A 285154-nucleotide genomic window follows, 5' to 3' on the forward strand; every position below is an offset into this window, starting at 1 on the left:
GAATCAATTTTTGAAACAAAAAGTCAAAACATTGAATTTTAAAACTGCCAGAGTGAAACTTTGGGATATTATTTTAAAATATTTCCTGCTCTTCTGCTCTGTGTTGAGTGACAGCCTCAAATCCCAGGCAGATCCAGTTCCTCTGGAATCTCTGGCTGCATTTTCTCCTCCTCATTTATTTTAATTATTATTTTCATAACCCTTCCACCTCATTGATGAGGTTCTGAGCTCTGATGGAGGGTGGAGGGAGACTCACACAGGGGATGAGAGCCTGGAGCTTTTCCTGTGGCTTCCAGAAAAGCAGGAGGCAAAGGAGAGAGAGGATGGAAAATCTAAATTGTGTCTGGAGCAGGGCACACACTCAGCTCTGGCTTTGCTGGGATTTTGTGATTTCTGTGTTTTCTGGCACTGACCCCCTGGAGAACTCTGCTTTGGACCTGAGGCCTTGGAGAAGGTTTCAAAATTTGGGGGATGGAGTTAAAATCTTGGGTGTGTAGTGAAATAGAAGTGTGGGATTTCACTTGGTGAAGGGTTTGGAATTTGGGGATTTTAGGATATAGTCACAGGTATGGGACAAGGTGGAGATTCCTGAGTGTCACCCCAACTTCCTGTTCTTGTTTTCTCCATGATTTCAGGCAGTAATTTTTGGTTGCTTAGTGCTGCACTGCAGGTCACAGGAGTTTGGTTATTGGGTCAAAAGGATAAATAATAGAGGTGTTAGTTCTTTATTGGACTTTATTCAGCTTTAAAAGACCTTGTAACTCACTGGGTTCAGCTCCATTTTCTCACTTTTAGCTGGTTGCTGGAATTGTTGCTGAACTCTCTGTATTTCAGATAAGATTTAATAAACAACTGAGCCCAAATATGAGAAAATTCATCTCCTTTGTGTTTTTAACCCTGACTCTGAGTGAAGGCAGAAGAAAATGAAGACAAGGCACTAATTAAATGGTGCAAAAACTCTCAGGTTTCTCCCTCTGTGCCAAAACCCTCAGCACAAAAAGCTGGGACAGGCAGAACCTGTGTTGTGTTGTTTTTGAGAATCCCAAAATCCCTGAGGTTGGAAAAGGTTTCCATGGAATCCCAGCTGTGCCCTGTCCCCACCTTGTCCCCCTGAGTGCCACCTCCAGGTGCCACCTGCAGGGTTGGGGACCCCAAACCTCCCTGGGCAGCTCTTCCCAAACCCTGACTGTTGCATTTTAATTTTCTTTTTGTCAGAATTGGGATTAAAAATTCGAGTGACAGTATTTTTTTTGTTAGATGCTCATTAATTTTTATCTATATATCTATATCTGTTTATCTATATCTATTTACCTATGAGTTTTAAAGCTAACAAACTAAAAATTGAGATGTATCTCTCTCTGTACAATGTTTTTTTAAGGGAAAACTGTCCAGTTAAGAAATGACACTTAAATTATTTCTACTTTTAATTTAATAACTAATTACTCGTGGCCTGTAATGCAGATTTTTTTATTTATTTGCAAAACACCACCAAAACTTAAGAAGGAAAAGGTAAAGAAGAAAGACAAAACTTCAGCCCTAAAACTTTCATTTTTGCTGTATATAATTTATTAAATTTTAAAACCTTGAATTCTGAGTTTCTGACTGTGATATTACACACTTCTATTCAAACTATACACTCATAATCTTAATTTTGGAAGCCTTCTCCAAGGCCTGAGGTTAAAAGCAGAGGGTTTTTGGGGATTAGTGCTTGTCAGCCCCTCCAGGTCTCTCCTGCAGGAGCCAGAACTGGCCACAGCCCTCGAGGGCTCAGCACAGAGGAGCAAATCTCACTCATTAAAAATCAAACACTGCCCAAATCCCAGTGAGATGACTTTTCTAAGGACAGTAATTCCAGGACAGCTTGAAAAAAAAAAAATCAGATTGGCATGAACAGTGGCACAGCAAGACTTGGATGCCCTCCCTGAGGCCGGAATTGAGAATAATTCCATTTATCCCTCTCCTCTGAGCAATGCCAGCCACGCTGAGGGCACATTTTGACACAGATTTATTGGGAGGCTGCAGGAACAGCTGAGGTGCACCCAGCACAGCACAGCCCTGTGGTGGATGGAGCATTTCCAACATTTCCCCACTTTTTTTTTGGGATTCATGGCTTTGCTGGTGGATCTAGAAATGTCCTGGGAGAAGAGCAGCTCATCCTCTTGCTTGAGTGTAGCAGAGACCTGCATGGCTCAGTCCTTTCCCTGAAAATTCAGGGTGCTTAGACCTTAACCAAGCATTCCTTGGGAATTCAAGGTGGTCAGAGCTTAATAAATCCCATTCCAAGTGCTATTTCCAGCTGCCTGCTGGCAAATCCGAGCCTGGAGTGACAGGAGCCCCTCGAGCTTTTCCCTTGCATCATCTGCAGCCAGGAGGTGACAAAAACAGCCCAACTGTCCCTTGTCCCTCAGCTGTGCCCAGCCCAGCCCATTCCTGCCTCAACCTGCTGAGTGCCAGGAAAAGAGAAATAAATGCAGCACCAAGCAGAGAATCAGGGAAATGTGGGATCATGGAATGGTTTGGGTGGGAAGGGACCCTAAACACCATCTCATTCCGTGGGCAGGGATGGATCAGCTTGCTCAGGGGGCTCAAGAGAGAATTCAGGTTCTGAATTTTGTTTTCTGAGCATCCAAGGGATTAGAGATCCTTCAGGAAGAGTCTCCACCCCAAATGCCAGGACAGAGAGTAAGAAATGAAGGAATCTGATATCCTGCCCCAGAACACATCCCTGGTTCTTTGGATACCCTGAACTTTCCTGCTAGTCTCATCTCCAACCTGATGGCATTTAAAATATTCATAATAAATCCTTCATCCTGAGGGCCAGCTCCAATCTCTGTGGCAGGGACAGGACCCAGGGAGCAGCTGGAGCTGTAACAGGATATTCCCTGATTCCATAATCCTGGGTTGGGACATAGCAGATATTTCCTCACAGGTAACTCAGCACTTCACACATCTCTGTATCCCCATTTAAAAATCCTTTCCGGTGGTGACAAACCTGAACTTTGGCCGTTTGCCTTCCCCTGAGTAAATGAGGATTTTTCTCCCTGAATTCAGTCCGCATCGTCACCGCCTTTTCGGAGCGGGACCCTGCGAAAGTGAAGCCAAAATTCGGGGCTGCCGGCCCGAGCTCCCTCTGCCGGTGCCGGTCCCGCAGCGCCCGCCGTGATCCCGCCTGGATCCTGCCAGATCCTGCCTGAATCCCGGCTGGATCCCGCCTGAATCCCGGCTGGATCCCGCCTGGATCCCTCCTGAATCCTGCCTGGATCCTGCCTGGATCCCGCCTGGATCCCGCCTGAATCCCTCCTGAATCCCGGCAGGATCCTGCCTGGATCCCTCCTGGATCCTGCCTGGATCCTGCCTGGATCCCGCCTGGATCCTGCCTGGATCCCGCCTGGATCCCGCCTGGATCCTGCCTGGATCCCTCCTGAATCCTGCCTGGATCCCGCCTGGATCCCGCCTGGATTCTGCTTGGATCCCGCCTGAATCCCTCCTGGATCCTGCCTGAATCCCGCCTGGATCCCGCCTGGATCCTGCCTGGATCCCTCCTGAATCCCTCCCAGATTCTGCCCGGATCCCGCCTGCATCTCCCCTGAATCCCGCCTGGATCCCTCCTGAATCCCTTCCAGATCTGCCTGGATCCTGCCTTGATCCCTTCTGGATCCTGCCTGGGTCCTTCCCTGATCCCTCCCAGGTCCTGCCTGAATCCTGGCTGGATCCCTCCCAGATTCTGCCTGGATCCCTCCTGAATCCCTCCTGGATCCTGCCTGGATCCCATCTGGAACCCTTCCAGATCCTGCCCGAACCTGAGCAGGGACCAGGATGCCCTTCCCGGAGCGACCCCGCGGCTCCATCCCAGCTCCATCCCGGCTCCATCCCAGCACAATCCCAGCCCATCCCAGCACATCCCAGCTCCATCCCATCTCCATCCCAGCACATCCCAGCTCCATCCCAGCACCATCCCAGCTCCATCCCATCTCCATCCCAGCACATCCCAGCTCCATCCCATCTCCATCCCAGCACATCCCAGCTCCATCCCAGCTCCATCCCAGCTCCATCCCTGCTCCATCCCAGCTCCATCCCAGCCCCATCCCAGCTCCATCCCAGCACATCCCAGCTCCATCCCAGCTCCATCCCAGCATATCCCAGCACATCCCAGCCCCATCCCAGCACATCCCAGCACATCCCAGCTCCATCCCAGCCCCATCCCAGCTCCATCCCAGCTCCATCCCAGCTCCATCCCAGCACATCCCAGCTCCATCCCAGCTCCATCCCAGCTCCATCCCGGCTCCATCCCAGCTCCATCCCAGCCCCATCCCAGCTCCATCCCAGCCCCATCCCAGCCCCATCCCAGCTCCATCCCAGCATCATCCCAGCACATCCCAGCCCCATCCCAGCTCCATCCCAGCCCCATCCCAGCTCCATCCCAGCTCCATCCCAGCTCCATCCCAGCTCCATCCCAGCTCCATCCCAGCTCCATCCCAGTTCCATCCCAGCTCCATCCCAGCTCCATCCCAGCTCCATCCCAGCACATCCCAGCTCCATCCCAGCTCCATCCCAGCTCCATCCCAGCACATCCCAGCTCCATCCCTGCTCCATCCCAGCTCCATCTCAGCTCCATCTCAGCTCCATCCCAGCACCATCCCTGCTCCATCCCCAGCTCCATCCCAGCTCCATCCCAGCACATCCCAGCTCCATCCCTGCTCCATCCCATCTCCATCCCAGCTCCATCCCAGCTCCATCCCAGCTCCATCCCAGCACATCCCAGCTCCATCCCTGCTCCATCCCAGCTCCATCCCAGCTCCATCCCAGCTCCATCCCAGCTCCATCCCAGCTCCATCCCAGCTCCATCCCAGCACATCCCAGCTCCATCCCAGCTCCATCCCAGCCCCATCCCAGCTCCATCCCGGCTCCATCCCAGCTCCATCCCAGCTCCATCCCAGCTCCATCCCAGCTCCATCCCAGCACATCCCAGCTCCATCCCAGCTCCATCCCAGCACATCCCAGCTCCATCCCAGCTCCATCCCATCTCCATCCCAGCACATCCCAGCACATCCCAGCTCCATCCCAGCACATCCCAGCTCCATCCCGGCTCCATCCCAGCTCCATCCCAGCTCCATCCCAGCTCCATCCCAGCTCCATCCCAGCTCCATCCCAGCACATCCCAGCACATCCCAGCACATCCCAGCTCCATCCCAGCTCCATCCCAGCACATCCCAGCTCCATCCCAGCTCCATCCCAGCTCCATCCCAGCTCCATCCCAGCCCCATCCCAGCACATCCCAGCTCCATCCCAGCTCCATCCCAGCACATCCCAGCACATCCCAGCTCCATCCCAGCTCCATCCCAGCTCCATCCCAGCACATCCCAGCTCCATCCCAGCTCCATCCCAGCTCCATCCCAGCTCCATCCCAGCACATCCCAGCTCCATCCCAGCTCCATCCCAGCTCCATCCCAGCACATCCCAGCTCCATCCCAGCTCCATCCCAGCTCCATCCCAGCTCCATCCCAGCACATCCCAGCTCCATCCCAGCACATCCCAGCACATCCCAGCACATCCCAGCTCCATCCCAGCTCCATCCCAGCCCCATCCCAGCTCCATCCCAGCACATCCCAGCACATCCCAGCTCCATCCCAGCTCCATCCCAGCTCCATCCCAGCCCCATCCCAGCACATCCCAGCTCCATCCCAGCTCCATCCCAGCACATCCCAGCACATCCCAGCTCCATCCCAGCACATCCCAGCTCCATCCCAGCTCCATCCCAGCACATCCCAGCACATCCCAGCACATCCCAGCTCCATCCCAGCTCCATCCCAGCTCCATCCCAGCTCCATCCCCGCTCCATCCCAGCTCCATCCCAGCTCCATCCCAGCACATCCCAGCACATCCCAGCTCCATCCCAGCTCCATCCTAGCTCCATCCCAGCTCCATCCCAGCTCCATCCCAGCCCCATCCCAGCTCCATCCCGGCTCCATCCCAGCTCCATCCCAGCTCCATCCCAGCTCCATCCCAGCTCCATCCCAGCTCCATCCCAGCCCATCCCAGCCTCCCAGGGCAGGGGGAATCTGTTGGGCTGTTTCCATGGCACTGGAGCTCATCCAGCTCCAGAGCAGGAAGAGCTTTATCCCAATCCAGAAAAAAGTTGGCAGCAGGATCTGGAAGAGCCGGGAAGCAAAAAAAAAAAAAAACAAACAAAAAAAAAAAAAAGAAAACAAAAAAAAACAAACAAACAAACCTGATTCAGGATTGAGCCAAGTCAAATCATGGGGTGAAGTGTCCTCTGTTCCCTGTTCTTGATGTTCAGAATTGCTCTGGTTTTTTTTTTAATTTTGGGAAGTTCATTTGGGAAAATATCCCAATTTCCTGGGTAATGTGTGTTGCTGGAATTGCCAAATCCTTTTGCATCACAAGAGGTTTTTTGGGCCTGTTCAGGCTGGAGAAGAGAGAGCTCAGGGAGACTCAGAGCCCCTGGCAGGGCCTGGAGGGATCCAGGAGAGCTGGAGAGGAGCTGGGGACAAGGATGGAGGGACAGGACACAGGGAATGGCTGCAGAGTAGGGTTGGATGGGATATTGGGAATTAGGAATTGTTCCTGGGAGGGGCTGGGATGGGATTTGGGACAGTGGGAGGTGTCCCTGCCCATGGATGAGCTTTAAGGTCCCTCCAACCCAAACCATTCCAGGACTTTTTAAGCCTCTCGTTCAGCAAATCGACTTTTAGAAAACGAAAATCAAATGCACACACCCCCAGAGCTCCCAGTTATCCCAGGAGGAAGCCAGGATGCCCTGGAAGTGTTTCCACAAGAAATTCAGGCAGTGACAGGACTGTCCTTCCATAGCTGCAATAAGCAGAAAAATCCAAGTGGATTAAGCACCTATTTTTTCCCCAGAAATTCTCACTTCATGGAATAGTAATTGAATTTTCTCTTCTCTTCTTCATTGTCACAGCCAGTGACAAAACTTTCAATTGATTATTGGTTTAGGGTTTTTATTTTGAATTTTTTTATTTTTTTTTAAATTCTTCTTTTGGGGAGGGAGAAGACAAAGGAAGAACAGGAATTGTGCTAAGGAAGGACTGTAGGACTGGACCTTATGGAAAACCAAAATTTCCTGTGACCTTCCAGCACTCCTTAGAGGGTGCCATCAGAGAGATTCCAAATAAAATTGGGACTTTTAAAATCTCCTCTTTTTTACCCATTAAAAAAATAAAAATAATAATAAAAAAAAAAGTTGGGACTTTTTAATCTGCACTATTTCTCCCCCCACCATTTTCTTTAAAAAAATAAATCTCTTTACAGTGCTCTTTGCCCAGACAGGGGTCTTCCCTCCAGCTGATTCCCAGTGTTTTACAGGATGAGCTCCACATCCTGCTGCCTTCAGAGCAGCCTCAAACCCAGGTTTGAATTCCTATGGAATAAGCAGCAATGAAGTCGCTATCAAAATAAGCAGGAGCTCCCAAAAAAACCTCAAACAACCAAACAAGAGGAGTTGAACTAACTCATCAAAGACTTTTTTGGAGCATCAGGGCTGGTGAATCACCAGTTTTTCCCTCCCTCAGCAACTCCATCCTTGCCTGGAGCCCCAGGGAGGGCAGGTGGAGTGGGAAGGGCATGACTTCAGAAAGTTTAAAAAAAAACAACCCTTCCAAAAAAAAAAAAAAAAAAAAAAAAAAAAAAAGCAGAAAGTCGACATCACCCCAGTCATGTGATAGAAAAGCACCAATGGAGGCAGGTCCTGGAAAGGGGAACAGTTAAATTTGTAATTTGGGTTGTGTGAAACACTTCTTTGGGCCTCATAAACAACCACAGAACCACAAGTTGGGCACGGAGGCAGTCACCCAAGAGCGGGTCCGGGATATTGGTCAGCAGGGAGGGCGAATCGTTGTGCCTGCAAACCACAGGGTTTCGGAGGCTGGTGAGCATCATCAACCACAACCAAGCCACTCTATATATATATATATATTTATTTTTTTTTAATTTTTTTTTTTTTTTTGTTCCCCCTCCTTCTTTTTAAGAAACAATTTCAGAGTTCTTTCAGCAAAAGTAGCTGAGGATCCGCTGGGGATGGAGCCGAGCGGGGTGGCTGGGAGGAGGGTGGTGGCAATGACCAACCTTCATTTTTCACTCCCCAAGGTGGAAGAAACCCTGAATTCCCTCCCAGTGAAGAGAGAGTGAGTTTTAAAGAGGAAACAATGGCTTCGAACAGCATATTTGAGTCACTTCCTTCTTACCAGCACTTCTTGAGAGGTAAGTGCCATTCAGGATTTCTAAAGAGATGTTTTGCTTTGCCATCTTTCAGAAAATGCATGTTTGGAGAGGATCTGGGCGCTTCCTCGTAGTACATGGGGGTTTTTCCACTTCAGTTTTCTTTGAGTTGATATCTGAGCTCGCAGAAATATCATCTCATTGCTTATCAGTTAAGGAGATTACAACAAGGACTCACTTAAGCTGTTCAAACAACCATCGCATGCTGGTGAATTTGCTCTTCCTAAATCCTCGTGGGCTCGGATAACTGCTGGGAATTACTGCAGGTACAAGGGTGGCAGCACAGGCTCCTTTTGGGCTCTTTTTTGGGGGTTTTTTTGAGCAGCTGCCACGACAGATGACAGTGCAGGGAGGGAGCAGCAAGCCCAGCCAGCAGAGCAGGATTTAGGCTTAGGAAAAAAAAAAAAAAAAAAAAAAAAAATAATCTTAGGAACCTGCTTAAAGTTTGCTGGAACTCACGTGGCTCTGGTGGGGATGGATTTGGAGGCTGTGAGGATGCTCAGAGGGGCTCGGGGGGGACTGGAGGGTTTCACCCACAATCTGCTTTGTGTCACCGGTGACCAAGAGCCCGTAACGTTCTTGTCGTGTCCTCACCCCCTCCTCCCGCGGAGCTGATGCTTTAGTCACGGCTTATTCATCCCGCCCAGCCAGGCACAGGCACGGGAAACTTCTCATCTCTCTGGGAATTACCTTCCTGAGTAACTGCAGCTGAACTTTTCCCCCGGCCCCCCGAGCCTGTCCTGTGGGTGACAAGGACACGGAGGCTCCAGCTCCAGCCCAGCCCGTGCCTGTGAGTCAGGAGTTTATTCCCATTAATGATGGAAAGCTGCTCCAGCTGCCGGGCTCACAGCCTGCCCGAACCCTACCCAGCTCTGCTGCCCCAACCTTTTATTCCTTTCCCTCCCCTTCTCCTCATACCCAAAGTTTTTCTCTGTCTTTTTCCTGGCGCTGCAGCCTGTGAGTCACCAGCACCTTCTTGCCTGGGTGGGGGAGATGCTGAAGGGTGAGCGAGAGGTGTCCAAGTGCTGACATTGCTCAGCACCACCCCGAGCAGGGAAAGGAAGCAATACTGCTAAAATAACAAGCAGGATCTTCCTGCAGTCCGTCAGCTTTTTTTTTCTTTTTTTAATTTAATTTATATATTTTTTTTTAGCTCAGCAACTGCCTCGGTGTTTAATCTGCAGCACAGGAAGGGTTCTTGGTGTGTCTGATAAAGAGCAGAGTGAGCCTGGTGGGGCTGTGTTTGTGCAGGGCCAGGGCACAGCCAGGCCATGGGATGGGATGGAGAGCAGGAACCCAAAAAACTTGAGAGCAGCTGCTTGAAAACCAAGGGCTTGGCTTGTCCAGAAAAGGAGGAGTTTGATTAAAACTCCTTAATCCAGCAAGAGGTTCAGCTCAGCAACCCAGAATTTGGTTTATTTTTGTCCTTACTACTCATTTTTGGCATTAATGTTGTTCCAGTGCCAATATTTCATTTTCTTTGGGGAATGGGCTCCAAGCAGTGCTAGGCTGGAAATCAGCTGGGTCTTAGGAACAGCTGGAATATTCTGGGCCAGGCTTGGAGTAACCTGGGGTAGTGGGAGGTGATGATCTCTAACATCCATCTCAAACCATCCCTTGTTTTTATATTTATATAAAATTTTCTACAATTCAGTTTTGGCAGCACCTTGTGCAGGGAGGTTTTTCCTGCAGAAAAACTCGGCTCAAACACTCGGCTTGAGTTATAAAACAAATATTTCATGGTTGCAAAAGAACCCTCTGTGTGTGTGTGTGAACTGGTTTTCCAGCAGTTCCCTTTTTGTTCCTTTCTCCACTCAAACGAACTCTGGGCACTTTCAAAATCCTGGGCAACGTTTGGGCTCAGGAGCAAAAAAAAAAAAAAAAAAAAAAAAAAAATCATCCCTAGGGGTGGGTTTTTCTCACCCTATTTCTCAACAGGTTTTGCAAAGAAACGTCCCCAAAATTCCTCTTTTCTGGTTTTCCCGCCAAAATTTATTGAGTTTTCTGCTTCAACCGAAATCGGGAGGGGAAAAAAAAAAAAAAAAAAAGTGTTTTCTCCATGGATTTCTCTTTATCAGAGCACGCAGCTCTGTGAGAAGGAAATCCATCATTCTTTGATATAGGTGAAAATCGGGGGGAAAGGGGAGTGTGGCTCACCACAGGATGTGCAGCTCCTTCTATCGCTCCCTCCAGGAGGGACCTCGGCATTCCCAACATTCCCAGGAGAATTTTTGGGATGAGCCATCCAAACGAGGCCCCTTGGGGGGTCTGGTGGTAAAGAGTGACCCCACAGGTCTTAAAGGAGGATGAAATAATCACATTGCACACAGCCCAAAATTGTATCAGTTCTAATTATTTATAATTTCTAATTTTACAATTTCTAATTTTCCACTTTCCAATTTTACAATTTCCAATTTTCCAATTTCTAATACTACAATTTCCAATTTTCCAATTTCTAATATTACAATTTCCAATTTTCCACTTTACAATTTTCCAATTTCCAATTTTCCAATTTCTAATACTACAATTTCCAATTTTATCCAGTTTCTAATATTACAATTTCCAATTTTCCACTTTCCAGTTTTACAATTTCCAATTTTCCACTTTCCAATTTTACAATTTCCAATTTTCCAATTTCTAATATTACAATTTCCAGTTTTCCACTTTCCAATTTTACAATTTCCAATTTTCCACTTTACAATTTTACAATTCCCAATTTTCCAATTTCTAATACTACAATTTCCAATTTTCCACTTTCCACTTTCCACTTTTCCACTTTCCAATTTTACAATTTTATAATTTCTTCAGGTTGCCACGTTCTAACAATTCCTGAACTTTCCTGATCATTTTTGCCCATGAAAGAAAACAGAACTCAGCTTTTTATTCAGCTCAAAATAGCACCAAACATAATATTTTCCAGGAGGGCATTTTCCCTCATTTTTGCTGCAAGGTCTGATTCTTTCAATGTGCAAAGAAGTTTATTCCTGGTTTTGCCTTTGTGATATTTTTTTTATTAATTAATCACGTGGTGGTTTTGATGGTTTGTTATCAACTGGGAGTGAAGATGAAAAAAAAACAGAAAAATACACTGTGGGTAATTTCTTGACAGGCTGGATGTGGCCCTTGGGGACAGGGTTGGGTGATGCTGGTGGCACTGGGGTGGCACTGGGGGATCCTGGGGGGCTTGAGATGATTTCATGGAGAAGCTTTTCCTGCTCTGAAGGTTCTCCCTGCCTGGATTCAGGGATATCTTTGGAAATCTGTGGCTCTGACTTTCCTTGTGGTGGGATTCCCATTGGGAAAGTGTCTGGTGCTGGGTGGGAGTGGAGGCTGAAGTGACTGGGGCTCCCTCCCATCAGCTCCAGAATTGTGGATTCCTCAGAATTGTGGATTCCTCAGAATTGTGGATTCCTCATCCCTGGATTGTCCCAGATCAGGTTGGACCCTGGGGCTGGAGCAGCCTGGGACAGTGGGAGTGTCCCTGCCATGGCAGGGGTGGAATGGGATGAGCTTTAAAATCCCTCCCAACCCAAACCAAGCTGGGATTCCAATTTTTGATTTTAAGTTTGAAAATAGCCATAAATCCAAAATGTCTGTTGAGCCAAAATCTGCACCTGGGACAGCTGGAAGTGTCCCTGCCATGGCAGGGCTGGGATGGGATGAGCTTTTAAATCCCTCCCAGCCCAAACCAGTCTGGAATTCCCTTTTTCCAGCAGCACAAATTCCCTTCTCACTGTGGAGAAAGAATTTTTCAGGCTGCCTGCCCCTGTACCAAAGAGTTAATTTGTGTCAGCATTATAAACCCCTGACTGCAGCTTGTGAATAGGAAATTGAACTAAAGCTCATAAAAACCTTGGCTTACAAGTAGAAAAACCTTGCACAATGTCTGATTTACACAGCCTGAGCTCTTTTTTCACTTAAAAACCTTGAGAAACACTGAGAGGCCTGAGCACAGGAAGTAAAAAGTCTGACAGAGCTGAACATGCTGCTCTGGTGAGATCAAGAGATTTTTATCCTGAGCCAAAATATTTCACTGAGCGTTTGAGCAGCCACGCTCAGCCCAGGGATAAGTTGTGCTGAGGCTGAAAAGGGTTTGGGTTCTGTCTGGCCAGCACATCCCTCTGATTGTTTTTGCCTTTTCTCCTTTATCACTTGGCCATTAATTAGAGATTGTTGGGTGTTTTACCATGAGGGACAAACTCCAGCTCTGAGGAAAATGAAAGTATCTCTCCCACACTGCCAGGGGATGCAGTAAAAATAGAAAATAAACTTTTTTTTTTTCTTTTTTTCTTTTTTTTTTTTTAACCAGAAGATAATCAAGATTTAGTTTGACTGCTGATCCCAAAATAACAGGCTGCTTATCTTGAAATGCACATGAAAGGGGTAGTGGCAAGTTTATTAAAGTCATTTTTGATATTTGATTTCAGAATAAAGCAGGAGTGTCTCAATCATGCTGTTGTTTGAGAGGGGAGAGTCTGTACTAAACCTAGGAAATTCCTGCTGTCGGATTTAGGAACAGTGGGTTTGAAAAGCCAAGGAGAAACCATCCTAAGGAAACACAGATTTCTCTGTAGGTTGTCCCAAAACCAGGAGGAATATCTGACTTTGACATCCAAAGGGATTCCCAGAGGGCAGGATGGGAATGGGGAACAAGGCTGAAAGGCAGAGTGGGCATTGCCATAAATCTAAATCCAAGGCTTTAACTGAATCCTAAAAACTCCTGAATTTCTCCATACATACAGAATATCATGGGACTCTTTAGGTTGGAAAAGCCCTTTAAGATCATCAACAATTTCTTTATAAATGCCTGCCAGGTTGAGCTTTAAAGTCCCTAAAATGCTTTTTAAAGATTAAAAAAAAAAAATTAAATTTTTTTTTTAAGGTCAAAAAGACAAAAAGTGCTTTGGGAAGGGTCAAATTCTCCCTTTGCCTCTCCCTGCCCCATTTCAGAGCACACAGTAATGGTAATGCCAATGGTAAGAGTAGGAATTCTGCAGATTCCAAATGTCATTTCCAAAATAAATGATTTTTTTTTTTGTGTGTTCACTGAGATCCCAGCCAAAGCCTGCCTTTACAACCAGCTCAAGTTTAGTAATAAAGCAAAGTGATTTCATCCTGTAAAACGAATTTTAGTCCAAACCATCAAATTTTCTGTAAAGATTTATTCAAAATATTGAAAAAGGAGAAAGGGAAGGGCACAGAAGGGCTGGGGGGGAGCAGGGATGGGGGAGTGAGGGCAGCTCGGGCAGTTTCACTTCATGAAGAACTCTGAGAACACTTTCTCTGCCTTTAATCAATCTGGGAATTTCTGTTTCCAACCTGCAGTTTTTAGTTTTCAGTTTCTGATTCCAGTGAACCCCAAAGCAGCCTGAGATGGGCTTGAGGGTTTTTTTGGGTTTTTTTTTTTTTTTTTGTTTTGCCTCTTGAATATTTTGTCTTGCAGGATGTTTTCTGCCATCTGCTTTCCTACTAAAGCTGTGATTTTGAAAGCCCAGAAGCTGCATTTAGGTTTTGTCTGCAGGTTGAAAGGTTTATGTCTTACAAATCTTTCTGAGAAAGCACTGGAAGGAAACCTGGAAAGGTTTTATGGGGTTTGCTATAAACATTTCAAGCTGCTGCACTCAGGGTGAGCCCTGAGCAGCTCTGAGCCAGCCCTCCCAGAGGATTTTTGTGGTGTTTGAAAGGGAAAGGAGAGTTTGGGAAATCCCTGGATGGCTCAGGGTGAGGCACAGCGTGTGTGTGCTCTGTGTCATTTGTCATTTGTCCTTTGTGACAAATGTCTGGGGCCTTCAAAGCCCCAGCACCACCTGCAGCTCTCAGAAGTTAATTTATTTTTTTTTAAATGTGGTTTTATGGTGTTCACCTGTGCTGGGACAGCCAGCCCTGTGCTCAGAGAACCACAGAGCCCTGGAATTATCAGGGTGGGAAGAGATTTTCAGCATCATCCACTGCCACCATTGCATCATCCCAAATCACAGCCCCGGGGGCCTCATCCAGGCTCCTCCTGAGCATTCCCAGAGAATTCCCAGCCCCACATCCCTCCCCATTCCTGTCAGGAGTTCTGCAGAGCAGTGATGTCCCCCTGAGCCTCCTTTCCTCCACACTGACCAGTTAGTGGCCACTTTGTCCCTGTCTGGGGGATCCAGGATTTTATCCTAAGAATTTGTTCTAGGACACAATTTTTTTTTTTTCCCCAAAAAGGAGAAGTGTGGCTGCAGGAGTGTTTAAAGCTGCCTTCAATCTGCCCTGGCTGTATAAAATCAGTAGTGAAAGCCCCAGGGTTCATCTCCTGCCCTCACCCAGCTCATCCTGACACCTGCAGGGGCGGCTGCAAGGGGCTCCCCTCACCTGCAAAAGGACATTGAGGGGCTGGAGAGTGTCCAGAGATGGGAAAAGGGGCTGGAAAACATCCTGGGAGGAGCAGCTGAGGGAGCTGTGGGGGCTCAGCCTGGAGAAAAGAGGCTCAGGGGGAACCTTGTGGCAGGAGGGAGGGATGGTGAAAGTGAAAAAATGAGAGGAAATGGCCCCAAATGGCAGCAGGGCAGGCTCAGGGTGGAGATTGGGAAAGAAAATGTCCCTGGCAGAGTGGTCAGGATTGGGATGAGCTGCCCAGGGAGGTTTGGAATTGTCCCAGAGGAGTCTGGATGTGGCCCTTGGGGACAGGGCTTGGGGCACTGGGTGATCCTGAAGTTCTCATCCCACCCTGGTGATTTTTAATGTGGCAAGGAGACAACTTTTTTTTGGTGTGCCAAAGAACCTCTGACACTTCAGGCCCTGCAGCCTGACAGGAAAGTGAGAAAACTGTGTCAGCTTTCATCTCAGGAGTTGTGTTTTCCACAGTCCCTCAATAACCCCTGTCAGAGTCTCCAGCCCCTTCCTTGTGCATGTCCCATCCCTGGAAGTGTCCAAGGCCAGGGCTTGGAGCAATCTGGGGTAGAGGAAGGTGTCCCTGCCCATGGGATCATCTGGATGATCTTTAACCTTCTCATTGAGGAGATTCTTGCCTTGTAAAAGCAAAATAAAAGTGTGGTGAGTCCAAGGAGAAAAGGAGGCTCAGGGGGGACCTTGTGGCTCTGCACAACTCCCTGACAGGAGGGGCAGGGAAAGGAGGAGAGGAAATGGCCTCAAATGGCACCAGGGCAGGCTCAGGGTGGAGATTGGGAAAGAAAATGTCCCTGGCAGAGTGGTCAGGATTGGGATGAGCTGCCCAGGGAGGTTTGCAGTCACTGTCTGGGGCAGTGCTCAGGACAGGCTGGATGTGGCCCTTGGGGACAGGCTTGGGGTGATGCTGGTGGCACTGGGGTGGCACTGGGGGATCCTGGAGGTCCCTTCCCACCCTGATTTTGGGATTCTGTGAAATTCCAGTGCACATCACCCAGGTCTGAGAGCAGGGCTGCACACACTCCATGGGAAGGGATTTGTATTTCAGAATTCAGTTACAGATCATATCAGACTTCTGTAAAACACTTCTGGGTTTCAGGACCTCCATGTAAACGAGCTCTGGGGTTTTATATGAGTCAGATGGAATCAAATTAATATCTGGAAGATTCACTCAAGTTCAGACTTCATGAAGAAAATTTTAAACTAAAAGAGAGAGGTTTGGATGAAATATTAGGGAGAAATTCTTAGAATGAAATTCTCAGAGAAGCAGTGGCTGCCCCTGGATCCCTGGAAATGTCCAAGGACAGGGCTGGGATCCACCTGGGGCAGTGGAAGGAGCCATGGCAGGGGTGGAGTCAGATGTTCTTTAAGGTCCTTCCATCCCAAACCTTTCTGAGTATCTCAAATGATAAAAAAAAAAATACATTTGAATATTTGTCTGTATTCAAATGTATTGGTGAATCACTTGCTGCAATATGTGATGGTTTCATTGCTCCAAACCTTTTGCAAGAAATTTAGTTACAACTTTTTCCATCCTTCCTGCCACACCTGAGAGCAAAGAGAGCCCTCAGTCTGCAGTTTTCTCTTTGTCAAACCTGTAAAAGTGATAATGGCTGGGCCTGAACACCCACACGTTTTTCACACCCATCATAAAATAACTTTGCACTTTGAAACCAAGAGTCAAGTCTGTTGTAGGAACTTGAACATCTTCTGGCTGTCCCTTGATGGAGGAAATGATTTAATTTTCTAAATGCAGCAGGGTTTCACATACAGCATGCCTGGAAACTGAGTGTGAGTGACTTGCCAAGGTTAAAGACCAGAGACAGGGTGAACTTTTGGGGTTTAGAAGTGATGGATCATTGAGATTTTGGAGTAACCATCAGAACTTTTAATGCTGGGGTGGTTTTTTTTTTTCCTCTAATAGGGATTGCAATGGAAATAATAATTTTTGGGAGCAGTTCCCCAGGGAATCGGCACAGCCCTGAGGCTGCCAGAGCTCCAGGGATGCCCAGGCTGGGATTTTGGGGGGTCTGGGCAGGGCAGGGCAGGTCTGGGTGATCCCTGTGGGTCCATGGCTCTGTAAATCCCATTTGGGATAACAAAACATTACCAACATGAAGAGGGATTCAGGGTTCCCCTGTGGGGTGAATTTCTAGGAAAAGATGATTGAGAGTCACGTTTTCCTGGGGGAATTAAGGCAACTCAGGATTTTGTGTGCATGGCACCTGACCCAAGAGTCAGGGAAACACTGGAAAGACCTGGCTGGTGGCTTTGGGTGAGCCCTGGGATGACTCTTGTGCCCAGGTCAGCAGTTCCTCTTCTAGCTTTTTTTTTCTTTTTTTTTTTTTTTTTTTTTTGCTTTGGAGAAATATCATGGAATTATGGAATGGTTTGGGTCGGAAGGGAGCTTAAAGTCACCCAGTGCCATGGCAGGGACACCTCCCACTGTCCCAGGCTGCTCCAACCTGGAACTGAACATTCCAGGGATCCAGGGGCAGCCACAGCTGCTCTGGGAATCCATCCCAGCCCCTCCTCACCATCCTAGGGAATGATTCCTAATTCCCAATATCCAATATAAGCCTTGATTCTGGCAGTGGGAGCCATTCCCTGTGTCTGTCCCTCCATTCCCTGTGTCCTGTCCCTCCATTCCCTGTGTCTGTCCCTCCATTCCCTGTGTCCTGTCCCTCCATTCCCTGTGTCTGTCCCTCCATTCCCTGTGTCTGTCCCTCCATTCCCTGTGTCCTGTCCCTCCATTCCCTGTGTCTGTCCCTCCATTCCCTGTGTCTGTCCCTCCATTCCCTGTGTCCTGTCCCTCCATTCCCTGTGTCCTGTCCCTCCATTCCCTGTGTCTGTCCCTCCATTCCCTGTGTCCTGTCCCTCCAGCCCTTGGCAATTGTCTCTCTCCATGTTTCCTGCAGCTCCTTCAGGCCCTGCAAGGCCACCCTGAGCTCAGCCCAAAGCTTCTCCTGTGCAGGTGAACAATCCCAGCTGTGCCAGCCTTTCCTCCCAGCAGAGCTGCTCCATCCCTCTGCTCATCCTGCTGCCTCCTCTGGTTTTTTCCAGCTCCCTCCTGGCCCTCCCTGCCCTGTTTTGCCCCATTCTCAGTTTGTGTGAATATAAAACATCTCTGTGTGAGCCACAGCTCCCAATTCCAGCTGCTCATTTTCCAGGTTTTTTAGGGCATCTCCCTCTCAGTCCTTCCCTCCTGTGGCTGCTCCAAGTTTTGGGCACATCCCTGAGCCACGTGCAGAGGGACAAAGCAGCTCTTGAGGTTTTGGGGTGTTCCTGCTTTGATGAAACCACCACAGCTGGAGATCAAAAGCACTTTTTAACCAGCAGCAGTTGGAGGTTTTTCATCTGTCTGAGCTCCTTTCCAGCCTTTGGTAAAGCCCATTCCAGATGTTCCAGATCCCAGAGTCTGAGGGGATCAGGTGTGGGGCCAGGTCAACCTTTATACAAATTCCTACATAGAGGTTTTATTTAAAAAAAAAACCAAAACCAAACATGATTAAACAGAAATTTGTGACCAGATTTCAACTCATTTCCAAAGGAAATCTTTCCCCTCTTCTTTATTTTCTGCCTGAACTCCCTCACTTGTTAAGGTGAAAAGCTTAAATATTTTAAAGCATTGCTGGATTTTTAAATATTTTTGGGTTGTTTTATTATTTTTTTTCCCTGCAGAAAATTAAGTCCTCTCTTATTTGAAACAGCAGTTCAAAGAAGGATGAGAAATTAAATAAATAACCTGTAGAAAAACACCAGCTGTCCTATTTTAGGATGTCTTTACCTGCAGCAAAACTTCCCTCACTCCTTTTTCTCTGGTGAGAAAACAAAGCACCTCGTGACTGGGGCTGGGAGGAAATGCTGCTCTTTGCAACATTTGCCACCAACCAATTCACCCAAACATTTCTAGCTCATGACTTAGGTTGCAAATTTTGCTGCTGCTTTGCATTTCTGCAGCTGGAGGCCAACCTGCTTTGAGTTATCATAAAAATGAAGGCAAAAAAATAATAATAAAAAAAATAAACGAGTGGATTAAAGATTTGCCTGAAAAATAAAAATCTATTTTAAATATTTTTTTTTACCCAGAATTCAGTGCAGAGGAGGGGGTGAGAAAGTCAGGAAGGGGAAGAAGATTTTCATTGTGTGAAATTAATTCTTTCAAGGGCTAAATGAATTAATTCTTTCAAGGGCTAAATAAAATTCTGATTTAGGGTTTTTTTAAATGAAACCTTGAATAGCAAAGCCATTTTTCCTCTGTTTTTGGACTGGGGGCTGCATTTTCCAGCTGGAATGGGGGAATATTCCCAAGCAGCTGGAGCTGCCAGGATTTCAGGGTGATGGAAATCTGGAAATCTGAGGCCCAGCTGCTGATATTTGAGACACAGGTGTTTGGAGCTGCCCTTGCCCATGAGTTAAAATAAAGGAATAGAGAAAACTCCCCCAGGTTGTGCTCCCAGAATAATCCACTGGCGTTTTTCCAGAGTTTTTTATTTATTTTTTTTTTTTATTTTTGGAAGCTCAGTGTTTGAAGTGAATCCCCCATTGTTCATCCTCCTGGGTTATTAAATTATTGTCCTTTCCTTCATTGGTGTGGCCCAAAGAAATGGAATTGCTCTCTTTGATCCTGGAGCTTTTTTAGAAAGTCAGGAAGGGATCATGGAATCATGGATGGGTTTGGGTTGGGAGGAACCCTAAAAATCCTCTCATTTCAACCTCCTTCCATTATCCCAAGTCCCAGCTTGGCCTTGGACACTTCCAGGGATGGGAAATCCACAAATTCTCTGGGATGGAAGGATTTGCTTCTCCTGGAGCTGCTGTGCTGTTCTCCTCTTCAATTTCTGAGTTTACACAGAGTCAACAAGTGCTGTACACATCTCCAAAATTCCTGATTTTTTTCCCCAAAATCTCACATTGAGGACTCTGTGCATAGATCCCACTGGATCAACAAATTTCCTTTGGGATCTTAATTTCCTTTTTCCTCTCCTAGAGGTTTCCTGCCCGAGCCTGGCCCTGCTAATTTTGGCAACCCAAAACTCGAAAGTGGCGTGTGCTGGGCGTGGGAGGGAGAAAATGGAAGGGAAAAAAAAGAGAATTATTTCTGAACTGGTTTGTTGGTTGTCACTTTTTCACTGGAACAGATGGGGTGTGGTTGGTGAAAAGGAGGGTGCTGAGCCCAGGGAAGGTTTGGGGAGCTCAGGGCAGGGCAGGGCTGTGGGGAATTGCTGGGCTCAGCCCCTGCCCGGGGACCTGGGGCACTGCTGGAGCAGAGCTGGGACTGCTGGGAGCCTGCTGTGCACGGGACAGACAGACAGGGACAGACAGACAGGGACACACAGGGACACCCAGGGACACATGGGGACAGACAGGGACAGACAGACAGGGACACACAGACAGGGACACACAGGGACAGACAGGGACACACAGGGACACACAGGGACACACAGGGACACACAGGGACAGACAGACAGGGACAGACAGACAGGGACACACAGGGAGACACAGGGACACACAGGGATAGACAGGGACAGACAGACAGACAGGGACAGACAGGGACACAGGGGGATAGATAGGGACACACAGGGACACATGGGGACACACAGGGACAGACAGACATGGACAGACAGGGACACCCAAGGACACAGAGGGACAGACAGGGACACAGAGGGACACCCAGAGATGCCCAGGGACGCTCAGTGACACATGGGGACACACAGGGACAAATGGGGACAGACAAGGACACCCAGGGACAGACAGACAGACAGGGACACACAGGGAAACCCAAGGACACAGAGGGACACATGGCGACACACAGGGATAGATAGGGACACCCAGGGACATCCAAGAACACCCAGGGACACTCAAGGGCACATGGGGACACACAGAGACACTCAGGGACACCCAGGGACACACGGGGACAGACAGGGACAGACAGACAGGGACAGACAGACACACCCAGGGATAGGCAGGGACATAGAGGGACACCCAGAGATGCCCAGGGACACATAGGGACACATGGGGACACTCAGAGACAGACAGGGACACCCAGGGATACACAGGGATAGACAGTGACATCCAGGGACAGACAGGGACACCCAGGGACAGACAGGGACAGACAGGGATGGGGGTGGGTTGATTGCTTTGAACAGCCCAGGCAATTATTCTATTGATATTAATGTGAAATATTGAAATTTAAATGTAAATAAATCCAAATATTGTTAATAGAGACCTGTGCAATGTGCTGAAAACCCCTCTTGTGAGAATTTGTCATCCTTCTTCTAGCTGAGCCTTGCTTTAGTGGGAAATTCCAAAAATCTTTCATTGTAAATGTGCAAAGCCACTAAAATTCTTCTCCTTGGAGGGTAAAATTTCAGATTGAAGCCTAACCTGAATTAAAAAAAGCAATCCAGCAAGCCAGGAGATGCTGTCCTAGGCAGAGCCAGGGCAGCTGATTTCCTGCAGACAGGGATGTGCTCTGAGCTCTCTCAAATCCAGGAGGGATTTAACCTGCTGGAAGCTTTTTCCTTCCTCCAGGAATCCAAAACCTCCCCAGGCTGGGAGCTCTGGCAGAGCCTCTCAGCCTCTTTTCATGACAGCCAGAGGAACTTCAGCCCACTTCTGCTCCATCAACTTTAGTAAAGTTGGCCCACAAACCACAAGAGCTGGGGGAGGGCCAGAGAGAGAGGGGAGAGATCACACAAACTCTGCCTCAAAAACACAGAGCAGCCTCAGAGAGGAGCCTGCACTTCGGTTTGTGGCACCCAAATCCACCCTGAAATGCTTCAGAATAGGATATTCCTCCTCTCCGTGGATGAAGAGTGAGGGAAGGATGATCAGATCATGAGCACAGCACTTCTGAGAATGGCAATTTTACTGAAAAAAAAAAAAAAAAAAAAGTTCTGAGCCCAACTATCTCCCAAAAGATCTCGTGTTTGCCTCGAAATTCAGATTGAATCAAGCTGATGTTTGAATCAGAAATTTCCTGAGCACCACACTTTATTTCAGGGCTCTGATACTGTACCTCTCCAGCTGCAATCCACTTCAAATAAAAACCACAAAGAAAATCCAGGGAAAAAAGTTACTTTTGAGCAGCAGGAGAACTTGAAAATGCCAAGAGCTGTTTTTGGACATTAAGCTGGGTCCCTTCCAGCTCAGGATATTCTTGATAGACTCCCTCAAATCCTCCCAGGCTCCAGCATGGTTGTGGCACATGGAGACTTCATTCATGCATTTTAAAATGATTTCTTCTTTTTTCTGTTTTTTCATTGCAGAAAATAATTGAAAAGTAAAACTTAAAAAAAATAATTCCAGAGATACTTTTTTTTTTTTTTTTTCCCTGATCCCTCTGTTGATACAGCACTGGGAAGTTCCAGAAATGTTTTCAGGGTGCAGAGCTCTGCTGGAAAACCAGAGCTGCACCTCTGGCACAGGGAATAACCTTTGCCCAGGGAATTATCAGAGCAGGGGCAGAGCTTGTTTTGTATTTCCCATCTCTCCCTTCTGGGTTAAAATTCCAGGCTGGTGCCTTCAGGGCAGGTTTCTCTGGTGTGACCTTGGAGAGCAGAATGTGCTCCTTGAGGAGCCTGGGCTGCAGAATTTGGGGCAGGAGGGATGGAAATGGTGTCAGGATTCAGAAGCTATGAGGACAAAATCCCAGAATCCCAAAATCCCAGAATCCCAAAATCACAGAATCACAGAATCCCAAAATCCCAGAATCCCAAAATTCCAGAATAACAGAATCCCAGAATCCCAAAATCCCAGAATCACAGAATCCCAGAATCACAGAATCTCAAAATCACAGAATCCCAGAACCACAGAATCACAGAATTCCAGAATGTCAGAATCCCAGAATCCTGGAATTCCTGAGGCTGGAAAAGCCCTCCCAGCCCATGGAATCCCAGCTGTGCCCTGTCCCCACCTTGTCCCCATCCCAGAACTCTGAGTGCCACCTCCAGTTTCTCCTTTGGCTTTTTTTGTGACATTTCCATGAATCCAGCCCTCACTCCAGCAAAGTGGGGCTGCACAGCAAAAAAATCATGGAAATCTGCCTGGAATCATGGAATGCTTCATGCTGGGAGGGACTTTTGAGCCCATTTCATTCCTTCCCCCTGCCACTCTCCCTCCCAGGCTGCTCCATCCAACCTGACCTCGGCCAGTTCCAGGGATGGAGCATCCTCATTTTTTCTGGGCTCTCCAGAGATATTCCCTTCCTCAACAACAAAATTGAGGTGAAATCATTTAAAAAAAAAAAGAGGAAAATGAGAGCTTCACCCTACAACAGCACCAAAAAACCCCTTTTTAAAATTTTTTTTCAGTTGTTTTTCTCAGCAGGAAGGAGCTGAGAACACACCTGCACTCACTTTTCCTCCGGGGAAAAAAAAAACAAAAAACGCAGAGAGGCTCCAAGCTGGCACAGAGCACCCCAAAAACCTCTTCTCCTCAGAATCCTGGGCCAGCTGCTGGCCTCCCTGGGGCATCCTGTTTGCAGGAAAACAAGTGGCAGTTGCAGGAGGGTTGCAAGAGCGAGCAAACCGCAGCCCTGCCTGGGGCTGATAAGGCGCAAAGCTCTTGCAGCAGTTCCGTCCCCGCTCCCCGCGGTGCCTTCCTGTCCCCTCAGCCTTCTCTCGGAGCTGCTTTTTATTTTTTTTTTTTATATTTTTTTTCGGTTATTTTGGTTTCTCAGAAGGGACAGCAGCTCAGGAGGGGCGTGGGTTTGGTCCCTTCCTCGTGGGATGGGTTTGAAAATGTGTGTGTGAGGGAATTTATTCCTTTCCATGAGGATGCTCTGAGCTGGGGTTGGGAAATGAGGATTTAGGGTTTGGAACATTTGTTTAATTAATTATGGGATTATTTTGTCAAGAGCTGGTGCTGGGATGGATGGGGCCAGGCTGTGCTGAGTTTCCTCAGAATATCCAGGAAAAGCTGAAATCCAGGAGGAGCAGGGATTGCTGCATTTGTGGGGAGGGAGCTCTGGGAGGTGGATTTTGGATTTTGAATTTTGGATTTTGGTGGATTTTGGTGGATTTTGAACTTTGGAGCAGGGGGAGAAACAGCCAACGATTCCTTTATTTCTGTCTGAGGGAATTCACTCCTTTCCACAACCATGCTGTGAGTTGGGGTTGGGAAATGAGGATTTAGGGTTTGGAACTCAGGAATGAAAAGTTGAAAAGAGTGTAAAAAAAAATCATGGAATCCCATGGTTTTCAAGAGTTTGTACCCACAGCTGTCACCCTGCCAGCCTGATGTCCCCAAGCCCTCTCTTAGGCTGAGTCTAACCCATGCTCAGAGCATTTCTAGAGGAGACGAGGGTTTGGCCACTGCTCGTGGGATGGGTTTGAAAATGTCTGAGGGAATTCTCTGCTTTCCACGAGGATGCTCTGAGTTGGGGTTGGGAAATGAGTTTAACTAGTTGGGAAATTTTTAACTAGTTGGGAAATTTGTTTAACTAGTTATGAGATTATTTTGTCAAGAGCTGGTGCTGGGATGGATGGGGCCAGGCTGGGCTGAGTTTCCTCAGGATATTCAGGAAAAGCTGAAATCCAGGAGGAGCAGGGATTGCTGCATTTGTGGGGAGGGAGCTCTGGGAGAGACCTGGAGGTGGATTTTGGATTTTGGTGGATTTTGGATTTTGAATTTTGGTGGATTTTGGATGTTGGTGGATTTTGAACTTTGGAGCAGGGGGAGAAACAGCCAACGATTCCTTTATTTCTGTCTGAGGGAATTCACTCCTTTCCATGAGGATGCTCTGAGCTGGGGTTGGGAAATGAGGATTTAGGGTTTGGAACATTTGTTTAATTAATTATGGGATTATGTTGTCAAGAGCTGGTGCTGGGATGGATGGGGCCAGGCTGTGCTGAGTTTCCTCAGGATATCCAGGAAAAGCTGAAATCCAGGAGGAGCAGGGATTGCTGCATTTGTGGGGAGGGAGCTCTGGGAGGTGGATTTTGGATTTTGAATTTTGGATTTTGGTGGATTTTGGATTTTGGTGGATTTGGTGGATTTTGGTGGATTTTGGTATTTGGAGCAGGGGGAGAAACAGCCAACGATTCCCTTATTTCTGTCTGAGGGAATTCACTCCTTTCCATGAGGATGCTTTGAGTTGGGGTTGGGAAATGAGGATTTAGGGTTTGGAACATTTGTTTAATTAATTATGGGATTATTTTGTCAAGAGCTGGTGCTGGGATGGATGGGGCCAGGCTGGGCTGAGTTTCCTCAGGATATTCAGGAAAAGCTGAAATCCAGGAGGAGCAGGGATTGCTGCATTTGTGGGGAGGGAGCTCTGGGAGGTGGATTTTGGATTTTGAATTTTGGATTTTGGTGGATTTTGGTGGATTTTGAACTTTGGAGCAGGGGGAGAAACAGCCAACGATTCCCTTATTTCTGTCTGAGGGAATTCACTCCTTTCCATGAGGATGCTGTGAGCTGGGGTTGGGAAATGAGGATTTAGGGTTTGGAGCATTTGTTTAATTAATTATGGGATTATTTTCTCAAAAGCTGGTGCTGGGATGGATGGGGCCAGGCTGGGCTGAGTTTCCTGGGGACATTCAGGAAAAGCTGAAATCCAGGAGGAGCAGGGATTGCTGCATTTGTGGGGAGGGAGCTCTGGGAGGTGGATTTTGGATTTTGAATTTTGGTGGATTTTGGTGGATTTTGAACTTTGGAGCAGGGGGAGAAACAGCCAACGATTCCTTTATTTCTGTCTGAGGGAATTCCCTCCTTTCCACAACCATGCTGTGAGTTGGGGTTGGGAAATGAGGATTTAGGGTTTGGAACTGAGGAATGATGAGTTGAAAAGAGTGTCAGAAAATCATGGAATTCCAGAATTTGGATGAGGACATGGGAATGGATTTTAAGGATCATCCCATTCCCACACAAACCATGGGCAGGGACAATTCCCTGTCCCAGGCTGCTCCAGCCCCAGTGTCCAGCCTGGCCTTGGATAATTCCAGGGATCCAGGGGCAGCCACAGCTGCTCTGGGCACCCTGTGCCACATCTTTTCACTAAAAAAAAAAAAAATAAAATAAAATAAATAAATAAAGCTTGGCCTTGACTGAAATGTTTAATTTCCCTTCATGTTTTCAGTCACCCTGAGCACTGCCCCAGGGGCTGTTGGCAGAGCAGGGGATGGTCCAGGCCCATCCTCTGGAAGCCAGGACTAAAATCTCCTTCCCAAAACCCAAAAAATCCATTTTTGTGCAGCCTGACCCTCAGTGGCAGCTCAGTCATTCCCACCTGTGGCTGTGGTTGGTGTTCCAGTCAGCAGCTGAGCCGTGGGCAGAGCTCTGGGACAGCCAGAAACCAAACAAAATAATAAAATAAATAAATTTTAAAAAATAAAATAAAATAAAATAAAATAAAATAAAATAAAATAAAATAAAATAAAATAATAAATAAAATAAAATAAAATAAATTCTTGCTAATGATCAAGAAGCTGCAGCTTGGAGGGTGTGCAGGAGAATTTCCTGCTCTGCCTCCCTCATCCTTTGTCCTGAGTGACGCAGGCTCTGCTCTTCCAACAAATCCCTTGGGAGAAAATGGGAAAAATGGGATTTCCAGCCAGCCAAGGAAGGGATTGTCCTCACCTCCAGTCCTGGGAAAGTTTTGAGCACCACAAGAAAATAAAAATAGAAATAAAAATAGAAATAAAAATAGAAATAAAAATAAAAATAAAAATAAAAATAAAAATAAAAATAAAAATTGAATAGAATAGAATAGAATAGAATAGAATAGAATAGAATAGAATAGAATAGAATAGAGAAAAAATAAAAAATAAAAAAATAAAAAGTAAAATATAAAATAAAATAAGATAAAATAAAATAAAATAAAATAAAAAAATAAATAAAATAAAATATAAAAAATTAAATAGAATAAAATAAAATATAAAATAAAATATAAAAGATAGAAAATGGAATAACAAATAAAATAAAATAAAATAAAATAAAATAAAGTAATATAAAATATAAAAAAATAAATAGAATAAAATAAAATATAAAATAAAATATAAAAAATATAAAATAGAATAAAATAAAAAATAAATAAAATAAAATAAAATATAAAATCAAATTAAAATAAAATAAAAATATAGAATAAAATAAAATTATAAATAAAATAAAATAAAATAAAATAAAATAAAATAAAATAACATATAAAATTAAATATGTTACCTATAAAATTAAATTATCTGTGGCTTGTTGAAAACCTTGAGTGGCAAAGCCATTGCCTGCTGTCATCTCCACCTGATCCCATCATTTTCTACCCTATTTGCAGGAAACTTCCCCTAAAACCTGGTTTAAAACCAGCTCTAAGCAAGAGAGGCAGGTGCTGGATTTTAAAGGGAAATCTGCTCATGAGTGTGTTGGAACAGGGAATTATGGTGGGTTTGCAATTCCCTAAATCCCTGGATTTGGGATTTGGAGCAGCCTGGGACAGTGGGAGGTGTCCCTGCCCATGGTTTGGGTTGGAATGAGATGATCCTAAAAATCCCTTCCAGCCCAAACCATCCCATGATTCCACAATTCCAGTTTTTAGGGCTAAATCACCTGCATTATTCTTCTTTCCAAAGTAAGCTTCTCATTAAAAGTAGATTTCAATTCTCATTTTTCACATTGATAGGAAAACTGCATTAATCTGGAAATTATTGACTATATCCTACAAAATGCACAGTGGGGCAAGAGATCATTGTAAGATCAGGATAATCCTATTGGGGTGCCTAAATCCAGGATTAAAAAAAAAAGAAAAGAGAGAAAATCCTGCTCAGTTGGATCCCACTGTGAGCAATCCCACTGGTCCCAGAGCAGAAATGACAAGTGGTGGCTTTGCCAGTGGAAAAGCTGGAGTGGGACTCTGGAATTTGGCTCCCCAGGGAATCCCAGGCTGGGATTTTGGGCCAGAATTCCCTGATCCTTTTCATCCCTTCCCATTTAGGATATTCCAGGATTCTCTGCTTTGCAGTCCAAACAGGAATTTTCCCCCTGTTCAGCTGAATTCTTTCCCCTGGGTCAGATCCCTGATTTCCAGCTGGGCTCAGCTTTCCCTGGAAATTAAACCAGCTTTTCCCAGCTCAGGGGCATTCCTTGGGTGTGAGGAGCATTCCCAGAGTGCTGGAAACTCAACAAAAACCTCTCCAACATCATCCTAAAAAAAAAAAATAATCTGGAGCAAAGCCAAGGTTTTCCCTCCCTCCCACAGCCTCATTTCCTCTGCTCCCAGAATTTCTTTTCCTTCAGGGAAGCAGCTCCAGATCAAGGTGTGCATTAAACTGGGTTTAATTCCAACCACAGCATCCCAAAAACATCCCAAATCCTTCCCTAAACTCTGCTTTCTGCTGAAGTCACAGAAGAAATTGAGTCTAAGTCACTTTTTATCTGAAATATTTCAGCCTGGGGTAAGGGAAAGGAAGGAGTTTCTCTTCCTATTTTTCTGGACTTGGCAGATTTGTGCAGGAAATAAAATTAAAAAGAAAGAGAAACTGCCTGAAGTGAAAGGGAGGAGAGGAAATCTTGTTTATAGCTGGTTCTAAACCTGGTTTTAGGGAAAATTAAGTACCTGAAGTGAAAGAAATGAGAGAAAATAATGCTTAGAGCTGGTTCTAAACCAGGTTTTAGGGCAAATTAACTGCCTGAAGTGAAAGGGGGGAAAGGAAATATTGCTTAGATCTGGTTCTAAACCTGGTTTTAGGGCAAATTAGCTGCCTGAAATGAAAAGGAGGGAGGAAATATTGCTCAGAGCTGGTTTTAAACCAGATTTTAGGGAAAATTAAGTACCTGAAGTGAAGGAAATTAGAGGAAATCTTGCTTAGAGCTGGTTCTCAACCAGATTTTAGGGAAAGTTACCTGCCTGAAGTGAAAGGGGGAAGAGGAAATCTGGTTTTAAACCTGGTTTTAAGGAAAGTTAGTGCCTGAATTGAAAGGGGGGAAAGGAAATTTTGCTTAGGGCTGGTTTTAAACCAGGTTTTAGGGAAAGTTAACTGTCTGAAATGAAAGGAAGGAGATGAAATCTTGTTTAGATCTGGATTTAAACCAGGTTGTAGGGAAAGTTAACTGCCTAAAGGGAAAAGGAGGGAGGAAATCTTGTTTAGAGCTGGTTCTAAACTTGGTTTTAGGGAAAGTTTCCTGCCTGAAGTGAAAGGAAGGAGAGGAAATCTTGCTTAGAGCTGGTTTTAAACCTGGTTTTAGGGGAAGTTTCCTGCAAATAGGGTAGAAAATGATGGGATCAGGTGGAGATGACAGCAGGCAATGGCTTTGCCACTCAAGGTTTTCAACGAGCCACAGATAATTTAATTTTATAGGTAACATATGAGAATTTGGGAGCGTAAATTGAATTTAGATCTTGCTTTGCCAAGGTGGGGAAAGCACTAAAATTAAACTTCCAGGCCTGGGTTTCTCCTCTGGAAGAGCTGGGGAGGATCAGGAAAACCTTCCAGTGCCTAAAGGGGCTCCAGGAGAGTTAAATCCTAGAATTGATGGGGATTTCTGGAATCCTCTTCAATCCCTGGCTGAACAAACTTATTTATCTCCTTTTTTATTTTTTTTAAATTTTTTTTTTTCAAGAACTTGGTGTTGGCCCAAGGAGGGAACAGAGCATGAGAAACCACTCTGCCCTTGTGGGAAAAAAAAAAATAAATTCTGGTGGCTGGGGAGAGTCTCAGGGCAGGAAAATCAGGATTTAACTCTGGATATCTCCAGTTTGGGAGGGAAGTTCTGTGTCAAGAGCTTGTGGAACTTGAGCAGAAAAATTAAATCTCCTGAGTTGTGTTCAGTGTGGTTCAAGGAGGAGGAGAGGAAAAGAAACCTAAAAATAATCCTAAAAAAACCCCAATTTTTCCAGTTTTGTGGAGTGAAGGCTGAGGAATGCACAGTTCTTGTAGCAGAGGGAGTTTTCTCAGCTGTCTGGGGAAGGATTTACAGCTCAGGGAGCCCCATTCCAAAGGGATTCCCTCTCAGGACACAGCTGCTCCTCGGATTTGTGGACATGTAAAATAAAATATTAAAAAATAAGTTATCAAAATGCCCATTTTGGATAAGCAGTGTGAATAGAAACCAAGACATGGGATAAAAAACTCCATTATCTCAATGTCCAGTGGGCATTTATTACAAAAGTGAGGATTTATTTCATTTTCTTCTCTTTTTTTTTTTTTTTTGCTTTTCTTTTGGATGTGCAGACAAATTAAATTACTCAGAGAGGGGAGAAAAATTCAGTTTGATCTGCCTTCAGTCTGGATCTCAAAATGTGCTGCTTTGAGAGACAGGAGCAGCAGTTTCCTGAGTCATAAATTGAGTCACACAGACCCCTAATGGTGTTTCCAGCACTGCAGACAAGCTCTTGAGTCAAAAACTGAAACATTTGAAAATAAACCCGAGCTTTTGGCAGATTTCCAGGGGATTTGTCATGTCCTGTAAGAGTCACTTCAAAGGCACAGCTCCTGCCCCTGGCTCTGTCCATGAAGGGAGATGTGCAGGAATGGGAGTTACAGGATAATAATTGCATCCAGGGAATTCCAAAAAGCAGATTATTGCACCCTAAAGCTGGAAAAATGTTCTTGTCTGAGAGGCTGATGGAGCTGAGCTGCCACTGCAAGGCTTCACCCATTTGTGGTGATTTCACATTAAATTCACATTGTGATTTCAATTAAACATCTCTGGTTGTTACCTTGGCTGGATCTCCTGAGGATTTCCAACAGCAGAAAGGGATTATTCCTAAATAAACAGAGAGCCCACATAGGACAAAGAGGAAAATCCTTGGAATTATCCAAGGCCAGGCTGGAGCAGCTCTGCTGGGAGGAAAGGCTGGCACAGCTGGGATTGTTCACCTGCACAGGAGAAGCTTTGGGCTGAGCTCAGGGTGGCCTTGCAGGGCCTGAAGGAGCTGCAGGAAACATGGAGAGAGACAATTGCCAAGGGCTGGAGGGACAGGACACAGGGAATGGAGGGACAGACACAGGGAATGGAGGGACAGACACAGGGAATGGAGGGACAGACACAGGGAATGGCTCCCACTGCCAGAAGAAAGGCTTCTATTGGATATTGGGAGTTAGGAATCATTTCCTAGAATGGTGATGAGGGGCTGGGATGGAATTCCCAGAGCAGCTGTGGCTGCCCCTGGACCCCTGGAATGTTCAGTTCCAGGTTGGACACTGGGGTTGGAGCAGCCTGGGACAGTGGGAGGTGTCCCTGCCATGGGTGGGATTTAAGTCCCTTCCATCCCAAATTATTCCATGTGGGAAGTTGAGGAGCTGTTGGTGTGAATGGCTTGAGTCACTTGAATCCAATCCTGCCCAAAGTTTTAGGACTGATCACAGAATATCCTGAGCTGGAAGGGACCCCCAGGGTTGGTCATGTTTTGTTATCCCAAACGGGATTTATAGAACCATGGACCCACAGGGATCACCCAGCCCTGCCCTGCCCTGCCCAGACCCCCCAAAATCCCAGCCTGGGCATCCCTGGCAGCTCCTGGAGCTCTGGCTGTGCCCATTCCCTGCCCAGCACCCTTGGGAGAAGCACAAACTGCTGGGTCAGGGAGATGAGGAGTGAGTTGGCTCCTCATCCAGCTGTGGATTTGTTTCCTGGCAGTCCCAGCAGGATCTGGGCTCCTTGTGTGTCCTGCAGGGTCCCCTCTTCCCTCTGGAGCAGCTCCTTGGGAATTCTGGGGGATGGTGAGTGGCAAAATCCTTTGCTTTCCCTCTTTTTCATGAATCTCAGCCTTCACAGCTCTCCCTGAGTCACCTTTCACAAGCAATAAATTCACCCAGCCACAAAAATGCTGCTTTACAGGAAAGCCTTGGTGCCGTGGTTGATGCCTCCTGCACCCTGTGCCAACACCACAAACATCCACAGGAGCACAGCAGCATCCAAGGCAGCTGATGGGAAATATTTCAAATAAGAAGAAGGAAAAAAAATCCCAGAATGAACCCAGAGACTCCATCTTTAATTTAAAAAAAAAAAAAAAAACAAAAAAAAAACAAAACAAAAAAACAAACCCAAAACAACCATGCCCAAACCTAAAGTAAATTTCCTGTACCTTTGGTTTATTTGTATTTTTTGGAGCAGATTTGGCTGGAAGTTGCATCCAAATGACAATGAAAATGAAATTCCAAAGGGAGTGGAGGATATGGAAATACCCCACACCTGACTGAGATTCCAGGAATGTCCCGTGCACTGTCCTGGAGCTGATGGCAAGAATTAAGACCATGGGGGACAATCCAAAGCATCATTTGTGCTCTGGGGAGGGAATCTTTAAATCCTGGAGCTGTTTTCCAAGCCTGGATGGTTCCAGAGCTCCCACACCAAGGTGGAACTTGCTGGGTGAATTTCTGACCTCTCTCTTCCATTTCTCCACCACCCTCCTCCCTCTCAGAGAAAAGTCAGAGTATCAATTATCCACCACAGCTTTCCTTGTTTTTGTGCCTGGAAACAGAAATCCCACCCACCCTGGGAAGGTCTCATCTTCCTTCCTTCCTTACCTGAACACTGATTTTTGGAATTTTTCTCCATTTTGAGAAAAATGGACCCTACAAAGGGATGTGGAGCTGTCATGAAATAAGTTTGAGTTTCCAGTTGGAATTATCCCTGCTAAAAGATCTCGTTAACACGAGGGCTGACTGTAAAAAAAAGGTCCCCACTGTGAGGTTTGGGGGTGACAAAGGATTGGAGATCAAGCACAACCTGAGGTTGCTCAGTTTTCACCAAAATCCTCCCAACAAGGCTGAAAATCCCATTTAATGTAAGAAAAGTCATCATGGAGATTTGGGACAACTTGTGGCATTGCCCAGGGTGTTGTTCAACCCTGGGAGTGTCTCTCCAGCAGCTTTTAAGAAGATAGAAGAAGATTTTGGGGGAAAACAAGGGAAGGAATGAGCTCCTGGGTCTGGATTTCGGGAGCTGGATGAAGGATTCAGGGGGTGCAGGGAAGCAGAGCAGGGATGAGCACTTGTGGGGTGCCCCCAGAGTTTGCAGGGACACCCTAAAGCCACCAGGAATGGGATGGGATCCTCCACAGGATGGCCCATCCCACAGATTCTGCCAAAAACTGGGAATTCCTTCCATAGACCACATGGTGGTTGATTGTGGCGACTGTGGCCATGTCCAGCTGGGAGAACATCCCAGTCCAGAAAGTGCCAAATCATGGATGGGAGGAAGGAGATGAGTTGGGATTTGCTATGGCAGGTTTGGGATTTGCCGAGGGATTGTGGAGTTCTCATCCCTGGCAGTGCCCGAGGCCAGGTTGGACATTGGGACAATGGGAGGTGTCCCTGCCATGGCAGGGAGGGATTTATGAACTTTTAGATCTCTTCCCAAACCATGCCATGATTCCATGATTTCATGATTTCATGATTCCATGATTCCATGATTCCATTATTCTATGATTCCATGATTCCGTGATTCCGTAATTCTATGATTCCGTAATTCCATGATTCCATAATTCCATGATTCCGTGATTCAGTGATTCCATGTTTCTATGATTCCATGATTGCACGATTCCGAGATTCTATGATTCTATGATTCCGTGATTCAATGATTCCATGTTTCTACAATTCAATGACTTCATTCTTCTATGACTCCATGATTCCATGATTCCGTGATTCCATGATTCCATGATTCTATGATTCCACGATTCCATGATTCTGTGATTCCATGATTCCGTGATTCCATGTTTCTATGATTCCATGATTCCATAATTCAATGATTCCGTGATTCCATGATTCCATGATTCTATGACTCCAAGATTCCGTGATTCCGTGATTCCGTGATTCCATGATTCTATGATTCTATGATAGCATGATTCCATGATTCTATGATTCCAACATTCTGTGATTCTATGATTCTATGATTCCATGATTCTGTGATTCCATGATTCCGTGATTCCATGTTTCTATGATTCCATGATTCCATAATTCAATGATTCCGTGATTCCATGATTCCATGATTCTATGACTCCAAGATTCCGTGATTCCGTGATTCCGTGATTCCATGATTCTATGATTCTATGATAGCATGATTCCATGATTCTATGATTCCAACATTCTGTGATTCTATGATTCTATGATTCATGATTCCAAGATTCTATGATTCTATGATCCATGATTCCATTATTCCATGATTCCACGTTTCTATGACTCCTTGATTCCATGATTCTATGATTCCATGATTCTGTGATTCCAAGATTCTATGATTCCATGATTCTATGATTGTATGATTCTGTGATTCCGTGATTCCATGATTCCATGATTCTATGATTCTATGATTGCATGATTCCATGATTCTGTGATTCCAAGATTCTATGATTCTATTATTCCATGATTCCACGTTTCTATGATCCCATGATTCCATGATTCCATGATTCCGTGATTTTATGATTATAGGATTACATTATTCTATGTTTCTATGATTCCATGATTCCATTATTCCATTATTCCATGATTCCCCGTTTCTATGACTCCGTGATTCCATGATTCCAGGATTCTATGATTCCATGATTATATGATTCCATGATTCTTTTATTCCCTGATTCCATGATTCCATGACTCCATGATTCCATGATTCTATGATTCCACGTTTCTATGACTCCTTGATTCCATGATTCCGTGATTCCAGGATTCCGTGATTCCATGATACCATGATTCTATGATTCTATGAATCTATGATTCCAAGATTCTATGATTCCCTTATTCTATTATTCCGTGATTCCACGTTTCTATGACTCCGTGATTCCATGACTGCATGATTTTGTGATTCCATGATTCCGTGATTCCGTAATTCCATGATTCAATGATTGCGTGATTCCTTGATTCCATGATTCCGTTTTTCTATGATTCCGTTTTTCCATGATTCCAAAATTCTCTGATTCCAAGATTCTATGATTCTATGATTCTATGATTCCAATATTGCATGATTCTATTAATCCAAGATTGTATGATTCCATGATTCTATTATTCCATGATTCAGTCATACAGTGATTCCATGATTCTGGATACCATGATTCCATGATTCTATGATTCCAAGATTCTATGATTCCATGATTCCATTATTCCATCCTTCCATGTTTCTATGACTCCTTGATTCCATGATTCCGCGATTCCGTGATTCCATGATTCCATGATCCCGTGATTCCATGATTCCACCATTTCATGATTCTATGATTCCATGATTCCAAAATTCCGTGATTCCATGATTCCGTAATTCCACCGTTCCATGATTCTGTGATTCCATGACTCCGTGATTCCATGATTCCATGATTATATGTTTCCATGATTCCATGATTCTATGATTCCAAGATTCTGTGATTCCATGTTTCTATGATTCCATTATTCCATTATTCCATTATTCCATAATTCTATGATTCCATGATTCCATAATTCTATGATTCCATGATTCCGTGATTCCATGATTCCATGATTCCACCATTCCATGATTCCGTGATTCCATGATTCCACCATTCCATGATTCCATGATTCTGTGATTCCAAGATTCTGTGATTCCATGATTCGTTGATTCTGGGATTCCATGATTCCACCATTCCATGATTCCATGATTCCACCATTCCAAGATTCTATGATTCCATTATTCTATGATTCCATGATTCTGTGATTCCGTGATTCCATGATTCCATTATTCCAAGATTCCGTGATTCCATGGTTCCATGATTCTGTGATTCCATGATTCTACCATTCCAAGATTTTATGGTTCCATGATTCTGTGATTCCATGATTCTGTGATTCCGTGATTCCATGATTCCATGATTCCATGATTCCATGATTCCATGATTCCATGATTCTATGATTCCGTGATTCCATGAGTCTATGATTCCGTGATTCCATGATTCTATGATTCTATGATTCTATGATTCCAGTATTCTATGATTCTATGATTCTATGATTCTATGATTCCATGATTGCATTATTCCATAATTTCATGATTCCATGATTCCATGATTCTATGATTCCCTGATTCCGTGATTCCACCATTCCAAGGTTCTATGATTCCATGATTCTATGATTCCATGATTCCGTGATTCCATGATTCCATGATTCTATGATTACATGATTCCATTAATCCATGATTCCAGGATTCCAGGATTCTATGTTTGCTGATTCTATGATTCCAATATTCCGTGATTCTGTGATTCTATGATTCCATGATTCCATTTTTCCACAATTTCATGATTCCATGATTCCGTGATTCCATGATTCCACCATTCCATGATTCTATGATTCCATGATTCCATGATTCTAGAATTCTTGGATTCCATGATTCCGTGATTCCAAGATTCTATGATTCCATTATTATTCCATGATTCCATTATTCCATGATTCTATGATTCTATGATTCCATGATTCTATGATTCCATTATTCCGTGATTCCATGATTCCACCATTCCAAGACTTTATGATTCCATGATTCTACCATTCCAAGACTTTATTATTCCATGATTCCATGATTTCATGATTCTATGATTCCATGATTCTGTGATTGTGTCATTCTATTATTCCATGATTCCATGATTCCATAATTCCATGTTTCTGTGATTCCATGATTCCGTGATTCCATGATTCCATGTTTCTATGATTCCATGATCCCATTGATTCCATGATTCCATGATTCCATGTTTCTATGATTCCATTATTCCAAGATTCCATGTTTCTATGATTCCATGATCCCATTGATTCCATGATTCCATGTTTCTATGATTCCATGATCCCATTGATTCCATGATTCCATGATTTCAGCTTGCTGGCATTTAGGAAACCATCCCTGAGGCCTTTCCTTTTGACTTCCAGCTGTGTTTATGAATCTGTCCCTAAATCCTCGCTAAATTCTGTGGGAATTTCAGGCCAAGCCTGTGATTCCTCTGGTTTGGGCAGCACATCTCTCCTGATCAGCAGTTTTGAAACTGCTCATTTTCTCAGGAAATCTGGGATTTTTCCTTTGCTGTCCCTTTTCCAAGCACTCAGATTATTCAGGACAGAAACAATTTCCTAAAGCTCGGGAGGATTCCCTGAATGGCTTAGGACATTCTTCCTGCCCATATCAAAAATGATAAAAAATAAAAAAGATGATTTGTTCTTCCTTTCCTTTCCTTTCCTTTCCTTTCCTTTCCTTTCCTTTCCTTTCCTTTCCTTTCCTTTCCTTTCCTTTCCTTTCCTTTCCTTTCCTTTCCTTTCCTTTCCTTTCCTTTCCTTTCCTTTCCTTATTTTATTTTATTTTATTTTATTTTATTTTATTTTATTTTATTTTATTTTATTTTATTTTATTTTATTTTATTTTATTTTATTTTCCTTCTTTTTTCTTTTCTTCTTCTTCCTCTTCTTCTTTTCTTCTTCTTCTTCCTCTTCCTTCTCTTCTTTTTCTTTTCCTCTTCTTCCCCTTCTCCTTCTCCTTCTCCTTCCCCCTCTCCTTCCCCTTCTCCTTCTCCTTCTCCTTCTCCTTCTCCTTCTCCTTCTCCTTCTCCTTCTCCTTCTCCTTCTCCTCCTCCTCCTTTTTCCCCTTTGTGTTAAGAGCAAACCAGTCCCTGTGTTATTCCCACATCTCCCTACATCCCACAACCAGGACATTCCCAGAGTTCAGCACCCCTGGAATTACCAAGGAACATTTCCATCTCCATTCCCACCCCAGGTGATGTCGTGCAGCAGAACTCTTTCATGGGATGGGATTTTTTTTTTTTTTTTTTAATTTTATTTTCCTTGTCTTTTCCAAAGAAAAGAATGGATGAGTCAGGTCTTGCAGGCGGCTCCTTCCCTCTGTGCTCTCTCAGCATCAAAGGGCAGCTCAGGGCTCAGCTGTGTGCACTTGGACGTGGCTTTGGCACGTCTGGATCCCCAGATTTTCCCTTTGTGGGAGTCTCAGTTCCCCTTCCTCCTGTCTGACTCACTCCCATGTGCCCTGCTGATTTCACTTCCAGCTGTCTCTGCTCCAACGGGGCTAAAACGGGATGGATGGATGGAATTCCCTAAATTAGATCTTTATCTCACTGCTCTGTGTGCAAAACCCGGGATCCACCTCGGACATTTCACTCTTTTCAATGTTAAACTGGAGGCAGGAAAAATCCTTGGGATGCACAAAATCCCCAAGAATTTAAATCCATGTAATGTAAAAGAATCTCAAAGAATGTAAATCCATGCAGTTCCTCTAATAAAAAGTTCATATCCAAAGCCTTGAGAGATTCCTTTGGAAGTTTTAGGGGAATTTATTCCTGGTGGAGAGGTTTTGTTATTATTTTAGTTTTATTATTATTTTATTGGTGCTGTAATCACTGTAATGAAGCCTTAGGGAAAACAAAGGGGAAAAAAAAATCTTTTTAGTCATGACAATAATGCTGTTGGATCAGCTTGTGCAGCTCTTGAAAGAAAAAAATCCATGTAGGAGAAATAATAAATATCTCAAATTTATGCCAGCCTTGCTTGTCTGCAAGTTGTGCTTTGGGTCTGTTCTCCAGGAGAGTTCAAATTCCTAAAAAATGCCCAGGAAGAGGAGACTTGTAAAGGATGAGGTGTTTGAGATTAAGGTCATTTTATGGAAAAATCCAACTCCATCAGTTTATTCCCTGGATAATGTGGGGAAATCATGACATTAATGCTGTTGGATTAAGTTGTGCAGCTCTAGGGGAAAAAAAAAAAATTCCATGTAGGGGAAAAAAAATTCAATTTTAGACCAGCCCTGCTTATCTACAAGTTGTGCTCAGGGTCTACCTAGCTGAAAACTTCAAATTCCCAAAAAATACCCAGGAAAAGGAGATTTGCAAAGGGAGAGATATTCAGGATGATTTTATGGAAAAAATTCAGTTTATTAATGTGGGGAGAGAGAAGCAGGGAAAACCTTTTAGGGTTTGTTCCCATCCCGAGATAAATCTCCAGGATAAGGAGCTGGAATGAGTTTAGACTGGCTTAGACAAGACAGGGCTAAAATTAGTTCAGGCTTATCCCATTCTAAACTTTGCACCTCGTGCAGCAGCGGGATTGGGGGATCTGAACCCAGGATTGAGGTTTTCCTAAATTTTAATCCAGCCTCAAGTGCTCCGGGATAAATTAAGTTTAATTGTGCTTTCAAATAAAAATGAAATGCCGGGAAACAGGATTGGAGAGGGATGATCCCAAAGATTTTTAGCCTGGCTGCTAAAAAAAAATAATTTAAAAAAAAATTAAAAAAGAAAAAAAAGGAATTTTGGCAAGGGCAAAAAGGCACCTCCTTTATCTCCACTCTTATCTACCTCTCCCGCCCTGCAGGCGAAATTCCAGGAATTCCAGAGGCTGGAATTCCAATTCATTATCCCCATCACCTCCTAATTGCCTCACTTGCACTATTCCAGCTCCAAATGGGGCAGCTAATTCGGGAAGAGGTTTTTTTTTCTAGGAATCCTGGAAAAATCCGGGATTTCCAACCTTTGTCCCCTCATCACAGTTTGGAGCTGCTTTTTCCCTGTTTTTGTTTTTTTGGTTTTTTTTTTTTTTTTTTTTGGTTTTTTTTTTTTCTGGAGCAGCTGTCAGCACCAGGAACATCCCAGCTGGGATGAGCTGTCAGCACGTTGTCATCGAGTTCTCCAAAATATTTCTCGGAAATGAGAACGATTTTAGGGCATCCAGGACTAGGCTGGAGTTGTCACAAAATTGGGATTGCCCAGGAGTTTTCCAGGATTTTTCCAGGGATTCTTGTCCCAAAGGATTTGGCAGCTCTGCCTTAAATCCTGGCCAGAGCTCCCCATCCCAATTGTGCCAAAAAAAAAAAAAAAAAAAAAAAAATCAGCTTGGAAAGGGAATTTTCACAGGAGTGATAGGATGGGGATAAATGGCTTTAAACTGAAGGATTAAATGGGATATTGGGAAAAAATTCCTCCCTGGAATGGATTTCCCAGAGAAGCTGTGGTTTCCTCATCCCCAAAAATGCCCAAGCTGAAACTGGGTTATTCCCCCTTTTCCTATCACTCCATGCCCTTGTGGAAAGTCCCTTTCAATCCCCTGGAGATATTAATTACCTCTGTAATTAACTCTGGGAATTAACCACCCCACTCTGGAAAATCCATATTTTCCCCTTATTTTTTAAATTATTTTCTTCATACTTGGCTGGTGGCAGTTCTTGACCCTTTGGCACTGTAATATTTAGAGACACGGTGTAAATCCAAATTTATTTACATGTTCATTTAAATCTAAATTTATTTTAATGTTAATTTAAACCTGATTTGTTTTCATGTTCTTTTAAACCCAAATTTATTTTCACAGTTATTTGAGGAGCCATTTGTTACAAAGTTTAGTCTGAAAACATTAAATTTTCTCCTCTAATGAGCAATGCTGACCTGGAAATTACCCAATTTTATGTTCATTACCTTATCCTTTATTTTTTGGCCCCTTTTCATGCCAGATCTTGTGCAGAGAGGAAAAATCAGAATGAAGGGATGTATTTACACCAGGTAATGCAAAAATCAGTGCCCTGCTGTCCAGTGAATAAATTAAAATTTAAATCCAGAATAATTCGTGCGCTGTAAATTCATGATTGGAGTTCTCACAGAAAATCTGAGATATGTTTACAACAGGAAGATTGCAGAGATAATTCAAAGTTATCAATGATTTTTTTTGGTGCTTTCCAGTTGATATCTTTGTGCCATGACCTCACAGACCACCCCAAAATCTCGTTAGCCAGGTGATTAGAGTGAATTTATTAACAACCAGGGAGTCTGGGCCACCAACTCTGTCTGTGCACAGAAAACAGAAGATTTTTCGTGGCTCCTTTTGAAGGAAAGGCAGAAATCTGAATCATCTGGAGCTCCTTGATCCCAGTGAGTAGCACAGGGCAGACTTTGCAAAGCTGATGGATTTCATCCCCAAACTGTCTGTGCTGAGGAAGGATTTTAGGCTCCAGCTGATCTCAATTTTCCTTCTGTTTCTTTCTGAATTTATTTGCTTTGTAGAAAAACTCCAAGATCCTTCCCTGCTTAATGAGAGGAGATAAAATTTCCTTCATGAGAATGAGCAGAAGGCTTTGGGATGCACCTTTTCCTTCAGGAAATTTGTGATTATTATTTATTATAAGTGAATTTATTTAGGTTTTATCCAGCTACATCAGCACAAGATTCTGGCTGGAGTTTCAGGTCAAGATTAAGTTTTTTTTTTTTGTTTTTTTTTTTTTGGTTTTTTTTGTTTTTTTTTTTTTTGTTTTTTTTTTTTTTTTTTTGGTTTGGTTTGGTTTGGTTTTTTTTTTTTTTTTTTTTTTGCTGTGGCTTTACAACCTAAATAATTCTTTATTTCCCTCTGTCCTGTGATATCCAAGCTGCTGGAGAGAGGGGGAATGCTCAGATTGGCCCATCCTGAATTAAACCTGGCAGGAAAGGCTGGCAGGGAGGGATTCCTGTCCCTGACAGCTGCTGCATATCCTGATTTATTTTCCTGCCTCTCTGGCCAGTTTCTCCAGGAATTTTTTGGGGACAGTGGCTTGGAAGGATAGGATTTTTCCAGGGATTTTTGGGGACAGTGGCTTGGAGGGATTGAATTTTTCCAGGGATTTCTGGGGACAGTGGCTTGGAAGGATTGAATTTGTCCAGGGATTTTTGGGGACAGTGGCTTGGAGGGATTGAATTTCTTGGTGTCCCTCTTGCCCAGGGTTGGAATGCTGCTTCAGGGACTGGGAGAGGATTCCAGGAGGTTTTGGTGCTGGATAAGTGGGAATGAGATGCTGGCAGCTCCCTTTGGAGCAGAGCCCTTGTCCTCAGGGTGCTTCCCATGGGAATTTCTCTCCTCTCCATCCCTTCTCTGCTGGCTCTGAGCTTTTCTTATTTCTTGGAATTGGCTGCCACCTTCTCATTTTTCAGAAAATACAAGTTATTCCTAAATAATACATTTCCCATAAAGGTTATTTCCAAATTTCTGGGGGAAAAAGTCTCTTTGGGTGTGGATTCCCATCCTTGGAAGTCTCCAGGCTCAGGCTGGATGGGGTTTGGATTTTTTTCCAGGGGCAGGAGGTGCAACCAGGTGGTGTTTAGGTCCCTTCTTTCCCAAACCATTCCATGATTCCCTGATTTTTGATTTTTGCTGACTGTTTTCCCTTCTCCCAGCTCTGTCCAGGGCAGCCAGAAATCCCCAAATCCTGGGATTTAATCATTCCAAAGGGCTCAGGATCCTCCTCAAACCCATGCCCAGGCTGCCCTGAGCAGGGAGGGAGCGTCATGTCCTGACATTCTCCTCAGTTATTCCAAAAAAAGAAAACGAGTTTGGAAACAATTGCAGAGAATTTCTCCAGCAGCAGCAGCAGCAGCAGCAGCAGCAGCAGCAGCATCTTTTTTGTTTTCCCTGACTGGGGCTGTTTTCTGGCAATTCTTTCCGGCCGGAAAAGCTGGAGACCGGAGATTTGGATTTGCATTTTTGTTGGAGTGCCTGCACATGTCCTGCACACTGTGTTCCTTGTCAGCCTCTCAGCTCCTGGCCAAAAAACTCCATCCAAGCTCTAAAGCTGGAACCTCACAGGCTGACCTGGCTGGGGAGAGCAGAAAATGAATGGCTGAGCTGCTGGAGAGACTTTATGATTCAAACTTAATAATAATAACTTCAGAATTTCATTGTTGTTCAGTTCTATTACACAGACAAGCAAAAATCCTTTTATGAAGGGTTTGGGTTTTCCTTCGTTTTTTATTGTTGGGGTTTCCTCTCTTTTCTGTTGCTTTCTCTGAGGGTTTTGTGCCACTCAGAGGGAAATGTGCTCTTGGTTCTGAGGCAGAAATCTGCCCCAGTGATCCCTGAAGGGCTTTGTCCCCCTGGCTCATCTGAAAGTGGAACAAACACTCTGGAAATCAAAATGCAACTTAAAAAAAAAATCCTACAAATGAAGTGACTACAACCAAATGGACTGAGATGAAATGAGGTGCAGGGAAAAGGACTGTAACTTGCCAAAATTATTTATTTATTCCAAAATGAAATCCCAAAATCAGGCAAGAAGGAAGAATCTTGAGATTGCAGGAAAATCCCCCATTCAGCAGGGAATCAAAAAATAAAATCCCAAACTGGTTTGGGGTTGGAAGGGACCTTAAATCCCACCCAGTGCCACCCCTGCCATGGCAGGGACACCTCCCACTGCCCCAGGCTGCTCTGCAATGAATTTTTGTTGAGAAATGACCCAGAAAAACCTTCAGGAAGGGCTGAAGACTCTTCCCAGTCTCTGATGGGGATTTCAGACAAGTAAAAAAAAAAAGCTGGAAAACAAAAATAAAAAGTGTGGTGGGAAGATTCCAAAAGGTGATGGGGGCTGAGAGAGAATTCTGGAGAGGGATTTTGGAGAAGGGAATGGAGTGATAGAAAAAGAGGGAATAATTTTAAGATGGAAGATGGCAGGGAAGGATGGGATACTGGGAAGGAATTGTTCCCTGAGAGGGTGGGGAGGGCCTGGGATGGAATTCCCAGAGATCCTGGATCCCTGGAATGTTCAGTTCCAGGTTGGACATTGGGGTTGGAGCAGCCTGGGACAGTGGGAGGTGTCCCTGCCATGGCAGGGGCTTGGAATTAGATTATCTTGAAGGATTTTCGCACCCCAAACTATTCTATGATTAAATCAAGAGCAAAACTCTAGCAAAAAAAAAAAAAAAAAAAAAAAAAAAAAAAAAAAAATCCTGAATTTTTGTCAAACAGGAGCAGTGGTTGGGTCACTTTGGATCTGAGGGCAGCAGAAAATCTGATTTTTCAAATTTCAGTTTTTTCTCAGCCAGCACATTCTGAGCCCATCAGGGCCCCAAATCTGGTTTAGATTCACTTGTTCCTGAGAAAAGGGTGGGAATTCCCTGCTGCAGCCTGGGAGTTTCCAAAGGCAATCCCCCAGCCCAGCCTGGGGAGAAGCTCCCTCCAGCCTGGCACTCAGGGCTGGGGATATTTTTGGGAAGAGGCAGCTCCCAACCTGAGGTGCCATATCCTGAAATAAACATTTATATTGATCCCCATCCAGAGCACATTCCTGCAACATCAAATCAGTGCCCTCAGCTGACAGAGCTCAGAATTTCCAGCTCCTGACTGGAACATGGAGAGGGATTGGGGGGTTTGTCTGAGCTGCCTCATCCTGCTGCAGAGGAGCTGGATGTGCTCATTTTTCTGGGAAAATAACCTCAAAAACCTGCAGCTTTCCCCCCTTTCCTCTCTTCACAACTTCTGTATTCCCAAAAATTTAAGAGCAGTTTTAGGTGAGGGTTGGTTTTAGCGCTGCTGGTTTGGTTTTTTTGGGTTTTTTTTCCTTTTCCTTTGGGATGTCCCAGCAGGGGCTGCTGTCCAGCCCTGCCCTCTGAAAATCCAGGGACACGTGGCTCCAGAGCAGACTGAACTTACTGAATTCAGGATTTAATTCCAGCTTTAGGTGGTGGCTCCCTGAACAAAGACCTGACTGTGCCTGACCCAGCCCTGCCTCAGCAGGAGCCAGCCTGGACTAAATAAATCCTGCCAGGGATGGAATTCCTGGATTAAACAAATCCTGCCAGGGATGGAATTCCTGGGGTAGATAAATCCTGCCAGGGATGGAATTCCTGGACTAAATAAATCCTGCCAGGGATGGAATTCCTGGATTAAAAAAATCCTGGCAGGGATAGAATTCCTGGTTCAAACAAATCCTGGCAGGGATAGAATTCTTGGATTAAACAAACCCTGCCAGACTGGCAGGGATGGAATTACTGGCTTAAACAAATTATGCCAGGGATGGAATTCCTGGATTAAAAAATCCTTCCAGGGATAGAATTCTTGGATTAAACAAACCCTGCCAGGCTGGCAGGGATGGAATTCCTGGATTAAAAAAATCCTGCCAGGGATGGAATTCCTGGATTAAAAAAATCCTGCCAGGGATGGAATTCCTGGACTAAACAAATCCTGCCAGGGATGGAATTACTGGATTAAAAAAATCCTGGCAGGGATAGAATTCCTGGTTCAAACAAATCCTGGCAGGGATAGAATTCCTGGTTCAAACAAATCCTGGCAGGGATAGAATTCTTGGATTAAACAAACCCTGCCAGGCTGGCAGGGATGGAATTCATGGATCATACAAATCCTACCAGGGATGGAATTCCTGGATTAAACAAACCCTGCCAGGCTGGCAGGGATGGAATTCCAAGGAGGGTCACTTTGCATCCAGGGGAATTCTGTGGGAGTTCTGCCTTTAAGCCTGGTTTAGCTGCTGTTGGTTAATCCTTCAGGATAAATCCCATCCCCCCTAAATCCACTTGGATTGGGTCTCCCATGGTGTGTCCCTGCCTCTGTTAGATCTGAAGGGCATCTCCATATTTCTCCTGGAAAATCCCATTTTCCCCATCCAACAGCACTGATCCCATTTTCCCTTGGGGGGAAAAACAGGATAAAAATAACAGGACACAAATCTGAGGATTTCACACAGCTCAGGAATCTCCTTCTTTGTGTCACAGGGGGCAGGAGGAGAAATCCACGTGCCCATCAAAATATTTGGGTCGTTCCTGTTTTTCCCATTTCCCAGATGAGGTTTGTGATAAGCTGACACTGCTTTTCCAGCCTCTCCCTCTGCATGGATCCCTGCAGGAATCTTTCCCTGGGCTGGAGCACACAGAGCTTGCTTGTACTCAGGTAGCAGAGCAAATAAACTCTGCTGCTACAAAGCTATGCCCGGAAATTTTTCCTCTCTTTGGGATTTTTCCTCCTCTTCCTGCATTTTTTCCACTCCTTTCTATAAAAGCTGCCCAAAAGGTTCCTCCACAGCTTTTCCTACCCAAAATTTGGGATTCAGTGGTGGCTGGCAGCATCACACAAACCCAATATTAGTAAGGAAAGATGTATCAGTGGTGTCAAAGCACAGATTTCCTTCCTGGCTAATCCAAACTGGTTTATTCTCTGGATATTTCTCAGCCTTGTGCTGGGAATATCCAAAATTTAACTCTGCCACTCCACAACATCCAAACTGAATTTTTGATCATCCCAATCCTGGCTGCATCCCATGTGAGCCTGGTGAGGAGCAGCCAGGCAGTCACGAGAGAAAATCCAATTAAATCAGTGGCAGCTGATGGTGTCAGCACTTGCTGCAGCAGAGTTGTGTCTGTGCTCCATCCGAGTGCAATTCCAGCCCAGCTGAGCATCCAGCTGGCTCCAGGATCGTGGAATTATGGGCTGGTTTGGGTTGGAAGCACAGGTGTCTGCCAGTAAAGGCAGAAACTTCTCTTTGAAATGGAGAATGTAAACCCCCTCCCTCCAAATTATTATAATTTTGAAATTGAGGGGCTCTCAGGCAAAGAGATGGGAATTAGGAATAACAGTTCTTTCCTAGGAAAATTAAAATAGCAATGCAGTATTACACAGAACAATCCCAGCCCTGCCAGAGTCAGAATCCAAGCTGACACCCGTCAGTCAGTCAGGGTGTTGGCACAGTCCCATTCAATGGTGGCTGCATCCTCCTGCAGGGGCAGATGTGGTTCAGCTGGAGCAGTGCTCCTGGAGAAGGTGCAGTTTCCTCTGAAGCTCCAGGGATGATGTGGAAGGGTCTGGTTTTCCTCTGGAATCCAGTGGGAAGAAGGTTCCTTGGTGTCCCAAATGTCAGTTTTTATCTGGGTAGGAAAGGCTTGGCTCCTCCCCTGGCTGGAGCATCTCCCATGGGATGATGGAATTTTATCAGTCATGCCCTGGGACTCAGTGGCCATGAACAGGAGATATCTCCTGGAGGGAGGATGGGCTGTGGGAAGATAAAGATGATTGCCCAGCTGGTTTAAAGATGGCCCATGAGCAGATAATGTGTGCCAGGAGATCAGGGGCACTGCCCCAGCTGGGGACAGAATTCACATTTCTGGGGACATCAACCAAACACAGACTGGTTTGGGCTGGAAGGGACATTAAAGATGGTTTTGTTCCACCCCTGCCATGGTCAGGAACGCTTTCCAGGTTGATTCATGTCCTGTCCCACCTCTCCTGGGACATTTCCAGGGATGGACAATCCATGAGATGTGGATCCTGACCTGCAGGATCCTCTCCCATCCCTTCCCCACACTGGGATGGACTGGGACAAACTCCCAGGGGGGAGATTCAATTTGAGTGTCAGGCTTACCAGATCCCATGATCCCAGTTCAGAGTCCTGCCGTGCTCAGGAGGGAATTGCACCTGCATAAGAATTCCCAGAGGGAATTTTGGATCCTGCAGAGGTTGGTGCCAGGCCAGGGCTCACCAGCTGTGATTGTGCCACTGTGTCCTCACCTGCCTCTCCTAACCAGAGGGTGGATGATGTCTGGACTAAATCAATATGTTGGAAAAGCTGAGTTTCCTGCCTCCTTCTCCCCCTCCCAGCACATCTGGGCCGGAAGAAATTTAATTTAAGCCCCGTGTCTCTGGCACAAACAACCGGGAGCTCCAAAGCCTCGGAACGAGCTGAGCTCTCCTAATTCCTCCAGAATTCCTGCTTTTCCTCCTGCTCCCAGGGCTGGCTGCATTTGAGGGAGGGCAGCACTTCTGTTATGAAAGGATTTGGATTGTTTTATAATTTTTTTTTTTTTTGGTAGCCTCTGAGTGGGGCTGGTGCCACTTGGGGTTGGTTTATCCTTCAGGGATCACACAGATTCCTCCAGGACCGGGTTTATCTTGATTTGAGTGGATTTATTCCATTTATGAGACTGCAGCGGTGTTTTGGTGACTTAAAGAGGCTACAAAAGCATTAATTCAAGTTCTGCTTTAACTTTCAGCACATTGTTTTGTCCCACAGAGCTCAGCTTAAGAAAGTCAGGCTTATTCTTGAGTGGGACAATCAGAGAGCTCAGCCTTGCAGGAGAAACCCAGAATTATTTTCTTCTCTTGCCTGCCCAAGTCACATCCCTACAAACCCACTCCAGAGGGGTCCTGCTGCTGTTGGACTCACAGATAGGCTGGGTTTAATCAGGGGTTAAGTCTGAGCTGATAAGATCCCCCTTCCTCTAACTCCATCCCCCATGTGCCAGTAGAGATAATGACACTTTGTTTGCAGAATATTCCAAGATTTACTGGGAATTCACATCAGAAGAGAAAACTCATGGGTAAAACTCTGAATAAATCCATCTTAAAACATTCTCCCATCAGTTAATAAGGGCTGGGAAGGAATTTTGGGGGTTTATGCAGCTCTCAGGTGAGGGCAGTCCCTGCATGAGGAGTCTGGAGAGAGACAGACCAAAAATTTCCCCAAATTTTTAGTCCAAGAGCAGCAATCCGAGGGGAACAGGTTCCCATTTCCTTCCAGGGAAGTTTGTCTCAAGGTGCCAAGGCAGCAAAATTTAGGCTTGGTTTTAAAAATCACCTCAGAATTGTTTAGGAGAAACCTTAAACCTCATCCTATTCCAACCTGTACTATGGGCAGGGACACTTCCACTAAAATTAGGAAGATAAATTATTGCTAAAATTCACTTTTCACCTCTCTAATGGCACCCACATCCTTTTGTTTAACTTTTGGGCTATTTAATCCTGAAATTTCTGCTGTATTCCCTTATTCCTGTTTATTTTTGTGACTTTACCCATCAGCACGTGGCTAATCCTGGATTTCCAACCCTGCACACAAAATTGACTCTTAAAACCAAATCCAGCTTCTCCATTTTCCACATCTTTGTGTTTTCTTCTCAGCACAGATTTTGCCATGTAAAACAAAGTGACTATTCCAGCCAAATCTTTGGAAAATTCTGTTCTTTGGCACAGCTTTGTGTTGTCTGATACTTTTTTTTTTTTTTTTTTTAAGTTTTTATTTTCTGGAAGGGAAACCCTTCCTATGAGGAGACTTAAATTTCCATCAATCAGGAGAAAAACTGTTCCCTCTGGCATATTAGAGGTGAGCTTGGAAGACAACATGAACCAGAAATAAAATCCCAGATTGCTTCATTTTCTATTTCAGCCCTGCTTTTTTAGAGTTTGGTTTTTTTAAATTATTTTTCAGAAAATTCCGTGTAGTTTAAATTTTCCTGGCTTTTTCAAGCTTAGGGCATTGACTGGAGGAGAGAAAACTTTGGGATGTGCAGCAGGTGAGGGAAAATAGAGCATCTCTCAATAAATAAAAGTCCAGGTGGTGTTTTCCAGCACTTAAAAGGTTGTGTGGCATCACTGCAAAGGCAAAACCATCTGGAAATGCTTCAGCCTCGGCTTTTCCTCACTGCTGGTTTGGTTTGGCCAAGGCAGGGTTTAGGAAAGTAAAATGGAAATTCTCTGCCGTTTTCATGGGCTGGGCCAGCCCCAAGGTGAGGGCTGTGGTGACACTGCTGAGGGATGGGGACATCCAGAGGGACATGGGGAGCTCGGGAAAGTGGGAATCCCATGAGGTTCAACAAGGGCAAGGGCAGCACCTGAGCCAGGACAAATCCTGGGATGAATCCAGGCTGGGATGAGCAGATGGAGCAGCCCTGGGAGAGCTGGAGCTGCCCAGCCCAGAGCCCTGTGCCCAGTGTGGGATCAGGAGAGGGATTGGGGTTGGGATTGGCATTGGGATTGGCATTGGGATTGTGCCCCTGAGCCCCCCCAGGTGTGACCCCACCTGCAGAGCTGCCCCAGCCCTGCCCCAGCCCAGGGAGGAGCTGGAGCTGCTGCAGAGCCCAGAGGAGCAGCAGGATGAGCAGAGGGATGGAGCAGCTCTGCTGGGAGGAAAGGCTGGCACAGCTGGGATTGTTCACCTGCACAGGAGAAGCTTTGGGCTGAGCTCAGGGTGGCCTTGCAGGGCCTGAAGGAGCTGCAGGAAACATGGAGAGAGACAATTGCCAAGGGCTGGAGGGACAGACACAGGGAATGGAGGGACAGACACAGGGAATGGAGGGACAGACACAGGGAATGGAGGGACAGACACAGAGAATGGAGGGACAGACACAGGGAATGGCTTCAAAGTAGGGTTTGATGGGATATTGGGAATTAGGAATTGTTCCCTGTGATGCTGATGAGGGGCTGGGATGGATTCCCAGAGCAGCTGTGGCTGCCCCTGGATCCCTGGAATGTTCAGTTCCAGGCTGGACACTGGGGCTGGAGCAGCCTGGGACAGTGGGAGGTGTCCCCATGGCAGGGGCACTGGATGGGATTTTAATGTCCCTTCCAACCCAAACCATTCCAGGATTCCATGAAAGAACATTTCTGTGGTAAATCACCCAAGAGCAGGAGGTGTAACACAGGAAAATTGCAGCTCTCCTCATCTCTCCAGACACTATGGGACATTTCCCTCTGGTCCAGAAGAGCTTTGCTCTCTGCAGCTCTTGGAATCCCTGTGAAATATCCACAGAGAGGGCAGGCTCAGGCTTCCTTTATGCAACCAATTCCTAAACATTTGCTTTGGAAGAAAACAGCCTTGTTTGGTAGGAATGAAAATAGAATTTACTTCTCCTTTGATCCAACTGAAGCAGCCACATGTCAGGACTGATGCACACTGTGGATCTGCATTTGTCTATTCCCACTCAGGATCTGCCTTTGTTTCCACTCTTGATTTTTCTTTGTTTCCACTCTGGATTTGCCATAGTTCCCATTTGGGATCTGTCTTTGTCTGTTCCCATTTTGGATCTGCCTGTGTTCCCATTCTGGACCTTTGTCTGTTCCCACTCTGGATCTGCCTCCATTCCCACTCTGCATTTGCCTTTGTTCCCATTTGGGATCTCTCTTGTGTGTTCCCACTCTGGATTTTCCTTTGTGTATTCCTACTGTGGTTCTTCCTTCTTATATTCCCACTCTGGATCTGTCTTTGTTTCCATTCTGGATTTTTGTTTGTTCCCACTTTGCATTTTCCTTTATTCCCATTTGGTATCTGCCTTTGCTCCCATTCTGGATCTCTTTTTGTGTATTCCCACTCTGGATTTTCCTTGGTCTATTTCAGCTCTGGATTTGTCTTTGCTTCCCACTCTGGATATGTCCTTTGTTTATTCCCACTCTGGATCTGCTTTTCTTCCCATTTGGGATTTGTCTTTGCTCCCATTTGGGATTTGCCTTTGCTCCCATTCTAGATGTTTGTCTGCTCCCACTCTGGATTTGTCTTTGCTCCCACTCTGGAGCTGTCTCTTGTCTATTTGTCTTTGTCAGTTCCTCCTCTGCATCTGCCTTTGTTCACATTTGGGATCTGTCTCAGTTCCCACACTGGATCTTTCTCTGTTCCCACTCTGGATCTTCCTTTGTTCCCATTCTGGATTTTTGTCTATTTCCACTCTGGATCTTCCTTTGTTCCCACTCTGGATCTTCCTTTGTTCCCACTCTGGATCTTTCTCTGTTCCCACTCTGGATCTCCCTTTGTTCCCACTCTGGATCTTCCTTTGTTCCCACTCTGGATCTTTCTCTGTTCCCACTCTGGATCTTCCTTTGTTCCCACTCTGGATCTTTCTCTGTTCCCACCCTGGATCTTCCTTTGTTCCCACTCTGGATCTTTCTCTGTTCCCACTCTGGATCTTTCTCTGTTCCCATTCTGGATTTTTGTCTATTCCCACTCTGGATCTCCCTTTCTCCACTCCCCCTCTGGGTTCTCCTTTTCCTGCTCCCCCTCTGAGATCAGGAATTGCTCCCAGTAGCTGCATCCCAGTCCTGGGGCGTTTCCAGAGGAGGTTCAGGCTCTCCTTTCCCTCAGCAGGCCTGGCACAAGGCCCCGTCTGTTCTTTAATTACATTTCAACAGCTGCTTTTTATATATTTGTGTTTCCTTATTCCAACGTGGCTTAGGAAAAAAAAATGGGGGGGGAAAAAAAGGAAAAAAAGAGAGCAAACAATGAGCAGGATTTAACCAAGAAACACAAAACTCTGCAGCACAAGGAGCTGTCGTGGACGAGCCAAAACATTTCCAAGAAAAATTATTTCCTTCCCAGCCCTGTGTCGGTGTTGATGCTGTTATGGATGAGGTGGAAAGAGAATGGAGCAAGCTGGGAGTGGATTAAGAGAGAAGGTTTTTAATTGAGATTGATTTGCCAAGAATCAAACATTGTTAATTATCAGACACTCATCCTGACAGAGGAGGAACAGCCCTTGGGGTGGGATCATGACCTGAGATTTCCAGGCAAGATTTTGTGGAGTTGTTCTTGGTTTTAGGGGATTGATTTGTGGTACTCAGGTGCCCCAGCTTCCCCCAGCACTGCTTCCAGGTGGGAAGAAACTTCCACAAATTTCCCCTCCTGAAATATCCATCCTTCCTTCCAGATGGATCCTTGGGAGAACAAACTTCTCCCACTCGTTCAGCTCAGGGGAAGTTTCCCCATCAGTCCCCTGATGATTTCTTTATCCCAGCAAGGAAAAATCTAAAGAGTCCATGGAAAAGGCAGAATTTGGGATTCCTGAAAGGAAAACCAAGGTTTTCCCTCCCTGGCCAAGCTCAGCCCACGAGCTGGAGAGCAGAAAAGAGGTTGTTCTGTCCTCTACATCACATCTGGTTTGTCCCTTCCTTTTAAAAATAATCCTGTGACACCAAAGAATCTCTTGTCTTGTGTGATCATCAGGAGAATCTGGATTTGGAATAGGAATTTTTTTTGCCTGGGAATTGCTAGAAATTATTCTAGACAGCAACAGAGCTTTCCTTCCATGGCTTCACCCAATGTGTTCATTGTGAACAAGTCTAAACTGCTTTGGATTCATTTCCAGTTTGGAAATGCAGCCTCCTGTGGCAAAAAAAAAAAAAAAAAAAAAAAAAAAAAAAAAAAAAAAAAAAAAAAAATCCAAGATTTAATTTAAAAACTGTGGGAAAAAGTCATTTCAAAAAAGTTGCCTGACAGTTTTTTGCTCTTGAGTGAATAATATTCACCCCCACTTTCATCCTGTATTTATGATTTTATTTATGATTTTATAGACTTCTCTCTTTCCTACTTTTTCTACACATGCTGAGGCTTTTCTGGTCCTCAAGAGGAGGAGAAAATGGGATGCAAAAACATCTGGATCACAAGTGGCTACCTCACATCTGGAGAAAGCAGGATGCTCTTCCCTAAATATTTGTGTAAGGGGAAATGATAAAAGCAAGAAGGGTCTGTTTGTGTTTGTTGCTGAATGACGACAGAGAAAAGCAAAAATACGTTTAAGCTGCAGTGAAAATAGGTAGGAAAACAGGAGGATAAAAAGTCCTGGCCTCCTTTTCCAAAAGGTCCCTGTGGAACAAGTTTAGGATCGAGGCAGCCAAGTCTGGGCTGGATGTTTCCTCCTGAGGAATGTGGTGGATAATAATAAAGTCCATTAGAAGTGGCTTCAGCCCAAAGGGGATAATAAATGCAGCATTGCAGTTGTCTCCTGAAAACAAGGCTGGAACAGCACTCAGGAGCACAGGTGGTAATGAAATGCACCAAACCCCTGAAATACTTCAGGAATAAATGTGCCAAAGGGTCCCAAGCAGCTGGGAAAATGAGGGCAGGCATTAAAACCCCGAGCATCTCCTGCAGGAGTGAGGGGGGAGCCCTTCTGTGGAAAAGCTGGGTTTAAACTCTCCCAGCAAAGCTTGGGTCTGGTTTTGTTTAAAGGGATGTGCTCAGGCCCCGTTAACTCCCAGATCTTTGCTGCTCTTTGCTTTTATTTGCACAAGTGAAAGCAACACCATTTATTTTTATGACATTGTGGCCCCAGTGGGTAAGTAGAGGGGGTTCCAGTGGTGTCAAAGAGGAGGGGAAGGAAAATCCTTTCAAGGGATCTCATTCAATCCCAAATCCCACCTCGGCCTGAAACCCCCCCAAGCTGGAATGCTGAGACCAGAGAGGCAGAACCTCTCACAGAGATTCTTCTCTCCTGCCTGATTTTGGGATTTCAGCAGGGATAATTTTGGCAAGTTTCAGTCCTTTTCACCCCATTTTCACTTTTCACCCCATTTCATCTCGGTCCATTTGGTTATAGTCACTCCATTTGCAGAAATTTTTTTTTTATTATTAATTTTCAATTTCATTTGATTTGATCATCATTTCCAGAGTGTTTGTTCCACTTGGTTCCCTGATTTCAAGATCTAAACACCTCCAGGCTGGAGGGTTTAGATCTCAGAAGCTGCTTTGTCTCACCTTGGAGATTTTTGAGGTGAATTTCTATCCCAGACCAAAAAAAAAATTGCAATATCCCAAGCAAATTTGGAGCTGAACATCCCAAACCCTTTCCTTTTGCTACCTTAGCATGACACCAACCTTTGGACTCGCCTGCAATTCTTTTTAGCTTATTTGGGGAAACTTATAATTAGATTTTCCTCTTCCTCCTGCTGCCCCCTCCCAGCCCAGCTGATAAAGTGCCATAAATCCTGGCCTCCATCCAGCCATGAATTGGGTTATTTTTTGCACGTTGCACCATATGTAGACAAAAAAAAAAAGACAAAAAAACTTGGGGAGAGGCAGAGTTTCTTATTCCTGGCATGCAGGAGAGTCCCTGAGAGATCTCATCTGGGCTCCTGGCACGAGTACAAAGTGCCTCTCGTTGTTTGATCTGCTGTCTTAAACTTAAATGCAAAATCTGATAATTGGGTCAGGCAGGAGAAGAACCTTGCTAATAAAGCTCTTTTCATTTCCTTTCCCGAGATTTCCTCTTTTCATCTTCTCTTTTTCTCCTCCTGCCTCGGGAAGGAGCTGGAATCAGCTGTTAGCAGCAGGGTTGGGTTTGGGGAATTTCTTTTTTTTTTTTTCCCTCCCAAATCCTTCCCTGTCTGTCATCCTGTTGTGCTGCCCTTGCTCTCCTGGAATATTTTCCTCAGAAATGTCTCATCTCTTACAAAACCTGGAATGCAAGGTAAACATTCCCCACAGTCATCACCTCCTTCCAAACAAAAATCATCCAGGAATTTTCTTTTTTTCCTCTCCAGGAATTTCTTTCATGCTATTTTTAACAACACCAGAGGTTTGGACTCCTGGGAATACACAAATTATTGGAGTTTCCTTGCAAACCAAATGTCTCTGTGATATAAAAATGAGAGATCTGAGCATTCCCCCATCTGAGGGATTTTTTTTGGGGAGCATTTTGGTTTTTTTTTCTGGGAATATTCAGGAGCATTCATTCCATGATGAGTGGAATGACACACATGATGGCTCAGTGATCTTGCCTAAATTCCATCCCCAAAATTCCAATTTTCCAAAAGCAGATGATGCAGTTTTAAAAAGTCCAGAGCTATGGAAATGATCAGTTTTCCTACAAAAATCCCCTCTTGCCTTTCCTCCACATCTCCCCTCTGGAAATTTGGGAATTCTCTTCAAGGCAGGAAAGAGGTTTGATGTTTGGTGAAGAACCAAAGTAGATTTCTCCTCAAATAATGACCACAAACACAGCTCTAACCAGGAAATCCCAGTTTTTCCTATTTTCCAGGAGAGATTTGGGGGGTGTAGCTGTTCCTGCTCTCAAAACTGCATTTTTGGTGTATTTATGGGAGGAGTTGTCAGTTGGAATCCATATAAACAAAACTGGCTGATTAGGAATTCCTAAATAATTCCTTGCTCAGAACTGAAATTTAGCTGCTAAAAAAAAAAAAATAAATAAATCCTGCAAATCAAAGGGAAAAACTCTGTGGAAAACCCATCCTAAATCAAAGGTATTGGAAGGGGATATTTTTAGCAGTTAGATTGCATTCCAAGTTCAGCTTTAAATACTTAATTCTGCATTTTGGGCTGGAGAAGGGACATTCCAGCAGCTGGGCAATTTCATAGGAGAAAACATCAGAGCAAGGGACACAAGAGCAGAAAAATGAAATGAAAGATCTGCCAGACACCCTGAAAATACTGAAAAGGGAACTCAGGAAGAATATTCAGCTTTGCAGCTGTTAAAAATGAGATAAAAATTATAAAAAAAAGGGCTCAGAGTCATTTTTAGTTGTCACCAAAATATTATTTTAATGGATTTGTTTGGAGAAGATTAAACAAACTCTTACAGTGAGGTGAGCACACGAGTGAGGACTCTCAGCAGGGTTATTTGGATTTTTGGCAGGCAGGACAAGGCTCAGCTCCTGGGACTTTTTGTGGTGATTTGGAATTTTTTTAGGTTTAAATATTGAGTTTAAATATTGTGATTGTCCTGCTGTGGCAGATGTGTGGATCCGCTCTGGACATGGATGGGGTTTTCCTGTGTTCTGGACATTCCCTGTCTCTGTTGGACTGTTTTACACCCAAAGCTGGTTCTATTCCTATTTTTATTGTCATTATTTCAAAGGAGAAGGAGAAGGAGAAGGAGAAGGAGAAGGAGAAGGAGAAGGAGAAGGAGAAGGAGAAGGAGAAGGAGAAGGAGAAGGAGAAGGAGAAGGAGAAGGAGAAGGAGAAGGAGAAGGAGAAGGAGAAGGAGAAGGAGAAGGAGAAGGAGAAGGAAGGGAAAGGGAAAGGGAAAGGGAAAGGGAAAGGGAAAGGGAAAGGGAAAGGGAAAGGGAAAGGGAAAGGGAAAGGGAAAGGGAAAGGGAAAGGGAAAGGGAAAGGGAAAGGGAAAGGGAAAGGGAAGGGAAAGGAAAGGAAAGGAAAGGAAAGGAAAGGAAAGGAAAGGAAAGGAAAGGAAAGGAAAGGAAAGGAAAGGAAAGGAAAGGAAAGGAAAGGAAAGGAAAGGAAAGGAAAGGAAAGGAAAGGAAAGGAAAGGAAAGGAAAGGAAAGGAAAGGAAAGGAAAGGAAAGGAAAGGAAAGGAAAGGAAAGGAGGAAAAGGAAAAAAGGGAGGGGAAGAGGTAAAGGAAAATAAAAAGGAAAATAAAAGGAAAAGGAAAGTAAAAGGAAAAGTAATTTCCTCACTGTCCAAAATCTCCCAGGAATTGCATGCCGTCAGTTGTAACCACTTGATGTTGTTGGGATTTATTTAATAATACTTTTACTATAATTATTATTTTTGTTATTACTCCAGATTCACTGGTTAGGGTTCAATTCTGCCCAGGGTTCTCTTTGCTCACTTTTCTCCTGGATTCTCTGGTTTAGAGTTCCACTCTCCCCAGACCTCCCTCCCCTTGCCTTCTCCCAGCTCTGAGCATTACCCAGACTTTTCCCTGAGCTGCATTTACCAAGTGACTCAAACCCCAACTTTTACTTGCGAGGGCAGCAGCACCAACATCATTTTACTCCAAAAAGAAAAGTGACCGAAACAACTCCTGACAGGAGACAAATCTAAAACCCACTCGACTCCGAGGCCGTGGAACAGGAGCAGCCAAATGCTCCCAGCAGCTGCTTAATGCAATTACCTGATTAGGGAAAGGTTTTTTCATTTCCTAACCACGACAAGAAGAAGCAATAAAGCTGTCAATAATTTTCCAGGCAGGGCTGGGGGCTGGTGGTCAGCCCTGACCACATCTTTGCATGGTCATTAACACTTCTCCATCAGTGCACCCAGAGAAGCTTTGAGGTTCTTCAGGGATTTCTGCTGGATGGGAATGACCTTTTCCTTCAGCAGCTGCCAGGGTGGTTTTAATTCCTGAATATGCAGCACATCTTAATGTTTCCCATCAATCCATTTAAGTCATGTCGTGTTATTTCGAGGTGGCCAACGAGCTGGGCAGCCTTTGGAGTTAAAGATGGGTCAGTGGGCAAGTTCCTCCTCAAAAGTGCCAGCAAAGGGCTCCAAACCCTACAGGTGCTTGAAAAGATGAATTCCACCAAGAAAAAGAGGGATTTGTCTTTTTTCATGACCAGTTTTGTGGCCAGCACTGAGGGAGGGGTGGTGACACCGTGCTCAGCTCCTGGGGCAGCAGGGATCCGTTTAAATGATCCTGAGGGCAAAACTGGCTCTGTCTCAAAAATGCAGCTTTGTGTCCCAATGTTTGTTCCATTTGGGATGGAACCTCTGAAGGGCATCAGAGGTGTGGGGAAGGGTCTGGAGAGCATCAGGAGGGGCTGAGGGAGCTGGGAAGGGAGAAAAGGAGGCTCAGGGGGGACCTTGTGGCTCTGCACAACTCCCTGACAGGAGGGGCAGGGAAAGGAGGAGAGGAAATGGCCTCAAATGGCAGCAGGGCAGGCTCAGGGTGGAGATTGGGAAAGAAAATGTCCCTGGCAGAGTGGTCAGGATTGGGATGAGCTGCCCAGGGAGGTTTGCAGTCACTGTCTGGGGCAGTGCTCAGGACAGGCTGGATGTGGCCCTTGGGGACAGGCTTGGGGTGATGCTGGTGGCACTGGGGTGGCACTGGGGGATCCTGGGGGGCTCTTCCAGCCTTGGTGATTCTGGAATTCTGGGATTCTGTATCTGAGAGCAGGGCTGCACACACTCCATGGGAAGGGATTTGTATTTCACAATTCACTTCCAGATCATATCAGACTTCTGTAAAACACTTCTGGGTTTCAGGACCTCCATGCAAACCAGCTCTGGGGTTTGTATGAATTCATATCTGCAAGATTCACTCAAGTTCCGACTTCATGAAGAAAATCTAAGCCAGAAGAGAGAGGTTTGGATGAAATATTAGGGAGAAATTCTTAGAATGGAATTCCCAGAGCAGCTGTGGCTGCCCCTGGATCCCTGGAAGTGACAGAGTTTGGGGTGATGCTGCTGTGCCTCATCCAGCTGCTTGTCCTGATTTTCCCAGGGAAACTTGACCAGGGAAGCTGGCATTGGACATACATAGAAACAGAAAAATAGAAATAGAAATATATAAATATAAATATAAATATAAATATAAATATAAATATAAATATAAATATAAATATATAGAAATAGAAATAGAAATAGAAATAGAAATAGAAATAGAAATAGAAATAGAAATAGAAATAGAAATATGGATATATATAGATGTAGATGTAGATGTAGATGTAGGTATAGATATATAGATAAATATAAAAATAGATAAAAATATAAATAGATATAGATTCAATAGAGATAGTGATAGAGATAGATATAAAATAAATAGAAATATATAGAGAGATAGATATAAAATAGATATAAATGGAAATATATAGAGAAATAGAAAGAGATATAAAAATATATATAAATAGATATATAAATATATAGATGTATGGGGGGACAGTCCCAGTGCTGGATGGCAGAGCCAGGCTTTGATGAGATTTGATTAAATGTTCCCATAAAGGGCTGGATTCAGGGGGGCTGTGCTGTTTCCTCTCTCTTGCTGTTGTCTTTTCAACCATCAGGAGCTTTAAACCAGAACTTTTGTTATAAAAGAAGGGAAAAGAATTAATAAAATGAAAAAGGGGATGGATGCTGAGCTGGCTCTTTGTCCCAGGGCTGTGGATTCCCAGTGACACCAGTATGGAACTGGGAGGAAAGGGGCTCAGCCTGGAGCTCAGGGGGAAAATTCACAATGAATGAATAAATCTTAAAATTATCTCATACTAATCTTGCCTCCAAATTCCTCCCGTAAATTCCTGCAGATTTTGCTCAGTTTTGCTTCTTCCCACATGCAAATTTTATGCAAATTTGGTATTTGCATCCTCCAAAAATGCAATTTGAGGAAAAATTTAGCCCCAAATAAGTGGAGTTCCCAAATCTCCTTCTGCAAATGGAAAGATCCCTTGACCCCTATTTTAGGGGAATACCCCAAATTAATTTTTTTTATGCCATTCTTTCCATCCCAAGGAATTTTGTTGAGAATTTCTGATCCTGGAGGATTGGGAAGCACCAAAACAGGAGCAGCCCCACCTGAGGTAGAATTTGGGAGTTTTTTCAGCTGAAGAGGAGAAATTCCCTAAGTTATAGGGAGAACTCAGGGGCACTCTGGGGTTCCCATTCCTAAAATTTTTATTATTATTATTATTATCATCATCATCATCATCATTATCATTATCATTATCATTATCATTATCATTATCATTATCATTATCATCATCATTATTATCATCATTACTATCATCATTATTATCATTGTTATTGTATTGTATTGTTATTATTAGTATAATAATTATCATAATAAGTATTATAATTATTATAATTATCAATATTATAATTGTCCTTTTCGTTATCATTATTAATATTATTATCACTTATTATTATAATCTTCATCATCATCATCATCAATCATTATATCATCATCATCATTATCATATAATTATCATCATCATCATATAATTATCATTCCTAAGTGCAGATAATTGGCAAAGTCCACTTTGTAAACTGAGGCAATCACAAGCCCTAAAATGCTTAAATTTACAAAAAAAATTTAATACAAATACAAGTATAAATATTACAATAATTATAATATTACAGTTTATCAAATATACAGAAATATAGGGAGTGTTAATGCTTTGGCCCCATTAATTATCCTTAAAACACGATCCCTAAAATCCCCCAGGGATGGAAACAGGAAAATTGGGATTCATGATGGGAAAATTCCATAAAATGAAGTTGAAAGTTGAAGGAATTTGGCTGATTTGTCCTTTTTCTGCTGCAATTAGAATTTTTATTCTGCTCTGATTAGATTAGAATTCCTGATTTTTAAAGGCTTGGGCAGAATTTTTTACTTTGAATAATTCCAGAATAGTGTTTATTTTAATTCCCTTTATTCTTTTACCCCAGTTCTTTATTCTGTTCTTTCCAACAAAAATTCCCTCCAATCTCTAAATTTCTTTGAGGATCCAAAAGGTTCCCACTGAAATATATTTTGATGGAGGCAAAAAGAGGAAATATTTCCATTCAGAAAGTCAGGGGAACAAAAATCTGGGTGGTTTTGGATTAAAAAAAAATTATTCCAAATTTTTTATTTGGAATAAAAAATTCCTGAAAAACTGAGCCTGTGGCACTTCAGGGTTTAGCAGGAAAATGCTAAAATGCTAAAAAATGCTAAAAAAGCAGGAAAATGCTAAAAAAAGCTCAGATTTTTTAAAAAATACAATAAAATTGTGCCTGAAATTTTGCATTAATACATAAAGACCTCAATTATTTCAGGTTAATTATCTGCAATTAAATCCTGCAGAATTTTCTGTGCAGGAACAGCCCTGATTATTCAACTTTCACTCCCTGCAAAGCCCAAAAATTCAACTTTCACTCTCTGATTTGACCTAAAATCTTCAAAACTGAGCAGTTTGTCCTCACTGAAATAAAAAGTGAATGAAATTAAGGTGAAATTGATTCATGTGTGGTAAAACCAATGTGGAGAAGTGCCTGAAATATGTTTTTTGTGCTCACTAATTCACATTTTGTCACCTTTTAAAGGAAATTTTACAAACCCTCCAACAATAATCAAGCAGCAAAGGCTTGGTCAGAATTGGTAATGGAAATATTTGAGTTTCTTTGATATAGAGACTCCAAAACTTTGATTTTTTTTTTTTTTTTTCTTTTTTTTTGATTTTTTTTTTTTTTTTTTTTTTTTTTTTTTTTTTGGTGTTTTTACACTGGATAAGATAATTCTACTGTGTGGTTCAAAATCCCAACATAAATCAAAGGATTCAGCCGAGTTTTGTAGGACACAGAGCCAGGCTTAACTTCCTAAGCTTAACTTCCAACAGATGTTTTTCATTAAAATCCAATCCCCGATCTTCGGGAATTAAACCCAACCCAAAATCATTTTCTCTCCACCAAAACATCAAACAATAAAACCAGCAGCAGCTCTCCAGGCCATTAAAAACCCAAAATTTTGACATTAATCCCACTCTTATTTAGGGTGAGTTAAGTGACCTTCAAAAAGAGTTTTTTGGGCATAAAGCACTGAGGGTTTTGCAGGCTGACATTTAAGAGAATTCTCCACTTTTACTGTAATCCACAAAAAAATCTCCCAGGGATTTAAAAAGGCTGGGAGGTAAAAAGCTTGGAAGCATTTAGGGAAATATTCAGATTTTAATGGGAAATGTATAGGATCATTTTAAAGCTGGGAATAAATAAAATATTTATTATAAAATTGTGTTGTAGACAGGGTGCAGGTAAGGGTACATCAGCTGTGGAAATAAAAATAATTCTGATCCAAGTCATCTGGAAGACGCAGGTTTGGAGGATTTTTCCAAATGAAATTGGGGAAAATAAAAACAAAAATTAAAAATTTAAAAAATAAAAATAAAATAATAGCAATAATAGTAATAATAATAGTAATAGTAATAATAATAGTAGTAATAATAATAGTAATAATAAAAATAAAGTATAATAATAATAATAAAATAAAATAAAATAAAATAAAATAAAATAAAATAACAATAATAATAATGATGATGATGATGATGGATTAGTATATATCTAAGTCCAAACACAACATTCTTTCTCTTGTACATTCAATCTCAATTCTAACTGGAAAAAAAAAAAAAAAAAAAAAAAAATACCCAAGGGTGACAACAACACCCCCAGACCCTGAACTGGGGGTGATTGGACTCAGTGCCCCCAAAAATTCCCCAACACCTCTAAATTCAGTACAAACAACTCCCACTGGGATCCCTTTCCTTTAACTCAAATTTTCTTTGGTGCACCCAATTATTTGGGGTTCCTGCTGGGTTTGTCCAGGGGAGTGCAGATTTTTGGGGTATTTGGGGATCCCTGACCAGGCCAACCCTTCCACTTGTCCTGTTCCTTGGGAGGATTTGGAAATCTCAGCCAGAAGCAAAAGTGGAGGCTCGAGGAAGAGTCCTCCAGGTTGGGTGTGGGTTTGGATAAATCCCAAAATCCCTGAGGCTGGAAAAGCTCTCCCAGCCCAGGCAGGCCCAGCTGTGCCCATCCCACCTTGTCCCCACCCAGAGCTCTGAGTGCCACCTCCAGGTGCCACCTCCAGGGATGGCTGCTGGAACCCTGGGCACTGAGAATTTGAGATTTCTGTGCAGCCAGCTCTGACCCCCAGCAGAACTCTGCATTGGACCTGAGAATGTGGAGAAAGTTCCAAAATGGAATGGTAGAACTGGGATCATGGGTGTGCAGCTTGAATAGAAGTGTGAAGTGTCACAGGGTGGGAAAACTTACAGTTTAAGGTTTTAGAATATAGTAATATATAGAAAACAAGATGGGGGTTTCAGGGGGAGGCTTGTCCTTCTCCTTCACCTTCTTCTTCATGGGTTTGGGTGATTGCCCTGGTGTGAAGGACAGGTGTCTGCTAAGAAAGTCAGGAGCCTCTCTTGAAAAGGAAAATGTAAACCCCCTCCCTCCAAATTATTATAATTGTGAAATTAAGGGGCTCTCAGGCAAAAGTATGGGAATTAGGAATAACAGTTCTTTCCTAGGAAAATTAAAATAGCAATGCAGTATTACACAGAACAATCCCAAACCCTGCCAGAGTCAGAATCCAAGCTGACACCCGTCAGTCAGTCAGGGTGTTGGCACAGTCCCATTCAATGGTGGCTGCATCCTCCTGCAGGGGCAGATGTGGTTCAGCTGGAGCAGTGCTCCTGGAGAAGGTGCAGTTTCCTCTGAAGCTCCAGGGATGATGTGCAAAGGTCTGGTTTTCCTCTGGAATCCAGTGGGAAGAAGGTTCCTTGGTGTCCAAAATGTCAGTTTTTATCTGGGTAGGAAAGGCTTGGCTCCTCCCCTGGCTGGAGCATCTCCCAGTGGGATGATGGAATTTTATCAGTCATGCCCTGGGACTCAGTGGCCATGAACAGGAGATATCTCCTGGAGGGAGGATGGGCTGTGGGAAGATAAAGAGCATTGATCTACCTGGTTTAAAAATGGCCCATTAACAGGAGATATCTCCCACAGAGATCAGGGTCACTGCCCCACCTGGTTTAACAGCTGGTGACAGAACACAGACTTTTGGGCACATCCTGTATTGCAGCCTAAGACATTGATCTTGTGTGATTAGATAGAAAAATCCACATTGCAGGCCAGGGCTGGTTGAGTTTTGTCAAAATAATTTTGGGCAGTTTACTCGTAAAAGGCCTTGTAGAGAGAAAGATACATCTCCATTTTTAGTGCTGTAGAACTCACTGTTTGTAATATAGATAAAAATTAATAAACATCTGAGTCCAAACAAGAAATACCATATTGAGCATTTAATCCAAATGGCAAAAAGAAGATAAAACACAATAAATGTGGACTCCAAACTCCCTGGGAGCTCTTTTCAAGTCCTGACCACCCTTTCCATGATGAAATTTTTCGTAATATCCAAAATAAAGCACCCCTGGCACAGCTTGAGGCTGTTCCCTCTTGTCCTGTCCCTCATTCCCAGACCTGACCCCGTGGTTGGGAATAACCATAAATTTTAGGAATGGTAACCCCAGAGTGCCCCTGAGTTCTCCCTATAACTGCCAGGGAATTTCTCTTCTTCACCTGAAAAACTCCCAAATTCTACTGGCTGCTCCTATTTTGGTGCTTCCAAATCCTCCAGGATCAAAAGCACTCAACAAAATTCCTTGGGATTCCTTGGGAAAAGAACAGCATAAAGGAAAATTAATTTGGGATATTCTGCTAAAATTCCATTTGCAGAAAAATGTTTGGAAACTCCACTTATTTGGGGCTAAGTTTTTCCTCAGATTGCATTTTTGGAGGACATCAAGCAATACCAGATTTACATAAAATTGACATAAAATTTGCATAAAATTTGCATAAAATTTGCATATGGGAAGGAGTAAAATTGAATAATATCTGCAGGGATTTACAGGAGGAATTTGGAGCCAAGATTATTGTAAGATGCTCTTCCAGCACTGCCAGCTTTTTTTAATTTATTCATTAATTTAGGAAAGGAGATGGACATGCCCAGATTCATTCCAGGCTGAGGAAATGAGACCTCAGACTAGGAAGAAATCACTTTTAATTTTTTTTCCTTCCATTCAACAAAAATCTGCTGGATCCCGAGTGGAACAAAAGTGCAAAACAGATTATTGGAATCTAAAAAATCCTAAATTTTGCCTCATTTTAATTCAGGCTTGAGAAAAGCTGAGAATGGAGCAACTCAGGAACTTTCCAAAAACATCTTCAAGTCTGGAAACAGCTCTGAGAGATTTCCAGTTTTACAGAAACAAACCCTGTTTCTCTTCCTACACTAGAAAAGCGTTTCCTTCCAAAAATTTTGCAGTTTTTTGTTAAATTCCTGCTTTCTAACACTGTAAAAGATAATACAATGAGGAAAAACTCTTGGAAAATGGGCCAAGTTTGTCCTCCACGGAATTCTCATGGATTTTGGGGAGAATTGACTTTGTACCTGTGGCTCCTTTGGCTATTTTGTGTGTCCAGATAAAGACATCAATGTGATTATTAAAATATTAATGTGTGTGATAGCACCATGAAAGCTCCCTGGTCATGGGAATAAGTCAACCTTAAATTCTGCTTAAATTCTATCCAAGAAAAATTTGTTTTCAAGGAATGAGGAGTCCATGACAAACTGTGGAAAGGATTTCTTCCTAAAATCTCATCTAGCCCTGCCATGGGTCAGTTTAGAACTCTCTATCCCAATAAAAAATCCATCTTAATAATTTTTTTAAGTCACTTAAGATGCTGGAAGGTTTTTGGTCTTCCATTCAAAACTTCATTTTGCTTTTGGCTTTCCCACTTTCCCTCAGTGCCCAGCACAGGAGCAACATTTAAATCCAATTTATTGGGGTTTTTCCAGTTGGAAATAAGGAGAGGGGAGGTGGGAAGCAGATGTGGAAAAACAGAATCCAAGTGAAAGTGCTGTGTGCACACATGGGAGCAGGCTGGGCTCGGCCTGATGGGTTTTATTTTGATTTTTGGGATGTTTTGGTGAGATGGGGATTGCTGGGACATCTGTTCAGCTCAGTGTGTGGCAGGCAGTGATGTCTTGCTTTGGAGGGAGCTGCAGGAAGTCTGTGCTGATTTCTGATTCCATCCACTTGGAAATTCATGGAGAATTTTGTCAGGAGGTTCATTTCTTTATTCTGGTGGGTTTCATTGTATGGTGATTTTTTTATTCTATCCACTTGGAAAATTCATAGAGAATTTTGTCAGAGGTTCATTTCTTTATTCTGATGAGTTTCATTCTATGGTGATTTTTTATTCCATCCACTTGGAAATTCATGGAGAATTTTGTCAGAGGGTTCATCTCTATTCTGATGAGTTTCATTCTGTGCTAATTTCAGCTTGGAAATTCATGGAGAAGCTTCCAAGGGGGTTTGATCTCTTTTTATTCTGTTTGGTTTAATTCTGGTGATTAATTATGGTGATTTTTTTATTCTATCCACTTGAAAATGTGTGGACAATTTTATCATGGGTTCATCTCTCTTTATTCTTGTGGATTTCATTCTGTGCTGATTTCTGATTCCATTCACTTGGAAATTCATGGAGAATTTTGTCAGAGGGTTCATCTCTCTTTATTCTGATGAGTTTCATTCTGTGCTAATTTCAGCTTGGAAATTCATGGAGAAGCTTCCAAGGGGGTTTGATCTCTTTTTATTCTGTTTAGTTTAATTCTAGTGATTAATTATGATGATTTTTTTATTCTATCCACTTAGAAAATTCATGGACAATTTTGTCACGGGGGGTTCATCTCTATTCTGGTGGATTTCATTCTATGGTGATTTTTTTATTCCATCCACTTGGAAATTAATGGAGAATTTTGTCAGAGGGTTCATCTCTCTTTATTCTGGTGTGTTTCATTCTGTGCAAATTTCAGATTGGAAATTATGGAGAAGCTTCCAAGGGGGTTTGATCTCTTTTTATTCTGTTTGGTTTAATTCTGGTGATTAATTATGGTGATCTTTTTATTCTATCCACTTGAAATTGTATGGACAATTTTATCATGGGTTCATCTCTCTTTATTCTTGTGGATTTCATTCTGTGCTGATTTCTGATTCCATCCACTTGGAAATTCATGGAGAATTTTGTCAAGAGGTTCATTTCTTTATTCTGGTGGGTTTCATTCTATTGTGACTTTTTATTTCATCCACTTGGAAACTCATGGAGAATTTTGTCAGAGGGTTCATCTCTCTTTATTCTGGTGTGTTTCATTCTGTGCTAATTTCAGATTGGAAATTCATGGAGAAGCTTCCAAGGGGGTTTGATCTCTTTTTATTCTGTTTGGTTTAATTCTGGTGATTAATTATGATGATTTTTTTATTCTATCCACTTAGAAAATTCATGGACAATTTTGTCAGGGGGGTTCATCTCTATTCTGGTGGATTTCATTCTATGGTGATTTTTTTATTCTATCCACTTGGAAAATTAATGGAGATTTTTGTTAGGAGGTTCATTTCTTTATTCTGGTGTGTTTCATTCTATGGTGATTTTTATTCCATCCACTTGGAAATTTCATGGAGAATTTTGTCAAGGGTTCATTTCTTTTTATTCTAATGAGTTTCATTCTGTGCTAATTTCAGCTTGGAAATTCATGGAGAAGCTTCCAAGGGGGTTTGATCTCTTATTATTCTGTTTGGTTTAATTCTGGTGATTAATTATGGTGATTTTTTTATTCTATCCACTTGAAAATGTATGGACAATTTTATCATGGGTTCATCTCTCTTTATTCTTGTGGATTTCATTCTGTGCTGATTTCTGATTCCATCCACTTGGAAATTCATGGAGAATTTTGTCAGGGGGTTTGAAATCTCTTTATTCTGGTGGGTCTCATTCTGTGCTGATTTTTTATTCCATCCACTTGGAAAATTCATGGAGAATTTTGTCAGGGGGGGTTCAGCTCTATTCTGGTGGGTTTCATTCTATTGTGATTTTTTTTTATTCTATCCACTTGGAAAATTCATGGAGAATTTTGTCAGGAGGTTCATTTCTTTATTTTGGTGTGTTTCATCTGTGATAATTTTGGATTCCATACACTTGGAAAATTCATGGACAGTTTTGTCAGGGGAGTTAATCTTTCTTTATTCTGGTGGGTTTCATCCTGTGCTGATTTTTTATTCCATCCACTTAGAAAATTCATGGAGAATTTTGTCAGGCGGTTCATTTCTTTATTCTGGTGGGTTTCATCCTGTGATGATTTTGTATTCCATCCACTAAGAAAAATCATGGATAATTTTGTCAGGGGAGTTAATCTCTCTTTATTCTGTTGTATTTCATTCTGTGGTGATTTTATATTCCATACACTTAGAAAATCCATGGACAATTTAGTCAGGGGGTTTGATCTCTCTTTATTCTGGTGGGTTTAATTCTGTGGTGATTTTTTATTCCAACCACTTGGAAAATCCATGGAGAATTTTGTCAGGGGACTCATGTCTCTTTGGTGAGTTTAATTCTATGGTGGCTTCTGATCTTGGAAAATTCATAGAGAATTTTGTCAGGGGAGTTCATTTCTTTATTCTGGTGTGTTTCATCCTGTGATGATTTTGTATTCCATCCACTAAGAAAAATCATGGATAATTTTGTCAGAGGGTTCATATCTCTTTATTCTGGTGTGTTTCATTTTGTGGTGATGTTATATTCTATACACTTAGAAAATCCATGGACAATTTTGTCAGGGGGTTTGATCTCTCTTTATTCTGGTGGGTTTAATTCTGTAGTGATTTTTTATTCCAACCACTCGGAAAATCCATGGAGAATTTTGTCAGGGGCTTCATCTCTCTTTATTCTGTGGGTTTCACTCTGGGACAAAATAAAAGCTTTGTCATGGTCAAGAGTGTCTAGGAGAGCTCTGCACTGAAGGTTTGGGAACCCAAAAGTGCCACATCCAGGCCTTCCTTGGACACCTCCAGGGATGGGCACCTCCCTGGGCAGTCCATTCCAATGTTTCACCACTTTTTCCATGAAAAAATTCCTCATGTCCAACCTGGCACAGCTCAAGCCTGTTCCCTCTTGTCCTGGTGGCAAGAGCTCAGAAAACCATTTTCTGATGGACCCACCCACGCAGGCTCTGCACAAATACAGCTCCAGGAGCCAAAGGATGCTGCCCCAGTTCCAATCCCTTCTTTTCCCGGGCTGCTGCTCCCCCTCAAAGCCAGGATGTGCAGAACTGGCAGAGGCATTGCCATTTTTACACCTCCTTCTTGGAGTCCCCTCTGGAAATCAGGCCACTGAATTTCCCTTCTCCTGATGAGAAATGATCCCAAACCACCCAAGGGGGTTGATTTTGTTGGTTTTTTTCCTGCTTTCTCCACCTTAACAGCCCCAACAAAACAAGGGGGCAGGAGGGTAACAAGTTTATTTGAGCAGAATTTATAGAAAGTTGTGCCCAGCTCTGCTGCAAACAGAGCCTGATGCTTCCAGGGGAATCAAGTGGCTCCAGAGCAGCTTTTCCAGCACTGCTGGCAATAATTAACCATTCAGACTGCACTAAAAGCTGCCTGGAGGCGGAGAGACATCTCCAGGTTGGGGATTTGCTTGAAAAAAAAAAATAAAAAAAAATCAGTCAATAACACTTGGCCGCTGCTTGGCTTTAATCCCTTCCCATTTTTCATGGATAACTTGGAAATTGGTGGTGCCCACCCAAAGTTTGTCAGTTTTTCAGGCAGCAAAGCCTCTGAGTTTCTGGTTTTGGTGTGAAAATCCCCAACATCTGCTCCCCAGGAGATGGGGTTGCTACCAGCACTGCTGTCAGATTCCTGGCCAACAAGTCCTGTGCCTTCATGTGGTTTGGGTTTTGCTCTTGAAACAGTTAATTCTGCTTTATTCCTTTCCCCCATAAAAGCTAAATTTAGCCAGGATCTCCTCTAATCTGAACCATTTTATGGAAGTGACAGGGTTGTTAAAAATAAAAAAAAAAAAAATTACTCAGGGAAGGGAGTACAAATGTGTCAAATAAGTGAGCACAGAGTTTTTCACATCAAATCTGTGTTCACCACTCTGCCTTGGATGAGCAGGGGGAGAAGTTGTTGTAAAAAAAGATCAAGCAGGCTGCTCCAGAGACACGTGTAGCAGTAGCCACACATGGATGGAAACACACAGAGCCTCGAGTCAGGGCTCAAACTGAGGGGTGCCAGCCCAGCTCGCTGCTTTTGTGGGAGAATTTTGTTATATTTGAGGGAAACAGGCTGGAAGGGACCTGCAGAGAGGGGCAGAGCAATCCCAAACTCCAGAGCAAGTTCCTGGGAGCACTCAGGGAGTTCTGCCCTGCATTTCAGTGCTCTCAGGATTTCACCACAAAGGAATGGAGACAAACATAAAATGTTGGTTCTTTCTTATCTGCCCCTCAGCTTTTATCAAAGCAGAAGAGAAAGTTCTGTCTGCAGGGAGCTGCTGAGGAATCAGCCAGTGGTGAGTGTGCTTCAAGCATCACTTTTCCCGAATTTCATGGAATTCTGGAATGGTTTGGGTTGGAAGGGACTCTAGAGCTCATCCCATCCCAACACAAACCGTGGCAGGGACAATTCCACTGGAAAACAAACAATTCCCGGGCTGGATTTGCCTCTCTGGTGCTCCAGCACCTCCTGGCAGGGAAAGAACTCGGGAAATTTGAATGGAATTTGTATAGATTGGCATGGAGGGAACAGCCCTTGGGAATGGAGAGATGAGGCTGGAGAAAGAGAGGAAAAGAAAGAGAAAGGAAGAGAAAGAAAGAGAGAGAGAAAGAAAGAAAAAGAAAGAAAGAAAGAGAGAGAGAAAGAAAGAAAGAAAAGAAAAAGAAAGAAAGAAAGAAAGAAAGAAAGAAAGAGAGAGAGAGAGAGAGAGAGAAAGAAAGAAAGAAAGAAAGAAAGAAAGAAAGAAAGAAAGAAAGAAAGAAAGAAAGAAAGAAAGAAAGAAAGAAAGAGGAAGGGGAAGAGGAAGAGGAAGAGGAAGGAAAAATAAAAATAAAATAAAAATAAAAATAAAAATAAAAATAAAAATAAAAATAAAAATAAAAATAAAAATAAAAATAAAAATAAAAATAAAAATAAAAATAAAAATAAAAATAAATAAAAATAAAAAAGAGGGAGGCAAGAAGAGGGAATGGAGGGACAGGACCCAGGGAATGGCTCCCAGTGCCAGAGGGCAGGGCTGGGTGGGATTTTGGGCAGGAATTGTTCCCTGGCAGGGTGGGCAGGGCTGGCACAGCTGTGGCTGCCCCTGGATCCCTGGCAGTGCCCAAGGCCAGGCTGGACCCTGGGACATTGGAGGTGTCCCTGCCATGGCTGGGGTGGCTCTGGGTGGATTTAAGTCCCTCCCAACCCAAACTATTCCAGGGTTCCATGGAAAGGCTCCTCATGCCTGGTGTCCCTCCCACCCTCAGGGCAGGATCTGTCCATGCTGGGGTGATCCCAGCTCAGGGACAGGATTCCCACTGATCCAGGAATTCCCAGCCCCAGCAGAGCTGGGAGCCAAACCCACTGCCCAACACGGGGCCTGTGCCTTATTTAGGGAGTTTTTGGGGGGCAGCAGCCCAGGAGTTGCATTTTTGGGGGCTGTGCTGCCTCTGAGCCCCATTTTAATACCATTATTGTGACATCTTTGATACCATTGCTTTCTGACAAGAAGGGATCAGGTGTTGTGTGCACTGGGAGCAGCTTTGCCTTTTCCAATTCCACGGATTCCTCAGGGATTCAGCAAATTTCACCACCTGCCCTCAGCTCTGCGGCCTTCACTCCAACTTCTCTCCCTGCCCACCCTCCCAGGAATAATTCCTGCCCAATATCCCACCAAAGTCTACTCTACAGCCTCCATCTTCCTAAAAAATCTTGGGATGCATCCTCCTGATGTTTCTGTAGTCTCAGAAATACCTGTCCCTTCCTGGATCTAATTTAGTCTGAGCTATAAAAGAGACCACCCAGCTGGAGAAGGAAATCCTGTTATCTCCATCCTAATTGCTAAAGGATTTTTTTTTTTCCCTCGTGGAAAGGAGCCAGATGTGTGGTGGGATCCAAACCACTGAGAAGTGAACAAAGACCACCAAAAACTCCTCCACAGGCAGCTCAAAAACAAGGAGCCACCACAGGAAACTGGAATTCAGCCTCCCAGTTTGACACATTTTGCACCAGGTTCCTCATCCCCTGCTCAGTGCTGAGGGACCTGTCACTGCTTTGGTGTGAAACATCAGATTTCCTGGTAGAATTTGGATTAATTACTCCTCTCAATGTGGCTTAATTTTTTTCGTGGCCATTTTTTTCATGTCACCTTTTAAGACCAGGCTCTTGTTGTTATCTGCCAGCAGAGCTGATGGGTTTCTGTGTCGCAGAAAAGCAATTTTTGAAAAATTTGGAAACCCTGCCCTGATTCCCAGTTCTGCCCAGGGAGGTTTGCAGTCACTGTCTGGGGCAGTGCTCAGGACAGGCTGGATGTGGCCCTTGGGGACAGGCTTGGGGTGATGCTGGTGGCACTGGGGTGGCACTGGGGGATCCTGGGGGCTCTGCCCACCTCGATAATTCTGGAATTCTGTATCTGAGAGCAGGGCTGCACACACTCCATGGGAAGGGATTTGTATTTCACAATTCAGTTCCAGATCATATCAGACTTCTGTAAAACACTTCTGGGTTTCAGGACCTCCATGCAAACGAGCTCTGGGGTTTGTAGGAATTCATATCTGCAAGATTCACTCAAGTTCCGACTTCATGAAGAAAATCTAAGCTAGAAGAGAGAGGTTTGGATGAAATATTAGGGAGAAATTCTTAGAATGGAATTCCCAGAGCAGCTGTGGCTGCCCCTGGATCCCTGGAATGTTCAGTTCCAGGACACTGGGGCTGGAGCACCTGGGACAGTGGGAGGTGTCCCCATGGCAGGGGTGGCTCTGGGTGGGATTTGATGTCCCTCCCAACCCAAACCAATCTGGAATTCCAATTTTTGATTCTAGGTTTGAAAATAGCCATAAACCCAAAATGTCTATTGAGCCAAAATCTGCATTATTCCAGTGAGGAAAAAAAAAATATATATATTAACCCTAAAACTTTACCCAGCTCTAGCAAACTTTAATTTTCACTCATCTACTCTACAAATTTTGCCTCATTTTCCCACTTTTTTCCCCCTGTTTTACAGGGGAGAGGAGCAGTCCCATTTCCTGGTGGCTTGGACACCTGACACTGCTCCCACATCTTCCCAATGGTTTTGGCAGAAAATCAATCTGAGACTTCAGCAAAATCTTGACACTTTCTCCCCTCCACAGAGGGGGCTGTTAATAATTCATGGCCTCTCTTCCTCTTCAAAACTCCTATTTTTTTTCCTGAAGATAAACACCCCACAATGCTCTGTGCTGATGCTTTGAAGCATTTAAATTTTGTTTAAACTAAAAGAAGGGGTTGAAGGTGTTTTTAATGAGGAAATCCCAGGGATTGGTGGGAAATAAATTGGAGGGTGGAGGTTGTTTCCCAGTGTGAGACTCTGCAGGCAGAAGTGAAGCCAAACTCATCCTGGAATTGCACAAACACGATGGTCTGGGGCAAATTAATTTCCTGCAGCAGCTTCTCAAGCTGGGGACGAGGCTGAGGGTGGGCAAGAAATGTTCTGATATTCTTGACAAACAGGAGATGAAAATGGCAGGATTTGGGGGTGAGGATGGAGAAAAAGAGCTGGAAAAGGCAGCAGAAAATACAACAAAGGCACCTGCAGCTCCCTGCAAGCAATTTCACATAAAATATCAATGAAAAAACACTTTTAGGGGAGAGTTGCTCTGTTCCTCAATCATTTTTCTGTGGTGGTTCATAGAAAGGGGAGGAAGGAGGAAAAATCTCTTTGAGAGCAGGAGCCAAGCAGTGTCCAACATGTGAAACATCCTGGGATGTCTAAAAGTGGGGATGTGACCTCCTGAGTTATCCATGATGGGATTTCCTGTATCAAAGCAGGGATCACAGGCCAGTAAATTCATATCCTCTATAAAAAATGGGAATTTTTCCAGGAGTTTCCCCTCAGCTATCCAGGCTTTCAAGCCTCAGCTATAAAAGGGAGATTTGTGAATTTGGGATTGTGGAGTTTATAAACTTCATTGAAGCCAGGGAAATCTGTAGTGTGGCTGTAACAGAATATTCCTGGTTGGAAGATTAGGAGCACAAGAATTTATTTAACCTGCTGTTGCCACCCAGCCCTGGGGTTTATTAGAGGTGGTGACCTCCCGTAAAGATAAAAACACTGAAAAAATTCTGCTTCTTTGTCCTCCTGCTTCAAACTCATCCACTGAAAATCTCTGTGTTTCCAACAACTTGGAGAAAGGAGATGCCCCAAACATCTCCCAGTTTCTAAACACACAAAAATCCTCCTCAACCTCCCCTCTCCCTGCAGCTCCACACGTGCTGCTGACAGAAATCGTGTTTTCATACCTCCCAGATGTTCTAAATTTAAATCCTCTCAGCCTGCTGTAAATAACAAAGAAATCCTCACCCCCTGACAGTGGATGGATCAGAGTTTGAGACAGCCCTGCCTGGAAAATGCCTTTCCTTTTATAGCAGAATAAATGGAGAGCTCTGAGGCCTGAGCCCAATCGAGAGCAGAGCCCCAACTTCATGTCAGTGCAATACATTGTTAACTGATATGTCAGAAAATCAATTAATTACTCCTAAGTAGCAGCTCAGAGTATCCACACAATCCTGCCCTGTGAATTATTAAAGAAAGCCAGGCTGAGTTTGCCCTGCTGCAGAAAGCCAGGCTTGGGAGAAAGTGCAAAGTGCTGCTCGTGCCCTCGAGCCTAATCAACGTTTGGGCAGCCAGAAAAGGGGGAAAAGGAGAATTCTGCCTCCCCAAGCAGAGCACTGAGCTCTGGGATGGCTCCATGGCTTCTCCTTTCTCTGGAGGTGCCATTCTCCAGCTGGGAATGATGCAAAGAAACTTGGGAGCAGAAAAAAAAAAAGAGCCTTGCTGCCCTTCCACAGCTTTTCTGAGGGATTTTTTTTTTTTTTTTTTTTGCTGGGATTTTGTGTCCAGATTTTCACCCTGGATTGCTGAGGGGACTCAGCCTGGGTGGGGCATCACCTCCTGCTTCCCCAGGGGTGATTTATTCCCCCATTTTTTATAGAGGATATGAATTTACTGGCCTGTGATCTCTGCTTTGATACAGGAAATCCCATCATGGATAACTCAGGAGGTCACATCCCCACTTTTAGACATCCCAGGATGTTTCACATGCTGGACACTGCTTGGCTCCTGCTCTTAAAGAGATTTTTCCTCCTTCCTCCCCTTTCTATGAACCACCACAGAAAAATGATTGAGGAACAGAGCAACTCTCCCCTAAAAGTGTTTTTTCATTGATATTTTATGTGAAATTGCTTGCAGGGAGCTGCAGGTGCCTTTGTTGTATTTTCTGCTGCCTTTTCCAGCTCTTTTTCTCCATCCTCACCCCCAAATCCTGCCATTTTTATCTCCAGTTTGTCAAGAATATCAGAACATTTCTTGCCCACCCTCAGCCTCGTCCCCAGCTTGAGAAGCTGCTGCAGGAAATTAATTTGCCCCAGACCATCGTGTTTGTGCAATTCCAGGATGAGTTTGGCTTCACTTCTGCCTGCAGAGTCTCACACTGGGAAACAACCTCCACCCTCCAATTTATTTCCCACCAATCCCTGGGATTTCCTCATTAAAAACACCTTCAACCCCTTCTTTTAGTTTAAATAAAATTTAAATGCTTCAAAGCATCAGCACAGAGAATTCTGTGGGGTGTTTATAAATCAGGGAAGGTGGTTCTGAGGTGGGATTGGCTTTGGGGTTTGGGGTTTAGGATTTGGCTTTGGGGCATGGGATTTGACTTTTGGGGTTTAGGATTTGGCTTTGGGGTTTGGGATTTGGGATTTGGCTTTGGGGTTTGGGATTTGGCTTTGGGGTTTGGGATTTGGCTTTGGGGTTTAGGATTTGGCTTTGGGGTTTAGGATTTGGCTTTGGGGTTTGGGGGATTTGGGATTTGGCTTTGGGGTTTGGGGTTTAGGATTTGGCTTTGGGGTTTAGGATTTGGCTTTGGGGTTTGGGATTTTCTCTCTTCATGTGGTGGAAAATCCCATGAGAAGGGTCAGGATGGGGCTGTCCATCAGTGTCACCGAGGGTGGTGCAGGATTTGCTGTGGAATTCCCTTCACAGCTGGAAATCCCCATCCAGATCTCTGATGGACAATCCTCAGTCTCCTCCCTTCTCCCTTTTCCTCCCTGCCAGGAGTTTGGGAAGGGTTGGGATGGGAGCAAAGAGCAGCTGAGCACCCAAAAATTCCAGCCCAGGCTGGGTTTAAACTCCAGCTTTGATCCCTGGGGGTTCAGTCCTGACTCCAAACCCCTTTTAAACCAAAATTCCAGCAGCGTTTGAGGCTTGGAAAATTCCCACATGGAGCTTCAGGAACGGGGTTTGCTCCAAAAACTTGAGTTGTGGTGGATCTGGGATTTTTCCTTTTTGTGGTCAGTGGAAATTCTGGTTCTCAGGGTTCAGGTACAGAATTCCCAGGTTTGGAGCTTTCCAGGCATCTCCTGGCATTGCAGAAATGGAATTACTCGAATTCCTGATGAATATTTGTCAGGGCTCTCTCTGATGGTGTTTTTTGACCTCTGAGGTCACATCTGAGATGATGAACAGATTAATTAGCTGGCCTTTAAAACCAGCCAATCCCAACCTGGATCTTTCCAGCAAAACTCTGGGTTTCAAATCTTCATCCCCTTCCAAGTGAGCAGAGAAAAATCACCTAAGGAGCTAAATGAAAAAAATCCTACCCTGAGAATGCTCCAGGCAAAGAGAAAAGTCATGAAAACTTCAGCTTTTCACAAGAAAATGCAGATTGGTTTTGACTGGAAATGTTCTCATCTCGTGTGTTGGGGTAAATTTGAGAAAATCCTGCAGCTCTGCTGGGGTGGGGGTCCTGCCCCTGCTCCTGGAATTCCTGCAGCCAAAAAAACTGGGAGAGCTTCACCTTCCCCATGGCCAGCAGGTTTCACCTCATCCTGGCAAATCCCAAATCCTCTGGGAAAGTTTAAATTCTTAAATAGGGGATCACAGGGCATGAATCCTTCCATCAAACCCCAAAAATCAGAGGTGCAGGGGCTGCAGGGTGGTGACAGAAATGTTGGTGGGGTTCTGGGTGGGTTTGATTTAAATGTTTATTTCTGGGGTGATTTCAGCTCTGCCTGGTTCTGGGTGGGTTTGATTTAAATGTTTATTTCTGGGGTGATTTCTGCTCTGCCTGGTTCCCCACACAAAGGGAGCTGAGAAAAAAAATGGGAGATGGATTTTTTTTATAATGGATTTGAGGGAAGGAGAGCAGGGATGGGTGGGATATTTGGAATTAGGAATTCCCAGAGAATCTCTGGCTGCCCCTGGATCCTGGAATGTTCAGTTCCAGGTTGGACACTGGGGCTGGAACAGCCTGGGACAGTGGGAGGTGTCCCCATGGCACAGACTCGGAATTAAATTATCTCAAAGGATTTTTCCACCCTAAACCATTCAGTGATTCTAAGAGATAAAAATCAAGATAAAATTTCCAACCAATAAAAAAAAAATCCTGAGTTTCTATCAAACACGAGCAGTGGTTGGCTTGGTTTGGATTTCTTTGGGCATTGGATGATCATTAAAATCCCTCTGAACCCAAAATATTCCCAGAATTCAACCCAAAAATATTCCCAGAATTCAACCAGAATTCCCAACCAGATCCACACCAGGTGAGTCCCTGGGTTGGTTTCTGTGCTGGTTCAGCTCCAGGGGCAGGAGAGAAACTGAGCTGGAAGAAAAAATCATTTCTGCACTGATTCTGCTCAGGAAATCTCCCAAGGATAAATTGGAATTTTGATTCTGGCAGAACCTGCTCAGAAAATCTCCCAAGGAAAAAATTTTAAAAAAATTGAAATTCTCTCTGAAGCTTTGCAAGTCCTCAGATCCATTCTCAGGTTGCAAAATTCCCTCATTTCCTAAATTTCATCTCCTAAAAGCATTTCCCACCTCTTGGGTGTTGTGGAAGGAGATGGTGATGGAAGGGCTGGCCATGACAAAAAAACCAAAAAAACAGCAACAAAAAACAAACAAAAAAATTTTTAAAAATACAAAAAAAAAAAAAAAAAAAAGGGATAAACAAGTTTTGGATCATTTTCAAACCAGTGAAATCAGTTGCTGCTCCCAAATCTCTCATTTTCCCAGGAGAACGTGTCCAGCTCCAGCATTTCAGAGTGGAAATGAACAGAAATATCAAAATTTTATTCCAAAAAATCCTTTAGAATTTACCTTTCTCTGGTAGCTGAGTGGTTTTTCCAGAGAATTCCACCCTCATCCCTGAATTTAGCAATTCCCTGAACTCCTGGCCATGAAATTGTGATTCTAGAGGAACAACCTGCTTCAAAAATAAAAATAAAAATAAAAATAAATAAAAATAAAAATAAAAATAAAAATAAAAATAAAAATAAAAATAAAAATAAAAATAAAAATAAAAAATAAAAATAAAAATAAAAATAAAAATAAAAATAAAAGAGTTTCAGAAGCTCTCAGAGAGGATGTGGGGCTCCAAAACTGCTGCAGGTCAAACCCAGCTCATCCTGTTTCACTCTTATTCACCCTTTTGGGTTTTTTTTTTGGGGCTGATTTCTGGTTTTTTACAAATATAGAAGAAATTTGGCTCAGGGAAGCTTGAAAATGTTGGTGGAACTCGCTGGGTTTGGTTGGTTGGAAAGGAGATGGGCTGGAGGGGGAGAGGGGATATGGGATAAAATTTTATTTTTGGGGATAGCAGAGCCCAAAGAAATTCAGAATTTCAATAAGGAGCTCAAACCCTCATGTTTGAGAAATTTAAATAAAGAATTATCAGTTTATCCAAACATTAAAATTGATTTTTGTTGGAACCCCATCACTTCCCAATGCTCCTGCCTTGAATATTCCATAAGGAAAAGTTAAATTCCCTTTTTTGGGATATCAGAACCCCAAAAAAATCCAGAATTTCAGCAAGTAGCTCAAGCCATTGTGTTTGAGAAATTTAAATAAAGAAATTTGAGTTTATCCAGGCATTAAAGTGGATTTTTTTGGTAACCCCATCACTTCCCAATGCTCCTGCCTTGAATATTCCAGGAAAAAAAAAAAAAAAAAAAGTTAAATTTCCTTTTCTGACTGTTTTTGAGCCCAAAGAAATCCAGAATTCCAATAAGGAGCTCAAACTTTCATGTTTGAGAAATTTAAGTGAAGAATTATCAGTTTATCCAAGCATTAAAAAGGATTTTTGTGGGAATCCCAAATCACAAATAATTTAAAACCAGGTTATAAAGCTGCCAAAATATTTGTTTTTCTCTAATAAGGATTGGTTCACAATTAAATTCTGGATCAATGCTGGAAAAAAAAAGAAAGAAAAAATAAGAATAATTCATTTTTTCTGCTCTCCAAACCTTCTCTCTGTCCCTGCCAGCTCCAAACTGATTTTATAATATCAAAAGTGACAAAATTTTAATTGTAAAAAAAAAAAAATAATAAAAATAAAAATAAAAAAAAAAATAAAAATTCCCTGATCAATTTTTCCCTAAAAATTCTTTTTCCCAATCTCATCAATTCTCTGTGGAGTCAATTATTTTATTAAGGAATTAAAAGATGAAATTCCAGCCCCATCCTTCCTTATCTCTATGCAAATATCCCCAAGGTGCTCCCACGTTGATAACCAGAGGAAAAGGGAGGAGAAAAGTGATAAAAATTGTTAAAAAATAAAAAAAAATAAATAAATAAAAAAAAGGGAAAGCTGAGGCCTGGCAGGGTTGGGAAGGAGGAATTTTGGAGATTTTATCTGCCCTGGAGCAAAGTGAAAAACTCAGGAAACATCTTGGGGGCAGTTGGTGAAACTTCCCCCAAATTCTCCTGTGACAGTTAAAAAATGTCACAACCCAGGCTTGGGCAAGAAGAGAAAATTTTGTTCTTTCATTTCTTGGTTTTTGCATTTTTTTCATTCTTTATTCCTTAATTTTTCCCTTCAAAACAATAAAACTCATTTATGTTTTTTTTAATTTAATTTCATTGTGTTTTATTTATGATATTTTGATTTTATTTGTGGTTTTGTTTTTTTAATTTGATTTTCATACCTGTAACCAAAGAATTTCTGGATGAGCCTTTCCCAAAATTCTGGGAAATTTTATTTTTGCAAAATTTTTTTTTGTTGTTGTTCCTTTTTCCACCCTGTGATCCACAGAAAATGGAACAACAAACAGCTTTGAATATTCCTGGAAAAGTTGAAACACCAAATTTTTCCTCCTATTCCAGGGAATTGTGAGTTTGGCAAGTGAGGTTTTAATGTTTTTATAGGAAATAATCTTTCAAATTCTGGCACTGAAATGTGCAATTGGAGCAAATCCCAGCAATTTTTATCCCCCACAAATTTTCCCTGATTTTGTTGGAAAAATCCCAGCTTGGAATCTGGAAAACACAAGCCAAAAAAAATAAAAAAAACCCAAATAACAAATATCCTTCCCCACATCAACCACAATTTTGGCAACATTTTATTATCCAGAAACAATTTTTCTTACTTGATTTTGTGTCTCCTTATTCTCTCCAATTTTTAGGAGGAAAAATAAATGAGGAAAGATGAAATTGGGAGAGGTCAGGGAATAAATTTGGATTTCCTTTATTAAATCAGGAAAAGGGAGGGAAGGGATCACCCAGGGATGCTCTGGAAATTTGGATTTAAATTGAATTTTGGTTCTCCAACTTTTCTCACTCTTCCAGTTTCTGCAGCATTTTGGGTGTTGGGCAAAAATAATTAAATAAAATTCAGAATCTGGATGAAAACTTTTGGATCTCTTTTTCCATCCTTCCTTTCCTCCATTCATCCCTGTGTTTATTCCATGAATTCCTAAAAAAAAAATATTAATTCCATAAAATTGGACAGAATTTATACCCAGGAAGGACAAATTCCCTTGAATCACTTTTTGAGAGGTGGAATCACTTTTCCTCCAGAAGAATTTCAGGTTTTGCAGATCCTGACTTGAATTTAAGAATTTATTTCCTCACTCAGCTTTCCCATCCCTGGAATTATTCTCATGGAATGAGAGTGGGGGGAAAAAATTCCATATTTAAAATCCATCTTTAAAATACATCTTTAAAATCCACATTTAAAATCCACATTTAAAATCCATCTTTAAAATCCATCTTTAAAATCCATCTTTAAAATCCACATTTAAAATCCATCTTTAAAATCCATATTTAAAATCCATCTTTAAGATATTTTCATGATACCAATGTGCTGTTAGGGCTTATAAAATAATGTGAGCTGAAAAAAAAAATTAGTTTTTCGTGGTTTTAATTATTGGAAGACATTGGACACCCCAAACTGCCAAAAAAATAAAATAAAATAAAATCCCAAATTTCTCCCACCCAACCCAACTTTGAACTCAAATCCTCAACTCGAATCAGGCAGGGGAAAAAAAAAAAATCATCTGAGGAGCTCAAATGAGAATTACTCATCTAGAAACGCCTGAGGCAAAAAAAAAAAAAAAAAAATTAAAAGGAGAGAGAGGGAGAGGAGAAGATGGGAAATCTCCTGTGAGTTTGGTTATGGAGGGAAAAAAAAAAAAAAATAAAAGTATGGCTGGATGTCGTTTTTCAATTTGCTGCTGGTAAATAAAGATCTGCAGGGCAGGAGAGGAGGAGGGAGAGGGAAAGCTCTGCCCTGGTGGCCTCGGATGCTGCAGGTTCCTGCAGGGTCTGGGCATCTCTGAGCCAAAAATGAACCCTGGGCACTTCGGGCTGGCAGCTCCCCTCTCCTGGACCGTGTACCTGATGAGGAAAGGCAGAGCAGCCTCTGGCTGGCTTGGTAAAAAAAATCTTTATTTTCTTGGGTAAAGATGCTTTATTTCCTTTGGTAAAAATCTTTATTTCCTTGGGTAAAGATTCTCCATTTCCTTTGGTAAAAAATCTTTATTTACTTTGGTAAAAAGCCTCTATTTCTTTTGGTAAAGATTCTTTATTTCCTTGGGTAAAGATTCTCTATTCTCTTTGGTAAATATACTTTATTTCTTTTGGTAAAGATTCTTGATTTTATTTCTAAAGATTCTTTCTTTCCTTTGGTAAAAGTCCTTTCTTTTCTTTGATAAAAAAAGATTCTGAATTTGGGCTGGCAGCTCCCCTCTCCTGGACCATGTAGCTGGTGAGGAAAGGCAGAGCAGCCTCTGGCTGGCCTGGTAAAAATCTTTATTTCCTTGGGTAAAGGTTGTTTATTTCCTTTGGTAAAAAATCTTTATTTCCTTTGGTAGAGGTTCTTTCTTTTCTTTGGTAAAAGATTCTCTCTTTTCTTTGGTAAAATTCTTTATTTGCTTCAGTAAAGATTCTCTATTTTCATTGGTAAAAGTCCTTTCTTTAATTTGATAAAGATTCTTTCTTTCTTTTGGCAAAAATCCTTTATTTTCTTTGATAAAAAAAGATTCTGAGTTTGGGCTGGCAGCTCCCCTCTCCTGGACCATGTACCTGATGAGGAGAAGCAGATCAGGATCTGGTTGGCTTGGTAAAAAAATCTTTATTTCCTTTGGTAAAAAAAATCTTTATTTCCTTTGGTAAAAAATCTTTATTTCCATTGGTAAAAAACCTTTATTTCCTTTGGTAAATATTCTTTATTTTCTTTGGTAAAAGTCCCTTCTTTAGTAAAGAGTCGTGATTTTCTTAGGTAAAGATTCATTATTTTCTTTGATTATTTCTTTCCTTTGGTAAAAATCCTTTCTTTTTTTTGGTAAAACAAATTGTGACTTTGGGCTGGCAGCTCCCCTCTCCTGGACCATGTACCTGATGAGGAAAAGCAGAGCAGCCTCTGGCTGGCTTGGTAAAAAAATCTTTATTTCCTTTAGTAAAGATTCTTGATTTTATTTCTAAAGATTCTTTCTTTCCTTTGGTAAAAATCCTTTCTTTTCTTTGGTAAAAAAAGATTCTGATTTTGGGTTGGCATCTCCCCTCTCCTGGACCATGTACCTGATGAGGAAAGGCAGAGCAGGATCTGGCTGGCTTGGTAAAAATCTTTATTTCCTTTGGGTAAAGGTTGTTTATTTCCTTTGGTAAAAAAATCTTTATTTCCTTTGGTAAAATAATCTTTAATTCATTTGGTAAAAAATCTTTATTTCCTTGGGTAAAGATTCTTTATTTCCTTTGGTAAAAAATTCTTTATTTCCATTGGTAAAATATTATTTATTTTCTTTGGCAAAATTCTTTATTTTCTTTGGTAAAAGTCACTTCTTGATTTTCTTTGGTAAAGATTCATTATTTTCTTTGATTCTTTCTGTTCTTTGGCAAAAATCCTTTATTTTCTTTGATAAAAAAAGATTCTGATTTTGGGCTGGCAGCTCCCCTCTCCTGGACCATGTACCTGGTGAGGAAAGGCAGATCAGGATCTGGTTGGCTTGGTAAAAAAAATCTTTATTTCCTTTGGTAAAGATTCTCCATTTCCTTTGGTAAATATTCTTTATTTTCTTTGGAAAAAGGTTATTTATTTTCTTTGGCAAAATTCTTGATTTTCTTTGGTAAAGATTCTCTATTTTCTTTGGTAAAAGTCACTTCTTTAGTAAAGAGTCGTGATTTTCTTTGGTAAAGATTCATTATTTTCTTTGATTCTTTCTTTCTCTCTTTTGGTAAAAATCCTTTTTTTCTTTGGTAAAACAAATTCTGACTTTGGGTTGGCAGCTCCCCTCTCCTGGACCATGTAGCTGGTGAGGAAAAGCAGATTATTTTGATAAAGGTTGGGTTTGTTTGGTAAAAGATTCTTGATTGTCTTTGATAAAAATTCTTGATTTTATTTGCACAAAGTTTTCCTTTGTCGTGGTGTTGGGATTAACAGCAAAACTTGTGGGGGAAAAAATTCCACAAAAAGTCATTTTTCAGTTTGCTCCATTTGTCAATTTTCTCTTTTCTTTTCCCAAAGTTTTTCTTTATTGTGGAATGGGGATTAACAGCAAGAATTGGAGGGAAAATCCCTCTAAAAATCAGAATTTCTGTTGGAAATCAGGAACTTCCTGCAGGAACTTTGTTGCTCTGAGAAAAATGTTGCAAATCTTCATAACCACAGCAATTTCTTCCTAAGGAAAGGCTTCAAAATTGCTTTTATTTCAAATATTTTTTGGGGTTTATTATTTATTTTATTTTTATTTTTTATTTGGAGAGATCTGGGAGGTGATGTCCATGTGGTGAAATTGAATTATTGGAAATTTGGGAATAGCAAAGGGATGATGAAGGATGGGATTTGTTGGTTGATTTGAGTCCCAGGGTTGTTCCCAACCCCAAATTTCTGCATTCCAGGGATGGTTTTTAAAAAGTTAAAAGTTTAATTAATTCAATTAACTCAATTAATTAAAAGTTCAGCCTCTAGGGATTGAGGAGTTTTGAATCCCTCACAACCAAAAACCAAATAAAATCCCATCAGAGCATCCCAAATAACTTTATCAGGAGGATATTTGGGATAAAATAACGGGAATTTTAACCTAATTTCATAAATCCTTCCATGATTTATTTTGCTGTTTATTTATAGGGAATAAAACTTTTTTTTTCCAGCATCACTTGAACCTCTTGTATAACCCATGTGCCACCATATCCCTTTTTTTTTTAATAATAAAATAGATTTAATTTCTATATTCCTCTGGCTCTTCCCTTAATCCCTCTTTTCCTGCTAAATATTTACTGAAATTAATTGAAATTTGTGTTTAAAAAAGGAGTTTTAGACAAGTTTTAATGGGTTTTTTTTGGTTTTTTTTTAATGGGTCAGATTTTAAAAGAGCCAATGGACATCAGAGTATAAAAAATTGGGACTGAGGGGAGGAATTTTCTTATTTTTCATCCCTGCTTGAGGATTCCTTCACTTCTTCTCTTTCCCCCACTGTGTTTTATCAATTTTTTTGGGATGAAACTGGAAATTTTTTTGGGTCTTTTTCTGCTTTGCTTCCACACTCCAAATTAATGATTTCTTTCCAAAGCAAGAAAAATAGGGAGAAAATTTTGTTTTTTTCACCTGCCCTGTGTGTTGTGACACATCCAGAATAAATTTGGGTTGGTGGGGTTTTTTCAGCTCTGTCTGCTGTAGGAATTCTCTGGTTTTGTCTTTTTTTTGTAGGATCTGAGCAATAAATATTTGAATTTCCTGCTTGAGAGCTCAGGATAAAAAGGAATTTCCAGGATAATCTGGAGCAGGGCTGAGGTTGGAAAGGATTTTGGAGCCCAGTGTCCAGTTAGGAAAATTCCAGATGGAATTTCTGCTCCTCAGGACACTGAAGAACCAGGAAATAAATCAAATATTCAGAGGTTGTGCAGGGAATAAACCAAATATTTGTTCAATATTGCTGAGCACAGATTTGATTTTGTAGCAATAATTCAGATTATTCCCACCTAAAAATCCTGTCAGGATTCTTTGTGCTGGCTAAAAAAAGCTAAAATTAAGGCAGTGATTTGATTGTATCATTGCAAAAAAAACTGGGGGGAAAATCAGATTTTCAGTTTCCTCTGAAATGAACTTTGCATCTGGATTTTGGGAATCAGGAGCTGGATTTGGTCTGAGGCTGTTTGTTATAAATTAAAATAGTTCTGGGATCATCTGTAAGGTTTGGATGTTTGGGGCAGGGTTGGAACGAGGATGAAGGGAAAGGGGGTGAGAAAAAAAACAGAATTTCAGAAATTTGTCACAAAATGGGTGAAATTGGGGGAGCAGAAAACGGGGAAAGTCAGGATTGGGGACTGGAGGAACCAGAGAATGAATTACTGACAAATTCCCTAAAAATTCCCATAAAAATTCACTTCTAAAGGGAAAGGAGGATCCCAGCTGGGATGGGGGATGGACCTGGATCACCTGAGCTGCTCCTTCCCCTCCCTGGGCAAATTCTGATCCCACCCTGGCACCCAAAACTCATCCTGGCACCCAAATCTCTGATCCCACCTTGGCACCCAAATCTCTGATCCCACCCTGGCACCCAAAACTCATCCTGGCACCCAAAATTCATCCTGGCACCCAAAATTCATCCTGGCACCTAAAACTCATCCTGGCACCCAAATCTCATCCTGGTACCCAAACTTCTGATCCCACCCTGGCACCCAAATCTCATCCTGGCACCCAAAATTCATTCTGGCACCCAAATCCCATCCTGGTACCCAAAATTCCCCTGATATCCCATCCTGGTACCCAAATCTCTGATCCCATCCTGGCACCCAAATTCCATCCTGGCACCCAAATCTCATCCTGGCACCCAAATCTCTGATCCCACCTTGGCACCCAAATCTCTGATCCCATCCTGGCACCCAAATCTCATCTTGGCACCCAAATCCCATCCTGGTACCCAAAATTCCCCTGATATCTCATCCTGGCACCCAAATCTCTGATCCCACCTTGGCACCCAAATCTCTGATCCCATCCTGGCACCCAAAATTCATCCTGGCACCCAAATCCCATCCTGGTACCCAAAATTCCCCTGATATCCCATCCTGGCACCCAAATCTTCCTCTGAGATCCCATCCTGGCACCCAAATTCCATCCTGGCACCCAAATTCCATCCTGGTACCCAAATCTCTGATCCCATCCTGGCACCCAAAATTCATCCTGGCACCCAAATCTTCCTCTGAGATCCCATCCTGGTACCCAAATTTCTGATTCCACCCTGGCACCCAAATCTCCCCTGATCCCACCTTGGCACCCAAATCTCTGATCCCATTCTGGCACCCAAATCTCATCCTGGCACCCAAAATTCATTCTGGCACCCAAATCCCATCCTGGTACCCAAAATTCCCCTGATATCCCATCCTGGCACCCAAATCTTCCTCTGAGATCCCATCCTGGCACCCAAATCTCATCCTGGCACCCAAATCTCTGATCCCACCTTGGCACCCAAATCTCTGATCCCATCCTGGTACCCAAAATTCATCCTGGCACCCAAATCTCATCTTGGCACCCAAATTTCTGATCCCACCCTGGCATCCAAAACTCATCCTGGCACCTAAAACTCATCCTGGCACCCAAAACTCATCCTGGCACCCAAATTTCTGATTCTACCCTGGCACCCAAATCTCATCTTGGCACCCAAATTTCTGATTCCACCCTGGCACCCAAATCTCCTCTGATCCCACCCTGGCACCCAAAATTCATCCTGGCACCCAAATCCCATCCTGGTACCCAAAATTCCCCTGATATCCCATCCTGGCACCCAAATCTCATCCTGGCACCCAAATTCCATCCTGGCACCCAAATCTCATCCTGGCACCCAAATTCCATCCTGGCACCCAAATCTCATCCTGGCACCCAAATTCCATCCTGGCACCCAAATCTCATCCTGGCACCCAAATCTCTGATCCCACCTTGGCACCCAAATCTCTGATCCCACCTTGGCACCCAAATCTCTGATCCCATCCTGGTACCCAAAATTCCCCTGATATCCCATCCTGGCACCCAAATCCCTGATCCCACCCTGGCACCCCAATCCCACCTGGAATAAAGAGGAGCAGAGACTTTAATGGGAATTTTCTCCTCCCTGAAGCCCAGGGCTGATCCATGGTGGGGATCAAGGGCAGTGGGGACAAACTTGGCAAACTCAAAATACTCCAGAACTTTAAAAAAAAAATAAAAAAATTTAAAAATTTGAAAATAAAAAAAAAAAAAAACAAACATCCAGGAGGAAAAGGAAGAATTCCCATTAAAATTATTCCCACATTTTTAAATTCCAATTGCTGGTGAGGATGCCAGAGGATCTCTGGAAGTGCTGCCCTGTGGGATCATCCCCTGGGATGGGATTTCTCCAGGAATTCTCTCCCCTCACCAATAGGAATCTTTTTTTCCAGTGGAATTCAAGCTCATATTTTGCTCCATATTCCCCCCAAAATCCTGGAAATCTCCAAATTTATCCCAGCATGGATTGATTGGACGTGATTGGGATTTGCAGATTATATTTCGTCTCAGTGGCAGCAACACCAAGGCAGAGAGAGAGGCTGAGACAAAAAAAAAAAAAAAAATAAAATAAAAAAAAAAAATCTTTCTTCCCTAAAAATCCAAATTTTGTGCATCTCTGGATATCCAGGTTTATCCTTGGGATTCTGGTGCTTCCAGATCCTCAAACTGCCCTGGGAAATCAGAAAATTCAAAATTTATTCATCTAGGATTGTCCTGATTTATTCTTGGGGCTTTTCCAAATCTTCAAATTTCTCTGAGAAAAATGAGAAAATTCAGGATCTGAATGTCTTGGAAATTTCTGGTTTAACTGATGGACACTTAGCTCAGGAATCCCCTAAAAAAATCAAATTGTGGGAGAGCCCTGAAATAATCCAATTGTAAACCAAATTTCTGTGTTCAGCTGGGATTGGAGTGGGAAAAGAAAGTAGAACTGGGAAAAAATATTTGTATATTTTGGATCCTGATTAATAATAATAATAATAATAATAATAATAATAATAATAATAATAATAAAATCCAGCTAAAAAGCCACTGATTCCCAAGGAATCAGGAGCATTTCCACAGGGAATTGTTATTTTCTGCTAAATTTCCCAAATTAAAACCCATTTCCAATTTAATCTCAGTTTATGGGACAGGTTGAGATCTGTTAGGGCTGGGCTTTAATTCTTCTTTTCCCATTATAATAAGAATTGAGTGGAAAAATCGATTTTAAACATCCAGTGCTCAGAGCTGTGTTTGGATGCTGGGCCAGAAAATCCCAGATTTTCTGGGATTTTAGTTAATTAATTAATTAATTAATTAATTAATTAATTAATTTAAGATGGAAAAAAAATCGACCAATGAATGAGGGATATTAAAATTCAATCATCATTCAAAATAAAGAGGAATAACAAATTTTGGGAGGTTTTAAAAACCTTTCTGTTTGAAATTTGGGCCAAGCCAGTGGTGATTTAAGCTGCTCAAAATTTTGATATTTGATGGATTTTTCCTTCCCTGGAATCACAATCTAATTCCCTGATAGAAAATAACAATTCCCTGTGGAAATGCTCCTGATTCCTTGGGAATCAGTGACTTTTTAGCTGGATTATTATTATTATTATTATTATTATTATTATTATTATTATTATTATTATTATTATTATTATTATTATTATTATTATTATTATTATATAATATTATTAAAATAATGATAATAATAATAATAATAATAATAATAATAATAATAATAATAATAATAATAACTATCCAAAATATACAAATATTTTTTCCCAGTTCTACTTCCTTTTCCCACTCCAATCCCAGTTAAGCACAGAAATTTCATTTACAACTGGAATATTTCAGGGCTCCCCCACAATTTGATTTTTTTAGGGGATTCCTGAGCTGAGGAAATGTCCATCAGTTAAACCAGGAATTTCCAAGAAATTCAGATCCTGAATTTTCTCATTTTTCCCAGAGAAATTTGAGGAGATTTGAGTGGTGGAAGCACCAAACTCCCGAGGATAACTCAGGACAATCCTAGATGAATAAATTTTGAATTTTTCTCATTTCTCAGAGCAATTTGAGGATCTGGAAGCACCAGAATCCCCAAGGATAACTTTGGATAAAAAAATTTTTTTGGATTTTTAGGGAAGGAAACTCCTTTTTTTTTAATCTCAGCCTCTCTCTGTGTCTCAGTGTCGCTGTCACTGAGAGGAAAAATAATCTGCAAATCCATTCTGGGATAAATCTGGAGGTTTTCATGATTTTGGGGATTGTGGGACAAAAAATGAGCTTGAATTCCAAGGGGAAAAAATATTAATATTGGTGAGGGGAGAGAATTCCTGGAGATGATCCAATCCCAGTTGAACAGAAATTTCATTTACAACTGGAATATTTCAGGGCTCTCCCACAATTTGATTATTTTAGGGGATTCCTGAGCTAAGTGTCCATCAGTTAAACCAGGAGATTCAGATTCTGAATTTTCTCATTTCCCAGAGAAATTTGAGGATTTGGAAGCACCAAAGCCTCAAGGATAACTCAGGACAATCCTGGATGAACAAATTTTGAATTTTTCTGATTTCCCAGAGAAATTTGAGGATCTGGAAGCACCAGAGCCCCAAGAACTCTAAAAACCCAAATTCCTCTTGGAATTCCTCCATCCCAACTGCAGCGATGCTTTCACTTTTCTGTCCCACGGGGGGAAGGAGCAAAACTGACCAGGACAAACCCAAAAAAAAAAAAAAAAGGATTTTTGCAGCAAAAATTTCCCCCATTCCCCAGGGATTTCCCAGAGTTGTGTAAATCCGAGGAGGAAACTCCTTGGTGAGTTCTGGCAGGAATTTTTTTGTCCTTCCCTGCCCGTCCCCCGTTCCCTGACTCCAGTTTTAGTTAAGGGATGAACTTTGGGATGCAGTTCCTGAGGGATTTGGGGTTTTAGCCATTATCCCCTGAAGATCCTATAAGTTTTAGGGTTTTAGTTCCCATTGTCACCTCAGGATCCTACAGGATTTGGGGTTTTAAACCCCATTATTACTTGAGGATCCTAAAGGATTTGGGGTTCTAAACCCCATTATTTGTTGATGATCCTAAAGGCTTAAGGGTTTTAATTTCCTTTACTGCTTCAGGTTCCTAAAAGCTTTAGGGTTTTAAGCCCCATTATCACCTAAATGTCCTAAAGGATTTCGGGTTTTAAACCTGATTATCACCTCAGGATCCTACAGGATTTGGGATTTTAAACCCCATTATTAGTTGAGGATCCTAAAGGATTTGGGATTTTTCCCATTGTAATCACCTGAGGGTCCCAAAACCAATGGGGTTTTAGCCATTATCACCTGAAAATCCTAAAGGATTTGGGGTTTTTAACCCTGTTATTACTTGGGGCTCCTAAAGGTTTTAGGGTTTTAAACCCCATTATTACTTGATGAATCTAAAGGATTTGGGATTTTTCCCATCTTTATCACCTGACAGTCCTAAAACCAATGGGGTTTTAACCATTATCACCTCAGGATCCTACAGGATTTGGGGTTTTAAACCCCATTATTACTTTAGGATCCCAAAGGTTTTGGGGATTTAAACCCCATTATTACTTGAGAATCCTAAAGGATTTGAGATTTTTCCCATTGTAATCACCTGAGGGTCCCCAAAACCAATGGGGTTTTAGCCATTATCACCTGAAAATCCTAAAGGATTTGGGGTTTTTAACCCTGTTTTTGCTTGAGGCTCCTAAAGGTTTTAAACCCCATTATCACCTCAGGATCCTACAGGATTTGGGATTTTAAACCCCATTATTACTTGAGGATCCTAAAGGATTTGGGATTTTTCCCATCTTTATCACCTGACAGTCCTAAAACTAATGGGGTTTTAACCATTATCACCTCAGGATCCTAAAGGATTTGGGGTTTTAAACCCTATTATTATTTGAGGATCCTAAAGGATTTAGGATTTTTCCCATTGTAATCTCCTGAGGGTCCCCAAACCAATGGGGTTTTAGCCATTATCACCTGAAAATCCTAAAGTATTTGGGGTTTTTAACCCTGTTTTTGCTTGGGGCTCCTAAAGGTATTAGAGTTTTAAACCCCATTATTACTTGAGGATCCTAAAGGATTTGGGATTTTTCCCATCTTTATCACCTGACAGTCCTAAAACCAATGGGGTTTTAACCATTATCACCTCAGGATCCTAAAGGATTTGGGGTTTTAAAGCCCATTATTATTTGAGGATCCTAAAGGATTTGGGATTTAAACCCCATTATTATTTGAGGATCCTAAAGGATTTAGGATTTTTCCCATTGTAATCTCCTGAGGGTCCCAAAATCAATGGGGTTTTAGCCATTATCACCTGAAAATCCTAAAGTATTTGGGGTTTTTAACCCTGTTATTGCTTGGGGCTCCTAAAGGTTTTAGAGTTTTAAACCCCATTATTACTTGAGGGTCATAAAGGATTTGGGGTTTTAAACCCCATTATTAGTTGAGGATCCCAAAGGATTTGGGATTTTTCCCACCGTTATCACCTGAGAGTCCTAAAAGTGATGGGGGTTTAACCATTATCACCTGAAAATCCTAAAAACTTTAGGGTTTTTAGCCCCATTATCACCTGAGGTTCCTACAGGATTTAGGGTTTTAAATCCCATTATTACTTGATGATCCCAAAGGATTTGGGGTTTTAAGCCCCTTTATCACCTGAGGATCCTAAAGGATTTGGGGTTTCAAACCCCATTATTGCTTCAGGTTCCTAAAAGCTTTAGGGTTTTAAGCCCCATTACCACCTAAAGGTCCTAAAGGATTTGGGGGTTTAAACCCCATTATTAATTGAGGATCCCAAAGGATTTGGGGTTTTTCCCACCGGTATCACCTGAGGGTCCTAAAAGTGATGGGGGTTTAACCATTATCACCTAAAAAATTTAGGGTTTTAAGGCCCATTATCACCTGAGGGTCCTAAAGGTTTTGGGGTTTTAAACCCCATTATTACTTGAGGGTCGTGAAGCATTTGTGGGTTTAGCCATTATCACCTGAGGATCCTAAAGGATTTGGGGTTTCAAACCCCAATATTGCTTCAGGTTCCTAAAAGCTTTAGGGTTTTAAGCCCCATTATCACCTGAGGATCCTAAAGGATTTGGGATTTTTCCACCGTTATCACCTGAGCATCCTAAAGGGGCTGCAAGTCCTCGGAAAGTTCTTCCAGAATCCCAAAAAAATCCGATTTTTGGGTTGAATTCTCAAACCTTTTTTCTTTCTGCTCGGACCGAGCCCCGGCGCTTTCCCTGATCCCAGAGGGACTCGCCGAGATCACACCCAAAGTTCCTGCCGGGAATTCGGCACTTCCCAACCCCTGGAAATCAGGGAATTCTCCTTCCACCTGTCCCACACCCCATTCCCGGTGGCATTTTGGATTATTTCCCATTTATTTGTGAGACATCACTGCAGGAAATAAGCACGAAATCCTCTTTTATTTTATTTTTTATTCTTTGTCATTTTTCCTGTTTCATTATTAATCCCTAAATAATTTAATTTAGATTGACAGGATTTTTTTGTGACTCCGATAAGTCATAAATATTCGCAGGGATAATTAAACAACGTGCTAAAAATATATTTATAGAGGAGATTTAAGCGTGTTGTGCTTCTAGCAATGAACCAGCAGCTTCATGAAATTTGTAGGCTCGGGGATTTTTTGGGGCATAAATTAAAAGAATTCAGGGGCAAAAGGGAAGAATTTGGCCGGGGAATATTTAATTGTTCAGGGTGGTTAAAATTCACCCCAAAATTGTTGCTGCCTCTCTCTTGGCTCCGGTATGGGAAAAAAAAAAATCAAAATATAAAAAAAACTCGGGTTTTGTGCTCGAGGAATTCCGTGGAGAATGGAAATTCCCTTGGGATTTGTTTCCAGCGGACATAAATCGGTGGCAAAATAGAAATTGGGGAAGTTGTAACACACGTGGCCATTCCCAAAATTCCCGAGCGCCCGTCTTAAATTTAGGGATGCTAAAAATCCTCATTTTGGGAGAAGCAGCATCAGCTTCGCAGCGTTTCCTATTCCCAAAATCTGCTTTATTCCCATTTTTTTTTCCAGAACACCTGCACAGGGGGACAATAAATCCATTGAGAATTGCTCTTATTAGCACGCAAAAATAAAATTAGAAAGGAGAGGATGAATAGAATTGGCTAAAAAATACAGAAAAAAAAAAAAAAAAAAAAAAAAAAAAACCACTAAAGTGAAAAAAAAAACCCAAATAAAACCAAACTCAGGCAGGTGCGGGCGGTGCTAATGGGGCTGTAAAATAAACACCAAAATCTCCTCCCCGCCGTCTTTGCCCTGGCTGCTCTCTCGGATTTATCTCCTCAACTCCTCTCGCTAAAACTTCCGTGCAGTGAAATAGAAAATTCTCGCCTTTAACCCGCATTAAAGTTCTGATAACGCCGGGAATTTATGGGAACAAAAAAAAGAAAACGCGGCGGAATTTCTGCGTCTTTGATAAATCGTGACTTTTCTGCGTCTCTCGCGTGGGGCGCGTTGATTTTGTGATTTTTTGGTGATTATTTTGTGATTTTTTGGTGATTATTTTGTGATTGATTTTTTGGTGATTATTTCGCGTTTATTTCGCGTTTATTTCGTGTTTACAAGGAGCTCGAATGAAGGCGAGATGCAAAGCAGGGAGTGAAACTCAGCTCAAAACATTCGCGAATTTAAATAGCAAATCCTCCCCACCTCTTGACTGAGAAAAGAGAACTGATTAAACTCTTTTTTTTTTTTTTTTTTTTTTTCACATTTCTGCAGATGGATGCACATCAGTAAAATAACTCCTCTTATCTCCGCCGTGCCCGTAAAAAGTTATCAGCCACTAATAGAGCCCAGATGGTTTTTAAGCTGTGGGTTTGTAACAGCCATTCTTTTTTTTTCCTCTTAAAATAGAAAAGTAATTTAAATTCGGGAGCGTTGCATGCGAGAAAGTGGGAAATGGGAGATTAAAAAAAAAAAAAAATAGAAAGGAAAAATTTTTAAAATTTAGGAACTTGGTGTGAAATAATTCAAGCGCCAAATTCGGCTGCTTGAAAACAGGGACCTGTTGAAAGGGCGGGGACGGTCGCGCTTTTTTGGGGGTAAAAGAGCCGAAAATTCTGCTGGGCAGTGCCAGGATGGGCAGTGCCAGGTCCCGGAGCTGTCCCCTCTCCTGGCAGCAGGCGCCGAGTTCTCCCCGCCCGTTTAATTATTATATTTATCAGATTAATTATTTTAAACCCCGCACCATCAGAGTGCTGGGGCTGCGTCCCCGCGTGTCCCCAAAGCATCCCCTGGGCCCGTGGGGTGCTCGGGGCGTTGTCCCGGGGTCCGGGGGGGTCTCAGCCCCTGTGGGGACAGGAGGGGCCCTGCTGGGAGCAGCTCCCGAGGTTGTAGGGCCCGCTCGCCCCCAAATCCCAAATCCCGACCCCAAATCCCAAATCTGTGCCGGGGATGCGGGAGGTCTCAGCCTCTGTAGGGTCAGGGGGAGCCGTGGTGGGCGCAGCTCCTGAGGTCGCAGAGGCCGTTCCCATACTCGAATCTCCATCCCAAATCCCAAATCCCACCCTCAAATCCCAAATCCCGACCCCAAATCCCAAATTCCGGGGATCTGTGCCGAGGATGCGGGAGGTCTCAGCCTCTGTAGGGACAGGAGGAGACGTGCTGGGCGCAGCTCCCGTTCCCAAACTCGAACCCCGACCCCAAATCCCAATCCCAAATCCCAAATCCCAAATCCCGACCCCGAATCCCAAATCCCAACCCCGAATCCCAATCCCGGGGTCTCCCCGCTCCCCTCCCGGTGCCGCTCGGCCGGCGGGCGGCGCGCGCCCTCCAGCGGCCACAGCGGGAACTGCACCCAGCGCGTCTCCCCCCGAGGGGAACGACCCGAGGGTCCCTGCGACCACCCCCATCCATTTATCCATCCATCCATCCCTTCATCCATCCATCCATCCATCCATCCATCCATCCATCCATCCATCCATCCATCCATCCATCCATCCATCCATCCATCCATCCATCCTGCGAGGATGCGGCGGCCGCAGGGTTTGAGAGCTGGCGGAGAGAAGCGCAAAAACAGCGCCGAGAGCGCGGCGGGGTCGGGCCGGGATCACCCCGTTCGCGGTCTGGGTTCCCCTCGCGGAATCGGCGACCAGCATTAAAAAAAACCCAAACAAAACCAGAAAAAAAAAAAAAAATTAAAGAATTAAAAAGAAAGCCACCAAAACCAAAAATCCGCAGCCCGACCCCACAGCCACGCCTCCACGCGGCACCCTCGGTACCGGCTCCGCGGGCCCGGAGCCACCGGCGGCTGGCGAGCTGCTGGTGGCCGCGTGGCTCTGCCGAGCTGTCCCCGCGCTGGCCCGCAGGAGGAGGAGGAGGAGGAGGAGGAGGAGGAGGAGGAGGAGGAGGAGGAGGGCTGGCAGGGATGGCCCTGCCTGCGAGCGCCGCCACCGCCCCGACAAAGCGAGCGGCGCCGCGCTCCTGTCCAAGGGGACACCGGGCTGGCGGTCACCGTCTCGGGGGGACCGCCAAGAGTGTACCCCAAAAAAAAAAAACCCGCAGCAGAGAGTGCCTGGGGAGGAGCAGGGACCACCGGGAGAGGAGCGGGGGCCACCGGGAGAGGAGCGCGCATGTGGCGGGGCGGTGTCTGCGGCTCCGCGGGCACCTTGCGGGCACCGGGGGCGGGCGTTCCGTGAGCCACGGGCCAGCGGGAGCCACGGGCTGGCAGGAACGGGGGGTGCCGGTGCCCGGGCGGGCTCGGAGCCGCGGTGCCCCGGGGGAGCGGAGCGCGCTCGCCCCGCCGAGCCGGCGCTCGCCCCGCACCGATTCCGGGAGCCCCCGGCCCGCGGCCGCGCCCCGGTTGGGCCGTGATTGGCCGGTGCCCTCCCCGTATGCAAAGCACCGGGGGAATGACATTCCTCCGCACGCCTCCGCCGCCCCGACTCGCTCCCGGCCACCTCCAGCCAGCCCGGCGGCCGCCGGCCGGGCGCGCTCCCATCCCGGCAGGAATTCTGCTTCCCCGCGGGAAACACCGGCTGCTCCCCGCCCTGGGAACGCGCTGGGGCTCAGCGGAGGCTGCAGCTGCTCTCTAAACCCGGCTGGAGCTGAGCTCTAAACCCGGCTGGAGCTGAGCTCTAAACCCGGCTGGAGCTGAGCTCTAAACCCGGCTGGAGCTGAGCTCTAAACCCGGCTGAGAGCTGCTCTCTAAACCCGGCTGGAGCTGAGCTCTAAACCCGGCTGGAACTGAGCTCTAAACCCGGCTGGAGCTGAGCTCTAAACCCGGCTGAGAGCTGCTCTCTAAACCCGGCTGGAGCTGAGCTCTAAACCCGGCTGGAGCTGAGCTCTAAACCCGGCTGGAACTGAGCTCTAAACCCGGCTGGCAACTTTGCGGGTTTGGTCGCCCCCGCTGCTTTCCGCCTCTCTCGCCGTCTTGGGGTCACCCCCTCTGCCGCCGCCTCCTCGTTTCGCGGAAGGAAAAGACTTCAGCCGGTCAAAAGTAGCGATTTCGCTGAGTGGGTTTTGGTGTTTTGGTTTTTATTTTTTCCCGCTTTTTAAATTTTTTATTTTTCGAGCTGTCGCCGGTGGTTTTTGGGTTTCTGCGGCGGGCTCCATCCCGCAGGACGAGAGGGAGAAGAGCCATGCTTGCCAAAGCGGGCTTCCACCTGCTGCGGTTCAGATATTGTTAAGCAGCCGGTTCCTGTGGCCGAATTAGAGGAAGAACTGTCTGAGATACCGAAAAAAAAAAAAAAAAAAAAAAAAAAAAAAAAAGAATTGGCAGCGAGCGCCGAAGTTGTTGCAGACTGTTGGTTTGACTGCTGGGGAGGACGTGAGTGGGAGAGAGAGAGCGCTGTTGCACACACAAAACCACAGAGAGAACCCACAATTTAACCAACATCCCCAACCCCGAGTTCGCAGCTCTTGGACCTCTCGGCTCGGCGCTTGCCATCGGCTGTGACTTTTCTCTAAATTCATGAAAAGCGTTATACCAAAGATAGAGATTTGAAGCTTGAATGCCATGCACTGAGCTTTTTTTTATTATTTTTATTTTTTTTCCTTTTTGCGCAAGAATGATTGAAAGGTCACGACACGAGCGCTCTTAGAGCAACGCCAACCAAACTACTGAAACTCATTTTCAAGGCTGCTTTAAAAAAAAAAAAAAAAAAAAAAAGGAAAAAAAAAGGAAAAAAAAAATCTCGCGGAGAACATTAATGGATTCCTGTTGTGTTTAAATTCTCCACAGATTCTATTGTAAATATTTGATGAAGTCCAGTAGATGTGCGTGTGCGTGAGTGTGTGGCCGTGAATTTATATCCAGTTGTAGCCAGCTGACCTTTGCTCAGCGAGCCGAGCTCGCGATCCGCCTCCTCTGAGGAACAGCCCGAATTTCCCTCAAAGAGCGATTTTTTGCCTCCGGAAGACGCCGGCTCCTTTTGGTTTCTCTTGGGACCGTAGAGAAATCACCTGGAAGAAAGCGGGAAGCGCGTTTCTGGCCGCGTCTCGCGCTTGCTCTTCTCCCTAACTTTTTTTTTTTTTTTTTTTTTTTTGTTTTGTTTTTTTTTTTTTTTTTTTTTTTTTTTTTTTTTTTTTTTTCTGGGAGTTTGGGATGAGCTTCGGCGCCGCTCACTTTGCGCGTCCCGATAAAGCCGCGCCCGCACGACCCTGGCGCTTATCGGATTAACGGGATCTGTTCCGCCTGGCCAGGAAACCAAGAGTTAAATCTACCAGCATAAAAAAAAAAAAAAAAAAAAAAACCAAAAACTAACTGTGTGTGTGGGGGGGGTTGACTGGCGCAGGAACAACTCCTCAACCCGCGCCCGTGTATGTTGGTCCCCGGAGAGCGGCTCGCCGCGGAGTTTTGCTCGCGTGGCCGCCGTGTCGGAACTCAGCGGAGGTGTTGTGTGGCTCTAAAGGCTTGTTGTGATGCGTATCCCCGTAGATACCAGCACCAGCCGCCGCTTCACGCCGCCCTCCACCACGCTGAGCCCGGGGAAGATGAGCGAGCCGCTGGCGCTGCCCGGAGCCGAGCACGGCGGCGCTTTGCCGGGGAAGCTGCGCGCCGCCGACCGCAGCATGGTGGAGGTCCTGGCGGATCACCCCGGGGAGCTGGTGCGCACCGACAGCCCCAACTTCCTCTGCTCCGTGCTGCCCACGCACTGGCGCTGCAACAAGACGCTGCCCATCGCCTTCAAGGTAGGGCTCGGGCAGGGGTTGGGTGGGGATGGGGGGAAAAATCCAGGGAAGGATCCCGGGGATGGGGGGAAAAATCCAGGGAAGGATCCCGGGGATGCGGGCTTGGATCCGCACGCGGCTCGCTCTGCGCTTCCCTCCTTCCATCCTTTCCCTCCATCCTTACTTTCTTGCTCTCTATCCTTCCTTCCTTCCACCCCTTCTCTTTTTCCTTCCTTTCTTCCTTTCTGTCCTTTCTCCCATCCCCTTTCCTTTCCTTTCCTTTCCTTTCCTTTCCTTTCCTTTCCTTTCCTTTCCTTTCCTTTCCTTTCCTTTCCTTTCCTTTCCTTTCCTTTCCTTTCCTTTCCTTTCCTTTCCTTTCCTTCTTCATCCCTTTTCTCCTTTATATAATCCTTTTTCTCCTTCCTTCCATTCTTTCCTTCCTTCTATCCTTTCCCTCCTTCCTTCCCTTCCTTCCCACTCCCGGCCGCGCTCGGGGCAGCAGAAGTGGCAGCCGGGACTGGGAAAATCTCCCTGCAGCCTCTTCTCCCCATCCAGAACTCTGGCAGCGAGAGGCGGCTCCGCTCAAGGGGGAGGAAAAAAAATAGAAATAAATAAATTGTATTTTCAAAAGCCAGCCCCGCGGAGTTTGGCTGCTCTGGGGAGCAGATGCCGCAGATGGATACGGACTGAAGGAGCCCCGGGATCCCCCAGAAGCCGCCCAGGATGGTGGCAGGTCCCTGTGTCCCTCTGTCCCTGTGTCCTTCTGTCCCTCTGTCCCGCTGCCACCCACGGGGACACCCGCCCGCAGCCCGGGACGTGCCGGGTTTCCCCCTGCCAGGGACTCGGAGGGAGAAAACACCACAAAACAACCCAGCGACAATCCCAAAAACCACATTTCCTCTTTTATTGGCCGAGTTTACAAACAGCAAAAGTCGCGGCCTAACCCGGGCAGGAGCTCTCCCTCCTTTTCCAGAGTCTCGTGCTAAATCCAAGAAAAATCTGGGAAAAGATGGGGAGAAGGGGATGGGAGAGAACATCCCGGCTCCCTCCTGTCCGGGCGGTGCGGGGGATGCTTGTGGCGCTTTCCTGCCTTCCCGTTAGCCGGCTCCCAGGAAAATCATCCTCCTTGGAGTAAAATCATCTTCCCTTGGTGGAAAATCATCCCCCTTTGGAGTAAAATCATCCTCCTTGGAATAAAATCATCCTCCTTTGGAGGAAAATCATCCCCCTTTGGAGAAAATCATCCTCCTTTGGAGTTAAATCATCCTCCTTTGGAGTTAAATCATCCTCCTTGGAGTAAAATCATCTTCCCTTGGTGGAAAATCATCCCCCTTTGGAGTAAAATCATCCTCCTTGGAATAAAATCATCCTCCTTTGGAGGAAAATCATCCTCCTTTGGAGTTAAATCATCCTCCTTGGAGTAAAATCATCCCCCTTTGGAGGAAAATCATTCTCCTTTGGAGGAAAATCATCTTCCCTTTGGAGTAAAATCATCCTCCTTGGAGTAAAATCATCCCCCTTTGGAGGAAAATCATCCCCCTTTGGAGGAAAATCATCCTCCTTTGGAGTAAAATCATCCCCCTTTGGAGGAAAATAATTCTCCTTTGGAGGAAAATCATTCTCCCTTGGAGTAAAATCATCTTCCCTTTGGAGTAAAATCATCCCCCTTTGGAGGAAAATCATCCCCCTTTGGAGGAAAATAATTCTTCTTGGAGTAAAGTCATCCTCCCCTCGCTCACGCTCTTTTTTTGGCCCGGGACTGTCGCTGACTCCCTGAACTCGCTGCTTTTCTCGCTGCTGCTGCAGATTGGCTCCCGAGGAGGGGAGGAAAAGGGAATTCTTGTCCTTATCCTTTTATCCGAGCCGGGAGCCGCACAGACACGCCGCTCCTGGAGCCCCGGGGCTTGATTTAGGATCGGGATTTGTCAAACCCGAGCTTTTTTTTTTTTTTTTTTTTTTTTTGCTAAACCCTGGCTGCCTCGGCACAACTTTTTTTTTACTTTCTTTTTTTTTTTTTTTTTTTTTTTTTTTTTTTGTGTTGAAGGCCACCAGACTGGAGCCTTTCCTCTGTTTTGAGGAGAGGAGAAAGGAGGGAGAAGGGAATCAGCTCAGCTTTGGGAATTCCTGCTGACGAGGGAAAAGTTTTATTGTGTCTGCTCTTGTTTTTTTTCCCGCAGATAAGAGCGGGGCAAAGGGAGGAACCGATCACGGGGTCACTTCCTAAATTCCCACATTTCGATTAATTATTACACTTTTCCCCACGCACCGGGGCTGTAATTAGCAGAGAAGTTTTCCTGCTGGAAGGCAGAAAAGGCCGGGAGTGAAACGCGCTCCGCCCCGCCGGGAAGGGAGATAAAAATCCCGATTTTTCCTGGGGGATCCAGGAAATTCTGGGGGATCCAGCCACATCCCGGCGTGGCGGAGAAAATTTAGGATAAATAGCTCTTCCTGTCCTGCCCCATCCCCATCCCTGGAAGCTGGGAATGCCCCCAGGATGTGAAAAAAATAAAATTTCCAGGAGGTTTCAGTGATACCCGCAGCCGCTTTCTCTCCCCACAGCCTCAGTGCTCACCCCGCTCCACTTTGGAAAATTTGGATAATTCAACCTAGAAACAGCCAGGAGAGAGAAAAAAAAATTAAAAAATTAATCAAACCAACCCGAAAATTTGGAATTTCGGGGCTGGGAGGCACCTGCTGGCTCCTTGTTCCTCATCTTCCCCAAATTCTCTCTCCGTGGACGGCTGGGAAATCAATCCTGGTAGAATTTGCCCCATCTCAGTGGTTTTCTGCTAAATATTAAATATTTGCAAAGCTGTTTTTAAAAAATCAGGGTTTTTCAGATCCTTTGGCCCAGGGAAAAAAATAAAAATCAGTTCAGATCATTCCTCTGCTGCCAATATTTTGTTTGCATCTGACAAAAAGCGCTGAGTTTTATCGAGTGTTTGTTATTTTTATTCGTGGTAGGAATAAAAAGAGTCAGACAGAGAGGTTGCTCTTCACATTTAGAAAAAAACACTAAAAAATCTGCAGGACTGGGATATTGTTTCCAACCAAAATGATCAATTTTCATTGGGTTTTCCCTAAATTTAAGAATGATTCTGAAAAACTCTAAAAATAATTCACAATAACCAATTAGGTGCCATATAAATTCATTGTCCAGCTGCTGTTAAGAATCCAAATCTTAATTTAAGAGGCCAATTTGGATTAATTGATGCAGGAGAAGTAAATTTAGATACCCTGATCTTCTTCTTGCTCCTCTGGAAATGCAAATTTTTAGAGGTAAAAAGTACAACAAAGTCCTTGATAACTCCAGTAACGAGTCCCAGCTTATCTGTTTAGTCTTTTTTTCTAATAGAAATATTTATATTTCAGTTTCTGGGACTTTCAAGTCCAGTTTCTTTTCTGGGCTGGGTCAGTTTTTGACTCGTTTTTAAAGATTTTCTTCCCATTTTTTATCGCTGAGATTGGGATTTGAAAGCTTGAAAATATTTCTGTCAGAGACAACTGGCCCTGGATCCATGAAAAACTTTGTGAAAGTTTAAAATCCTGGCATAAATTCCCTTAAATTCAATATTTGCATGGCAGGGTAATGCCCTGATTTTCCCTTTTTTCTCTATCAGATGTGGGTGCATCGAGGTTTTGCAGGAATTTTTAAGGACTGGCTGCAGAGTTGCTGATTTTGTGATGATTTCCAAGCTTCAGCATTTCCAGCAGGGCCTCATTTCTGCCAAAATCAGGGAAATCTGAAAAGCTGAGCTGAGAGCAGGCCCGAAAAACCAAATTACAGCACAGAAAAACCCAAAAATCGGGGCTGGGGAGGAACGGGGAAAGAGGAAGTTGAAGTCAAGATGTAAAGAGGGAATTTTGACCCAGAGATTTCAGCTTTGCATGTGGAAGTGAAAATCAGGGTTAGGGGTGAGCAAAGGGAGAGGGCAGAAGTGAAAAGCTCAGCCTGCTGTGGAAAAAGAGCTGGGAAATCCCTGAAAATGGGGAATTCTCTCAGATTTTGGGAGCTGGATTTGGCTGGGGAGTAAAAATCAGGGCTGGATCGGGTAAAGGAGCTGCTGGTCCCGTTTGTAAAGAGCAAAGAGATCAGAAAAGAGAAATAAAATCAGGTTGTGGCAAACTTCAGCCAATTGTAACTGCCTGGACTGAAGTCAGAAAATGTTAAGAGGAAGGAAAATCTCGAGCTGCAACTCAGAGGACGCAATGCAGGGCTGGTTCCTCTTCCAGAGGGCAAAAGAGGAATTAAAAACAAGCTGGATTTTTATCTCTGGGTTTGTTTTTTGGGGGGGGTTGGGGGGTTTTCTGTGGTGGTAGCTCTGTGGAATTGGGGAAACAGCAGTGGGCTCTAAAGAAATTCAGATGAAATAATTCACACTCTGATTTTTGTCAGAGGACAAGGGGAGAGATCCCAGATGTCCATGGGATTCCAGCAGGTGGAATTTGTTTGGGGAATTCAAGGAGATACAAGAAAAATTAATTTTTTTTATCGTTAACCCAGTTTGAGCAGTGTAAACAAATCAAAATATTTAAGTTCAGAAATTTTTCTATTTCTAATCAAGAACCCAGTGAATCCTGTGTTCCCAAAGATTTGATGGATTCTGGCACCGAGGAACACAAATATTTTGGGATAAGGGGAAAGTCTTTAATTCAGGTCATGATTTCCATCCATCCACTCGAGGGTGAGGTCTGCAAATTATTTGCTTGATGGTCCTGAAGGAAAAAAAGGAATTGTTCAGTAAATTGGGATTAAACATTTGATTGAGGCCTGATTTTCCATGGCCCTGCTCTGCATTTCTGCTTGGGCAGCTCTGTTAAGAGCTCCTGATATAAATCAAACCGTCGAGCGCTGCTACTTGAATTTATTTACAGACAATTACAGAGATTTTGGAAAGCTCATGTTCTGTATTTTTCATCTCAGAGCATTTTTCATTTCACATCACGCTGAGTGTTTCAGGGGTGTATTGAGGAAGAAAAATTTCTATCCAACAGTTAGGAAAAATCTGGTTTCAAATGGTAGAAATCCACAAAATTTCTGTCCAACCATTAGGGAAAATCGGGTTTCAAATGGTAGAAATGCACAATGAGGAGAAAAAAGATGCATTTTAAAGAATATAAGTTATGGTAATGCAATGATATTTTAAAAATTCACTATCTTAGGTTTTTTGGTTCTCCAGGAAATGTGGAGAAGAATTAGAAATATTTTATCCAGATTGGAAAACAATTTAGCTCAGCCACAAATCACCCACCACGCCACCACTCAGCAGCGGGCGTGTGTGGCACTTATCACTTCAGAGCTCAAATTCTGTCATCAAACTGAAAATCCCTGATTAGAGAATCACCGAGGGGACAACATCTGGGGGAAGCAGAGAATTCCCATCCCAGCAAACCCAGAGCCATTCCCATCTCCTCCAACGCCCGCTTGGCCCACCCGGATTTTCACCGCGGTTTTTCCCGCCCGGTTTTACTTCTCAGTGAAACGAAGGGAACTGAGGGTTCTGCTCTTGCTGCTGCAGGTGGTGGCCCTGGGGGATGTCCCTGATGGGACCCTGGTGACGGTGATGGCCGGGAACGACGAGAATTACTCAGCGGAGCTGCGCAACGCCACGGCCGCCATGAAGAACCAGGTGGCGCGGTTCAACGACCTGCGCTTCGTGGGCAGGAGCGGCAGAGGTACGAGGGGGTTCAGCTCCATCTTCTTGGAGTTGGAGCTGGGAGTTTTTATCCACCAGGGAATGGTGGAAAGTGTAGAAGAAAATGTAGAACAGTCCCAAAGGCACTGGGTGCGTTTTCACGTTTTCTCCCAACCCGTTTTCTGCGTGGGCAGGAGCAGCAGAGGTACGAGGGGGGCTTCAGCTCCATCTTCTGCCCCTGGATGTGGAGCTGGGAGTTTTTATCCACCAGGGAATGCTGGAAAATGTAGAACAGTTCCAAAGGTGCAGGATGAGTTTTTGCGTTTTCTCCCAGCCCATTTTCCGCGTGGGCAGGAGCAGCAGAGGTACGAGGGGGTCCCAGCTCCATCTTCTGCCCCTGGATGTGGAGCTGGAAGTTTTTATCCACCAGGGAATGCTGGAAAATGTAGCAGAGTTCCAAAGGTGCAGGACGAGTTTTTGCGTTTTCTCCCAGCCCATTTTCCGCGTGGGCAGGAGCAGCAGAAGTACAAGGGGGGCTCCAGCTCCATCTTCTGCCCCTGGATGTGGAGCTGGGTGGTTTTATCCCCCAGGGAATGCTGGAAAACGTAGCACAGTTCCAAAGGTGCAGGATGAGTTTTTGCGTTTTCTCCCAAATCGTTTTCTGCATGGGCAGGAGCAGTAGAAATACAAAGGGAGTTTCCAGTTCCATTTTCTGCTCCTGGACGTGGATTTGGGGGTTTTTATCCACCAGGGAATGCTGGAAAATGTAGAAGAAAATGTAGCACAGTTCCAGAGGTGCTGGGTGGGTTTTTGCGTTTTCTCCCAGCCCATTTTCCGCGTGGGCAGGAGCAGCAGAGGTACGAGGGGGTTCCAGCTCCATCTTCTGCCCCTGGATGGGGATTTGGGTGGTTTTATCCCCCAGGGAATGCTGGAAAACGTAGAAGAAAATGTAGAACAGTTCCAAAGGCGCAGGATGAGTTTTTGCGTTTTCTCCCAAATCGTTTCTGCGTGGGCAGGAGCAGTAGAAATACAAATGGAGTTTCCAGTTCCATTTTCTGCTCCTGGACGTGGTTTTGGGGGTTTTTATCCACCAGGGGATGCTGGAAAATGTAGAAGAAAATGTAGCACAGTTCCAGAGGTGCTGGGTGGGTTTTTGCGTTTTCTCCCAGCCCATTTTCCGCGTGGGCAGGAGCAGCAGAGGTACGAGGGGGTTCCAGCTCCATCTTCTGCTCCTGGACGTGGATTTGGGAGTTTTTATCCCCCAGGGAACGCTGGAAAACGTAGCACAGTTCCAAAGGTGCAGGATGAGTTTTTGTGTTTTCTCCCAACCCGTTTTCTGCATGGGCAGGAGCAGCAGAGGTACGAGGGGGGTTCCAGCTCCATCTTCTGCCCTTGGACATGGATTTGGGAGTTTTTATCCCCCAGGGAATGCCGGAAAATGTAGAAGAAAATGTAGCACAATTCCAAAGGCTCTGGGTGGGTTTTTGCATTTTCTCCCAACCCATTTTCCACATGGGCAGAAGTGGCAAAGGTACGAGGGGGGGTTCCAGTTCCATCTTCTGCCCCTGGACATGGATTTGGGTGTTTTTATCCACCAGGGAATGCTGGAAAATGTAGCACAGTTCTATTCCAAAAGGAATTGTGGGTTTCTGCGTTTTCTCCCAGCCCGTTTTCCGCGTTGCTCTGGTTTGTAAGCGGTGAAATCCCGTTGGGGAAAAAAAAATAATGAAAACCCACCCAGAGAGTGACAATTCTGGCAGCCACCCCTGGTAATTTAGGCAGCACAGTATTACCCATGGTAAAAGGTTTAAGTGGCAGATTTAGGTTTGAGTGGCAGATTTTCCATTTCAAATGAGAATTTTCAGCTTGTGGTCATCACGGGGCTCCCCAGCGCTCTCTGCAAAAACTGCTTTTGCAACAGAGAGGGTCAGGTTAAAAATACAAATAATTCCCACATAGATCTAAAAATTTTGCATGTTCCTGACCTGCGGAAGGCTCTATCTCTGACTTTTTTCCTCTCAAAATTCAAGTCACGGCCACTGATGTTTCCTGCGATTTGGAGAGGAGATACCAGGCAGGACAGAGGGGTTTAAAATCTGATTTATCTCTGCTATAACCAGTAGTAACTGGTGGAAATAAATAGTCTTTTGGAGCATAAATAACAAACAGGAGTTGAAGCTGACTAGAGTGGGATATATAAAAATATTAGGAAGCTGCAAATAGCACCTGATGTGTTGCCTGTGAGAGGGCAGGTGCACAAAACTTCATCCCAAAAATACAAGCAGAACATCCTTTAAAACTTCACTCTTTAATCCTAAATCCCATCAATTCCAAGAGAAGCCCTTAAAATAAACAAATAGGATGGTGAAGGGACTTCAGGGAGGTGCAGCCAAACCCCAAAAGAGAAGCCAGCAAGTTGTGGCTCAGTAAAAGCTCAGGAGAAGGAGCAGCCTTTGTATTTTAAGGTCAGGGATGAAAATCCTTCACATTTCCGATGTGAATTCAGGTAGTATTTTGTTATCTTTTCCTACTGTTTGATTTGTCTTTAAATTTGGAATGGGGCATTATGGTATTCCAGGACAATTTAGTGCCAGGGCAGCATCTGCTGAACTTCAGGAGGTCTCATTTAGGAGCAATTTGTGCTCTGGTGTGGTCACAAGTCAGGGATTGCTGCCCCTTCCTCGCCACTGTCCCCTCCCTCTGTTCCCATGTGACACCCCAGCCGTGTCCTGGTTCCACAGGCGGATTCCTGATTTTCAGGAGAGTCCCAGAGCTGACCCACTTCTGGTTTTATTCCACACGGGGCATGTGTCAGGCTGGAGAGGAGGAAGTTCTCCTGATTATACACAACAGCCTTTCCTCGCCTTTGAAGTGAAAAGCACCCGTGGACACCCTTCCAACACAAACACGGCCACAACGCTGCAAAAAGCCAGCACTAAATACATTTTAGGAATAAAATCCCCATGCAGTTTTCCTCTGGGTCCTGCAGAGTTTTTAGCTGAGGGTACGGAGGCAGCTGCCTCTCAAATTGTGTTGTTTGGGCCGTCTTCAAATGGAAAACACCCGCAGCTGAGAACGTCGCCTTGTAATGCCAGCGAGGAATAATAATAGGGTAATGCAGAGCAAATTATATCCATTTACTGAAAACATGAGAGATGCTGTAATGTCTAAAAGTATCAGTCATTAAACGTGGTCATTTGGAATATTAAAGGTACCACCTTTTCAGTAAATGGAATTTGCATTATGATTCAGAGCTGACTGTTTAGAAGATTCAAATGAATAGCTGGCAGAGTGCTGGAGAAGCTCATAAAAACAAACCTGTAGTTCAGTTCCTGGCCATGGTAATGAGGCTGGAAATCATAACAGGCAACTGGGGGAGCCTCAAGGTCAAAATCCAGCAGCTGGGACAGAACAGGCCCCGTTTATTTGGGATAGGGAACCCTCACCCTGCTCCTTGAGCCGCTCGCACCAACCTGGGCATTCCAGGTGTGATGCCCAGATCCAGGTGCTGGGGATCCTTTAAGTGGATTTGGGAACGCTGCGTGCTCTGAGTCAGGTTCAACATCCTCACCTGCCCATCTTCGGGGCGGTGACTAATGGATGCTTTTGTTTACTCCTCCGCCAGGGGATTGTTTTCCAAAGGTGGGGACTGTTTGCCTTTGTGCGGGATTTGGGAGCTGCTGTTCCGCGGCATTTGCACAAAGCCTGCAGCAGGAGGTGGCTGCTTCAAAGGGCACTGCTGCCTTTGATACCTCGCTGCAGGAGAATGAACCCCGACTTTGTTTGCCGTGGAATATTTGAGCTGGGATCAGCTCAGTGCCACCGGTGATAATGCGGTGCCAGGGGCGTTGTGCGAGCAGGGACTGAGAGTTCGCCTCGGTTCAGGCTCCTTGTGTGCATCAGGGGGTTAAAATCCGTGTTTTGAATCCCCGATGGAGAATCAGGAATGGTTTTGAGTGCTGATCATCAGGTTTAAAACTCTCCTTAAAATCCTCTCAGCAGCCACAGCTCTGTTCTTTCCAAGGAGGAAATTCCCATTCTTGACGCTCTTCATAAATAATTTCAGTTTCTTCCCTGAAATCCAGCAATCCAACATTGTTTTCTGTGTTTTCCTCCTGGTTTTGGGAAGGTCACAGTAATCTGGGGGTTGATTTCTCCATATCAATATTTGGCACCAAATACCAGCCAAAGTTTCGGCCTCGTTCCGTGCCCAACACGCAGAGTTTGTCCCAGCCTTGTTCAGAATTAAAAACCCAAAACATTTGATTTTCTTCACTCCTAAAATAGGAGTGAGGCTATCACAGGTCACCCAAAACCCAGAGATGTGGTAGAAAAGTTTTTTTTGGCTTTTTTTTTTCCTCAGCCAAAGAGATTTCCATTGGGTTTGGCCGGGATCCAAGGCTGCGATTCCTCAGCCCAGTTGGAGAATGCTGCTGGGCAAACCTGCCCGTCTGGCTCAGGAGCCCCACCGGGTCATTTCGGCAAGAAAAATGTCCTTTTAAAGCTCCAGCCAATCTCAGGCTCCCCCTTTGGCCTGATTACCTGCTTAAAACAAAATTAATCTTGATTTTTTTCGCCCTCCGTCGGCGAACATTCCGAGCTTCCAACTGCTCCTGCTGCAACGTATCCCTGTTTTTTTAGTGGATAAAAAACCAGTTTAGGTCACTCTGATGAAATGGATCTGATGCAAAATGCCTGACACCGTAGAAGTTCATTGGCTAAAATGAAAAATAAATACTTATTTTGGAGTGGGAAAGCTCCGTGGCTTGGGGAACACGACATATTTTCCTCATGGAATCATTAATCCCAGTTCCTATCTTTAAGGAGGATGTAAGATTCCAAAAATCCCAGCAAATAAACATGTTTTGCAGATGAAAATTATTATTAATGGGTTATCCTAAGAGTAGCTAATGGAGAAGTGTCTTGGCTTGCTGCAGGAGATTTCAATCTAAACCTGAGAGCTGGAGCTCCAGGAGAGTTTTAAAAACTGCACCTTGGAGAGGATGGAAAATTAAATCCATGCTTATATTTCCTTAGGATTAGAGGAACTGGAGTAAATTTTGTGGTATTTTTCAATTCCACAGAGCCAAAGCAGGTGTAGCTTTGTAGAACATGAGGGATTTTACCAAGCACAATTTCTGCTGTCAGGACTTTTCCCTCTGGATATCATTCCCAGGGAAAAAAAAATCACTCTAAGACAAAATTCTCAAAAATACTCAAACTCCAAAAATTACTGGCCAGGATTTCATATCCAATTATTTTTATTGGTCTTCCCAAGCCAGAATTTTTCTCCTTCTGTGCAGGCTGCGTTATTGGAGCACTTGCTTGAAATGGATTTTATTTTTTTGCCTGAAATGCACTCAAAATTATAAAAGTATGTGCAAAACAGAGGATGCTGCCCTTCAGCAGGGTCATAAAACCTGAATTAAGGAGGCGTCCAGGTTCTGATCCAAGCCTTTGGAATGCTGCAGGGGAGGTGGGATCAGATCCTGGAGTCACAACCAGCAGAGTTTGCCAGATGGGATGAAAATAGGAGAAATCCATCAGCAATCAACTGGAAAAAAAGGGGTCCATTGGTAGAGTTTAAAATCAAATATTTGTTTGGGGTTTGGATTGATAAGGATGTGGCATTTGACAGCTAGAGGGAGGGAATGGGAATTTTCTTTGGATGTTGGGAAGGAATTGTTCCCTGTGAGGGTGGGCAGGGGCTGGGATGGAATTCCAGAGAAGCTGTGGCTGCCCCTGGATCCCTGGAATTGTCCAAGGGCAGGTTGGAGCAGCCTGGGGTAGTGCAAGGTGTCCCTGCCCAGGGAATGGGATGATCTTTGCTGTTCCTGCCAATCCCAAATCATTCCATGATTCCATGACTCAGTGAAAGGAAGGGGCTGTGCCTGGGCTCATCTTCCATGACTCTGCTCCAAGGACTCTTCTCCTTCCATTCTGTTCTGAATGTTGAATTTTCCCCTAAAAAAAAAAAAAAAAAAAACAAAAAAAACAAAAAAAAAAACAAAAAACAGAGGCCAGGAGTGATAAATTTATTTTTAAGGGATTTAGGGTGGCTTGGTTGCATCATTAATCTGAGCCAAGACTTCTGTGCAATCCCAGTGAGGCTGAGCAGCAAATCCAGCCCTCCAAAGAGATGGAAACCTCAGCAGGGAAGGAGCAAAGGAGGGGAAAATCCTTTCCCAGTGCTCAAGGGGCCTTGGGCTTGCTCTGAGTAGCTGGATTTAGGAATCCCTGATTGAGGAATTAACCCCATGGATGATGCTGCTCCATGCTGGGGTTGGACTCCCAAAAATCATCCTGTGGGATGAGGCTGAGCAGCAAACCCAGCTCTCCAAAGGGATGGAAACCTCAGCAAGGATGCAGTGCCAGGAGAAGGGGAGAGCAGATGTTTTTCCCAGTGCCCAAGTTGGGCACTCTCACTCTGAGCATTTGTGAATCCCTGATTGAGGAATCAACCCCATGGATGATGCTGCTCCATGCAGGGGTTGGACTCCCAAAAATCATCCTGTGGGATGAGGCTGAGCAGCAAATCCAGCCCTCCAAAGAGATGGAAACCTCAGCAGGGATGCCAAGTTAAGGAGAGAAGTTTTGCTCCCTCACTCTGAGCACTGGATTTGTGAATTCCTGATTGAGGAATTAACCCCACGGATGATGCTGCTCCTCACTGGGGTTGGACTCCCCAAAACCATTTTCTAGGATGAGCTTTAGCAGCAAACCCAGCTCTCCAAGGGGATAAAATCTCTGCAAGGATGCAGTGCCAGGAGGAGAAAATCCTTTCCCAGTGCCCAGGGTTTTTTGGGCACATTTGCTCTGAGCAGCCAAATTTGCGAATCCCTGATTGAGGAATTAACCCCACAGATAATCCTGCTCCTCACAGGGGCTGGACTCCCCAAAAACCACCCTGTGGGATGAGGCTGAGCATCCCTGCAGAGGCTCTGCCAGCTCCCAAAAACCCCTCTCTGCCTCATTACTAAAAATTTCATCGGGGCGAATAAACTCGCGCTCGGAACGCGACAACAGGAGAGAAATAATGGCAGAGGGCTGGGAGAGCTTCCTGTCTCCGGGAGCATTCCTGCAGTAAACAGAGGCCATGCCAAGTGCTGAACCACTGCCCTCAGCCCAATAACAATAAATCTATTTTTTGGTTCTGCACAGCTCCCCTTGGACATTTTTGCAGCGGCGAGGATGAGGCAGACGCCACCCTCGGAGCGTTTTCCCAATTTTTTTTTTTTTTTTTTTTTTTTCCCTGATGAAAGGGCTTCCCAGAATGTTGTTTAGGGAAAACAAAGTACCTCTCTAGATGAAAAGGTTACATAGTTTCGAGAGATCTGTTTGCCCTGCAGCTTTTTTTCTTGTTGGTTTTGTGTTGTTTTTTTTTTTTTTTTTTCCAAATTTGTTTGGATTTTGCTGTTTGGTTGTTTTTTTTTTTGGTGCCACCCTTCAGAACTCCTAGAGTTGTGGTCAAAATACACTGATTTTTGTGGGTATGTGTGTCCCCATAGCCCAACTCCAATAAGAGCAGCTGTTTTGTCACCAAAATAAAATCCTGCTGGGAGATAAATCAGGCTTAGGGCTGGCCAGAGAACTTGAGCAGGAGTGAGGATGCTGCAAATCAGTGGCTCACAATTGCTGTCAAGAGAGTCTCTTCCAGCACAGTCATGTGCACAAACCCTCATCCAGCTGAATCAGTCTCTGTTCCCTTCCAAAAACCCTTTAGGGGCAGGGAAAAATATTAAAAATAGACATTTAAAAAAATTTTCTCTTATCTTAACACTGCATCTCTCCAAGTTTTCTGGCCCCCACCTTGCTCCCCAAAGTTTTTCCCACCATATAATTTCCACAGGGTTTTCTCAGCCTCTCCAAATTGCCATTCCCTTCATCTCTGCCCCCTTTCCTCCCTCTCTGGATGATATTCCTGGGAGTCCCCTTGGGGAGCTGCAGCCTCTGGGCACAGGGTGGGAATTCCATGGAAATCTTTAGCACCAGGGCAGGTTTGGACTCAGAAAAAAAAAGGATGCAAGGAACAATCCTAAATTGCTAAATTTTCCCACCAAAGCTGTGTGGGAGAGGGAAGGAGCTGCCTGGAGGGCTGTGCAGCAGCTCAGAGCTGTGTGTCCACATCAATTCCCTGAAATTTAGGGAGGAGATGAAGGAAAAGCTTTGGCAATACCACAAATCCTGCACGGGCTGGGCTTGGTGCACAAAGCCCTGCTCATCTCCAAGGCCACAGAGCTGGGGGTTGGCATTTTCCAGGCTGGGAATGGCAGGGTTCTCCCTGCCTGGATTTCCATGGAGTGACCCCGGGGCTTTTCCCAGCCCTGGGATCGATGGGAGCTGCATTAGTGGGATGACAGCACAGACACTCCTTGCTCCAAGCAGATCAGCTCCAAAGAAACAGTCCCAGGGCTGCTGCTGTGCTCAGAGAGCTTCTGCAGGGATGGTGAGGTTGGGATTGATCTGCTTCAGGAGTTCCTCCCTGCTGGAATGGCCCTGCTGGGGATGGAAGTGTCCCTCACCTTCCCTGCTCGCACAGGGCGTTGCTTTTCCAGGGAATCCAAACCTTCCCTGCTCACCTGCAGCTGTGCCAAAGCTCCACAGGGCATGAGAGGGTTTGTTCCCAGCTCCTGTGCTGTGCCAGGGAATCATGGATGTCCTGGTGTGAAGGACAGGTGTCTGCCAATAAAGGCAGAAATTCTCTTTGAAATGGAGAATGTAAACTCCCTCCCTACAAATTATTATTGTAATTGTGAAATTAAGCAGCTCTCAGGCAAAGAGATGGGAATTAGGAATAACAGTTCTTCACTAGGAAAATTAAAATAGCAATGCAGTATTACACAGAACAATCCCAGCCCTGCCAGAGTCAGAATCCAAGCTGACACCCGTCAGTCAGTCAGGGTGTTGGCACAGTCCCATTCAATGGTGGCTGCATCCTCCTGCAGGGGCAGATGTGGTTCAGCTGGAGCAGTGCTCCTGGAGAAGGTGCAGTTTCCTCTGAAGCTCCAGGGATGATGTGCAAAGGTCTGGTTTTCCTCTGGAATCCAGTGGGAAGAAGGTTCCTTGGTGTCCAAATGTCAGTTTTTATCTGGGTAGGAAAGGCTTGGCTCCTCCCCTGGCTGGAGCATCTCCCATGGGATGATGGAATTTTATCAGTCATGCCCTGGGACTCAGTGGCCATGAACAGGAGATATCTCCTGGAGGGAGGATGGGCTGTGGGAAGATAAAGATGATTGCCCAGCTGGTTTAAAGATGGCCCATGAGCAGATAATGTGTGCCAGGAGATCAGGGGCACTGCCCCACCCGGCTGCAGCAGATGGGGACAGAATTCACATTGCTGGGCACATCCTGTGCTGCAGCCCAAGACACTGGAATGGTTTGGGAAGGAAGGGACTGTAAGGATCACCTCATTCCAGCCCTCCTGTCATGAGCAGGGGCACTTTTCCCTATCCCAAGTTGCTCAGAACCACGACCAGCCTGGCCTTGGGCACTGCCAGGATCCAGGGGCAGCCACAGCTGCTCTGGCAATTCCATCCCAGCCCTGCCAGGGAACAATTCCTGCCCAATATCCAATCCAGCCCTGCCCTCTGGCAGAGCAGAACCATTCCCCCTGTCCTAGCACTGCAAAAGGGAGAAGGACTGAGGCAAAATCCAGGTCTCCAAGGGATGTTTCCAAGTTCACAGGACGATGCACCAAGCCATGAACGTGCCTCGGAATGGGACGTGCCAAAACCACAACACCCACGACACGAGGTTTGCCTGCTGTGAGGATTAGGCAAAGGATGAGAAAAGTGATTTGAGGGGAGAAGAAATCACAGCTTCAAACAGAAAAGCAGCCAGAGAATCCCAGAATGGGTTGGGCTGGGTTGGGGGGGATTTTAGGTATCATCCAGTTCCACCTTTTCCACTGGGACACCTCCCACTGTCCCAGGCTGCTCCAGCCCCAGTGTCCAACCTGGAGCTGAACATTCCAGGGATCCAGGGGCAGCCACAGCTGCTCTGGGAATCCATCCCAGCCCCTCATCACCATCACAGGGAACAATTCCTGCCCAAAATCCCACCCAGCCCTGCCCTCTGGCACTTTGAAGCCATTCCCTGTGTCCTGTCCCTCCATCCCTTGGGAATTTCTCCATTCCTTGGAGAGGAGCAGCAGCTCCCAAACCAAGGGGAGGGACAGAGGCTGCAGCTCCAGCCCAACCAACCCCTCTGAGCTTGAGGCCTCGAGGCCTTGGGGGTGTTTTTCAGGAATCCCCTGGGCTGGGGGAAGGGGAGAGGTCAGAGGTGGAATTTGGGATTTAATCCCACTTCAGACGGATAAATCCGCTCGTGAATCTGGGCCTGAACCTTTCCATGTCTCTGTCATCCCTATAAAGTCTGGGGGATAATTTCTACCTCAAAAAGCTGATGAATGGTCTGAAATTATAGCTGGGCTCAGGACTATCATTAGGCTTAAGGATCCCAAGGCATTTTCTGTGAGAAGGTGGGAGAAGCTTTGCTCTGGAGCCATTTCATCCTGAACTGTCCTTTCCACCTGCTCTTCCTGTTTTTCCCTTTCCCTGAGCTCCTCAGCAGTGACACAGCACTCAGGACACTTTGTGGCCAGAGCTGGATCCACTTTGTGGAGGTCATGTCATTTCTGACCCAAGCTCTGGTCCAGACAAGCACTTTATTTAAAACAAAAATGATTTTGCACTAAGAGAAGAAAAAAAAAAATCAAAATTCCCAGATATTTAGATCACAGCTTGGAAGCAAAAATTCAAGTTTTGGGGAGCCCATGTATAGAAGCATCAGAAAATTCCATGAGAGCCATTTTTGGAGGGAAAAAAAAAATTTCACCTCTCCAAATGTGTGTTCAAACATTATGTTTGTGGAAATTGAGTATTTCTATTTCAAGCTTTCAAATATTTTAATAATAATTTTTGTTTCTAAGAGCTCCTGGTGCTGCCCCTTGTGCAGGCACCCCAAGCACTTCACTGCTGCTGGGCTGTAATTATTGTCTCCACCCAAGTTCATAAGAGTTTTATGGTGGTTGCTGCAGCAGCTCCACTCAGAGGTAAAGGCTGCTTGGCTTTTCCATTTAAAGTTCTTCTTTCCCCCTCCTTCATGGATTTAATGCTTTAATCCATTTTGGAAACTTGATCTGCAGCCTTGCAGTCTCAGGCAGCATCCCACCCCAAAAGTTCAGCTCCAACAGGATAAAAAAACCCCATTCAGCAGATTTTGGGGTAACTCTGGTTACACAGGAACCACAAAGCTCAGAATCTGGGATTTCCACAGGACCTCAGGATGCTGAGACACAAATGATGCTCCTGGCAGCCAAATCCCTCCCACAGCCCCAAACTGTCCAAAATCTGGAATTTTCACCAGCACACAGGGAATTCCTGGGGGTTTGGGGTTGGCACAGGGGACTCGTGGCTGTGTCAGCTCCTGGTGTCACCCTGGGGTGGCTTTTGTGTCCCTGAGCCCCTCAGGTGAGAGCTCAGCTGCAGGTGAGGATCCCAGCCCAGGGATGGAGGGACAGACACAGGGAATGGAGGGACAGACACAGGGAATGGAGGGACAGACACAGGGAATGGAGGGACAGACACAGGAATGGCTCCCACTGCCAGAAGAAAGGTTTATATTGGATATTGGGAATTAGGGATCGTTCCCTGTGATGGTGATGAGGGGCTGGGGTGGATTCCCAGAGCAGCTGTGGCTGCCCCTGGATCCCTGGAATGTTCAGTTCCAGGCTGGACACTGGGGCTGGAGCAGCCTGGGACAGTGGGAGGTGTCCCTGCCATGGATGGGGTGGAATGAGATGATTTTTAAGATCCCATCCAACCCAAACCATTCTGGGATTCCTGGACCTCCTCTTTTTTAGCTCTTCTTTTATTTCCATCCTCCCCCAGATTCTCAGTTATTTTCCCACTTCTCTTCTGCTACAAATCCTTCCTGATCAATGGCACGACCATTTCCCCCCCATGCAGCTCAGCTGTCACACATTCCCATTCTCCAAACACAACAAATTGTGATTTTGTGGCACCTCTGTTCAGGCACATCTCAGCAAACAGCACATGAAGGTGGCAGGAGCAGCAGCCTGAGAGAGGGAGAACAGGATCCAGCTGAGACTCGTGTTTTCCACCCCACCCATGAACTTTTCCCAGGAATTCCCATCAAATCCAGGCTGCTGGAGGAGAGAAGGGACACCAGGTGCCCTTTTCCACCCTTGGCAGGCTGGCAGGGACCAGCACAGGATGGTGTCATCCCCACAACCCACAGGGAAGTGAAACCCCTCAGCAGCACAGAAGTGAAACTGGCTGCACACAAATTGTCAAATTTGAGTGTAAACATCTCTTCCCCCCTCAAAAAAATAAAAAATAAAAAAAAAATCCCCTCAGGCAGAAAAACTGTTTGAGCTCAGACCCACCCTGTGCAAGGGACAGGGGAGATGCTGAAGGTGCTGCCTGCTCCACTGAAGCAGAAATTTGATTTTTTTTTCGCATTTTAAATTGGCACTGACACCTTCCTGGCACGCTGGGTGCTCATCCCATCAGGGAGATTTTTCTCTGAGGGATTTGAATGTTGCAGCAGAAGAAAAGAGGGGGAAAGTGACTTTAGAACTTCCCTGGCACCTCCTTAAAGGAGCTGAGGATTCAGTGAGCAGCTCCAGGCTCCTCCAGGAAAACTTCCCAAGATATTTGTGCTCTTTTGGTGCCCTGGGATCCACTTGGAACTCCTCTGAGGATCCCCCAGAGTCTTTCCATCCCTCAATTCAGGCACTTGCTGTCCCAGGTAGCAGCCCCAGCCTCCTGCCCAGGCTGGTTTTTCTCTTTTCATGGAACCTGGATCTACCTGAGACTCCTCCAGGTGGTTTTTTTTGGGAGTTTTATCACATCTCCTCCAATTGAGATCTCAGCTAGCAGCAAAACTCAGGGCCTGAATTATCTTGATTTGAATAAAATGACAGAGAGCAGCACCAGCTTCCACATCTGCCTGGCTCAGTGTTTCATGTCTGCAGCTCAGGGTGATATTTTTGACTTCTGAGAGAAGCAAATCATCAGGGAAAATCTCCCCAAGAGCCACAGGGACTTCCCTTATCACCCAGATAAAGCCAAATTCAATCTGAGTGCCTGACAAATGTCTCTATTACTCGATTTCAGTGATGTAATTTGGGTTGCTCAATGTAATTCCTGCCTTGCCTGAGGTGAAAAGTGCCAAATTAATTGGTGCTTTTTTGGCTGGGCACCGTTATTTTCACCTCACCAAAAGAATTGAAAGGATTCCACCCCAAGACACAAATTTCTGCTGGGAATCCCTCAGCAGCTCTGCTGCTTTCCAGCCCAGAATTGGAATTGTTAGCCAGGAAAAAATGTGGAGAAAGGGAGGAAAAGAGTGGGAAGGGCATTTCTGGAGTGATGTAGAAAAATGGGGAGGAAAGGAACAGGATAAAACCAGGATCAACCATGTCCTGCAGGAAGGAGCTGATTTTCCAGATTTATTGGGAAAAAAAAAATTAGGATTTGGGGAAAGGAAAAGGAAAGGAAAAGGAAAGGAAAAGGAAAGGAAAAGGAAAGGAAAAGGAAAGGAAAAGGAAAGGAAAAGAAAGGAAATCCAGCCCCAGCCATGTTTCTGCAGGAATTAACTGCTTTTCCAGATTTATTGTGGAAAAAAAAAAATCAGGATTTGGGAGCTAGGAGGAAAGGAACAGGGATAATCCAGCACCACCCATGTCCCTGCAGGAATAAGCCACTTTTCCACCTTCATTGTGAAAATAAATCCACTTTTTTTTGTGGGTTCCATTTTGCAGCAGGACCCCTTCTGGCCCTGTAGAAATCCAGAACAAAACATTTATTGATTTAGAGCGCTGGAGATTTCATTCTGGGGAAGGAGCTGCTGTGTAAACACACACAGAGAACTTCCTGGAGTGAGAAATGTTCCCAAGGTCAGGTTCAGCTGAGCCAGGCTGCTTTGGCAGGAAGGAAATTTCCCAAATTTCCAGCTTGACACGTGCTTAAACCTGAAAAAAAAAAATCCATAAAAATCTGTATTTAAAATTTAAAGCAGCTCAGTTCCCCCTGTGACTGGTTGGCATGGGCAGTTCTTGGAAACATGGAATGGTTTGGGATGGGAGGGAGCTTAAAAATCATCCATGGCAGGGACACCTTCCACTGTCCCAGGCTGCTCCAAATAAAATAATAAAAATAAAAATAAAAATAAAAATAAAAATAAAAATAATAATAATAATAATAATAATAATAATAATAATAATAATAATAATAATAATAATAATAAATAATTCCTTCCCATCTAACCCTGCCCTCCTCCATCTTAAACCATTCCTGCCCCTCCCTCCCCTGTCCCAAGTCCCTCTTTCCTTTCCTTCAGGCCCTGGAAAAGGCTCTGAGTTCTCCCTGGCACTTTTTTTTTGGGTCACCACCCTCATTTGTGTGTTTGGACCGTTGGTCACAATTTACAAACCATCTACAGCTGAGGTGAATAACAGCTTTATTTCATATTTAAATCCAGTGGCATCTGTGGTGCTGCTGGTAAACAAATCATGTTCTTTTTTTTTTTTTTTTTTTTTGATGCCTCTTGCTCCAGCTGCAGCTTTTTATTTTTTCTTTTTTTTTTTTTTTCTGATGATGAAACAGCACCAGATCAAACACAAGAGGCAAAGTTTTATTCTGTGCCAAACCATCAGTGGTGGCTGAGAAAAAAGCCACCACCTGAGCACAGAATTTTGCCTCCTGCAGGTTTGGAACACCTGCAAAAAAACCTTTCAGTCCCAGGATGAGCAGCTGTTAATTCAGGAAGGGCCAGGTGATTTCAACCATTCTCAATTTCTTGATCAGATGTGGAGTGCTCAGAGGTAGGAACCAGCAAAAATCAGCCCCAGAGTCTGGGAGGTGACATTTGGGATGGATGTGGAATGTGTGGGTGGCACCCTGGGGGTGTTTCAGTGCAGGGAGATGCTGTGAGGAGCCAGAAAAATGGGGAAAATTGATCATTTAGTGTGGTTTAATACCAGTATAAAGGGGTTAAAAGGTAGAAGCTGGATAAAAACCTCCAAAATGAAATCATCCTGTTTCTTCCTAGAACCTGGAATTCTCTCCTTAATAGAACAGAAATGTCTGTAATGTCATTTGAGTTGCATTTGGGCCTTACATTTATAGTTTTCCACTTATACCTCTTGTCCTTGTCAGCACAGACATTCTTTGCTTTCCTTCTTTTTTTCCCCATTCTTTTTATTTAATAATTCACAGTAACAACCTTTAAAAAAAAAAAAAAAAAAAAAAAAAAAAGCAAGCCAGATTTACTGGCACAAATATTTATTACAACAAAGCCCAAAAGTGAAAGGCTGTGATTACACCAACCCCAAGTCTTTGCCTTTTTCTCCTCTCTCCACAGCCAAATTTCTGAATTTTTTCCTTTTTTTTTTTTTTTTTTTCCTGTTCCCACTGGGGTGTCCCTTCATCAATGGCTTCTCCAAAGGATCAAAATGAAGTTGTGGCCTCTTTTCCCAGCAGTTCTCACTCCCTTTTCCCTCTGCCCGTGCAGCCACTTTTATTAGAGGTGTTGTCCCCCTGCAGCCCCAGCTGAGGGACACTCAGGGATGACTCAGGCAGGACACAGGAGCTCATGTCACCCTGGTGCCACCCAGGATTGGGGTTTCCCTCCTCAGACACTCTGGAGATCCCTGGAATTCTGCTGGAGAGGAGCTGGTTCTGCTCCAGCCTCTGCAGGGGCGTGGATTTGGAATGGGGGCTTCAAATTCCCAGATTTCAGTGCAGGGCACAGGCAGAGGTTTTGGTTTTGGAGGTTGATCATGGAATTATGGAGTGGCCTGGGCTGAAGGGACAATATCAGAGAATTCCAGAATTCCTGGGGCTGGAAAATCCCTCCCAGCCCCTGCAGTCCCAGCTGTCCCCATCCCCACCTTGTCACCCTGAGTGCCACCTCCAGGTGCCACCTGTAGGGATGGGGACCCCAAACCTCCCTGGCCTTTCTTATATAAATATATATAAAATGACTGCAGCCACATTCTCAGCTTCTCCTGCTTTCTCTGTCTCAGTCTCAGGATTATTCTGGTGCTGAAGGATCACAGCTAAGAGGGGGCAGGGTCAGGGGTGCTCTTGGATTTTGCTTCTGTCTCCTGCCAGACCATTGAGGACAGAGGTGTGAGAAGCATCAAGGGACACTGAGCTGAATTCCTGATTTTCCTGTCCGGGCAAAGTGTAGAAAGAAAAGGGATCATGGAATCTCTGGGGCTGGAAAATCCCTCCCAGCCCCTGCAGTCCCAGCTGTGACTTGTCCCCACCTTGTCACCTGAGTGCCACCTCCAGGTGCCACCTGCAGGGATGGGGACCCCAAACCTCCCTGGGCAGTTCCAACCCCTGAGCTCCCTTTCCATGGGGAAATTCCTGCTGCTGTCACCCTGAGCCTGCCCTGCCCAGCCTGGGGCTGTTCCCTCCTGAACTTTGTGTTTTGTTCTTCCTCTGAGGTTCTCTCAGTTTTGCCCAGTCTCGAGGGGCCTCCTGAGCCATCCTGTAAATGTGGGGACAGCTCAGAATCCATCTGAGGTTTGGGGTCCCCATCCCTGCAGGTGGCACCTGGAGGTGGCACTCAGGGTGACAAGGTGGGCATGGGGACAGCTGGGACTGCCTGGGCTGGGAGGGCTTTTCCAGCCTCAGGAATTCTGGAATTCCACGATTTCAGCTGCCAAATCAGTGACACTTGAAGGCACTTTTGAAGCCAAATTTCTACCAAACCCCCCCCAAGAGAGTTTCCAGGTAACATTTCCAAACCCAGCCTTGCATTCCAGCCAGGGCTGCTCCTGTTTCCACTCCTTTTTCTGGACAGGTTCTGACCTTTCACCTCTTGCAAGAATAAACAATTCCAAGTGATTTTTCCTACCCTGGCTGGGAGGGAAGAGCTGATGGCAGCAGTGACTCCTGGGCTGTGAATTTGTGGATTTGTAGATTTGTGGATTTATGGATTCACACATCTGAGGCCTTGCTATCTGTGGGAAGGGTTTCCCTGTCCCACCTCTGGAGAATTTCATCCTTGTGCTCATCAGCTGCTTTGTCAGGAATCACCAGGGATAATTCAAGAGACAAGGAGGGTCTGATGTGGCTCTTGCACCCCAAACCCCATTTCACCCTCATCAAAGGCTCCCAGGATGACCCACAATGATTGGTTTCCATCCACACAGCCCTGAGCTGATTTCTGGGTGGTTTTCCATCAATTTTTGGGAATGTTGAACCCAGAGGTCCCAGATTTGGATGTTAGCTCACAGTGCTGGTTTGCTGGGACACTTTCATTGTGACTTTTGGAGGAATCCAAACAAGGCCAGAGTTTCAGGATGACTTTTGGGGGTGCTGGGTCCCTTTTTCCAGCCACAAGGTCAGATCCTCTGAGCCTGACTCAGATTTGGGCAATGTCTGTGCAGACACTTTATTATGCCAGTTGGAAATAAAATCTGTATCATAACCCATAAAAAAACAGGAGATGTTGGAAATAAAATCTATATCATAACCCATAAAAACCAGGAGATGTTGGAAATACAATTTATATCATAACACATAAAAACCAGGAGATGTTGGAAATACAATTTATATCATAACACATAAAAACCAGGAGGTGTTCATGGCCCTGCTGTCATTCCAAACCCACATATCCCACATTTAACTCCCAATCCTTTTGTTAAATGCTGAATAATGCAGGACAGATAAAACCCCTTAATGAATGGAAGGGAATGGGGCAGAAGCAGCAGGGAATAAAAGGCAGGTGGAATTGTTGGTGACACCCAGGTTTATGGTTCCAGGGCTGTGGTTAACCAGGATGTGGCTCATGGGAAAAAAAAAAAAAAAAAAAAAAAAAATCACCTCCTTCTTCTTTATTCTGGTTTTGTAGGCTGGAGTTATGGTCACATTTAACTGCTGTTGTTGTTGGGGTTTTCCCTGCTTTAATTTTCTATATAGAAACTTCTCCAGAGCCTTTGGAAGAAATAAATTGATGATGTGGAATATCAGAGTAGCAGGTGTCAAACCCTAAACTGGAAATACTGCACATTAGTCCAGTAAATAAATTAATTTTTAAAATTTTCTCTCTGTTTTAGTGATAAGTGTTGTATTTAGTGATACAGGAAATTTTATTTTGGGAAAAAGGGAAAATCCCTGTCCAGGGCATTCACTTGAGAGCTGGACTGGCTGATCCCTGCAGGATAATCTTTATTCTTTATTCTGGTTTTAGAGACTGGAATTGTGGCCACATTTTACTGCTGTTGTTGTTGTTGGGGTTTTCCCTGCTTTAATTTTCTATATAGAAACTTCTCCAGAGCCTTTGGAAGAAATAAATTGATAATTATGTTGTAGCAGAGCAGCTGACAAAAAAAAAAAAAAAAATCCAAATTGGGAGAAAGATGGAAATACTGCAGATTAGTTCAGTAAATAAATTAATTTTTAAAATTTTCTCTCTGTTTTAGTGGTAAGTGTTGTATTTAGTGATACAGGGAATTTTATTTTGGAAAAAAGGGAAAATCCCTGTCCAGATAGAGATATTTCTATTTAATTTTTACATTTCTATTTAATATCCTATTTAAATTTCTACTGAAATTTCTGTTGAAATTAACCTTATTTATAGAGGTATTTCTATTTAATTTTTACATTTCTATTTAATAATCCATTTAAGTTTCTACTGAAATTTCTATTTCAACTTAGCCTTATTTACAGAGCTAACTGAAGTATTTCTATTTATTAATATTTCTAATTAATTTTATATTTCTATTTAATATCCTATTTACATTTCTATTGAAAGTTAACCTTATTTATAGAGCTATTTCTATTTAATTTTGACATTTCTATTTAATATCCTATTTACATTTCTCTTGAAATTTCTATTTCCACTTGGCCTTATTTATAAAGCTATTTCTATTTAATTTTGACATTTCTATTTAATATCCTATTAATGTTTCTACTGAAATTTCTATTTCAATTTAGCCTTGTTTATAGAGCTAAAAGAAATATTTCTATTTATTTTTTACATTTCTATTCAATATCCTATTTACATTTCTACTGAAATTTCTATCAAAATTAAACTTATTTATAGAGGTATTTCTATTTCATTTTTACATTTCTATTTAATATCCTATTTACATTTCTACTGAAATTTCTATTTCAATTTCTATTTCAATTTAATCTTATTTATAGAGCTATTCCTATTTAATTTTTACATTTCTATTGAAATTTCTATTGAAATTAACCTTATTTACAGATTTATTTCTATTTAATCTTTACATTTCTCTTGAAATTTCTCTTGAAATTTCTATTTCAATTTAATCTTATTTATAGAGCTATTCCTATTTAATTTTTACATTTCTATTGAAATTTTTATTGAAATTAACCTTATTTACAGATTTATTTCTATTTAATCTTTACATTTCTCTTGAAATTTCTCTTGAAATTTCTATTTCAATTTAATCTTATATATAGAGCTATTCCTATTTAATCTTTACATTTCTCTTGAAATTTCTATTTCAATTTAACCTTATTTATAGAGTTATTTCTATTTCATCTTTACATTTCTATTGAAATTTCTCTTGAAATTTCTATTGAAATTAACCTTATTTACAGAGTTATTTCTATTTAATCTTTACATTTCTCTTGAAATTTCTATTTCAATTTAATCTTATTTATAGAGCCATTCCTATTTAATCTTTACATTTCTATTGAAATTTCTATTGAAATTAACCTTATTTATAGGGCTAACTGAAGCAAACAATAAAAAATGGGTGGAAGGGAAGAAACTCCACACTCAGGCTGGAACCAGGGGGTAAAATGAGGGAGAGGGAGGAAAAAACTCAATTTTCTCCCACCAATTGCTGGTTTTCCCAGTGGGGTGATGCCCCCTGATGCCTGTGGCTGCTTGCAGAGATTCCTGTCAGTCTCTGATGCTCAGATGAGGATGCTGAAGCTGCTGCCAGGCAAAGTTTTACTGCTCCAACACCAGCATCTGAGCTCTTCTCAAAGGTGCAGAATTCTTCCAAAAATGCCAGGAGTAAATCCAGGAGTAAATCCAAAATAGAGCCATGCCATGCAAAAACCAACTGGGAAAAACCTTCTTGCTGGATATTAGAGAAGCTGAGCCTTATCCTCTCATAGAATGGTTTAATTCTCTGTGGATGAGCTGTAAGGATTTTTTTATTATTATTTTTTTTTTTTTTCCATTCCCTTTTTTTGGCATTGCAGTAGCAGCTGATTTTTACTGGGCTGTGCTTCACAAGAGGGAATTGATCTCCTGGTGGTTCCAGCCTGCCTGGGGGGCCTGAGCACCCACTCCTCTTTCATTTTAACAAGATTCCCGTGGCACTTTTGGAAAATGCAGCCACGATTTCCCAACCCCCCTGAATGAACTCCCTCTAGAAAGCAGAGTCAGGAATATCAGATAAACCCTGACTGTTAAGGGTAACCTCCTTTTTTTTTTTTTTTTTTTTTTTTACAGAGTGTAGATGATTTAAATATAAATTAATTTTGTTCCCCCAAAAGCTTTGAGCAGTTGCCACGGTGGGAATGAATCCAGAATTCTACACCCCATAAAACCCCTGAGTGCCTTGCAGGCTGTTTGAGCAAACAAGAGTTTGCTTTCCTCAATGCTTGCTCGGGGAATTTTTTATTTTTTTTTTTTTTGCTCAGTAACATTTTTTTTTTCCTCCTGTTGCAGGGAAAAGCTTCACTCTGACCATCACAGTGTTCACAAACCCTCCCCAGGTTGCCACTTACCACAGAGCCATCAAGATCACCGTGGATGGACCTCGGGAGCCCCGAAGTAAGTGAGCTCAGCAGAGAATTTCCAGAGGGATAAACTGATTTATTGCCATCCCCATCCACAAATAGGAACGTTCTAGGATTTATAATTGTCATCCTGAAGTTTATTTTTTTCTCACTGGTGTCCATGAGTTGCATTTCTGGAATGCCAGAAGGGATGTGGTACAAGGTGGGCAGTGAATTCCCAGCACAGCATCAGAGGATTTTAAAGCTCTGGAAACCAACATGGCATTGAGCAAAGCTGCAGGCTCAGCCCCCTGCAAACAGGAATAAATCCCAGGTTTGCTGCTTCCTGGGCTTCCCTGAACTTCAGCTGTGGGACAGCTTGGGAGAACACATCTGTCTGTACAGGCAGCAAATCCTTCTTTCTTTCTTTCTTTCTCTTTCTTTCTTTCTTTCTTTCTTTCTTTCTTTCTTTCTTTCTTTCTTTCTTTCTCTCTCTCTCTCTTTCTTTCTTTCTTTCTTTCTTTCTTTCTTTCTCTCTCTCTCTCTCTTTCTTTCTTTCTTTCTTTCTCTCTCTTTCTTTCTTTCTCTCTCTTTCTTTCTCTCTTTCTCTCTCTCTTTCTTTCTCTTCCTTTCTTTCTCTCTTCCATTTTTAACAAAGTACAGCACAAGGAGGGGGTGATGAATGTGATATTCCCATGGAATGCCCAAGCCTTGCACACAGGGGATTGTTTGGTTCAGGTGCTGAGGGCAAACAGCTCTGGCTGAAATGGAGAGAGGGTGGAGCAAGGAGAGATCACAGAATCAGGGAATGGTTTGGGTTGGAAGGGACCTTAAAGATCCTCTCACTCCACCCCCAGACACCTCCCACTGTCCCAGGTGCTCCAGCCCCAGTGTCCAACCTGGAACTGAACATTCCAGGGATCCAGGGGCAGCCACAGCTGCTCTGGGAATCCATCCCAGCCCCTCATCACCATCACAGGGAACAATTCCTTCCTAATATCCAATATAAACCTTCCTTCTGGCAGTGGGAGCCATTCCCTGTGTCTGTCCCTCCATTCCCTGTGTCCTGTCCTGTCCTGTCCTGTCCCTCCATTCCCTGTGTCTGTCCCTCCATTCCCTGTGTCTGTCCCTCCATTCCCTGTGTCTGTCCCTCCATTCCCTGTGTCTGTCCCTCCATTCCCTGTGTCCTGTCCCTCCATTCCCTGTGTCTGTCCCTCCATTCCCTGTGTCCTGTCCCTCCATTCCCTGTGTCTGTCCCTCCATTCCCTGTGTCTGTCCCTCCATTCCCTGTGTCTGTCCCTCCATTCCCTGTGTCTGTCCCTCCAGCCCTTGGCAATTGTCTCTCTCCATGTTTCCTGCAGCTCCTTCAGGCCCTGCAAGGCCACCCTGAGCTCAGCCCAAAGCTTCTCCTGTGCAGGTGAACAATCCCAGCTGTGCCAGCCTTTCCTCCCAGCAGAGCTGCTCCATCCCTCTGCTCATCCTGCTGCTCCTCTGGGCTCTGCAGCAGCTCCAGCTCTTTCCCAAGATGGGATCCAGAGTTTCTGCTGTCACCAGAGGCAATTGTTGGCCTCTGTCACTACCCCGGTGCAGCATTTACATATTGTTATCAAAATGTAAATTGAGGTTTGGGGTGAGTTTCTTGCAGCCCTCCCACACTCTTGGCAGGAGTTGTGGATGTTGCTTCAGTGGAATTGTCCCGGGAGAACAGAGCAGCAAACACCCTCCAGGGAATGGCAGCTTGGGGCTGCTTAACCAGGAAAGAAATGTTCCAAACTTCAGCCAAAATAGCTTACAAATCTCAGGTTTTCTCCTGGAGCCTTCATTTACCTGTGTTACATCACAATCCAGGTTTTTAGTGGAAAAATCTGACATATTTTGTTAAATTTGAGGACAGGCCTTAAAACAAATACTCTGTTAGCTTAAGGCTCCTTATTTATCTATCTTTATTTCTTGGTTTATTGTTTGGGTTTTTTTAAATTTAAATTGTGGTTGAATTGCCCCTGAAAAATATCCTCAGTGAACCAGGCAGCTGTGTGCATAAATAAAAAAAAAAGATATTTGAGTATGGAAATTCCAGCTTTGCATATGCAATCACCTGGGCATGCTCAGGGTTTGCAGACAATGAATAAACTGCAGCTCTTTGAATATGCATCTGCTTGAAACAAAATCCTCCTGCAGGCAAACCTGCTGTTGGGAATCAATTCTTCAGTTGGTAGGAGAGTTAATATTTAATGAGATTCTGCATTTGGAAAAGGAAGTGGAGATATGAGCCCGGGACGGAAGCAGCGCTCGGTATCTGCCCGACCCAAATGCAAAGGATTCCCTGGAATTCCTGTCCCTTGGTTTAGGCAAATCAGCTGCACAGGGAGGGAGGTTCAGCCCTGAGGAAAGGTTGGAGTCCCCCCAGCAGGAATTCACAGGTTTTTGTATTGCTGAGTCACTCATGACACAGCACAGAAGGGACTGTGGGATCATGGAATGGGGTGGGAAGGGGTTAAAGCCCACCCAGTGCCACCCCTGCCATGGGGACACCTCCCACTGTCCCAGGCTGCTCCAGCCCCAGTGTCCAACCTGGAACTGAACATTCCAAGATCCAGGGGCAGCCACAGCTGCTCTGGGAATCCATCCCAGCCCCTCATCACCATCACAGGGAGCAATTCCTGCTCAGTATCCAATATAAACCTTCCTTCTGGCAGTGGGAGCCATTCCCTGTGTCTGTCCCTCCATTCCCTGTGTCTGTCCCTCCATTCCCTGTGTCTGTCCCTCCATTCCCTGTGTCTGTCCCTCCATTCCCTGTGTCTGTCCCTCCACTCCCTGGGCTGGGATCCTCACCTGCAGCTGAGCTCTCACCTGAGGGGCTCAGGGACACAAAAGCCACCCCAGGGTGACACCAGGAGCTGACACAGCCACGAGTCCCCTGTGCCAACCCCAAACCCCCAGAAATTCCCTGTGTGCTGGTGGAAATTCCAGATTTTGGACAGTTTGGGGCTGTGGGAGGGATTTGGCTGCCAGGAGCATCATTTGTGTCTCAGCATCCTGAGGTCCCACCACAATTCCAGGGATCCAGGGGATTCCATCCCAGATCCTCCCCACCCTCCCAGGGAACAATTTCATCCCAATATCCCCTCCAGCCCTGCCAGCTCTTTAAACCATTCCCTGTCACTGTCTGCCTACATGAAAAAAAAAATCTCCTTCCTTTTTAGACCCTCTGCAAGGGGCTCTGAGCTCTCCCTGGAGCCTTCTCCTCTCCAGGCTGGACACCCCCAGCTCTCCCAGCTTTTCCAAAGATTCTATTTTGCTGCCTTCATTTTTAAGTGAGCTTCAACATCCTCAGATTTGACTTCTCACCAAGATTTCCAAATCACAGCCATGATCTCTCCATGGCTAAATTCCACTTAGGGAATTTTTTTTCCCTAAATTCTTTTGATGGAGACATGGGTTGGATCTGTGAAACCCTTCCTGCCATGGACTGAAGGGGTTTAGGAGAATATCTAAATCTACTTAAATTGGGATGGGAATCCAAACAGCAACTGCTGGATTTGAGTGGTTTAGCTTCAGTGATCAATATTTGGGAACATTCCCCAGATCCATGACTCAGTCACCTGAGCTGAAGGAATTCCCAACAGGCTGAGCTGTGTTTTCTCCTGATTCACCAGAGATCTGTGGGATCAGTGGGAACAAAATGAGACCTGCTGTCTTCCAGAAATCCAGAAAAACCTGCTGAGCTCCAAAACCAACCCCAACAACGATTTTTGATTAATTTCCTTTATGGTTTGGGTGGTTCTCAGACAGCCTGGATTCCAATAATCAGATTAAGGATTAGAAACAATTTTTCCCTGCCAGAGTGGTCACTGGAATTGTCCCAGAGCAGTCTGGGTGTGGCCCTTGGGGACAGGGTTTGGGGTGACTGAGTGACCCTGAAACCCTCCCAGCCTTTCTGGGATTCTGTGATTTTTATTCTCTCTGGGATGTGTGGAGGTGACAGTAGGTGACAATGACACTGTCACAGGGCCACCTTTGCTCTGTGGACATTGTGTTCCTGCACATCCCATCATTAGGTCCTGGTTGCTTTGCCCAGCAGATCTAAATTTCTAAATTTCATCTAAATTTCCACTTCAGACTGTGATAAATTCCCATTTGTGGGAGTTCCACATTTTCCTTTTGCTCCCCATTGGATTTCTGCCTGTGCCTACCCAGACAAAACTTCTCAAATTGTCCCAGCTCACAAAGAGAGCCAAGCCACTTAAAAACCTGGCTCTTCCTCCCCTGCTTTCATTATGGATTTTTAAAACCTCTTTTGAAGTGAGCATTTTTATTCCCCACTTCTGAATAAATGCTTATTTTCAAAATTATTTTTTTTTTTTTTTTTCTGAAAAGAAATCCTGCTGCACTGTCAGGGAGAAGGGCAGGATGACCTAACCCATCCAACTTCTCTGATTCTATGATTCATAAAGCAATTTCTGTTTTTATGAGCAAAGTCCATGGGGAAAATCATTAGCAGAAACCAGATCAAGAGTAGAGCTCCTGATGAAAATACTTTTGGTTAGGAAACTTGGTAGAAATAGTCTGAGTCCTAAATTAAATATTTCCCTTAGGCCATTTGACCTGCTGTGTACATCTGCTGAAAAATTAGTTTTTTTTCTTCTTTTGACTGCTTTTTTCTGCTTCTCCTGATTGAATTGTTTTAACCTACATAGCTCTGAAAAATTCACTCATGGCCCAGGTGCCTGAAAGTGATGTGAAAAGAAAAGGCTCCATGGATTGAGCCTCTATCTAAAGTTAAGATGGGCATTAAATGTGATTATTCCCTGTTGGATATGTAGTTTTCCCAAATAATTTTGGAAAAAAAATATCCAAGAGTGGGATGAGGGATGGGGAGTTGAGAAGGAGCCTAAAAAGCTGCTGGTTCTGTTCTGAAGGAAATCTTACCCTGCCTGAGGTCAGTTTTAGGGAAACCCCAAGAACCTTTTCCTAATATAATAATGATAAAAATCAAACTCTCCTAAAACAAAAAAAAATTCTTTCATTATTTCAGTGGGCTGAAATTATATTAATGCCTCTATTTCTTGCTCATTTTCTGCTCCAAGTGCCTCATTTTGCCTGGGACAGTGGAAGGTGTCCCTGCCCTGGGATAGGATAATTTTTAAGGTTTTTTCCAACCCAAACCATTCCATGATATAAATTCTGTAAGAAATCAAAGTCACCTCTTTTCCAATACATGCTTCCATTTTTTTTTTTTTATAATTTTGAACAAAACTTATGAACCTCTGAATTCTGACAGATAAAGGAAAGACAGGAATTCTTGGTTTCAAGGCCTTTTGTCTGGAGATTAAACTGAAATGTGATTATTTCATGGCACTCCTGAGCTTTTCTTCCCTCTATCCCAGCCAACCCTGCTCTCTGACAGTTTGAAACCATTCCCCATTCTCCTGTCACCCCATGCCCTGGTGAAAATCCTACTCCAGCATTTTTGTAGCCCCTTGTCCTGGTATGAAGGACAGGTGTCTGCCAGTAAAGGCAGGAGCTTCTCTTGGAAATGGAGAATGTAAACCCCCTCCCTCCAAATTATTATAATTGTGAAATTAAGGGGCTCTCAGGCAAAGAGATGGGAATTAGGAATAACAGTTCTTTACTAGGAAAATTAAACTAGCAATGCAGTATTACACAGAACAATCCCAGCCCTGCCAGAGTCAGAATCCAAGCTGACACCCGTCAGTCAGTCAGGGTGTTGGCACAGTCCCATTCAATGGTGGCTGCATCCTCCTGCAGGGGCAGATGTGGTTCAGCTGGAGCAGTGCTCCTGGAGAAGGTGCAGTTTCCTCTGAAGCTCCAGGGATGATGTGGAAAGGTCTGGCTTTCCTCTGGAATCCAGTGGAAAGAAGGTTCCTTGGTGTCCCAAATGTCAGTTTTTATCTGGGTAGGAAAGGCTTGGCTCCTCCCCTGGCTGGAGCATCTCCCATGGGATGATGGAATTTTATCAGTCATGCCCTGGGACTCAGTGGCCATGAACAGGAGATATCTCCTGGAGGGAGGATGGGCTGTGGGAAGATAAAGATGATTGCCCAGCTGGTTTAAAGATGGCCCATGAGCAGATAATGTGTGCCAGGAGATCAGGGGCACTGCCCCAGCTGGGGTAACAGAATGGGACAGAATTCACATTGCTGGGCACACCCTGTACTGCTGCTATAAAGACACCCCTTTATGTATTTATGGGATTTAACTGGTTGGCAATGCAAAGGATTATGGAATTTACCATAATAAATTAGGATAATTTTATTTATCAGAGCAGTGATGGTGAGGATCCTTTATGTGCTTTCCATAAGTTGGACCTCAGCAGGTTTTGAACCATCCTTGAGGATTCATGGTGCAGACACTCCTTTTCCAGATGGAATGGGATGATTTTCCCTGGCATTTATCAGTCTCTCTGCTGAGGTTGGAGAGTTGAGACTGGTTGATGTGAGGCAGGGAATTTGTAATTTATTTAGTTCATTGAAAGGGTGAAATATGTGGAGCAGGAAACCTGGTGACAGCACTGCTTTTCTGGGGATGTAGTAGATCCTATAGAACTGCTTTCCAGATTATTTTGTGGTTTTTTAAATGAAACCCAGAAGTGTTGACAATACAAGCTCCTTCCTTGAAAAATCAGAGAAGCCAGAGCTGGGTTAGGGATGAAGTTAAGCCTGGCCTAATCTTGTAGAAATTATTTCAGCTCCTTTTCTTATTCACTTCATCCCTCACAGCTCTTTTTTCACCCCTCTTAAATGAATTTGATTTTCAATTTAATCACTTTGGTGGCCCTCTTTGAAAACACAACTCAGCCTGACTTTCTCTTGCCAGCTGCACTCAATACAAAGGTTTTTAAAGCAGTGAACAAGAGGAATAACTTTTGGGAAGAGAACATTTTCCATAGGAAAACTTGAAGGAATAAGAGGTTTGAAGGAGATGCTGGGGCTGGGAAAGGATGGACCTGGGGTTGGATCCTTCAGTGGAGGTGCCTGTTGTGGGTTTTGGGTTTTAAGGAGTTTTTTTTGCCTTTCCCCTTCCCAGAAAGAGATTTTCTGGCTAAGCTGGGCTGTTGGAGCATCATTCCCTCCCAAGACTTGGAGAATGGAGAAGGAAATTTCCACCCCTCGTAGGGAGCTCAGACATTTCGCTTTGCTAAAAAAGATTTGGGCAGTGCAAGACCTTTTTTAAAAGTCTCAGTTTTTGAGGAGATTCCTTATTTATGGGTTCCCCAAAACACCAGGTGTGTAAGGGAAAGGCTGGAGGAAGCTACAGAGAATTTTCAGTGGTCAGCCCCTGTTTTCTTCTTGAAATGCAAACTGCAAAGAATGAAAATCCAGGTGCACTGCAGCTCCTCCCAGCTTTGGATTATCACCTGGAGCATTCCCTCCTTGCAGCCTCACACAAAACACCTCAGGCTTTTGCTTCATTGTGGTGAAAAATGGAAAAATGCTTCACTTTTAGCTCTGCATCTCCATTTGTGCTCCTGCTCTTTGGGAATCACAATGAGAAATGCATTTTTCTCTCAGTGTTCATGAAAAATCCTGGTCAGGCTGATCCTGTCTGTGCTGTGGGAGGGTGGGCAAAGCAGGAGGGAGAGAATTCCTGGGGGAGAATTGAGTTCTTCCAGTGCCTAGAGGGGCTCCAGGAGAGCTGGACTGGGATTTTTCCCAAGGGATGGAGGGGCAGGACACAGGGAATGGCTTGGAGCTGAAGGAGGGATATTGGGAATTAGGAATTGTTCCTGGGAGGGTGGGGAGGGGCTGGAATAGAAGCTGTGGCTGCCCCTGGATCCCTGGAAGTGTCCAAGGCTGGAATAATGTGGGATAGTGGATGGTGATCTTTAAGGTCCCTTCCAACCCAAACCATTCCCTGATTCCAGGAGAGGCCATCCCAGCTCTGCTTGGGAATCCTCAGGGCAGGAGCTGTCTGTCCTACAGGGACACCACGTCCATAAATCATTTAAAAGAGACAGAAGGATGGGAACTTCTTCCCTGCCTTCCTTAATCATGGAACAGATTAGGGACAGCGTGTAAAAATGGGAGGAGACAGCAGAAAGAGTTTCCCCAGTCATAAACAAAACATGGAGGCATTAATTTTTATTTTTTCATAGTGCCTGACCTTTTTTCCTTTATTCTTCCTTTGAGTTTGAAGTCCCACATCCACCTCTTGGGGGTGACCAGTCCAGAAAATCCAGGCTGTGTCACAACCCTCAGCACATAAAGCTGCAGGAAAAAAACACCAAAAGAATAAAAAACCAAAAAGCATGTATGGGATGGTGCTGATTTAATTAATAAGGATTGTGTTTTTCTGATTGCTGCCTGCAGCCAGCACCAGGGGCTGTTCCTCAGTACCTGCCCCACGTATCTCCCCAATCTCACCACAAACAGTTTGGGTTGACCACACCACTTCCCTCTTGAAAGTTGATCCAGTTTGACTCACCCTGTGCTGCTCAGGCCGAGCCAAGGAAAACAAGGCAAAGAATAACCTGCTTGTATCCACTTTGGAAACTTCTCAGAGGCCCTGCTTTCACACTGCTCCACAGTAGCTCACTATATCTCCCTGCAGCTGCAGAGAAAAATCAGGGAAGCAAAAGGAAAAAAAAAAAAAAAAAAAAAGGGTTCCAGAAGTTAAAATAAAGCCCAGGCAGAACCACGTGAAATTATGAGTTCACAGTGGAGCATTGGTGCAGAGGAGGAAGTGACAGATGAAAACAGCCAAGCTCATTTCTGTGGAAAAGAAGGTTTTTGTAAACTCTTGTGTGCCAACAGAGCACTGGATTTGGTAACAGCAAAGCTGGAGGAGGTGTGGAGCCCCAGTGGGAGAGCTCCAAGTGGTCAGAGTGGGAGCAGTCAGCACCTCCAGGGAGCAAACTGAATTTGGGGCTGCCAAATTCCCCTGGCTCACAAAAACCCCGGGGCACAGGTTGGACCTTGAGGCTGCAGGTGCCTCGTTAAATGTTAAATGTTAAATGTTAAATGTTAAATGTTAAATGTTAAATGTTAAATGTTAAATGTTAAATGTTAAATGTTAAATGTTAAATGTTAAATGTTCCTGTCTGAGCCCTCATCCTTGGGTTCTCCTGCTCAGCACAGAAATGGGATTGAGGAGCCTGAGGGGGTCTCTGTGTCCAGCACAAACAGGACCCTTCCCCCAAGGAATTTTGTACCTCGAGCTCTGGGGCAGATTTGGGTGTCCCAAGACACCCAAAAACTCTTGGGGAGGGTCCCAAGGGGGTGATGAAGGTGGAGAACATCTGGAGGAGCCTCCAAGGAGGGGCTGAGGGCACTGGGTTTGTCCAGCTGGAGCAGAGGGCAGAGCTCCTGCTGGAGCTGGATTTGGGATGGATTTTAGGGCAAGGTTCTTCCCCCAGAGGTGCTGGCACTGCCCAGGCTCCCCAGAGCTCCAGGGATGCCCAGGCTGGGATTTTGGGGGGCTGTGGCTGGAGGATCCCTGGGGTTTATTCAGGATATTCCATGGCTCAGTCCCACCAAGGTCAGCACTGCTGGATGCTCATCCAGCTCCAGCAGGTTGAAGATTTAAGCTGTGCTCACATCTAAGATGTGATTTGGGATAAATTCACCTCTTTGCTTTATTTATTTATTTATTTAATATTCCTTTTTCACATTTCCATTCAGCTCCCAGGCAGAGCTTTGCAGGAAGGAATCTGTGTGTGTGCGAATGAGTTTGAGATGTTTCCCTCTGGCATCTGTTCCCCTAAAAACCCATCAGGAATCTGAGGAAGGTGCTGCTCCTGCCATCCTACCTTGTCTTAACAATTGTCCAGGTCAGGATGTGGGAATGGATGGAAGAGGAAAAGCAAATCCTCAATCTGCTTGGGTCAGCAGTGCTGGAGGGAGGAGGTTTTTGATGCCTGTATTTTATTTTTTTTTCCTTGCTTGCTCCTTGAGCTGGTGCTTGAGCCTCATTCTGCACCTGCTCTTTCAGACAAATCTCCAACTCTGCTGCCCCAGAGGGGATTCCTGGGGCACTCTGGGGAGATGCAAACCAGCAAGGAACAAAAGAGGCTTTGGGCAAAGCCAGAGGGACTCATCCAAACATTGTCAAGGGCTTGGGCTTTTAGAAGTTGAGATGGGGGAAAGGGAAAAGAAAGCCAAGGCTGTAATTTTGAAAAAAACTGGTTTAACTTTCACAATCAACTTCTTCCCTCCAAACCCCAAACACTCCCTGACTTTTCCTTGCCATGACCTAATTCCTGGGGTTAATTCCAGGGAATAATTCCACTTCCACAAGAGAGAGGGCACAGGTTCAGCAGAAGTTTAAGTGGAACTACACAAAGTAATTGTGTTTTTTATGGAAATGCACTTGTGCTTTGCAGGAAAAATTCCTAATTCCTGCCTCAGAAATGTGTCAGGATTGTTTTTCCTGGATTTGGGAGCTCAGGATTTTCTGTGTTCATCAGGAGGAGGGAAAGAGTGGGAGAGACCCAGCCTGGAGTCCATGGAGAGAGGGAGGCACAGCCTCCACTTGTCCTTTTTCCTGGGAATTCTCCCCCTGGAGCTCTCCTGACCCAGAGCAGCAATGATGGAAAGGGCTCCCAGCCTGAAATTAGGGCAGAAAATCGAAAACTGGACACCCCAGGAGGGTGTGGAGTCTCTATCTCCAGAGATATTCCAAACCCACCTGGGTGTGTTTGTGTGTCAGCTGAGCCTGCCTGGGCTGGGTGAGCTCCAGATGTCCCTTCCCACCCTGAAAATTCTGGGATTCTGTGAGCTGAAGTTCATTCTCTAGAATATATCAGGCAACAGGGTCTTGAGCTGGGCTCTCCCACCTGCTCTGGTTTGTCCTGGGACAGAATTAGGTTTTTTTTACAAATTTTCTTCTACCTAAGTTATATGTGTTCAAAAAAAAAATCTAAAAAAAATTTTAAATTATTTTAAATAGGAGAGCTATGCAAAAATATCTTGTTAAAATATTGTTTAACTACTGTTAAAACACAAAGGGAAAAAATTCCAGACCTTCCAAAGGAGGTGCAAGAAGCTTCTGGGGGTTTCCCCAGGTAAATGGGTGTCACATTTGGGATCACTTGGTGAAAAATTTAAAAGCCCAGCACAAGATTGTACCATCAACATCATTTTATCTGCAGTTATTCCAAGTGAGGAGCAGATTTTTCCAGCCAGGGTGGGATTTGCAGGGGAGCTGATCAGGGAATTCAGCTTGTTCCTTCTGTCTGGAAATGAGGCTTGTGCTGTCCAGCACTTAAAAAAAAAAAAAAAAAAAAACAAAAACAAAAAACCAAACAAAAAAAACAAACACAGGAAAAAAAAATTTATTGCTGATGAATCTCCTTGAAACTCTGCCTGCTTTATTTGTGCTCCCCACAGCAATCAGATTTGTCACTGAGGAAATAGAATATCCTCCAGGGTGTCTAATTTCGTTTTTAGAGGGTTTTTACATTTTTTTTGAACAATGGAGAAGAGGTTGGTGAGCTCTGATCCTTCTGATGTGCAGAGAGGGGATCAGGGGAAAAAGGGGTGGGCAAAGAATTTGATTTCTGGGGTGTGTGGCACAGAGGAAAACAGTGTTCAGGTATTGTTAGTAAAATAAAAATGCTTTTTTTTGCAAGCATTAGAGTTGAAAGCATTTATATTTTAAAGATTTTTTTTTTTTGTAAGAATTTAGAAGAATTATATTTTAATTAATAGTAGCAGGAAATTGGGTTGGGGGGGACCTTAAAGCTCATCTCATTCCACCCCTGCCCTTCCACTATCCCAGGTAGCTCCAGGCCCTGTCCTTGAGCACTCTGTGGGTGAGGAATTCCATTTTTTACAAGAATATTTTATTTTTTTTGCACTAAATGTGGTGTGTTCACTTCCTAGAATGATATGAGTCAGTACACTTCCTCTTATACAAAATATATATTTTTGTGTATATATATATACACATAAAATATATTTTTGTATATATTTTTTATATATACATAAAATATATATATTGTATATATTTTTGTATATATATATACATAAAATATATATATTTTGTGTATATATATATATATATTTTTTTTTTTTTTTTTTTGTATATTCCTTATACAAAATAATCACAATAATTTTAGCCCCAAGGCACAGAGCAATGTTCAGCACTTTATTAATTGGACACAGTGGAATTTTGGTGATTTTTTACCCCACTAAAATTGAAACCAACCCAAAACCCTGAATAAAACCAGCCCTGAAAAGAGGAGGTACTTGGATCAAGATCCAAAGTTCTTCCAGAACAGAAAGGTTTCTATTATTACATATTTATGAAATATTGTATCATTAAATATAATATTTAATAACAGCTCAGTAACTGGAATTTGAAAATGAATAGAGAAAAAGGTGATAATAAAAGGAGAGAAAGAAAAGTTTTTCCTGATCCCCAGCCCAAACTTTTCCAGATTCAGCTCCCTCAGATTCCTGTGCTCTGATCTGGGAGTGGATGACAGCAAGGGACAGAAGAGTGGAGTAATTAAAGGGAAAAAACTTAATTAAAAGAGAAAAAAAATTCATAAAATCATAGAATGGTTTTGTTGGAAAGGACATTAAATTCTAGCCCCTGCCATGGAGAAATATCCCAAATCATGAAATGGGTCCTGGTTTTGCACAAGAATTGCAGCTGGAGGAAGGAGAGGAGCAATGCCTTCCCTTGGTCTTTGCTTTACCCAGTTCTGCCTCTCTGAGCCTGAAATGCATTTAAATGCCTTTCAAAAAAGGCAAAACCAACCAGCAATATTTTAAATTATACAGATCCGTTTATAGAATTAGATTATTTCAATTTTTAAAACACTGTGTCATCGCCACAGGGCCTGCAAACAGCTGGCAAGCCTTGATTCCATGAGGAATTAAATGTTCACCTCTGGATAATGAACATCAAATAAATTTTAAAAAAAATTAAAATAAAATCCAAAATCGAAAAGGAATGGAATCCCAGTCTGAGCCACCATTCCCAGCATTTCCAAAGCAGGGGCAGCCAAGGCACTTTGCTGCTGTTTTTGCACATCTGGCTGCAGGCCAGGGCTGAGTGTTGCTGTAAATCTGCATTTCCCTGCCATTAACAGGGGAAGCACTCTCATCTTGCCTCTCTGGAAAAGGCTGGCAAGAGGCAATGTTTGCCCTGCCCTCCCTGTGTAATATTCCATGTCCAGAAAATCCTCTCCTGACCTCACTCAGGCAGCATTTGGGAAGGATCATTTTAATAAAAATTAAAAAAAAAAAAAAAAAAAGTCAAAAAGCCACTAAACTCTGTAGTTTAGCCAAGCTGGTTGCATGTCCTGTTTGTTGCAGCTTCCCTGCAACTTGAGGAGGGAAAATGTTCAATTTTCTTTTCTTTTTCAGTTGATCCTTGTCAAAAAAAAAAAAAAAAAAAAAAAAAAAAAAACAAAGAAAAAAAAAACCCAAAAACAAAACAAAACAAAACAAAGAAAAAAAAAAAACAAAACAAACAAACAAACAAACAAAACACAACACCACCCCCCAAAATTTAAAAAAAAAAAATAATAATAATAACTCTGGGGACACAGTGGTTCCACCTTGTGTGAGCTCTGAGCTCTGAGCCAAGGTTCTTCCTTCAACAGCTGGAAGAAATTTGAGTGATTTTCATCAAGATTTGTGGCCAAGTTGGTTCAGCAGAGCCAAAGCAGCTCCCAAACACCTTCCTGCTGCTTTTTTTTTTTCATCCTGGCCAAGGGAGGTTTGGTTTGTGGTCACCTCCTGGGGCTGGGAGCAGAGGGGTTGTCACAGGTTGTCACCTCATTCCTCTGTCATTCCATTTTCCAGCTGGAAAATAAAGGGGTTAATAAATCAAAGGGTTCATAAAAGGGTTAATAAAAGGGTTCATAACAATCCTGGCTCTCCCAGGGGTGAGCTGAGGATACTCTGCCTGCTCCAGCAAGGTGTTTAGAGGGGAAACTTCAAAGCAAAGTTAATAAACACCAAAATCCAAGTGGTTCTCACAAAGGGCTGCCTGTGCAATATTTGTATTTGTTACCTTCTCCTGACACAGTTCTTCACTTCTCTCCTGCAGAGCTTCAGTGCCAAACAGGTTCTGGGCAGTCAGAGGAGGAGGAGAAATAATAAATAGATTTTCTGGCTGGGGATAGGGAGGGTAAAAAAAAAAAAAAAAAAAAAAAAATTTAAAAAAGCACTTTTGGAGTTGCATCTTGAGGTGATAATAGGCTGGACTTGATTCTGAGTGTTTCCCACCCAAAATTAAAATGCAGGCAGAAAACTAGCAGAGTTCTCCTGAGGAAGAATCTGTTGGTGCTGCTCTTTGTCCCTTGTACACTGGCACAAATGGAATTCCCACCAATCCAAGGGATGAGGCAGATTTTGGCTGTGCCCCTGCACCCCTGGCAACCCCAGGTTATGGATTGGAGGCTGAAACACCTCCAAAATTCAGCTGGATGCTCTGGGGCAGCACAGGAAGGGGTGGAGGGATCTGAATTTGGCTTGGTGGATTCAGGGTATGAAGGTATCCTGGAAATCAGGAGGGATTTTGGCCATCAGAGGGATTTTGGCCATCAGGATTTTGGCCATCAGAAGGATTTTGCCATCAGAAGGATTTTGGCCATCAGAGGGATTTTGGCCATCATGAGGGGTTTTGGCCATCAGGATTTTGGCCATCAGAAGGATTTTGGCCATCAGGAGGATTTTGGCCATCAGGGGGATTTTGGCCATCAGAGGGATTTTGGCCATCAGGAGGATTTTGGCCATCAGAAGAATTTTGGCCATCAGGAGGGATTTTGGCCATCAGAAGGATTTTGGCCATCAGAGGGATTTTGGCCATCAGGAGGATTTTGGCCATCAGAGGGATTTTGGCCATCAGAAGGATTTTGGCCATCAGAAGAATTTTGGCCATCAGAGGGATTTTGGCCATCAGAAGGATTTTGGCCATCAGGATTTTGGCCATCAGAGGGATTTTGGCCATCAGGAGGATTTTGGCCATCAGAAGGATTTTGACCATCAGAGGGATTTTGGCCATCAGAGGGATTTTGGCCATCAGGAGGATTTTGGCCATCAGGAGGATTTTGGTCATCAGAAGGATTTTGGCCATCAGGAGGGATTTTGGCCATCAGGAGGGATTTTGGCCATCAGAAGGATTTTGTGCCAGACAGGGCTGTTAAAGGTTCAGCTGGGCTGCCCAGGGAGGTTTGCAGTGCCCACCCCTGGAGGTGGCACTCAGAGCTCAGGGTGGCACAAGGTGGGGACTGGATGGGCTGGGAGGGCTTTTCCAGCCTCAGGAATTCTGTGACAGCAGAAATCCTGGCCCTGCAGGGTTCAGGGAGGTGGGAGAGGAGCTCACAGGGTCACACTTGCCCTCCCTGCACTCCTTAAACCAGGAGAATCTGAAATCAGCAATAAATGCCAGCGTGGGGCTGGAGTTGGAAGGATGTGGCTCTTGGCTCTGCCAGCCCTGGGTTGAGGCTGCTGGAGCTTAAAATAATCCAGTGGATGAGGTATTTTACACATCTTGTGTGACTCCACATGTTGGCCTTCACAGCCAGGGTCAGGAGCCCAAGGCTGGAGGAACTTCCAGTTTTTCTCTGCTGACAAATTTGCTCCTGACCAAGCAGAATCTCAGATAAAAGTCCTTTTCATCTGTCTTTGCTTCTCCCCTCCTTTTTTTTTTTTTTTTTTTAACCCTAATGGGTCTCTTTAATGATGAAACCACTGCTATATAATATGTCTTTTTATATTTTAATTCCTCCCCCTCCCCTTGGGATAATTTACAGCACAGTGTGGAATCTGAGACAGTTCAAGCTGTGCCAAAGGGCCTGGCAAGGGGAAGAAATGCCGAGCCACTGAGATTTGGAACCATAAGACGAGTTATAAAATTTAATTTTAGAAATGCAGCTACTGGGAAACTGCTTTTAAATGCACATTTTCCTTTTAGTGCATAAAATGAGCCTGTGTCTTGATTGAGCTGTCAGGGTGGCTTGAAAGAGTTCTCTGTAGAGGAAGGGGCCTGCAGGGCTCTGCAGAGAACTTTTTGCTGTTTATTCAGTGATATTCAACATGGAGAGTGGGATTTTTAGGAATGTTTATGGATTAAATGTGAAGGGGGGGGAATGTGGATAAAAAAAATTAAATTATGCCTATTTTTTATATAATCACAGAATTGTTTGGGTTGGAAAAGACCTTAAAGAACATCTTATTCCAGGCTGTCATGGCAGGGACACCTCCCACTGTCCCAGCTGCTCCAGCCTGGCCTTGGGCACTGCCAGGGATCCAGGGGCAGCCACAGCTGCTCTGGGAAAACTCAGCCTCCCCACCCTGCCAGGGAACAATTCCTGCCCAATTCCCAGCTAACCCTGCCTTCATTTACCTTCAGGCCATTCCCCCTGCTCCTGGCACAAGTTCTCCTCTTTCTTTAAGGGAACAAGTGAAAAAATGAAGATGTTTGAGCTCTGGGCTGGAGATTTGAGCTGCATTCCTGACAGGACAACAGTGGAAAGGAGGACAAAAGATAAGATGGCACAAAGATCCATGAGGCAGCTGATGTCCTGAGACAAATCCAGTGTGCAGAAATCATGGAATCATAGATAGAATCATGGAATATCCTGAGCTGGAAGGGATCCACAGGGATTATCCAGTCACAGCCCCCCCAAAATCCCAGCCTGGGCATCCCTGGAGCTCTGGCAGCCTCAGGGCCAGGACCTTTGAGAAGGCTGGAAAAGCTGGGATTGTTCAGAATGGAGAGGAGAAGCTTTGGGGTGAGCTCAGGGTAGTCTGAAGGAGCTGCAGGAAACATGGAGAGACAATTCCCAATGGATGGAGGGACAGACACAGGGAATGGAGGGACAGGACACAGGGAATGGAGGGACAGACACAGGGAATGGAGGGACAGGACACAGGGAATGGCTTCAAATGGGTTTGATGGGATATTGGGAATTAGGAATTGTGCCCTGGGATGGTGGGAGGTTCTGGAATACAAACTGTGGCTGCCCCTGGATCCCTGGCAGTGCCCAGTTCCAGGTTGGACACTGGGGCTGGAGCAGCTGGGACAGGGGAAAGTAGAAATGTGTCACCTTGGTCCTTCCAGCTGAATCTGGATGTGTCCTGATGCTGTCCTGGCTCTATGGGGACTGTGCTCCAAGAGCTGCTCTGGGAAATGCTGGACCCCCTAATTCCCCCATCGAGTCCCCTGTGCCCTGGCTGATGCTCTAAATTCAGCATTTCCTCTCTCAGAGCTCAGTGTCTGATGGGACCTCACCTTCCTGAAGCTCCCAGTGCCACCAAGAAAAACCTCAAGATGCCAGTTTCAATTCTGCCCGTGTTTATTTCCCTTTCCTGTCCATAAAACCACTGTAAAAAAATCCAAACCCAAGATTTGATTTGGTCTATTATTTTATAGCCCATTTATAGCCTATTTTGTGGTGCCTGGTGATAATTTGAGATTGAATTTTTGAGGAGTTATCCCAGTGCAGGTTTAGCATAGAGGTGGTTTCCTTCTTTTAGAAACCATGGAAAGGTAGAAAGTCCCTGAAATTTCCAGTGGCTCTGGTTCTTCAGCCCCACCTCAGGCAAAGCACGAGAGCTGATTCCAACTTCATTTCACACAAATTGGGACCTTCACCAGATCAGGGGCAGCAAAAACAAACAAAAAAAACTAAAAATAAACCAAACCCAGTTTCAATTCTGTTTATTTCCATTTCCTGTCCATAAAACCAAGAATCCAAACCCAGGATTTGATTTGGTTTGTTATTTTATAGCCCTGTAGCACTTGCCTGATTGTGGTGCCTGGTGATAATTTGGGATTGAATTTTTGAGGAGTTATCCCAGTGCAGGTTTAGCACAGGGGTGGCTTCCTTCTTTTAGAAACCATGGAAAGGTAGAAAAGGTAGAAAAGGTAGAAAAGGTAGGAAAAGTAGAAAAGGTAGCCCTAAAATTTCCAATGGCTCTGGTTCTTCAGCCCCACCTCAGGCAAAGCACAAGAGCTGATTCCAGCTTCATTTCACACAAATTGGGACCTTCACCAGATCAGGGGCAGCAAAAACAAGGAAAAAAACCTAAAAATAACCCAAACCCCACCGACCCCATGTACCAAGTGAGCTTTTCTGATCTTTTCCCCCCTCCCCTCCCACACTAGGACATCGTCAGAAACTAGATGAGCAGACAAAGCCCGGCAGCTTGTCCTTTTCTGAGCGCCTGAGCGAGCTGGAGCAGCTGAGACGAACGGCCATGAGGGTCAGCCCACACCACCCAGCCCCCACACCCAACCCTCGAGCCTCCTTGAACCACAGCACAGCTTTTAACCCTCAGCCTCAGAGTCAGATTCAGGGTAAGTACCCGAAATCCTCCCCCTGCCCGCCCAGCTCCATCCCTGCAGCCCTGCTGGGCTTCCATTTCTTCTTGGCTTCCCTTGGAGATCTTTGATTGTGAGAGGTTTTGAGGAGTGAAAAGTGGGGTTTCCCAGTGGATGTTTGGATTTTGGGAAGCCTGGCAGGTTTTAAGGAATCCATTCTAATCCTCTGCTCCCCCACCTCCATCCCTGTGGCCTACAGGGGTTCAAGGCCCTGCTGGGCTTCCATGTGTTTGGGGCTTTCCTTGGAGATCTTTGATTGTGAGAGGCTTTAAGGAGTGAAAAGTGGGGTTTTCCAGTGGATATTTGGATTTTGGGAAGCCTGGATGTTTGAATTTGGGATTTTGAGGAACCTGGAAAATTTTAAGGGGTCCATTCTAATCCTCCCTCCACTTGCCACCTCCATCCCTGCAGCCTACAGGGGAGTGCAGCCCTGCTGGGCTTCCATGTGTTTGGGGCTTTCCTTGGAGATCTTTGATTGTGAGAGGCTTTAAGGAGTGAAAAGTGGGGTTTCCCAGTGGATGTTTGGATTTTTGGGAAGCCTGACAGGTTTTAAGAGTTCCATTCTAATCCTCCCCCTGCTTACTCCCCATGGCCTATGAAGGACAGCAGCTCTGCTGGGCTTCCGTCTCTCAGCAGCTTTCTGTGGATATGTTTCACATGTGAGAGCCTTTAAAGAGTGAAAAGTGGGGCTTTCCAGGGGATGTTTGGATTTTGGGAAGTCTGAATGTTTCAGTTTGGGAATTTGGGAAGCCTGGCAGGTTTTAAAGGGTCCATTCTATTCTCCACTCACCACCTCCATCCCTGCTGCCTCCGGGGGATTGCAGCCTTGCTGGGCTTCCATTTTCTTGATTGTGAGAGGTTTTGAGGAGTGAAAAGTGGGGTTTCCCAGTGGATGTTTGGATTTTGGGAAGCCTGGCAGGTTTTAAGGAATCCATTCTAATCCTCTTCTCCCCCACCTCCATCCCTGTGGCTACAGGGGTTCAAGGCCCTGCTGGGCTTCCATGTGTTTGGGGCTTTCCTTGGAGATCTTTGACTTGTGAGAGCCTTTATGGAGTGAAAAGTGGGGCTTTCCAGGGGATGTTTGGATTTTGGGAAGTCTGAATGTTTCAGTTTGGGAATTTGGGAAGCCTGGCAGGTTTTAAGAGGTCCATTCTAATCCTGCCCTTGTTTGCTCCCCATGGCCTATGAAGGATTGTAGCCCTGCTGTGTTTCCATCTCTTCTCAGTTTTTGTTGGAGATCTTTGATTGTGAGAGCCTTTAAGGAGTGAAAAGTGGGGCTTTCCAGTGGATGTTTGGATTTTGGGAAGCCTGGATATTTGAATTTGGGAATTTGGGGAGCCTGGCAGGTTTTAAAGGGTCCATTCTAATCCTCCCCCTGCTTCAACACCTCCACAGGGGCTCATGGCCTCGTTGTGCTTCCACCTCTTCTCAGTTTTTATTGGAAATCTTTGATTGTGAGAGTCTTTAAAGAGTGACAAGAGGAGCTTCCCAATGGATGTTTGGATTTTGGGAAGCCTGGATGTTTGAATTTGGGAATTTGGGGAGCCTGGCAGGTTTTAAGGTGTCCATTCTAATTCCCTCTTCCTCTCATCCACCTCCTCTCCCACTGTGCTTCCATCTCTTTGGGGCTTTCCTTGGATATCTCTGACATGTGAGAGCCTTTAAGGAGTGACAAGAGGAGCTTCCCAATGGATGTTTGGATTTTGGGAAGCCTGGAAAGTTTTAAGGAGCCCATTCTGTGCTTTCCCAGCATCAGCTCAGCTCATGGGTTTTGTTTGCCCCATAACACCTGCAGAGCTGTTGTTGCCTTGCAAAGCCAGGCCTTGTTCCAGGTGTATTCCCCAATGGATATTTGTCCATGAATGTGCTGGAGAAGAGGGAAATACTGTCAAAACCTTTCCTAGGAAGGCAGCAGCAAAGAGAGCTTTGCAAAAATCCTCCCAAAATTACCTCTGAGTGCTGAGACTTTCTGAGGACAGGCTCCTTTGGAGCTATTTCTGTGGCTGGTGGTTTTCCAGGGTGATTTTTGTGCAAAAGGGTCACTCAGGAGTCTGATTCTCGTCCATTGGAATCTTATCTGGCATCCTCTAGAGCTGCTAAAATTCCTGCTGAAATTTGGGCAGTGGATCAGGTCACTGAGCTGTTCAAAATGCAGATTCATGGGGAGATGGATCCAAAAAAGTGGGACAGGGTTGGTTTTAGGAGGTGCTGTTCCCAGCGTGGGCTCAGTCAAAATTCTCTGCTGGGGTTTTGGAGAGGAGTAGTTTCAGGGATTTGGGATGAGTTCTTATTTTGGGATTTATTTCTGAGAGCAGGATGCTCTTTCCTGCAGGCAGGAAAGGTTAGCACTCACCTCAGGCAGCACTTGGAATTTTCCTTTATTCCCTGGGATTGGAAGGGCTGTGGCTTAGTGGAATTATTGCAAATCTGCTGGGTTTGGGGTATTTTTGGGAATCACAGAATCAGGGAGTGGTTTGGGATGGAAAGGACCTTAAAGATAATTTAGTTTCAACCCAAACCATGGGCAGGGACACTTTCTACTATCCCAGGTTGCTCCAAGCCCAGTCCAAGCCTTGGACACTTCCAAGGATGAGACAGCCACAAAATTCTGTGGGCAGCCTGTGCCTTCCTCCCCCAAAATCCCCATCTAACCATACTAAACCCTACTGATTTTACTACTAAAACCCAACAAATTACCACATACTGTACAAACCCAAAAAAAAACTGGAAGCACCACCCACCTCCTTCCCTTGGAGCAATTCCAGCTCAGCTCAGGTGAAGGATCCAACCCCTCACATTCCCCTCACTTCTCTCCCTGATTTGCAGAGCAAACCACTCTGGGTTTCTCCTGCTCACTGCTCCACTCCTATTTAAAAAGAAAAACAAACCAAATTTTATTGTGGCTGCTCAGCAGCCGTGGGTGCCTCAGTGGCAGCCTCACATTCTTGAGCTTCTTGGGAACACTTTCTGCCTGGCAGAGGATCAGCTTTAACACCCAGGATCCCTCTTTGCTGCTTCCCTGTGGAATTCCCGATGGATTTTTCGTGCTGGATCCAGCTGCTCCCTCCAGGAATAGCTGTAGGAGGTGTTGCCCTTTGCTGTTTCAAACTGGATTTCATTTCTTTCACCTGCCCATGGAGCTCAGCCATGGATGTTTTCCTCTTCTTCTGGTTCCACTTTCCCTCCCAAATGTGTGTTATCCACTGAGGATGGAATTGTTGAGGCTTGCAGTGGATATCAGGAGGATAAACCCCAAATTGAAACCTCTTTCATTTATCTGTTGCCATCACCTTTTAATTTTCAGGGATCATCTTTCCAGCAAGAAAAAAGGGATGGGGTGGGAAAAAGCTCCATCATTTCTTCCTCAGTGATCCAAGTGTGATAGGATTAGGGTTGATCTCCTGTGTGAGCTGGAATATTTAATTTCTTTCATTTTTATTGTTGTTTATTCAGTGTCAGAGCAGAGTCCTCCAAACCTGGGACAGTGGGAGGTGTCCCTGCCATGGCAGGGCTGGAACAAAATGATCTTTAAGATCCTTTCCAACCCAAACCTGGAATCCTGTGATTCCATGAAAACCAAAACAATTCTGAACATCCCATTTCACACCTTTCCACCCATTTTGCATCCTGGAGCATTTCTGGTGAAACTTTCTCACTGGAGAGAGCACAGATTGCTTTTTATAAGACCAAACCCCCATCCCTTGCTAAATTCCAAGCAATATCCCAAAATTTTGCTTTAATTCCCACTCATCCAAACCCACTTATCTTTTTTTAAAAAAGATAAATAAACCAAAACTAAAATAGACATCTCAGGGCAGTTCTTGGATTGCAAGGGGCAGGTTGCCATACCACTAAACCACTGTTTATTTGTTGAGGTTTTTCAGCTAGAAAAGGATTGAGGGTAATTTTAACTTCCTATTTTAGCAAGTTTTAAACTGGAGGGAAAAAAAAAAAAAAACCTTTTGTGTCACGGATTCAAATCCCTGTTAAGAGTTGAATTCCAAGCCCATAAATTGCTTTAATCGAGTTTTCTGCTTCTTTGATATCACAAGGAAGGAGCCACATCCACCTGTTCCCTTGGAGGTTTTAACCATGGCAAATTCCCAGACCAAAGGGGAACAGGAGGGAGGAAAAGCTTCCACCACATGGTTTAAGTTGAGAGATTTTTCTCTGCCAGAACTGAGTGTAAAATGTCAAAGGATTTGACCTCCATGCACAGAAAAAGGAGATTCTGACCTCAACTCACCCCTTTTTTTGTGCAGAGAAAAAAAAAAAAAAAAAAAAAAAAAAAAACAGACAGAGCCATGTGAGCTGTGCTGAGGGGTTTAGAGCCTTGAGAAGCATTTAAATTTATATTTATCATTAATATAAATATATTAAATATAAATATAACCAGTCACTAAATTCACAATTCCTCATTTTAATTTGCTCATTTTTAAAGTTAACCAGAGTGGGTAATTCCAAAAAATATGAGCATAAGGTTCCTTTACAGCAGATTTTTTTTTTGTGGGGCCAATAGAAATATTTGAAAATTCAGGCCCAGAAGATTCCTGTGGAGGCATCGAAAAATTGCATAAATAAATCCAAAAATGTGCAATTAAATAACTTTTTTTTTTTTTTTTAATTAGCCCCCCCCAAAAAAAAAAAAAAATGCTCACAGAATCATAAAACCAAAAATGGTTTGGGTTGGAAAAGAACCTTAAAACCAACCCAGGGCACCTCCACTGGTCCAGGCTGCTCCAAGCTCCATCTAACCTAAATATTCTCCAATATTTTCCAACTCTTTGGATGTTTTCACCTGGGGATTTATTAATTATTTATTAAAACATAAATTAAATCAAACTATTTCCTTCAGGGAAAACAAATAATCACTTTAAGCTACACCTCTGGTTCTTTTTTTTTTTTATTTTCAAGCTTTGATAACCTTAAAATCCCCGAGTTTGCTTTTTTTTTTTTTTTTTTTTTTTTTTAAAGCAAACTTTGTAACCTTAGATGTTCAGTTTCCCACTTTTATGACCAAATTTAAAATCCCTGGAAATGAGAGGCTGGAATAAAATTGCTGACAGCTCTTGAAGGGAAGAATTAGCCCTGAAAGCAAAGCAAGGGAGATCATTTTAAACTCAGCTCTTTGAATTAACACCAAACACGAGGGCTGAGGGATTATTTTCATATGAGCCTGGCTTTTGTCTCCCTCCAGGTGCAGCACACTTTGTTTAAGAGACATTTCAAGGTCTTTGCTATCAGGATCTTGGACAAAAAAAAACACAGCCTGGGTTTATCAGGGTTCCCAGGAACTGGTGAAAAGCAGGAGAGTCAAGGGCAGCACTGAGAGCAGGAATTACAAAAGCTTTGTTCCTTCTCCAGCCCCAAATTTGGAATATTTCTGTTTTTAATTTCGCTTCATAGGCTGTGCATTAATAGAATCAGAAGAACTTGCAGCGTTTCAGGAGGGATTTGAGGGGGTTGTTGCTCTGCCCCCACGTTCTGCTGCTGGAAAATGCAGTTTCCAGGAGATTTGGGGTGTTGGGATTGATGTGCTGGCAGCTCCCAAACTGATCCAGAGTCCCAGGATCAGGGAATTCCCAGCTCTTCCCATAACTTAGAAACTGATAATTCCCATTTCCTTTGGACTCTCTGGTGCCTCGCTGTGTTTTCCCAGCAGATCATCCCCTTCCCACTGGATTTTCCATCCCAAAAAACATTCCCAAAAAAAATTGGAGCCAGTGCTGCCTGAGCTTGGCACTTTTCCTCTCAGCTCCCTGCTGTCCTGGATGGGGCTGGATCCAGCACTGCTGGATGTTCTCTGCACCCCCAGAGGGTTTCCCCACCAAAATCTGGGTCATGTCCATCCTCATCAGGGAACATCCCCCTCAATGGATCCTCCTCCATCTCCTGGAGTGGGAATTTCCAGCAGGATCCTGCTCTGGATGAGGAAAAAACTTCCAAAAATTCCTGTATGGGGAAAAGGAGCTGAAGCCACCCCATGGTGTGGATTTGGAGCTCCAGTGCCACAGGAAAGCTGTGGAAGTGGGGATGATTTCCCAAAATATTTTGCCAACCAGATCTGTGGAGCTGGCAGGGCTCCAAGTGGCTCCATCAGAAAAAAAAAAAAAAAAAAAAAAAAAAAAAAAAAAAAAAAAAAGGGGGAATTTCATAGAGAGAAATATCTTTTTCCTGAGAGTGCAGGATGTGATTTGCAATTATTGCTCAGCAGATAATATTGATATAGAATCCCATTAGTAACTTCCTTTTAAAGTTTTCAAAGTTTTCCTTTCCAAGGAGCACTTTTGAGGTGCCATCAGCTGCAGATGGATCCATTTGGGGTGTCACAAACCAGTTTGCATCCAAACTGATGAGCTGGGTTAGCACACACAGAACAATTCCTCTGGAATTCTGGCCCGTGGAAATCCACTTTGAGGAAAAATCTCTGCTTTTTCACATCTCCCTAATACAAATATAGATATAAACCTGCTGTTTTATAGGATTATGGAATGGTTTGGGTTGGAAAGGATTTTAAAAATTATCTCTGTGGCTGCCCCTGGAGCCCTGGAAGGGTCCAAGGCCAGGCTGGACAGGGCTTGGAGCAGCCTGGGATGGTGGAATGTCCCTGCCCTGGATCTGGAAACCATTCCCTGCTCCTCTAAAATGTGCATAATAAACTAAATAATGCAGTTATTATAGAATTATTATATATCAATATATTGCCCTTTTTTTTTTTTTGTCTCTGCCCCTCCACAGCATTTTTTACCCACTCATTTCATCCCCTGTGGAATGGGTCTCTTTACATCTTCCATTGGATTTGGGAATTCTGTAATTCCATTTGGATCCTCCCCAGATGTTGATTTGGACAGGGATAAAATTCAGTGAGTGTCACAGATCATCTCTGCAGAGCCTTTGCTTTATCAGGTGGTGACACCCAGGAATGGGAGCAGCCTCAGGAATTCCAGCTGTGGCATCAGGAATCTCCTTTATCCCTGGCAGGAACTTGAGGCAGAACAATTTGGGACAGCACAGGTGGGAAGCACAGAGGAATGGAGGCCTTGGTTTAAGGAGGGGCTGGCAGAGCCAGATGAATTCAGTTTTCCAGAAGAAAGGAGGAGAGGAAGGATAATTCCAGCCATGAGGCAGGGCAGAGAGGCTCAGCAGCAGGGAGGGGGCAGAACCATTTGGAGCTGGCTCAGAACAAGCTGTCATGCTCTGAACTGTCAATGAATTTCAGCTGGAGATGGGGAAGTGACTCCTGAGGATCAGAGCAGCCCTGGATGTCTGCCAGGGGCTCTCAGACACACCAAGATGGAATTTCAGATGGGTTTTGCTCCCTGAGTGAGGTGTGGCTGGGCTGCAGGGCCCAGGAGATGCTCTCCAGACCCATTTTTGCTTCCAGTCAATCAATTCCCTGCACCACTGGCTTCATCCAGGGAGTTTTAATTCTCCAGGAGAGGCAGGAGAACGTTTGGGATCTTTTCTCTCTGCTCTGGAGCCAGGCTGGGAGAGCTGGGGGTGCTCACCTGGAGAAGAGAAGGATCCAGGGAGAGCTCAGAGCCCCTGGAGGGATCCAGGAGAGCTGGAGAGGGAATGGAGACAAGGCAGGGAGGGACAGACACAGGGAATGGCTGCAGAGTAGGGTTTGATGGGATATTGGGAATTAGGAATTGTTCCCTGGGAGGGGCTGGGATGGATTCCCAGAGCAGCTGTGGCTGCCCCTGGATCCCTGGAATGTTCAGTTCCAGGTTGGACACTGGGGCTGGAGCAGCCTGGGACAGTGGAATTGTCCCTGCCCATTATTTTTTTTTTTTAATGGGATGATCTTTAAGGTCCTTTCCAACCCCAACCATTCCAGGATCCCATGAGTCTCAACCCTTCCCTCTGTTGTATCTCAGACCTTTCCCTGCAAACTCCAGGTCCTCAGCAATTCCCTGGATAAATCCCACGTGTGCTGGAGCCTCCATTGCCTCCCCAGCAGCAGGATCTGTCTGGATCCTGCAGGATTCCTCCCCTTCAGCCACAGATTTGTCCCTCCTTCATCCTCTCCCACACAGGGCAGAGCCAGGTGAGGATCCAATTTCCCAACACCTGCCCAGCAGCATTCCCAGCTCCAGGGCCTCAGCTTTGCTCTAGAGCCTCACATCCAGCTTGAAAAAAAAAAAACAACCAAAAAAACAAAACAAAACAAAACAAAAAAAAAATTGTTTTGGCTTTTCCATCTGCTAATGGAAAGAGTTATGTCATGGTGGTTAATCCACAAGATTTCCAAGTGTCGATTTATTGGAGATACCAATCTTAATATTCCAAATGCCTGGCACTTCCAGGGCTTGGAAAAGCAGCAGGTAAAGCAGCAAATATGTTCTCAGTTCCCAAACAACACCTCCTCTTCCACCAATCTTTCTCCTGCTTTTTTCCCACCACAAGGAGCATCCTCAAGGATAACTCTAAAGAACAAAAAGGAAATTTTGTGTTTCAAGCAGAGAAGTTGAGAGATCACTAAGTCACTAATCCCATGGTTTTTTAGGTAAATGAGAGTTTGATTTTTTACAGAGTATTTAGGAAAACTCAGGAAGCACAAAAGTGTTTCAGGAGGATTTTTTAATTTCTCCAAGCACCTAAACCACAGAGAAGCCCATCCCAGCTATGGAGCTGCCTTTGGAAAACCCTCTCCCTGAATTTTTAGGCAGCTGTAAAACTGGGCAGCTCATGCCCAGGCACAGCTGTATTTTCATTAATCAGTCCCTGTCTTGCCACGGGAGAGCTGATGGATGCTGAGAGCAGAGCTGGCAGGCAGGGACAAGAATCCCCAGCTCAGTTTTGGGCTTGCACAGCCATTCCTCTGCTTTGTTTGTTTGGGTTGATCCCCTTCCACTGCCCTGAGCCCTTCTCTGTTATGTCCTTGGGAAAGTGGAGCTGATCTCTGACCCAGGGCAGGAATTTTGTGCCAGAGAATTTCCTGGGCTCACTCCTTGCTCCTTTACCTCTCCACAGAGCCTCTGCCTGTTCTCGTTTTTGGGGCAGCTCTGCCTCAAGGGACATTTCTGTCCCCCAGGGCTCTTCCTTTTCCATGGAAACATCTCAGTCTGGCTCCCTGCTTTTCCCAGGGTTAATCCCATCTCATCCTGGAGGTGTTTAAACCTCCCCAAGGGCAGGTTTAAACTGGATATTGGGCAGAAATTGTTCCCCAAGAGGGTGGGGAGATCCTGGAGTAGAATTCCCAGAGCTGCTCCTGGATCCCTGGAAGTGTCCAAGGCCAGGTTGGAGAAACTTGGGACGATGGAAGGTGTCCCTGCCCTTATTTATTGGAATAAAATTATCTTTAAGGTCCCTTCTGATCCAAACCATTCCCTGATTCTGAAGTTTGGGTGGCAAACATTCAGCATTTGAGGTTTTCTCATGTTTGGGGTTATTCCCCACCGGCCCTCAAAGCATTTTTTTGGCCTTTGAATGTCCCAGTCATGAGGAAGATGAAAAGCAGTGATTGCAAAACCCCTGGTAAATCAAATCTCCCTGAGTTCTTTACAGACAAACCCAGTTTCTTTCCACAGCATTCTCCACTTTAATCCCCTCTTGGCAGAACACGCCAAGGTTTGGCTACCAGAGCTCAAATTACCTTCCTTGGTAAATAAAACAAACAAAAAAAAATAAATAAATAAGGGCTCCTTACCCTAAAAACAAACACCCACTGAAAACAGCTTCTCCTTCACCTGGTGCTGCCCAGGTGCCAGAAATGCCACTTGGATTTTGTAATTGAAGCTGTTCTCTGCCCTCCAATCCTGAACTGAACATCTCCAAACCTGAGCTGTTGTTGGGGGCTGGGCTCTGCTCCCAGGGAACAGGGACAGGATGAGAGGAAACAGGAAAAGCTGTGCCAGGGGAGGTTTAATTGGGTAACTAGGAAAAATTTCTTCCTGGAAAAGGCAGTCAGGCCTTGGAAGGGGCTGCCCAGGGAAGGTCTGGATGTGGCACTCAGTGCTCTGGGCTGGGTGGGCATCAGGCACAAGGTCTTGGAGATTTAATTCTGGAATTTTGGGATTTATCCACGGCTTGGATGGCTCCTTTCAGGCCTTTAAGAGGACACTGCATGAAGCAGGATCATTCCCCCGGCAGCACACGTGGTGCCAGCGCTCACAGAACTCCTTTTATGTGGCTGAGTACACACAACACCCTGAGCAAACTCCTGGCTGAGCTCTGCTGTGTGTCCAGCCCACCATGACCCCACAGATGGGGATTGTTCACAGCTGAGGCACAATGGGCTGGATGTGCTGGGGGAGGCAACCAGTGACATTAGATAATCAAAGAGGCTCCATCTGACCATTCCCAGCCTGTTTGTACAGCTCTGCCCTGAAAAGCATCCAAAAACAAAAGGATAGTCAAAAAATCGTGGGTTTGCTCTCAGGTTGGGTTTGATTTCCAGCAAGAAATTCCTCCAGGTCAGAGGTTTCTTTGGTTTGTCTGTGTGGGGTAAAATGCTCAGTTCAATATCAGGGATTTAATTCTGGGAGCTTCCAGGGTTTGGTGCTGAGCTTCAGGAACTTTCAGGGATATTTACTCAAAGAGGTGTTTGGAATGTCTTTGGTCAGGTAGACAAAAATGGGAGAGAAATAGAAATAATTGGAAATAGAAATTATTGGAAATTTTTTGATTTAAGGGACCTTAAATCCATTCCCACCCCTGCCATGGGGACACCTCCCACTGTCCCAGGCTGCTCCAGCCCCAGTGTCCAACCTGGAACTGAACATTCCAGGGATCCAGGGGCAGCCACAGCTGCTCTGGGAATCCATCCCAGCCCCTCCCAGGGAACAATTCCTAATTCCCAATATCCCATCAAACCCTACTCTGCAGCCATTCCCTGTGTCTGTCCCTCCATTCCCTGTGTCTGTCCCTCCATTCCCTGTGTCTGTCCCTCCATCCCTTGGCAATTGTCTCTCTCCATGTTTCCTGCAGCTCCTTCAGACCACACTGAGCTCACCCCAAAGCTTCTCCTCTCCAGGCTTCTCCCACTTCTTCTTTTGCACTTCTAATTGTAATTATCAATTATTTTACATATCACTTGGCCAATTTGGGCTCTCTCAGCTTCTTGCAAATTAAATTCAGGTGATCAACAGCAACAAAAAATTGAAACCAAAATTCCTTTGCATGGAAAAAAATTCCTGTAAATTGCTGCATTCTCTGTAGGAAAGACAAGAGCGAGTGAAGGACAACTCTTGATTTGATTGGGGTGGTGATTTACAGCTGAGCAAGGGGAGCACTGAATAAAGGTGGATTTCATTTCCCAAATCCCACACCAAACAATGCTCCTCGTTCTCAACCTGTGAATAACTGCTGCAAGGCACAGAGCCTTGGACATCCTCTGAGCCACCTCCCGTGCAAAACCCAAAGGCAAATCTGAATTCAGGATTGATGAGTTCGTGGGGAAAGAGTCCACCAGAAACAGGAGAGGGAGGAAGGAAGGAAGGAAGGAAGGAAGGAAGGAAGGAAGGAAGGAAGGAAGGAAGGAAGGAAGGAAGGAAGGAAGGAAGGAAGGAAGGAAGGAAGGAAGGAAGGAAGGAAGGAAGAACTGAAGGAAGGAAGGAAGGAAGGAAAAGAGGAGGAAAGAGAAAAAGAGAAAGAAAAGTAAAAAGAGGAAGGGAAAGAGAAAGAAAAAGAGAAAAGGAGAGAAAAAGAAAGAAAAAAGAGAAAGAAGGAGAGAGAGAAAGAGAGAGAAAAAGAGAGAAGGAGAGAGAGAAAGAAGGAGAGAAAAAAAGAGAAAGAAAAAGAGAAAAAAGAGAAAGGAGAGAAAAAAGTGAAAGAAAAAGAGAGTAAAAAGAGAAAGAAGGAGAGAAAGAGAGAGAAAGAAAAAGAAATAAAAGAGAAAGAGAAAAGAAAGAAAGAAAGAAAGAAAGAAAGAAAGAAAGAAAGAAAGAAAGAAAGAAAGAAAGAAAGAAAGAAAGAACAAGACAAACAGCTGTGCTAATCCCTGTGTGATCATGTTTGATCATGTCCAGAGGCTCCCAGGCTCCCGTGGCAGGTTTTGTTTCGGGAGGGCGGTGCCTGCTGAGGGCACCGTGTGATTCGTGTATTTGTACATGAAACATTTCCCCAAGATGTAATTCCTGCCCTGGAATAAAGAGACTTTACGAGGCGAGCTGCCTGCGGAGAGCGAGCTCGGGAGCGCTGCTGGGGCAAGATGGGGCACATGGAAATGTGTCTGAGCTGGCTGCTCCACCCAGCCTCTCATCTCTAGAGAAAAAAAAAAATAAATAAATAAAAGGTTTCCAATCAGCGAGAGAGGCCAGGTCTGATGAGCACAGACGGTCTGCAGGCACCTGCCCAAGGAGCTTGGCTTGGCTGGTACATCCTCCTCTGATTTATGGTGTGTGTGTGTCTTAAGCCTTAAATTGTTGAGTCTCTGGCTGCAGTGGGATTAGGGGAGGGCTGAGGGCAGAGCTGGCGCTGAGTCAATCCCAATCTCACACCTGTCTGAGACAATGAGCGCCTTGTTGCACCCACCTCCACCAGGGGCTGTCCCTGCTGCTCCTGCATGGGGGAAGGAGGGGAAAAATAAAGGGGGGACTGAGGGAGAGCTGTGTCCTCACAGGGCACGCTGGGATGGAGCATATCTCTCTTTTCTGTGTGGGAAAATATATTTACAGAACTGGAGGGAGATTATTTAGTGGCAGGACAAAGGGAAGGGCTTCAGGCTGAGAGTAGGTTTAGATTCAATAGCAGATATTTGTCTGTTGTCCATCCTTGCCCTCGTGGTCTCCCTTCAGCCACTCCCTGTCCTCCAGCTGTGCAGCACAGATGTTTGAGAGGTGCTGGAATGGTGCAGAACCTTTTCCTGCCCTTCCTGTTTTGTCATTCCTGGGGCTGAGCTGGTGGCACAGGGAGGCAGGGGGTGCCCACCTGTCCTGGGCACGATTTTTATTTAATCTGTTCATGTAGGGAAGGAGAGGGAACAGCCTCAGGCTGGGCAGGGCAGGCTCAGGGTGACAGCAGCAGGAATTTCCCCATGGAAAGGGAGCTCAGGGGTTGGAACTGCCCAGGGAGGTTTGGGGTCCCCATCCCTGCAGGTGGCACCTGGTCAGAGCTCTGGGGACAAGGTGGGACTGGATAATTCTGGAAATCTGTCCCAACCTCAATGATCCTGGCATTCTCTGGCTCTGCCATTCTTGCTGCAGCCTCCATTCTTTACCCCAAAACATCTCCAGCAGCAAAGCAGGGAGGGAAAAAGGAGAGTGAGGAATCTCTACCCAGCGAGATGGAAAAGGGTCAGAATTAGAACAAAACTTTTTGCTCTCCTCACTGGCCCAGCTGAGGCTCTGCCCCTGCACCTTGCTGGGCTGGAAGCTGAAATGGAACTGGGAAATGAAGGCTGAATTTTTCCAGGAGTGAGCACAAAGCTCCCGCTGCCGCTGCCTGCCCGCCTTTGTTTGAGCACCCAGGAAAAAACCCCGAGGTGAGAAACACAGACAGCAGCTCGATGTTATCTGCTCCAAAGCCCAACCCCAGTCCAGTGGTGGCCACTCTCCAGCTCTGCTGGGCTCCTTCAGCCTCCCCAAACAGCGTTTCTGCCCCGGGGCCCAAATCCTTCCAGCATTTGGGTAATTGTCTGGCTCTGCCTCCTTGTCTCTCACGCTGGGCTTATCTGGGAGTTTAGGCTGGCTCAGAGAAAAGCTGCTGGAGGACAGGGGGGATGAACCCTTTCCTATTTAAATCCCTGGCAGGAGGTGCCAGTGCAGCTCCAAAATCATTTTGGGATGGTGGTAGGGAAAAAATGAGTAATGCAGCATCTTAATTGAAGCAGATGAAAGAGCTGCACAAATAAACAAAGGGGGTTTTTTTTTGGTGTTGTTTTGTTTCTCTGGCGGCCTCAAAATATCAACAACTGCAAAATAACACCAGTAAATGTATAATTCTGGATGGATTCAAAGTAATTGTTTCCAAATGTTGCTGGGGTTTTTTAACTGTGGAAATGCAGATATATATAAAAAAAATTAAATTCAATAACAATAATTCGATTTTTGAAGTTTTTCCACGCTGACCAAATCACCAATATAATCAACAGTAACCTTGGCTTTTTGTCATTGCGTTGGAATTTTACATTAAACAGAAAAATATTTGCTCTTACCCCTATTTAAATAATATTTGCTTGCATATCAAGTTTATGTTTAGCTTTGAGACCGTTTCTGAAATGGGAAAAAGTTCCTTTTACTCATAGTGATGACTTGGGACTCTCCTTGCCACAGCTGCCCAAAACTGCTCAGCTCAGCACATTGGGGGCAGTTCAGATGTGTTCAGCTGAGTTTTTTCAAACTTTTTGATGTTTCAGAGGTTCAGAATTGCTCAGGGAGAGCAAGAATTTATTTCAGGGCAGACGGGCTGGTCATGGGGTTGTGTTTAAAAAGAGATTTTACCAAGCTGGGCTTTTCAAATCCAGAAGTTTTTGGTAGCTAAAGGTCAGGTTTTGGTAGCTAAAGGTCAATTTTTGGGAGCTAAAGGTCAATTTTGAAGTTGTTTAATACAGAAAGTGAAACTCCTGTTTGGATGAAACATTTCCCGTTCCATAAAAGAAATCTTCCTCAGCCTGGCAAAACAACAGCACTTTGTTGGTTAATCCTGGCAATTACTGTATTTCTTCCACACCGGGACATTTTGCAACATTTGACAAGTGTTGACACTTCTTTTCTCCGCAGGATTACAACTTTCCTTCCACGCTGTTATTCCTCACTCCACCCTTGCTGCTCACACCTCCCTGCACACAAAGCAGGAGTGGGGAGAGGGATGGAAGGACCCAGAAATTTGGGGAAGCAGGGTAGGGATTGTCCCTCTGTGTCCAGCTGTGGCTCCTGCAGCAGAGCCCTGGAGGGGCTGGAGGTGTCCAGGGCTGGGGAAGGGGCTGGAGCCCCAGGAGGGGCTGAGGGAGCTGGGAAGGGGCTCAGCCTGGAGAAAAGGAGGCTCAGAGAAAGTAGCAAAAAAATAAAAAACAAGGGAGAAGCCACCAGGTCTGTCAGAGCTGTGGTTTGATCTCTGCTGTCAGGATTTGCCCTCCTGCAGCTCAGGTTTGGAGCTGAGGTTCCCACTGCTCTCTCTGCTTCAGGAAACCGAAATAACAAGAGGAAAACTGAACAGGAAACAACATTGAAATTAGGATATAACAGATTGAGGGAGCTGGAAAGAAGCTCAGCCTGGGGAAAAGGAGGCTCAGGGGGGACCTTGTGGCTCTGCACAACTCCCTGACAGGAGGGGCAGGGACAGGAGGAGAGGGAAAAGCCTCAGGCTGGGCAGGGCAGGCTCAGGGTGACAGCAGCAGGAATTTCCCCATGGAAAGGGAGCTCAGGGGTTGGAACTGCCCAGGGAGGTTTGGGGTCCCCATCCCTGCAGGTGGCACCTGGAGGTGGCACTCAGGGTGACAAGGTGGGGACAGGGCACAGCTGGCACTGCAGGGGCTGGGAGGGATTTTCCAGCCTCAGGAATTCCAGAATTCTGTTTGGTTATCCCAAGTCCCCACAGGAAAAGCTCCAGGAGAAGGGGCAGGGACGTGTCCAGGACTGGGACATCAGCAGCTGCCCCCAGGTCTCCTCCCAGCATCACTGACAGGTGAATCCCCTTTTTGGGATTGTCTGTGGGCAGTCTGTGCCAGGACACTTCTGGCTGATCCCTGAGCATCCCCAGCCCTCTGCTTCTTCAGGGCTGTCACTTCTGGCACCTTGCTTTGCAAAGACACTGAAGGGTTTCTGTGTGGGTTGATTTGATTTTCTTCTCCTTTGTCACCTCAAAGCTCCTGTTCCCTTTTCCTTCAGATTTAGAACCAGCTTGTTCTGAGCAGGGACAACACCCAGGGAGCAGCTGGAGCTGGGCCAGGAGGGATTTGGGATCGATTTTAGGGCAAGGTTCTTCCCCCAGAGGTGCTGGCACTGCCCAGGCTCCCCAGAGCTCCAGGGATGCCCAGGCTGGGATTTTGGGGGGCTGTGGCTGGAGGATCCCTGGGGTTTATTCAGGATATTCCATGGCTCAGTCCCACCAAGGTCAGCACTGCTGGATGCTCATCCAGCTCCAGCAGGATGAAGATTTAAGCTGTGCTCACATCTAAGATGTGATTTGGGATAAATTCACCTCTTTGCTTTATTTATTTATTTATTTAATATTTCTTTTTCACATTTCCATTCAGCTCCCAGGCAGAGCTTTGCAGGAAGGAATCTGTGTGTGTGTGAATGAGTTTGAGATGTTTCCCTCTGGCATCTGTTCCCCTAAAAACCCATCAGGAATCTGAGGAAGGTGCTGCTCCTGCCATCCTACCTTGTCTTAACAATTGTCCAGGTCAGGATGTGGGAATGGATGGAATAGGAAAAAGCAAAGTCCTCAATCTGCTTGGGTCAGCAGTGCTGGGCCAGGGAGAGGCTGGAGCTGGGCTAGGAGGGATTTGGGATGGATTTTAGGGCAAGGTTCTTCCCCCAGAGGTGCTGGCACTGCCCAGGCTCCCCAGAGCTCCAGGGATGCCCAGGCTGGGATTGTTGGGGGGGGCTGTGACTGGATGATCCCTGTGGGTTTATTCCCACTCAGAATATTCCATAATTCCATAAAATCCAGCAGGAGGACGTTTCCATGTGTCCAGCAGAGCAGATGTTCCAGCTGAGCTGGACCCAGCGTGTCTCAAACCTTTATCCCACAACTGGTGCAAAAGTTTGAGCATGGAGATGAATCCTTGTTTTCCTCCAACCCTGGTCCCCTTGGCTGTGGCCCTGCAGCCTCTCTGCTCCAGGGTGGCTCTGGGGACAGGTCCTGCTGTCACCTCCCGTGGCCACAGTCAGGTGGAAGGAGCTGCTGCATTGCTGAACTGCACCCCAAGTGCTGAGGGATTCAGAGAGGAAGCAAAGCATTTCTGCAGAGGTATTTAAAATGGATTTCTGGCCTGAATGTCCCTGACAAGGCTCTGAGCTTTCAGCACATGTTCTGGGCTTGATCGTTCTCCACCTGGGTTCTGCAGATCTCAAATCAGCCTGAGAGTTTTGGGGAGCAGATCCTTTAGGAGAGTTTTCAACAAGCCTGGTTTAGTTTAGGACCATAACAAGCAACAGCTCCTCTGTTAACTTTTAAATCACAACCTGTGAGTGGTTCTAAGTCAAACTGTCTGCACCAATAGATGTTCTCATGGAGAAGACCTTACCTTAAAAATCAGGGTAAAATCAAAGCTGCACTCTGGAGAGAGGTTTATTCAGCAGCATTTCTCTCAAGGTGACCTCAGCTGTTCAAGTCTGAAGGTTGCATTTGATATGTCACTTATTTCCTCAGTCAAATGAGCCAGGGTGTCTTTAGATCATCAGAGATCTGCTCATTACCAAAAGTTGTTTTTAATCCTGATCTGTGATGGGATTTTAAAAGAATCCAAGCAGATTTTCGTTTGCCATCCTGAATAAGGGTTTGGGGGGGTGACTCGGTGCCCCTGGATGAATTCTCCTTTATTAGTTTATAGGCTTTCTTCTGAGCACTTGGGATGGCATCATGAAAGTGGAAATGGCTGTTATCTTCAAAGGCCTCTTTTATACTGACAAAACTTCACCTTACCCACTCATATTAATAATCTATTGCCATCCTAATTAGTTCACATCAAGGTCAGTGTTTGGTGGGGGATAAAATGACTGGAAGCTCCAGAGAATGAGTTTTTCTTCCACTGCTTTCATGCTGGGAAAGAGGAGGGAGCAGTGGAAGTGGAAAAGAAGAGATTGATGAGGACTTTCTGTTTATCTTCAGGCTAAAGGACTTGGATGTGGAGTAATTAGCTCACATCATCAGGAGCAACCTGTGAGATGGCTGAGGCCACGTGGTGTTCACCCATTTATCACCCAGTGGGCTGCAGAAACTTCATTCAGTTCTCCTTTTCTTTAAGGCTTTGATTTTCCAGTGGGAATAACACATCCAAGGGGCTTTCAGCCTCTTGAAATGCAGAGCCAGAGCTGGAAATGTTTTATTGGGACAGGAACTCGTGGCTGCCCCTGGATCCCTGGAATGTTCAGTTCCAGGTTGGACACTGGGGCTGGAGCAGCCTGGGACAGTGGGAGGTGTCCCTGCCATGGCAGGGGTGGGATGGGATGAGTTTTAAGGTCTGGGCTGGGCTCCAGGGGATCAGAAAACCCTCACAGGAGCAGCAGGGTCGGTCCAGCCCGTGAAAGCTTTGCCCAAGACAGGAAGGTGCAGCTTTGGCACCACAATATAAGTTGGATTTAAAGCTCTTGGAGTGTCCAAAGGAGGGACATGAGGATGGTGAAGGGTCTGGAGGGGCTGAGGGAGCTTGGATTGTCCAGCTGGAGCAGAGGAGAATCACTGTGATTGCAGCTCCTCAGAGGGACAGCTCTGATCTCTGCTCTGGCACAGGGACAGCACCAGGGAGCAGCTGGAGCTGGGCCAGGAGGGATTTGGGATGGATTTTAGGACAAGGTTCTTCCCCCAAAGGGTGCTGGGCACTGCCCAGGCTCCCCAGGAGCAGCCAGGGATGCCCAGGCTGGGATTTTGGGGGAGCTGGACTTGGATTGATGATCCTTGTGGGTTTATTCCAGCTCAGGATATTCCATGATTTAATCACATGTCTGCACACAGTGACTCAGTGTGACTTCCAGGTGCTGGCTCAGGGAATATCTCTCCATTTCCTTTAGTCTTGCTTCACCCCATGAAAGAGAAACTTCTGAGGTGTATCCAGGCTGGGATTGGTTTTCCTGAGCTGCCAGCCATCTGTACATTGTGTGTCTGTGTCTGACACAGTCATCGGGTATCTCTGCCATCGAGGAGAGAAAACAGCTGTTCCTGGGCTGTGATTCACCCTCCTGGCTCGGCTGGGATGTCTCCCTTAGGCTGAAACAACTTGAACCCCACAAGTGTCTGCTCTGCCCTGCTGGCAGCACAGTCTGCAGTCTAGACAGGTAGCTGCGAGGTCAGCACCTCCAGCGTGGAGCTCTCGGGTGGGCTGGGAGCTGCCCCGGAGCTGGGACAGCAGCAGACAGCGTCGTTAATTAGCACACAATCAGTCTGTGTTTCCAGGGCACCATTTCCCTGCCCAGGGCAGCCTGGGCTCATTTACCCGAGCTCTGCCCCGCACCTGAGACAGAGCTGGGGTGGGAATTCAGAGCACAAAGCAGAGAAATGCGCCCCGAGCTGGTGAACTTTCCCCGCCGGGGTGACACCAGGTAATTCTCACGTGTCTGACTCAGCTGAAGCCGAGCCTTGCCCTCCCCGTGCTCCAGCTAAAACCGGGATTACAGGAATCCCTCGGGGGGCAGCGTGGGGATCCAGGAATTCATCAGCAGAGAGGAGAGAGCGGAGTGTGGCACCTGGAGGGCACAGCTGGGGCAGGAGGTGTCACCTGGCCGGGTTTGGCTCCCACAGGTGATTCCCCTCCAGCTCGCAGAGTCTGGATTTGTCCCTGCGGATTGACGGGGACAAGAAGGGGACAGTGGCTGCTGCAGGAGGTGCCACCCCTTGTCCCTGTGCGGGTCACCAGGGACCCTGTCACCTCCCAGAGGGGCACAGAGGTGACATCAGCTGCCTGCCACCACCCCAGTGCTGTGTCCCCGTGTCCCGCTGTCCGTCTGAGCTCCGGGACAGACTCACAGACAGGGCAGGGCACGGCGGCTCCTCCCGGCAGCAGCAGGAGAGGAAGGTCAAGGCTGATTTTTTTTTTTTTTTTAATTCCTCAACGCTGCGAGGAGGATGGGGGTGGGACGGAGTCTCCCTCCGGAACAAATACCTGCAGCTCTCCAGGCTGACTCACACCCGGGAGACAAAGAACAATGCATCCCTAATTCGCAGAATTCAGCTTTCCACGCCGGGCTGTCACTGGCACCTCTGCGATTCGCCCAGGAAGGCTCAGCACGTCCTCGCAGGCAGCCCAGGAGGAGGAGAGCGATGGTTTATGTTTCACCGGAGCAGTTTTTGTACCGACCTGCTAGGGCAGCGCTGGGATTGTGAAATCCCAGTTTTCACAGTTCGGGGCTGGCTGCGCTTCCTGCTGCTGGCGCTCCGAGGGGTTTTAGGGCGGTTTTAGGGGATGCTGCTCGTTTCCTTGGGGCGTGTGGAGCTCTAAGCAGCTCTTTCAGGCAGCATTAAACTTGAGGGATAAACATTCCCCTGCTTTATTCCTAAAATTTCCACAGTTGCTTTCTCCTGCTGCTTCAATAGTATCTCCAAATATTTTGCTATCGCTGCAGCACCAACTTTCTTGATATGGATGTGAGGAGACCGAAGGAAATTTTTAAAAAACACCCTTTGTGATGGACTCCTTTGGTTTTAGTCCTTCCCTGGTAGCTAAAGAAAAGCTTAAAAAAAGCTAAAAAGCTTTTCTAAAGAAAAGCTGGAGGAAAACTCTTCACCACACGCTTGAACAGCCTCAGCCACATCCTGTGAAGGGTTTCTGCTTAAGGCCGATGGTTTTTTTAATCTTTGCGTGGAGAAACTCCCTCACTCCCCCATCCCAAAGGCTGTTTTAGAGGCTCCAAAACTCCAGGAACAGTGAAATAAAACTAGTGAAAATAAAACTAGTGAAAGCAAACACCGAGGTGGGAGGTCCCTGCCAAAGATCCGGAATAACCGGGGATTTATTTGGGAGCCTCTCCCACCCCACCTCCAACCCTGCAGCCGCTTTGTCACCGTCTCTGGTGGCCAGAAGGACTCCTGCCACCTGCCAGCAGCCTGGAAGGGGCTTCACACAGAGCAGGGCAGCTCCTCTCCTGGAAAACCTTGGGGCTCCGTGCTGTGCCCCTGGTGCCACAGGCTGGCACCGGAGGGGACTCGCCCTGGTGGAATTTTACAGTTCGCTCGGTAATTTTCCAGAGGGCTGAGAATGGCAGCCTTGTGCGGGATGCCCTGCCCGGGATGGACTCGGCCTTTGGAAAGTCCCCCTTATTTATGCTAATGACTAATTGCTTGGGCTGCCGGCGCTGCCGCACCTTTTTTCGCTGTGGATTTGCCGGGTGCCGAGGGAGGGAGGTTGAGTCATTTCGGATGCCTGGCTTCTGAGGGAGAGGAGGTCAGAGTCATCGCAGAGCATTTCCCGATGTTTTGTGGTCCCGCTGCTCCACCTGGAGCAAGAAAACGAGTGGGGAGAGAGGCAGAGACAGGCGGGAGGTGATGGCAAAAGCAGGGGAAGGAGGAACTGGAATTTTTTGGGGGCAGTTTTTGGCATCTTTGTGCCGAAGCAAGGAGTACACGGAGTATTTCTGTGCTCACAGGTCATTTCCTCGATTAGGCAAGACACCACTGTGAATGAACAAGCCCAGTCAAGACAGCTCCTGCCTCCCACTCCGGAGGAAGGCAAAGTGACAGCAGCAGTTTCCCTTTGGAAGGATTAGCAAATCACACCAGGGGAAAGGGAGAGGGGGATAAATCCCGGCCAGAAAAACCTTTCAGGGCGATTCAGGAGCCGGCTGTCCTCTCGAGTTTGGCAGCGCCGAGCTGATCGCAGCCCGTGCCCGCTGTCAGCTGCTGCCTCTCCCATTCCAGGCCGGAATCGCGGAGCCACTTTTGGGTTTTGCTGCGTGTGACTGGCAGAAATTTGTGCAACTCGCGAGGGAAAAGCTTGGCAGAGGCAGCGGCAGCGATTTCGCAACTCGTGCGGCCGTGCCGGGGATGGGCTGGGGGGATTTGCAGGGACATAAATAGTGGAGAATTAAGTGCTCAGCACTCAGGGCTGAGCCTTTCCCCTCCTGGCTGGGCAAAAATCCCTTCCAGGAGCTGTTCTGGGCAGGGCATGGGGGTTTGGAGCGGGCAGGAGTGGTTTGGGAGGGAGAAAGGGGAGAAAGGGGGAGTGAGAGAGGGAGGAAAGAAATGAGGGGGGGGATGAAGGCAATGAGAGGAGAATGAAGGCAGGAATGAGAGGAGGATGGGGACAACAATGAGAGGGGGATGATGGTGGCAGTGAGAGGAGGATGAAGGCAGTGAGAGGATGATGAAGGCAGCGAGAGGAGGATGATGGCAGTGAGAGGATGATGAAGGAAGTGAAAGGAGGATGAAGGTGGCAGTGAGAGGATGATGAAGGTGGCAGTGAGAGGAGGATAAAGTTGGCAATGAGAGGATGATGAGGGCAGTGAGAGGAGGATGAAGGCAATGAGAGGATGATGAGGGCAGTGAGAGGAGGATGAAGGCGGCACTCTGGCCCCTCCCGAGCTGTGTGTCCCTGCTCCCCTCCATCCCCTCGGTCCCGCCCCGCTCCGAGGCCTGACTCACACCCTGCTGCTGCTCCCTGCAGCTCCAGGAGCGCGGGATCACCCCGGGAGCGGGGCTGGATCATCCTGGGATCGGGGCTGGATCACCCGGGAGCGGGGCTGGATCCCCCCGGGAGCGGGGCTGGATCACCCCGGGAGCGGGGCTGGATCATCCCTGGAGCAGCAGCAGCCGCGGGTGACCGCGGGGACACTCGGAGCTGTCCCTGCTCAGCCACATCCACATCCCCCGGCAGCTCCCGGTTTGGATTTGGAGCTTTTAACGCGCCGTTTTCTGGTCAGAACACAAAAATCTTCCTTTTAGCCAGCGTAGTGTGGTTGGTTTGTTGGTTATTTGGAAATAGGGAGGGGATTTTTGCTGTGACCTCAAGGAAAAATCTGACCTGGGGTTTATGAATCACTCACTGAAAATTGCTGATTTATGGTTTCCTAGGGCCTGACAGGATGACACAATTTTTTGGAGGAATCCTTTTTTTTTTCCTCAAGAAAAGTTGTGGATTCCCATCCCTGGCAGCGCCCAGGTTGGACATTGGGGCTGGAGCAGCTGGGACAGTGGGAGGTGTCCCCATGGCAGGGGTGGCACTGGGTGGAATTTAAGATCCTTCTCAACCCAAACCATTCTGGGATTTTGTGATTCCATGAGAGGCACAGGTGTGCAAAAGGAATCACATGGAATTACCATCCCAGAACGTTCTGCTCCAATGTCCCAGTGATTTCTACATCCTCTGTGCTTTGGGACAGTTTTTCAGACAATATCCTGTGAGAGCTCTGGAGCTGTGCTGTGCTTTTGACAGAGACCTCGACCCTCCACCTTGTGATGTGTGAAGGAAGTTCTTACAACCAGAGAATGGTTTGGGTTGGAAGGGACCTTAAATCTCTTTTCCCACCCCCCTGCCCTGAGCACGGGCACCATTCAGCAGATCAGGTTGCTCTGTATTTTGTCCTTGGCCATCAAAACCAGCTCTGGAGCCAAGCTCTGCTCGGTGTCACAGCGAGCTCGGCTCCTCTCGCTGCCAGGGGTGGTTTGCCCGGGGGCAGCTCCTGCTGGGCAAGGATGGATTCGGGTCTGGGTGGGGTGTGGGGCTGTGAGGAACCATCCATGGAGAGGTTGAAAAAATTTGGATTGGAGAAAAGGAGGCTGAGGGGAGACTCACTGGGATTGCAGCTCCTCAGAGGGACAGCTCTGATCTCTGACAGCGCCCAGGGAGCAGCTGGAGCTGGGCCAGGAGGGATTGAGGTTGGATTTTAGGGTACGATTCTTTCCCCAGAGGGTGCTGAGCACTGCCCAGGCTCCCCAGAGCTCCAGGAGCTGCCAGGGATGCCCAGGCTGGGATTTTGGGGGACTGGGCAGTGCCAGGAGCTGGGCTGGATGATCCCTCTGGGTTTGTTCCATCACTCCATCCCCCCTCCTGTGCTTCCCTCTCTTGGACACCCACAGTGCCCTGAGCAGCAGGGACGCATTTTTAGGCAATTCCCAGTTGGGGAAAAAAGCAGGAGCCGATCCCAGAGCGCTCTGAGGGCTCTGAGAAGCTTCAGCTCGGGGTTTTGAGGGGTTCAGGAGGGTTTTGGGGGGTTCCAGAGGGTTTGGGGGGGCTCGGGAAGGTTCGGCTCCGCTGCCCGGAGCGCCAGCGCCATCCAGCGGCCGCAGCGCGCAACTGCACCGCGGGCACAGCTGGGACAGCGCGCGAACATCTGGGAAAACAGCTGGGAAAACATCTGGGAAAACAGCTGGGAAAACAGCTGGGAAAGCAGCGGGAGCACCCCGCGAAGGGGACACCCGCCCTCGGTAGATTTTTCACAGCGTCCCTCCCCCTCCTCAGAGCGCGTTTGGTTAAATCGTTAAAGGTTGCGCAACATCGGCAGGGGTTAATTGCAGCTGTTAATTACAGAACGCCGCGATTTCGGGGCAATAAAACAAGACGAGGCACGAAGGATGGTTCAATAAGCCGGAGCTTAATGGGGTGTTAGGCGGGAGGGAAGGGGACGGCGGAGCTCGTGACTGCACGGAGAGGTGTGAATTATTGCACCATAATTCTGGCCCTGCAGGGCTCGGCTGCAATTAGTAACTGTTTTCGTGTTTGAAACGCGTTTTCTCACACCATAAAAAGCAGGAATGGAAAGGAATCGCGAGTGGGAGAAGAGCTGGGACACCGAATTCCCTGGAATTTGTGTGATTTTGAGCTGCTTTTCAATGGTTTGGGGGATTCAAACCATTTTTTGAGCTTAAAAACTGTGCGGACCCAAAGCTCTTTTTAGGTTTTTCCCTGTGTTGAAGGAGCTCTGGAAATCTCTTCACAAATATCCCAAGTTGGGAAGCAAATCCCGTTTATTTGCACCAGATTTTCACCAGATTAACTTCAACTACTTTGGTTTCCAGTGCCAAGCTACCAACTCCTGAGCCCTCTTTATTTGGAAAGCAGGAAAGATTTTGTTGGGGTTTTTTTTTTATGTGTTCAATTCCAACCCGTTCCAGTTTAATTTTGGGAAACCTGAAAACTGAAGGAAAGCAGATATCCCCAAAATCAAATATCGTTTGAGGCCCTTGATCCAGCAGCTGGAAATGCAAACCTTGACTTTACTGGGAGCTGGATCTGCCTCCTGGTACTGAAACTGGGCCATAAAAATGCAATTCCAGGGATATTTTTCTCCAGTTATTATTAAAAAGAACTGGGAGGGTGATGCCTGGGGTTATCAGCTCGATCTGCTTTCATGTGTGTACATCTATAATTCACTATATTAACTTCCCTTAACCAGCCTGATGGCAAAAAGGGAATCTTTAAGGGATTGGGAATGCAGGTAGCAAGACAGAAAATTGATTGGTTGGTTGAAGCTTCACTTAAGAAAGACTTAATGGGATGAGGGGATTAATAAAGGGGATCTCTGGGGCTGCTCTGGGGCCCCAGAGGTGAAGGTAGCAGGAAATGGATGAGGAGGGTCAGGAACTTCCAGGATTTTTGTGGATGTTCTTACAGAGTTTGGGTTCATTGTTGGATTTTTTTTTTTTCAGTCGAGATGCAGCTTTGTGCAGGGATGCTTTTCCATCTGGGGTGTGTTGGGAAGAGCATTCCCAGCAGGTCAGAGGTGATAGTGGGATTCTGGGACTGTGGGATTCCCAGATTCCAGGATTTCAGGAGTCTGGGAATCTGGGATTCTGGGATTGTAGGATTGTGAGATGCTGGGATTGTGAGATTCTGGAATTCTGGAATTGTAGGATTCCAGGATTCTGGAATTCCGAGATTCTGGGATTGTAGGACTGTGGAATTCGAGGATTGTGGAATTCTGGATTCTGGGATTCCAGAATTGTGGGATTCTGGGATTCTGGAATTCTGGGATTGTAGGATTTTGAGATTCTGGAATTCTGGGATTCCAGGATTCCGGGACTCTGGGATTGTCGGATTCCAGGAACTGTGGAATTCTGGGACTGTGGGATTCTGGGACTCCAGGAGTCTGGGATCTGGGAATCCAGAATTCTGGGATTATAGGATTGTGAGATTCTGGGATTGTAAAATTCTGGGATTCCAGGATTCTGGGATTGTAAGACTGTGGAATTTGAGGATTATGGAATTTTGAGATTGTGGGATTCCGAGATTCCAAGATTGTGGAATTCAGGGATTGTAGGATTTTGAGATTCTGGGATTGTAGGATTGTGAGATTCTGGGATTCCAGGATTGTGTGATTCTGGCATTCTGGCATTGTGGGATTCCAGGACTGTGGGATTCTGGGATTGTGGGATGCATCGAGCAGAGCCCTTGGCAAGGGGGTGGCAGAGCCCAGCCAGGGCTGGACAGGGCTGGAGGGGGCACTTCCCAGCCCTTGGCTGGAATTCTGTGCTGGAATTCTGTGCTGGGATTCTGTAGTGCAATTCTATGCTGGAATTCTGTGCAGGAATTCTGTGCTGGAATTCTGTGCTGGAATTCTGTAGTGGAATTCTGTGCTGGAATTCTGTAATGGAATTCTGTGCTGGAATTCTGTAGTGGAATTCTGTGCTGGAATTCTGTGCTGGAATTCTGTGCTGGAATTCTGTAGTGGAATTCTGTAGTGGAATTCTGTAATGGAATTCTGTGCAGGAATTCTGTGCAGGAATTCTGTGCCGGAACTCTGTGTTGGAATTCTGTGCAGGAATTCTGTGTTGGAATTCTGTGTTGGAATTCTGTGCTGGGATTCTGTGCTGGAATTCTGTAATGGAATTCTGTAATGGAATTCTCTAATGGAATTCTGTGCTGGAATTCTGTAATGGAATTCTGCAATGGAACTCTGTGCTGGAATTCTGTGCTGGAATTCTGTGCTGGGATTTCCAGCCCTGGGATTCCAGCACTCGGATGAGGTCCTGAAATCCATGGATTGCCTGCTGGAATCAGGGAGCCATGAGTGAATTAACCCCAAACCTGCCGTGTCACCCAGTGCAGGGCTCGCCCTGGGGGTGCTTTGGGGTGTTTATTTAATGCCACCCCTGGAGACTGAATTCCTTCCCATCCATCCCTCCCTGTGACCTTTAATAAACTCTGATTATAAATTAACAAGCAGGTGATGCTGCAGTTCAGAACACGACAGATTTTTTGCTCTTTTTGTTCCTCCTGCAGCCCATTTAATGCAGTTGGATATTGGTTTTTTTAACATGAGTCAACTGATTTTATTTTGAAGGAAGGCTGCCTGGAAAGAAAAATTAAATATTAATAATATCTGAATTTGAACTTGTTACTCAGCAGAAAAATCAAACTTCAGTCTGCAACTGTGGCTTTTGAAAAGCTGGGAGTTTTGTATAAATCCTGCCTTGTAAACAGATGGAACAAACAAAATGTAAAACTCATCTCCTTAAAGAACAACAAAAGAATATTTTCCAGATGGGCTTTCTGATGGGAGATCAAAGTCCTCATCTCAGACTTGGGAAATTTCCCTTCCTTGCTGGTATCAGTTTTATCTGCATGCAGATCATCCAGCATTTTTATTTTCTTTTTCAACAAAAGCAATTGTCTTAAAGGAGCTGCAGGAAGATGCTCTTAAAGCTGAAGAAAATTGAAAAGATTTTACTAAAAATAGGGGGAAAAAATAGGTGGGTAAAGAGGGGGGGAGGAAACTCTTTGATTCCTTTGATTTATACAGAAATGAGATATTTCAAGATCCCAACTGCACCTGTAAAATGAAAAAAGCAGGAAACTTATTGAGGCAACTGATTTGACCCAACTCCTTTTGGGGCTTCTCTGGTTCCAAATCTCATCCAAACTGGTCCTGTGGCCAGAAAATAATTCCTTGGTGGTTTTATAGGAGTTTGCATCCCCTCAGGAACTGCAGTGACAAAGGGAAGGGTTCCCACTGCCAAAGGGCAGGGATGGACAGGGTTTTGGGAATTAGGAATTGTTCCCTGGGAGGGGCTGGGATGGATTCCCAGAGCAGCTGTGGCTGCCCCTGGATCCCTGGAATGTTCAGTTCCAGGTTGGACACTGGGGCTGGAGCAGCCTGGGACAGTGGGAGGTGTCCCCATGGCTGGGTGGCTCTGGGTGGGTTTTGAGGTCTCTTTGATGCCCTTCATGACAATTTTTGGCCAAAAGAGCTGTGAACACACAGCCCCAAAGACTAAGGAGGAGTTTTCCCCTTGGAATTTTTAACCTGGTTTTCCCTCTCTTCTTCTCTGGTGTTAGGGCATGGGTTGGACTTGAAGATCTTAAAGGTCTTTTCCAACCTGGTGATTCTGTGTGTGATTCTGTGTGTGGTTGTGTGACTCTGTGTGTGATTCTGTGTGAGATTATTTGTGTGATTCTGTGTGGTTCTGTGTGTGATTATTTGTGTGATTCTGGGATTCTGTGTGTGATTATTTGTGTGATTATTTGTGTAATTTTTTGTGTGTCTCTGTGTGTGGTTCTGTGTGTGGTTCTGTGTGTGCTTATTTGTGTGATTCTGGGATTCTGTATGTAACTCTGTGTGTGATTCTGTGTGTAATTATTTGTGTAATTATTTTTGTGATTCTGTATGTGATTATTTGTGTGATTCTGTGTGATTCTGTGTGTAATTCTGTGTGACTCTGTGTGTGATTCTGTATGTAATTCTGTGTCTGGTTCTGTGTGTAATTCTTGTGTGACTCTGTGTGATTCTGTGTGTAATTCCGTTTGTAATTATTTGTGTAATTCTGTGTGTAATTCTTTGTTTAATTTTTTCTGCCCAGTACTAATGGGAAACAGCAAAAAAAAAAGCTTCACAAGGAAAAAACCTCAAAATAAAACAAACAAATAGATAAAATAAAAGCAAATAATGACATAGGAAGACTCTCACTGGAGGTGCTCCTGACACGGGGGGTTTGCAGAGCTGCTCTGCCCTCCCAGCAGCATCCCCGCGGTGTGTGTGTGTTGCAGACACCCGGCAGGTGCAGCCCTCGCCGCCCTGGTCCTACGAGCAGTCCTACCAGTACCTGGGCTCCATCGCCGCGCCCGCCGTGCACCCCGCCACGCCCATCTCACCTGCGCGGCCCGCGGCCATGAGCTCGCTCAGCGCGGAGATCTCCAGCCGCCTCTCGGGTGAGCGCGCGGGGACGGGGACAGGGGACAGGGGACAGGGGATAGGGGACAGGGACAGGGGACAAGGGATAGAGGGACAGGGATGGGGGACAAGGGGACAGGGATGGGGACAGAGGGACAGGGACAGGGGACAAGGGGATAGGGGATGGAGGGACAGGGATGGGGGACAAGGGGATAGGGGCAGGGATAGGGGACAGGGGATGGGAACAGGGGATGGGGACAGAGGGATAAGGGACAGGGGATGGGGAAAGGGATGGGGACAGGGCACAGGGATAGGGGACAGGGGATGGGGGACAGAGGGATAAGGGACAGGGGGTGGGAACAGGGGATGGGGACAGAGGGATAAGGGACAGGGGATGGGGAAAGGGATGGGGACAGGGCACAGGGATAGGGCACAGGGAATGGGGACAGAGGGATAAGGGACAGGGGACAGGGGACAGGGGACAAGGGGATAGGGGATAGGGACAGGGATGGGGGACAAGGGGACAGAGGCAGGGATAGGGGACAGGGGATGGGGACAGAGGGATAGGGGACAGGGATAGGGGACAGGGGACAGGGGAGAGGGATAGGGGACAGGGGATGGGGACATGGGACAGGGGCAGGGATAGGGGACAGGGGATGGGGACAGGGGATGGGGACAGGGGATGGGGACAGGGGATAGGGGACAGGGATAGGGGATAGGGGATGGGGACAGGGGATGGGGACAGGGGACAGGGGGCAGGGATAGGGGAGAGGGGATGGGGACAGGGGCAGGGGGATAGAAGGACAAGAATGGGGACAGGGGGATAGAGGGACAGGGACAAAGGGACAGGGACAGGGACAAGGGGGACAGAGGGACAGGGACAAAGGGACAGGGGACAAGGGGATAGGGGCAGGGGACAGGGGACAAGAGGATAGAGTGACAGGGACAAAGGGACAGGGGACAAGGGATAGGGGACAGGGGATGGGGATGGGGATAGGGACAGAGGGACAAAGGGACAAGGGACAAAGGGAGAAGGGACAGAGGGACAAAGGGACAGAGGGACAAGGGACAGAGGGACAGAGGAACAAGGGACAGAGGGACAAAAGGACAAGGGACAAAGGGACAAGAGACAGAGGGACAAAGGGAGAAGGGACAGAGGGAGAAAGGGACAGAGGGACAAGGGACAGAGGGATAGAGGAACAGGGGACAAGGGGACAGAGGGAGAGAGGGACAAGGGAAAGAGGAGCAAAGGAGCAAAGGGAGAAAGGGACAAGGGAACAAAGGGACAGAGGGACAAGGGACAGAGGGACAGAGGGACAAGGGACTAAGGGAAAAAGGGATAAGGGGACACTTCCCTGGTCAGGAACTGGTGGCTCTGTCCCCACCCTGGGCTCTCCATGACAAAGGGACACTTCCCCAGTGACAAACTGGTGGCCCAGGTGCTGCCCAGCCCTTCAGGGGCTCTCTGGGCCAAACTCCTTCTGAGGTTTTTGGGGAATTTGTGGGAAGAGCAGAGAAACAGAGAATTTTAACAAATGAGTTTTGATAAACCAATCCCAGGATGAATTAGGCAGGGAAAGAGCTCAAAGGTGATCGAGTCCCAGCTGTGCCCTTGTCCCCACCCAGAGCTCTGAGTGCCACCTCCAGGTGCCACCTGCAGGGATGGGCACTGCAAACCTCCCTGGGCAGCTCCAACCCCTGAGCTCCCTGAGAATTGTATAAAAAGAATGAAAATGAGGAAAAGCAGCACTTTGAGGGTGGAGGGAGCTATTAAAATAATTTAGGTTGCTGAGGAATTATCAGATTGCCAAGAAAGGGATGGCACAGATATTCCAGCTCTGTTTCCTTCCCTCCCTCTAAACCCAGAGCAGGTTCTGGGTGAACCATTGGCTGCAGGATGATGGGGTTGAACATTTTAAATGTTGAACTGGATTCTCATCAAATCATCCTGCAGAGCTTTAGAAGCCACCAGAAAAATGGAAGTGAAAGCCACCCTGATTCCACCAAGTTTAACTGTCCCTGACCTGCACATCTTGAACCAATCTGTGTGTGCAGCAGCAGGAATTTTTCTATAAATGAGTGAGAGCCATATCATTCTAATTTGCATACAGCCTTTGCAAAAATCCCTCCTTTAACTCCACATCTTGCTCTCATTTGAAGGCTCAGGGTTTCTGCAAAGATCAGAGGGAACCACTTGAACGTGCTCCAGCCTGTTCTGTTGTTGTCATGTAGAGCTTGCTTTGAAAGCCTCACACCAAATCTAAATTATTTAGATTATTTAGATGTTAGGTCTGGGTGATAACTGCATGGTAGAGAGGATGGAAAACACAGGGAACTTTTCAGAAAAAGCCATTTCTTCTTAAAAAAAAAAAAAAAAGTCTGTAAAAATGATCATTCTTCATTTACACAAAATTAGAAATCAAAAATTTTAAAAGTTAGGATGTCTCTCTGTTTTTCACCATGACCCTTCTCCACAGAGCTGCTTTTCCTGCTCATGGCCACAGGGATTTTCCTTGGAGCTGCCAGAGTTTCTCCATGTCTTGTGAAGGAACCTAGAAAGGTTTTGTTCCCACTTCAGCATCCTTCCCTTCCTGTTCTAATTCCTCACACTCAATGTCATTCATCATTCCTGGCAAAATCTGTCACAGCATTTGCTGTAACCCACACTTGGTGTCTCTAAAAATTTTCTTTTTGGCAGAACAAAGAGCAAATTTGAGGAGGATTTTAGGCCCTCCCAACTTAAGGCCTGCTGTCTCCAAGGGAAAAACAAGAATATGGGATATATTTGAACCATCTTGACATTAAATGTCATTACTCTGCTTTTTGCCAGGGTGGAATGAATCCTCCTCTGATTAACGATGTAGCCAGGCAGTTTTAGGAAGTTTCTCAGGAATGAGGTGTGGAAGTAATATTAAAAATCTGGCAGATGCCACCTTAACCTTGGCTCCTCCAAAGCTCCTGCTGCTCCATCCCATCATGTGTTTTCCCATGTCAAACATAAAGGTGATGGGTTTAGGGGAATAAAATGTGTTCCCTTTAATTTTCCAGGAAAAAAAAAAAATAAAGGATAGCAAATTCTAAAGGAAGCAAACAGCAAGTTGAGAGCTCTTGAAAGAAATTAAGAAAAGCTCATCAAGATCAGATGAGATTTCAGATCTTGGCTCTGGAGGGTGTCTGCTCCAGGAATCCCAGACTCAGTCTGCTCCAGCCTGGAATCTGGGGAGAGCCAAGAGCTTTGTTTTCCCTCTGCTCCTCCTCAGGAATATTTCCTTCAGCACACGGCTCCTCTGCTGCAGACTCCACGTCTTGGCTGCCAGGAGAAATTGTTTTTCTTCTGGGAAGATTTTTTTTTTCCCCCATAATTATTGTTGTTATCCTAAGCAGGCAGAGCTGCCAGCTCTGGGAATGAGACCTTGCACTGACCTGAGTCACGATGAGGATCCTTCCTGAGGAGGATCTGCCCTGTTTGTTTAATCCAGGCAGGGAAAGGGAGGATGGGATCAGATGTAATTCCATGGATGGCAGACAAAGCAGAGCAGGATTTGGCTCCTCTGTGGAACGTTTCAGAGTGAGAGGATGTGGGCTGGGCCAGGGCAGGCTCAGGTTGGACAGCAGCAGGAATTTCCCCATGGAAAGGGAGCTCAGGGGTTGGAACTGCCCAGGGAGGTTTGCAGTACCCACCTGTCCTGGTGTGAAGGACAGGTGTCTGCCAATAAAGGCAGAAGATTCTCTTTGAAATGGAGAATGTAAACTCCCTCCCTCCAAATTATTATTGTAATTTTGAAATTAAGGGGCTCTCAGGCAAAGAGATGGGAATTAGGAATAACAGTTCTTCACTAGGAAAATTAAAATAGCAATGCAGTATTACACAGAACAATCCCAGCCCTGCCAGAGTCAGAATCCAAGCTGACACCCGTCAGTCAGTCAGGGTGTTGGCACAGTCCCATTCAATGGTGGCTGCATCCTCCTGCAGGGGCAGATGTGGTTCAGCTGGAGCAGTGCTCCTGGAGAAGGTGCAGTTTCCTCTGAAGCTCCAGGGATGATGTGCAAAGGTCTGGTTTTCCTCTGGAATCCAGTGGGAAGAAGGTTCCTTGGTGTCCAAAATGTCAGTTTTTATCTGGGTAGGAAAGGCTTGGCTCCTCCCCTGGCTGGAGCATCTCCCATGGGATGATGGAATTTTATCAGTCATGCCCTGGGACTCAGTGGCCATGAACAGGAGATATCTCCTGGAGGGAGGATGGGCTGTGGGAAGATAAAGATGATTGCCCAGCTGGTTTAAAGATGGCCCCTGAGCAGATAATGTGTGCCAGGAGATCAGGGGCACTGCCCCAGCTGGGTTAACAGATGGGGACAGAATTCACATTGCTGGCCACATCAACCCAGCACACCCTCCCTGCAGGTGTCACCTGGACGTGGCACTCAGAGCTCTGGGCTTTTCCCACCTCAGGGATTCCAGGATTTCACTTGGCTGGGTGAGAAAGGCTTCTGGCACACAGGGAGAAAGTGAGCAGCATTCCCTTGTCCTTTTTCACACACTCATCAGAGCCACGGTGTCCAGGACTCAGTGACAACACGGCCATTAAATGAGAGCACAGATACCAAAACCTTGAATAAACGTGATTTATCTTGATTTTGGAGGGATGGAGAGCCAGGGAGAGCTCCACAGTGCTAACAGCTGAGCTGAGCTGTCACCCTGTCTGTGCAAGGATGATCCACAGAGCTCCACAGAGCCTCCCCTTTGAGACAGCAAATAGAACTGGCTGCAGGGAGAGGCTGTGCAGAGGCTGGACAGTTTCTGTTTAGGTCCCATCAGTGTCCCTGGTGAGTCAAAGGATGTTGGGTGAGGAGTCTGGGATCTGTGTCACTGCTCCCCACCCACCCAAGGACGCTGTGAGTGTCTGTAATTGTCTGTGCTGCAAGGTCTGTGAGAGGGAACACAAAGCAGGGCCAGAGCCTGGCACTCCTGAAATTGGGAGTTAATTAATTTACTCAAATTAAACCAAAAATATCCACATCTCCCAGTGTGCAATGGCTCTGTCAGGCAGCAGGTGAGGTTCTGGCCATTCTAGTTAACATCAGATCGGAGTGTGGAGGTTGGTTATAACCTTGTTCTGTCAGCTCAAAATTCTTCATGGAAAGGGGGATTAGATATTGGAAGGGCTGCCCAGGGAGGTTTGGTGTCCCCATCCCTGGAGGTGTCCAAGGAAGGGCTGGATGTGGCACTCAGGGTGACAAGGTGGGATGGGGCACAGCTGGGACTCTGTGGGCTGGGAAGGCTTTTCCAACCTCAGGGATCCTGGAATGAGCTGGGAAAGGAAAAAAGAAGATTCAGGGGAGACTTTGTGGCTCTGCAGAACTCCCTGACAGGAGGGGCAGGGAGCGGGGGAACAGGGACAGGAGGAGAGGGAACAGCTCAGGCTGGGCCAGGGCAGGCTCAGGGTGACAGCAGCAGGAATTTCCCCATGGAAAGGGTGGCCAGGCCTTGGGAAGAGCTGCCCAGGGAGGTTTGGAGTTATCCAAGGAATTCCTGGACGTGTCAGTCAGTGCGACAAAGTGACAGGGCACAGCTTGCCCTCGATGACCTCACATGTCCCTGACCTGATCAACGCCATCCTCTCACATTTCTCTTCCCCACCTTGCAGGAGCCTCGGACCTGACGGCGTTCAGCGACCCCCGGGTGGGGATCGACCGCTCCTTCCCAGCGCTGCCGTCCATCTCCGACCCTCGCATGCACTACCCGGGCGCCTTCACCTACACGCCCACCCCGGTCAGCTCGGCCATCGGCATCGGCATGTCGGCCATGTCCTCGGCCTCCCGCTACCACACCTACCTCCCCCCGCCCTACCCCGGCTCCTCCCAGCCTCAGGGCGGCCCTTTCCAGGCCGGCTCCCCGTCTTACCACCTCTACTACGGCACCTCGGCCGGCTCCTACCAGTTCTCCATGATCTCGGGCGGGGATCGCTCCCCGCCGCGCATCCACCCGCCCTGCACCAACGCCTCCACGGGCTCGGCGCTGCTCAACCCCAGCCTGCCCGGCCAGAGCGACGTGGTGGAGGCCGAGGGCAGCCACAGCAACTCGCCCACCAACATGGCCAGCACGGCCCGGCTGGAGGAGGCCGTGTGGAGGCCGTACTGAGAAGGAGAGTCAGGAGCAGCCCAAAGGTCAGGACTAAAGGATTTCCCGTTTCACGGCGCGCCCGCCAGGATTCCAGAAACTTCCGTGTGGGCCTTGCTGCGTTGGCCCGCGAGTTTCGCGAGCGAACCTTTCCCAGGAGTGGCGGCTCTCGTTGCCAGGCCCTGGTGGGGTTTTGGTGGGATGGTTTGTCACTCCAGCCAAGTATTCCCAGCAGGAGAAGGTTCTGGAAAGGAGGAGGCCGCAGTTGGCTGCAGAGGTGGCGAGTGTGGGTTTCCCAGCCTGGTTCCAGGCCTGCGGCTTCCCAACGCGCCTGGGCTCGAAGGTCTCCACAGCCCTAAAAAAAGAGTTTGGGTTCACTTCTATTTTTAAGAACTTAAAACCTTAAAAAAAGAAAAAAAAAAACAACCCCCACCCCCCCCCCCCCACCCCAAAAAAAAAAAACCAAAAAAGAAATCTTAGTGAGTTTACTGCATCTTGTGGATCTTTAAGTGTAAGGAAGTATAGGAAGATTCCCAGAGGGAAACTGTGAACGCTTCTGTTTTAGCAATGCTGTGAATGAGAGGTTTTATATGTTGGACTTCATTCTTTCTTTTCTTTGTTTTATTTGTATATTCCAAAGAACATGGAATATTTTTTTTTTATTACTGGGTTTTTTGTTTTGTTTTGGATTTAGGTTTTTTGGTGTTTTTTTTGGATTTTTTTTCTTTTTAGGATGCAGCTCATCCTGCTTTGCATCTAACTTGTTTTATTTCTCTTGGCACCTTATAAATTGCAAAAGAAAAAAAAAGATTTTGCTCTTTTTTTTGTTTTAATCATGCTTGCTTCTTTCTTGCTTTGTCAACTGAAAGAATCAGCCCCTTTTTCAAGGAGTTAATTTAACTTTTTATCTCTTGGACTTTTTTTTTTTAACACAACGGCTACAGCCTTGGGTCATTTTCAACTACTGTATTTCTTTGACGAGTTCATTGATATTTATGCTTGATATTTAGACTTTTCTTATTTGTTGATACTATTATTATTTAAATATGCCTATATTAAAAAAAAATATCAGCAATTGCCTTTTTTTGGTAGCAGCCAAAGTCAAATTTCTCACATTGAAAAAGGCTGGAATAACAATGGGCAAAAGTGACCTCCTAATTCCCTAAAAATATTGTTTACAATTATCTCACTCTCGTTTTACTCAGTTTAGACCCTCAAAGGCTTTGAGGTGCCAAATTCCTCCTGGAAGGCACCAAAATACCAGGGAGTTTCTTTCTCTTTTCAAGTGGTGGAGTCATCTCTCCCTCCTCCTACTTTGTCACCAGTGGTGACCCTCAGGATCAGGAATCAGGATGTAGATACTTCCTAAAGGAAAATTCAATATTCCCTAATTAAATACCTGCCTGCTGGAGGCACAGGACAGAGGGAAAGGATTCCCACTGCCAGAGGGCAGGGCTGGATGGGATTTTGGGCAGGAATTGTTCCCTAGGAGGGTGGGGAGAGGCTGGAATAGAATTCCCAGAGCAGCTGCGGCTGCCCCTGGATTTCTGGAAGTGTCCAAGGCCAGGGTGGAGCACCCTGGGATAGTGGAAGTTATCCCTGCCCATGGCAATTTTGGTGGCTGAGCTTTAAGATCCCTTCCAACCCAAACCATTCCCTGGTTCTGTGATTCCCATGGCAGTCCTGGCTCTGACGGAATCTGGGTGAGATTTTCTCCCAGGATTTCTGTGCAGCACAAAAGTCACATCCCAGTCTGCTGGCAAACAGGACAGGACTGTCAAGCTTACCTGGAAAGCCCCAAAAAACCAGGGCCTGGATAATCCTTCCATTTCCATCTTCTGGGAGAAGAGGATTTAGAGTTGGTGTAGCCAATGCTGTGGTCTGTAGTAAATCAAAATCTAAATTTACCAGGAGCAGGTTCAGCAGGGAGCCGTCACTGCTGCCCACTGTCCCAGCACAAACATATCAGATGTCACTGTCACGTTTTTGGCACTATTTTATTGAGGGTTTGCTCTGAATGCAGCTCTTGTACTACTCCTTAACTCCAAACTGCTGATGTGTGCGTCCCAAATGAGCTGATTATTATTTAATGTACCTCTCAAACCAGAGAAACAATTGCAGGTCAACTCAGAGAGTATTTGAAAGCAGGGCTTCAGATCAGTGTTTGATGTTTAAAAAAAAAAATAAATAAAAGAAGTTAAAAGGACTCAAATTAAAAAGATCCTTGGCTGCAGGCAGCAAAACAGCTGGACTTATTTAAAACCATTTGTTTTTCAAGTTTTCTCTTTTTTTTTATATATATATATGATTTTGCTTCTTTGTTTGAGTTGGATGCAGTAGCACTTTGGTATTGAAAAGAATCTGAGAATTTCCATTGTCAATAAGGTCGTTTTTGTGCAGAAAATAGGGAGTGTTTCAAGAGATCTCAGCAAAAGCCCAAAATGTTTCTGTTAAAACACATGGCCTTGTGCTTTTCATTTAATGGAATATTCTGTATAATCTTCCAGAGTTTGCTCTGAAAAAAAGACAGAAAACACCCAAATTCTATCAGAAATATATTTTGAAAAACTGGAGGCCCTGCTGAATACAGAAATACAGAGACCCCCTGGTTGTAGAATTTCCATAGTTGGACTCTCACCTTTTCAGTACCCTAAAAAAAAGTTCCACATCACTGAGCAGTAGCTCTGCTGCAGAATCCATCTGTGCAATTCAAACCCTAATTTAGCACAGCTCTCAATTAAAATCGTAGCTCTCACATCTGCCTTGTGACTGGACCACCAAAGTGCACAGAGCTGGGAGTGGAAACCAGCAGGGAGAGGAGCTTGGAGGAGCCAGGAAGGGCCAGGTGACCTGGAGGTGGAATTTTAACAAAAGCACAGAATGATAGGAAAAGGGAGATGGAATTGAGATGAAGGAGGGCAGGGTTAGATGGGATATTTGGAATAAATACATCCCTGTGAAATTCGTGAGGCCCAGAGAGGTTTTGGATTCCCCATCCCTGGAAGGGTCCAAGGTCAGGTTGGACATTTGGGCCTGGGACAGTGGGAGGAGTCCCTGCCATGGCAGGGGTGGGATGGAATGAGTTTAAGGTCCCTTCCAACCCAAACCATTCCATGATTTGATGATTCTGTGAGTTCAGCCCAGTGTCAGAAGTGAGGTTGTTGTTGTCACCAAGGTGAGGTCAGTGTGGTCACCAAGGTGAGCTGTCCTGGTTTGGATGACAGGTGTCTGCCAGTAAAGGCAGAAACTTCTCTTTGAAATGGAGAGTGTAAACCTCCTCCCTCCAAATTATTACTATCATAATTTTGAAATTAAGGGGCTCTCAGGCAAAAGTATGGGAATTAGGAATAACAGTTCTTTACTAGGAAAATTAAACTAGCAATGCAGTATTACACAGAACAATCCCAGCCCTGCCAGAGTCAGAATCCAAGCTGACACCCGTCAGTCAGTCAGGGTGTTGGCACAGTCCCATTCAATGGTGGCTGCATCCTCCTGCAGGGGCAGATGTGGTTCAGCTGGAGCAGTGCTCCTGGAGAAGGTGCAGTTTCCTCTGAAGCTCCAGGGATGATGTGCAAAGGTCTGGTTTTCCTCTGGAATCCAGTGGGAAGAAGGTTCCTTGGTGTCCCAAATGTCAGTTTTTATCTGGGTAGGAAAGGCTTGGCTCCTCCCCTGGCTGGAGCATCTCCCAGTGGGATGATGGAATTTTATCAGTCATGCCCTGGGACTCAGTGGCCATGAACAGGAGATATCTCCTGGAGGGAGGATGGGCTGTGGGAAGATAAAGATGATTGCCCAGCTGGGTTAACAGATGGGGACAGAATTCACATTGCTGGGCACATCAACCCAACACATGAGCTCAATGTGGTCACCAAGCTGAGGTCAGTGTGGTCACCACATTGCCAGGCCTGTGGGACACCACAACCTCCTTTCTGCCACAGCTCTTTTAGCCCCCAGAACTGAAACCCACCCACCTTGGAAGCTAAAAAATCAGGGATCCACAGGAGCAGGGAGCTGGCAGCTCTCAGACCCTAAACCAAACATTTATGGCTGTGCCTCTCCTTTGTCTCCACTCATCCTAAAGGTGAGGTTTAATTTGGTTTTCCCTGGTGTGAACAGGATGGGAAAATGCAGAACTGGTCACAACCACATTCCCCTGTGTCCTTATTGACATTTCTCTGGAATTTCCCAATGTTTCCTGTGTTTTTATTGCCAGCAACCAAATTTTGGAGCCCAAATTCTCTGGGCATGTCCAGCACTGCAAAGGAAAGGAAAAGCCAAGTTCATTACCCCTGGCAATTAATCTGTTTAATCACTGTAGGTTTCAGTGTATTCACTCATCAGAAACAACATTTTACTAAAATATTTGGGTTTTCAGCCATCCCTAAGGATGTTCAAGTTTTTCAAGGCTGTGAAAATGCTCTCATGTCTTTCCTCTTGTATTTCAAGAGCACTTAACAGGCAAAAAAAAAGACATTTGAATAAAACATTTTCCCCATCCCCATCTCCAAATTAAAGTGTATGAGTATCTATTTTTATATGGATATAATATATATTTATATAATTTTATCATCCCAAGAGCTGATTGGAATCAGAAAAATGGAATTCTTGTGCTTCTGCTGGGGAGCTGCAGTCAGCAGAGTGCTTTTCACCCTCCCAAAATTCAGCTCCTGCCTGCCCCCACTCTCAGCTTGGGTGCTCCTTTCACAAGACACAACTCCTTGTCCACGTCAAACATCTTCAATGTAAATTTTGCTGCCTCTGAGGGCAATTACTTCTCTCCACCAACAAGATTTACATTCATTTAAGAGTTCCTGCTTGCTCCCAGGGCATTGGAGAAGAGTTTTAATGCAGGGAGAAGAGGATGCAGTGAGCATCCCTGCTGTGAAGGGTTTGATTTGTACAATGATGCCAAATTCTCCTCTGGGAAGGAGAGAAATCCTCTCCTCCAAACAGCCTTTGCCAAAATATGCCAAATTTCCTGTGCTCTTGAAACATTCACTGCTGCTTCCTGGGTGACCTTTTCCGTGGGTGTGTTTGAAATTCAGGGAGGAGTGGATCTGTTTTCTGTCCTTGGAGCAGAACTCTGCTTTGTTTTCCTGCCTTGTTCCATTTTCCCGTTGGATTTTTGTTCACCTGGTTGGGTCAGTCCCAACCACTCAGCGTTTTTCTCCTTCTCCTTCAAGGGTTGCATCCCCAGAGTTACTTGTATTTATGTCTGTAAATAGATTTCCAAAGCTTCCTAGCCAAAATATTTAGTGCTTGTAATTACTCTGCATTTTTCTCTTTTTTTTTTTTTTCTGTGTTTTTAATGAACTTACCTTTGTGTTTGCTGAAATACTGTAGTGAGACTTCTTTCTTTTCTCAATTAGTTATTTTTAGGCTTCAAGAGGAACTACATTTTATTCACTTTTGTAAACAGTTATAGCATGGTCTTTATACAACATCCTTCACTTTTTCGTGGTAGGGGAGATACAAACGTGCAAAAAAAAATATTAAAAGTCTGTGGGTTATTTGTGGTATTTTGGGTTGGACAATTCCAGCTCTTTTTAAAACCAAAATTTCAGTGTGAGGTGGTGAGGCTGGGGGGGGACACAGCCCCATCAGAGTGGCACCAAAGGGAATTTGTTCAGCATTTTCTGGCTATGTTTACAAAACATTTTCCCTTTCAAGCTGAACTCTTCCTGAAGGGGAAACCATCAGGTTGGGATTTTTTGGGGGGTTGATTACCAGGGCTTTTTCTTTCTGGGGAGGGAGGGAGGGAGGGCAGGGAATGGCTGCTGATTTTTAGAACCAGATAGGAAAAGAGAACAGAGCAGATTTTTTTTCCCCCACTTCAGGAATCTCTAGATACCACCCCAAAATAAATTCTTGTTGTCCACAGTGTCCAGCACCACAGGAAAATTCATTACAACTACCCAGAGCAGCTGGACTGCTGCAGTAGTTCTAATGAACACTTTTCTTTCTTCTCCTTTCTTTCTTCCTTTCTTTCTTTGTACCACAGTTTCCTCTGTAAATTCAATATCATAATTAGTGTGAATGACAAATAAAATGTTTGACGAGTATGGGCCTGGTGCATTCTTTTATCTGGGAGAAAAAAAAACCTTCTCAGGGAAAAAGGAGCCTTCAGGAAGAGGGTGCTGACCATGTGTCACTCACAGCATCAAAAATAGGTTTCCATACTTTTATTTTTTTTTTTAATTATTTCTTTCTTTTTTGTCGAAATGGTATTTTGAGGTCCCTCCCAACCCAAACCATTCCAGGATTCCATGGAATGAGATTTTGCATCTACAGAAGATAAATAACTGCATTTTATCCCTGGCTTCTCAATTTTCAGATTCATCTACAGCTCTTGTTTTTCTTCATCTTTTCCTTCTTGGATTGGATCCTTTTTGCTACCAATGGTTTGAACCTTCCTTGAGAAGCACCAAAACAGATTTTAAGGTCATGTCACTTCAAAGATTTGGGTTTTTTTCTCTTTAAATACATAATGAAACAGAAATGTTAATGAAACATTACTATGGATGTCCCAAGCTTTCAAAATGAGCAAAATATATTAAAAGTTCATTTTGAAAGTCTCTGTATCCAGGCATCTGTAGATAAAGATAAAACATAAAATATATTTGTAGATATAGATTAAATTTATCTATATCTGTAAATACAGATAAAATATCTTCTATTGGCCCTGCACAACCTATTGCATGATATTAAAGAAGTTTTCAGTAATATCCTTCTGCACAATAATCAGGGAATCACAGAATGGTTGGAGTTGGAAGGGGCCTTAAAGATCACCCAGTTCCAAGTCCCCTGCCATGAACAGGGACACCTCCCAGGTTGTTATATATTTTATATATAATTTTAATATATATTTTATATATACAAGGATTGGCTTTCAGCTGCTCCTCTCAGAGAAGTGAAAAAACCAGCTACAAAGCAAAGTATCAAAGGTGCATTTTTCTTCTGACAGCTTGTAGAGTAACCCTCCATCTCTCTAATTATAATCCATATTTTACATTATTATTTAAAATATTTTAATACTTAATTATTAATTGATTAAATAATAAATAGTAATTAAAATTAATACTATTATTTAGATATATTGAATAAATAAAATTTATGTAAATAATTTTTTAATCAAAAATATTATTATCAAAAATATAATAATTAAATATTATTATATATTAATTAAAATTAAATATTTGATAATATTTAATTATTTTAAATTAAGGCCAAAATACTAAGAGAAAACAGTGACAGAATCCCAGGTGCCTCTTTAGGGGCAGAAATCTCTGATGTGGTTTTTTGTTATCCTGTTCAGTGTGGCCCCCTGACATTTCTTTCCAGCACAACCCTAAAATATTGCACTTATATTTTTTTGAAAAGACTCCCCTACAGATTCCTCCTCTAACCCAGTGAAACCCAAGAGCGTTTCCCTCGAGGTGGATGATGAGGCAGAGCACGGGTTTATTTTCTCTGGTTTTGACACGCAGGAAAAGGAGCCATGAATAGCAATAGTCAAAACAAACCCAAAAATACGACACCCAAGGGCATCCCAGCAGGAATATCTGCTGCTGGGTTTTGAAGACTGGGCAGGGAACAGAGCAGCCTGCTGGATTTCAAAGGCTGTGGAGAGAACAGGGCAGCAGAGCTCTGGTAGTGGAGAGGAAGGGAAGGCAGATCCATGGATCCCACTGAGCAGATCATGGATCCCACTGAGCAGATCATGGATCCCACTCTGAGCAGATCATGGATCCCACTGAGCAGATCCATGGATCCCACTGAGAGCAGATCATGGATACCAATGAGCAGTTCCATGGATCTCCCTTGGAGCAGATCCATGGATCCCACTGAGCAGATCATGGATCCCACTGAGCAGTTCCATGGATCCCAATGAGCAGATCCATGGATCCCACTGAGCAGATCATGGATCCCAATGAGCAGATCCATGGATCTCCCTTGGAGCAGATCATGGATCCCACTGAGCAGATCATGGATCCCACTGAGCAGTTCCATGGATCCCAATGAGCAGTTCCATGGATCTCCCTTGGAGCAGATCCATGGATCCCACTTTGAGCAGATCATGGATCCCAATGAGCAGATCATGGATACCAATGAGCAGTTCCATGGATCCCAATGAGCAGATCCATGGATCCCACTCTGAGCAGATCCATGGATCCCACTGAGCAGTTCCATGGATCCCACTGAGCAGATCATGGATCCCACTGAGCAGTTCCATGGATCTCCCTTGGAGCAGATCCATGGATCCCACTTTGAGCAGATCATGGATCCCACTGAGCAGATCATGGATCCCACTGAGCAGTTCCATGGATCTCCCTTGGAGCAGATCCATGGATCCCACTTTGAGCAGATCATGGATCCCACTGAGCAGATCCATGGATCCCACTGAGCAGTTCCATGGATCCCACTGAGCAGATCATGGATCCCACTGAGCAGATCCATGGATCCCAATGAGCAGTTCCATGGATCTCCCTTGGAGCAGATCATGGATCCCACTGAGCAGATCATGGATCCCACTGAGCAGTTCCATGGATCCCAATGAGCAGTTCCATGGATCCCACTGAGCAGATCCATGGATCCCACTCTGAGCAGATCCATGGATCCCACTGAGCAGTTCCATGGATCCCACTGAGCAGATCATGGATCCCACTGAGCAGATCCATGGATCCCAATGAGCAGTTCCATGGATCCCACTGAGCAGATCCATGGATCCCAATGAGCTGTTCCATGGATCCCACTGAGCAGATCATGGATCCCACTGAGCAGTTCCATGGATCTCCCTTGGAGCAGATCCATGGATCCCACTGAGCAGATCATGGATCCCAATGAGCAGTTCCATGGATCCCAATGAGCAGATCCATGGATCCCACTCTGAGCAGATCCATGGATCCCAATGAGCTGTTCCATAGATCCCACTGAGCCGATCCATGGATCCCACTGAGCAGATCATGGATCCCACTGAGCAGATCATGGATCCCACTGAGCAGATCGTGGATCCCAATGAGCAGATCATGGATCCCACTCTGAGCAGATCCATGGATCCCAATGAGCAGTTCCATGGATCTCCCTTGGAGCAGATCCATGGATCCCACTGAGCAGTTCCATGGATCTCAATGAGCAGATCCATGGATCCCACTGAGCAGATCCATGGATCTCAATGAGCACTTCCATGGATCTCCCTTGGAGCAGATCCATGGATCCCACTTTGAGCAGATCATGGATCCCACTGAGCAGTTCCATGGATCCCAATGAGCAGATCATGGATCCCAATGAGCAGTTCCATGGATCCCACTGAGAGCAGATATATGATCCCAATGAGCAGTTCCATGGATCTCCCTTGGAGCAGATCCATGGATCCCACTGAGAGCAGATCCTTGGATCCCACTGAGAGCAGATATATGAATCCCATTTTGAGCAGATCCCTGGATCCCACTGAGCAGATCCACAGATCCCACTTTGTGTGGATCCCACTGAGCAGATCCATGGATCCCACTTGGAGCAGATCCCTGGATCCCACTGAGAGCAGATCATGGATCCCACTTTGAGCAGATCATGGATCCCACCTAGAGCAGATCCATAGATCCTTCTTGGAGCAGATCCATGGATCCCACTTAGAGCAGATCCCTGGATCCCACTTAGAGCAGATCCCTGGATCCCAATGAGCAGATCTGTGGATTTCCCTTTGAGCAGATCATTGATCCCACTTTAAGCAGACCATGGATCCCACCTAGAGCAGATCCATAGATCCTTCTTGGAGCAGATCCCTGGATCCCACTTTGAACAGATCCCTGGATCTCCCTTTGAGCAGATAATTGATCCCACTTGGAGCAGATCCCTGGATCCCACTTGGAGCAGATCCATGGATCCCACTGCCTGTCCTTGTGGTAAAGGCCGTGTCCTCCCTTGCCCAGCAGCTGGACCAAGGAGGATCCCCCCTATCCCAATTCCCCAGTTTCCAGAGCGTGTGTGTGTCGAGTCTTTATCTTCCTTTTCCCAGGGTCGGGATTAAAGCTCGAGACAGTATTTCTTGTTCAGACTCAGATGTTTATTACTTTTTAACTATATTACAGTCCCACAAACTGTGAGTTCTACAGCACTTCAAGCTAACACTAAAAATGGAGATGTATCTCTCTCCACAAGGCCTTTTAAGGCCCAACTGTCCAATTAAGATATGACAGCGAAATTATTTTTCCTTTTAACCCAATAACCAACCACCCATGGCTCACAATGCAGAATTTTCTATCCAATCACACAATATCACCCAAACTCATGAAGAAGAATGTGAAGAAGAAAGACAAAACCTCTGCCCTAAAACGGGCATCTTGCTATATATGTATTGCTATATTCTAAAATCTTAAATTCTAAGTTTTCCACCCTGTGATATCACACACTTCTATTCAAGCTGCACACCCATGATCCCAGTTCTACCATTCCATTTTGGAAGCTTCTCCACATTCTCAGGTGCAATGCAGAGTTCTGCTGGGGGTCAGTGCCTGGCAGCACAGAAAGTCTCAAATTCTCAGTGACCAGGGTTCCAGCAGTGGTGCCACTCCAGACCAGCAGCTCAATGCTGGGTGAGGGAGCAGGAGCAGCTCCCCCTCCTCCTCCTCTGCCTTCCTCCCTGCCCAGGGCAGCAGGAAAAGAGGCAGCTGAGAGCACCAGGGACACCCTCTGGGGCCCAGAGGTGACCCTTCCACACCAGTTTGGGCAACTGGGAACGCCCAGCTCAACCCCTCTCCCTCCTCTGTGCGGCTGCTCGAGAGGGAGGAGGAGGAGGAGGAGGAGGAAAGGGCACAGCAGGTGATGAAGACCAAGGCTGGAGGCTGCAGGAGGTGAGAGGAGGAGCTGCCCAGGGTGAATGCAAAACGTTGTTGACTTCTTGTGGCACTTCACACCCAGCTTTTAATGAGCTCTAATTACAGAGGCGCAGCCTCCCTGTTCCCACACACGCCTGCGTTGGAGGGCTCATTAAGCACCATCAGCCCCCAAGGCACCGTCCAGCTCCGCTGGGATGTGCTGGAAAAATAACCCAGGAGTGTGTCCAGATGGACACACATCTCCTGGATAAATAACCCAGGTGGGTGTCCAAATCCACACACATCTCCTGGATGAATAATCCAAGTGTGTGTCCAACCCCACAGGGATTTTCTGGATAAATAACTCAGATGTGTGTCCAAATCCTCAGGGATTTTCTGGATAAATAACCCAGGTGTGTGTTCAAATCCACACAAAACTCCTGGATAAATAATCCAGGTGTGTGTCCAAATCCACAGGGATTTTCTGGATAAATAGCCCAGGTGTGTATCCAGCTCTACAGGGATTTTCTGGATAACTCACAGGGATTTTCTGGATAAATAGCCCAGGTGTCTGTCTGACCCCACAGGGATTTTCTGGATCAATAACCAGGTATGTGTCCAGTCCTACAGGGATTTTCTGGATCAATAACCCAGGTGTGTGTCTGACCCCACAGGGATTTTCTGGATAAATAACCCAGGTGTGTGTCCAAATCCTCAGGGATTTTCTGGATAAATAACCCAGGTGTGTGTCCAGCTCCACAGGGATTTTCTGGATAACTCACAGGGATTTTCTGGATAAATAGCCTAGGTGTGTGTCCAACCCCATAGGAATTTTCTGGATAAATCACAGCGATTTTCTGGATAAATAACCCAGGTGTGTGCTCAAATCCACAGGGATTTTCTGGATAACTCACAGGGATTTTCTGGCTAACTCACAGGGAATTTCTGGATAAATAACCCAGGTGTGTGTCCAGCTCCACAGGGATTTTCTGGATAAATAACCCAGGTGTCTGTCTGACCCGACAGGGATTTTCTGGATAACTCACAAGGATTTTCTGGATCAATAACCAGGTGTGTGTCTGACCACACAGGGATTTTCTGGATTAATAAACTAGATGTGTACCAAATCCCATAGGGATTTTCTGGATAAATAACTCAGGTATGTGTCCAGTCCTACAGGGATTTTCTGGATAAATAACCCAGGTGTGTGTCCAGCTCCACAGGGATTTTCTGGATAAATAACCCAGGTGTGTGTCCAGCTCCACAGGGATTTTCTGGATAACTCACATGGATTTCTGGATCAATAACCAGGTGTGTGTCTGACCACACAGGGATTTTCTGGATAAATCACGGGGATTTTCTGGATGGATCACAGGGATTATTTTTCTGGATAACTCACGGGGATTTTCTGGATGGATCACTGGGATTTTCTGGATCAATAACCAGGTGTGCTCCCTTGGTGCACACAGTTTCTCCCCTCCCCAGGGCAGCAGAGTCTCTCAGATCCATGTTGCAGGAGCGAGTTCCCTTTCCCTGGAATGCTGCTCGTGGCTCAGTGTGTGGTCACAGGGCAGACAATAAACTGCATTATCTGCTCGCAGACAGAGCTTGTTCACAACCTGCAGAGCTCAGAAATCGGTCACTGCTGCCACCGTGCTAATGGCCCCGCGCTTTCCAGACATGACTAAAATCTGACTCAGCCCAGCACTGTAAAACGGCCAAAAATGCGATTTTTCATTGTCCCTTCATCTTTTTGCAGCACTGAGTTTCTCACAGGGCTGCGAGATGATTTGGGAATATCTCAATTATCTAAATCTCCTCCCTGGAAGAACACCACCTTTGCTCCCTGTTTTTATTCCAAATAACTTCGCCACCGGGATGCCCTGTGGAGCAGGACTTTTAAGTGTAGGCAGGAAAGGAATGTCCGAATTGCAGCTCATCCCAGCTCCTGCCTGCTGGGGGAGGGAGGCACAGCAGATAAAAGCGTGTTTAACCCTGAGGAGAAGGAAAATAAAAGCTCAGAACCTCCAGGTCCCCGTTGGAATGTCTAGCTACTGAATTAGGAAGCTTGTTTGCTGGTTTTAAGTTACAGGGACACCTCGAAGTCTCCCAGACTGGATTAGTCAGCACGAGTCACTGTCTGGGAATTGTTTGGGTTTTTTCGACGGGAGGATAAAACAATTTAGGGAGAAAATCTAATCCACAGATTTCCAACCCAGCCAGCATGCAGAGCAGGGAGGAGGGGGCAGAGCTGCGCTGGGAGCTTTGGAAAAACCTGCTGAGGGAAGGGTGAAAAAGAGGAAAGCTGCTCCCTGCTGATCCCAAATTGTTTCCTGGAGCACCAAAAAGCGCCTTGGGCTGTTCCACTTCCAATTGCCCCAAACACAGGGACAGCTGCGGCTTTGCTGGGGAAGTTTAAGTGACAAATTTACACATCCCATGAGCAGAGGAGACCCAGGCAGAGCTCCTGACAACTGCAAGAGCTGCCCAACACCTCCAGGTTTATTCCTGCTGGAATCGATGTCCCTGTTTTGTCACACCAGAATCCCTCAGCTCATACAATCACAGACAGGTTTGGGTGGGAAGGGATCTGAAATCCCTGGAAAATCAGTGAATTTTCACTGAAGCAGCAAAATCCTGACATGAAGGCAAACTTCCCCCTTGCTCTCTGAAATGAGTTGTTAGAACCAAGTTTATTTGACACAGGAACATTTCCAGTTTCATTTTTGCCCCGTAAAACCGTGGCTAAATTTGGGGAGGAAAGAAAATCTTCCCTTTCTTTGTGAATTCTAATCCCTCATCTCTGATATTTCTCCAGCTTCCTGCAGAGCAGGAGCACAGAGATGTCAGCCCAGCACAGGGAATTTTGAGGGAAGTGTGATCCCAGCCAGTGCAATGCCAGCAGGTCCATCCCATGGTGTTGAGTTTTACTTTTTTTTTAAATTTTTTTTTTTTTTTTGCTACAATTGGGATTAAATGTGCAAGACAATATTCTTTGTTTGGACTCAGATGTTTATTAGTTTTTATTTATATTACAGTTTCACAAACTGTGAGTTCTACAGCACTTTAAGCTAACAAACTAAAAATGGAGGGTTTTTTTTTAAATAAGGCTTTTTAAGGGTAAATTGTTTAATTAAGAAATGTAACTTAAATTATTTTTTTAACTTAATAATTAACTTGGCTTGTAATGTGGACTTTTTTACACAATACTACTTAAACTTGTGAAGAAGAAGGACTATTCTTTATCTTAAAGCCTTCATTCTGTTTTATATATATTACTGTGTTCTAAAACTTTAAATTTTTCACCATGTGATATTACACACTTCTATTTAAACTACACACTCATGATTCTAGTTCTATTATTTAATTTTGGAAGCTTCTCCATGGCCTCAGGACAAATGCAGTGTTTTCCTGGGGGTCAGTGGCAGCACAGAAAGTTTAAAATTCTCAGTGACCAGGGTACCAGCACCATGGGAATTATGATTTTGGGGCTGAATGAGTGAAAGTTGTTCTATTTGAGAACAGAAAATGAAAAACTTTCTGTATGAAAAATCAAAACTTTCTGCACATGGCAAAAAACCTGTCAAAAAACCATGTCAAAAAACCTGTAGTGCTGAAAATTTGTTAATTTTTGTGAAAAGGATGAAAGCTGGATAATCTTTGGAGCCAATCCTGGGAACTCTGGCCCTTCCAGGACCCTCACTTTGGGGGAAGCAGCATGACAAGGTTGGGGTGAGCCAGCAGCTTGCAGCACAGGCCATCCCAAATATTCAAATATTTCCAGGGGTGAGAGGCCAAAATCAATCCAGGGATTGCTGGTGGATTTTCAGTGCCCACGGGGTCACCTGGGTCACTTTGCAGCCCTGAGGTGCTAAAGGTTTTGGTTTGGTTTTTTTTTTGTTTTTTTTTTTTTTTTAAAGCTGTTTTAGTTTTGCCTTTCCCAGTGTGATCCCATTATTCTGAGTTGATTTTTGGGATCTCTTTGTGTATTGCCCAACTTCCCTGGGTTTTCAGCCATATCACCTCCTGGAAAATATTTCCTTTCTCAGCATCCCATGGCCAAGCTGGATATTTTCAACTTCCTAAAGTCTTCCATGCACCTTAATTCTCATTAAGACACCATGTAATACATTCCAGAAGTTTCCAAGGGATCATTCAATGTGGTTCCACTAAAGATGAGAAACGAGTCACTCATGGAGTCCCCTCTTTCTGGGTGCTGAATTTTGTCACTTCTAAAAGTTTTCAGGACCACAGAGCACTCAGAAAAGAGTTGGGGGAGGAGAGAGACCCCTGCAGACATTTCTGGAAGGGATATTTTTGTGCCTGTTTGCAGTAATATCTACAGGGATATTGGGATGGGCCTCCCTCAGTGGCACAGGAGGGAAGAGGGAGCTGGGGGAGAAGATGGACAAGCAGGAGGTCAAATTTATTCCAAATCTTCAAATAAGCAAAATTGTATTTCCAATCTCTTATCCCTCCCAGGTGGATATTGCAATTAGGAAACAGAAAAAAGCTCTAGGAGACAAAACCCAGTTCTTTTAAGAGAATGAGGTTTTTCACTCTTATTAAAAAGATGTAAGAACAATCCCCCACATTGTGCTTTCTCCAGTTGTAAAAAGCTGGGGAAAAATTTTTAAAAATCCAAAACCAAAAAAATGTTTGTTTTTTTTTTTTTTTCCTATCCTTGATAAAACAAACATGTTACAGCTAAACCATCCTGGGAATCAGGTTCTTTTCTGTGATGCTGATGCAGACAAATAACTCAAGGAGGAGAACAAGCTCATTTTCTCCCAGCTGCTGCTCAGCATTTCTCTGAATTCAACTGCTCAGGTGCCAGTTTCCTCATTTGCACCAGACTCACTCACTCTGTGGATGGATTTTCTGACTTCTGTTTGCTGAGTGATGCATCCTAGCACAGATTTTACCTAACTCAGTGTTTATCCCTCTTGCTGGAGCAAAATCCCTCCCTGTGCCTCAGTTTCCTCCTTGCACAGGTGACTCTGATCTTTGAGGAGCCCTTTGAGCTCCTGGATGAAAAGGTTCAGAGTTGTTGTTGTTGTTGTCTCCACTACAAAAACAAGTCCATAAATCATCTTTCAGGAATAGTGAAGCAGGTTTCATTGGCTCCAGAGCTGAGTGACTGAACAGAGAAGAATTTCCTTCTTTGGCATTTTCCCCTAGTTTTAATAACTTTGAACTCTTGCTTTAGATCTTGTTTACATTAGGCTGGTTCAGTAAGTGTGTGTCTCCCTCCAGCAATTGTCTCCCTCTTCCCCACCTTACTCAGGTATTTGGTTTAGGTACCAAACATCTGACTCAGGTCTTCCTGGAGAGTGGCTGAGCTGGGGTGGATGGAAGAAGAAACCATTTTTTCCTGTCAGAGAGGAGAGGAACTTAGCAGGAGAAACAGGCAGAGGCCATGACTGTCATGGACACAGGTTCTGGGAACAAAAAAAAAAAACCTTGCCTGTTACCAAACCCTCTGGAAATGTTAAACACCAACATTCTGAAAACATTTGGGTCAGAGGGTGGCCGTGGGTCCTTCAAAGCTGAAGAAGCTCTGGGGTGGGCAAAGGTGACAGCTCTGCTCTGGCTGGGACAGTCCTGGGGGCAGCTCTGGGCACCACAATGTGAGAAGGACATTAATGCTCTTAGAGTGTCCAGAGGAGGGATGCAAAGATGGGGAAGGGTCTGGAGGGGCCACACAAGGAGCAGCTGAAGGATCTTGGCTTGTCCAGCTGGAGAAAAGGAGACTGAGAGCAGATTCACTGGGGTCTGAGGAACAGCTCTGATCTCTGACAGCACCCAGGGAGCAGCTGGAGCTGGGCCAGGAGGGATTCAGGGTGGATTTTAGGGCAAGGTTCTTCCCCCAGAGGGTGCTGGGCAGGGAATGGGCACGGCCCCGAGGCTGCCACAGCTCCAGGAGCTGCCAGGGATGCCCAAGCTGGGATTTTGGGGGGCTGGGCAGGGCAGGGTGGGGCTGGATGATCCCTGTGGGTGCCCCATTCAGGATATTCTCAGGATCCTTCTAAGTCAGAATATTTTCTAACTCTGAGTGTTACACCTGTGCAATTCTGCAGCTCAGAAGCAGAACCCCCCAAGCACAGAGTGGCTGCTCCTGCTTCAGTTTGGCTCTGCCAGGGGAAGGATGAGGCCAGTCCTGCCTGCCAGAGCAGGGAGGGGAACAGCAACCCTGGGGAGCACAGGGAGGAGGGGAATGGGGCAGGAGGGGAATGGGGCAGGAGGGGAATGGGGCAGGAGGGGGAATGGGGGAAGAGGGGAATGGGGCAGGAGGGGGAATGGGGGAAGAGGGGAATGGGGCAGGAGGGGAATGGGGCAGGAGGGGAATGGGGCAGGAGGGGGAATGGGGGAAGAGGGGAATGGGGCAGGAGGGGAATGGGGGAAGAGGGGAATGGGGCAGGAGGGGAATGGGGCAGGAGGGGAATGGGGCAGGAGGGGAATGGGGGAAGAGGGGAATGGGGCAGGAGGGGAATGGGGCAGGAGGGGAATGGGGGAAGAGGGGAATGGGGCAGGAGGGGAATGGGGGAAGAGGGGAATGGGGGAAGAGGGGAATGGGGCAGGAGGGGAATGGGGGAAGAGGGGAATGGGGCAGGAGGGGAACGGGGCAGGAAGGGAATGGGGCAGGAGGGGAATGGGTTAGGAGGGGAATGGGGGAAGAGGGGAATGGGGCAGGAGGGGAATGGGGGAGGAGGAAGAGAAGAATCTCCCGGGCTGGTGCCGGGGCTGCTGTGACTCGCCGCAATTCCCGGCAGATGGAGCTCGACTCCAGGTGATGTTGCCTCAGCCCTTCCTCGCTCCGCCAAACGCAGCCTGGTGTTCGCAGCTGTCAGAAATTATTCATCACTGAATTAGCAGGGTTAGAATAGACCTTCAAGGTCATCGTGTAGCGCTGGAGCAGCAGCAGCATCACCCCAACCCCTGTCCCCAAGGGCCACATCCAGCCTGTCCTGAGCACTCCCCCAGACAGTGACTGCAAACCTCCCTGGGCAGCTCATCCCAATCCTGACCACTCTGCCAGGGACATTTTCTTTCCCCATCTCCACCCTGAGCCTGCCCTGGTGCAATCTGAGGCCCTTTCAAAGGGTATCACCCTCCATGCAGAGTGATGGCCCCATAAAGCCCAAGAAACTGGTAATAAATAGAAATAAGTATCATAAGGACGCTAAAATCAAACTTTGGCCTAGAACACATCCTATATCCCATTCTACAAGCTTGAGCACAGAGGGTGGGATGTATCCCTTTTAAAAAAAGGGAGACACACAGTGATACTTATTCCTGATGAGTATTGCTAAATGAAGAGCAGATTATTTGGCCCTGCTGTTTCCCTGAACTACAAAAATCACAACAAATAACTAAAAGTTATGAAAAACCCAACAAACCCCTTGTGCCAACACGAGGCCTTTGTTTCCCAGAGCAGCTCTCTTTCCTGGGGTCAATCTGTGAGGGTGGCATTGCCCCACTCAGGGTGGCACAGGGCGGCCACCAAGGCCAGGTGTCCCCAAGCTGCTGGCAGCACCCTGGGTGGCTCCTGCCAGGAGTGGGGACACAGCCACCTCTGCAGCCACCACCCATGTGTGCCCAGGGCCTGTGGGGCTGCAGGGACACGGCCCCAGAGCCAGAGGGCAGAGCAGGAGCCCAAGGGCAGAGCAGGAGCCCAAGGGCAGAGCAGGAACTGAAGGGAAGAGCAGGAGCCCAAGGGCAGAGCAGGAGCTGAAGGGCAGAGCAGGAGCTGAAGGGAAGAGCAGGAGCCCAAGGGCAGAGCAGGAACTGAAGGGCAGAGCAGGAACTGAAGGGCAGAGCAGGAACTGAAGGGCAGAGCAGGAGCTGAAGGGCAGAGCAGGAGCTGAAGGGCAGAGCAGGAACTGAAGGGCAGAGCAGGAGCCCAAGGGCAGAGCAGGAGCCCAAGGGCAGAGCAGCAGCCCCAGGGCACAGCAGGAGCTGAAGGGCAGAGCAGCAGCCCCAGGGCACAGCAGCAGCCCCAGGGCACAGCAGGAGCTGAAGGGCAGAGCAGGAGCTGAAGGGCAGAGCAGCAGCCCCAGGGCACAGCAGGAGCTGAAGGGCAGAGCAGCAGCCCCAGGGCACAGCAGCAGCCCCAGGGCACAGCAGGACCCCGCAGTGTCCCGGGGTCACACCCAGCGCCGTCTCACCGCGGTGGCACCGGCGCCACACGGGGCTGGGACAGACCCGGCCCTGCTGCACACACGGAGCTGCTGCAGGAGCTCAGGAGGAGTTCCCAGCCCTGCAGGTGTGATCCTGGGATTCTGTGAAAGTTATCCTGAAACAACAGAAACGGGGATGGGGCTTGGAGCCTTCTGGGACAGTGGAAAGTGTCCCTGCCCCTGTGTCACGATGCCATGAGAGAGAGATGGCTGTGCCATAATAAATGAGACCACATTTATTATTATTTATTAAATGAGACCACAGGACAGCTACAGTGGGATTTTATTCTACAACACAGATTTGATTGACAAGAAGTGTCAGGAAGGGAGAGGCAAAGAAAGAGGAAACACTGTCAGAGAGAGGGAGATATAGAAGAGGAGATAATCAGCTGGAACTACATGAGCTGCAAGGTCCCTGCCAACCCCAGCCATTCTGGCTCTGTAGGAGTTGTACAGAATCCAGAAGCGACTCCACAGCTGCTTTCTGCCGAGCAGGCCCTGGGCAAGGACAGGGGAGTAGAGGGGGCAAGGCTTTAGCCACAGGGTCAGCTGCAAGTTCCTTCTGGAGAATGTTTTGTGTGCAGAATGGAAGTGAGAATGGTGAGAAGAGCCTTTTGCAGCACCTTTGCAGCCACAGCAAGCCTGGGAAGGAGCAGTGGTCCCTCCTCAGCCTCACCAAACTGGCGCTGCCTTTCTCAGCCAGCCTGGCTCCCTGGCCATGGGCAGCACAGAGCGGGGCTGAGCTGGCTCCGCTGTCCCCCTGGCCAGCCCTGCTGCACAGCGGTTCCCAGCACAGCTCTCTCTCAGCCGGGCTCAGCGGGCGCCTTTCGTTTGCTGCAGAGAGCAGGGACAGCCCTGCCCTGCCGGCCCCGCCGGGAACTCTCCCGCTGGCGCTGGGGCTGAGCAGCCACTGCTCACAGGGCACCCAGCGGCACTGAGGGGGAAAATACATCAGCACCTCGGAGAGACAGGGCATGAAATCCAGAGACTCTCTTATTGTGCTTTACAAGTTTTATTCAAAAATACACAAATTCTTCCGTAACTGGAACAGAGTTGGGACATTATAATGTATCGTATTTACAACATTTTGTATATTCATGCTTTTATATCATAGACTGTAATGTAAATATTTAATACTTATTTTTTACTAATTTTACTAATTCTTTAACTTTTCTCTTCATTTTTGTATTCTTAAATTATTCTTCTTATTGCTCTTACTACTCTTCTATTTCTTTCTGCTCTTCTTTGCTTCTTCTATATATTTTTTAATTCTTATTCCTACTCCTCTTCTTCTTCATATTCCTATTCCTCTTCCTCTTCCTATTCCTCTTCCTCTTCCTATGCCTATTCCTATTCCTCTTCCTCTTCCTGTTCCTATTCCTCTTCCTATTCCTACTCCTATTGCTCTTCCTCTTCCTATTCTTCTACTTCTACTTCTATATATATTTAAATACTTAATCTTATTTTACTCTAATTCCTCTTCTTAAATATACTTTTAAATTCTCATTCCTATTCCTATTAACCTTATTTTAAATATTTTTAAATTCTTAATACTATTTTTCTATGTATTCTTAAATACGTCTTGTCCATCTTCTTCGTCTTCTTAGTTTTAGTCTTTGTCTTCTTCCTGTTCCTCGTCATTTCCTTTGTCTTTGTCTTCTTTGCTTTCATCTTCTTCTTCATTGTCCAAGACTTCTTGATCTTCTTCCTCGTCAGTGTCATTGCTCGGGCCGTGGCCCCAGGCAGGGCCAGCGGAACAGCCCCCGCAGCGCCCGCAGCGCCCGCCTGAAGCGGGAGGGACGTTTCCTGGGGGCAGCCGGCTGCCCGCGGAGGGCCTGGGCTCCCGGCTGGGCAGGCCAGGGCCTGGGGGGGCTGTGCGGGGCAGCCACGGAGCTCCCTTCCCTTTCTGGGGGAGCTGCTGCTGCCCTTCCTGCAGCACTGCAGTGCTCCAGGGCATCCTGCTGCTGCTGCTGCTGCTGCTGCTGCTGCTGCTGCTGCTGCCTCAGTGCCTGCAGCTCTGGCACAGCCTGGCTCAGGGGCTCCCTGGTGCTGTTCTGGCTCATGGGGAGCTGAGCCTGGCTGCTGCCCGGAGTATTGAACAGGACACTGAGCGGCCCCCGTGTCCCCAGTGGTTTCAGTTCAGGTGACGAGCCTGAATCTGTGTCAATACCACCAAGCAGTTCCCTCCTCGTCACCTCCTCCTGCTCACATTCTTCCCACAGGGAGAGGTGTTCGTTGTCATCTGCTTCCTGTGGGAACATGTCTTGGATGTCACAGCCTTCCCCAAAGCACAGCTCTCCTTCATATTTGACCTCTTCTGGGGAAAGCTTCTCATCCTCGTAGTAATCCCCTTGGGGCAGCTCTTTGTCACAGTCATTCTCCCCTTGGGATGGCTCTTCTTCATGGCTTTCTTCACCTGGGGACAGCTCCTTGTCACTCTTGCTGTCCCCTGCGAAGAGCTCAATGGCCTCTGCAAATGTGGACATCTGCTGGTCACTTTTGCTGTCCTCTGGTCCAGCCTGGATGGCCTCTTCCACTGGGGTTAGCTCCTCATCACTAGGGCTGTCCTTTGGAACAACCACGATGGCCTCTTCTTCTTTGAACAGCTCCTTGTCACTTCTGCTGTCCACCAAAATTACCTCAACGTCCTTTTGCAGTGGGGACAGCTCCTTCTCACTCACGCTGTCCCCTGAAACCACCATGATATCTTCTTCCCCTGGGGACACCTCCTTGTCACTCCTGCTGTACTCTGGAATGACCTCAATGTCCTCTTCCACTGAGGACATCTCTGCATCTATTGGTTTGTCCCCTGAAATGACACAGATGGTCTCTTCCACTGGGGACAGCTGCTGGTCACCTGTGCTGCCCCCTGAAGTGACCTCTTTGACCTCTTCTACTTTGGACAGCTCTGGCTCAGTGTGGCTGTCCCTTGGAAAGAACTCCATGGCCTCTTCTATTTGGGACAGAGGCTCCTCACTTGTGCTGTCCTCTGGAAAGAGCTCTCTGTCACCTTCCTTTGGGGACAGCTCCTGGTCATTTGTGGTGTCCTCTGGAACGACCTCAGTGTCCTCTTCCACTGGGGACAGCTGCTGGTCATTTGTGCTGTCCTCTGGACCGACATCTTTGGCCTCTTCCTCTTCAGACAGCTCTGGATCAGTGGTGCTGTCCCCTGGAGAGCGCTCGCTGTCATCTTCCCCTGGGGACAGCTCCTCCTCACTCTGACTGTCCCCTTGAAAGTGCTCAATCTCTTCTATGACTTGGAAGAGACTCTTGTAACTGCTGTTTTCCTCTCGGGAACGGTTCCTGTCGTTCTGTTTGTTTGGCCCTGTGCCCCTGAGGCTGCGCTCCACGGCTGCAGCCCCTGCTCGGATGGGCGGCACAGGCAGCAGCTGCCAGCTCGGGGAAACACGGGCTGTGCCCTCCTGGGCCACCCTGAGCGGGGGCAGGAGCACCCTGGGCAGGGGGGTGTATGGCTGCCGAGGACAGGGGCTGCAGGGCTGCGGCCCCTTCTCCCCTGCACTGCCCAGCTCTGTGCCCCGGCTCTCAGTGTCCCTGGGGCTCAGCAGGCAGGGCAGTGCTGGCAGCCGTGACACAGGTGGCAGCGGTGGCAGCCTGTCCCCACAGAGGGACAGGGCCTGGCTCCGGCTGCCCTGCGGCGCTGCCTGGGGCTGCCTGAGCTGCACCTCTGGGACCGGGAGGAATGGAAGATTTCTGGGTCCCACCTTTGGCTGCACCGGTGGCAGCTTGGTGGGCCCCAGTGAGGAGCAGGATGAGGATGAGCTGTGGGATGGAGACGGCTCCTTTGGCAGGGCAAAGATCCTGGCCTTCTCCATCCGCTGGCATCTCCTTCCTGCCTCATCCCTCACCCTTGGCCTCCTCCGCAGGCTCAGCAGTGGGCCTTGGGTGGCCTTGGCCTTGTGCTTCTTCTCCATTTTCTCCAACTTCTCTATAATTTCCATCTCCTCCGCAATGTCTATCAGCCTCAAGCGATATTGGATCAAGGCATCTGCTTCCTCCTCAGAGAGCGGCTCTGGCTGCAGCTGCTTGAGGTGCAGCTCTGAGAGCGTGAGGGATTGAACATTTCTGGGTCCCACCTTTGGCTGCCCGAGGTGCACTGGTGGCAGCTTGGTGGGCCCCAGCGAGGAGCATGATGAAGATGATCTCTGGGATGGTGACGGCTCCCTTGGCAGGGCAAAGATCCTGGCTCCCTCCATCCCCTGGCCTCCCCTGCCTTCCTCTTCCAGTGCACTTGGGCTCCTCCGCAGGCTCAGCAGTGGGCCTTGGGTGTCCTGGGAGTTGGGCGTCTTCTTCATGTTCTCAAGAACTTCCACCGTCCTCAAGCACAGTGAGATCCCGGGAGCTGCTTCCTCCTCGCAGAGCGGCGCTCCTGGGACTGAGCACTCCGGGGCCCTGCGCCCCTTAAATACCCCCAGTGAAGGGTGGGGCTCCCTGATGTCACAAAGGTCTCTGGCCACCACCATGTCCCACGTCACAAAGGGCCATGACACCAAGCGCCCGTGTCACCACCCCCGGCACCCCAGGAGCAGTGGAGCAGCCAGGAACTGGCTGGGAGCAGCCCCGCACTCGTGGCCTTGTGGCCCCTGCTGTGCCCAGAGCCCTGAGAGGCTTTGGCCACGCTGGCACACGGCAGCCCCAGCCCCGGGCTGCAGAGCCCTGGGTTTGCAGGCTGCGCTGCCCAGGGCACGAGCAATCGGCCCCAGGGACGTGCCGGGGCCTTGTGGGCAGCGGCTCCGCGTGCGGCGGGAGGCCGGGGAGCAGGGCTGTCCCTCAGGGCTCTGCCCGGGCCCGGGGCTCGTCCCCGCCTTCAGCAGTGCCAGCCAGGGGCAGCGAGCGCAGCCTCGGCGCCTTTGGCGGCCACGGGAAGCTGAGCGGGGCAGGGGCACCAGGCGAGGCCGGGGCCGTGCACGGGCACCCGGCCGAGCTGCACAAGGGGCACGGCGAGAGCCTCCTGCGCTTCCCCGAGCCCAGGGGCGGCTGCTGCACCCGCCTCGGGCCCATGGCCGAGCATGGCAGCCGCTCTCGCAGGTGTCCCCTGGGCTCTGCGGCGCCGCGGGGACAGAGCCCGGGGCCGGGGCTCGGTCCCTGCTGCCAGCAGGGCGCTGCCGAGGGCTCCCCGCCCGCCGGGGCCGGGCCCGGGCGCTGAGGGAGCGGCGCCGCCATCGCTGCCGCCCTCAGGGGCTGTGAGGGGAGCGCGGCTCCCGCCAGCCCCGCTCCGCCCGCACGGGCGGCACAAACACGGAGCACAGAGACAGAAGCCGCTCAAATGGTGTCCGTGCCCTTCCAAATGCACTCGCACAGCGGCCCCAAGGGCTGCGCTCGGCTGCGGCAGCATCGCCACATGGTTCCATCGAAGAGCGACATCGAAACTAGTTCCCTGTCCCAAGTTGACTAAAAATTCATTTATTTCTCCCGAAGAGACTGCACCCTGTTTGTGTCATGTCCCATTGCACACAACCAGCCCCGATATCACTCCTCTGGGTGCTGCTCCCTCAGGAGGAAGGAGGTCCCTGGATCCCTCTGCAGCGGAGCGCAACAGTGCTGAAGGAGGACAAGGCGATCCCCAAGTCCCGCCACTCAGCCCCTTGCCCAGCTGGCCGGGACCCCAGGCTGGCAGGGAGCGCCAGGAGGAGACAGTGCCAGGGTCAGTGCTGGCAGTAGAGGAGAGCAAGGAGGAGGACTTGGGTGAGGAGAGGAAATGGTGGCAGTTCCTGCATGATCTAGAGCCTTTCCTGAGGAGAAAGTGAGAGATCTCATACAGTCTTGCTACTTGTGTCCGTCTAGTTTCCTAGGAATTTACCAAATAAAGATAGAAGTGTTCAAATTACTGAAGAATTTGTTTATTTTTTAAAATAAAACTTGTAAAGCACAATAAGAGAGTCTCTGGATTTCATGCCCTGTCTCTCCGAGGTGCTGATGTATTTTCCCCCTCAGTGCCGCTGGGTGCCCTGTGAGCAGTGGCTGCTCAGCCCCAGCGCCAGCGGGAGAGTTCCCGGCGGGGCCGGCAGGGCAGGGCTGTCCCTGCTCTCTGCAGCAAACGAAAGGCGCCCGCTGAGCCCGGCTGAGAGAGAGCTGTGCTGGGAACCGCTGTGCAGCAGGGCTGGCCAGGGGGACAGCGGAGCCAGCTCAGCCCCGCTCTGTGCTGCCCATGGCCAGGGAGCCAGGCTGGCTGAGAAAGGCAGCGCCAGTTTGGTGAGGCTGAGGAGGGACCACTGCTCCTTCCCAGGCTTGCTGTGGCTGCAAAGGTGCTGCAAAAGGCTCTTCTCACCATTCTCACTTCCATTCTGCACACAAAACATTCTCCAGAAGGAACTTGCAGCTGACCCTGTGGCTAAAGCCTTGCCCCCTCTACTCCCCTGTCCTTGCCCAGGGCCTGCTCGGCAGAAAGCAGCTGTGGAGTCGCTTCTGGATTCTGTACAACTCCTACAGAGCCAGAATGGCTGGGGTTGGCAGGGACCTTGCAGCTCATGTAGTTCCAGCTGATTATCTCCTCTTCTATATCTCCCTCTCTCTGACAGTGTTTCCTCTTTGCCTCTCCCTTCCTGACACTTCTTGTCAATCAAATCTGTGTTGTAGAATAAAATCCCACTGTAGCTGTCCTGTGGTCTCACTTGTCCTTTATTATGGCACAGCCATCTCTCTCATAGCATCATGACACAGGGGCAGGGACACTTTCCACTGTCCCAGAAGGCTCCAAGCCCCATCCCGGTTACTCGTTGTTTTAGGATAACTTTCAGAGAATTCCAGGATCCCTGAGATTGGAAAAGACATCCCAGCCCATGGATTCCCAGCTCTGCCCAATGCCCACCTTGTCACCTTGCACAGACCCCTGAGTGCCACATCCGGGCACTCCTTGGACACCTCCAGGGATGGGGACATCCAACCCCCCGTGGCAGCTCTTCCCAAGGCCTGACTGCACTTTCCAGGAAGCAACTGCCCCTGGAGTCCCAGCCGAGCCTTCCCCTGGCCCAGCCTGAGGCCGTTTGCTCTTGTCCTGCCCCTTGTTGCTGGGAAGGAAAGAGGAGAGGGAACAGAGAGGGAGGAAGGGACGGACAGGGAAGGGAGGAGAAAGGAGGGAGGGGAAGGAAGACGGCAGGGACGGGAGAACGGGGATTGAATGAGGCAGGAACGGGGTGGGAAGTAGGGAAAGAGGACGGGGAGAGGGGGAACGAGGCAGGCACGCAGGGAGGGAGGATGGGAGAGAGGGAGGGAAGGGAGGGAAAGGATCCCGGGCGGCCCCGCTCTCTGCCGGGGGGCGGCCGAGCGCCGCCGCAGCGCTGAGGGGCGGGAATGGTGAGGGGCGGGAAGGAGCCGTGAGGGGAGATGGTGGGGCCGTGAGGGGAGATGGTGGGGCCGTGAGGGGAGATGGTGGGACTGTGAGGGGAGATGGTGGAGCTGTGAGGGGAGATGGTGGGGCTGTGAGGAGAGATGGTGGGGCTGTGAGGGGAGATGGTGGGGCTGTGAGGAGAGATGGTGGGGCTGTGAGGAGAGATGGTGGGGCTGTGAGGGGAGATGGCGGGGCTGTGAGGGGAGATGCCGTGGTGGGACTGTGAGGGGAGATGCCGGGGCGGGGCTGTGAGGGGAGATGGCGGGGCTGTGAGGGGAGATGGCGGGGCTGTGAGGGGAGATGGTGGGACTGTGAGGGGAGATGGTGGGGCTGTGAGGAGAGATGGTGGGGCTGTGAGGGGAGATGGTGGGGCTGTGAGGGGAGATGGTGGGACTTTGAGGGGAAATGCCGTGGTGGGGCTGTGAGGGGAGATTCCATGATGGGGCTGTGAGGAGAAACGCCGTGGTGGGGCTGTGAGGGGACATGTCATGATGGACGGAGATGTGCACATTCACCACGGTGCATGTGGGCTGGGAAGTTCTGGATAAAGGCATCATGGAGTGAGAGAAAAGAGAAGCCTCTCCCAGTTAAGCGCTGCCCGAAGTGCACTGGTGGGACAGCGCTCCCTTGGGAGGGTGAAGATCCTTGCCCTGGCCTCTCCTTCCTGCCTCATCCCTCACCCCGGGCCCCGTCTGCAAGCTCAGCAGTTTTCCTTGGCTGGGCTGCGAGTTAGGGTTTCCGTTGTCCATCTTCTCAGTTGTTTTTGTCGTTCCCTAGCGTAGGGGATCCGGGGAATTGCTTCCTCCTCAGAGAGTGGCTCTCCTGGGACAAAGCACTCCAAGGCTCTGTGCCCCTTGGATACCCACAGCCAGGGCGGTGCTCCTCATCTTCCAGTGGTGACAGCTCCCAGTCACTTGTGCTGTCCTCTGGAGAGAGCTCGATGTCCTCTTCCACAGCGGACAGCTCAATGGGCAAAGAGCTCAATGTCTTCTGTTCTTTGGGACAGCTCCTGGTTTCTGCTATTTTCCCCTTGGGAGAGCTCGCTGTCACTGTCCTGTTTGTCTGGCGCTCTGCCCCTGAGGCTGCGCTCCACGGCTGCAGCCCCTGCTCGGATGGGCGGCACAGGCAGCAGCTGCCAGCTCGGGGACACACGGGCTGTGCCCTCCTGGGCCACCCTGAGCGGGGGCAGGAGCACCCTGGGCAGGGGGGTGTATGGCTGCCGAGGACAGGGGCTGCAGGGCTGCGGCCCCTTCTCCCCTGCACTGCCCAGCTCTGTGCCCCGGCTCTCAGTGTCCCTGGGGCTCAGCAGGCACAGCAGTGCTGGCAGCCGTGACACAGGTGGCAGCGGTGGCAGCCTGTCCCCACAGAGGGACAGGGCCTGGCTCCGGCTGCCCTGCGGCGCTGCCTGGGGCTGCCTGAGCTGCACCTCTGGCACCGGGAGGAATGGAAGATTTCTGGGTCCCACCTTTGGCTGCACTGGTGGCAGCTTGGTGGGCTCCAGAGAGAAGCAGGATGAGGATGAGCTGTGGGATGGAGACGGCTCCCTTGGCAGGGCAAAGATCCTGGCCTTCTCCATCTGCTGGCATCTCCTTCCTGCCTCATCCCTCACCCTTGGCCTCGTAATTACACTATATCGTATATTCATGTTTATATATCATGGACTGTTGTGTAAATAGACAATATGTAATAAATACAAATTATTTGGTAATTTTATTTATTCATTAGCTCTCTTCTTCATTTATGGATTCTAAACAACTCTTCCTCTTCTATACTCCTTACTACTCTACTTCTTCTAAGTATTTTCAAATTCTTATTCTTATTACTACTCTTCTTCTTCTTCTTCAATATCAGCTTTTCAAAATATTCTTCTTCCAGTCCATGTTGTTCTTCTTCCTTGTTTCTATCATGTTCACCGTCTTCTCCTTCATCTTAAAATTCTAATTCCTATTCCTATCCTTATTCCTATTCTTTCTCTTATTCTTATTCTTCATCTACTTCCGGGTATTTTATAAATTCTTACTCTCATTACTATTCTTCTACTACTATGTATATTTAAATTATTTTTCTTCTTCATCTATTTTGTCTTCATCTTTTACGTCTTCATCATCTTTGTCTTAGTCGTCGTCTTCATTGGATTTGTTGTCTTCTTCATTTTCACCTTCTTCGTTTTCTTCTTCTTCTTCCTCTTCTTCACTGTCTTTGTGGTCTCAGTGCTGGTTTCTCTCTGGCTGTTGGTGCCCAGCTCCCATGGGTGCTGGCAGCCCGGGTGTGCCAGCCCTGCAGGAGGGAGGCTCTGGAGCAATCCCTGCTGCGGTGCCCTGTGTGTGTCATTGCTCGGGCCGTGGCCCCAGGCAGGGCCAGCGGAACAGCCCCCGCAGCGCCCGCCTGAAGCGGGAGGGACGTTTCCTGGGGGCAGCCGGCTGCCCGCGGAGGGCCTGGGCTCCCGGCTGGGCAGGCCAGGGCCTGGGGGGGCTGTGCGGGGCAGCCACGGAGCTCCCTTCCCTTTCTGGGGGAGCTGCTGCTGCCCTTCCTGCAGCACTGCAGTGCTCCAGGGCATCCTGCTGCTGCTGCTGCTGCTGCTGCTGCTGCTGCTGCTGCCTCAGTGCCTGCAGCTCTGGCACAGCCTGGCTCAGGGGCTCCCTGGTGCTGTTCTGGCTCATGGGGAGCTGAGCCTGGCTGCTGGCCGGAGTATTGAACAGGACACTGAGTGGCCTCCGTGTCCCCAGTGGTTTCAGTTCAGGAGAGGAGCCTGAATCTGTGTCAATACCACCAAGCAGGTCCCTCCTCGTCACCTCCTCCTGCTCACATTCTTCCCACAGGGAGAGGTGTTCGTTGTCATCTGCTTCCTGTGGGAACATGTCTTGGATGTCACAGCCTTCCCCAAAGCACAGCTCTCTTTCATATTTATCATCTTCTGGGGAAAGCTTCTCATCCTCGTAGTAATCTCCTTGGGGCAGCTCTTTGTCACAGTCATTCTCCCCTTGGGATGGCTCTTCTTCATGGCTTTCTTCACCTGGGGACAGCTCCTTGTCACTCTTGCTGTCCCCTGCGAAGAGCTCGATGGCCTCTGCAAATGTGGACATCTGCTGGTCACTTTTGCTGTCCTCTGGTCCAACCTGGATGGCCTCTTCCACTGGGGTTAGCTCCTCATCACTTGGGTTGTCCTTTGGAACAACCACGATGGCCTCTTCTACTTTGAACAGCTCCTTGTCACTTCTGCTGTCCACCGAAATTACCTCAACGTCCTTTTGCACTGGGGACAGCTGCTTCTCACTCACGCTGTCCCCTGAAACCACCATGATATCTTCTTCCCCTGGGGACACCTCCTTGTCACTCCTGCTGTCCTCTGGAATGACCTCAATGTCCTCTTCCACTGGGGACAGCTCCTCATCAGTCACATTGTCCCCTGAAATGGCATTGGTGGCCTCTTCCACTGGGGACAGCTGCTGGTCACTTGTGCTGCCCCCTGAACTGACTTTGATGTCCTCTTCAACATCGGGCAGCTTCTCCTCACTTTTGCTGTCCACCGGAAAGAGCTCGCTGTAATCTTCCACAGGGGTCAGCTGCTGGTCACTTGTGGTGTCCTCTGGAGTGACTTCAGTGGCCTCTTCCACTGGGAACACCTCCTCTTCACTTGTTCTCTTCACTAAAGTGACCTCTCTGGCCTCTTTCTCTTCCGACAGCTCTGGCTCAGTGTCACTATCCCCTGGCGAGAGCTCGATGGCCTCTTCTACGTGGGACAGCGGCTCCTCAGTTGTGCTGTCCTCTGGAGAGAGCTCGCTGTCATCTTCCACAAGGGACAGCTCCTGCTCACTCTCGCTGTCCTCTTGAAAGAGCTCAACGTCTTCTATTACTCGGGGCAGCTCCGGGTCACTATCATGTTCTTCTTGGGAACATTTGCTGTCATTGTGTTTCTCAGGCCCTGTGCCCCTGAGGCTGCGCTCCACGGCTGCAGCCCCTGCTCGGATGGGCGGCACAGGCAGCAGCTGCCAGCTCGGGGACACACGGGCTGTGCCCTCCTGGGCCACCCTGAGCGGGGGCAGGAGCACCCTGGGCAGGGGGGTGTATGGCTGCCGAGGACAGGGGCTGCAGGGCTGCGGCCCCTTCTCCCCTGCACTGCCCAGCTCTGTGCCCCGGCTCTCAGTCTCCCTGGGGCTCAGCAGGCACAGCAGTGCTGGCGGCCGTGGCACAGGTGGCAGCGGTGGCAGCCTGTCCCCACAGAGGGACAGGGCCTGGCTCCGGCTGCCCTGCGGCGCTGCCTGGGGTTGCCTGAGCTGCACTTCTGGCACCTTGAGGAATGGAAGATTTCTGGGTCCCACCTTTGGCTGCCCAAGGTGCACTGGTGGCAGCTTGGTGGTCCCCAGCGAGGAGCAGGATGAGGATGAGCTGTGGGGTGGAGATGGCTCCTTTGGCAGGGCAAAGATCCTGGCCTTCTCCATCCGCTGGCATCTCCTTCCTGCCTCATCCCTCACCCTTGGCCTCCTCCGCAGGCTCAGCAGTGGGCCTTGGGTGGCCTTGGCCTTGTGCTTCTTCTCCATCTTCTCTATTTTTTCCATCTCCTCCGCAATGTCTATCAGCCTCAAGCGAAATTGGATCAAGGCATCTGCTTCCTCCTCAGAGAGCGTCTCTGGCTGCAGCTGCTTGAGGTGCAGCTCTGAGAGTGTGAGGGATTGAACATTTCTGGGTCCCACCTTTGGCTGCCCGAGGTGCACTGGTGGCAGCTTGGTGGGCCCCAGCGAGGAGCATGATGAAGATGATCTCTGGGATGGAGACGGCTCCCTTGGCAGAGCAGAGATCCTGGCTCCCTCCATCCCCTGGCCTCCCCTGCCTTCCTCTTCCAGTGCACTTGGGCTCCTCCGCAGGCTCAGCAGTGGGCCTTGGGTGTCCTGGGATTTGGGCGTCTTCTTCATGTTCTCAAGAACTTCCACCGTCTTCAAGCACAGAGAGATCCCGGGAGCTACTTCCTCCTCGCAGAGCGGCGCTCCTGGGACTGAGCACTCCGGGGCTCTGCGCCCCTTATATACCCCCAGTGAAGGGTGGGGCTCCCTGATGTCACAAAGGTCTCTGGCCACCACCATGTCCCACGTCACAAAGGGCCATGACACCAAGCGCCCCTGTCACCACCCCCGGCACCCCAGGAGCAGTGGAGCAGCCAGGAACTGGCTGGGAGCAGCCCCGCACTCGTGGCCTTGTGGCCCCTGCTGTGCCCAGAGCCCTGAGAGGCTTTGGCCACGCTGGCACACGGCAGCCCCAGCCCCGGGCTGCAGAGCCCTGGGTTTGCAGGCTGCGCTGCCCAGGGCACGAGCAATCGGCCCCAGGGACGTGCCGGGGCCTTGTGGGCAGCGGCTCCGCGTGCGGCGGGAGGCCGGGGAGCAGGGCTGTCCCTCAGGGCTCTGCCCGGGCCCGGGGCTCGTCCCCGCCTTCAGCAGTGCCAGCCAGGGCCAGCGAGCGCAGCCTCGGCGCCTTTGGCGGCCACGGGAAGCTGAGCGGGGCAGGGGCACCAGGCGAGGCCGGGGCCGTGCACGGGCACCCGGCCGAGCTGCACAAGGGGCACGGCGAGAGCCTCCTGCGCTTCCCCGAGCCCAGGGGCGGCTGCTGCACCCGCCTCGGGCCCATGGCCGAGCATGGCAGCCGCTCTCGCAGGTGTCCCCTGGGCTCTGCGGCGCCGCGGGGACAGAGCCCGGGCCCGGGGCTCGGTCCCTGCTGCCAGCAGGGCGCTGCCGAGGGCTCCCCGCCCGCCGGGGCCGGGCCCGGGCGCTGAGGGAGCGGCGCCGCCATCGCTGCCGCCCTCAGGGGCTGTGAGGGGAGCGCGGCTCCCGCCAGCCCCGCTCCGCCCGCACGGGCGGCAAAACGCGGAGCACAGAGACAGAGGCCGCTCAAATGGTGTCCGTGCCCTTCCAAATGCACTCGCACAGCGGCCCCAAGGGCTGCGCTCGGCTGCGGCAGCATCGCCACAGGGCCTCGTCTTGTGATATGTGACACTAAACCCACAGAGTTTGGTGTATTTGGGAGGAAAAAAAAAAAGACTTCTTTAGTCTACTTGGATTACAAAACTTCTTCTCATTGCATTACTCATTTGTACATTTGTCTTCAAACGGTATCATTAGAAATCCATGTGGGTCAAATGTCATAATCAGGTAGTTAGCGACATCTCTACTGACAAAAGAGCTAATAAAATAAAAGCTGTGCAATAAAAAATTCGCACAATCCTGCCGCTTTTTGCTCTTGTCTTTTACAACTACTATGTTTGTTTCCTGTGCTCCGCTTTATTTTGGAAACAGTGAAGCAGAAGCGAGCAGCCCCAGGGGAACAATCCGCAGCCGGGTCAAGGCTTGAGAGCGGGTGCGGAGCTGCCGGAGCTTCACCGCGCACAAAGCTCCGCTCCTTGCCGAGGCGCTGTGCGGCATTTATCCAGAGCCTCCTCCGGGTCTGCCGAGCGACAGGAGACAGATCAAGTGTGGCTCTGGATCCTCTGTTCTGTCTCAAATTTTCCCACTCGTGGCACTGCTGTGAAGTGCAAAGCTGCAGGTGGGAGCACAGCTGACAGCCCGCAGGCCTCTGCTCTGGGCTGGAGGCGGGCAGGGCAGCTCCACCGAGAAGAATTCCTTTTCCCATTGCAGAAGTGTGGTTTGGTGTGGAAAAGAAAGAAAGAAAGAGAGAAGGAGAGCAGGAGAGAAGGAGAGAAGGATTGAGAGAGAGAGAGAGAAAAGAAAGAAAAAGAAGGAAAGGACAAAAGAAAGGAAAAGGAAAAATAAAAGAGGAAAGAGAAGGGAAGGGAAGGGAAGGGAAGGGAAGGGAAGGGAAGGGAAGGGAAGGGAAGGGAAGGGAAGGGAAGGGAAGGGAAGGGAAGGGAAGGGAAGGGAAGGGAAGGGAAGGGAAGGGAAGGGAAGGGAAGGGAAGGGAAGGGAAGGGAAGGGAAGGGAAGGGAAGGGAAGGGAAGGGAAGAAAGGAAAAGAAAAGAGAAAAGAAAAGAAAAGAAAAGAAAAGAAAAGAAAAGAAAAGAAAAGAAAAGAAAAGAAAAGAAAAGAAAAGAAAAGAAAAGAAAAGAAAAGAAAAGAAAAGAAAAGAGAAAAGAAAAGAAAGAAAAGAGAAAATAAAAGGAAAGAAAAGGAAAAAGCCTGCCTTCCCCTCTCTCAGGGCTGCAGAACTCCTCAAACTCCCCTCCTGCTGCTCCCACAGAGAGGAACGCTGGCCTGGGGACTCTCTGCTGTTGGACATTGGGCAGGGGAGGGGGGAGACACTTGGATGTCCCTGTGGGCAGAAGAAATGGGTGAACATCCCGTCCCAAACACTCAGGTGCGATTTGTCATCCTTCCGAGATTGTTATTCGGTTTTGGAAAGCAGAGAGGAGGAGGAGAGAGCCTGAGAAAGGAACAATCCTTCTGTAGCCCTGACAGGAGGTGCAGCCGGCTGGGGTCAGGCTCTGCTCAAAGGGAACAGGGACAGGACATGGGGAAACGGCCTCTGAGGGGGAAAATACATCAGCACCTCAGAGACAGGACATGAAATCCAGAGACTCTCTAATTGTGCTTTACAAACTTTATTAGAAAATACACAAATTCTTCAGTAATTGGATCAGTGTTGCGACATTATAATGTATTGTAATTACAACATATTATATATTCATTGTTTTATATCATAAATTGTAATGTAAATATTCAACACTTATTATTTGCTAATTTTATTTATTCCTTAAATTTTCTCTTCATTTTTGTAATCCTGAATTATTCTTCTTATTCTTTTTCTTCTTACTACTCTTCTATTTACTACTCATTCTTTGCTTCATCTATATATTTTTAAATACTTATTCCTATTCCTATTCTTCTTCTCCTTCTTCCATATATATTTAAATCCTTAATCTTATTGTGCTTCTTCTTCTTAAACATATTTTTAAATTCTTGTTCCTATTCCTATTACTCTTCTTCTAAGTATTTCTAAATGCTTATTACTATTCTTCTATGTATTCTTAAATATGTCTTCTCCGTCTTCTTCGTCTTCTTAATTTTAGTCTTTGTCTTCTTCCTGTACTTTGTCATATCCTTTGTCTTAGTCTTCTTTGTCTTCACCTTCTCCTTCATTGTCCAAGACTTCTTGATCTTCTTCCTCGTCAGTGTCATTGCTCGGGCCGTGGCCCCAGGCAGGGCCAGCGGAACAGCCCCCGCAGCGCCCGCAGCGCCCGCCTGAAGCGGGAGGGACGTTTCCTGGGGGCAGCCGGCTGCCCGCGGAGGGCCTGGGCTCCCGGCTGGGCAGGCCAGGGCCTGGGGGGGCTGTGCGGGGCAGCCACGGAGCTCCCTTCCCTTTCTGGGGGAGCTGCTGCTGCCCTTCCTGCAGCACTGCAGTGCTCCAGGGCATCCTGCTGCTGCTGCTGCTGCTGCTGCTGCTGCTGCTGCTGCTGCTGCTGCTGCCTCAGTGCCTGCAGCTCTGGCACAGCCTGGCTCAGGGGCTCCCTGGTGCTGTTCTGGCTCATGGGGAGCTGAGCCTGGCTGCTGGCCGGAGTATTGAACAGGACACTGAGCGGCCCCCGTGTCCCCAGTGGTTTCAGTTCAGGTGACGAGCCTGAATCTGTGTCAATACCACCAAGCAGGGCCCTCCTCGTCACCTCCTCCTGCTCACATTCTTCCCACAGGGAGAGGTGTTCGTTGTCATCTGCTTCCTGTGGGAGCATGTCCTGGATGTCACAGCCTTCCCCAAAGCACAGCTCTCCTTCATATTTATCAACTTCTGGGGAAAGCTTCTCATCCTCGTAGTAATCCCCTTGGGGCAGCTCTTTGTCACAGTCGCTTTCCCCTTGGGATGGCTCTTCTTTATGGCTTTCTTCGCCTGGGGACAGCTCCTTGTCACTCTTGCTGTCCCCTGCGAAGAGCTCGATGGCCTCTGCAAATGTGGACATCTGCTGGTCACTTTTGCTGTCCTCTGGACCAGCCTGGATGGCCTCTTCCACTGGGGTTAGCTCCTCATCACACGGGCTGTCCTTTGGAACAACCACGATGGCCTCTTCTACTTTGAACAGCTCCTTGTCACTTCTGCTGTCCACCGAAATTACCTCAACGTCCTTTTGCACTGGGGACAGCTCCTTCTCACTCACACTGTCCCCTGAAACCACCATGATATCTTCTTCCCCTGGGGACACCTCCTTGTCATTCCTGCTGTACTCTGGAATGACCTCAATGTCCTCTTCCACTGAGGACATCTCTGCATCAATTGGGTTATCCCCTGAAATGACACAGATGGTCTCTTCCACTGGGGACAGCTGCTGGTCACCTGTGCTGCCCCCTGAAGTGACCTCTTTGACCTCTTCTACTTTGGACAGCTCTGGCTCAGTGTGGCTGTCCCTTGGAAAGAACTCCATGGCCTCTTCTATTTGGGACAGAGGCTCCTCACTTGTGCTGTCCTCTAGAAAGAGCTCTCTGTCACCTTCCTTTGGGGACAGCTCCTGGTCATTTCTGGTGTCCTCTGGAACGACCTCAGTGTCCTCTTCCACTGGGGACAGCTGCTGGTCATTTGTGCTGTCCTCTGGACCGACATCTTTGGCCTCTTCCTCTTCAGACAGCTCTGGATCAGTGTTGCTGTCCCCTGGAGAGCGCTCACTGTCATCTTCCCCTGGGGACAGCTCCTCCTCACTCTGACTGTCCCCTTGAAAGTGCTCAATCTTTTCTATGACTTGGAAGAGACTCTTGTAACTGCTGTTTTCCTCTCGGGAACGTTTCCTGTCGTTCTGTTTGTTTGGCCCTGTGCCCCTGAGGCTGCGCTCCACGGCTGCAGCCCCTGCTCGGATGGGCGGCACAGGCAGCAGCTGCCAGCTCGGGGACACACGGGCTGTGCCCTCCTGGGCCACCCTGAGCGGGGGCAGGAGCACCCTGGGCAGGGGGGTGTATGGCTGCCGAGGACAGGGGCTGCAGGGCTGCGGCCCCTTCTCCCCTGCACTGCCCAGCTCTGTGCCCCGGCTCTCAGTGTCCCTGGGGCTCAGCAGGCACAGCAGTGCTGGCGGCCGTGACACAGGTGGCAGCGGTGGCAGCCTGTCCCCACAGAGGGACAGGGCCTGGCTCCGACTGCCCTGCGGCGCTGCCTGGGGCTGCCTGAGCTGCACCTCTGGGACTGGGAGGGACTGAAGATTTCTGGGTCCCACCTTTGGCTGCACTGGTGGCAGCTTGGTGGGCCCCAGTGAGAAGCAGGATGAGGATAAGCTGTGGGACGGAGACGGCTCCTTTGGCAGGGCAAAGATCCTGGCCTTCTCCATCCGCTGGCATCTCCTTCCTGCCTCATCCCTCACCCTTGGTCTCCTCCGCCGGCTCAGCAGTGGGCCTTGGGTGGCCTGGGCCTTGCGCTTCTTCTCCACCTTCTCTATTTTTTCCATCTCCTCCGCAATGTCTATCAGCCTCAAGCGAAATTGGATCAAGGCATCTGCTTCCTCCTCAGAGAGCGGCTCTGGCTGCAGCTGCTTGAGGTGCAGCTCTGAGAGCGTGAGGGATTGAACATTTCTGGGTCCCAGCTTTGGCTGCCCGAGGTGCACTGGTGGCAGCTTGGTGGGCCCCAGCGAGGAGCTGGATGAGGATGAGCTGTGGGATGGAGACGGCTCCCTTGGCAGGGCAGAGATCCTGGCTCCCTCCATCCCCTGGCCTCCCCTGCCTTCCTCTTCCAGTGCACTTGGGCTCCTCTGCAGGCTCAGCAGTGGGCCTTGGGTGTCCTGGGCATTGGGCGTCTTCTCCATGTTCTAAAGAATTTCCACCGTCTTCAAGCACAGAGAGATCCCGGGAGCTGCTTCCTCCTCACAGAGCGGCGCTCCTGGGACTGAGCACTCCGGGGCTCTGCGCCCCTTAAATACCCCCAGTGAAGGGTGGGGCTCCCTGATGTCACAAAGGTCTCTGGCCACCACCATGTCCCACGTCACAAAGGGCCATGACACCAAGCGCCCGTGTCACCACCCCCGGCACCCCAGGAGCAGTGGAGCAGCCAGGAACTGGCTGGGAGCAGCCCCGCACTCGTGGCCTTGTGGCCCCTGCTGTGCCCAGAGCCCTGAGAGGCTTTGGCCACGCTGGCACACGGCAGCCCCAGCCCCGGGCTGCAGAGCCCTGGGTTTGCAGGCTGCGCTGCCCAGGGCACGAGCAATCGGCCCCAGGGACGTGCCGGGGCCTTGTGGGCAGCGGCTCCGCGTGCTGAGGGACAAATGCCCTGTGCAGATACCGGGGCCGGGCCTGAGTCTTGGGACACAAAACACACGGGGTTCGCTCTCTTTGGCAGAAAGAAGCGAGTGTTCTAGCCTGTTTGGGGTAAGGCAACTACTTTCAATGGCACTAGGCTGTTGTACATGGGACTCAAAGTCATAACAAGTGCTAGAAACAAATAATTATAAGTTCATCTCAGTCAAAAGTCAAAAGTCAAAAGTCAAAAGAAGTTAGCTTACAGCAACATCCCTACTGACAAAAGAATTATTAAAAGATAAATGAATAGTATTAAAAAAATATATTTCATCTGCAATTTTGTCACTGCTTGACATTTATTGATTCCTTGTTTTCTCTCATCTGCTTTGCTTTGGAAACATTCAAGCAAATCTGAGCGGCATCAAGGAAAAATACAACAGCTGAGTACAAGGCTTCAGAATCAGTGTGGAACTCCTGGAGGACTCACACGCTCCACACTTGTGTGCACGTGCACAAAAGCACCGCTCCTTTCTGAGGCTGCACTGCAGCACGCAAGGAGTAAAATCAGACTTCCTCCTCTTCTCACAGTAAAAACACCTCCTGTGCAGATTTCTGCTGCAACCAAATTAGTGACTGGGAAACAATATAGGATCCAGAAGCTGGGAGCTGGGGGCACCTTTCTTCTTGGCTATGTCTTCATCCTCAATTCTTACTCCTGTTACTCTTCTTCTTCCATATACCTCTAATTTATTGTATATATTACCATTTTATTCTACCCTACTCTACTCTACTCTACTCTGCTCTACTCTACTCTACTCTACTCTACTCTACTCAGGATTACTGAATGCCCATTCTTTTTCACCTTCATCATCTTCTTAATCTTTGTCCTCTCCATGGGTCTTTGCTCTCTTCATCTCCTTCTTAGGGTTCGTGTTCTCCGTCCTCATCCTCCCATTCCTGTTGGTGCCCAGCTCCCATGGGTGCTGGCAGCCCGGGTGTGCCAGCCCTGCAGGAGGGAGGCTCTGGAGCAATCCCTGCTGCGGTGCCCTGTGTGTGTCATTGCTCGGGCCGTGGCCCCAGGCAGGGCCAGCGGAACAGCCCCCGCAGCGCCCGCAGCGCCCGCCTGAAGCGGGAGGGACGTTTCCTGGGGGCAGCCGGCTGCCCGCGGAGGGCCTGGGCTCCCGGCTGGGCAGGCCAGGGCCTGGGGGGGCTGTGCGGGGCAGCCACCCAGCTCTTTCTCCCTGTCTCTGGCAACGACTCCTCAAAGGCAGGAGAAATCATGTGTCTCACAGGGGCTTTGCCTTCTCATGGGGAGGTGAGGATGAACACTAACCCTAGGCCTAGCACTGACCGAACTTTAAAAGACAAAACAACCGGGGTCGTGCTCGAGGCCCATTCCTGAGGGAGCTGCATCTGCTCAGACCAGCCCTCGCCTCCTGCCCACTGTTGTTTTCCCGTAGAAGGAGCTTGATGTCTTCTTTCGTTTAGGATGCCCCATGAATTCAGTGGTTCAGTGTCATTTGGCATAGCCCAAGAGCCTCCCTGGCCTCAGCATGTGCCAGGCTGCTCCAGGCCTTGTGCTGCTGTGCTGCTGTGCCCCTGAGGCTGCGCTCCACGGCTGCAGCCCCTGCTCGGATGGGCGGCACAGGCAGCAGCTGCCAGCTCGGGGACACACGGGCTGTGCCCTCCTGGGCCACCCTGAGCGGGGGCAGGAGCACCCTGATGTGGTTAGCTAGAAGACCACTCGGAAGATCACGCGGTGTACGAGGAGTTAGGGCCCCTCCCTCTCCACAGTGTTGGCCGATCACAGTCGGCATGGTAAGGTGACATAAGCACCTGTCGGGTACTTAAGCCGGTGCCCGTCAATCAATAAACGCACTTTGCCATCCACCATATTGGTGTAGTGTGCAATTTGTCGTGGCCAGTTTGTAGTTTCGCCTCGGTCTCCCTCCGGACCAGGTCGCCCTTGCTTTGCGTCACCAACGCGAAGCAACATAGTGGTGCCGAAACCCCAGGGTAACACACGGGTGCTGAACCCCGTCCGCTCCCCGGCACACGGGTTCGAGCGGCGGGCGACGGGATTCGCGCTGGAGGAGGCGAGACGGTCGGAGCAGCAGGACTGACTCCGGCGGGGAGGACGCTCCCATACCGCCAGCATGGATTCGCTGTGCAAGGTAATTCTTGAGGTTTATAGACTGGGGGATCGAGTGCAAGCAAAAAGATTTTGAATGCACAATCATGCAGTTATTGAAGTTAAAAGCGATTGATCGTCCCGTCGACATCCTGCACCCAGGCTGTTGGGACGAGTGTACTAAGGCACTTGCAAACGATGTTATTACTTCAGGCTCCAGCAAGTGTCTCAAGAGTTGGGGGAGGGTCACCCAGGCGCTCGAAAAAGCTCTTATAGAGCAGGAAACGTGGAAGGCAGCCCGTAGCTGTTTGAAAATTACACCCAAGGTGGGTGTGGGAGCTGCTACACAGACCGCGTTCGGGGATTGCGTCGTAGACCCGTGTCCGTCGGTCGAAACTAACCTCCGCCCGCGACCCCAGTCCCCTAATCTAACCACCGAACACGAAGCACAGCTAGATAGTGACGGAGCCTGTGGGTTTCAGGGCAACTTTGATTGCGCAAAACCTAACAAAGTTTGGGAACGGCCGCCACCCTATGCACCACAAAATGGCGCCGGCCGAGAGGGAGAGGGGCGGGACGCACAGCGCTTTCCCGCCACGGACACGCGTGGTTGCGAGCGCGGGGAGGAGACCGCGGTTGGCAAGGGGGAGGAACCACCAATGTCTAATCAGGGAGCGCGCCCCAAAACACGCCCACACACGGCGATGGGCTCCCCTGAGGGGAGGCGGAGAAGGGAAAGGGAGGAACCCACCCGCGAGGCTGTTAGGGGGCGGAGTCCAGTTAAAAGGTGCCACTGCCCGGAAAAACGCTGTCAGTCGACTTCCTCCGAGTCGGACAGTGAACATGGGTGGATCCGGCGGCTGCCGTGGGATGAGTGGTGGGGGAAACAAAAGAGCAAAAAGTGGTATCCATCCTTCGAATCCGGTTCCGATTCTGACAGCAGCGGCACGTCGGCTGCACCCACCAAAATTACTAACCCGCTTGTCCCACGCACAAATAAAAAGGGCCTTTCTAAGACCATGCCATTAACAGACTGGAGGGAGATTCAGTCTGCAGTTGCTGATTTACCCGATGCAGCGGCACGAATATTCCCGGTCAAAAGAATTGATAACAATTTACCAACTTATTCCCCGGTGGATCCCAAAAATGTTCAGGCAGTTGTTAAGGCCATTGCAGAAAAGGGCATTAATTCTGCTATGGTTTCCACTCTAATTGATGGCCTTTTTGGGAACGATGACATGCTCCCATTTGATATTAAACAAACGTGCCGAATGATTTTTGATGGAGCAGGGATGATTGTTTTCAAGCAAGAGTGGGAGGACAATTTAGAAAAGATGCTTGCCCGAGTCACTGGAGACCAACACCCCCTGCGTCACTCCAGCCTGCCACGGCTGATGGGCCGTGACCCGCAGATGGTTAGCCCCCAGGCCCAAGTCCAACACCTGCGAGCCTCCGAAATTGCAGCTACGACCCGCGCAGCCAGAGAAGCCATTCGCACTGCCTGCCGAATTGTAGCCAAGCCAGCCCCATGGACCACCATAAGGCAAAGTGAAAGCGAACGCTTCACCGAGTTCGTGGACCGCCTCCAAGCAGCGGTAGATGCTTCTGACCTACCATCAGAAGCAAAAGGGCCAGTTCTCGAAGGGTGCCTCCGGCAGCAGTGCAACCAACCCACCAAGGAGCTTCTGCGCTCAGTGCCACCAGGTGCCAGCCTCGCAGCAATGATTAAACATGTAGTGAGGGAGGAAAATCTAGCCCCGGTCCAAGCTGCAGTCGGTGCTGCTTTAGCTCCACTCCCAGCTGCAGTCAGCGCCGCCATGGCTGAAGTCATGGCTGTTCAAAATTATCAGGGCCACAGTCAACCACCACCAACGGGCCCTCCACGTTTAAGACAGAGAGTACCCTGCTGGGTCTGCGGCAGAAAAGGTCATGTCGCCCAGGAGTGTCGCCAGAAGCAGGGAAACGGGCGAGGGAGGGGGCAGATGGGCCGCATGCAGCCTCCTCCCAGATGGGACATCCGGCGGCCCAACTACGTGAACCCCGTGGAAGCAGAACACCTTCCGAACCCGCTGCCCCCCAGGGAGGTAACCAACTTCACGGCTCAACCAATACCCGACTCCGTGGCTCAGGCAATGCTCCAACAAAGATCAACTATGCAGAGTACCACAACACCTCAAACACCGAACACCTCGGCGAATGGTCAGGCAGTAGTCCCTGGGTGGCCTTGGCCATAAAGTGTGACATGTTCAATCCAGGAATAGTGTGGGGAGTTTGCCGGCTGTCCCGTCGACCAGACAATGGCCCCATCGCCGTCCCATTCATAATAGACACCGGAGCAGATGTTACTGTGATTCCCAAAACTAATTGGCCTCCAAGTTGGGAACTGGAAGAAGCTCCAACAGTAGGTGGAATCGAGGGAGTCTCAATTGCCCAAAAAAGCGTGGAATTGATAGCGATAACCATCCATACTAAAAACGGTGTAGAAAAGACCACCAACCTTCACGTGTATGTCCTCTCAAATGCCCCACCGTTGCTGGGACGAGATGCTCTGGCTTTATTAGGATGCAGGGTGACAAATTTACCCTAAGGGCCACTGCAGCGTATCCGACAATTCCCATCCCACTGATATGGAAATCATCAGACCCCGTGTACGTTGAGCAGTGGCCCATCCCAGAGCCTCGATTGTCTGTCCTTCTCAAATTGGTCCAACGAGAATTGGAAAAGGGACATATCGAACCATCTGTTTCTCCCTGGAACACGCCTGTGTTTGTTATACCCAAGCGCAGTGGTGAAGGCTTCTGCTTGCTCCATGACTTACGGGCAGTCAACAAGAAAATCCAACCAATGGGACCCGTACAAACAAGACTACCAGGCAACTCCTTTGTTCCAACAGACCAGCCCTGTGCGGTAATTGATATTAAAGACTGCTTTTTTTCCATTCCTTTACATGAGCAAGACAAGGAGCGATTTGCATTTTCCATCGTGTTCCCCAACGGCCAACAACCGAACCTCCGATTCCAATGGAAAGTTCTTCCCCAGGGAATGATAAACTCACCCACCATCTGCCAAATTGTGGTAAGCCGAGCCTTAGCCCCAGTTCAATCTGCAAATCCTCAAGCCACCATAATTCAATACATGGATGACATCTTGATAGCCGCTCCTTCACCTAGTCAAGTGGACAGCCTTGTAACGGCAATATCCAAAGTCCTAAAAGCCAACGGCTTTGAGATAGCCGAAGCAAAGATAAAGAAGGGTTCATCTGTCACATTTCTGGGCGTAAAAATTAATGATTCCTACGTGTCACCACCTATGATCAAAATCCGCCGTGATATCAAAACACTGTATGATGCACAACGGCTGGTGGGATCGTTACAATGGCTTCGCAATACCGTCCTCATTCCCCCCGAGGTGATGTCTCCGCTGCACGATCTCCTTAAAGGCAAACACCCGTGGGAGCAGAAAAATGTTTCAGAAGAAGCCGCCCATTCACTTGACTACATCGAGCAACAGCTGTCCACCGCTGTCCTTTCTAGGTGGAACCCGAGCCTCTCTCTGGACTTGTATGCGCATTTTACAAAAGAAGGGGGAGTTGGAGTGTTGGCACAAGGACCTCCTGACTCAGCTAAACCGGTACAATGGGTAGTCCTGGGAAGACTATCACGAGCTTTTACCCCAGGAGTGGAATGTCTTGGAGACCTGATTATGAAGGGCAGGAAACTTGCACTGAGTCTCTTGGGTCTCGAACCAGCAAGAATATACCTACCCTTTCGGAAACAGATCCCGTCATCATCTGTAGCAATCTCAGAGTGCCTCGCCTTGGCTCTGTTTGGTTTCCCGGGAGAACTCTGTTATGCAGTCAAACCTCCGTGGACTCAACTGCTGGCCATTGTGGACATTGACCTCCCTCCGAAGGTCAAAGAACGACCCCTACCAGGTCCAACCGTGTTTACAGACGCGTCTTCAACAACTTCCACCGCAGTCGTAGTGTGGCAGGAGCAAAACCAGTGGCAATGTGTTAAAAAGCAAGACAAATCTCTATCAGTCCAGCTGCTTGAAGCTTCAGCAGTAGTGTTGGCATGCAATTTGTTCCAGACCGAACACCTCAACATCGTTACGGACTCTATGTTCGTTGCAAAGCTCTGCCAAGCAATGGCTAATCCAGGTGTCTCCACCTCACCTGCTGCCATCATGATTGAAGAAGCGCTCTACTCTCGACAAGGCACGGTGTCAGTCGTGCATGTTAACAGCCACGACCCAGTCAAAGGGTTCTTCCAGATAGGTAATGACAAGGCTGACACAGCAGCAAAGGGCCTTTGGACTCTCCAGGAAGCACGCCAACTGCACGAATCGCTCCACGTAGGAGCAAAAGCACTCGCCAAACGATGCAACATCCCTATGTCAGATGCCAAGCACATAGTTGCCACCTGCCCATACTGTCAAAAGTCACCTTTGTGGTCCAGCGGCGTCAATCCTAGAGGCCTGAGGGCCTCGGAAATTTGGCAAACAGATTTTTACCCTGTGCCAGCTGTTGAAGCCAAGAGCGTGGCTCGCTGTGACGGTGGACACGTATAGTGGCATGATCGTTGCGACTCAACACGCCAAAGCTAACTCCAAAGCCACCATCCAACACTGGCTGACAGCCATGGCTTGGCTTGGTATCCCAAAGCAAATCAAAACTGACAACGGAACAAACTTTATCTCTAAATCAGTGCAGGAATTTGTTACCAAATGGGGCATCACCCTAAGGCAAGGTATTCCCTATAACAGTACAGGACAGGCTATAGTAGAGAGGGCCAACCAAACCTTGAAATCCAAGCTAGAGACCTTAGCCAAAGCAGAAGGATTTTCCAATGCCATCCCTCCATCAGAGCAGCCACGTTTGTTAGCCACTGCCATGCTTGCATTGAACCAGTTTCCCAGAGGGAACCATAGTCAGGCCCCTTCTCAAAAGCATTGGGCCGCAGAAATCACCAGGGAAGGCCCACCAGTGAGCGTTAAAAACGAGCTGGGAGAATGGGAAACGGGTTGGAAGCTAGTTGTCACAGGCAGAGGGTATGCAGCGGTAAAAAGGGATGATGTCATCAAGTGGTGTCCTCTAAAGTCCATAAAGCCCGTGCTGCCTAACAAAACTGACCAAACCTCTGAGCTTCTTTTAACAGGTCTGCCACTATAAACTGCTTTTTCAGCCTCGAGCTTTGTCCCTGCGTCTCAGCATTTTGTTGCTGTTGAGCCTGTCTCCTGTCGGTCAAGCAAAGGTGAGCAACCATCCCTACCAACCCCACACCTGGACGTTCCGCAATTTCCTCACAGGGAAAATCATAGGGCGTTCAGAAACCATTGCTCCCAGCTGGACAGTGCGCGTACACGACATTGTTTCCGATGACCGAAACGACACCGTAAGTGGCTTGTACCCAATTGGCCAGGGAACATATTGGTGCCCCAGTATCAACCCCGGGAAAAGCTACTGCACCTACCCAGGCTATTGGTTCTGTGGGTACTGGGGTTGTGAAACTATTGTAACCGGCAACCGGTGGAAACCACCTAAAAAAGACAACTTCCTAGAGGTAACCCATTGGCCCAAAAGCTGTGTACCAAACTCCTTTGTCACACACGGTCGGGGGAAAAATCACCCCGGAAACTGCACCCATCTTACAATCACCGTCTTGCAACCCCAACACCCAAGCTGGGCCTTAGGCAGAACATGGTCAGTATTTCAATATCGAGGTCCATCCTACCCTGACCCAGCCACAGTTATACAGATTGTCAGAGCCCTACCACCAACAAAATACGTTGCCATAGGCCCCAACAAAGCTATGACCTTAAAGAAAAAGGAGACAGCCACCGCAGCAACATCCAGTCCCATTGCAGCCACTCCCATATCTAAAAATAATCTACCATTCCTTGGCCCAACACCTGAGACACTTTCCCACAATGCGTTCACTCGGATGCTGCAAGCCGCATTCATGTCCTTAAACGCCTCACATCCAAATCTCACCAAATCCTGTTGGCTTTGTTACAACGCCAGACCGCCCTTTTACGAAGGTGTGGGCCTTGTCGCCCAATTTAGCTACTCGAAAATAAGCAGTCCAGAGCAATGTAAATGGGACACCCTCCGCAAGGGAATTACCCTGGAAATGGTCTCTGGTCAAGGGATCTGTATAGGCAGCCAACAACTCATAAACCAAAACAGACACCTTTGTAACACATCAGTCACCCTCAACAAGCAGTACCAATGGGCCATTCCTGCAGTTCCAGGCACGTGGGCTTGTCACGCCACAGGTATCACCCCGTGTGTCTCCATTAAGCACTTTGATGAAATTAACGACTTTTGTATCCAAGTTGTTGTCGTTCCCAGGATTCTATATCATCCTGACAATGAGGTGCTTCTTCACTTCGATGACAGACCCTATCGGCAGAGACGGGAGCTGGTAACTGCAGTTAGCCTCGCAGTGCTCCTAAGCTTGGGAGCAACGGGTACAGCTACCGGAGTGTCCGCATTGGTATCGCAAAAACAAAACCTGCTACAGCTACAAAAGACTATAGATGAGGACTTACTTGAGATCCAAAAGAACATTTTAAGGTTGGAAGAATCCCTCTTTTCCCTATCCGAAATGGTCCTGCAAAATAGGCGGGGTTTAGACCTTCTCCTAATGTAGCAAGGAGGCTTGTGCGTTGCCCTTAATGAGGAATGTTGCAGTTACGTAAACCACTCCGGGATTATCAGGAAGTCCATGGCAGAGCTGAAAAGCAGGCTCCAGCGACGCAGCCAGGAGCTTCAGCAACAGAGTTGGTTCAATTCTTTCCTCACCCAGCACCCCTGGATCACCGCCCTCATTTCCACCATCATGGGACCTGTTGTAGTCATTGTGTTCGCACTTCTGTTCGGTCCCTGTTTGCTCAATAAGATAGCCCAGTTTGTTAAAAGCCGTCTTAGTAAAATTGATGTTTTGCTGTTAGAACAAAGACAGTTATCCTAAGCAAGTTCAGTCACTCGTTCAGTTTACCAGTTCACAAGTTATAAAACCAAGTTGTGGTTGCATCTAAATGTTTAGAATAGTTCAGGCCTTGTTACTAACGTGTTCTACAAGTTGATACTAACACAAGTTTAATACAGTTATAAAGTTTAATTGTTCATGGAGAGGGGGGAAATGTGGTTAGCTAGAAAAACGCTCGGAAGATCACGCGGTGTACGAGGAGTTAGGGCCCCTCCCTCTCCACAGTGTTGGCCGATCACAGTCGGCATGGTAAGGTGACGTAAGCACCTGTCGGGTACTTAAGCCGGTGCCCGTCAATCAATAAACGCACTTTGCCATCCACCATATTGGTGTAGTGTGCAATTTGTCGTGGCCAGTTTGTAGTTTCGCCGCGGTCTCCCTCCGGACCAGGTCGCCCTTGCTTTGCGTCACCAACGCGAAGCAACACCCTGGGCAGGGGGGTGTATGGCTGCCGAGGACAGGGGCTGCAGGGCTGCGGCCCCTTCTCCCCTGCACTGCCCAGCTCTGTGCCCCGGCTCTCAGTGTCCCTGGGGCTCAGCAGGCACAGCAGTGCTGGCGGCCGTGGCACAGGTGGCAGCGGTGGCAGCCTGTCCCCACAGAGGGACAGGGCCTGGCTCCGGCTGCCCTGCGGCGCTGCCTGGGGCTGCCTGAGCTGCACCTCTGGGACTGGGAGGAATGGAAGATTTCTGGGTCCCACCTTTGGCTGCACTGGTGGCAGCTTGGTGGGCAACAGAGAGGAGCAGGATGAGAATGAGATGTGGGATGGAGACGGCTCCCTTGGCAGGACAAAGATCCTGGCCTTCTCCATCCGCTGGCCTCCCCTGCCTTCCTCTTTTATTACTCTTGGCCTCCTCCACAGGCTCAGCAGTGGGCCTTGGGTGAGCCAAGACTTGAGGTTCCCCTTCTCTTTGTTCACCCCCTTAATAATGCTTGTATCCAGGGAGCTGATTTTATAGGACACGGAATGTGAGGCAGCCACTCCCTGGACGCTCCTTGCCTCCCTTGGGACAGTTCATTGGAACTGTCCTGTGCCTCTCGGCACAGCTTGGCGTCCTCATCTGCTTTCCAGTGGGAGAGCCCTTTGTGCCCATCTGCTTCGCATGGGGACATCATCAGCCCCAGGGTTTGCATACAAGGAAGAAAAATGTGGCATGATGAGCTGAAATGGGATGAACAGATTTCATTTTGGACCAGGAACAGCTGGTTATCAATCCCTGCTTTGTAGCCCTATGGCATATCCCCTCACAGTCCCACCATGGCATATCCCCTCACAGTCCCGCCATCTCCCCTCACAGCCCCACCATCTCCCCTCACAGCCCCACCATCTCCCCTCACGGCCCCACCATCTCCCCTCACAGTCCCACCATCTCCCCTCACAGTCCCACCATCTCCCCTCACAGCCCCACCATCTCTCCTCACGGCCCCACCATCTCCCCTCACAGCCCCACCATCTCCCCTCACAGCCCCACCATCTCCCCTCACGGCTCCTTCCCGCCCCTCACCATTCCCGCCCCTCAGCGCTGCGGCGGCGCTCGGCCGCCCCCCCGGCAGAGAGCGGGGCCGCCCGGGATCCTTTCCCTCCCTTCCCTCCCTCTCTCCCATCCTCCCTCCCTGCGTGCCTGCCTCGTTCCCCCTCTCCCCGTCCTCTTTCCCTACTTCCCACCCCGTTCCTGCCTCATTCAATCCCCGCTCTCCCGTCCCTGCCGTCTTCCTTCCCCTCCCTCCTTTCTCCTCCCTTCCCTGTCCGTCCCTTCCTCCCCTCTGTTCTCTCTCCTCTTTCCTTCCCAGCAACAAGGGGCAGGACAAGAGCAAACGGCCTCAGGCTGGGCCAGGGGAAGGCTCGGCTGGGACTCCAGGGGCAGTTGCTTCCCCGACAGGGTGGTCATTTTATATTTCTTGGGAATTCTAATGTCTCGTAATTACAATATATCGTATATTCATGTTTATATAGCATGGACTGCTGTGTAAATATACAATATGTAACAAACACAAATTATTTGGTAATTTTATTTATTCATTAGCTCTCTTCTTCATTTATGGATTCTAAACAATTCTTCCTCTTCTATACTCCTTACTACTCTACTTCTTCTAAGTATTTTCAAATTCTTATTACTACTCTTCTTCTTCTCCTTCAATATCACCATTTCAAAATATTCTTCTTCCAGTCCATGTTGTTCTTCTTCCTTGTTTCTATTATGTTCAACATCTTCTCCTTCATCTTAAAATTCTAATTCCTATTCCTATCCTTATTCCTATTCTTACTCTTATTCTTATTCTTCATCTACTTCTGGGTATTTTATAACTTCTTACTCTCAATACTATTCTTCTACTACTATGTGTATTTAAATTATTTTTCTTCCTCATCTATTTTGTCTTCATCTTTTACGTCTTCATCTTTCTCTTAGTCGTCTTCTTCATCTCCTTTGGCTTTGTTGACTTCTTCATTTTCACCTTCTTCGTTTTCTTCTTCTTCCTCTTCTTCACTGTCTTTGTGGTCTCAGTGCTGGTTTCTCTCTGGCTGTTGGTGCCCAGCTCCCATGGGTGCTGGCAGCCCGGGTGTGCCAGCCCTGCAGGAGGGAGGCTCTGGAGCAATCCCTGCTGCGGTGCCCTGTGTGTGTCATTGCTCGGGCCGTGGCCCCAGGCAGGGCCAGCGGAACAGCCCCCGCAGCGCCCGCAGCGCCCGCCTGAAGCGGGAGGGACGTTTCCTGGGGGCAGCCGGCTGCCCGCGGAGGGCCTGGGCTCCCGGCTGGGCAGGCCAGGGCCTGGGGGGGCTGTGCGGGGCAGCCACGGAGCTCCCTTCCCTTTCTGGGGGAGCTGCTGCTGCCCTTCCTGCAGCACTGCAGTGCTCCAGGGCATCCTGCTGCTGCTGCTGCTGCTGCTGCTGCTGCTGCTGCTGCTGCTGCTGCTGCTGCCTCAGTGCCTGCAGCTCTGGCACAGCCTGGCTCAGGGGCTCCCTGGTGCTGTTCTGGCTCATGGGGAGCTGAGCCTGGCTGCTGCCCGGAGTATTGAACAGGACACTGAGCGGCCTCCGTGTCCCCAGTGGTTTCAGTTCAGGTGACGAGCCTGAATCTGTGTCAATACCACCAAGCAGTGCCCTCCTCGTCACCTCCTCCTGCTCACGTTCTTCCCACAGGGAGATGTGTTCGTTGTCATCTGCTTCCTGTGGGAACATGTCTTGGATGTCACAGCCTTCCCCAAAGCACAGCTCTCTTTCATATTTGACCTCTTCTGGGGAAAGCTTCTCATCCTCGAAGTAATCCCCTTGGGGCAGCTCTTTGTCACAGTCGCTTTCCCCTTGGGATGGCTCTTCTTCATGGCTTTCTTCACCTGGGGACAGCTCCTTGTCACTCTTGCTGTCCCCTGCGAAGAGCTCGATGGCCTCTGCAAATGTGGACATCTGCTGGTCACTTTTGCTGTCCTCTGGACCAGCCTGGATGGCCTCTTCCACTGGGGTTAGCTCCTCATCACTTGGGTTGTCCTTTGGAACAACCACGATGGCCTCTTCTACTTTGAACAGCTCCTTGTCACTTCTGCTGTCCACCGAAATTACCTCAACGTCCTTTTGCACTGGGGACAGCTGCTTCTCACTCACGCTGTCCCCTGAAACCACCATGGTATCTTCTTCCCCTGGGGACACCTCCTTGTCATTCCTGCTGTACTCTGGAATGACCTCAATGTCCTCTTCCACTGAGGACATCTCTGCATCTATTGGTTTGTCCCCTGAAATGACACAGATGGTCTCTTCCACTGGGGACAGCTGCTGGTCACCTGTGCTGCCCCCTGAAGTGACCTCTTTGACCTCTTCTACTTTGGACAGCTCTGGCTCAGTGTGGCTGTCCCTTGGAAAGAACTCCATGGCCTCTTCTATTTGGGACAGAGGCTCCTCACTTGTGCTGTCCTCTAGAAAGAGCTCTCTGTCACCTTCCTTTGGGGACAGCTCCTGGTCATTTGTGGTGTCCTCTGGAACGACCTCAGTGTCCTCTTCCACTGGGGACAGCTGCTGGTCATTTGTGCTGTCCTCTGGACCGACATCTTTGGCCTCTTCCTCTTCAGACAGCTCTGGATCAGTGTTGCTGTCCCCTGGAGAGCGCTCGCTGTCATCTTCCCCTGGGGACAGCTCCTCCTCACTCTGACTGTCCCCTTGAAAGTGCTCAATCTCTTCTATGACTTGGAAGAGACTCTTGTAACTGCTGTTTTCCTCTCGGGAACGTTTCCTGTCGTTCTGTTCCTCAGGCCCTGTGCCCCTGAGGCTGCGCTCCACGGCTGCAGCCCCTGCTCGGATGGGCGGCACAGGCAGCAGCTGCCAGCTCGGGGACACACGGGCTGTGCCCTCCTGGGCCACCCTGAGCGGGGGCAGGAGCACCCTGGGCAGGGGGGTGTATGGCTGCCGAGGACAGGGGCTGCAGGGCTGCGGCCCCTTCTCCCCTGCACTGCCCAGCTCTGTGCCCCGGCTCTCAGTGTCCCTGGGGCTCAGCAGGCAGGGCAGTGCTGGCGGCCGTGGCACAGGTGGCAGCGATGGCAGCCTGTCCCCACAGAGGGACAGGGCCTGGCTCCGGCTGCCCTGCGGCGCTGCCTGGGGCTGCCTGAGCTGCACCTCTGGGACTGGGAGGGACTGAAGATTTCTGGGTCCCACCTTTGGCTGCACCGGTGGCAGCTTGGTGGGCCCCAGAGAAGAGCAGGATGAGGATGAGCTGTGGGACGGAGACGGCTCCCTTGGCAGGGCAAAGATCCTGGCCTTCTCCATCCGCTGGCATCTCCTTCCTGCCTCATCCCTCACCCTTGGCGTCCTCCGCAGGCTCAGCAGTGGGCCTTGGGTGGCCTGGGCCTTGCGCTTCTTCTCCATCTTCTCTATTTTTTCCATCTCCTCCACAATGTCTATCAGCCTCAAGCGAAATTGGATCAAGGCATCTGCTTCCTCCTCAGAGAGCGGCTCTGGCTGCAGCTGCTTGAGGTGCAGCTCTGAGAGCGTGAGGGATTGAACATTTCTGGGTCCCACCTTTGGCTGCCCGAGGTGCACTGGTGGCAGCTTGGTGGGCCCCAGCGAGGAGCAGGATGAGGATGATCTCTGGGATGGAGACGGCTCCCTTGGCAGGGCAGTGATCCTGGCTCCCTCCATCCCCTGGCCTCCCCTGCCTTCCTCTTCCAGTGCACTTGGGCTCCTCCGCAGGCTCAGCAGTGGGCCTTGGGTGTCCTGGGAGTTGGGCGTCTTCTCCATGTTCTCAAGAACTTCCACCGTCCTCAAGCACAGAGAGATCCCGGGAGCTGCTTCCTCCTCGCAGAGCGGCGCTCCTGGGACTGAGCACTCTGGGGCTCTGCGCCCCTTAAATACCCCCAGTGAAGGGTGGGGCTCCCTGATGTCACAAAGGTCTCTGGCCACCACCATGTCCCACGTCACAAAGGGCCATGACACCAAGCGCCCGTGTCACCACCCGCGGCACCCCAGGAGCAGTGGAGCAGGCAGGAACTGGCTGGGAGCAGCCCCGCACTCGTGGCCTTGTGGCCCCTGCTGTGCCCAGAGCCCTGAGAGGCTTTGGCCACGCTGGCACACGGCAGCCCCAGCCCCGGGCTGCAGAGCCCTGGGTTTGCAGGCTGCGCTGCCCAGGGCACGAGCAATCGGCCCCAGGGACGTGCCGGGGCCTTGTGGGCAGCGGCTCCGCGTGCTGAGGGACAAATGCCCTGTGCAGATACCGGGGCCCGGCCTGAGTCTTGGGACACAAAACACACGGGGTTCGCTCTCTTTGGCAGAAAGAAGCGAGTGTTCTAGGCTGTTTGGGGTAAGGCAACTACTTTCAATGGCACTAGGCTGTTGTACATGGGACTCAAAGTCATAACAAGTGCTAGAAACAAATAATTATAAGTTCATCTCAGTCAAAAGTCAAAAGTCAAAAGTCAAAAGAAGTTAGCTTACAGCAACATCCCTACTGACAAAAGAATTATTAAAAGATAAATGAATAGTATTAAAAAAATATATTTCATCTGCAATTTTGTCACTGCTTGACATTTATTGATTCCTTGTTTTCTCTCATCTGCTTTGCTTTGGAAACATTCAAGCAAATCTGAGCGGCATCAAGGAAAAATACAACAGCTGAGTACAAGGCTTCAGAATCAGTGTGGAACTCCTGGAGGACTCACACGCTCCACACTTGTGTGCACGTGCACAAAAGCACCGCTCCTTTCTGAGGCTGCATTGCAGCACGCAAGGAGTAAAATCAGACTTCCTCCTCTTCTCACAGTAAAAACGCCTCCTGTGCAGATTTCTGCTGCAACCAAATTAGTGACTGGGAAACAATATAGGATCCAGAAGCTGGGAGCTGGGGGCACCTTTCTTCTTGGCTATGTCTTCATCCTCAATTCTTACTCCTGTTACTCTTCTTCTTCCATATATCTCTAATTTATTGTATATATTACCATTTTATTCTACTCTACTCTACTCTACTCTACTCTACTCTACTCTACTCTACTCTACTCTACCCTACTCTACTCTACTCTACTCTACTCAGGATTACTGAATGCCCATTCTTTTTCACCTTCATCATCTTCTTAATCTTTGTCCTCTCCATGGGTCTTTGCTCTCTTCATCTCCTTCTTAGGGTTCGTGTTCTCCGTCCTCATCCTCCCATTCCTGTTGGTGCCCAGCTCCCATGGGTGCTGGCAGCCCGGGTGTGCCAGCCCTGCAGGAGGGAGGCTCTGGAGCAATCCCTGCTGCGGCGCCCTGTGTGTGTCATTGCTCGGGCCGTGGCCCCAGGCAGGGCCAGCGGAACAGCCCCCGCAGCGCCCGCAGCGCCCGCCTGAAGCGGGAGGGACGTTTCCTGGGGGCAGCCGGCTGCCCGCGGAGGGCCTGGGCTCCCGGCTGGGCAGGCCAGGGCCTGGGGGGGCTGTGCGGGGCAGCCACCCAGCTCTTTCTCCCTGTCTCTGGCACCGACTCCTCAAAGGCAGGAGAAATCATGTGTCTCACAGGGGCTTTGCCTTCTCATGGTGAGGTGAGGATGAACACTAACCCTAAGCCTGACACTAACCCTAACTTTAAAAGATAAAACAACCGGGGTCGTGCTCGAGGCACATTCCTGGACAAGCTGCATCTGCTCAGACCAGCCCTCGCTCCTGGCCACTGTTGTTTTCCCGTAGAAGGAGCTTGATGTCTTCTTTCTTTTAGGATGCTCCTTGAATTCAGTGGTTCAGTGTCATTTGGCATAGCCCAAGAGTCTCCCTGGCCTCAGCATGTGCCAGGCTGCTCCAGGCCTTGTGCTGCTGTGCTGCTGTGCCCCTGAGGCTGCGCTCCACGGCTGCAGCCCCTGCTCGGATGGGCGGCACAGGCAGCAGCTGCCAGCTCGGGGACACACGGGCTGTGCCCTCCTGGGCCACCCTGAGCGGGGGCAGGAGCACCCTGGGCAGGGGGGTGTATGGCTGCCGAGGACAGGGGCTGCAGGGCTGCGGCCCCTTCTCCCCTGCACTGCCCAGCTCTGTGCCCCGGCTCTCAGTGTCCCTGGGGCTCAGCAGGCACAGCAGTGCTGGTGACCGTGGCACAGGTGGCAGCGGTGGCAGCCTGTCCCCACAGAGGGACAGGGCCTGGCTCAGGCTGCCCTGCGGCGCTGCCTGGGGCTGCCTGAGCTGCACCTCTGGCACCGTGAGGAATGGAAGATTTCTGGGTCCCACCTTTGGCTGCACTGGTGGCAGTTTGGTGGGCCCCAGCAAGGAGCAGGATGAGGATGAGCTGTGGGATGGAGATGGCTCCTTTGGCAGGGCAAAGATCCTGGCCTTCTCCATCCGCTAGCATCCCCTTCCTGCCTCTTTTATTACTTTTGGCCTCCTCCACAGGCTCAGCAGTGGGCCTTGGGTGAGCCAAGAGTTGAGGTTCCCCATCTCTTTTTTCACCCCCTTCATAATGCTTGTATCCAGGGAGCTGATTTTATAGGACACGGAATGTGAGGCAGCCACTCCCTGGACGCTCCTTGCCTCCCTTGGGACAGTTCATTGGAACTGTCCTGTGCCTCTCGGCACAGCTTGGCGTCCTCATCTGCTTTCCAGTGGGAGAGCCCTGTGTGCCCATCTGCTTCGCATGGGGACATCATCAGCCCCAGGGTTTGCATACAAGGATGAAAAATGTGGCATGATGAGCTGAAATGGGATGAACAGACTTCGTTTTGGACCAGGAACAGCTGGTTATCAATCCCTGCTTTGTAGCACTATGGCATTTCCCCTCACAGTCCCACCATGGCATATCCCCTCATAGCCCCGCCATCTCCCCTCACAGCCCCACCATCTCCCCTCACAGCCCCGCCATCTCCCCTCACAGCCCCACCATCTCCCCTCACAGCCCCACCATCTCCCCTCACAGCCCCACCATCTCTCCTCACGGCCCCACCATCTCCCCTCACAGCCCCACCATCTCTCCTCACGGCCCCACCATCTCCCCTCACAGCCCCACCATCTCCCCTCACAGCCCCACCATCTCTCCTCACGGCCCCACCATCTCTCCTCACGGCCCCACCATCTCCCCTCACAGCCCCACCATCTCCCCTCACGGCCCCACCATCTCCCCTCACGGCTCCTTCCCGCCCCTCACCATTCCCGCCCCTCAGCGCTGCGGCGGCGCTCGGCCGCCCCCCGGCAGAGAGCGGGGCCGCCCGGGATCCTTTCCCTCCCTTCCCTCCCTCTCTCCCATCCTCCCTCCCTGCGTGCCTGCCTCGTTCCCCCTCTCCCCGTCCTCTTTCCCTACTTCCCACCCCGTTCCTGCCTCATTCAATCCCCGCTCTCCCGTCCCTGCCGTCTTCCTTCCCCTCCCTCCTTTCTCCTCCCTTCCCTGTCCGTCCCTTCCTCCCCTCTGTTCTCTCTCCTCTTTCCTTCCCAGCAACAAGGGGCAGGACAAGAGCAAACGGCCTCAGGCTGGGCCAGGGGAAGGCTCGGCTGGGACTCCAGGGGCAGTTGCTTCCTCGACAGACTGGTCATTTTATATTTCTTGGGAATTCTAATGTCTCGTAGTTACAATATATCGTATATTCACGTTTTCATATCATGGACTGTTGTGTAAATATATAATATGCAATAAATACAAATTATTTGGTAATTTTATTTATTCATTAGCTCACTTCTTCATCTATGGATTCTAAACAACTCTTCCTCTTCTATACTCCTTACTACTCTACTTCTTCTAAGTATTTTCAAATTCTTATTACTACTCTTCTTCTTCTCCTTCAATATCAGCTTTTCCAAATATTCTTCTTCCAGTCCATGTTGTTCTTCTTCCTTGTTTCTATTATGTTCAACATCTTCTCCTTCATCTTAAAATTCTAATTCCTATTCCTATCCTTATTCCTATTCTTACTCTTATTCTTATTCTTCATCTACTTCCGGGTATTTTATAAATTCTTACTCTCATTACTATTCTTCTACTACTATGTATATTTAAGTTATTTTTCTTCTTCATCTTCTTTGTCTTCATCTTTTACGTCTTCATCATCTTTCTCTTAGTCGTCTTCTTCATCTCCTTTGGCTTTGTTGTCTTCTTCATTTTCACCTTCTTCGTTTTCTTCTTCTTCTTCCTCTTCTTCACTGTCTTTGTGGTCTCTGCGCTGGTTTCTCTCTGGCTGTTGGTGCCCAGCTCCCATGGGTGCTGGCAGCCCGGGTGTGCCAGCCCTGCAGGAGGGAGGCTCTGGAGCAATCCCTGCTGCGGTGCCCTGTGTGTGTCATTGCTCGGGCCGTGGCCCCAGGCAGGGCCAGCGGAACAGCCCCCGCAGCGCCCGCAGCGCCCGCCTGAAGCGGGAGGGACGTTTCCTGGGGGCAGCCGGCTGCCCGCGGAGGGCCTGGGCTCCCGGCTGGGCAGGCCAGGGCCTGGGGGGGCTGTGCGGGGCAGCCACGGAGCTCCCTTCCCTTTCTGGGGGAGCTGCTGCTGCCCTTCCTGCAGCACTGCAGTGCTCCAGGGCATCCTGCTGCTGCTGCTGCTGCTGCTGCTGCTGCCTCAGTGCCTGCAGCTCTGGCACAGCCTGGCTCAGGGGCTCCCTGGTGCTGTTCTGGCTCATGGGGAGCTGAGCCTGGCTGCTGGCCGGAGTATTGAACAGGACACTGAGCGGCCCCCGTGTCCCCAGTGGTTTCAGTTCAGGTGACGGGCCTGAATCTGTGTCAATAACACCAAGCAGGTCCCTCCTCGTCACCTCCTCCTGCTCACATTCTTCCCACAGGGAGAGGTGTTCGTTGTCATCTGCTTCCTGTGGGAACATGTCTTGGATGTCACAGCCTTCCCCAAAGCACAGCTCTCTTTCATATTTATCATCTTCTGGGGAAAGCTTCTCATCCTCGTAGTAATCCCCTTGGGGCAGCTCTTTGTCACAGTCATTCTCCCCTTGGGATGGCTCTTCTTCATGGCTTTCTTCGCCTGGGGACAGCTCCTTGTCACTCTTGCTGTCCCCTGCGAAGAGCTCGATGGTCTCTGCAAATGTGGACATCTGCTGGTCACTTTTGCTGTCCTCTGGTCCAATCTGGATGGCCTCTTCCACTGGGGTTAGCTCCTCATCACTTGGGTTGTCCTTTGGAACAACCACGATGGCCTCTTCTACTTTGAACAGCTCCTTGTCACTTCTGCTGTCCACCGAAATTACCTCAATGTCCTTTTGCACTGGGGACAGCCCCTTCTCACTCACGCTGTCCCCTGAAACCACCATGATATCTTCTTCCCCTGGGGACACCTCCTTGTCACTCCTGCTGTCCTCTGGAATGACCTCAATGTCCTCTTCCACTGGGGACAGCTCCTCATCAGTCACATTGTCCCCTGAAATGGCACTGGTGGCCTCTTCCACTGGGGACAGCTGCTAATCACTTGTGCTGCCCCCTGAACTGACTTTGATGTCCTCTTCAACATCGGGCAGCTTCTCCTCACTTTTGCTGTCCACCGGAAAGAGCTCGCTGTAATCTTCCACAGGGGTCAGCTGCTGGTCACTTGTGGTGTCCTCTGGACTGACTTCAGTGGCCTCTTCCACTGGGAACACCTCCTCTTCACTTGTTCTCTTCACTGAAGTGACCTCTCTGGCCTCTTTCTCTTCCGACAGCTCTGGCTCAGTGTCACTGTCCCCTGGCGGGAGCTCGATGGCCTCTTCTACGTGGGACAGCGGCTCCTCAGTTGTGCTGTCCTCTGGAGAGAGCTCGCTGTCATCTTCCACAAGGGACAGCTCCTGCTCACTCTCGCTGTCCTCTTGAAAGAGCTCAACGTCTTCTATTACTCGGGGCAGCTCTGGGTCACTATCATATTCTTCTTGGGAACATTTGCTGTCATTGTGTTTCTCAGGCCCTGTGCCCCTGAGGCTGCGCTCCACGGCTGCAGCCCCTGCTCGGATGGGCGGCACAGGCAGCAGCTGCCAGCTCGGGGACACACGGGCTGTGCCCTCCTGGGCCACCCTGAGCGGGGGCAGGAGCACCCTGGGCAGGGGGGTGTATGGCTGCCGAGGACAGGGGCTGCAGGGCTGCGGCCCCTTCTCCCCTGCACTGCCCAGCTCTGTGCCCCGGCTCTCAGTGTCCCTGGGGCTCAGCAGGCACAGCAGTGCTGGCGGCCGTGGCACAGGTGGCAGCGATGGCAGCCTGTCCCCACAGAGGGACAGGGCCTGGCTCCGGCTGCCCTGTGGCGCTGCCTGGGGCTGCCTGAGCTGCACCTCTGGGACTGGGAGGAATGGAAGATTTCTGGGTCCCACCTTTGGCTGCCCTGGTGGCAGCTTGGTGGGCCCCAGTGAGGAGCGGGATGAGGATGAGCTGTGGGACAGAGACAGCTCCCTTGGCAGGGCAAAGATCCTGGCCTTCTCCATCCGCTGGCATCTCCTTCCTGCCTCATCCCTCACCCTTGGCCTCCTCCGCAGGCTCAGCAGTGGGCCTTGGGTGGCCTGGGCCTTGCGCTTCTTCTCCATCTTCTCTATTTTTTCCATCTCCTCCGCAATGTCTATCAGCCTCAAGCGATATTGGATCAAGGCATCTGCTTCCTCCTCAGAGAGCGTCTCTGGCTGCAGCTGCTTGAGGTGCAGCTCTGAGAGCGTGAGGGATTGAACATTTCTGGGTCCCACCTTTGGCTGCCCGAGGTGCACTGGTGGCAGCTTGGTGGGCCCCAGCGAGGAGCAGGATGAGGATGATCTCTGGGATGGAGACGGCTCCCTTGGCAGGGCAAAGATCCTGGCTCCCTCCATCCCCTGGCCTCCCCTGCCTTCCTCTTCCAGTGCACTTGGGCTCCTCCGCAGGCTCAGCAGTGGGCCTTGGGTGTCCTGGGAGTTGGGCGTCTTCTCCATGTTCTCAAGAACTTCCACCGTCCTCAAGCACAGAGAGATCCCGGGAGCTGCTTCCTCCTCGCAGAGCGGCGCTCCTGGGACTGAGCACTCCGGGGCTCTGCGCCCCTTAAATACCCCCAGTGAAGGGTGGGGCTCCCTGATGTCACAAAGGTCTCTGGCCACCACCACGTCCCACGTCACAAAGGGCCATGACACCAAGCGCCCGTGTCACCACCCCCGGCACCCCAGGAGCAGTGGAGCAGGCAGGAACTGGCTGGGAGCAGCCCCGCACTCGTGGCCTTGTGGCCCCTGCTGTGCCCAGAGCCCTGAGAGGCTTTGGCCACGCTGGCACACGGCAGCCCCAGCCCCGGGCTGCAGAGCCCTGGGTTTGCAGGCTGCGCTGCCCAGGGCACGAGCAATCGGCCCCAGGGACGTGCCGGGGCCTTGTGGGCAGCGGCTCCGCGTGCGGCGGGAGGCCGGGGAGCAGGGCTGTCCCTCAGGGCTCTGCCCGGGCCCGGGGCTCGTCCCCGCCTTCAGCAGTGCCAGCCAGGGGCAGCGAGCGCAGCCTCGGCGCCTTTGCCGGCCACGGGAAGCTGAGCGGGGCAGGGGCACCAGGCGAGGCCGGGGCCGTGCACGGGCACCCGGCCGAGCTGCACAAGGGGCACGGCGAGAGCCTCCTGCGCTTCCCCGAGCCCAGGGGCGGCTGCTGCACCCGCCTCGGGCCCATGGCCGAGCATGGCAGCCGCTCTCGCAGGTGTCCCCTGGGCTCTGCGGCGCCGCGGGGACAGAGCCCGGGGCCGGGGCTCGGTCCTTGCTGCCAGCAAGGCGCTGCCGAGGGCTCCCCGCCCGCCGGGGCCGGGCCCGGGCGCTGAGGGAGCGGCGCCGCCATCGCTGCCGCCCTCAGGGGCTGTGAGGGGAGCGCGGCTCCCGCCAGCCCCGCTCCGCCCGCACGGGCGGCACAAACACGGAGCACAGAGACAGAGGCCGCTCAAATGGTGTCCGTGCCCTTCCAAATGCACTCGCACAGCGACCCCAAGGGCTGCGCTCGGCTGCGGCAGCATCGCCACATGGTTCCATCGAAGAGCGACATCGAAACTAGTTCCCTGTCCCAAGTTGACTAAAAAATTCATTTATTTCTCCCGAAGAGACTGAACCCTGTTTGTGTCATGTCCCATTGCACACAGCCAGCCCCGATATCGCTCCTCTGGGTGCTGCTCCCTCAGGAGGAAGGAGGTCCCTGGATCCCTCTGCAGCGGAGAGCAACAGTGCTGAAGGAGGACAAGGCGATCCCCAAGTCCCGCCACTCAGCCCCTTGCCCAGCTGGCCGGGACCCCAGGCTGGCAGGGAGCGCCAGGAGGAGACAGTGCCAGGGTCAGTGCTGGCAGTAGAGGAGAGCAAGGAGGAGGACTTGGGTGAGGAGAGGAAATGGTGGCAGTTCCTGCATGATCTAGAGCCTTTCCTGAGGAGAAAGTGAGAGATCTCATACAGTCTTGCTACTTGTGTCCATCTAGTTTCCTAGGAATTTACCAAATAAAGATAGAAGTGTTCAAATTACTGAAGAATTTGTTTATTTTTTAAAATAAAACTTGTAAAGCACAATAAGAGAGTCTCTGGATTTCCTGCCCTGTCTCTCCGAGGTGCTGATGTATTTTCCCCCTCAGTGCCGCTGGGTGCCCTGTGAGCAGTGGCTGCTCAGCCCCAGCGCCAGCGGGAGAGTTCCCGGCGGGGCCGGCAGGGCAGGGCTGTCCCTGCTCTCTGCAGCAAACGAAAGGCGCCCGCTGAGCCCGGCTGAGAGAGAGCTGTGCTGGGAACCGCTGTGCAGCAGGGCTGGCCAGGGGGACAGCGGAGCCAGCTCAGCCCCGCTCTGTGCTGCCCATGGCCAGGGAGCCAGGCTGGCTGAGAAAGGCAGCGCCAGTTTGGTGAGGCTGAGGAGGGACCACTGCTCCTTCCCAGGCTTGCTGTGGCTGCAAAGGTGCTGCAAAAGGCTCTTCTCACCATTCTCACTTCCATTCTGCACACAAAACATTCTCCAGAAGGAACTTGCAGCTGACCCTGTGGCTAAAGCCTTGCCCCCTCTACTCCCCTGTCCTTGCCCAGGGCCTGCTCGGCAGAAAGCAGCTGTGGAGTCGCTTCTGGATTCTGTACAACTCCTACAGAGCCAGAATGGTTGGGGTTGGCAGGGACCTTGCAGCTCATGTAGTTCCAGCTGATTATCTCCTCTTCTATATCTCCCTCTCTTTGACATTGTTTCCTCTTTCTTTGCCTCTCCCTTCCTGACACTTCTTGTCAATCAAATCTGTGTTGTAGAATAAAATCCCACTGTAGCTGTCCTGTGGTCTCATTTGTCCTTTATTATGGCACAGCCATCTCTCTCTCATAGCATCATGACACAGGGGCAGGGACATTTTCCACTGTCCCAGAAGACTCCAAGCCCCATCCTGGTTTCTCGTTGTTTTAGGATAACTTTCAGGGAATTCCAGGATCCCTGAGATTGGAAAAGACATCCCAGCCCATGGATTCCCAGCTCTGCCCAATGCCCACCTTGTCACCCTGCACAGACCCCTGAGTGCCACATCCGGGCACTCCTTGGACACCTCCAGGGATGGGGACATCCTACACCCCGTGGCAGCTCTTCCCAAGGCCTGACTGCACTTTCCAGGAAGCAACTGCCCCTGGAGTCCCAGCCGAGCCTTCCCCTGGCCCAGCCTGAGGCCGTTTGCTCTTGTCCTGCCCCTTGTTGCTGGGAAGGAAAGAGGAGAGAGAACAGAGAGGGAGGAAGGGACGGACAGGGAAGGGAGGAGAAAGGAGGGAGGGGAAGGAAGACGGCAGGGACGGGAGAGCGGGGATTGAATGAGGCAGGAACGGGGTGGGAAGTAGGGAAAGAGGACGGGGAGAGGGGGAACGAGGCAGGCACGCAGAGAGGGAGGATGGGAGAGAGGGAAGGAAGGGAGGGAAAGGATCCCGGGCGGCCCCGCTCTCTGCCGGGGGGCGGCCGAGCGCCGCCGCAGCGCTGAGGGGCGGGAATGGTGAGGGGCGGGAAGGAGCCGTGAGGGGAGATGGTGGGGCTGTGAGGGGAGATGGTGGGGCCGTGAGGAGAGATGGTGGGGCTGTGAGGGGAGATGGTGGGGCTGTGAGGGGAGATGGTGGGGCTGTGAGGGGAGATGGTGGGGCCGTGAGGGGAGATGGTGGGGCTGAGAGGGGAGATGGTGGGGCCGTGAGGGGAGATGGTGGGACTGTGAGGGGAGATGGTCGGGCTGTGAGGGGAGATGGTGGGGCCGTGATGAGAGATGGTGGGGCCGTGAGGAGAGATGATGGGGCTGTGAGGGGAGATGGTGGGGCCGTGAGGAGAGATGGTGGGGCTGTGAGGGGAGATGGTGGGACTGTGAGGGGAAATGCCGTGGTGGGGCTGTGAGGGGAGATGGCGGGGCTGTGAGGGGAGATGGTGGGACTGTGAGGGGAGATGGTGGGACTGTGAGGGGAGATGCCGTGGTGGGGCTGTGAGGGGAAATGCCGTGGTGGGGCTGTGAGGGGAGATGCCATGGTGGGACTGTGAGGGGAGATGCCATGGTGGGGCTGTGAGGAGAAACGCCATGGTGGGGCTGTGGGGGGACATGTCATCATGGACGGAGATGTGCACATTCACCACGGTGCATGTGGGCTGGGAAGTTCTGGATAAAGGCAGCATGGAGTGAGAGAAAAGAGAAGCCTCTCCCAGTTAAGCGCTGCCCGAAGTGCTCTGGTGGGACAGCGCTCCCTTGGGAGGGCGAAGATCCTTGCCCTGGCCTCTCCTTCCTGCCTCATCCCTCACCCCGGGCCCCGTCTGCAAGCTCAGCAGTTTTCCTTGGCTGGGCTGCGAGTTAGGGTTTCCGTTGTCCATCTTCTCAGTTGTTTTTGTCGTTCTCTAGCGTAGGGGATCCGGGGAATTGCTTCCTCCTCAGAGAGTGGCTCTCCTGGGACAAAGCACTCCAAGGCTCTGTGCCCCTTGGATACCCACAGCCAGGGCGGTGCTCCTCATCTTCCAGTGGTGACAGCTCCCAGTCACTTGTGCTGTCCTCTGGAGAGAGCACGATGTCCTCTTCCACAGCGGACAGCTCAATGGGCAAAGAGCTCAATGTCTTCTGTTCTTTGGGACAGCTCCTGGTTTCTGCTATTTTCCCCTTGGGAGAGCTCGCTGTCACTGTCCTGTTTGTCTGGCGCTGTGCCCCTGAGGCTGCGCTCCACGGCTGCAGCCCCTGCTCGGATGGGCGGCACAGGCAGCAGCTGCCAGCTCGGGGACACACGGGCTGTGCCCTCCTGGGCCACCCTGAGCGGGGGCAGGAGCACCCTGGGCAGGGGGGTGTATGGCTGCCGAGGACAGGGGCTGCAGGGCTGCGGCCCCTTCTCCCCTGCACTGCCCAGCTCTGTGCCCCGGCTCTCAGTGTCCCTGGGGCTCAGCAGGCACAGCAGTGCTGGCGGCCGTGGCACAGGTGGCAGCGGTGGCAGCCTGTCCCCACAGAGGGACAGGGCCTGGCTCCGACTGCCCTGCGGCGCTGCCTGGGGCTGCCTGAGCTGCACCTCTGGGACTGGGAGGAATGGAAGATTTCTGGGTCCCACCTTTGGCTGCCCTGGTGGCAGCTTGGTGGGCCCCAGTGAGGAGCGGGATGAGGATGAGCTGTGGGACAGAGACAGCTCCCTTGGCAGGGCAAAGATCCTGGCCTTCTCCATCCGCTGGCATCTCCTTCCTGCCTCATCCCTCACCCTTGGCCTCCTCCGCAGGCTCAGCAGTGGGCCTTGGGTGGCCTGGGCCTTGCGCTTCTTCTCCATCTTCTCTATTTTTTCCATCTCCTCCGCAATGTCTATCAGCCTCAAGCGAAATTGGATCAAGGCATCTGCTTCCTCCTCAGAGAGCGTCTCTGGCTGCAGCTGCTTGAGGTGCAGCTCTGAGAGCGTGAGGGATTGAATATTTCTGGGTCCCACCTCTGGCTGCCCGAGGTGCACTGGTGGCAGCTTGGTGGGCCCCAGCGAGGAGCAGGATGAGGATGATCTCTGGGATGGAGACGGCTCCCTTGGCAGGGCAGTGATCCTGGCTCCCTCCATCCCCTGGCCTCCCCTGCCTTCCTCTTCCAGTGCACTTGGGCTCCTCCGCAGGCTCAGCAGTGGGCCTTGGGTGTCCTGGGAGTTGGGCGTCTTCTCCATCTCCTCAAGAACTTCCACCGTCCTCAAGCACAGAGAGATCCCGGGAGCTGCTTCCTCCTCGCAGAGCGGCGCTCCTGGGACTGAGCACTCCGGGGCCCTGCGCCCCTTAAATACCCCCAGTGAAGGGTGGGGCTCCCTGATGTCACAAAGGTCTCTGGCCACCACCATGTCCCACGTCACAAAGGGCCATGACACCAAGCGCCCGTGTCACCACCCCCGGCACCCCACGAGCAGTGGAGCAGGCAGGAACTGGCTGGGAGCAGCCCCGCACTCGTGGCCTTGTGGCCCCTGCTGTGCCCAGAGCCCTGAGAGGCTTTGGCCACGCTGGCACACGGCAGCCCCAGCCCCGGGCTGCAGAGCCCTGGGTTTGCAGGCTGCGCTGCCCAGGGCACGAGCAATCGGCCCCAGGGACGTGCCGGGGCCTTGTGGGCAGCGGCTCCGCGTGCGGCGGGAGGCCGGGAAGCAGGGCTGTCCCTCAGGGCTCTGCCCGGGCCCGGGGCTCGTCCCCGCCTTCAGCAGTGCCAGCCAGGGGCAGCGAGCGCAGCCTCGGCGCCTTTGCCGGCCACGGGAAGCTGAGCGGGGCAGGGGCACCAGGCGAGGCCGGGGCCGTGCACGGGCACCCGGCCGAGCTGCACAAGGGGCACGGCGAGAGCCTCCTGCGCTTCCCCGAGCCCAGGGGCGGCTGCTGCACCCGTCTCGGGCCCATGGCCGAGCATGGCAGCCGCTCTCGCAGGTGTCCCCTGGGCTCTGCGGCGCCGCGGGGACAGAGCCCGGGGCCGGGGCTCGGTCCCTGCTGCCAGCAGGGCGCTGCCGAGGGCTCCCCGCCCGCCGGGGCCGGGCCCGGGCGCTGAGGGAGCGGCGCCGCCATCGCTGCCGCCCTCAGGGGGCTGTGAGGGGAGCGCGGCTCCCGCCAGCCCCGCTCCGCCCGCACGGGCGGCACAAACACGGAGCACAGAGACAGCGGCCGCTCAAATGGTGTCCGTGCCCTTCCAAATGCACTCGCACAGCGGCCCCAAGGGCTGCGCTCGGCTGCGGCAGCATCGCCACATGGTTCCATCGAAGAGCGACATCGAAACTAGTTCCCTGTCCCAAGTTGACTAAAAAATTCATTTATTTCTCCCGAAGAGACTGAACCCTGTTTGTGTCATGTCCCATTGCACACAGCCAGCCCCGATATCACTCCTCTGGGTGCTGCTCCCTCAGGAGGAAGGAGGTCCCTGGATCCCTGTGCAGCGGAGAGCAACAGTGCTGAAGGAGGACAAGGCGATCCCCAAGTCCCGCCACTCAGCCCCTTGCCCAGCTGGCCGGGGCCCCAGGCTGGCAGGGAGCGCCAGGAGGAGACAGTGCCAGGGTCAGTTCTGGCAGTAGAGGGGAGCAAGGAGGAGGACTTGGGTGAGGAGAGGAAATGGTGGCAGCTCCTGCATGATCTAGAGCCTTTCCTGAGGAGAAAGTGAGAGATCTCATACAGTCTTGCTACTTGTGTCCATCTAGTTTCCTAGGAATTTACCAAATAAAGATAGAAGTGTTCAAATTACTGAAGAATTTGTTTATTTTTTAAAATAAAACTTGTAAAGCACAATAAGAGAGTCTCTGGATTTCCTGCCCTGTCTCTCCGAGGTGCTGATGTATTTTCCCCCTCAGTGCCGCTGGGTGCCCTGTGAGCAGTGGCTGCTCAGCCCCAGCGCCAGCGGGAGAGTTCCCGGCAGGGCCGGCAGGGCAGGGCTGTCCCTGCTCTCTGCAGCAAACGAAAGGCGCCCGCTGAGCCCGGCTGAGAGAGAGCTGTGCTGGGAACCGCTGTGCAGCAGGGCTGGCCAGGGGGACAGCGGAGCCAGCTCAGCCCCGCTCTGTGCTGCCCATGGCCAGGGAGCCAGGCTGGCTGAGAAAGGCAGCGCCAGTTTGGTGAGGCTGAGGAGGGACCACTGCTCCTTCCCAGGCTTGCTGTGGCTGCAAAGGTGCTGCAAAAGGCTCTTCTCACCATTCTCACTTCCATTCTGAACACAAAACATTCTCCAGAAGGAACTTGCAGCTGACCCTGTGGCTAAAGCCTTGCCCCCTCTACTCCCCTGTCCTTGCCCAGGGCCTGCTCGGCAGAAAGCAGCTGTGGAGTCGCTTCTGGATTCTGTACAACTCCTACAGAGCCAGAATGGCTGGGGTTGGCAGGGACCTTGCAGCCCATGTAGTTCCAGCTGATTATCTCCTGTTCTATATCTCCCTCTCTTCGACATTGTTTCCTCTTTCTTTGCCTCTCCCTTCCTGACACTTCTTGTCAATCAAATCTGTGTTGTAGAATAAAATCCCACTGTAGCTGTCCTGTGGTCTCATTTGTCCTTTATTATGGCACAGCCATCTCTCTCTCATAGCATCATGACACAGGGGCAGGGACATTTTCCACTGTCCCAGAAGACTCCAAGCCCCATCCTGGTTTCTCGTTGTTTTAGGATAACTTTCAGGGAATTCCAGGATCCCTGAGATTGGAAAAGACATCCCAGCCCATGGATTCCCAGCTCTGCCCAATGCCCACCTTGTCACCCTGCACAGACCCCTGAGTGCCACATCCGGGCACTCCTTGGACACCTCCAGGGATGGGGACATCCTACACCCCGTGGCAGCTCTTCCCAAGGCCTGACTGCACTTTCCAGGAAGCAACTGCCCCTGGAGTCCCAGCCGAGCCTTCCCCTGGCCCAGCCTGAGGCCGTTTGCTCTTGTCCTGCCCCTTGTTGCTGGGAAGGAAAGAGGAGAGAGAACAGAGAGGGAGGAAGGGACGGACAGGGAAGGGAGGAGAAAGGAGGGAGGGGAAGGAAGACGGCAGGGACGGGAGAGCGGGGATTGAATGAGGCAGGAACGGGGTGGGAAGTAGGGAAAGAGGACGGGGAGAGGGGGAACGAGGCAGGCACGCAGGGAGGGAGGATGGGAGAGAGGGAGGGAAGGGAGGGAAAGGATCCCGGGCGGCCCCGCTCTCTGCCGGGGGGGCGGCCGAGCGCCGCCGCAGCGCTGAGGGGCGGGAATGGTGAGGGGCGGGAAGGAGCCGTGAGGGGAGATGGTGGGGCCGTGAGGGGAGATGGTGGGACTGTGAGGGGAGATGGTGGGGCTGTGAGGGGAGATGGTGGGGCCGTGAGGGGAAATGCCGTGGTGGGGCTGTGAGGGGAGATGGCGGGGCTGTGAGGGGAGATGGTGGGACTGTGAGGGGAGATGGTGGGGCTGTGAGGGGAGATGGTGGGGCTGTGAGGGGAAATGCCGTGGTGGGGCTGTGAGGGGAGATGGCGGGGCTGTGAGGGGAGATGGTGGGACAATGAGGGGAGATGGTGGGGCTGAGAGGGGAAATGCCGTGGTGGGGCTGTGAGGGGAGATGCCATGGTGGGACTGTGAGGGGAGATGCCATGGTGGGGCTGTGAGGAGAAACGCCATGGTGGGGCTGTGGGGGGACATGTCATCATGGACGGAGATGTGCACATTCACCACGGTGCATGTGGGCTGGGAAGTTCTGGATAAAGGCAGCATGGAGTGAGAGAAAAGAGAAGCCTCTCCCAGTTAAGCGCTGCCCGAAGTGCTCTGGTGGGACAGCGCTCCCTTGGGAGGGCGAAGATCCTTGCCCTGGCATCTCCTTCCTGCCTCATCCCTCACCCCGGGCCCCGTCTGCAAGCTCAGCAGTTTTCCTTGGCTGGGCTGCGAGTTAGGGTTTCCGTTGTCCATCTTCTCAGTTGTTTTTGTCGTTCTCTAGCGTAGGGGATCCGGGGAATTGCTTCCTCCTCAGAGAGTGGCTCTCCTGGGACAAAGCACTCCAAGGCTCTGTGCCCCTTGGATACCCACAGCCAGGGCGGTGCTCCTCATCTTCCAGTGGTGACAGCTCCCAGTCACTTGTGCTGTCCTCTGGAGAGAGCTCGATGTCCTCTTCCACAGCGGACAGCTCAATGGGCAAAGAGCTCAATGTCTTCTGTTCTTTGGGACAGCTCCTGGTTTCTGCTATTTTCCCCTTGGGAGAGCTCGCTGTCACTGTCCTGTTTGTCTGGCGCTGTGCCCCTGAGGCTGCGCTCCACGGCTGCAGCCCCTGCTCGGATGGGCGGCACAGGCAGCAGCTGCCAGCTCGGGGACACACGGGCTGTGCCCTCCTGGGCCACCCTGAGCGGGGGCAGGAGCACCCTGGGCAGGGGGGTGTATGGCTGCCGAGGACAGGGGCTGCAGGGCTGCGGCCCCTTCTCCCCTGCACTGCCCAGCTCTGTGCCCCGGCTCTCAGTGTCCCTGGGGCTCAGCAGGCACAGCAGTGCTGGCGGCCGTGGCACAGGTGGCAGCGGTGGCAGCCTGTCCCCACAGAGGGACAGGGCCTGGCTCCGGCTGCCCTGCGGCGCTGCCTGGGGCTGCCTGAGCTGCACCTCTGGGACTGGGAGGAATGGAAGATTTCTGGGTCCCACCTTTGGCTGCACTGGTGGCAGCTTGGTGGGCCCCAGCGAGGAGCAGGATGAGGATGAGCTGTGGGATGGAGACGGCTCCTTTGGCAGGGCAAAGATCCTGGCCTTCTCCATCCGCTAGCATCCCCTTCCTGCCTCATCCCTCACCCTTGGCCTCCTCCACAGGCTCAGCAGTGGGCCTTGGGTGAGCCAAAAGTTGAGGTTCCCCTTCTCTTTGTTCACAACCTTAATAATGCTTGTATCCAGGGAGCTGATTTTATAGGACACGGAATGTGAGGCAGCCACTCCCTGGACGCTCCTTGCCTCCCTTGGGACAGTTCATTGGAACTGTCCTGTGCCTCTCGGCACAGCTTGGCGTCCTCATCTGCTTTCCAGTGGGAGAGCCCTTTGTGCCCATCTGCTTCTCATGGGGACATCATCAGCCCCAGGGTTTGCATACAAGGATGAAAAATGTGGCATGATGAGCAGAAATGGGATGAACAGACTTCATTTTGGACCAGGAACAGCTGGTTATCAATCCCTGCTTTGTAGCACTATGGCATTTCCCCTCACAGTCCCACCATGGCATATCCCCTCACAGCCCCACCATCTCCCCTGACAGCCCCACCATCTCCCCTCACAGCCCCACCATCTCCCCTCACGGCCCCACCATCTCCCCTCACAGCCCCACCATCTCCCCTCACGGCCCCACCATCTCCCCTCACAGCCCCACCATCTCCCCTCACAGTCCCACCATCTCCCCTCACGGCTCCTTCCCGCCCCTCACCATTCCCGCCCCTCAGCGCTGCGGCGGCGCTCGGCCGCCCCCCGGCAGAGAGCGGGGCCGCCCGGGATCCTTTCCCTCCCTTCCCTCCCTCTCTCCCATACTCCTTCCCTGCGTGCCTGCCTCGTTCCCCCTCTCCTCGTCCTCTTTCCCTAGTCCCTTCCCTGTCCGTCCCTTCCTCCCCTCTGTTCCCTCTCCTCTTTCCTTCCCAGCAACAAGGGGCAGGACAAGAGCAAACGGCCTCAGGCTGGGCCAGGGGAAGGCTCGGCTGGGACTCCAGGGGCAGTTGCTTCCCCGACAGGGTGGTCATTTTATATTTCCTGGGAATTCTAATGTCTCGTAATTACAATATATCGTATATTCATGTTTATATATCATGGACAGTTGTGTAAATAGACAATATGTAACAAATACAAATTATTTGGTAATTTTATTTATTCATTAGCTCTCTTCTTCATCTATGGATTCTAAACAACTCTTCCTCTTCTATACTCCTTACTACTCTACTTCTTCTAAGTATTTTCAAATTCTTATTACTACTCTTCTTCTTCTCCTTCAATATCAGCTTTTCCAAATATTCTTCTTCCAGTCCATGTTGTTCTTCTTCCTTGTTTCTATTATGTTCAACATCTTCTCCTTCATCTTAAATTTCTAATTCCTATTCCTATCCTTATTCCTATTCTTATTCTTCATCTACTTCTGGGTATTTTATAAATTCTTACTCTCATTACTATTCTTCTACTTCTATGTATATTTAAATTATTTTTCTTCTTCATCTTCTTTGTCTTCATCTTTTACGTCTTCATCATCTTTCTCTTAGTCGTCGTCTTCATCTCCTTTGGCTTTGTTGTCTTCTTCATTTTTACCTTCTTCGTTTTCTTCTTCTTCTTCCTCTTCTTCACTGTCTTTGTGGTCTCAGTGCTGGTTTCTCTCTGGCTGTTGGTGCCCAGCTCCCATGGGTGCTGGCAGCCCGGGTGTGCCAGCCCTGCAGGAGGGAGGCTCTGGAGCAATCCCTGCTGCGGTGCCCTGTGTGTGTCATTGCTCGGGCCGTGGCCCCAGGCAGGGCCAGCGGAACAGCCCCCGCAGCGCCCGCAGCGCCCGCCTGAAGCGGGAGGGACGTTTCCTGGGGGCAGCCGGCTGCCCGCGGAGGGCCTGGGCTCCCGGCTGGGCAGGCCAGGGCCTGGGGGGGCTGTGCGGGGCAGCCACGGAGCTCCCTTCCCTTTCTGGGGGAGCTGCTGCTGCCCTTCCTGCAGCACTGCAGTGCTCCAGGGCATCCTGCTGCTGCTGCTGCTGCTGCTGCTGCTGCTGCTGCTGCTGCCTCAGTGCCTGCAGCTCTGGCACAGCCTGGCTCAGGGGCTCCCTGGTGCTGTTCTGGCTCATGGGGAGCTGAGCCTGGCTGCTGGCCGGAGTATTGAACAGGACACTGAGCGGCCCCCGTGTCCCCAGTGGTTTCAGTTCAGGTGACGAGCCTGAATCTGTGTCAATACCACCAAGCAGTTCCCTACTCGTCACCTCCTCCTGCTCACATTCTTCCCACAGGGAGAGGTGTTCGTTGTCATCTGCTTCCTGTGGGAACATGTCTTGGATGTCACAGCCTTCCCCAAAGCACAGCTCTCTTTCATATTCGACATCTTCTGGGGAAAGCTTCTCATCCTCGTAGTAATCCCCTTGGGGCAGCTCTTTGTCACAGTCACTCTCCCCTTGGGATGGCTCTTCTTCATGGCTTTCTTCACCTGGGGACAGCTCCTTGTCACTCTTGCTGTCCCCTGCGAAGAGCTCGATGGTCTCTGCAGATGTGGACATCTGCTGGTCACTTTTGCTGTCCTCTGGTCCAGCCTGGATGGCCTCTTCCACTGGGGTTAGCTCCTCATCACTTGGGTTGTCCTTTGGAACAACCACGATGGCCTCTTCTACTTTGAACAGCTCCTTGTCACTTCTGCTGTCCACCGAAATTACCTCAATGTCCTTTTGCACTGGGGACAGCTCCTTCTCACTCATGCTGTCCCCTGAAACCACCACGATGTTTTCTTCCCCTGGGGACACCTCCTTGTCATTCCTGCTGTCCTCTGGAATGACCTCAATGTCCTCTTCCAGTGAGGACATCTCTGCATCTATTGGTTTGTCCCCTGAAATGACACAGATGGTCTCTTCCACTGGGGACAGCTGCTGGTCACCTGTGCTGCCCCCTGAAGTGACCTCTTTGACCTCTTCTACTTTGGACAGCTCTGGCTCAGTGTGGCTGTCCCTTGGAAAGAACTCCATGGCCTCTTCTATTTGGGACAGAGGCTCCTCACTTGTGCTGTCCTCTAGAAAGAGCTCTCTGTCACCTTCCTTTGGGGACAGCTCCTGGTCATTTGTGGTGTCCTCTGGAACGACCTCAGTGTCCTCTTCCACTGGGGACAGCTGCTGGTCATTTGTGCTGTCCTCTGCACCGACATCTTTGGCCTCTTCCTCTTCAGACAGCTCTGGATCAGTGTTGCTGTCCCCTGGAGAGCGCTCGCTGTCATCTTCCCCTGGGGACAGCTCCTCCTCACTCTGACTGTCCCCTTGAAAGTGCTCAATCTCTTCTATGACTTGGAAGAGACTCTTGTAACTGCTGTTTTCCTCTCGGGAACGGTTCCTGTCGTTCTGTTCCTCAGGCCCTGTGCCCCTGAGGCTGCGCTCCACGGCTGCAGCCCCTGCTCGGATGGGCGGCACAGGCAGCAGCTGCCAGCTCGGGGACACACGGGCTGTGCCCTCCTGGGCCACCCTGAGCGGGGGCAGGAGCACCCTGGGCAGGGGGGTGTATGGCTGCCGAGGACAGGGGCTGCAGGGCTGCGGCCCCTTCTCCCCTGCACTGCCCAGCTCTGTGCCCCGGCTCTCAGTGTCCCTGGGGCTCAGCAGGCACAGCAGTGCTGGCGGCCGTGGCACAGGTGGCAGCGGTGGCAGCCTGTCCCCACAGAGGGACAGGGCCTGGCTCCGGCTGCCCTGCGGCGCTGCCTGGGGCTGCCTGAGCTGCACCTCTGGGACCGTGAGGGACTGAGGATTTCTGGGTCCCACCTTTGGCTGCACTGGTGGCAGCTTGGTGGGCCCCAGCGAGGAGCAGGATGAGGATGAGCTGTGGGATGGAGACGGCTCCCTTGGCAGGGCAAAGATCCTGGCCTTCTCCATCTGCTGGCATCTCCTTCCTGCCTCATCCCTCACCCTTGGCCTCGTAATTACACTATATCGTATATTCATGTTTATATATCATGGACTGTTGTGTAAATAGACAATATGTAATAAATACAAATTATTTTGTAATTTTATTTATTCATTAGCTCTCTTCTTCATTTATGGATTCTAAACAACTCTTCCTCTTCTATACTCCTTACTACTCTACTTCTTCTAAGTATTTTCAAATTCTTATTCTTATTACTACTCTTCTTCTTCTTCTGCAATATCAGCTTTTCCAAATATTCTTCTTCCAGTCCATGTTGTTCTTCTTCCTTGTTTCTATCATGTTCACCGTCTTCTCCTTCATCTTAAAATTCTAATTCCTATTCCTATCCTAATTCCTATTCTTTCTCTTATTCTTATTCTTCATCTACTTCCGGGTATTTTATAAATTCTTACTCTCATTACTATTCTTCTACTACTATGTATATTTAAATTATTTTTCTTCTTCATCTATTTTGTCTTCATCTTTTACGTCTTCATCATCTTTGTCTTAGTCGTCGTCTTCATTGGATTTGTTGTCTTCTTCATTTTCACCTTCTTCGTTTTCTTCTTCTTCTTCCTCTTCTTCACTGTCTTTGTGGTCTCTGTGCTGGTTTCTCTCTGGCTGTTGGTGCCCAGCTCCCATGGGTGCTGGCAGCCCGGGTGTGCCAGCCCTGCAGGAGGGAGGCTCTGGAGCAATCCCTGCTGCGGTGCCCTGTGTGTGTCATTGCTCGGGCCGTGGCCCCAGGCAGGGCCAGCGGAACAGCCCCCGCAGCGCCCGCAGCGCCCGCCTGAAGCGGGAGGGACGTTTCCTGGGGGCAGCCGGCTGCCCGCGGAGGGCCTGGGCTCCCGGCTGGGCAGGCCAGGGCCTGGGGGGGCTGTGCGGGGCAGCCACGGAGCTCCCTTCCCTTTCTGGGGGAGCTGCTGCTGCCCTTCCTGCAGCACTGCAGTGCTCCAGGGCATCCTGCTGCTGCTGCTGCTGCTGCTGCTGCTGCTGCTGCCTCAGTGCCTGCAGCTCTGGCACAGCCTGGCTCAGGGGCTCCCTGGTGCTGTTCTGGCTCATGGGGAGCTGAGCCTGGCTGCTGCCCGGAGTATTGAACAGGACACTGAGTGGCCTCCGTGTCCCCAGTGGTTTCAGTTCAGGAGAGGAGCCTGAATCTGTGTCAATACCACCAAGCACGTCCCTCCTCGTCACCTCCTCCTGCTCACATTCTTCCCACAGGGAGAGGTGTTCGTTGTCATCTGCTTCCTGTGGGAACATGTCTTGGATGTCACAGCCTTCCCCAAAGCACAGCTCTCTTTCATATTTATCATCTTCTGGGGAAAGCTTCTCATCCTCGTAGTAATCTCCTTGGGGCAGCTCTTTCTCACAGTCATTCTCCCCTTGGGATGGCTCTTCTTCATGGCTTTCTTCACCTGGGGACAGCTCCTTGTCACTCTTGCTGTCCCCTGCGAAGAGCTCGATGGCCTCTGCAAATGTGGACATCTGCTGGTCACTTTTGCTGTCCTCTGGTCCAACCTGGATGGCCTCTTCCACTGGGGTTAGCTCCTCATCACACGGGCTGTCCTTTGGAACAACCACGATGGCCTCTTCTACTTTGAACAGCTCCTTGTCACTTCTGCTGTCCACCGAAATTACCTCAACGTCCTTTTGCACTGGGGACAGCTCCTTCTCACTCATGCTGTCCCCTGAAACCACCATGATATCTTCTTCCCCTGGGGACACCTCCTTGTCACTCCTGCTGTCCTCTGGAATGACCTCAATGTCCTCTTCCACTGGGGACAGCTCCTCATCAGTCACATTGTCCCCTGAAATGGCATTGATGGCCTCTTTCACTGGGGATAGCTGCTGGTCACTTGTGCTGCCCCCTGAAGTGACTTTGATGTCCTCTTCAACATCGGGCAGCTTCTCCTCACTTGTGCTGTCCACCGGAAAGAGCTCGCTGTAATCTTCCACAGGAGTCAGCTGCTGGTCACTTGTGGTGTCCTCTGGACTGACTTCAGTGGCCTCTTCCACTGGGAACACCTCCTCTTCACTTGTTCTCTTCACTGAAGTGACCTCTCTGGCCTCTTTCTCTTCCGACAGCTCTGGCTCAGTGTCACTGTCCCCTGGCGAGAGCTCGATGGCCTCTTCTACATGGGACAGCGGCTCCTCAGTTGTGCTGTCCTCTGGAGAGAGCTCGCTGTCATCTTCCACAAGGGACAGCTCCTGCTTACTCTCGCTGTCCTCGAGAAAGAGCTCAACGTCTTCTAATACTCGGGGCAGCTCCGGGTCACTATCATGTTCTTCTTGTGAACATTTGCTGTCATTGTGTTCCTCAGGCCCTGTTCCCCTGAGGCTGCGCTCCACGGCTGCAGCCCCTGCTCGGATGGGCGGCACAGGCAGCAGCTGCCAGCTCGGGGACACACGGGCTGTGCCCTCCTGGGCCACCCTGAGCGGGGGCAGGAGCACCCTGGGCAGGGGGGTGTATGGCTGCCGAGGACAGGGGCTGCAGGGCTGCGGCCCCTTCTCCCCTGCACTGCCCAGCTCTGTGCCCCGGCTCTCAGTGTCCCTGGGGCTCAGCAGGCACAGGCAGTGCTGGCGGCCGTGGCACAGGTGGCAGCGGTGGCAGCCTGTCCCCACAGAGGGACAGGGCCTGGCTCCGGCCTGCCCTGCGGCGCTGCCTGGGGTTGCCTGAGCTGCACTTCTGGCACCTTGTGGAATGGAAGATTTCTGGGTCCCACCTTTGGCTGCCCGAGGTGCACTGGTGGCAGCTTGGTGGGCCCCAGCGAGGAGCAGGATGAGGATGAGCTGTGGGGTGGAGATGGCTCCCTTGGCAGGGCAAAGATCCTGGCCTTCTCCATCCGCTGGCATCTCCTTCCTGCCTCATCCCTCACCCTTGGCCTCCTCCGCAGGCTCAGCAGTGGGCCTTGGGTGGCCTTGGCCTTGCGCTTCTTCTCCATCTTCTCTATTTTTTCCATCTCCTCCGCAATGTCTATCAGCCTCAAGCGAAATTGGATCAAGGCATCTGCTTCCTCCTCAGAGAGCGGTCTCTGGCTGCAGCTGCTTGAGGTGCAGCTCTGAGAGTGTGAGGGATTGAACATTTCTGGGTCCCACCTTTGGCTGCCCGAGGTGCACTGGTGGCAGCTTGGTGGGCCCCAGCGAGGAGCATGATGAAGATGATCTCTGGGATGGAGACGGCTCCCTTGGCAGGGCAAGGATCCTGGCTCCCTCCATCCCCTGGCCTCCCCTGCCTTCCTCTTCCAGTGCACTTGGGCTCCTCCGCAGGCTCAGCAGTGGGCCTTGGGTGGCCTGGGAGCTGGGCGTCTTCTTCATGTTCTCAAGAACTTCCACCGTCTTCAAGCACAGAGAGATCCCGGGAGCTGCTTCCTCCTCGCAGAGCGGCGCTCCTGGGACTGAGCACTCCGGGGCTCTGCGCCCCTTAAATACCCCCAGTGAAGGGTGGGGCTCCCTGATGTCACAAAGGTCTCTGGCCACCACCATGTCCCACGTCACAAAGGGCCATGACACCAAGCGCCCGTGTCACCACCCCCGGCACCCCAGGAGCAGTGGAGCAGGCAGGAACTGGCTGGGAGCAGCCCCGCACCCGTGGCCTTGTGGCCCCTGCTGTGCCCAGAGCCCTGAGAGGCTTTGGCCACGCTGGCACACGGCAGCCCCAGCCCCAGGGCTGCAGAGCCCTGGGTTTGCAGGCTGCGCTGCCCAGGGCACGAGCAATCGGCCCCAGGGACGTGCCGGGGCCTTGTGGGCAGCGGCTCCGCGTGCGGCGGGAGGCCGGGGAGCAGGGCTGTCCCTCAGGGCTCTGCCCGGGCCCGGGGCTCGTCCCCGCCTTCAGCAGTGCCAGCCTAAGGCAGCGCCAGTTTGGTGAGGCTGAGGAGGGACCACTGCTCCTTCCCAGGCTTGCTGTGGCTGCAAAGGTGCTGCAAAAGGCTCTTCTCACCATTCTCACTTCCATTCTGCACACAAAACATTCTCCAGAAGGAACTTGCAGCTGACCCTGTGGCTAAAGCCTTGCCCCCTCTACTCCCCTGTCCTTGCCCAGGGCCTGCTCGGCAGAAAGCAGCTGTGGAGTCGCTTCTGGATTCTGTACAACTCCTACAGAGCCAGAATGGTTGGGGTTGGCAGGGACCTTGCAGCTCATGTAGTTCCAGCTGATTATCTCCTCTTCTATATCTCCCTCTCTTTGACATTGTTTCCTCTTTCTTTGCCTCTCCCTTCCTGACACTTCTTGTCAATCAAATCTGTGTTGTAGAATAAAATCCCACTGTAGCTGTCCTGTGGTCTCATTTGTCCTTTATTATGGCACAGCCATCTCTCTCATAGCATCATGACACAGGGGCAGGGACACTTTCCACTGTCCCAGAAGGCTCCAAGCCCCATCCCGGTTTCTCGTTGTTTTAGGATAACTTTCAGAGAATTCCAGGATCCCTGAGATTGGAAAAGACATCCCAGCCCATGGATTCCCAGCTCTGCCCAATGCCCACCTTGTCACCCTGCACAGACCCCTGAGTGCCACATCCGGGCACTCCTTGGACACCTCCAGGGATGGGGACATCCAACCCCCCGTGGCAGCTCTTCCCAAGGCCTGACCGCACTTTCCAGGAAGCAACTGCCCCTGGAGTCCCAGCCGAGCCTTCCCCTGGCCCAGCCTGAGGCCGTTTGCTCTTGTCCTGCCCCTTGTTGCTGGGAAGGAAAGAGGAGAGAGAACAGAGGGGAGGAAGGGACGGACAGGGAAGGGAGGAGAAAGGAGGGAGGGGAAGGAAGACGGCAGGGACGGGAGAGCGGGGATTGAATGAGGCAGGAACGGGGTGGGAAGTAGGGAAAGAGGACGGAGAGAGGGGGAACGAGGCAGGCACGCAGGGAGGGAGGATGGGAGAGAGGGAGGGAAGGGAGGGAAAGGATCCCGGGCGGCCCCGCTCTCTGCCGGGGGGCGGCCGAGCGCCGCCGCAGCGCTGAGGGGCGGGAATGGTGAGGGGCGGGAAGGAGCCGTGAGGGGAGATGGTGGGGCTGTGAGGGGAGATGGTGGGGCTGTGAGGGGAGATGGCGGGGCTGTGAGGGGAGATGGTGGGGCTGCGAGGGGAGATGGCGGGGCTGTGAGGAGAGATGGTGGGACTGTGAGGGGAGATGGCGGGGCTGTGAGTGGAAATGCCGTGGTGGGGCTGTGAGTGGAGATGGTGGGACTTTGTGAGGGGAAATGCCGTGGTGGGGCTGTGAGGGGAGATTCCATGATGGGGCTGTGAGGAGAAACGCCATGGTGGGGCTGTGGGGGGACATGTCATCATGGACGGAGATGTGCACATTCACCACGGTGCATGTGGGCTGGGAAGTTCTGGATAAAGGCATCATGGAGTGAGAGAAAAGAGAAGCCTCTCCCAGTTAAGCGCTGCCCGAAGTGCACTGGTGGGACAGCGCTCCCTTGGGAGGGTGAAGATCCTAGCCCTGGCCTCTCCTTCCTGCCTCATCCCTCACCCCGGGCCCCGTCTGCAAGCTCAGCAGTTTTCCTTGGCTGGGCTGCGAGTTAGGGTTTCCGTTGTCCATCTTCTCAGTTGTTTTTGTCGTTCTCTAGCGTAGGGGATCCGGGGAATTGCTTCCTCCTCAGAGAGTGGCTCTCCTGGGACAAAGCACTCCAAGGCTCTGTGCCTCTAGGATACCCACAGCCAGGGCGGTGCTCCTCATCTTCCAGTGGTGACAGCTCCCAGTCACTTGTGCTGTCCTCTGGAGAGAGCTCGATGTCCTCTTCCACAGCGGACAGCTCAATGGGCAAAGAGCTCAATGTCTTCTGTTCTTTGGGACAGCTCCTGGTTTCTGCTATTTTCCCCTTGGGAGTGCTTGCTGTCACTGTCCTGTTTGTCTGGCGCTGTGCCCCTGAGGCTGCGCTCCACGGCTGCAGCCCCTGCTCGGATGGGCGGCACAGGCAGCAGCTGCCAGCTCGGGGACACACGGGCTGTGCCCTCCTGGGCCACCCTGAGCGGGGGCAGGAGCACCCTGGGCAGGGGGGTGTATGGCTGCCGAGGACAGGGGCTGCAGGGCTGCGGCCCCTTCTCCCCTGCACTGCCCAGCTCTGTGCCCCGGCTCTCAGTGTCCCTGGGGCTCAGCAGGCACGGCAGTGCTGGCGGCCGTGGCACAGGTGGCAGCGGTGGCAGCCTGTCCCCACAGAGGGACAGGGCCTGGCTCCGGCTGCCCTGCAGCACTGCCTGGGGCTGCCTGAGCTGCACCTCTGGGACTGGGAGGAATGGAAGATTTCTGGGTCCCACCTTTGGCTGCACTGGTGGCAGCTTGATGGGCTCCAGGGAGGAGCAGGATGAGGATGAGGTGTGGGATGGAGACGGCTCCTTTGGCAGGGCAAAGATCCTGGCCTTCTCCATCCGCTGGCATCTCCTTCCTGCCTCATCCCTCACCCTTGGCCTCCTCCACAAGCTCAGCAGTGGGCCTTGGGTGAGCCAAGACTTGAGGTTCCCCTTCTCTTTGTTCACAACCTTAATAATGCTTGTATCCAGGGAGCTGATTTTATAGGACACGGAATGTGAGGCAGCCACTCCCTGGACGCTCCTTGCCTCCCTTGGGACAGTTCATTGGAACTGTCCTGTGCCTCTCGGCACAGCTTGGCGTCCTCATCTGCTTTCCAGTGGGAGAGCCCTTTGTGCACATCTGCTTCGCATGGGGACATCATCAGCCCCAGGGTTTGCATACAAGGATGAAAAATGTGGCATGATGAGCAGAAATGGGATGAACAGACTTCATTTTGGACCAGGAACAGCTGGTTATCAATCCCTGCTTTGTAGCACTATGGCATTTCCCCTCACAGTCCCACCATGGCATATCCCCTCACAGCCCCGCCATCTCCCCTCACAGCCCCACCATCTCCCCTCACAGCCCCACCATCTCCCCTCACGGCCCCACCATCTCCCCTCACAGCCCCACCATCTCCCCTCACAGCCCCACCATCTCCCCTCACAGCCCCGCCATCTCCCCTCACAGCCCCGCCATCTCCCCTCACAGCCCCACCATTTCCCCTCACAGCCCCACCATCTCCCCTCACAGCCCCACCATCTCCCCTCACGGCCCCACCATCTCCCCTCACAGCCCCACCATCTCCCCTCACGGCTCCTTCCCGCCCCCTCACCATTCCCGCCCCTCAGCGCTGCGGCGGCGCTCGGCCGCCCCCCGGCAGAGAGCGGGGCCGCCCGGGATCCTTTCCCTCCCTTCCCTCCCTCTCTCCCATCCTCCCTCCCTGCGTGCCTGCCTCGTTCCCCCTCTCCTCGTCCTCTTTCCCTACTTCCCACCCCGTTCCTGCCTCATTCAATCCCCGCTCTCCCGTCCCTGCCGTCTTCCTTCCCCTCCCTCCTTTCTCCTCCCTTCCCTGTCCGTCCCTTCCTCCCCCTCTGTTCTCTCTCCTCTTTCCCTCCCAGCAACAAGGGGCAGGACAAGAGCAAACGGCCTCAGGCTGGGCCAGGGGAAGGCTCGGCTGGGACTCCAGGGGCAGTTGCTTCCCCGACAGGGTGGTCATTTTATATTTCTTGGGATTTCTAATGTCTCGTAATTACAATATATCGTATATTCATGTTTATATAGCATGGACTGTTGTGTAAATAGACAATATGTAACAAATACAAATTATTTGGTAATTTTATTTATTCATTAGCTCTCTTCTTCATTTATGGATTCTAAACAATTCTTCCTCTTCTATACTCTTTACTACTCCTTCTAAGTATTTTCAAATTCTTATTACTACTCTTCTTCTTCTCCTTCAATATCACCATTTCAAAATATTCTTCTTCCAGTCCATGTTGTTCTTCTTCCTTGTTTCTATTATGTTCAACATCTTCTCCTTCATCTTAAAATTCTAATTCCAATTCCTATCCTTATTCCTATTCTTACTCTTATTATTCTTCATCTACTTCTGGGTATTTTATAACTTCTTACTCTCATTACTATTCTTCTACTACTATGTGTATTTAAATTATTTTTCTTCTTCATCTATTTTGTCTTCATCTTTTACGTCTTCATCTTTCTCTTAGTCGTCTTCTTCATCTCCTTTGGCTTTGTTGTCTTCTTCATTTTCACCTTCTTCGTTTTCTTCTTCTTCTTCCTCTTCTTCACTGTCTTTGTGGTCTCTGTGCTGGTTTCTCTCTGGCTGTTGGTGCCCAGCTCCCATGGGTGCTGGCAGCCCGGGTGTGCCAGCCCTGCAGGAGGGAGGCTCTGGAGCAATCCCTGCTGCGGCGCCCTGTGTGTGTCATTGCTCGGGCCGTGGCCCCAGGCAGGGCCAGCGGAACAGCCCCCGCAGCGCCCGCCTGAAGCGGGAGGGACGTTTCCTGGGGGCAGCCGGCTGCCCGCGGAGGGCCTGGGCTCCCGGCTGGGCAGGCCAGGGCCTGGGGGGGCTGTGCGGGGCAGCCACGGAGCTCCCTTCCCTTTCTGGGGGAGCTGCTGCTGCCCTTCCTGCAGCACTGCAGTGCTCCAGGGCATCCTGCTGCTGCTGCTGCTGCTGCTGCTGCTGCTGCTGCCTCAGTGCCTGCAGCTCTGGCACAGCCTGGCTCAGGGGCTCCCTGGTGCTGTTCTGGCTCATGGGGAGCTGAGCCTGGCTGCTGGCCGGAGTATTGAACAGGACACTGAGCGGCCCCCGTGTCCCCAGTGGTTTCAGTTCAGGTGACGAGCCTGAATCGGTGTCAATACCACCAAGCAGTTCCCTACTCGTCACCTCCTGCTCACGTTCTTCCCACAGGGAGAGCTGTTCGTTGCCATCTGCTTCCTGTGGGAACATGTCTTGGATGTCACAGCCTTCCCCAAAGCACAGCTCTCTTTCATATTTATCATCTTCTGGGGAAAGCTTCTCATCCTCGTAGTAATCCCCTTGGGGTAGCTCTTTGTCACAGTCATTCTCCCCTTGGGATGGCTCTTCTTCATGGCTTTCTTCACCTGGGGACAGCTCCTTGTCACTCTTGCTGTCCCCTGCGAAGAGCTCGATGGTCTCTGCAAATGTGGACATCTGCTGGTCACTTGTGCTGCCCTCTGGTCCAACCTGGATGGCCTCTTCCACTGGGGTTAGCTCCTCATCACACGGGCTGTCCTTAGGAACAACCACGATGGCCTCTTCTACTTTGAACAGCTCCTTGTCACTTCTGCTGTCCACCGAAATTACCTCAACATTGTTTTGCAGTGGGGACAGCTCCTTCTCACTCATGCTGTCCCCTGAAACCACCATGATATCTTCTTCCCCTGGGGACACCTCCTTGTCACTCCTGCTGTCCTCTGGAATGACCTCAATGTCCTCTTCCACTGGGGACAGCTCCTCATCAGTCATGTTGTCCCCTGAAATGGCACTGATGGCCTCTTCCACTGGGGACAGCTCCTGGTCACTTGTGCTGCCCCCTGACGTGACTTTGATGTCCTCTTCAACATCGGGCAGCTTCTCCTCACTTGTGCTGTCCACCGGAAAGAGCTCGCTGTAATCTTCCACAGGGGTCAGCTGCTGGTCACTTGTGGTGTCCTCTGGACTGACTTCAGTGGCCTCTTCCACTGGGAACACCTCCTGTTCACGTGTGCTGTACCCTGAAGTGACCTCTCTGGCCTCTTTCTCTTCCGACAGCTCTGGCTCAGTGTCACTGTCCCCTGGGGAGAGCTCGATGGCCTCTTCTACGTGGGACAGCGGCTCCTCAGTTGTGCTGTCCTCTGGAGAGAGCTCGCTGTCATCTTCCACAAGGGACAGCTCCTGCTCACTCTCGCTGTCCTCTTGAAAGAGCTCAACGTCTTCTATTACTTGGGACAGCTCCGGGTCACTATCATGTTCTTCTTGGGAACATTTGCTGTCATTGTGTTTCTCAGGCCCTGTGCCCCTGAGGCTGCGCTCCACGGCTGCAGCCCCTGCTCGGATGGGCGGCACAGGCAGCAGCTGCCAGCTCGGGGACACACGGGCTGTGCCCTCCTGGGCCACCCTGAGCGGGGGCAGGAGCACCCTGGGCAGGGGGGTGTATGGCTGCCGAGGACAGGGGCTGCAGGGCTGCGGCCCCTTCTCCCCTGCACTGCCCAGCTCTGTGCCCCGGCTCTCAGTGTCCCTGGGGCTCAGCAGGCTCAGCAGTGCTGGCGGCCGTGGCACAGGTGGCAGCGGTGGCAGCCTGTCCCCACAGAGGGACAGGGCCTGGCTCCGGCTGCCCTGCGGCGCTGCCTGGGGCTGCCTGAGCTGCACCTCTGGCACCGGGAGGAATGGAAGTTTTCTGGGTCCCACCTTTGGCTGCACTGGTGGCAGCATGGTGGGCCCCAGCGAGGAGCAGGATGAGGATGAGCTGTGGGATGGAGACGGCTCCTTTGGCAGGGCAAAGATCCTGGCCTTCTCCATCCGCTGGCATCTCCTTCCTGCCTCATCCCTCACCCTTGGCCTCCTCCGCCGGCTCAGCAGTGGGCCTTGGGTGGCCTGGGCCTTGCGCTTCTTCTCCATCTTTTCTATTTTTTCCATCTCCTCCGCAATGTCTATCAGCCTCAAGCGAAATTGGATCAAGGCATCTGCTTCCTCCTCAGAGAGCGTCTCTGGCTGCAGCTGCTTGAGGTGCAGCTCTGAGAGCGTGAGGGATTGAACATTTCTGGGTCCCACCTTTGGCTGCCCGAGGTGCACTGGTGGCAGCTTGGTGGGCCCCAGCGAGGAGCAGGATGAGGATGATCTCTGGGATGGAGACGGCTCCCTTGGCAGGGCAAAGATCCTGGCCCCCTCCATCCCCTGGCCTCCCCTGCCTTCCTCTTCCAGTGCACTTGGGCTCCTCCGCAGGCTCAGCAGTGGGCCTTGGGTGTCCTGGGAGTTGGGCGTCTTCTCCATGTTCTCAAGAACTTCCACCGTCCTCAAGCACAGAGAGATCCCGGGAGCTGCTTCCTCCTCGCAGAGCGGCGCTCCTGGGACTGAGCACTGCGGGGCTCTGCGCCCCTTAAATACCCCCAGTGAAGGGTGGGGCTCCCTGATGTCACAAAGGTCTCTGGCCACCACCATGTCCCACGTCACAAAGGGCCATGACACCAAGCGCCCGTGTCACCACCCCCGGCACCCCAGGAGCAGTGGAGCAGCCAGGAACTGGCTGGGAGCAGCCCCGCACTCGTGGCCTTGTGGCCCCTGCTGTGCCCAGAGCCCTGAGAGGCTTTGGCCACGCTGGCACACGGCAGCCCCAGCCCCGGGCTGCAGAGCCCTGGGTTTGCAGGCTGCGCTGCCCAGGGCACGAGCAATCGGCCCCAGGGACGTGCCGGGGCCTTGTGGGCAGCGGCTCCGCGTGCTGAGGGACAAATGCCCTGTGCAGATACCGGGGCCAGGGCTGAGCCTTGGGACACGAAACACACGGGGTTCGCTCTCTTTGGCTGAAAGAAACCAGTTATTTTGGGAGTTTTGGGATAAGGCAACTACTTTCAATGGCACTAGGCTGTTGTACATGGGACTCAAAGGCATAACAAGTGCTAGAAACAAATAATTATAAGTTCATCTCAGTCAAAAGTCAAAAGAAGTTAGCTTAGAGCAACATCCCTACTAACAAAAGATTTATTAAAAGATAAATTAATAGTATTTAAAAAAAATATTTCATCTGCAATTTTGTCACTGCTTGACATTTATTGATTCCTTGTTTTCTCTCATCTGCTTTGCTTTGGAAACATTCAAGCAAATCTGAGCAGCATCAAGGAAAAATACAACAGCTGAGTACAAGGCTTCAGAATCAGTGTGGAACTCCTGGAGGACTCACACGCTCCACACTTGTGTGCACGTGCAGAAAAGCACCGCTCCTTTCTGAGGCTGCATTGCAGCACGCAAGGAGTAAAATCAGACTTCGTCCTCTTCTCACACTAAAAACGCCTCCTGTGCAGATTTCTGCTGCAACCAAATTAGTGACTGGGAAACAATATAGGATCCAGAAGCTGGGAGCTGGGGGAACCTTTCTTCTTGGCCGTGTCTTCATCCTCAATTCTTACTCCTGTTACTCTTCTTATTCAATATATCTCTAATTTATTGTATATATTACTATTTTATTCTACTCTACTCTACTCTACTCAGCAATACTGAATGCCCATTCTTTTTCACCTTCATCATCTTCTTAATCTTTGTCCTCTCCATGGGTCTTTGCTCTCTTCATCTCCTTCTTAGGGTTCGTGTTCTCCGTCCTCATCCTCCCATTCCTGTTGGTGCCCAGCTCCCATGGGTGCTGGCAGCCCGGGTGTGCCAGCCCTGCAGGAGGGAGGCTCTGGAGCAATCCCTGCTGCGGTGCCCTGTGTGTGTCATTGCTCGGGCCGTGGCCCCAGGCAGGGCCAGCGGAACAGCCCCCGCAGCGCCCGCAGCGCCCGCCTGAAGCGGGAGGGACGTTTCCTGGGGGCAGCCGGCTGCCCGCGGAGGGCCTGGGCTCCCGGCTGGGCAGGCCAGGGCCTGGGGGGGCTGTGCGGGGCAGCCACCCAGCTCTTTCTCCCTGTCTCTGGCACCGACTCCTCAAAGGCAGGAGAAATCATGTGTCTCACAGGGGCTTTGCCTTCTCATGGGGAGGTGAGGATGAACACTAACCCTAGGCCTAGCACTGACCGAACTTTAAAAGACAAAACAACCGGGGTCGTGCTCGAGGCCCATTCCTGAGGGAGCTGCATCTGCTCAGACCAGCCCTCGCCTCCTGCCCACTGTTGTTTTCCTGTAGACGGAGCTTGATGTCTTCTTTCGTTTAGGATGCCCCATGAATTCAGTGGTTCAGTGTCATTTGGCATAGCCCAAGAGCCTCCCTGGCCTCAGCGTGTGCCAGGCTGCTCCAGGCCTTGTGCTGCTGTGCTGCTGTGCCCCTGAGGCTGCGCTCCACGGCTGCAGCCCCTGCTCGGATGGGCGGCACAGGCAGCAGCTGCCAGCTCGGGGACACACGGGCTGTGCCCTCCTGGGCCACCCTGAGCGGGGGCAGGAGCACCCTGGGCAGGGGGGTGTATGGCTGCCGAGGACAGGGGCTGCAGGGCTGCGGCCCCTTCTCCCCTGCACTGCCCAGCTCTGTGCCCCGGCTCTCAGTGTCCCTGGGGCTCAGCAGGCACGGCAGTGCTGGCGGCCGTGGCACAGGTGGCAGCGGTGGCAGCCTGTCCCCACAGAGGGACAGGGCCTGGCTCCGGCTGCCCTGCAGCACTGCCTGGGGCTGCCTGAGCTGCACCTCTGGGACTGGGAGGGACTGAAGATTTCTGGGTCCCACCTTTGGCTGCACTGGTGGCAGCTTGGTGGGCTCCAGCGAGGAGCAGGATGAGGATGAGCTGTGGGATGGAGACGGCTCCTTTGGCAGGGCAAAGATCCTGGCCTTCTCCATCCGCTGGCATCTCCTTCCTGCCTCATCCCTCACCCTTGGCCTCCTCCACAAGCTCAGCAGTGGGCCTTGGGTGAGCCAAGACTTGAGGTTCCCCTTCTCTTTGTTCACCCCCTTAATAATGCTTGTATCCAGGGAGCTGATTTTATATGACACGGAATGTGAGGCAGCCACTCCCTGGACGCTCCTTGTCTCCCTTGGGACAGTTCATTGGAACTGTCCTGTGCCTCTCGGCACAGCTTGGCGTCCTCATCTGCTTTCCAGTGGGAGAGCCCTTTGTGCCCATCTGCTTCGCATAGGGACATCATCAGCCCCAGGGTTTGCATACAAGGATGAAAAATGTGGCATGATGAGCAGAAATGGGATGAACAGACTTCATTTTGGACCAGGAACAGCTGGTTATCAATCCCTGCTTTGTAGCCCTATGGCATTTCCCCTCACAGTCCCACCATGGCATATCCCCTCACAGTCCCGCCATCTCCCCTCACAGCCCCGCCATCTCCCCTCACAGCCCTACCATCTCCCCTCACAGCCCCACCATCTCCCCTCACAGCCCCACCACGGCATTTCCACTCACAGCCCCGCCATCTCCCCTCACAGTCCCACCATCTCTCCTCACAGCCCCGCCATCTCCCCTCGCAGCCCCACCATCTCCCCTCACAACCCCGCCATCTCCCCTCACAGCCCCACCATCTCCCCTCACAGTCCCACCATCTCCCCTCACAGTCCCACCATCTCCCCTCACAGTCCCACCATCTCCCCTCACGGCCCCACCATCTCCCCTCACCGCCCCTCAGCGCTGCGGCGGCGCTCGGCCGCCCCCCGGCAGAGAGCGGGGCCGCCCGGGATCCTTTCCCTCCCTTCCCTCCCTCTCTCCCATCCTCCCTCCCTGCGTGCCTGCCTCGTTCCCCCTCTCCCCGTCCTCTTTCCCTACTTCCCACCCCGTTCCTGCCTCATTCAATCCCCGTTCTCCCGTCCCTGCCGTCTTCCTTCCCCTCCCTCCTTTCTCCTCCCTTCCCTGTCCGTCCCTTCCTCCCCTCTGCTCCCTCTCCTCTTTCCTTCCCAGCAACAAGGGGCAGGACAAGAGCAAACGGCCTCAGGCTGGGCCAGGGGAAGGCTCGGCTGGGACTCCAGGGGCGGTTGCTTCCCCGACAGGGTGGTCATTTTATATTTCTTGGGAATTCTAATGTCTCGTAATTACAATATATCGTATGTTCATGTTTATATGTCATGGACTGTTGTGTAAATAGACAATATGTAATAAATACAAATTATTTGGTAATTTTATTTATTCATTAGCTCTCTTCTTCATTTATGGATTCTAAACAACTCTTCCTCTTCTATACTCCTTACTACTCTACTTCTTCTAAGTATTTTCAAATTCTTATTACTACTCTTCTTCTTCTCCTTCAATATCAGCTTTTCAAATTATTCTTCTTCCAGTCCATGTTGTTCTTCTTCCTTGTTCCTATTATGTTCAACATCTTCTCCTTCATCTTAAAATTCTAATTCCTATTCCTATCCTTATTCCTATTCTTACTCTTATTCTTATTCTTCATCTACTTCTGGGTATTTTATAACTTCTTACTCTCATTACTATTCTTCTACTACTATGTATATTTAAATTATTTTTCTTCTTCATCTTCTTTGTCTTCATCTTTTACGTCTTCATCATCTTTCTCTTAGTCGTCGTCTTCATCTCCTTTGGCTTTGTTGTCTTCTTCATTTTCACCTTCTTCGTTTTCTTCTTCTTCCTCTTCTTCACTGTCTTTGTGGTCTCTGTGCTGGTTTCTCTCTGGCTGTTGGTGCCCAGCTCCCATGGGTGCTGGCAGCCCGGGTGTGCCAGCCCTGCAGGAGGGAGGCTCTGGAGCAATCCCTGCTGCGGTGCCCTGTGTGTGTCATTGCTCGGGCCGTGGCCCCAGGCAGGGCCAGCGGAACAGCCCCCGCAGCGCCCGCAGCGCCCGCCTGAAGCGGGAGGGACGTTTCCTGGGGGCAGCCGGCTGCCCGCGGAGGGCCTGGGCTCCCGGCTGGGCAGGCCAGGGCCTGGGGGGGCTGTGCGGGGCAGCCACGGAGCTCCCTTCCCTTTCTGGGGGAGCTGCTGCTGCCCTTCCTGCAGCACTGCAGTGCTCCAGGGCATCCTGCTGCTGCTGCTGCTGCTGCTGCTGCTGCTGCTGCTGCTGCCTCAGTGCCTGCAGCTCTGGCACAGCCTGGCTCAGGGGCTCCCTGGTGCTGTTCTGGCTCATGGGGAGCTGAGCCTGGCTGCTGGCCGGAGTATTGAACAGGACACTGAGCGGCCTCCGTGTCCCCAGTGGTTTCAGTTCAGGTGACGAGCCTGAATCTGTATCAATACCACCAAGCAGTGCCCTCCTCGTCACCTCCTCCTGCTCACGTTCTTCCCACAGGGAGAGGTGTTCATTGTCATCTGCTTCCTGTGGGAACATGTCTTGGATGTCACAGCCTTCCCCAAAGCACAGCTCTCTTTCATATTTATCATCTTCTGGGGAAAGCTTCTCATCCTCGTAGTAATCCCCTTGGGGCAATTCTTTCTCACAGTCATTCTCCCCTTGGGATGGCTCTTCTTCATGACTTTCTTCACCTAGGGACAGCTCCTTGTCACTCTTGCTGTCCCCTGCGAAGAGCTCGATGGTCTCTGCAAATGTGGACATCTGCTGGTCACTTGTGCTGTCCTCTGGACCAACCTGGATGGCCTCTTCCACTGGGGTTAGCTCCTCATCACACGGGCTGTCCTTTGGAACAACCACGATGGCCTCTTCTACTTTGAACAGCTCCTTGTCACTTCTGCTGTCCACCGAAATTGCCTCAACGTCCTTTTGCACTGGGGACAGCTCCTTCTCACTCACGCTCTCCCCTGAAACCACCATGGTATCTTCTTCCCCTGGGGACACCTCCTTGTCATTCCTGCTGTACTCTGGAATGACCTCAATGTCTTCTTCCACTGAGGACATCTCTGCATCAATTGGGTTATCCCCTGAAATGACACAGATGGTCTCTTCCACTGGGGACAGCTGCTGGTCACCTGTGCTGCCCCCTGAAGTGACCTCTTTGACCTCTTCTACTTTGGACAGCTCTGGCTCAGTGTGGCTGTCCCTTGGAAAGAACTCCATGGCTTCTTCTATTTGGGACAGAGGCTCCTCACTTGTGCTGTCCTCTCGAAAGAGCTCTCTGTCACCTTCCTTTGGGGACAGCTCCTGGTCATTTGTGGTGTCCTCTGGAACGACCTCAGTGTCCTCTTCCACTGGGGACAGCTGCTGGTCATTTGTGCTGTCCTCTGGACCGACATCTTTGGCCTCTTCCTCTTCAGACAGCTCTGGATCAGTGTTGCTGTCCCCTGGAGAGCGCTCGCTGTCATCTTCCCCTGGGGACAGCTCCTCCTCACTCTGACTGTCCCCTTGAAAGTGCTCAATCTCTTCTATGACTTGGAAGAGACTCTTGTAACTGCTGTTTTCCTCTCGGGAACGTTTCCTGTCGTTCTGTTTGTTTGGCCCTGTGCCCCTGAGGCTGCGCTCCATGGCTGCAGCCCCTGCTCGGATGGGCGGCACAGGCAGCAGCTGCCAGCTCGGGGACACACGGGCTGTGCCCTCCTGGGCCACCCTGAGCGGGGGCAGGAGCACCCTGGGCAGGGGGGTGTATGGCTGCCGAGGACAGGGGCTGCAGGGCTGCGGCCCCTTCTCCCCTGCACTGCCCAGCTCTGTGCCCCGGCTCTCAGTGTCCCTGGGGCTCAGCAGGCACGGCAGTGCTGGCAGCCGTGACACAGGTGGCAGCGATGGCAGCCTGTCCCCACAGAGGGACAGGGCCTGGCTCCGGCTGCCCTGCAGCACTGCCTGGGGCTGCCTGAGCTGCACCTCTGGGACTGGGAGGAATGGAAGATTTCTGGGTCCCACCTTTGGCTGCACTGGTGGCAGCTTGGTGGGCCCCAGAGAGGAGCAGGATGAGGATGAGCTGTGGGATGGAGACGGCTCCTTTGGCAGGGCAAAGATCCTGGCCTTCTCCATCCGCTGGCATCTCCTTCCTGCCTCATCCCTCACCCTTGGCCTCCTCCGCAGGCTCAGCAGTGGGCCTTGGGTGGCCTGGGCCTTGCGCTTCTTCTCCTTCTTCTCCAACTTCTCTATAATTTCCATCTCCTCCGCAATGTCTATCAGCCTCAAGCGATATTGGATCAAGGCATCTGCTTCCTCCTCAGAGAGCGGCTCTGGCTGCAGCTGCTTGAGGTGCAGCTCTGAGAGCGTGAGGGATTGAACATTTCTGGGTCCCACCTTTGGCTGCCCGAGGTGCACTGGTGGCAGCTTGGTGGGCCCCAGCGAGGAGCAGGATGAGGATGATCTCTGGGATGGAGACGGCTCCCTTGGCAGGGCAGAGATCCTGGCTCCCTCCATCCGCTGGCCTCCCCTGCCTTCCTCTTCCAGTGCACTTGGGCTCCTCCGCAGGCTCAGCAGTGGGCCTTGGGTGTCCTGGGAGTTGGGCGTCTTCTCCATCTCCTCAAGAACTTCCACCGTCCTCAAGCACAGAGAGATCCCGGGAGCTGCTTCCTCCTCGCAGAGCGGCGCTCCTGGGACTGAGCACTCCGGGGCTCTGCGCCCCTTATATACCCCCAGTGAAGGGTGGGGCTCCCTGATGTCACAAAGGTCTCTGGCCACCACCATGTCCCACGTCACAAAGGGCCATGACACCAAGCGCCCGTGTCACCACCCCCGGCACCCCAGGAGCAGTGGAGCAGGCAGGAACTGGCTGGGAGCAGCCCCGCACTCGTGGCCTTGTGGCCCCTGCTGTGCCCAGAGCCCTGAGAGGCTTTGGCCACGCTGGCACACGGCAGCCCCAGCCCCAGGCTGCAGAGCCCTGGGTTTGCAGGCTGCGCTGCCCAGGGCACGAGCAATCGGCCCCAGGGACGTGCCGGGGCCTTGTGGGCAGCGGCTCCGCGTGCGGCGGGAGGCCGGGGAGCAGGGCTGTCCCTCAGGGCTCTGCCCGGGCCCGGGGCTCGTCCCCGCCTTCAGCAGTGCCAGCCAGGGCCAGCGAGCGCAGCCTCGGCGCCTTTGCCGGCCACGGGAAGCTGAGCGGGGCAGGGGCACCAGGCGAGGCCGGGGCCGTGCACGGGCACCCGGCCGAGCTGCACAAGGGGCACGGCGAGAGCCTCCTGCGCTTCCCCGAGCCCAGGGGCGGCTGCTGCACCCGCCTCGGGCCCATGGCCGAGCATGGCAGCCGCTCTCGCAGGTGTCCCCTGGGCTCTGCGGCGCCGCGGGGACAGAGCCCGGGCCCGGGGCTCGGTCCCTGCTGCCAGCAGGGCGCTGCCGAGGGCTCCCCGCCCGCCGGGGCCGGGCCCGGGCGCTGAGGGAGCGGCGCCGCCATCGCTGCCGCCCTCAGGGGCTGTGAGGGGAGCGCGGCTCCCGCCAGCCCCGCTCCGCCCGCACGGGCGGCACAAACACGGAGCACAGAGACAGAGGCCGCTCAAATGGTGTCCGTGCCCTTCCAAATGCACTCGCACAGCGGCCCCAAGGGCTGCGCTCGGCTGCGGCAGCATCGCCACACGGCTGCCCCGGGACAAATCCCCTGTGCAGATACCGGGGCCGGGCCTGAGCCATGGGACACGAAACACACGGGGTTTGGTCTCTTTGGCAGAACGAAACGAGTGTTTTAGCTCTTTGGGATAAGGCAACTACTTTCGATGGCACTCGGCTGTTGTACCTGGCATTCAAAATGATAATAAATAATGAAAAGAAATAATTATGAATCCATCAATGTGGGTGAAAAGGCATCAAGAGGTAGTTAGGAGCAACATCTCTACTGATAGATTTAATAAAAAGAAAAACTAGACTTTAAAAAATATTTCATCTGCAGTTTTGCCCCTGCCGGCGGAGGGCCTGGGCTCCCGGCTGGGCAGGCTGTGCGGGGCAGGCTCGGAGCTCCCTGCGCTGCACGGCTCCAATGCCGGCCGCTCAGCCCAGCCCTCACGAGGGACTGGCAGCTTGTCTGCCGCTAAAACTTCCCAGTTTTGGTCTTTGTCGTCAGGGGGCAGCTCCTGAACACTCAGCTCATCCCATTCATCATCCTCTGGGGCCAAGAGCTTAGTCCTAATGCTGTGCTTGGTCTCGTCTTCCCATTCCTGCACCAGCTCCCTGTCGCTGTCATCTTCCCAGCTGGAGTGTCCCGAGGCTCTGCTGCCATTCCCTCCTGACACTATTTGGCCAATGGGTTCTTCCCAGTCAGAAAGTTCTGTACAGCTGATGACACCTCCTTGGGACAGCCCTTGCTCGATGTGTTCTTCCCAGTCTGAGGGGCCTTGGGAGCTGCTGACTTCTCCCTTGCTCCAAGTATTCTTCCCAGTGGGAGAGTTCGTGGTAACTGGTGACTTCCTCACCTTCTCATTGGGAAGGCTCTGGCTCAGTGTCATCTTCCACCTCATTCCTTCCTTCCCAGCCAAGGTCCCTCCTCGCTCTCTTGCCCTGCCCTCACTGACACTGCCGCTGTCCCCTCCTGCTGCTGCTCCCTGGGCTCCCAGCTGGGCTGGCGAGGGGCTGGGGGGCTGTGTGGGGCAGGCACTGAGCTCTCTTCCCTTTTGGCTGTGGCTACTGATTCCACTTCTACAGCCATCCACTGTTGCAGGGCATAGATTTCCTTCATCTGCCTCAGTGCCTGATCTCCTGCAGTGCCTGGCTCAGGATCTCCAGGTGATGTTCTGCTCCGTGGGACTCTGTGGGGCAGGAGAGGCTGGGCAGGGCAGGCGCTGCCTCTGCTGCCAGCGCTGTGCCCTCGGGGCTGGCAGAGCTGGGCCCACAGGGGACAAGGCTGGGGCTGCTCGTGGCTCACAGGGTGCAAGGGGCTGTTCTGCATCTTGGAGCTGATGTCATTTCTGCAGTGGGACAGCTCCTGCCTGCTCACATGTTCCTCCCATCGGGACAGCTTTCACTCACTCAGATCTGCCCATCGGGGCAGCTCTTGGGCTCCAGTGTCTCGTCCTTGGGACAGCTCCTTGTCCCTGCTGTCTGTCACTTGGGACAATTCCAGCTTTCTGCTCTCTTCCCATGGGGAGATGTGGGGGTGCACATCTTCATCCCACGGTGAGACTTCTTGGTACCTCTCGCCTTCCCTCTGGGACAGCTCTTGCACATTGTCCCATTGGGGAATCCTCTGGGACACTCACATCCCTCTGCAGGGACAGCTCATGGGATCTCTCATGTTCTTCCCATCCCAGCTCCTGCTGCCCTTTCACCTTTGCTTCCCATGGGGACACCTCTTGTGTTGTGACACATTGTTCCCATTTGTGCACCTCTTGTGCACCTCATTGTGCACCTCTCACCATCCTCTTCCCCAGGCCTCTCCTGCGGGCTGGAGCCCTGCAGGGCAGCTCCACCAAGACCTTTTCCCATTGCAGGAGTCTCCTTTGGTGTGGAAAAAAAAGAAAGAAAGGAGAATTGCTGCCTTCCCCTCTCTCAGGGCTGCACAACTCCTCAAACTCCCCTCCTCCTGCTCCCACAGAGAGGAACGCTGGCCTGGGGACTCTCTGCTGTTGGACATTGGGCAAGGTGGGGGGAAGACACTTGGATGTCCCTGTGGACAGAACAAATGGGTGAACATTCCATCCCAAACATCCATGTGCTTCGTGGACTCATCAAGGTTGGAAGAGACCTTCAGGATCATCCAGTACCATCATCATCACACCAAACCATGTCCCAAGGGCCACATCCACACTGTTCCTGACCACTCCCAGACAGTGACTCCAAACCTCCCTGGGCAGCTCATCCCAAGGCCTGACCACTCTTCCAGAGAGTGATTTTCTGATCACTATTCTGAATGTCCCCTGGTGCACCTCCAGACCATTTCCTTCAGCCCTTCCCTTGGGCTGGGCAGTACAGAGCAAGCCCAGAGTTTTCTGGGGAGCCTGGCAGACCCTTCACAGCCCTGATCCCATTTCTCAGCTTGCTCAGTTCTCTTTCCATGTCCTTCTTAGCCACCCTTCCCAGCAATCAGGGTGAGCCACATTTTCAAGCCATGCCATGAATGTTCAGCCACAGCTACAGAAACTCAGGGCAGCTTCAGCATTCTCCTCCCTCAGAGCTGTGCTTCCCCAACCAAAAACATGCAGCACCAACTCCACAAGAAGGAAGAATTTTATTGTTTCCATGTGACAGGTTTCCCTGGGAATGACCAGGACAGCTGTCTAGACAGTCTCTCTCATGATTTTGGTGAGTTTCTGGATCTTGGACCTTGTTGACATGTCCACATACTTCTCCCCAATATTGACAATCATGCCACCAAGGATCGATGGATCAGTCTAAGGAAGGAACATGGAACAGAAAGTCAATTAGCAGAAGTTTGTTAGCATAAGATACAAGTTTTACATTAGCAAAAAAAATACAAAACTTTTCAAAGGGCCTTTTTTGAGATAACCTTGTGGTCACTGCATTCCAAAGTGAAGATTTTAGAAATTAAAACACCGTTATTGTCTACAAGAAAGCAGAGAACTATGTAACAAAGCAACTGGATTCAATAAAATCTTTTGTTTTTGTAAAACTCAAAGACACAGAAACCCTTAACATGAACATAGTGACATTTAATTGTAAGTCAAAAATTCACACCTTAGTCTCCAGCTTCAACACCTCTCCTTTAGCCAAGAACCCATTCAGAGCACTTTTCAGTTCACTGAGGTTGGCGTCATCCAAGGGCTGAAAAAAAACAAACATAAGAGAAGGAAAACAATACTCAAATGATATCATGAGAACCCAAATTTTCTCCTCAGGTCCCTTTGAAGAGACAGTTCCACCAAGAAGGCAGCATCCTGCAACAGGGATAACCCAAGGACAGCACAGAAGCAACAACGACTTTGTGCCCTCCTGATTTCATCAAACATTTTCCTGTTTGAAAGAAGAACAGGGACAGACCAGCCTGACTTTTGTCAGGGCTCACACACAGGAAGGAAAACCACGAGATGTTGAGCTGCAGTGTTGAATTTTCATTTTGGACCAGGAACTGCTGGATATCACCCTCCCTTTGCAGCAATTTGTTCAGCTTGGCAGAGGTGAGACATGTCTCACAGCAATACTTCAATCCCAGAGCACATGAAGTGGGCCAGGTTTGTGTTTCCTGCCTTGCCCCAGAGCTCCCCAGCCCACCTGAGCCGTGGTGACAGTGCACACCACCTCCCCTCGGAAGGCACTCATGATCTTCCCGAAGGCAGAGACGATGCCCGGGGTGTAACGCAGGCGGCCATTCTCAGCCAGCAGGTCTGCAAAACAGCCACACACCCCGGGGTTAAAGCACCCCAGAGGCACAGCCCAGTGGATGGCACTGCTGGGATGCTCTCCTGAAGCCCTGAGGTCACTCACTCATCAGGTTGACAGTGATTGGAGACATCTTTTCTCTTGCCAGGGCGTCGTTCACGGCTTTTTGTTTCACTGAGCTCTTGGTGTGAGGGTTCATCACCACACTGGACAGCTTGGGGTCCTTCAGGAGATTCTGAGGGGATACACAAGGACGTGATAAACAAAGGGATTTTCCTGGCATCACAAGGTCTACCTGGAGCAGTCAAGGCAGGCAACAGGGCATTCCTGGAATGAGAGCAAAGAGCTCTGGAGCTGATGGGAATCGAAATGGCAGCTCCAGCTGGAGAATCAGGGAATGGTTTGGGTTGGAAGGGACCTTAAAGACTAGATGTACCTAGTCTCACCTCCTGCCATGGCCAAGGACACATTCCAGTGTCCCAGGCTGCTCCAAGCCCCATCCAACCTGGCCTTGGACACTTCCAGGGGTGGAGCAGCCACAGCTGCCCTAACCACCCTGTGCCAGGACCTCTCCACCCTCCCAGGGAACAATTCCTTCCCAATATCCCATTTAAACAGCAGGGGCACAGGCAGGCAGTACAGGTGCCAGCAGACTGGGAGTCTCATAGGTGAGAGAAGCCCAACCCCTTCCCTACTGAGGAGCAGCAGGGACCCCCTGCTCCCAGCCCCAGGAGCAGGAACACCTTACCCATACTCGGGTCAGCTCCTTCTCCACCTGCTCCAGCTTATTCTGCTTGGTGGCTGCCGAGTAGAGGGCGGTGGCATAGCGACCTTCCAGCCCGTACACCTGGATGGGCGGCTGCGGAAGCAAGGGCGGGCACTGAGCGAGGGGACCCGGGCAGAGAGAGAGACCTCCCCGCACCGCCATCTGGGCCTTGAGCCCCTCACAACCCCCGCCCTCTCCCCCTGAGCAGCCTGGACACCCCCCTTCAGCGGCTTGGAGACCCTCCCGACCCCCTCAGAACACCCACTGCCCCCTAATCTTCACCAGCTTGGAGACCCCGCTCCCTCCCGTCCCTCTGACAACGCCCCTGCCCCTCACCTTGACCAGCTTGGACACCGGTCTCGCCGCCGTCGTACTCAGCTGCCGTACCTGGGGAGGAATAAGGGGGAGAATGGCGGGGTCGCTGCAGCCCTGAGGATCGGGAGGAAGGGGAACAGCGCTGTTCCCCCCCCCAAAGCCGCCCAGGCCCCGCTGCCCCCCAGTTTCACCTTCAAGACGAGCCCGGCTGCCGCCGCCATCTTTCCCGGCTGCCCCCAGGGTCACCGCGCACTGCGCAGGCGCGGCGGGAACACGCCCGCCCAGCGCCGTTACATGCCGCTCCTGCCGCGGGGCACGCTGGGAGTTGTAGTTCTGCGGGGCGGCGCCTTGGAGCCGCGCGCCCCCTGCCGGGCCATTGGAGCAGCGCAGCCCAGCCGATGTCCCTGTGCCACCAGTGTCCCTGTGCCACCGGCGTCACTGCGGTGTCACTATGTCCCCGGTATCCCTGTAGTGTCCCTGTGCCACCAGTGTCCCTGTGCCACCGGTGTCACTGCGGTGACACTATGTCCCCGGTATCCCTGTAGTGTCCCTGTGCCACCAGTGTCCCTGTGGGGTCGCTGTGGGGTCCCTGTGTCACTGTGCCACCAGTGTCCCTGTGGTTTCTCTGTGTCCTCAGTATCTCTGTGCCACCAGTGTCTCTGTGGCGTCCCTGTGCCCGGTGTCCCTGTGCCCACAGTATCCCCATGCCCATGGTGTCCCCGTGCTCCTCAGTGTCCCTGTCAGTGTCCCTGTGTCCAGTGTCCCTGTGCCCACAGTATCCCCATGCCCATGGTGTCCCCGTGCCCCTCAGTGTCCCTGTCAGTGTCCCTGTGCCCAGTGTCCCTGTGCCCACAGTATCCCCATGCCCATGGTGTCCCCGTGCTCCTCAGTGTCCCTGTCAGTGTCCCTGTGTACCCGGTGTCCTTGTGCCTCAGTGTCGCTGTCACTGTCCCTATCCCCCTAGTGTCCCTGTCCCCAGGGTGCCCTCAGTGTCCCTGTGCCCTCCATGCACTTCTCAGCCTGGGTATTTCCCACAGGATCAGCTCTTCAGGATCAGGCTGCTCCTGTGTGGGTCCCTTTTCCCATGGGATTCCAAATCCTCCCAGCAAACCCACTCCAGTGTGGGCCCCTCAGATCCCTGCCAGGAGCTGCTCCAGCCTGGAATTCCCATGGGATCACACCTTGGTTTGTGCATCCCCTGCTCCAGCGTGGGCTCCTCCAGGGACTGCTGGGGGATTTCAGATCTTCTGTGGATCTCCAGGGCTGCAGGTGCATCTCAGCTCCTCCGTGGATGTCCAGGGCTGCAGGTGCATCTCTGCTCCTCCATGGATTTCCAGGAGCTGTGAGTGGATCTCTGCTCCTCCATGGATTTCCAGGAGCTGCAGGAGGATCTCTGCTCCTCCATGGATTTCCAGGAGCTGCAGGTGGATCTCTGGTCCTCCATGGATTTCCAGGAGCTGTGAGTGGATCTCGGCTCCTCCATGGATTTCCAGGAGCTGCAGGTGGATCTCTGCTCCTCCATGGATCTCCAGGAATTACAGGTGGATCTCAGTTCCTCCATGGATCTCCAGGAATTACAGCTGGATCTCAGCTCCTCCATGTATTTCTAGGAGCTGCAGGTGGATCTCTGCTCCTCCAGGGTACAGGTGGATCTCTGCTCCTCCATGGATCTCCAGGAATTACAGCTGGATCTCGGCTCCTCCATGGATTTCCAGGAGCTGCAGGTGGATCTCAGCTCCTCCAGGGATTACAGGTGGATCTCAGCTCCTCCATGGATCTCCACGGGCTGGAAGTGGATCTCAGCTCCAACATGGATTTCCAGGGCTTGCAGGTGGATCTCAGCCTCTTCCAGGAGCTGCAGGGAGATTTCAGCTCCTCCATGGATGGATGGATGGATGATGGATGGATGATGGATGGATGGATGGATGATGGATGGATGGATGGATGGATGATGGATGGATGGATGATGGATGGATGGATGGATGGATGATGGATGGATGATGGATGGATGATGGATGATGGATGGATGATGGATGGATGATGGATGGATGGATGATGGATGGATGGATGGATGGATGGATGGATGATGGATGGATGATGGATGGATGGATGATGGATGATGGATGATGGATGGATGATGGATGGATGATGGATGGATGATAGATGATGGATGATAGATTCTGGTTGATGGATGATGGATGATAGATGATGGATGACGGATGGCTGGCTGGCTGCAGGACATTTTCAGGATCCCAACACTAGGTGCCGCTCTCGCTGCAGCGTTCCGAGCGCTGGGATCATTCCAGGACGTCAGGACAGTGAGTGAGGCTGAGCGTCCCACCGGGAATGAGGCAGTGGCTCCAACAGGATTTTTTTAAATTTTGGTTGTCGGAATTTATTGGACACTGGGGCTGGAGCAGCCTGGGACAGTGGGAGGTGTCCCTGCCATGCAGGGGTGGCTCTGGGTGGGATTTAAAGTCCCTCCAAACGCTGCCCTGATGCTTTAGAATAACTTTAATAATTACACTATTGAGGAAAGCATTTCTAAAAATCAGATTTGGCTTTTTTTTTTTTTTTTTTTTTTTTTTTTTTTTTTGGTGATAATGTGCCTGCACTGAAATTCTCAAGTAGATTTATTTGAAATGTAGTTCCATATCCCAAATTATTTTCTTGTTATTCCAGAACACTCTCTGATCTTGCAGGATTTTAATAGACAGAAAATCTGGCTTTTTGAGGCCAGTGAAGTCATTGAGTGCTGAGGGCACTTTACTGAGCTGGGGGATGGGTCAAAGCCTGATCCTGCTTTCAAGAACTAAAATCAGAGCATCTTTCAAAAGTTAATTTTGGACAAATAACATCCCCCAGATGATGAACAGTTTGTACCTCGATGCCTTACACAGGAAGGAAAATTTAAACCTGAATAAAACCTGTCCTTGTGTTTGGATATCTGTCACAAAAATGGACTCCTGCATTGTCATAGATGGGAGGTTTTAGGAGTTTTTTCTTCCTGCAAAGCAATTAAATTCCCCATATTGCCCCTTTGACATTTCCCTGTGTCCCTGGTTCCAGTTTGGTCACTTAATGAGCACTTGAACATCTGTAAGGTCAGGAGAAACACCTGGAAGAACAATCCCTTGTGGGTCTGCCCCTTTAGTGCTTGTAGGGTTGTGACCTTAAAGTGCTCCTTTTAGTCATGTGGGGATAGAAAAAAAACATCGCTTTTTTTGTCACCTGCTGAGTCAGACCACAACTAAAACCATGCAAAGTTTTATTTTATTTTCCTTTCTCTGAGAAACCTCCAGAAAGAAGGTGACAGTTCTCAGGGCCCTGCTTCAGGAGGTGCCCTAAAAACTGGAGCAAGGCTTGTCCAACCCCACAAACAACTCATGGCACAGAGAGATGGAAAGAGGAGGTTTTTAACAGCCCACCTGAGATTTTCACAGCTGGGCACCCATGAGTCCCACAGGGGCCAGGGTGTAGCTGGAAACAATTTCCTGAGCAGTTCCTCTGCAAAAAAAAAAAAAACTTCTGGTGTTTACCAGTAGTGCAGGAGTACAACACCCAAAATCCTCCATCCTGTCCCATACCTATTACCATATTCTAAAAACCTCAGTTTTAAAACCCTTCACTGTGTGAAATCACACATTTTTATTTTAACTACACACCTGTGATTTAACTCCTTCACTCAAATTTGGAAGTTTTCTCCCTGGCCTCAGGTCCAAAGCAGAGTTCTCCAGGGGGTCAGTGCCAGAAAGCACAGAAAGCTCAGAAATCCCAAGTTTCTGGGATCCAACAAGTTTTCCTCTCTTGGAGCTCCAGTTCATCCCTGAGAACCTGCCCCCAAAAAGTCAGGGCTGAACTCACCCCCACCACAACCATGGGCTTGTTGCTGCAGCTGCTGGAGGGGTTGGTGGGGATTTTTTGGGTTTTTCCCTCTTTGCCAAGGGTTCCAGAGGCACAGCTGGTGCTGGATCCAGTCCAGGTGGGTGTTTTCCCCATCTCTGCTCCCAGTTCTGCTTGGGCAGGTAAATCAAGAACTCCCTGGGGATGGATCCTGTGCCCACCCTCCAAAATCTCCCTGCCCAGCCACGACCTGACTCATTTTCCCATTAAAAAAGCATTTTTTACTCAGTGGCAGGGGACAGAAAACCTCTTTTCTTCCCCCTCCAAACCGGAAAGAATGATTGAAAACCCACAAAAATGGTTAGGGGAATTCCAAACTGGGGCAAAGTTAGAGTTGGGTGACTGAACTCTCTGCCCTCAGCATCACAACACTCCTCTAAAAGCCCTTGATCTGCAAAATCAAGCACCTAAAACCACATTTTCCTGCCCTAAAAGGGAGGTTTCAGGTTAGTGTTGTTTTATAGGAAAAAGATTAATCATTATTTTTTTGTGATGCTTCCGGGGAGCTCGTAGTGGTTGCATTTATTTTCCATGTACCCGTTGAAAAAGGGGGAGAAACCCATAACCAGGTGCTTGTAGACTTAAAAAATAATCTAAATTCTTTTAAGATGCTGTAGAACACCTGAAAAAAAATTAATTTAAGGGTGAGCTGTCTGGGGGAATAAACACTGACTGCAAATCTTTAACTAGGAAAGGTGATGTGAGTCCACTTGGATTGTCTCGGAGATGATTTGATTTATTTATTTGTCTTATGAGGTTGGCTGTGAAATATCAAAGGTAAAAAGAACTGTTTTGGGAAACTGGGAATAACAGACATGGGGTAGGTGGTACCAAGAGATCTCTCACCTTGGCAGGGGAGCAGTCAGAACGTGGCCCTGAGGCTCAGGAGATTTGGGATCTATTTTCAGCTCTGCTCTGGACCTGCTGATTGGCTTCTAATTATTCTGCACCTCAGTTCCCCCATCTGCAAAAAAAAAAAAAAAAGCAAGATACCAGCATCCTTTATAAATAGCTCTCAATTCTGTTGATGAAACACAGTTTATTCATAGCAGTGGTACCTTCTCACACACGCTATGGGGGGAAAAAATCATTGTAAATTCAGAAATGTCACTCAAATTATGGAAATGTGCAAGTGGCTCTGGAGGAAATAAAGCAGATGAGGAGCAGCAGGCCTGGTTAGACATTAGGGCTCCAGTTTGTTCATTGCCACAAGAGGGAAGCCAACACTAATAAAATAACTTTATTGGTGCATTAACCAGGTTACTGTGGAGGGGTTTACCCATTTCAGGGCTGTTGTTTGTCCTCTTTCCTCATAGCAAACTTGCACTTGCTCATATGTCAAAACCCAGAGAACATTATTGCACATTCCCTTTGGTCAATGTCCTGTGAAATGAAGTTCAGGGATTTATTTGCCTGTTTGAATGGCAAATCCATCAACCTGAAACAGAGAGTTGGGATGAAACTGAGCCAGTTGCTCTTGTAGTGAATTTTAGAAAAGGCCTCATACAAATAAGGAGAAGTTTGGTGGAAGTGGGGCTTGAAAAAATGAAGATGGTGCTTCCCCTCATTTGGGTGAGCATGAGAAATTAAAGACTAACCACAGACAGAGGTATTTTTAGGAGTTTTTACCCCACAGCAATGACTAATTAATTCAGGACATCTTCTGACTCTTGTTCACAATGTGTGTGAGCATCCTCTCTGTGGCTTCATCTGTCATGGCAAAGCTGCTCCCACTGAGTGCTGCAGACCGTGGGATCTGCAGGTTTGGGGGTTGGTGGGGCAGGGAGGAACCTGTGCAAGGCCCCCTTGATGGCATCACCCTGCTGGGCCAGGATTTGCTGTTACATCCCTGACAAGTTGGGAAAGGGCTGGGAAAGTGCTGGAAGCAGTGCTTGGGCAAAGAGGGGCTCTTCAAAGAGTTCCTGAGAAACTGAACAACAAATTCCTTTGGTGGATCTTTTCCTGGCTGTCCTGTGGAGCACTGTAGAATAGGAGTATTTGAGAACTGCTGTTCAGGATTCTGTAGAGCACTGGAACATTTTTTTCCCTCCCAGAGTGGTCAGGATTGGGATGAGCTGCCCAGGGAGGTTTGCAGTCACTGTCTGGGGGAGTGCTCAGGACAGGCTGGATGTGGCCTTGGGGACAGGCTTGGGGTGATGCTGGTGGCACTGGGGGATCCTGAGGGGCTCTCCCAGCCTTGATCCTGGGATTGCTGGCATAGGGCTCAGAGCTCATAATTCCTGGTGTTTGGAAGTCAGGATTTTTGAGGAATGGCAGAAAAGGGAAGCCAAAGCAGTGCAGAAAATCAGCTCTGCTGAGGTTTGCTGCGAAGAGCCTGAGGGTTCTCCCTGCAAGTGCAGAGAGGGAATCAGGGCAAGGTTGGGAAAGTCACAGACGGGGATTGCAGTCCCCAAAGGACATTTGCATAACAAGCTGCTTTGTTAATTCTTTTTTAATATCCTTTAGGAACATTTTGGGTGTTTTGTTCTCCTCCCCTTCACAACAGGCAGATCTTAAACTGCTGCTGGGTTTAGAGGCTGAAAAGGGGAAACAGCCAGAAATATTCCCATGGCCCAGGTGGGCAGACCCCTCTCACTCAGTGCTCAGGAATTCCCACACTCCCATCCCTTCTCCTTCTCCTGTGATGCTGTTTCAGGCCCCAGTCCTCGTGGGTCTGGGCATGTGTTTAACTCTGAGGCCATGAGCAGTCACACTGAGGAGATTCACATGACTAAAATCATGCCCTTGCATAGGGATTTCCTGAATGAAGGGCACAAAAAGGGCCAGGTTAAAAATAATGCCTGGGTTTTGTCCCTGCTGCAATGCCTTTGACACCAGTGGAATTGTACAGGGCTGAACAGGATCCAGCTCCCTCACCTGCCAGTTTCCATTGCTGTGTTTATGGGGGGATAAAAGTCAAGCCTGTGCTTGGCTGGGGTGAGTTCAGATTCCTTTGTGTCCTTCAGGGCAGGATTCTGCCCGTGGAGCTTCAGCAGAGCTGTGCTCCCCATGTCCCCATTGCCCAGACACGGCCACAGGGGTGGCAGGGTGACAAACAGAGCAGGTCTGGCCTGTCCTGCCCCTTCCCTGCTCCTGTCCAGGGCTGGGACATCTGTGCCCCTCTTGTCTTGGGCTCTTGGCTGCTTCTCTTTGTGTCCTGCACCAGCCCTGCTCCGTATCCAACAGCTGGGAGGTGAACACTGAAATAAAAATGTTATAAGGTGGTGAAGAAATCTCTCTTAAGGATGTTTCTCCCTCTTTTCTGTGGTGCTTTTTGGGAGTCCTGTGCCACAGTGAAGGTCTGGGATTTGAGTGAAGCCAAGCTCACGCTTAGTGTGTGCCACACCTGCTCCTGGGAATCCCCAGACCCCAAAATTGGGGAGTGGGGAGAGCGAGGGGCAGAAAACCCACCCCAAAGCACAACCCTGGATAAACAACCTGGCTCACCCAGGGCTCCCGAGGGATCTCTGACAGGCTCTATCTTTAGTTGGAGAGTGAGTCACATCATTGTGATGTGACTTTACGGTTTGTTGGAGGGATGAGCCAGGCCATGGGACCGCGAGCGACATCATCATGGGATGGAGCTGTAAAATTCCACTGCTCCCTCCCCTCCCGACCGGCTCGGGGGAGCGGCCGGCAGCAGGAGGGGAGGGGGATGCGGGGTGGGCAGGCATCGGGGGGCACCCCCGGCTCGGGGAGGGGAGCACGGCTGGGACAGGGCACGGCTGGGGGTGACAGGCACGGCTGGGGTGACAGGCACGGCTCGGGGTGACAGTCGCGGCTGTGCCACCCCAGCGCCGCCACAGCGCCGGCTCCGCGCCGGTGATGCTGCGTTGCTAAGAGACACGGGCAGGGAGAGATGGTCCAAACACACAGACACGGGCAGGGAGAGATGGTCCAAACACACAGACACGGGCAGGGAGAGATGGTCCAAACACAGAGACACGGGCAGGCAGGGATGGTCCAAACACACAGCCTAAGAGATATGGGCAGGCAGGGATGGTCCAGGAGCCACAACCTGACATGGGCAGGCAGGGATGGTCCAAACACAGCCGGACATGGGCAGGCAGGGATGGTCCTGCACACACATTCCAAGGATATGGGCAGGCAGGGATGGTCCTGCACACACATTCCAAGGATATGGGCAGGCAGGGATGCTCCAGCACATAGCCCGGGCAGGCAGGGATGGTCCAGCACACACAGCCCGGGCTGCTGGAGCCACTCTTGGCCCCTTCTGCACGAAAATATTAATTTTCTGCTCGCTGGCACTGCGGAGAGAGGGATGCTGCCTCGGCGGGTGGGGTGGGAGTCGTGGGCAGCCCCCGGGTGTGGCCACTGTGGGCGTGATTCCCGGGATACAAACCCTGCATGCCCCAGGTGCTGGGCTGAAAGGTGGATAAACAACCTGGGAGGTGGCAGGCAGAATAATCCTGCAGCACAGAGCCCCCACGTGCTGTTCTTTCACGGATTCATGGAATCACTGAGGTTGGAAAAGCCCATTTTGTCACTGAGTGCCACATCCAGCCCTTCCTTGGGCACCTCCAGGGATGGGCCCCCCAAACCTCCCTGGGCAGCCCCTGCCAAGTGAAATCCTGCTGTGAGTCCCACGTGTTCGTGCCCACAAACCCCACAGGCACTGACTGGACATTCTGGGACAGTTGTGAGGCCTCAGCACCCCAGATCATTGGAAGATCCCATCCCAAACCAGCGGCGATTGTCCAGCCTGACGCGTGTGGTTTTGGCAAAGTCTCCCTGCAGAGCCCCCTCCTCGAAGTGATTCCACCAGCAGCTGCTGCACACAGAAAGAGAAACCCAGCCCCATTCTGGAAGAAGCTGAGGGGTTGTTCTAGAAGGCAAAGAGGTCCCCAGGGCCACGGAGAAGGTGGCACCTGCAGCGCCCTGCCCCTCTGCAAAGGCTCTGCCCAGGCTTTGAGCACAGCTGAAACCCCCACAGCTGAAACGTTCTTTTGTTTTTTTATTTTTTTTTTTGGGCAGATCATGGCTGGCAGCAGGTGGTGAGAGGGGAGGGATGCAGAGGAGCTGATAAAAGGCAGCAGGCAGCTCCTGGCACGTGAGCCTGGCTGGGTTTTTCCGCTGCGCAGCGTCGGCCGCGCTCGGGGCGTGAGCCAAGCAGGGAGGGAGCGAGGGAGGAAAACCACACTGGCAGCATCCACAACGGTCTGGGGACAGAGATCAACAGCTGCCCTGCCCTTGGCTTGCACTTGAAGACACCCCAGCAGCAGCCAGAGCAGGGGCTTGTTCTGACAAATGTTTGGCGAGCAGCGGTTTGGCTGCGCTGAGCCCATCCTGCACCCTCCTGCTCGGGGTGGAACCAGGTAAAGCAGGTCTGGGATAACCTCCTGGTTTAGGGATGGACTGCAATGAAAGGGAGCAGGAGAGATTCTGGAGGAGCTGAGCTGCTGCAGTTGGAGGCAGCTCGGTGGCGTTTGGCCAAGAGCAGAACAAAGGCAGCCACAGAACTTCCATTTTTCACCAAACTGCAGCAGACTGAGGCAGGTTTGGCACTGGAGGCCCAGCCCCTCCTGCAGGCTCTTCGATTTTTGTTTGTACAAAAGGCAAATTTAATAATTTAATCGTAGGGGAAGATGCTCAGGATTTGCACTGAGTGCAGGAAATCCTGCTACAGCCACGTAAAATTCATCCTTCAGGCACAAGGACCAGCTGCAAGCCCTGTCAGGTGATATTAAAAAAAAATAATAATCTGTCTTTTAAAATGTTTTTTACCACCTTGAACAAGATATTTCTTCAACAAAACACTTTGACAAAAAGCAGCAACAGGAAAGCACGAGGGGTAGGGAAAACGTGCAGAATTTCACTGAGAGTTTGCAAATCTTTCTGTCACTTCATGAAGGACAGAGCTGTGAGTGTGGGGAGGTCCTGGAATTGATTATCCAGGGAAATTTTGGACTCCCCATCCCTGGAATTGCCCGAGGCCAGGTTGGACAGGGCTTGGAGCAGCCTGGGACAGTGGAAGGTGCCCCTGCCATGGTTGGATTGAGATGAGTTTTTAGCTCCCCCCCAGCCCAAACCTTGTGTAGTTCCCTGGTTAATACAAATGATGACTTCTCCCAGCTCCTCCTGAGAGCTGAGAGTCACCACAGTGAAATTTGGAGGATAAATTTCTCCTTTACCCCCAAAAGGTGCCAAACTGGGCACAGAAAGGAGAGCAGTGTTCAGCTGGGCAGAATAAAAAAAGAAACACGATAATCTCTAATGAAATTGGAAATAAAAAACAGCCCGAGAGTATTTTCTCCCTGAGTTTCATGGTAAATACCACCCAGTTTTGGGTATCATTAATATCTGATTATTATGGCTCCTCTTCAGCAGTAGCCCCACCTGCTTTTGTCTCTGTTTCACGGGCACGTCCCAGCAATTTGCCAGCTGGAGGTTGTGCTCAGAGCTGGAAATAACTGTATCATCATTTCATTAGCACCTGGCTGGGGAAGAGGATCCATTAATCTGGCTCTGGAGGCACCTACTGTGAGAAATGAGGGAGGAGGCCCACTGCAAACCCTCCTGTAGTGAAAGGGAAGCTGCAATTATTTCTTGAAATTTTTCTACTTCCTCAAACAGATCACCACTTTTTTTTTTCTTTCTCTTTTTTTTTTTTTCTTTTTTTTTTTTTTTTTTTTCTTTATCCTATTTATTTGCAAGAAGTGAGGTTTGATTATTTGTTTTGTGCTACAAAAGATGTCACAGCCTCCTTTTTGCTCCAAGTGACTCAGGGTCAATGTAATCTAAAGAACAACACCAACAGAACAAATTTATCACAGATAAATCCCCAGGGACTGAATCCACCACTGGTCTCCCTCGAAAATTACTTTGCATGTTTCCCTTTCCTTTGTACCCAGCCTGGGTGGATAAGGAAAAAGTCAGCTTGTCCTTTAGCTCAGCTGCTGAGGCCTGGATGTGGGAGGTGTTCTTGGATAAAGCAATTTCTGTGCTGGGAATAACAGGAGCTGATCATTCAGAGGCACTAAAAACTCTTCTTCAACCTCTTTGGACCATCAGCATCATCTCCTCAGACCTCCTGCAACACTCAGGTCCTCAAATCCAAATTTCCCTCCTCACCCTCTGAGAAGAGTTTGAGCTCTAAACCAGGCTGTGATCATCTGCTTTTTATGTTCATTTTAAACCTGTTCCTTGGATTTTGCCTTTGGGTTTGCTGGTGTGGAGTAGCCAGGCCCAGGTTTGCTTACAAGGACACCCACAAAGATTTATTTTAAATATTGCCAGAAGCAGGCTCGCATTTATAAATTTTATTAATATATTTATTTAATAGATTTAGAATCACTGAAAGGTTTGGGTTGTAGGGACTTTAAAGACCCCCTAATTCCATCCCCCTGCCGTGGGTAGGGATGGCATTCACAGATCAGCTTGCTCATTTATTGTTATTTATATTTACTTTGGATTCTGCTGAAACATGCATTTATGCCTATATTTCAAACTGCAGTGAATTGAGAAATGAACCAAAAAATAAGTTCGTTTTTGTGGTGTTTTAATCTTTGTTTATCTGAAGGAAAACTCCCCCTAAGCAGAGAAGAAAAAGAAATCAGGATTTTTTTTTTTTTCTTTTTAGTAGATATAGACATTTCAAGATGTTTTCCCTTCTTTTAAATGAGGGGAAAATGAAAACAAAAATAGTATAACTCCTTCCTTTATCCAGTCATTTTTAATAGCAGAGCCCTAAAATCTGGTTTGGAAGAGGGAAGATGCATTACAGAAATATCTCAGCAGGCATTTTTCTGCCCTGATCCTGGCCCAGTGACAGGAACACCCTCCTGAATATTTTTCCAGCACACACAAGGCTGCTGATGGCTGGTTTAGAGACCCTGGGCCAATTTTTGTTTGTCCCTTGCAGTCGTGTCCGTGTTGGAGCCACCTGAGAGAACCAAACCAGGAGAGAAGAACACGGTGGGAAATTCAGGGATGGAGCAACAGCCAGGGAAACGTCCCTGCCTGAGGCTGGTGCTGCTCAGGGCTGCCACAGGAGCCCCAGGCTGGCCAGAAATCTGTTGCTGCAGCTTGGGCAGTAACAGGAGCCAGGTTTTGATGTTGCCCTTGTTGTGCAGGGTGATGCTGGCTCAGGTGTCACCTGAGCCCAGGAAAGTGATGCCAAGGTGTCACTGTGCTCCCAGGGACTCCTCTGCCCTGCAAACGAGGTTTTTCTCCTGTTCTGGGCTTGAAAAAAGGCAGTTTCACCCTGGGCTTGTGTGGTGAGGTGGCCCCAAAGATCCCAGGGAATTCTGATCCATTGGAGCTCCAGAATTGGAGAAGGGCTCGAGGAATTAATCCATGGCTTAATTCACACAGGAGTTGTTGTCTTGCAACTCTCTTCACTGTGCTGGTGTTTGAGGACAGAAGGAC

The 285154-nt window shown here is 48.7% G+C and overlaps 2 protein-coding genes and 1 long non-coding RNA gene across 3 annotated transcripts; 2 read left to right on the top strand and 1 right to left on the bottom strand.

The window, feature by feature from the left end:
- The first annotated feature begins 7786 nt into the window (after positions 1–7786).
- Positions 7787–180389, top strand: RUNX1 (RUNX family transcription factor 1). The gene is made up of 8 exons (XM_056484725.1): positions 7787–7906; positions 8125–8238; positions 97244–97497; positions 102996–103152; positions 123813–123917; positions 141953–142144; positions 170688–170849; positions 176454–180389. The coding sequence occupies exons 2-8, from the start codon at positions 8184–8186 to the stop codon at positions 176945–176947; spliced, it is 1419 nt and encodes a 472-aa protein (XP_056340700.1). The 5' UTR covers positions 7787–7906; positions 8125–8183; the 3' UTR covers positions 176948–180389.
- Positions 27913–28813, top strand: LOC130249819 (uncharacterized). Its single transcript, XR_008839860.1, has 2 exons — positions 27913–28397; positions 28533–28813. It is a non-coding gene; the product is annotated as an uncharacterized LOC130249819 (long non-coding RNA).
- Positions 180390–270654: 90265 nt separating the features above from the next.
- Positions 270655–273168, bottom strand: ATP5PO (ATP synthase peripheral stalk subunit OSCP). Its single transcript, XM_056484827.1, has 7 exons — positions 273055–273168; positions 272885–272935; positions 272531–272641; positions 271888–272017; positions 271675–271787; positions 271141–271227; positions 270655–270836 (listed from the first exon to the last, which is right to left on the bottom strand). Exons 1-7 carry the CDS (start codon positions 273082–273084, stop codon positions 270723–270725), a joined length of 636 nt encoding a protein of 211 aa, XP_056340802.1. The 5' UTR covers positions 273085–273168; the 3' UTR covers positions 270655–270722.
- Between the last annotated feature and the right edge of the window lie 11986 nt (positions 273169–285154).

Source organism: Oenanthe melanoleuca, chromosome 1 (genome assembly GCF_029582105.1).
Source record: "Oenanthe melanoleuca isolate GR-GAL-2019-014 chromosome 1, OMel1.0, whole genome shotgun sequence".
Taxonomy (NCBI): domain Eukaryota; kingdom Metazoa; phylum Chordata; class Aves; order Passeriformes; family Muscicapidae; genus Oenanthe; species Oenanthe melanoleuca.

What these genes read in the sequence shown, in the direction of transcription:
- RUNX1 (XM_056484725.1), top strand. Translation starts at nt 8,184, where the DNA reads ATGGCTTCGAACAGCATATTTGAGTCACTTCCTTCTTACCAGCACTTC. An exon ending in CGCTGCCCATCGCCTTCAAG is followed by an intron (nt 97,498 to 102,995) that starts GTAGGGCTCGGG and finishes TTGCTGCTGCAG; the next exon opens with GTGGTGGCCCTGGGGGATGT. An exon ending in GCCTCAGAGTCAGATTCAGG is followed by an intron (nt 142,145 to 170,687) that starts GTAAGTACCCGA and finishes TGTGTGTTGCAG; the next exon opens with ACACCCGGCAGGTGCAGCCC.
- ATP5PO (XM_056484827.1), bottom strand. Translation starts at nt 273,084, where the DNA reads ATGGCGGCGGCAGCCGGGCTCGTCTTGAAG. An exon ending in CAGCCGGGCTCGTCTTGAAG is followed by an intron (nt 272,936 to 273,054) that starts GTGAAACTGGGG and finishes ATTCCTCCCCAG; the next exon opens with GTACGGCAGCTGAGTACGAC. An exon ending in TGTTGAAGCTGGAGACTAAG is followed by an intron (nt 270,837 to 271,140) that starts GTGTGAATTTTT and finishes TTCCTTCCTTAG; the next exon opens with ACTGATCCATCGATCCTTGG.